The sequence below is a fragment of the Lichenostomus cassidix genome, chromosome Z, assembly GCF_008360975.1.
Source record: "Lichenostomus cassidix isolate B80296 chromosome Z, HeHo_3.0, whole genome shotgun sequence".
Taxonomy (NCBI): Eukaryota; Metazoa; Chordata; class Aves; order Passeriformes; family Meliphagidae; genus Lichenostomus; species Lichenostomus cassidix.
This window is the reverse complement of record NC_139511.1, coordinates 17,201,465-17,489,822: the sequence shown is the minus strand read 5'-3', so window position 1 is coordinate 17,489,822 and position 288,358 is coordinate 17,201,465. Positions and strand designations below refer to the sequence as shown.

General features: G+C 40.8%; 5 protein-coding genes and 3 long non-coding RNA genes across 17 annotated transcripts in view; 4 read left to right on the top strand and 4 right to left on the bottom strand.

Annotated features, from left to right (window-relative positions):
* Window positions 1-16,575: 16,575 nt before the first annotated feature.
* On the bottom strand, window positions 16,576-41,349 carry PTAR1 (protein prenyltransferase alpha subunit repeat containing 1). Of its 2 annotated transcripts, none has more exons than XM_085043741.1 (7): window positions 41,244-41,349; window positions 35,461-35,630; window positions 33,412-33,478; window positions 28,423-28,527; window positions 24,519-24,732; window positions 17,671-17,987; window positions 16,576-17,117 (listed from the first exon to the last, which is right to left on the bottom strand). In XM_085043741.1, exons 1-7 carry the CDS (start codon window positions 41,327-41,329, stop codon window positions 16,769-16,771), a joined length of 1,308 nt encoding a protein of 435 aa, XP_084899867.1. In that variant the 5' UTR covers window positions 41,330-41,349; the 3' UTR covers window positions 16,576-16,768. The 2 variants fall into 2 exon arrangements, with proteins under 2 accessions (XP_084899867.1, XP_084899868.1); XM_085043742.1 differs by having other exon boundaries at window positions 16,576-17,114.
* A 36,936-nt stretch (window positions 41,350-78,285) lies between these two features.
* MAMDC2 (MAM domain containing 2) lies at window positions 78,286-134,759 on the top strand. 2 transcript variants are annotated; one of them, XM_085042299.1, is made up of 14 exons: window positions 78,387-78,525; window positions 78,647-78,760; window positions 107,129-107,394; window positions 108,099-108,183; window positions 109,157-109,294; window positions 111,579-111,835; window positions 114,420-114,513; window positions 117,104-117,250; window positions 118,144-118,409; window positions 128,237-128,330; window positions 130,580-130,732; window positions 132,504-132,763; window positions 133,397-133,481; window positions 133,797-134,759. In XM_085042299.1, the coding sequence occupies exons 1-14, from the start codon at window positions 78,495-78,497 to the stop codon at window positions 133,856-133,858; spliced, it is 2,052 nt and encodes a 683-aa protein (XP_084898425.1). In that variant the 5' UTR covers window positions 78,387-78,494; the 3' UTR covers window positions 133,859-134,759. The 2 variants fall into 2 exon arrangements, with proteins under 2 accessions (XP_084898426.1, XP_084898425.1); XM_085042300.1 differs by lacking the exons at window positions 133,397-133,481; window positions 133,797-134,759 and having other exon boundaries at window positions 78,286-78,525; window positions 130,580-130,728; window positions 132,504-132,661.
* Window positions 134,760-136,496: 1,737 nt separating this feature from the next.
* Window positions 136,497-181,693, top strand: SMC5 (structural maintenance of chromosomes 5). 5 transcript variants are annotated; one of them, XR_014846869.1, is made up of 24 exons: window positions 136,497-136,656; window positions 137,587-137,728; window positions 138,821-138,873; window positions 141,115-141,277; window positions 142,444-142,578; window positions 143,652-143,792; window positions 147,648-147,809; window positions 152,199-152,270; window positions 153,086-153,341; window positions 154,513-154,667; window positions 157,157-157,270; window positions 158,203-158,297; window positions 158,499-158,631; window positions 159,886-160,059; window positions 160,189-160,358; window positions 165,957-166,080; window positions 167,290-167,412; window positions 170,326-170,451; window positions 171,105-171,200; window positions 171,577-171,681; window positions 171,894-172,013; window positions 174,824-174,914; window positions 175,093-175,188; window positions 181,125-181,263. XR_014846869.1 is itself a non-coding variant. In XM_085042790.1 (24 exons), exons 1-24 carry the CDS (start codon window positions 136,544-136,546, stop codon window positions 175,425-175,427), a joined length of 3,186 nt encoding a protein of 1,061 aa, XP_084898916.1. In that variant the 5' UTR covers window positions 136,497-136,543; the 3' UTR covers window positions 175,428-176,068. The 5 variants fall into 5 exon arrangements, 2 of the variants coding, with proteins under 2 accessions (XP_084898916.1, XP_084898915.1); XR_014846870.1 differs by lacking the exon at window positions 181,125-181,263 and adding an exon at window positions 175,290-175,418; XM_085042790.1 differs by lacking the exon at window positions 181,125-181,263 and adding an exon at window positions 175,290-176,068 and having other exon boundaries at window positions 174,824-175,003.
* LOC146424455 (uncharacterized) lies at window positions 172,776-179,398 on the bottom strand. Its single transcript, XR_014846873.1, has 2 exons — window positions 179,179-179,398; window positions 172,776-173,184 (listed from the first exon to the last, which is right to left on the bottom strand). It is a non-coding gene; the product is annotated as an uncharacterized LOC146424455 (long non-coding RNA).
* Window positions 181,694-182,856: 1,163 nt separating the features above from the next.
* Window positions 182,857-189,930, top strand: LOC146424453 (uncharacterized). The gene is made up of 2 exons (XR_014846872.1): window positions 182,857-185,031; window positions 186,085-189,930. It is a non-coding gene; the product is annotated as an uncharacterized LOC146424453 (long non-coding RNA).
* Window positions 188,530-204,012, bottom strand: KLF9 (KLF transcription factor 9). Its single transcript, XM_085042791.1, has 2 exons — window positions 203,142-204,012; window positions 188,530-192,177 (listed from the first exon to the last, which is right to left on the bottom strand). The coding sequence occupies exons 1-2, from the start codon at window positions 203,608-203,610 to the stop codon at window positions 191,942-191,944; spliced, it is 705 nt and encodes a 234-aa protein (XP_084898917.1). The 5' UTR covers window positions 203,611-204,012; the 3' UTR covers window positions 188,530-191,941.
* A 31,926-nt stretch (window positions 204,013-235,938) lies between these two features.
* On the top strand, window positions 235,939-238,012 carry LOC146424451 (uncharacterized). 2 transcript variants are annotated; one of them, XR_014846711.1, is made up of 3 exons: window positions 235,939-236,043; window positions 237,076-237,139; window positions 237,657-238,012. It is a non-coding gene; the product is annotated as an uncharacterized LOC146424451 (long non-coding RNA). The 2 variants fall into 2 exon arrangements; XR_014846710.1 differs by lacking the exon at window positions 235,939-236,043 and adding an exon at window positions 236,051-236,093.
* A 13,932-nt stretch (window positions 238,013-251,944) lies between these two features.
* TRPM3 (transient receptor potential cation channel subfamily M member 3) overlaps window positions 251,945-288,358 on the bottom strand; it is a 263,950-nt gene continuing 227,536 nt past the window's right edge. For all 3 annotated transcript variants that reach the window (XM_085043571.1, XM_085043568.1, XM_085043569.1), the window contains 7 exons: window positions 287,723-287,851; window positions 285,417-285,668; window positions 280,048-280,222; window positions 270,428-270,578; window positions 269,685-269,884; window positions 268,402-268,534; window positions 251,945-259,020 (listed from right to left, as the gene is read on the bottom strand). In XM_085043571.1, the coding sequence (XP_084899697.1) occupies window positions 257,571-259,020; window positions 268,402-268,534; window positions 269,685-269,884; window positions 270,428-270,578; window positions 280,048-280,222; window positions 285,417-285,668; window positions 287,723-287,851 (2,490 nt within the window). In that variant the 3' untranslated portion in view covers window positions 251,945-257,570. The remainder of the gene's footprint in view (window positions 259,021-268,401; window positions 268,535-269,684; window positions 269,885-270,427; window positions 270,579-280,047; window positions 280,223-285,416; window positions 285,669-287,722; window positions 287,852-288,358) is intronic.

The following is a 288,358-nucleotide window of genomic DNA, read 5'->3' as shown; positions in this document are numbered from 1 at the left end:
GACAGTGGGGATGCTTGCTTTACAGAATGTGTAAAAAACTCAAGTAATTCTATAGTCAATGAAATTACTAGATATTTCTCTGGTAAGGATTGTTCATTACTTCAGCAACAAGCCAAATGGTGTCCTCACTGGTGGGCTGGTTCCCAGAATCAGGTACTTCTAGAGCTGAACGCAGTGCCATAGAATTCAGTCATGTCATCAGCCCAACTGCTTGGCAAAACCAAGCCAGAATTAGGGTCAGGTCCAGTTTTTTAATCCATAGTGTCATGGTTTAGGAATGGTATTCCCCAGTTTAGTGTTGGCTTTGGAACATTATAAACTGCACACCACCTGCTTGCTTCCCTGTCCCCTCTGCCCTCCCCTCACCCCTGCAGCAGGCTGGAGAGAATTGGAAGTACAAAAGGCAAGGATCATGGATTGAGATAAGAACAATTTACTGGAAACAGTAATGAAATATTAAATGAACAGTAACAGCAACAATATTAATAAAGAAGTGTACAAGAGAGGCAAAGCAGTCACACCTGCTCATCACGCAGACCACTTGCTCCCCCACCTGATGGGAAAAGACCCATTCCCCCTGCCCCTGCATATGGAAGGGTCCCCTTCCCCCTGCCCCTGTGCACGGGTCAGGTGGTATACAATAACCTGGTCAGAGGTCCTGGTCATGCCCTTCCTGGCTACTGCAAAAATTAACCCTGTCCTGGCTGGAACCAGGACACACAGCTTCCTGCCTGTAATTTCACATTTTAAATGAATGATTTGGTACTACTGGCCTGATTTTGGATTTCAGCAAGTGGGAAGAACCTCAGCTGAGGCACTCCCACTGTTGATCCCAAGTGGTGCAAGGGAGAGCAGAGACACACCCAGCCAAGGATCCTCAGAAGCATAAGCTCCCTTCTGCTAGCAAAGGGAATCCAGCATCATCTGCACATGGGGACTTTCAGAAAGTGCTGCAAGTCTCATTATTTCAAGGTGAAGTCTGTGACAGATACCAGGTGTAATCTTTTACCATTTGTTCTTTGAAGCACCTAAATATCACAGTGGTAGCTATACTATGCAAAAAATATATCCATTATATCACACCTACTGTTTGAACACTTTATAACTTATGCCTTAAGCCTCACCACACCGCCTGGCAGTATGGAAGTGCTTCTTTCAAAACCATTTGAAAGAGAAGTGCCAGTGAAACTGACTTTTTAAAAATTTATTATTTTCAAGTGGACAGTAATTGTATTTGATCACTTTTCATGTGTCAGTCTCATAACCTGTGATACCTTACTGATGAGAATGCTGTAGAAACTCAATACAAGTCTGAGGTAGTCAGTGTCTTGGTCAAAGCTCAGTGAATATAAAAAAATAAAACAAAAAACCCAACCCAGATTAACTTTATAAATGAGAAAATCATCCAGCTAGCAGCCTCTATTCAGACCACAGGAGCAAATGTAAGAATAAAAAAAAGTCAAGAGTTTTTACTCAAACACAAAGCAATTGAAATAAACAAGGTTTAGCAGAGCCAATACGAGAGATGCTGTCATAGAAGTCAAGGATATTTGTGTGGTTTTAATGATGAGTAAAATTGGATAATAAAGCCTTGTGGAAAATTAAAATAACCTTTGTGTTCTCTGAAAAACAACAGGAATAAACTAAACGAAAACAATGGTCTGAGTTGTATTTGCTTTCATTCAAGGAAGAAGAGCTATTAATATATCTGAAGTCTAGTTTTAGGGTGATGGTGAAGCACAGTAACAAATGGACTTCTATATGTTGAGTGCGTTACTCTGAATGCTGAAAATGGAGCCTCCTCCTTGTCAAAATAAATTAGCCAAGGAGGATGGCTTGTTCAGACCAATTTCAGATGTATCTGCTATGTTCACTATAGAACATATACCCTTTTATTTGGAAAAGCTTCACCGAGTGGGGAACTACCATTAGTCACTATATGGTAGATGGCAGCAACAAACGAGATGAAAAGTGAATTTGAAGGAAGGTGTACTTCATGCACTAACATCTTTTGCTCTTGCAAGGTAAGATTGCTAGGTCAGGTTGAAGAATGACTGTCATTTGGAGAGGTGAAAAGAGTGGGCACTGGAATAATGGAAAGGTGTCAGTGGATGGCTAGTTGAGAAATGTTCCAGCGTTAGCACAGGAATCAAGTTAAGGCAGTCTTCTGGCTTTTGCTAGAGAAATGGGATCTTTGATTAACTTGCTGAGGAAATTGCAGCCTTGCTGAAAGTACATATATGGGTGTGTTCATATATATAATAATTTTGTCTTCAAAGAAGGAAAACAGAAAAAATAGCAAATCCTAGGTCTACATATTTGTCAATCTTAGAAGAGTTATGGGAATACAGGAAAATTTAAATTGTTGACAGCACAGTTCCTTAAAATAGTCTGCTAGTTGTGCTGCTGTTAAGACGTAGCAAACTCCTATGATTACATGCAAACTCCTAATTTTTCTTCAGCTTAATTTTAGATGAAGGTAGTCTGATATTTTAAGACATCTCTTGAGATTTTTTTTGTTGCCATGGTTTTACTACATATCACCATTAGAATAAATTGAAGTATGTTAACAGAGTGAAGGAAGTGCCTTTTTAAAAAACTTTTATTAAAATGAAGCCTGGATTTATTTATAGTTTTATTTCTTTATATTGATCTGTACTGAAAATCATGCTTCATAGATACTTAATGTACATCCAGATGTCCCTAACTGTAAACTGTTTGTGGTTTGTTACTTTGTAACTAAATCTTGAAAAGCGAAATTGTGTTTGAAATCAGAAGCTGTAATGATAGCTGGAAACAGTATGTGCAGAGATTCATTTCAGTAGTAGCTTTTTAAATGAATTATGGGAGGCAGGAGTATAAACAGCTAACCTGTGATTTTTTTTTTCTATATGAAATAGGTTCACACACAAGTTATCAATAGTAAGACTGAGTACTGTGGCTCAAACGTGGTATATCACAAAAATGCCAGATTCTTTACTGCAGTTACAACATTGAAGTATTAGTAAATATTTTGCCTGCTACTCATTAAGCAAATACTTTCCAGCTACTAGTTTTGTGGAACTTAGAAACTGCAATCACAAAATACACATATATATCCACACATATACTTGTACTGTTGAAAAACATATGAATACAAAGATCACTCAAAGTGCAATAAAAAAACTTCCACGTAGAATTTCTCTCCCTTGAGTGCATGACCAATGTCCTGTGGGGACCAAGAGCAGGACCAGAGAGCCATGTCCCTGACACCTCCTCGACAGGATTCATGTCTGACAATGCATTAACCAATTTGCAAGTCGCTAAATACATGCACACTGAGTGTTCCTTGTTTTTCGAGTCCCTAGTAGGACCTGTGGCACACTGTGCAGTGCAGAGCATCTGTGCAGGAAATCATCTGCTTTAGTAAAACTAACAAGCCCTTTCACAACATATGATGTGACTTAAACTCTCCAGAACACAAGTCACAGTAGTCAGGCACTAAACACAAAAGCACAGCTAAATCCTGCCCTGCTCCTACAGATTCATCAAAACAACAAAAACAAATCACCCCTGTTTTGTGCCACACCATCCTGCTTAGCATATTTAACAGTATGTTAATGTTAATTAATGTATCATATTCAAATACATTTGTCTTCCTGGCCTGAGTGGGGACATGCTCCTTATTCTTCCTATCAAACCTTCAGCAGTACCAAAAAAAAAAAACCAAAAACCCAAAACAAAATAAAAAAACCCACAAACAAACAAACAAACAAGAAAACCAACAACAAAAAAAAAAGGCCCAAACAAACATATTCACTAATTCAGAAAATAAAAAAATGAGGTGAGGATAACAAGAAGTATGATAATATCTTGCAAACTAGTTATCATGCAGACAGATGTAGGAAGGCTCAACTTCACTGACACACCCACTCCCAGAATCCATAAAGTAGCTTTTATTCTTCACAAAAGGGACGTATCAGCCTTGAGATTTCCAGACAGGCAGGTCTATCTGCCCATTCTGTGCAGTGGTAAAGCAGGTCTCTCATCCTGTGTGGTTACTCTCCTCTGGAGTGGTGAGCCCATATTACTTTCTGTGTACTTTCAGTAGATTTCTCATCCTTCCCTCTGCCCTTCAAGTTTAAAAAAAAGATATGCTTTATATTTCTGCTTCCCTTATGAAAACCCCTAACCAGAGAGGCATGGAGATATGCATCTTCCCTTCTCTCCCCTCAACATCCAGAGTCATGAACAGAAAGTTCTAGTGCTACTTGCTACAGGTCCCACAGGTGATCTGACAGTTTAACCTACAAGCTGGTAAGTTTACAGTGGTTAGTTCTGCTAGCAAGAATAACAAAGAATTGACATTTTCTCAGTTCGCTTTCATGTTCCTAATTATGACTCAGCAGACCCAGCTTTGACCTGCTGTGTATCAGTAAGCATTTAAGTCTGGATCCCTGTTTTTAACCCAGTGGCACCCGCTTCAGTAATGCTCTCTTCAAAATTGAAGACCTACCGCTGACGAGTCAACCTGAAGTCCTTCTAAACTGAAATGGAATTTATCTCTTTATATTTCATATTGTTCCCTTTCCATACTACTTACAGTCTCTTAGAAACTACTTCTCACCTCTGCCACCCTCACCTACAATTACTCAGTTCAAGCAGCAGTTGCAGTTTTCCCTTCATTTTTGTGGTTGTACTATCTTACAGAGAAAACTGCAACTACTGCTGGAATCTCATGAGCAGCTGGAAGCAAATTCTAATTTCTGTATTAATTCAAGCACTACCTCCCTAAATAGCATGTGTTTAATGGGATTGTAGGAACCAATAAATCTATTCATTTGAAGATTTTTTTGAAAGCTTTTACATTTCCAGTCAAAGTGAAAAGGCTTCAGAAAGTAAAGAATAAAGCTGTCATTGGATAAAAAAACCTACACTGAAGAGAGCTTTCCTGAGAACTGGCAGAACTGTTTGTGCAAAGGTATGTAGAGGGAGAGAATCTCTGCTCCCTCATGGGTCTCTCGTCTTTATAATACCAAAGGGTGTAACAAGTAAAGGAGAAGCCACAAACAACAGCACAGAGAGACACAAACTCAACAGATGAACTAATAGATGCAAACACAAGAGAAGATCCTAAATGATGGGTTATTAAAAAAACACAGGCAGATTGGGTAAGTTGCAACTGATGAGGATGCAAACCTGAGGGTCTGAGAGGTCCAAGGGGCTGGTGTAGCTGTGCAGACATGTGAAGGATATGCAGAAGTGGGGATGGGGAGGTAGTGGTGGACAGTTGTAGACAGCAAGGGGTACAAAAGAGGCCAGTTACTCGTGAAACACAGCAAGCCAGCACCTTCTAATGACAGCAGTTAGGCACAGAGCGGAAGATTCCTCTTCCCCTCTTCCTAAGAAAAAGCCATATTGTCCTTCAGTATTGAAGGAAATGAGGAAAGAAATTAAGAGATTATCAGTGGCTACTAAATTTTCATGGCTTCATCAAGTTGTTTTAAGTGCTAATAAATCTCCCTGGCTTAAAGCAGTCACGTCCCTTACAGCTAAAGATGCGTACACGGACATGCTAACCTCAAGTGACACTACAGAACTGGGATACCTTTTAGTTTTACTTTGCTTCATGCCTGTATGTGTTTAAAGGTGTGAGCTTTTAGCTTTAGAGTGGATAATGATAATGCCCAGACTGATCTTTCTCTCCCTATCTTTGTTTGACTCCACTTGGTAATCATTAATTGCCATGGAAACCACTAAGTACACCTTCCATTATGTGACTGTTCCCAATCAGACAGAGGTGTCACGCAGATTAATACTTCTGTTTAAACAAGCAAGCTTATACGGGGAAAGAAAGCAAGACCTTTGAAACTCCACAGGTTCCGCACCTAAAAAACTTTGTTATCCTTGTCTTTGGAGCTGTAAGACACCAGCAATGGGTACTTCAGCATTAGAAGAAAAAAAAAATATACTAGAAGGTATGTCAGGTTTGAGAATATAGTCAAGATTTTTTAAAAAAAAAAGCTATCTCACTTAAGTTAAATAGAAAACTTTCCACTTCCCTTATGAACACTCCACTTCAGAATCTGAAAAACACTTGCCCTCCAAAGGCTGTCATCCTCCCCTAGGAACTGCTTTCCTCGCTTGTCAGCATGTCTGCATGTCAGACGCAGCTCATGCAGGAAATAGCAAGACTCAGCCAAAAATCTAGACTGCTTCCATTGTGCTTTTTTCCATGCTGTGCCCCACAAATTCACCCCCTTTCTGCTGATAATTCTTGACATAACATTTCCACTTCTTTTCTTTTTATACATCTTTACCAGACACTGCAGAAAAGTAGTTCTCTAAGTGCTTCAAATGTTCAGTTACAAAGGAAGTGGTGAATCAATGGTTTGATTTAAAAGGTGTAGAACCCCAAACAGACTAGAGTTGACCATCAGATACTCCACACTTCTGGAAAAACAGACAGAAAACAACAGCCAACACCACCTTCTGGTATCCAGCAAAGGAGTTCTAAAGGTGTTCATAGGCTTATTAGTAGCTGTGGAAGATTTAAATTTACTGGAACTAGAAAACACTGTAAGACTTGATGCCCTATGTCAGAACAAATAATTATTACAAAGTGCAAGCAGAAGAGAATTATAATGCAGACATTTTTCACTTCTTTGCCTGTGTATCTGAACAAGATAACCAGATGACAAAACAATCCTAGCAACACTGAAGTAAATTTGAGAAATACTGGACCTATGATTTGAGTCACACCCTATAATACACACGAAATACAAAACTCTAAAGAGTTTTTACATATGCCATTACCTTTAATTACCCCAATTCCAGTGCTGATATAATAAAAACCCAACCCCAACCACACTTTGATAGTTTAACGTTCTTTTGTATTAATATTTATTAATCACATTATTTAAATGAACCTCAGAATCATTTAGAAACAGCCTATAATGAAAGCTCTTCATGGAGCTGATTGCCCTGATATACAAGGACTGGAAGCAAATTTCCTGCAGCATTCACTGAAGTCTATGAAAGAGATCTAAAAATTTAAGTCAGTTTTGACAAAAAATCAACAACTTTTCATAAATGAAATCACAGAACTATACAGGCAGAATACTTTCTGAAGAGTTTAACTGCATATCTAAAATATCAACACTGTGGATCCAGCTGTTAATGCATACATATTTGCATTAGAAAGTTTAGAAAAATAATGAGCATACCTCAAGTATCTTTTCATCCAGTTGAGATCAGGAGTCAGATTAGGGAAGATTCTTCTTCAGGTAGTCTCATAAAATTTATACAGCAAAACTTCTGTTATAAAGGTAGTCAACTGGAATCAAAGTACCATGCATCTATATTACATCTATCTTTAATATGAATCCAAGAAGATATATTTTTTTAATCACAAGAGGTCAATTACCTGCTTTTTATATCAGTGAAATGTTTTCCCTTCAATTATAACAGCACAGAAATTCTGTGGGGCCTGAAGAGATTGGCAAAAACTGTTCTGGTTGATTCCAGATTATGAAAAAGGCAAGCATGTCACAGAACATCATGCTGAAATTTTAAAAAGTTACCGAAACAGAAGCAGCAATCAGCTGTCCAAGTTCTGCATCACTAAACAGTATAGCCATAGCTGTCTGCAGCCAGAAAGAAATTTCTTATGAAGAAGAAGTAACTGCTAATTATCTCCATCCTTTTAGAAACTAAGGTTGAACAAAGTCCTAGGAAAACATCTGAAAAAGGCCTAAGTGTTAATGTTTAAAAAAGCCAAAAGTAAGTCTGCTGTCATCACCTAATTCACAAGAGAGGATGCAGCTCCTGTCAAAGGAAGGGTATAACTGGAAAGAGATTAGCAATAATTAGGAGTATCTGTGGCACAAACAAAACTAGAGTTCAATGTTTTCAAAAAACAAAGGTGTTTTTAGGAGATGAAAAGTTTATTTATAAACTGCCAATATTTAACAAAAACAATATTACACTATTTTCCATTTTCTACAGAAATACAATAACTTACAGCAGTGCTTAGTCCATTTTGTCACTAATACATATAAAAACAAGTCTGCTGATAAATAAGTGAAAAAAAATCCGTTTACCAACCACCACCACTAAAATTGTACCTGTAAATTTTGGAAGACATCTGCATAGAATAGTTAGAACTGTAAGGGTGCTGTTTTTTATTTTGTAAGTAATTTCATACTACTAGGATATGCAAAAATTTAATTAACATGCAATACAAAATATTTGAGATAAACATGGTAAAACTCAGTGTGCACAAATGGAAAACAGTGCTAAGATGCCCTTCCATGTTTCTAACTAGACATCAGGAAAATGCATGTTTAATATGGTGGAATTTTTACTTCCCTTCACGCCAAAACCAGATTTGTAACCATGAAAATCCATACTTGACCAGGCTCCACTGAAGAGGGACTAAAGGCATGGTGTTGTCTAGTACTAGAGAACAATAAATAATTGTAGAGCATCTCAAATCAACATTATGTAGATGCATTTTACAAAATAGATTAGCTGTTAGCTAGTGGTAAGCATGTGTGTGAGGGAAGGGTGATAAATGTGTCGTTTATTATTGACCATAAATGTAGACAGCATGCCTGGAGAGCAACAGGCCATCCACTGTTTATTAGAGATGTTCCCCACTCAATATTGCATCAGTTATCACACAGCACTTAAAATCTCACCAGTCATCTCTAAATATCTTGCACAAACCTCAAGCACTGTTATCTATTTGCTATTCATATGCAATACTTCCAAAACTGTTAAAGTGTTACCCTGGTTTGCACACAGGTATATTGTATGAAACTTTCTGCCACTAGGAAAGATGAAAAATCATGGGGGTGGGGGAGAGAACGTGGGGTATTGAGCTGGGGGGGGTGCTGGGGGAAAAGGGGAGAGAGAAGGAGAGGGGGCAAAAAAACAGAGGGGAAAGGGAAGCTCTCTTAGCTACTGATACTCAGTAGTATCCTTAGTTTTTCCCTAGCTGCCCTTATAAACCTCTAGCATTCCATAACCTTCATAGCTCTTTTTCCACAGTGCTAATGAGTATACATTACACTAACTGTTTGGGGTTTTTTTTTTTTAATTGAAGCCATAAATATGACCCTTTGTGAAAGACAAACAAGTTCCTTACAATTCATCACACTAAATATGTCATGGCTATCAGGTAGTGTCTGATATACTCTGTCCACAGCATGGCCTGATCTTATGTCAATTAAGCTGGTGGGAATTTTGAAACTCACTTAAACAGATGTAAAAATAAAGCATTCAGACCACAAACAAATAACCACATCCTGCAAGGCTACAAGGACCCTGGTGGGTTTATTACTTGCTCCTTTCTGATTTAATGAACACTCAAATTAAGTAAGCCAAGATTGCTCACATCTAGGAGCTTCCTTACATACTCTTTCTATCTAGCAGCTAGTAAGAAAAAATGAAATAAAAGAAAACAAAAAAGTTTATGAGAGAAGCTTTTTTTAAGCTTTGCATTTAGGATGATGAGCAATACTTTCAGGTGCTCATTTTAGAACACTTGGAATGAATCACAATGTCTAAGAGGAAACAGGAAAGGTGATAGCATTTTCCAATAAAATTGATTCCTTTGAGGAAAGCTCTCAAATCCAGTAATATAAATATCAGAAGACATTCAAAATGAACAGTAATTTTGAAAACATTTTTATGTGATTTACTTTTACAAAAAGAACATGAGAAAAATACTGAAAATAAAGTACCAGAAAGACTACTTGTTGTTTGTATTTAAATACCCATTTAAGTTGCTAGTTTGTGTTTGACATACTTTTCTCAGTCTCCTGTGATGCTAAAGCACTCATCCAAAACATGCCTGTCCATTTCCTTTCCAGAAGACTTGTGAAAAGTATCTCCCAGGTACTGACTGAGCACCTCCAAATTTTCCCAGTTTGCAACACCTTACAAACTCTTTCACACTCTCAGATACTCTCTATAAGCACTTGGAATAAACACCACCACTAGCAGTGGTGTTTGCACACATTTGCCCAAGTATTGTGAAAATCAGGCAGACTAAGACAGAGAGGGGAAGAAACAGATCTCATTGCATTCAGCAAACAACCTGGCACTGATCCTGCTAGACTCAGACTCAGGACAGGTCATCCATGGAAGTGTCTGCTAGCAGATCAGTGCTACATAAAAATAGCCAAATGGGGGTGATTTTTGCAGTGTTCACAGGACATTAATACAGTTCCACCCTCTGTCCATTCACACATACATGCACACTTACTGTGGGAGAATAAATATAGATAATTTATTCACAGATAAACTCTCTACTGATTACAAAAAAAAAAAAAGGTAATAATCCCCATCTGACAGGAATTCATCCTATGACAAAGTGAGACCAGTGAAAAACAAACTTAATGCTTTACATTCACTATCCTGTAGAACACTGGTCATTTAGCAGATTACTTTCCAGTGTCTCACTGTCCTGTCATAATTTTATTCTTTCTGCTACAAAATGTATGATTTATCTAATTTATCTTGGAAATCTACATAAAATTTACAATGGTCACAACTGTGCATCTGAGAATTTTTCATAGAAAAAATATTGCAAAATATTATGTTTAAAACTAGTTGTATATCCCCCTAATAAGAAAGCTATGAGAATTAAATATTTTTGCACATATCTTGATAAAATAAACATTTCCCTACATAGCACAGTACTATGACGAACATGATGGCGTTACAAAATTAGTGTTTAATGGCTCACTTGAACACTGTAGTGCTGTCACTACCTTGGATCTTAATGCTACTTAAAAAATTTAAGACATCTACCATTTTGATTATATGAATGTAAAGAGATTATATGAAGTAAAGTGTGCTCCCAAGCACACTTTTCAAGATGACTACCCAGTTTTAAATGTAGCCATTTCAAAAAAGAAGAACTGGTACAAAAGGGAATGAACACAGTATGTATAAATATATTTTGCCTTCTAAAAGCAAATTCTGGTACCTCATATCATTTATGTGATTTTTTTAAAATACCAGGCTAAGAAAACCACAATCCTTTTATCTACTTGTTACACGCAGCCATTCAGAAAATCTTACTGTCTTAGCAATGTACCAATTTCATAACTTTATTCACAATGAACATAAAGGTGCACCTCATCCAAGGAAAGCTCTTTCTTTCACCATAATTATATTCTGTCCAGGAAATGTCCCATGAAGAAAATATAAACCTCACTGTGGGTTCTCCCTACCTCTGTCTATACAGTAGGATGTACAGCAGGTTCCAGATGGTGCAGATAAAGATGTGTAATAAACCAGATGTCAGTTAAGAGTTCTGTTTTTCAGAGTAACTCCATTGCATGTAAGAGTTTGACAGCTATCAAGAAAGATTAAGTATTCAGACTCCTAACAAAAGGTTTTTAAATATTAAATCTAAGATCTATGGTGCAGCAACACAGATGCTGTAAAAAGCTTCCCCATCATTACAACATACTTTGAGATACTAACTACTCTACTGACTACTACTAGGAAACTCAGAGAAGTAATCCAACAACAATCAGGAGCTTCCTGCAAGACAGCAACAGCAATTCAAGATACAGAATAACAATACGAAGCAGATGAGATGGTAAGGTCTACTGTAAATCACTCAGTACAGTGTTAGCATGTGGGTAAACTACAAAATAGTATGCTAGACAAAAAAAAAAAAAAAAAAGCCAGTTATTATATGTTTAGCTTTCTTCTTCTTTAATCAATAATTATAAAATATGTATAAATGTACCCTAATTCACTACAATAGACTATGCCCTGAGAAGTAACATTACACACTAAGAAAGCTACTAGGAAGTGTCAGGTCTGTAGTTAAATAGCATAATATATGGAATTCCCTGGAAGCGTATTTCCTCCATTTTTCAATAAAGCTGCTTCTTCAGAGAAAAAGACTAATGAAAATTTATGCTAATTCTAGTTTTTCCGACTTTAACTACAAGATTTTTTTTTTCCTTCTCCTTCAAACTCTCCCTGGAAAACTCCATGGATTAATAAATAAAGCTCTTGCTTTTCACATCTGAAAGGGGATACAGGCCTGGCATAAAGTTCTGAAAAAACTGAGCCTGATGAACTCCACTTAAGGACATCAGTCAAAGAACTTTTTGGTAGGTAGTCAGAGTTATTCATACACAAAATTAGGCCACCTCAACGCTTTGCTACATTCTTCTTTGCTGGTTGGAAAAATAGAGAAGAGGTTGAGAAGAAAACATACCTCTGAGTAAATGGGGAATATTATCTTAGACTGGGACACTGAACTTCCTTTGAGACTAACTTGAATGTTAAGTGCATTTGAGAATTGACGAGTTACACTCCTTTGTATCTGACACTGATAACACAGTAAGATCTAATTATAAATATCTCTCATCACCCAGTGAGTACAAAAATGCATTTAGAAGTGATCTACATTTCAGTGTCAGTTCACTGCTTTCTCCAAAATTGCTCTAGAAGATACAATTCAGCAGTTGTGGGTTTTTCTCCCCACACTCTAAGTGCAATGGTTCACCTCCTATTAGATTTAAAAAAACCACAAAGAGCATTCTTCCCTTACAGAAGGCAAAACAAAACTAAGCTAACAACAACTTGTCCAAAAATTCAGTCATCAAATCTCTAAAGACTCACAAATTATTCTCTGGTAGTCACATTTTGCTCAGTGTATTATATATTTTTGAAAAAGTATGTTTTTTGAGTCTGGTTATGCAGACAAACCTTTCCAAAACCTTTTGTTTCTGTTCATCAATATTATACAGTACTGTTTTAAAAATTCATTAACTATCTACTTAGGAAAAAACTCACTGCCATCCATAAGATCTAGCTACACATTCTAATTAAGCAGCACTAGCACAAAACTGAAAATGCCTAGCACAAAACTGAAAATGCCAGAAATTTTGATTTTAAGACAAAAGTCTAAGCTTTCTCACTATATATTCACTTGGCTTATTTGTCTTAAAGCAAATTACATACGAGGCAATTAATCAAATAGTATAAACTGACAAGTTAATTTATCCCCTATTTAAATGACACATGGAATTTGTTGTATAAAGAATATGTAAGCAGTCAATAAAACACAAATGTGCAGACATGAGTACATTAACAAATATAAACAAGAGCAGCTATAACAATGCATTCCAACAACTTCATACAAGTTTGTGATTTTAGCTATCTTTAATGCTGCATGTTTCTACAGTGACTGTAACACACAAGACAAACAAAATGCCAGTGAAATAACAGTTACTGTATTTAGCAGCTGAGAATTTAACCACTTAAAAACATGATTAGTTCTATTCCAATGTCTGTATTTTCAAATTACATTTGTTCCTCGAAACCCTTTGTTTCTAGTACAAACAAATCTCTACAAAGACTAATCCAGTGAACAAAAAGAATCTGCAGCAATTCAAATGACACATATTACAGCAGAAGACAAAATTAGGAAAGATGCTGAACTTTATATGAAGATGTTTACAGATGTACAAAGTGTGATTTTATATTTGTAGAGACTTCAGCTTCTGCTGGACGTTTTCTCTGCAAGAATGTTCACTAACTACATTTTTAGGCTCTGATCTCTGAAACACAAACCAGCTGAAACACCTTAGGTAAAGTAGCTGTGCTCAGTAAGTTAACTACCAACGGCCTAAAGCCACTTCCTTTTTCTTCATGCAGTGCCCAAACGGGACTCTGCAGTAATACCAAGTGGTTAGACAGGTATGCTGCAAAGATCATAGTTCCAGAACTTCACATCAATTCTGAGCTTAATGCAGCATGTTAGAAGTATCTCTTCAAACATTTCATTTATAAGGCTTCAGGACACTGACAGTTTGAAGCAATTTAGATATTTGCTTGTTTCATGTAATTTATATTGTTACCATTAAAAAGTTAAAGCTCAAATTTAACAGCTTACTATTTGCATTTCCTTCAAACAGAAATATAAGACTTGTTTCAATTTCACTGTTATTGTTTAATTTTTCAGGTCTGCAAACATTTCTAAATGCAACTATTGTAATCAGATTTAAAAAAGAAGGGTGGGGGACTTTATTTAAAAAAATAAAGCGTGGGGGACTATTTCCATCAGGTGCAGACTTTAAAACCCCACAGTTAGGAGTCACTGGTGTTTGCAAAAGTAGTAAGAATACCAGCAACATCTCTAATCAGAGTTCTCAGAACATTTTCCAAGTACTAAAATTCAATGCAACTTTCTTCAGTTACGTAGGACTAAACTTGTCTTCCTACAAGAATGCATCACTTGTGCTGACATGAACAGGAACTACATTTAATCTGCTTAAATGTTTCTGATGCTAAATTCAATAGCATGTAACTTTCACAGTGCAGTTCTAAGAATGCTAACTAAGACTCCAGATTATAGTCTGGAAGAACTATATAATGGGTTTCAAGTCAGATTCTAATATTAATATTTTCTTCTGAAAGCCTCAATCATTCCCGTGCAAGAAGAGAGGATCTCTTCCCTTCCACAGTTCAAGAAATGTTTCTTATCCTGCTCCCACTTCCAAGATTGCTCCTATTGCTAATATTTTTCTCATGAGCAGGTAATTTTTGCCAAGGTAAAAAGAACACACAACTACATTACTAAGTAATCTAGGACCACGAACCTGATCTTTAATACACTGCTCCCTTGACCTCATCCTTTCCAGGTTCATGTGAGTCATCAATGGGATCTTGTTAATCAAGCTGACCCAGGCTATCACACATACTTTAATGTATCATCCACATTCAATAAACATCGGTCCTCTGGCATGTGTAAACGTTCTTGCTCAAGTTAAGAACTTAAGTTCAGACTCTTGTCTGTACTTGAACCTACCCATTTGTCAGTGATCCTTGAAGCCACATCTTATGATAAAACTATCCTCTCAAGCCAATCCCACAGATTCAGACAATTATGTTCTTCTGCAACTAAACCTATCAACCAAACCAAGACAGCATCCCATAGCACCTCAAAGCAAATGACCATGTAATGCATCCCAGCCTATGGAGAGGCAGGTGTGCAAGCCCTCTGAGACAAAGCTTTGACACAGAGATGCTCAAGCCTAGATCAGTTTTATCTAGGTCCTGTAAACAGGACAGTGTACATTTAGAAATGTCATTGTTAGCTACTTTGTGCCTGAAATGCATCATGAACATACTCTCAAAGACTGCAGATGGTCTGTTTTAATTTTGAAATGCAACAGTAAACTCCATTCATCAAACTACTTAGAAGTGCTGGAATTTTGCATTTCCAGTGCTTTTTTTGATTCAAAGTGATACCTTTTGAGCAGGCTACTTGTGTTTTTTTCTCCCTCATTGTTTCTCTCTCTGCCCAACAGAAACAGCATCTTGAAACTTATCATGGTCAAGAGGCATTTGGGGCAGGAGATACATACAGCAATTTTGGCAAGGACACCAACTTGAAAATCTAATCCCCCCAGAGAATAGTCTGCTTTTAAAAGAGGCAATGTTTCCATTGTACAGACTTCTACTGTTGTAGAATGTTTCCCCTGGGTCTGTGGACCAGCACAATTCTACTAGTGCAAAAAATCCCTTTCACAGACAAGTTCTAAGGAAATGACAAAATACGCCATTCATATTTGATTTCAAATTCCCTTAAAATTTACAGTTATGTAAACAGAGATGTATGGTTGGAAAAGAGCTCTTAAAAAAAAACCCAAAGACTGAAGCTCTGCAAAAGAACAAAAGGGAGGCGTTAGCTCCCTCCTTGCTGTCACTATTTTTAAAAACTGTATAGTCTCAATGCCTAGTTGGAAGAGTTACTTTTTTTACTCCATCCAATATTGGACTTGTAGGGTCTTGGTTAAGTACAAGTTGCCAATGTGTGATTCAGCAGCGTGAGAATCTGTAGTGTAAAGAATACATTCAGAAATGTATATCAAGTGTGATCAATTCTGATTGTTGAGATAAAATAAATAAATAAACACCAAGTAAGAAATTAAGGTAAGGTAGTCTGTTTTAAGAAAAGTATTTCTAAACGCAGCTAAATACAGCTCTGACTGCAAGTGTGTGAACATATGTTTGAGCTATTTTCTGTCACGTTTTCCTGCATCTGCTTATCAGGATTTCAACCTCACAGACTTTCTATGAAGCTTATCTCACCATTAATAAGCAGACTAGTTAAAAAATTGATAATTAAAACCCAGTTGAAGCAATAAAATTGATAATTAAAACCCAGTTGAAACAATAAAAGTCATGGTGGCTCCAATATTGTTACTCCAGCCTTCAGAACGAAACATTGTGTTCTGGTGCTCTACCAAACACTACTTTACAAAAATAATAGCACTCACTGAATATAGTCTGGATTCAAATAAGGTATTAGCATGATGCCACACAGGAACAACCTAGAAACAGGTTTAGCTGATACTGACTGATTCTTCCATTCTTTTTTCAGACACTGTTTCACAAGCATTTAAAACTTTTTTCTCTTTTACCTCCTTTTTTTTTTTTTTTAAGTCAAATGATTCAGAGTCCACCTTAATGCAGAAGTTAAAAATAAGAAAATGTCATGGTAGGAAGCTGACAAGAGTGATTTCTTAAAAAGGTAAGGAACAAACTGCATTTGCTTAATAAAAAGGTATGCCAGTTTTTTAATAAAGTGACAGACTTCTACTCTGAAATTGAACTTTAGGACTGACCATCAAAAGAGAGAGAAACACAGAGTTAGCTAACACTTGCAACCAAGACATGCATTTGTGTCTGAAAAGAGAATATTGCACTAAGAGAAGAACCTTGAAAGCTTTAAACGCTTCCGTCACTGACCTAAAAAAGTCACTAACCATTTTCTATAAGCAGTAGCAAATCTGGCTTGGTCCACATCCCTACAAGTTGATAATACTTTATCAACAAACCGGTATTCAATTTCTGGACCAAGAGAGTCCTGCACAGGAGCACGCTTCAGGCGTTTTGTTTCTTGGGTATAACCTTGTTTGCTGCTGGATTCATTCAAACCATCGACATCCATAGCTTGTGCCATGTGACTTGTTGCAAGACTGTGGTGGGAATTATTCAGAGTTTCATCACTGCTGTCCACAGATGATACCACTGCACTCAGAAGAGGAAGTTTGTTGCTTAAGTGCTGTTGAAGGTAGAATACACACCTTCTTCAAAGGAAAAGAAGAAAGAAAAAAAGAAAAAAGTCATGCACTGAAAATAACCTGTGTTGCTGTTGAACTGCTTCAATTCATTTGCCATCCCACCAGATTCACTCACAGACACGAAATCTGCTGTCTTTGCTCATGCTCTACTAGAAGGGGCTCAGTGTCACTTTGGCAAATCTACTGTTACTTAGTCAGGAATCTGCACCCAGCTAGTAAAGCAGAGGTTTTCTGAAGCCAATTTTCTGTCTAAATTTTGCTCATTTTTTGTTGCTTAGATATTCAAAGTGTGAAGAGGCTTATTAACAGCACCTTATGTCTCTTGCACAAACTATAGGGACAAGCAGAACTTACAACGACAACATATCTAAGCCAAATCAAATTTCCCATGCAACAGTTCTGATTATGCTCTTGAACATTTTCCAAAGGCTTAATACACAGTAGCTAAACAATCTTTTATTGAGTGGTACTTTCTCAAAACAGAGCTATTTGTTTGGAAATATCACAAGAAGAACCATCCACAAATCAGAAGGAAACTCTTTAGACCAAGTCCTCTTACCTATGACACCATAAGGTTTCATGCCCTGGGTAAGTATCAATCAGTTCAGTGCAGAGCTCCATCTCTTCATCTAAACGGCGTGGGAGATCCACGCTTTGCTCCTCAGCACAGGCAGCTTCTGTCCCTGCACTCTCTTCCTCCTTCTGAAGGCCAGGATTTTGTTCATTTACCTTTTGATTTTGTGCCAGTATGTTATTGTCAGTCACTGTTCTGCATATCAAGGAATTGAGTAAGAACTGGCGGTAATGAAATCCGCTATGGTCCGAGACATGCATGGATACCCAACATTTAGTGGATGAAAGTTCATCGAGGAGAACCTGAAACAAAATGCAGGGACAGTTATCAACCAGTATAAAGAAGGAATTACCACCACTGTTTCTGTATTAACCTCTTCTTTGGGGATTTCAGCCACTGTGGTAATGGTTTAAGAACCCACAGAAAAATGAAATATCACTGAGCCTTTTTCACTGTGTGCTGAAAAGCATCTTTGCATCCTTGCAGAAACCAAATTAATACTTCTTGCAAATTCTGAAAAGGCAGGTTTTTCAAAAACCTGCTCACAGGCTGAGTGGGAAAAAATCCAAACCACTTATGACATTAAATAAGCAGTGGTTTAAGAATCTCAGAATGGTTAGCAATAAATTCCATTTAGAGAAGGTACAAACTACACTGCCATTAGCTTTAAGAATTTTACTTTTTATCCAGTGGATTGTGGGTGTCAGAGGGTGGGTGAGTTGCTTAAAAAGAAAAAAACCAATTTAATTTACAACTTCATTTTCCATGAGAGAATGTCAACCATAACATTATGTTTTAAACTCCTAGAGACTGTGAAATACAAAACTATTTGTCCATAATCAGGCTGCCTGATTATTCTTACTACCAAAGAATCCCTAGAATGGCTTTCACAACAACTCTGGTAAATACTAAATTGTTGACTGTAGCTCTGTTTTTAACACTGCTGGCTCCCATCATTTTTCTTTTAATTCTGAGTGCTTTTAAACCTTCAAAATTAATTTCTAGAGAGAAATGCAAATGTGGCTACCAGGCAAAGCTTCTTTTACTTTGCTTTCTCTGTTAGAGCCAGTGGTTTTATTTTTTTACAGGTCTTAAACTCTTTCTTCATACCGCTTCTCCTCTGGAGCTTAAACTTTCCACAGAGATCAAAACTACCTTTTTCATTTACTTCTAAAGACCTTGAATATAATCTTACTGGTATACTCTTGCTTTTAAGCTCTTCTCCTAAGCTACCTACATCACTTAACAGGACCGGCTCACGCAAAGCAACTTTCACAGCTAGAAGTCTTTTTGATACTGCAACACAAAAGCCACAGCTTCCCGCAAAGAAAACCATGGAAACACACAAGGCTAGCCATACAGCTTTTGCTGGGGCATCTGTTCTAAAAGAAATTGGAGCAAATACAATGCAAACAATGTCTTCTACCCAAGATACTGAAGATGTTTTCCTAAATCTTGACAAAAGATACCAGCATCACTTTCCTTTTATAGATCAGCAAACTGAAGTACAGTATTAAGTAACAGTCCATACATGGAGTTCTTAAGGGGGCTGAAACTCCCCATGTCCAGATCTGCACTTTAAACCATCGGATCAGCTTTTCCCTATCCAGTAGAACTCAGTTAAATATTTTATACTTCTGAACTTTAAAATTTAGAAGTCTATTAAGAACAACGTAAGGCTCAGAAAAATCAGACCAGCCTTTATTCAGCTGTGATTGATACTAGATACATTTATGTTCAACTGAGACTTTGGAAGAATCCTATTCATTTATCTGAAATATTTATAAGCTACAAATTTACAGGGCAACATTTTAATTACACATCCCCTGTACAAAGAGAACAAAATTATTCTCAGGATGACTCCTTACCTGAAGTATAACAACTTCTTTTAAAAAAGCAACACAGAAGACTGCCATTAAAACTTGTTAAGATCTACAAAAAACAGAGCCTCTCTCATCTAGGACCCTCGGAGTACCAGTGGAAGATGCTTCAAACAACTGGAAGTAAAAGAAAAAGCCAGCTAATGTCTGAATTCCAAGAGGTTCTTTCTTACAAAGCCAGCTTTCACCATTTCCACTACTATTGGTACCAGCCGTTGTACAAGTCCTTTGCCACTGTTCTGTGAAGCAAAGACGAAACTACATGAAAATACCTCCCTTCCCACTCTTAACAGTGTCTTTTCTACCTCTGGTGGTGAGCTGACTACCATGGAACTGGCAGACTCCCCTAAAATAGCACACACGTGTTCAGTGACCTTTGTCTCAACCTCTGTGTTTGCACTGCTTCTTTACATCCTCCCTGACCCTGTGCTTGCTTGTTTTAGAGTGCTTTTCCAACTGCAGACCAAAACCTCCCCCCTGGTCTGGGACACGGGGGAAATGAAAAGGAACTGCATCTGGGGAAACAAACTTTTTGGGATAACCAGATAAATATAGCAATGCCTGCTCACAGAAACTAGTATTTTTGGAGATACAGTCATCTAAAACAAAGCTAAGGCCATACTGGGGATGGCTACAAGAAGAGTTACTTTGTGTTTCATTTACATGGTCTTGTGCTCTGGGCATCACATAAGAGAAGTGTTTCCTTATGACAATTACCCCACAACTTATTTGCTTGCTTGTTTTATTCTAGGGTTTGGTGTAGGGACAAGTCTATATCCATCCTGTAATTACGAAATTGAGTATTCCAATCTAAGGAAAACAAAAAGGTTTGTCAGTCCTTGCTGAACTACATCTATTTTTCTACCTGCATGATTTCAGTAAAAAACATGATGTGTATGAATTTTAACAGACTACACCCCTACCACTCTATTACTCCAGTTCTCTAATTATTGTCAGAGACTGAAATAGTTCATGCCTCAATCATTGATATAAAGTTTTGCTCATAGTAACAAAAACTGTAAAAAGAAGCTACAATCAATGAAGCCTCCCTGAAGATACCTGACTGGGACTTTAGACTGAGAGTCAAACTGCTGATATTAGATAAAGGGGAAACCTATTGTTCAGTCATCTCAGGCTGAGGGAAAGGTATGCATCCACAAAGGCCAAACCTCAGCTGCTCTGAGAATCATCCCTGGCTGAGTTTGGGGTGGGGGGAGAGCACAGCTCACAGACACATACTTCCCCCGCCAGCCAAGGGGGGAGTGGGAGGTTTGGGGTGCATGGTGTAACCTCTGCTCAGAGGCAATAAACACCCATTCATCCTCCATTACACAAACTGTCCAGCTGTGGAACCCCCAACCCCACAGGCCACATCCACGGGACTTTCACGTGAGAGGCAGCTGAGAGGGAGTCACAATCCATCAAAGATCCCCCAAAGTGCTCCCCAGAGGCATTGCACCACAGGAGTGCATGTGATGCAAGCAGAGTCTGCTGCTAGAGACTGTCCCCTCCCCTGGGGGGACATGCCTGGACATTGCCCCTGGCCTGAGTGTGTATTAACCCATGGCATTCTGTGCTTTTGGGGGGAACCATCACCACCAAGAAGACCAGCTGGAGAGGATAAATGCAACATCCTTGGGATTCATGGATGGGGATATTTTCTGTCACCCTCTTTCTGTCCCCTTCACCTCTTTTCCTACTTCTCCTTTTCTCGCTTTTCCTCTCCCTCTCTCTCACATTTACTATCAAATAAAATCCACACTACTGACTGGCATGTCGTCTCGTTTGCACCTTAATTTGGGGCGGAGGTATTTCCAAAGAACCTTAATAATTGGATCATAACAATTATGCAGCCACCTTTTAGTAGGTATCTGAAGCCTATGATCTAACCCCACTAACTGTACAGTCATGTGAGGCAGCTGAAATTAGGCTTTCCAAGGCAAGTACTCCAGTACCAGAAGATCAGATTAGTTTAAAACAATCTATTCTTGACAAATCCTTGATTGATATTAATGAACTCTACTCAAAGACTACATAAACTTGCTAATGCCATTCAAATTCCACAGCTAGAATAAACTGAGATTTCTATTTCGAAAGAAGATAATGTTTTTGACTGTCTAGTGTAAGAAAGAAGAAACATCTATATCCTGTGAGAAAATCCTCCTACCAGGCCAAAACTTTCTCCTCTAGAGTTTTAAATCTTTTTCCTAGAGCTTGAGCTGAGACTCAGCATGCAGCAGGATTATCAAACCAAAGGAAAAAACCAACCAAAATCCTATTAAACAGCCTACCCCTTGAAATCCTCCAGAACAGGCCAACAGCTTCATTAATGATAAACCTATTTTGAGAAGTCATATTTAAATTATAATACTACACACAGTTTATGTTTCTGGACCTGTGCTTCCTTGTACACTTCAAACTACAGGCAAAATTTGTATTATAGCAGAAATACAGCCCTAAATAATACAGGTCTCAGGCAACCTTGCTAGAACTAAATGGCCGCAGAATCAGTGACAGTTTTATCTGCCAATTTTTCAGCATGGGTTTCAGTCTTGCATCTCGGTGAAATTTGTCATACTTTTCAGATATTCAAACACAGAAACTGCTGAAGGTACCACATGAGACACCAAGCAAGCAAACAACCTACATAAAATATGTAGGGATGGGGTCAGGAAAGCCAAACCAAAGCTGGAACAGAACTTGGCAAGAGGCACAAACAATAACGAGAATGGATTTTTTAAGTACACAGGTCAGAAAAAAAGACCAAGGAGAGTGTATGCTCCCTGATAAGCAAGAAGGGTGAATTGGTGGCAACTGATACAGAGAAGGATGAAGTGCCTACTGAGTTCTTTGCCTTAGTTTTCACTGGCAGTCAGACCTCCCACCTCTCTCAAGTCCCCCATCCTCCAGATTTGTGCGTGGGAGAGTGAAGTCCCTCTCACTATAAGCAAAGAGCAGGGTCAGAACCACTCGAGGAAGCTAAACAGGCACAAGCCCATGGGATCTGAAGGTCTACATTACAGAGTTCTGAGAGAATTGGTTGATGCTGCCAAGCACTTCCATCATATCTAAAGTCATGGCAGTTATAGGAAGTCCCCAGTGAGTGGAAAAAGAGAAACATTGCTCCCATTTTCAAAAAGGAAAGGAAGGTCCAGGGAAGTAGAGACCAGTAAGTCTCACTCCTGTGCCTGGGAAGATCATGGTGCATATCCTTCCAGAAGACATGCTAAGGCTCATACGAGGCAAGGAGGCATGGTATGAGGCCACCAGCAATCATGCCTGACCAATCTGGTGGCCTTCTGTGATGGAATGACAGCAGAGGTCAACAAGAGAAGATGGATGCCATCTATCTAGATTTCTGTAAGGTCTTCAAAAAGGGTTCCACGTGACATCCTTTCCTCCAAATTTGAGACAAATGGGTTTGATGGAAGGCCTATTCAGTGGGCAAGGAACTGGCTGGACGGATGGATGCAGCTAGAGAGGTATGGTCAATGGCTCTAGGTCCAGGTGAACACCGATCATGAGCCCCCTCAGGGCTCTGTCTTGGGACTGCTGCTCTTGAGAATCTTCATCAACAACACAGTGTGATCAAGTGTACCCCCAACACATCTGCAGATGATGCGAAGCTGAGCTGTGCAGTTGACACAGCAGAAGGATGGGATGCCAGAGAGATCTGGACAAACTCAAGAAATGGGCCCATGAGTTCACGAATCCAAGTGCAAGGTGCTGCACCTGGGCAGGAGTAATCCCAGACATGAGCACAGACTGGAACTCAATGAGAACAGTCCTGTGGAAAAGGACTTGGATGTTCTCACAGAGGGTAAGTTGGACAAGAGCTGGCAATGTGCACTAGAAGCCCAGGAAACCAAGGGCATTCAGGGCTGCAACAAAAGTAGCATAGGCAGGAAGAGGGGATTCTACCCCTCAGCTCCACTCTGGTGAAACCCCACTTGGAGTGTTACATCCAGATTACCAGCATAAGGATGTGGATCTGTTGGAGTCCAGAAAAGGATGACAAAGATGTTCTGATGACTGGAGCACCTCCCCTAGTAGGACAGGATCAGAGAGCTGGGCTTGTTCAGCCTGGAGAAGGCTCTGGGGGGACCTCACTGTGCCCTTTTAGTACCTTAACGGGTCTTATAGAAAGGAGGGAAAGGGACTTTTTATATGAGTAAATGGTGACTGAACAAGGGAAAAAGGTTAATGAAGGAGGGCACATTTTGATTAGATATCAGGAAGAAATTCTTTACTGTGAGGGTGGTAAGGCACTGAAACAGGCTGCCCAAGAGAGGCTGTGCCATCCCCATTCATTGAAGTATTCAAAGCCAGACTGGACAGCATCCTGAGCAACCTGATCTAGTAAGTGGCATCCTTGCACATGGCAGGGTGGCTGGAACGAGACAGATGTCCCTCCCAAGCCAAACCATTCTGTGATTCTATGAACCTGCATATTTTTCTGAAAATCTGCAATGTCTGCTTTTTCCCGGTTCTCCTTATTTGCTTTTTTCCATGGATCACATCTTGCAAATAATCACTGTATAATTCTGCCTTTTAAAGTTATCTAGACATAAATTTCATCTCAAGTTTGTTGCTGTCTTTTATGTTCCACACTTTTTCCTAATTTTCCTGTAAACACCTCCTGCGAGGCCATCTGAAGAGATGCACTGATGGTGTTTTCCCACACATTCATTACCAACAAGTACTAAGACAGGAACAGAACTTTGTACACTGGCAAGAAAAATGTAATATTTCTGCTGAGCAGAACCTGCTTACGCTGAAAAGAAAAATACTAAACATGCTGCAATATTTTGCCCACTTTCTTAAAACATTCTTAGCTACCTGTGATAACTTCACTTGATACTCTTCATTCATGTCATACAATCTGCTTAGCAAATCAGTATTTGGAGTTTTTGGACAAGAAAATTTAGGAATTTATTCACTACTGTATTATACCTTGACAGTGAGCTTTGCCAAATGCTGTAAAACCCAGATGCGATGGGACCAGGCATTGTAGTTGCTTGGATATCTCCCAGCAGCTTCAGAGCAGACATTCATTTCCTCCTGCACTAGTCGGTGAATTCTCTCCACAGGTGCTGCTCCCAGGTTTCCTTTAGTTGCGAGACTGGGCAAGGAGTTTTCCTGAATTAGTTGTTGCAGCACCCACCGTCTGGTTAAATGATGTAAAGTGTTAAAGGTGAGAGAGAAATTTTAAGAGGAAAAAAAAAGTTTTCATTTATATAAATCAAATCTTTCCAATATTTCTATTCTCTGAACTCCACCGTAGCTAGGTAATGAGAGAGCATTAAGGAACCATCTGAATGCTTGCCATACTAAAAGCTATGACACTGATCACACTCCAACACAGCTGTAACCGTTTGTTCACTCTACGTGATCATGGCTACTTACAGCACATTAAAATAAAACAGAAGGAAACAGCAAATTTATGAAAAAGTGCAAATGGTGCCTGCATGAGATTTCTAATGAGCCCTTCTTTCAAAGTCTTGATTAGCACTGAAATGAAGTATCCAAAGTGAGACAGAAAAAGAGTGATTTAATAAAAAATTAACTCTGCTTTGAAAGTATCTTTTACATTTGTCAGTACTGCACACAGCAATTCAAATTAGTTTCTGTACATCACCAGCAGTAGCAAAGTCCAAAAAGCTTATGTTTTCAAGGGCTGTAACTATAAGCAAAACAAATGCTTTTACTGATGCATTACACATATTTCATTTCATGTGACTGAGATAAGCGCAGATTCCTACAGGTTTTGGTTTCTCAGACAGAGTTCTAGTATTTTTGGAGGCAACACCAATGCTGCATCTGCAGCCCCAACACAAAAGGGTCCTACAAAAATGGATTACAGAAGTGTAAATTTCCACAAAGCAACACACGTCAATAGAATTGCAATGTCCGAACATGAAATGCTCTGGAGAGCTGGACATCCTCTAATCTGTGACACAGAGGTTCTCCTGTTTTGTACTGGCTCACATTGGTTCCAAAACCAATGATTTGCTACCTTCAAGAACATGTCAATCCTGGTTAAAAGAAATCAATTAATAAAATAAAAATATTAAGTTCCTTCTTTTTAAAGAGAGAATGCTATTTTGCAAGCCATATATAAAATTATATGGAGAGAGAGAGAGAAAGAGAGAGAAAGAGATAAGTCAACCATTGTATAAAAACCAAATTGTTAATTCATCTGCTTTTCCTCTCATTTGAAAACATTTATAATATACTTGTTCACTGGTGGCTTTTATACACATTGAATCTTTTTCTCTCAGTTATCAAAAAAGGACAAAGTATTGGAAGACAGTATTAAAGATAATTTGTAAGAATGCGATTTTAAACTGACTGTTTCTCAGCAGAAAATTATAAGCAGTGCATGAACACTTTCTTCCTATACACCATTTGTTTTAAGTAAAGATGTACAGCCAAGCAAACCATGCTCTGACTGCTGTGTAACAGTATTTTATGAAACATAATTTTGAAGACTTAATTTTGATTTTTAAAAACATCTGTGATCCACACATCACCTTTTAGTATTTTTTTACTTCAGATTTTTACAGATATGCAAGCAACGGAGAATTCCAAAATAGTCTAGGCAAAAAAACTAAATTAGAATCACTCTCTTAACAAAAGATATATATTATTTCATTAATGTCAACTTCTGAGTAAAACCATACAGACAAATTATTGCAACTCTGTAACTATTTCAGTTTATAAAAATAAGTATGTTTTCTAAAATAAAGAATTCTATATAAATTATACAGGCAAAAGAGAGGGAAAAAATACAGACCTTATGGTCTCTGTGGCTACAGCATAAAAAAAAATTAATTTGAGCTACTTTTTAGGCAAGGCAATTACAACCTCAGAAGATCTAAAATATATTTTTAGAACCTGTTGAATGTCATGGTATTACTTGGTTTTTAAGAAAAATTTCCTCCAATTAATTTGGAGTCACTTTCACTTTTGTTTGTTCCTACTACTCTTACAGTTCCGGGAATTACTACAAAAAACCACAGCATTGTTAAGTGACAACTGCAATAGATACACTGACTGTATATGCAGAATATGTATCTGAACCCCCTGAAATATACAGCAGGTCATCTGACAAGATGAATGACTGATATTTTGACATCTTTAATGACTGTATCTGCCATGCATAAGAAAAAATAATTTGGATATGTTTTACTGAACTTCATTTGTAGCCCCATTATAGGTTTTTGCATCTTCTGTCTGAGACTTAGTACCATGGGGGAACAGAAAACCCAAAATTAATAATTGTGCTGATGCAGGAAAAAACCTCTGTGAATCTTATTTTCTAACATATATCAGTCATGGTCAGCATATCCAAATCCAAGCCAAACACCTGTACAGTCATCCTCAAATATACTTTTCTGATGTAGGCAAATAAGAGAAAGAACAACAAATTATGGAACTATCAAAATACTCCTAATTTAAGTTTGCATGGAAATTACAGACAGGATTTTTTATTTCTAAAATGTAAATAAATATAAAGAACATAACATTCAGACTTATTTGATAAAAACATATTGATCGTCATAATGATATGGATGTCATCACATTCAGAACAATTAACATGAAAAAAATCCTATTTTTCCAGTGTTAGCTACCATGTTGAAAAGGTTGAACTACAAGAAATTGCAAGATTTTTTTTCCCATTGTAACTACACACTCTTGCTTCAAAGCCATCAAGCAGCACAAGTCAGTAGCATGGAGACGATGAAACGAAGTTGAACAACAAAATTAAAAATCAATGCTGCAGAAATTCATTGTTGCTGTTGCGGTACCAGTGTTGTTGCTGTATCGATGAAACACCTTGGAATATTCCATGCATTGCATTCTAGGTTAACTTCAAGAATTTTAAGTTCATGTACTGACAAAGAAGAGTCTACCAACTTCTCCTTCCAAAATTCCCCATGCAGTCAGTAAGTTTTGTTATGTTTTTCACAGACTGTGAACCCCTATAACGTGGTACCAACTTCACAGTTGCCCTAACACTGGACATAAACACAAACGTTGCAAACTGCTTCCTAATGCATTACATGTAAATCTCTTTAAAGCTGTCTATAAAAGGATGACCTATCTTTTTACTTCTGTCATGAAAAAAGATCACACACATACAAAGGGTTTGTTTTTTTGGCTTTTTTTTAAAGTTGAGCAATGGATCTAAACTTCACTTGGCTGTGCTACAGGCATTTTATGAACAGTCAGTCATGACTGAGATGGTTAGCTTTGTGCACTTGAGTAATTCTGGAGTTAAATGTTCCAAACATGTGATCTGTTATTTTAATATCCAGTAGTTGTGACTTAATAATTTGGCTTAAGTTAGAAGTGATAAAAAGTTAAATTCACCAAACCACAAAGACCAGTACTGAAATGGAAAAGAACCCAGCTTTGGTTATAAAGTTTGGCTTTTACAGAGTCTTCACTTTCTGAAATGCCTGTAGACAAGCAATACAGCAGTAAATTGGAGGGGAAGAAGGAGAAACCTACAGTGCTCAAAAACTTACTATTGAAGGAATCAGAATTTTCAGGCTGAGAATTTTAGGTGTTGCAAGACGCAATAAACCTCTAGGGAAATTTATCTCACCTCCAAAGTTTCTTAAAACAGTACTCAGCAGAAAAGGTGAATATGATTTCAGTTCTAAGTGTAAAATATAGACAGGTAACTTCAAAAGCCAAAGTATGATATTCTGCAATGACTGGTTCAAAGAATCTGCTGTATTTCTAGTCCTGCATCTATGACTCTCCTTAACCCAAGAACAGGAAACAAAACAAAAAAAAAACCTAGGAAAAATGTTTAAAGAGTCAAAAGAAGGCAAGGGAAACAAACCTATGAATCCATGTTTCTGGACTCTTTGGAAACTTGGTTAACGCCAGTTTTCCAAGATGCAAATCTTTAAGTGGATTTAAAGTGCCAGACAGTATTAATTCTTTCCTACAAAAGATAAAATAATCTGTGTGAATAAAAGTAGTAACCTGAAAACAAAACACAAATCCCAATAACAAACTGCATTGCCTTTGTATCATAACACAACTTCACTGTCAAACTACAACTTTGGTGGATTAACCCCATCTACTGTACTCTACGTTTGTGCACAAAGAACTTTATCTTAACCTGAACACATACAACCCATTAGTTCTCAAACCTGCCCAGGAATCACTGAGTCAACTGCCAACAGGGTTACATATATCCATAAACATTCCTTCTCCAAATGAAGCCCTTAGATAATTGTGTACATCTGAAAATACTCTTACACATAGCACTGCTCCACACCTTTGTATTTTTAAATATTGCTCAAGATACAGTGTCAAGGTTCCCTAAATTTATAAAGAAAAAAGAAATATTCTCTGTGTGTAGAATGTTTTACAAACTTAACAAAAAGGCTGAAATTGTTAAATTTACTTAAATGTATAACAGTCTTTGGTTTAAAAAAAAAAAAATTGCTCTGACAAAACTTAATGTTCATCCAACACAACCTTCCCACAGTACCTCCAACACAGACAGAGCAAAAAGAAGTCCATACTTGGCCTTCTCACTTTCTTTGTACAGAATTCCCTGCCCCTCACCCTCTTCTTTCTAGTTTTATAACTCTTACTGTCCTGAGAGTTTTATAACTCTTACTGCCTGTCCTGAGCACATTTGTATACATCACCCCACCACTGGTTACTCCAAAGGCACTAGTCTTCAAATCCTATTCTCTAATCTAGTAGGTATCAGCTCTGACGTAAAGATAGAGTAAGTTCCAAAGTTACCATCTGCAGACAGAAAACACACATTTCCCAGAACCTGCAGAAGTCACAACTGAAAACTGAGAGTGCAAGAAGCAGAAGCAATTTTGGCATGGGTTTGGATTTTGGTTTGGTTTTTCTAATAATTTCTGATTCATCATAATGATAGGCACGGCATTAGTAAGTGAGGAGCAGATGATCAGCTTTCTGACCAAAAGACCCCAATGGGATGGGAGGAAATCCATTGTGGAAAGATCTGGTATCAAATAAGAAGGCAAAACTGCTCTGCAGTCTGACACAGAACACACAATGTTGTCCTAAAGGTATGGCCTGAGTCTCACAAAGAAATTGACGTATTTCCTTACTGTGAGTACGTATTGTCATTTTCTGTCTGACTTGGTAGCTTTCAGTAGGAAACTTACTCCCATCTGGTACTTTGGCTTTGTGTTGCTATAATTAAACTATATAACCACAGTCAGAAGCTAATGGTTGCATCATTAACAGTGAGCAATTACTATTAAAATTGAAGAAAAGTGGGAAAATGTGTAAATCCTTACAGAAGTTTTGCTTCTGACAGCTACTGGGATATTTGTTTTTATCTCAACCGAGTTTCAGCATGCTTCAGATTGGATGCTTTTAGCCAACTTTTAACAGGCAGTTCAGATATACCAACCAGAAGTGATAGACTGACCAGATTGTTCTGCGCCAGTGCACTCACTTTTAGAAAGCAGACAAAAGAAAGATTCAGGGCCAGCTCTGGAGCAGGTGAAACTATTGCCTCATTACTGCAATGCAAAAGGTGACATTTGGTAAAAATTACTTACCACACAACGAGAATGAAAATACAGCCTACATCAGTCTGACACTTGAAACAAATATATGTACAAATTTAACAAAGATTTAGATTACCAGGCCACCTAGGTCCCAAAACCTAAACTTGCAGTGAAGAAATTGCTCCTTCTATGTTAAAGCATTAACTGTAATTAAATAGGCTCACATTTATACACTTTTCAAGTAAATTTCCTCTTTGGCAAAGTTGAGGAACAGTACAGACAAGATCCACCTTCACTGCTGTAGTAGAAAAGCTGGGTTTAGCTTTATTTATTTTCAGATGAGAGATTCTCTAATTCATAAAGGACTGCAAGCACAAGCATGACTGAAGTGCCATACACTCCCACGTAAACTTCTTCCAAGCTCTTTCAGCTAACATCCAACTTGGGATATATTAATTTCTACCTCACTTTCTTGCCATGTGGATCATAGATAATTTTTCAGCCTTAAGGATTACAGCTCCCATAAAAGATAATCAGGAATCATTTTGCCTTATGCTAACACCTTTGAAGTCATTCATATCTGATACCAAAATGTTTTACTTTTTAGAGCATCTTGTTCCCTGACGTCTTTTGACCAATTGTACGCGCCAGGACAAAGGCATTTATGACAATTCCTTTACAATCCACTTACATAAGAATTTTGGTATTTTAAGTTGCCAGGCTTTCCAAATTCTAAAAACACAGGATAACTGAACTTATGATTAACAACTGGAGATATCACTTGTCCCATTCAGTGTAACAGGTGCTTCTCTCTCAGCTCTTGGAAGTGACACATCTCCTATTCTTTAGCATGCTTCCTCTCCCCTCTTGCTCAAGACTCAGGGTTTAGGTTCTTCTGTAACTTCCCAGTCACTTCTAATTTTAATAAATTAGTAAACCACAAACCTATGTAGTAGTAGGCACATTACAATTGTTTAGAATAGCTCCAAAGTCAAAGTCGACCATCTATTCCTAACTAGCTTAGATAACATGTTTAAAGTTCTGTGCTCTCCTGTGCTTCATTAACCAGATGCAGCTTTCTAGGATTGTCAGCTGAACTGAAATGCTCGTTTGTCTTCCAAAACACCACCTTAGTCTTCTGAGTTGGCTCTGCCACATCCTGTGTCCTTTCCTAGGAAGCGATCTCCTTTTCTCTCTCTTCCACTATCTTCAAGTTCAGTACTACTGAGTCAACCACTATCTCTGAAGCTCTCAGCAGAATTCAAAATACAAAAAAGGATTATCCCAGACTAAAATGAAAGAGTCAGTAAATTATGAGAAACACACTTGGTGTGCAGGGCTGTTATTCAAGAAGCAACTAGAACACTTCTTACTTTTTAGGCTACTTAGAGTCTATGATGCTTTTTTCCCCTTAAAATAAAGCAGTGAATTTGTGTATGGAGAATGCAAGATGAATCTGGCATGACAAACATGCTCTGCACAAGATTAAACCAATCATCCCACAAGAGATCCCTCATGCTCTGCAAGCAGAGTGCAAATCTCACACAATTAGTGCTCAGCTCGGATTACCTCTGGATAAGGATTTCACCAGCATCTGTACAGAACACAGTCTGTCCTCTACTCTGTGCCTGATTATGCCACACATCTGGCTAGCTTGACCTGTAATTTCACAGAGAAGCTGAAATGTATGTCAACATAACAAAAATGCTTACCCTTCAAAAGAGCAAACTCCCAAACAGCAGGAGCCTAAAACAGTGTAGGGTAAGATTCATCTAAGCAGATCCTTGGCTAGAGAAGGCTCACTATTAACCTCCACAGATACTCAGACTGGCTTGTGTAACAAGAACTTCTTTCTTTCTGGATGCTAAACAGAGCTTCACAGAGACTGACAACCAGATTGCTGGCCAAGAATTTGGGGAGTAAGGCCACCTTCTGTAGTAATTTGTATATTTTGGTAAGTCATAAACATAAAAGAGAAAACAATCCTCATCCATATTTTTTAACATTTTTAATTCCTCTTACAACTTTGAACTACTCTTCTCATCCACATAAAAGCTAACTCCTTCAGCTGTCAGGCAGAAAAAAATCAGACTGATAAGGATGAACACATCTGCAATAAAAATTTTCCACAAAACACAGACTAAAAACCAATTATCAGTACCTTAAGATTAGATTACTGTAACAGCTCTAATACTTATACAAGTTCCTAATTCCATTTTATCACTTGAAAGCTACTCAAGCTATACATTTTCATGTCAGTAAACCCTTTGCTATCACATTTATCCCCTTTTTAGACCTGAGATGCTAGAAAGATAGAGCACAGCAGAATCCTTCAGAACTACATCAGCAGCGAAAGAGGAAAAAGCAGAAGTTACCATAACTAGGGCTGACAACTACACACAGCCATCATCTTTCTAGGTCATTTTGTTAATGCACTAACTACAACAGTGCATTAACATAGTGCACCTTAACTTTTCATGAATGCACTCCTAGAGACTACCGTAATTTTGTCAGCCCTCCAGCCCTTCTGAAACTATAGCTTTAAGACAGTCTCCAGTCGTACCTAGGCAGCAAAAAGAGAATATTCCTCCAATCTGAGATTTACAGAAAAATCGCAAGAATACAAAGTTTAAGGAACTGCACTTGTTTCTGCACCTCCTGAAGAGTAAGGAAGTAAATTCCTGCTCCTCCTCCATCATGACTCCTGGACAAGTTCTGTAGCAAGAGCAACGGTGAAGCTATACTAAACCCAACAGGTACAAGACAGGAGAGGAGTGGGGAGATGTGCTTGAAATAAAGGGTAGACACCTCCTCCCTTGTCTTGCAGGGTATCTACTGAGGTTTATTCAGCTTTGATAGGCTGCACTGTTAGCAGCAGCAAACTGGGCTGGAATCTCAAAAAAACTGAGTGGGGTAAAAATGAAAACAGTGAATACACACAGCAGACATTAGTTGAGCAGTACCCTCATAAACTGCAGGAGGAAAAGAGGAGTGGTAGCTCAACAGGACTTATACACCTGAAAAACCTGGTGCAAACAAGTACCTTCACATGCAGCACTATAATCTTTAGCCTGCACTACAAAAACAAATAAACAAACAAACAGAAACAAAACCAGCAACACACACACAAAAAAATCAAACCAAAAAAGGGCAGTCTCAAACTATCTGCAACATACAGGAAAGACTTTTAACATTCCTTCAGCACTTCTTAACTCATGAATTCTTGCTGTGTCACTAAGTACCACTTGAAACAAAGCTTTCAGTTGACTCTTGTAAGGCCCAGGTCATTCTGATGGCATTTTCTGAGTGCAACATACCTCACATTCCAAGCAGTGGTGAAGTCGGGGTTCAGCAGTAGCAGGGTACACGTGATATCTATGAGCTCTGAAACAAGAACAAGAGACATTAAGATTAGTAGTGATTTACACACAGCACTGATCTCTCTGCAGTCCCTTCCCTCTCACTCCTCAAAGTCTCTGTGCTATGGGCTGCTATACTGGTGGATGACCACCTCTGTAAAAAGTTGCTCTGATTCATTCCAGAAAAAAATGCTAGCTTAATTTAAGAGGCAGTAAAATCTGCTCTACTCAACCTTTTCATTATTTAAAATAATTAACCCAGTATGGCCTCAGCAAAGAAAAATCATTGTATAGAATCCTTGAGTATTCACTGATTTCAATTGCACACACACTATATATGAGAAACAGAGAATTCTTCAAAGAAAACCCAAAGAGTTTTAAATACTATAGTAGAAGTAAAAATATACCCTACTATTTCAGTACAAGCCTGAGCTGCAGATGGCTGCCATATACCACACTGTTACAAAAAATATACACACTATAAAAAAACTGTAGCTAAAAAAATTAAACACCAGAGCCATGAATTAGGATTACAAAATTAGTCTGCTATTGAATTGTACAGAAAACACTTTAAATACATTGTGAAGTGCTTTAGACTGAAGTTTTAAGATTAATTCAATAAAAAGCCCCAAGCAAAAACCAGAACATTTGCTTGTATCCCTGCATTTAAGCACTCTATACTGTAGATTTACATATCATGCTTATTTTTAACTATATCATAAAAACTGAATGCGACTATCCAAGATTTTACTGTCAATTATATTTGGCTACATTTTCCCCTAATCACCCTACAGTTAACATATTAATTAGACTGTACTTCAGATGATTTCCAGCAAATAAGAGGTACTTCATTAGTTGAAGGAAAAAGATAGTTTCTCATGGAAACAGATCTCAGGTTAGTGCGGTTAATATGACTGTAAGATGAAATATTAAGAAGTCATTGGCAAAATTCAACAGTAATGGAACATAAATTAATTCAAAATGCAAACAGACACAGCTTCATGTATCTTTGAAACAAGACTTTATACTTAAGCAGGTGAAAAAGTGAAAACCTTTGTATTTTACTGTATGACTGATTGATCATCTACATCCATGTGATGTAGAGATACTAAAGATCTGCAGGTGAGATACTAAAGGTCTGAACTCTGTGCATTGCCACAGGGTGCTCTGCAACAGAACAGATATCCCTCTTTCTGGGACACTAAAATGCAAAAAGTAACACAGCTGGTAAAATATACTAGAAAAAGTCTCTCAAAGAAAAAACACCAGAAATAAGACACCGATATAAGCCCAGCACAAGAACATTCTTTATTACAACTGCTACTTAGAAGATACTGCAACAATAAACAAAAAGCTTGTTTCCTAAACTAGTTACTCTTTTTCATTTTTACCCTGAACAGGATACCGTACAAGCAGTCAAATACCTCATATGTCACATCTGTTCATAATTCTTTATTTTGAATTTTATTAAAGAACACATACCAAAAAAATTTTCATGCAAGTTAAAACAAACTAAAAACCAAACCAAAACAAAGAGATGGAGAAAGGAATTAAAACTTTACAATTACCAAGCTGTAGAGACTAATGATTTCTTGTACTTCTACATCTGAAACACACTGCACTAGCTTCTTACTTTAGATATATACATCACCACACTTTCTTTCTGATTCAGGAAAACAAGAGAAAATTCATTCGGCGTCAACTAACATCACTTCTAACCTTTCCAGTTCAGGCAAGAGAGAAAGAAATTATATTTTCAACTAAATGATCCTACAACTTGTTTAGGTTGTTAAGATGCACAATCCAAAGCCTGCTCTTCTCAGTAAACATCATCTCTTCCATCATTTAGCCATCATTTCCAGCAGTTTAGTGGTGGACTTGGCAGTGTCAGGTTTACACCTGGACTCAGTGATCTTAAAACTCTTTTCCAAACTAAATGATCCTACAATAAATAAAAAATGTGGAGTAAGAATCACATAATATACTCTTCTCCAACTCAGAACTTACCATCTTTGTTCAGCCACTGTTTTCTTTGTCTGTAGAGGAGAAGTTTATTGTGGACATATGGCAAAAGAAACTTCACACACCAGCTCTCCACACCAAGTTTGTTTTCTACCAGGACAATAGGGCTTCGGTTATATCTGGCTTCAGGGCACGGTATTAATCCAATTTCATCTCTTTAAAAACAGAAAGAAATATAATTAAGCTAATTTTCAGTAGTGATATTTTATTTTTTTTTAATAGAGCATGCTGGCAATGCTTCCAAACCAAACATTCCACCATTTTTTCCCTTGTCTTTGCTGAAATCTGTAATCTGAAAAACTTTAGTCAATTTTCACAAAGATCTTAAGGGGAAGGCCCCTTTTTTCCCCTGTTTTTAGATTATCATCTAAGCAGTTTAACTCAGCTGAATCAACACAAACACCCCTGACTTTATACTAAGCATGTGATGGAGCTGTAACCACTGCTTCTGCAAGGGAAACAAAACATGCTAACTAGTACAGGCACCTGACTGACCAAAAGCCACCCAGGTGTGCCCTGCAGCAGCATGACCAGGTGCTCTGAAACTAAAGATCACACAGAAGAAAATCACATAGACAGCCATATGCTCACTTCCACATGTCCCATTTTTCATTGTCCTATGCAAGGCAGCATGATTAATGGGGGAAGATTTGAGACACAGAAGCCATCTGATTAAATGACAATTCTGTACAAGAAACTTCAATCATGTCTCTACAAAAACAGTGACAAACACAAGCATTTGCACCAGCAATCAAAGCAGAAGAGACTCAGCTGTTTACTTTCATTGGGCCATACCACATTTCACTTTTTCCTCAGGTTATCTAGCATGTTGGAATAGCAGCTTCTTAAAATAAACATAGCACGTCAAGGGTTCACACTTATTTGGACAGAAAGCAATGTTATTTCATACTTTCCATTATGCACCATTTCTCCATCAACTCTCATTCAGTGGAAAAATTTGTTGCTAAAGAGGGAAATCCTCAGATCTCATACACGATAAGATTTCTTGCGATCTCAGAAAGTAAATCCTCCATCTTAAATCTTCTCAATACAAGATCTACACATACACTTCAAGTATCAGCCCCTCAACCTCAACTCAATTACCTGAAATAAATTTTGGTACAAAATAAATACTGTGAGCATGCTGATTTAGTTCTGTGTCCTCACTGGACTATTACAAAGGAATCAAAAGCGGCACAGTCTGCTTGTTTAAGAATATATTTCTTATTCAGAAAACAGATTTAATCTTCCATACATCACAACATACATCACAAAGAACACAGATAAGGTGAACTCAAGGTAAGACACTTGCAAATCACGTGGCTCTGCCTCCAAACACATACTCAGGGTGTGTGTTTAGCTTCCCTAGTCAGCTGAGAACAGAGAGAAGAAAAAAGCATTCTCCTACCCCACCAACAGCAAGCAAAGATCCTCATCTGTGCAGCTCCATTTAACACAAGTTAAGCTCTTCAAGAAGCTAGTAAGATCAAAGCTAAAATGACATTCAAGTCTTCTTCTTTCAACGTAGTATCTTAATAGCCTGAAGTTTGTACTGATTGCTGGGTCTTCTCTCGTATTAACATTAAATCCAGTCCTTGGCCAGACTTTGCCTGGTCTTGCATATACAGACATGAAAGTCTCAAAAGGCAATGAAGATGCAGTCATGCACAGCTCAGGTAATCAACTCTGTTATTTACCACAAGAACTGACAGCTATAACTTACAAACAGTATACCAAAGGTAAACAGCAAGGAGAGAAAAAAAGCCCCACAAAACACACATCCACACCTTCTCACCAAATGCAAAAGTCTGACACAGGTGAGCTAAGTTTCACAATACTACTTTGAACATGCCAAAATGACAGACAGGTACAGTTTGCACAAAGCTGACAAGTCATCCTAGAACACTCCAACTCCAGAATGCACTCTGGTAGCCAAAATCAAAGAGGACTAGACCCACTGCATAGTGAAATGCACTAAGTGCAATACAAAAACTGGTTTATCTGGTAACTGCTCAGTTTTTGCAAGGATGCAAACTGGGATTTGTCATCTGGTAATGCTGGTACATTTTGGGATTGTTTTTGATGTTTTGTGAGGTTCAGAAATCATGTTGCATTCATGCAACAGAATTCACAATGCAAAATACCAGGGGCACAGGTTTATCTAAGGTGGGATGCCTATCTCAACAAAATAATTTATTCAAGGTACCATCTATTTCTCTTCCTGAAGGTCCCTCAGATCTGCAGAAGGAGCAAATAACAGGGCAAGTGTACCAGAAGACACTGCTAAAGAATGCCTGCAGTGCCTGCTCCATCATGTACTCAAAGAAAGCTTCTGCAGCAGGACTCACATGCAGACACTGTTAAATTAGTGATTGTGAAATGAAGTGACTGACCATGCAAAACGTCCCTGCCCATATGAGGGAAGTTATGCCTGTTTACATGACAGAATTGCCCAAACTCATTGAAGATTGGTCAATGCTTGCATTTAAGTCAAGTGACAGGTGCAAAAAGCTCACAATACTGATGGAGATACCAAGTGAGGGCCACTGTTCGTTGGTATTTTACCGCTAGTTTAAAGTAAGATTCAGTTTCTCTCCCCAGATTTCCCAGTTCTGATATTGTGTCTTGAAGTTTAGAACTCATTTGGTGCTTTTATTTTCCTCTAAGCAGGCATCACAGTTACATTCTAAAAATTTCACAAATTATGTCTGTATTTACAAGATACTACATTAGTTCACATTCTTGAAATACACTATGGAAACAGCCAGAAACTAGTGGAAGTTTTTGGTGAGCTGTCATGAAGTCTTCAGCCACTGCAGAGCTTCTTCAATCTGAGCTGAGACCAGAGAAGATGTGCAAAATGACATTTGGGAGACCCTGGAGCTGCAAAATCCAGACCCAGACCTCAGTGCAAACCTTAGCCATGACAGAACAGTACTGACAAACCATTGCAGGACCTGCTTCAGGAGTCCTAGTCTGTGGACTCAGTCACTCAATGGCCCTCCACATAATAAACCCAAGCCGACCTGCTTTAAACTTTTAAAGCCATGATAATACAAAAGAGTTCCCTCTGTCACAAAACCATAATACATAATACATAATACAATGGTAGCACTAGGGACGGAAGCATTTCGTGTGACGCTACCATGATGGGTCTTCAGCTTTAGGCACTCCATGTGGAAGGACCTTCTCTGATTTTTTTTTCTGGAAAATCAACTTTAAAATAACCCAACCTCTCTGGGCAAAATGTAAGTAGTATCCTCAGATTTTGTACATAAAATCTGGGTTACGATCTAAGAGTTCATCTTGCCAGTTATGCCCAAAAAATTAATGTGCTTTTTTGACAAGTTCATCTATTTCTGGTTCACTTTACATGTAAAAGAACACCAAAGTTCAAAGAGAAAATATACACTGATCTGTACACTGTTGGTGATCTGTTCAGGTCCACTTGGACAGCTCAGGTACTCGACTTTTTCAAGACCTATGCTAGGAAGACTGGGTAGAAATACTTCCCAGTAAATTTAAAAGAAGCCTTACAAAAATGAAAACTAGCATGCTGACACAGTTATCCAGCTGAAAATAAATGGAGTTATCAGAGAGGAAAAGAATTTTGCATTGTTTATACAGTTAAAAGCTCATCTTAAAAAAATACACAGTCTTGTTGCGAATTTCATTTAAAGCAAAAAAAAGAGAAACATCAATCCTGTGTTATATTTAGTCTATAACTGTATTTTTACATACTTTTTAGTGCTGATCCCATTTGAAAACTTACAAAACTATGAACCTACCAAAATAAAACACCTATTATGACAGATGCTGAGTGGGAAAGTGTACAAGCAGCCAAAGACAAGGGTCAACAAATGCTGTAAAAGAGGTGAGTAGGGGACAAAAGTATGGTAAGTGAATAGGACCATCATGCATGTGGCAGATTCCTTATTTTCAGTGAAGCTAGGCAGTTCCCACGTAAAAGAATTCAAACCTGGATCTGTAACATGCTGAATTCAGGAGGAATTCACCTGAATTCACCTGTCAGGAACTGCAGCTGGCCAGCAGCAAGTAGGAAGACAAAATGCAGACACACAAAGACACCTGGCCAGCATGGCTGTAGCCTGGTGCTCCCGAGGCACAGGCAGCACAGCAAAAGGCCCACAGCCTTCACTGGCCTGCAGAGTCCATTTCAAGCAGTTTCAACCACTTCAGAGATCTAGCAGACAGAATTACCACTTTTTCTGCTTTGAGGGAAAAACTAGCAGTAGCTTGTGCTTTCTCCATTGAAGCATGTCACAGGGCATCAGTCTCAACACGAACAACTTTTGCAGCCTACTTTCATCTCTGAGATTGCATCTGTGAGAGAAAACTGCAGTAGCAGCATTTTCTTGAAAAACACAATCTCAAAGTTTGCTACTAATAAAGAATTCTGGCAGAGGAGTGGGAACTATGAAAAAATCAGAACATTCATTCATAAATACTGGCCGTTTACAGTGCATTATGCTTCACATCCTAAAAATGGAGCTGCAAGGCAAAACGCAGCCTTTTTTAAAACAGCATCCATATGCTGCATTCTAAAACCTGGCCGCCCACCCAAATTGCTTACTACATTTAGAGAAACATGAGGGTATTTATTCTAATCTTCTCTTTTAAGCAAAGGGATAAATTAAGTTTCATACGATTTTCCTACGCAATTGTTTGGCTTATTGCTTTCTGGAACAGATTAATAGGCCACCACCTCAGAGACTGCAGAGTTTCCAACTGACACAAATACAACCTCACTTAAATTATGAAGTTGTTATTCATTATGTGCTACCTTATTTTCCATAACCAACATGAAGCTTGCATAAACAGGTTGAAAGATACTTCCCTGAACAGTCTGCATCTTAAAACAAAGACTGGGAAAACATGTTCTGGGAAACAGAAATATGGGAGGCACTTAAAACAGGGTCTCAAGGCTGGTCAACAAATGGAACTGAAAATAAAACACACCATTTCCCCCCCAGATTGCTGGATAAATCTGATTGTCACAAGATAGCAATTACTGCAGTTTGCATTATTATAGGCACTCTGTCTCCCTCAAAACAACACTCAGTGAAAAGCACTGGCATCTCTTCCAACAGATACAGATTTGAAGATGGCATTCACCACTCTGTCTGTGCAGGAATGCCGTTCAGGAGGCTTCAATGCCGAGCTTTGTTCCCCGCAGCGCCAGAAGCGCGCTCCAGCGCACAGACCGCGGGGCTCCGCGGGGCTCGGCAGGGCTGGCCCACCCATCCCGACCGCGGCGTGCAGCACTGCCCACCGCCAGCTCGGAGACAGCTCACTTCACAACTTTTCTTTGGAAACGCGTTCATCTCCTGCGGACTGCGGAGCCTCGCTGGCTCCCATGCCTCGGTATGTGTGAGCGGCGAGGCGGTTCTGGCCGCCGGGCCGCGGCCGCACGGCTCTGAGCGGGTCCGGCTCCCCGAGCGAGTCCGCGGCGCCGGCCAGCAGGAGCCGCCCGGGGCGGCAAGAGCACCGAGGACAGGGACACCGCGCCCTGCCCCAGCGAGGCACAGGTGCCACGGCAGCCGCCCGGGGCCGGCCCTGCCGCTCGGCGGACACCCGGCCGGCCCCGCGGCCGCTCACGGCGTGACCTTGGGCCCGGCCCCGGCCCCGGCCGGCCTCGCCGCGTCCCCGCCGCGACCCGCACCCCGCCCGCCGGCGGCCGCGCAGCTCGCACGGGCCGCAGGGCGGGCAGCGCTCCCTCCGCGCCGCCCGGCTCCGGCCGCACTCACATGTGAGGGTTGCGCTGGAAGGCGTTGCGAATGTCCTTCACGACCCGCTGCACCAGCACCGCCACCTCCTCCGGCGACTCGGCCATGTTCCCGCAGGCGGCGGCGGGAGCGCTTCCGGGGCAGCGCGGGCGCGGGGCGGTGCCGGGCGCGGCGGCCGGAGCCGCAGGGATTGTACCGGTGCCGGCGGCAAGCGTGCCGGGAGCCGCGAGTGATGAGCACGGGTGTACAGCTTCTCTTGACTCCCGAGAGACGCGGGAGCGCTTATCGCCTAGGCTGGATGCGAAGAGGCGATTGTAATGCTGAGCCGCAGCTTCTGCGTTTGCTTGTCGTTTAGAAATTAATGTATCGTGCCAAAACAGGTTGTTTTACAAAGCATTAACCGTGCGTGGTTGAATCGTCTCTAATGTGAAAGCTTGCAATGTCATTGTCGTCCGCTCCATCGTTGCCTTCCCCCCACAGGAGGCCTGGTAGACCCTTCCATATATTCTTAAAAACAAAAATAATCTGGAGAAGAGGGCTCCATCTGTCATACATACCATATATATGAAAAAACAAATAAAGTCCATCAGGAAAACACTGAGGGTGTTCTTACGTGCTGAATTTGCCAGCTTTTTGCTAGATTTTTAAGTAAACTCACCTTAAAGCTGAGACATATTTCACGTTGGCTCTTGCCTTTCCGCTAGTTAAATTTTGTCAAATTTCATTGTTTGCTGGGAGAGAACATTTCTCTCTTTGATTGTTTATCATCTGTTCGTGAAATAATATTTTTAAGTGTTTATGAATGCCTCTCTAAGCTATAAATTGGTATATTTTTCTACACACATGCATTATTCTGGTTATCACAGTATGTTTTGGGTTTGTTTTGTTTAGACTCACATTCCTCTGCTTGAAGGTTATGTAGAGCGCATACCCGGGAACTAGAGACCAGGATTTCCTGCGTTCCCAATTCCTGTGACTCTGTCCTTTTCACCATTAGAACACTACATTTTGGACTGTGGACTGGCTGCTTTGTTACGATATCGATTTCAGTAGCTAGCCTGAGGATCTCTTGGTGCTCACAGGTGTCAATCCACCCCAATTGCAGGATGCTGAGCTGAATGCCTTTGCAAGCCTGAAACAGGCAGGACGTGCTGTGTTAGCAGCTCCAGTGCAGCCTACCTGCCAAAACATTTTGAGGAGTTTGAGAAACTAATTTATTGCAATTACTACATAAGCACTGAATTCAAGCAGACTTTTCATTTATTTCCTTTCAGTAGTTCTTTTTACTCCTGTGCATGCCCAGGAAAAAGAGGATGTAATAGTGTGAGGTAGATTGGAATCACCGTCTTCAAAGTACTGAACAATTGGTCTGATCTGTTCCATTTGCTGAGAAAATAAATGATGTTTTAATTTTGGTTTTGGCCTTCAACTCAGTAATTTTTTAATGCAAATAATAAGAAGACAAGAGCCTGGAAAGTCATATGGCACTTTAAATGTGATATTAAGAGATTGTTGTCTTTCACAAATTTGGGCCTCTACAATTTTTTTTGCAGGTTCAGTGTGTTAAATTCCAAATTAGAAAACTTATTACCTATGGGACATTTTGTGGGGCCTTCTTAATAGCCCCTATATTAAGTGGAAAATTTAGACTAAATAAGGCTGGCTTCAGGTAATTGTATTACATGTCTGTATTACAAGGTTTTTGTACACCTTGTAGAATGTATGGACACTGTTTTTATGATGTGTGGTATCTGAAATTATTGAAGCAAACCAATATATTTTAGATGTCAAATCAGCAAAAATAGAAGTATGAGGAAAGGTATTGCAACACTTGGTGGGCACTGGAAGATCTTTTTAGCTGAAAAATGCAAAATGTTTTTTTCAAAATAACTTAGATTGCTGTGTTCAGCAGATTTTTAATTTGTGCCTATTTGCCTTGCTAAAAAGGACCAAGTCAGCTTTATGTAATTGACAGTGTACCTTTTCTGGCTCACTGCCTTCTCACTTTGTCCTGTGCAATTTGTTTCTGTATGGGTTTAATTCCCATGTGTTAAAACCATCAAATTGAAGTTCAGTCAGGGAATACAGTGGCTGAAATAGTTCTAGCTACGTGTGAGGTCGGTTTGGGTTGTTTTTTTTTTTTTGTAATTCTGTAAAGAGGTTTTGGTAAATTAGACCTAAATGAAACACCTTTAAGATGTCATTATTAACATTTTGTCATTATTGACAAAAACATTTTGTCAATAATGGCAAAAATACTCTATGGATTAAAAGTCTAATCTGGGGGTTTGGGATGGGTTGGGTTTTCAGTGTTTTTTTAGTTCTAGTACTGCGTATTTCGTATTACAAGTGAAACTCTGTTAAAACAATGCAAAGTTCTGAAAGTACTGAATATTGATTAAAAACTACTAATGTGCTCGCAAGTTGCAAAAGCAGTTATTTGGAATAGTGAAATCAACTCACAATATACTGTTTATTACTCCATGCACACCTTTTGAAGAGGCTGAATATAAGATTGCTATTATCATTTAAATGCCATAGTACAAGATAATTAAGTTGTACATCTTAGCAATTATTACGTTGTCAAAGCTTGTAAGGTTGGCATTGGTATTGATATTGCACATGATACTTTATGATAGCTTTTGGGAGTGATTATTGAGTTGTCAGCTAAGAATGTTTACTTGCTGTAATCTTGGGGAAATGATAATAATTTATTTCAGAAAATATTCTTTTGTTAAATTTCACATAGGGCATAGCTGTAGATATATTATTATATAGGGTACAGAATAATATATCCTTGAAGCTATCTAATGTGCCATGACAAGCTCCTAGTACATGAAACTTGACTTTATAAACCCCTAAAAGGTTAAAATCTTGCAATTTAAGTCAAATTCACCAGGTGTGAAATGTAATTATTAATTTCTTCATGGCCACCTTTGCAAAACATGATGTGATGATCTTGAATTGTTTCTGTGCCTCTCAACTAATGTAATTTGTTACAGCTTTAAGGACAAGTCCAACCTCTGGTTGATTTCAGTGTCAAGTTTTTTGTGAAAACAGTACAAGTTGTCCCCCACTTTGTGAGGGTGGAAACAAGAGCATGGGGAACTGGGCACATCTATCTTAGTGATTTCCCATGGCCTAGGATTTTTCTAAGCAGATAACATCGCATGGCCAACATGAGAGAAAGTGCATTACCACTGTCCTTGCTTTGTTATGTATTGCAAAGACTTTTTTGAAATTTGACAGCTATGGTACAAATACAGGAAGTCACACCACAACATTGACTCAGAATTGCAGAATCATTAAGGCTAGAAAAGATGTTCAGGGTCATTGAGTCCAACTTCTGACTGAGCACCACCATGTCAAACAAACCTTAGCACCAAGTGCCATGTCCAGTCATTTCTTGAACTCTCTCAGGAATGGTGACTCTACCACCTCCCTGGGCAGCCCATTCCAAAGTCTGCTACTGCTCCAATGGAGAAATTTTTCTGGATATCCAACCTTAACCTTCCTGGGTGCAGTTTTGGGGACATTTCTTCTCATCCTCTTACCCTCCTTTCAGGCAATACATTGTCAGGTACTTCTGGCTATGCTCCAAGGAAGCTGGTTCACACGAAAAATTCATCATGTGTTATTATTGCATCAAAATTTAGTGTTCTAATATAACAATTTTAATGATAAATTATGCAATAAATTATGTTTTATGACAAAGGTTGCTTGCCATTTTAGGGAGTATGGTGTGGCTTGGTTCATCATGTGGTCAATAAGCATCAGTGGGCTCGTGGAAACAGCACCATTGACAGGCAATGCAAACATGGTCCTCCAATGGATGAAAGATAAAAGGAATGGAAGCAAACCTCACTCTAAAATATGCTGATTTTTTTTTAGATAAAAAGTTTCTGAGAAACACTCCATATGCTTTACAGTTCGGATATAACGGATGTCATTTGTGGATATAAGTTTGTCTGTGTTTCTCCAAATTCTTCACTTCTTATTTAGAAAAATTGCAGCTGAGGTGCCAAGAAGAAATAATCTCATATACACTGAATTCCTCATTCTCTTGAATGGAAAATATGTTAATTAAATAAAAACTTCTTTTGTTTTAGAAATAAATTTTTAATATTTTGAACATGTTCCTGACAGTTTATCTGATGTTAACATTTTTCTTGAAAACAAACTGTATATTCATTTTGAATCAGACCTGCATATGAGTAGGAGAAGTTCCAGCAGCACTTTTATATGAATGCTGCCAGGTGGTTTGAGTACACCTACACAGCCTACACAGCAAGATGGGTTTTTAGCAGCAATTGTTGGCCATACACACTTGAATCAGCAAATCATGCATGATCAATTATTGTAGCTCTGCCACCTAATTTTTCCTCTTTTTCTCCCTTTTAAAATGTAATTTAATTTTATTAAGATCCCTCTGAAAAGAAAAGTAACTGATTTTAATGCTAGATGCATACTGCCAGTCCAATGTTAGCTAAGACAAAATTGAGATTTCTCTGCATTTTCCATATCAGCAAACTCATGTTGAAATTCTCTCCCTAGATAAATGTAGTTTCAGTATGATTTTACTTGCAATCATTAGGGTCAGACAATAAGTAAATATGATGATTTCATTTTCCTTCGTACTGTAACAGAGCGTGGGATGATTGTTTTTGTAAATGAGCATGTTTTGTGTTGTGTTTAGAATATCTTGAATTTTGTGCTTACTGCTAAATGCGACCTTAAATTACTTATGAGAATGCTTTCTCATTTTCCAGTGAAGAGCAAAGTTAGTCTCAAGAGTTTTTCCTTATATGTAAGAGAATTGGTTTTATATGTAATGGCATTGATTTTGATTTACAATAAGAATGGTAGAGAATGAGATTTTGGAACCACTTACTTTCCTTTTGGTATATATTTACATGTTCTAACTAATTCTTCTTCCCAGCAGTCTTGCAAAATAAATGAGTAATTGATTTTTTTTTAAGCCCTCACTCATGCCCTCCCTCCCTCCCTCCTCCTAGGCTGAGATTAAAACTTCTAAAAATATAATGATAGAAGGAAACAATTTTGTTTAAGGGCAATGCATGCCAGTCTCCATTAGTTTAGTCAAGCTAGATAATGTAAAAGCACTTATAAGCAGCAGAAGGCTCCTGAGAATAACAGCTGTCACCTCTGAAGCCTTCAGATCCTGCAGCACTCACTCCTGGTACTTGTAGCTTAACATGCTCTATCACATTATGCAGATATTAACAGGGATTGCTAGAGAGAATTAGGGACTTGTTTGTTCCTCCATTCTGTGAGTGATGAAATCACTTTTTAAATTGAGATTTTTTTTTTCACATTTTTAATTAAGACACTGGCAAAATACGTGTGGAGCCATAGGATGAAGTCTCATCTTTATTTTAAAGTCTGGGAAGCAAATAGAGGGAGTCCCAGAATATGTTTGTTGTTTCAGTATCTGCACCTGCTCATTCAGTTTTCATGTTTCAGTGACATTTTGGTGGAGTCGTTAATGACTCCCATTCTGAATTGTCACCTTAAGATATAACATCTTTGAGGTGGTGAATAGGAGAGGCCAGTTGTTGATCTGGAGAAGGTTTAAAGGGCTGCCAAGGGAGGAACTCTACTATGTGCACATTAATGTTGGTAAAGAGTTATGATGGTTCTGGAAACATCCTACAGCTGCATACATCTCAGCTAGTTTTGTTGCTATTTAGTTTAGTATTAGTTTAGTGATCAGGAATCAAATTTGACCTTTTTTATTCTTTAATGCACAGAGTACTGTTTATCAGAAGATTTTTTGCTCTGAAGGGGACGCACAGATCTTACTTGCCATCTCTCAAGTGTAATGAGATACAATTTCTAACATTATATGAGTTAAAGGTGGTAGTGGGGAGAGTAGGAAAATAGTATAAAAAATAATACTGTTTCTTAACCTTCGTCCTGAAGCTGCAGAATGTCTCACTACGGCTTTCCAAAAATGTGACTTTTTTCTTCCCTTTCTCCTTGCCTTGCCCTGGCACTAAGAGGCTGATCTCAAAAGTCTAGGATATAAATGAGATTCCTTTGAATTTATTTGACACAAGGAAGTACAGAAGAAGCAAGTGACTGAACTCATTCTTTGTAGCTCAGAAATTTAAGTGCACACACTGTGAGGTCTGTTTGTAGCTTTAATTAACAAAACATGTGTCTTCATGTCCTTTAGGTTTAGTTTATTCAGCAAACATAACATTTAAATGTGCACTTTCCGTGGAGAAGGTTAAATGCAAATTCACTTCAATTAAACCAGGTAGCTTTTCCTCTTTGTCTAAAAGGCTAAAGATACATTCAATCTGTGAATAATAATTTTTTGTGTGTACAGGAAACAAATAAGGTTTTTCAAATCGAGCAGGCATGGCTCTGTATTTTGTGGGTCAGATGTGGTGGCTCATAGGAATATCATTAAGGCAAAATGAGGACTAGGACTGTACCTCTCCATGCTGGCTAAGGATACTGGTCTACTTATAGGATAAAGTATGGAGAGAAAAATAATGCAGTTATGCCAAACCAAGGTATTCGTATACAAATCTTTCTCCAAGAAACTGTAATTGGCTGGGCTGCAGTTTCCAAGACAACATCCTGAGGCTATCTCTGGGTTTTTCTCTTCTGAGTTACTTTGTGGATCTCCTAAGATGAGTGAATTAAAGTACCAGCTGATAGCTGCTGCAATTCTATTAGACAGCTTTTCAATAACAAAATTAAACCAGTTCAGCAGCCTATGTCTGAAGTAAAACATACTTTGATTCATTATGAACTATGCATTTTACATTTTTTGTAAAGTAGAAAATTTAGGTAAACTAGCTATTCTTTTTATTCAGTTGGCTACAAAGGTGTGTTCTGTGATAACGTTCTTATTCTTAGAAGCATTCATATATCTGAATTACAATAATTCAAAAGTGTCAGACTTCTACAATTTCTGAAGTGTTTTCTGTGAAAAACCAAGATAGAAGAGTGTTTTTTAGAATAGAATCAAGAAGAGATTACAGTTTTACATGAGCTGTGTGTGGGACTTCACCAACCCAATTTGATTAATACTCACATGGATGCAAATTAAATTCAGCTATATCTGAGAATGTGTCCTGACATGTTTTTAATTTTAAAGTCACATAACTTACTGTGTTTTGGTTTGCTGACGTTTATCTAAGTATTAAAGCTGCCACATAGAATAGTAATATAGTAAATATGGAGAATATTAGTAAATCTGCAGTAGGTGCAAGCAATTTCCAAAGTGACAGGTTCCATGTTGCCCTGAACCTGGGTAACAAATATAAAACACAGCCACTGCTACTTAATGTGAAAAGCTTTCACACATTAAAAACAATGCTGTGAATACTTAAAATACTGAACAATACCTAAACCCACTCGTTATCAACACTGTCATTCATTACTGAGGACAAGTGTTTAAATCAAAAAATTATGGAAGGGTGTTATTCTTACTCAGACTTACTGATCTGACATACTTACTGTAACTTTATTCAATTAATACAGTGGTTCTTCATGGCAAAACTTCTAGTGAAACACCTTACTGCTCCTAAGTGGTAGGAAAATGTGATAGGAATATGTCAGTGGTGGTAAGTGTGATGGGGGATCACTTTTATTTTATCATTCATTGAGATTATGTCACAGTTGTTTTGACTTCACTTCTCAGGTAGGGCAATTTCATATTTAATTATCTGACTTATAGAAAGAACACTTAACACTCATTTCAGAAAGGAGAGATCAGAAGTATCTCAAGTCCAGGACAAACCAAGAGAGCACATGCATTTCTGGTGTGTAGTATTTCCTTCATTCCTTTTGTGTTAAATCACAGCAGTATTGTCATTTCTGAATGTGAAGAAGAAGAAAACAGGTAGCTGAGTTCTGCCCGAACAGCAGTTCTTATTGCATTTGTAGAAAACTGATCTGTATTAGAACCTAACCTTATTGTTCAAACCTTTTAGGACTGGTCTAGGTTGTGGCTTTGGAGAAAATCCTCACTGCTTACTTTGAGCAGCAGTCGCTCAAGCCTTCATCTGACAGGGAAGGTACTGAACGACATTTTAAAGTAATCTGAAGAAAAAAGGGGGTTAAAAATGAAAAGGCTTTCATGGTAAAAAGCACTTGCACTTCTCATGTTTTGTTTTAATGTCCTGAGTTCGGCTGTAGCTGCAGGAGAAGGACTGGATGTAGAGGGAGGAGCGAGTGACAGGATCATGGCTGGAGCGGCTGGCGGAGCCTTCCCCGGACACCAGGGGGCGCAGTGACACCTCAGCCTGGTGCGGCGGGAGAGGAGCAGCCCGGGAGCGCCGCGACGGGAGCCGACGGACGGACGGACGGACGGACGGACGGATGGATGGACGGACGGACGGACGGACGGACGGACGGACGGACGGACGGATGGATGGATGGATGGATGGACGGACGGACGGACGGACGGACGGATGGACGGATGGATGGACGGATGGATGGATGGACGGACGGACGGACGGATGGATGGATGGATGGATGGATGGACGGACGGACGGACGGACGGACGGATGGGCGGACGGACGGACGGACGGACGGACGGACGGACGGACGGATGGATGGACGGGCTGACAGGTGGACGGACGGATGGATGGACTGACAGGCGGACAGGCGGATGGATGGACCGATGGATGGATGGACGGACTGACAGGTGGACGGACGGATGGACAGATGGATGGAGAGATGGACAGATGGACTGACAGATGGACAGATAGACGGACTGACAGGTGGACAGATGGATGGACAGACAGACGGACGGATGGATGGATGTATGGATGGACGGGTTGGCGGATGGGTGGACAGATGGACGGACAGACAGATGGACAGATGGACAGATGGATAGATGGATGGACGGATGGATGGATGGATGGATGGATGGATGGATGGATGGATGGACGGAATGACAGGGGGATGGATGGACAGACGGGTGGACAGATGGATGGATAGACGGACGGACAGATGGATGGACGGACTGACAGGTGGACGGACGGATGGATGGATGGATGGGTGGACGGATGGATGGACGGAATGACAGGGGGACGGATGGACAGACGGATGGACAGACAGATGGATGGATGGCTGGATGGACAGATGGACAGAAGAATGGATGGACTGACAGGTGGACAGACAGACGGGTGGACAAATGGATGGATGGATGGATGGATGGATGGATGGATGGATGGATGGATGGATTCCCTCTGCATGGCTGTGCCAAGAAAATGCAGTGCCTGAAATACACTCCTCCTAATGAGTCATGCTGTCCAGAGTACTGCCTGCGGATTTGCAAGACAGAATGATATTTGAATCCTGGTCCTAAAACAAAGCCAAAGAGGCATGAAAACATGCAGTGTTTTGCATAGTGCCCAGAGCCTGTCTTGTATTAAAAAAAATTATTGCACATTTCTCTGCATCACATAGCTTTGATCGTTGGCTTTTTCGCTAATGGATGAAGCAGTGATGAAGATGGTTATTTGAAGTCCCCAAGTGTTTAGAAACTGTATGTTTGTTAGGGAATACTTAGTGATGAATGGCATACTGAGTGGACCTGAGTCTGCCCCTGTTCACTGGTGGTCTTCACTTGAGGTTACAGTTGAATTTGGTGCCTATTATTGTACTGAGTTGTTAGGAGGGATAAGCACAATGTGTAGTAAAAAGCCATACATAGGTGTGGAGGGCTGGTCCAGAAACAGTGAGCTCAGCAGCTATGAGCTCACAGTGTGAGATGGTGATGAAAGTGCAATGAGTGGCAAAGAGGTAGGTAATGACATGCAATTTAGGGTCTCCTGTGGTACTGTTGCATGGTCTAGAACCTTCCGGTGGAAAATTTCATTTACAGCATTGCAGAAAGTAGTGTTACCATTGTCCTACCGTTAAAATTAACTGGCATTCTCTGTAAAGAAGTATAGGTTTTTTTTCAGAAAAGGTAATAAAATTACAAAAACAATTCTAGAGGTAAATGTTATAGCATTTTCCATTAAAATTCCATGAGATATTTTATTACTGTGCCAGAAAATAACCATATGAGTTTCCTTCTGCTTCCTTGCAGACTTGAATCATCACTTACCAGAGCTCATCAAAGTTCATCAAAGCTCATCTTTCTCAGCACTTGAGCATTATGTAATACAAGGAAATTGTGTTTAAGAGTTCTAGAAGTCCACACTAATGGAAGGAGGACTCCATGTGTTATTTCTGGTAGCAAATTGATCATTTATTTCTGTGTGTGATACAGATCTCTGAACTGGACCTCTGAAATAATAATTTGTAGCATGATGAACTAGAACAGCCCCTTCAATCTGATGGTTGAAGGATCTCATATTTAGGATTTTCCCCTAGACAATCCAGACCTTTAATCCCTGACCTAAAGCCATGCTGATGGAGAGGGCCTGATGTGGAAGAGAATGTGTATGGCCTGAAAATACGTATAACACTGTATGATACAAGTTTGGTCAAAATTTATGTGTGTTTCAAATAAAAAGTTTTCTCTATATATAGCAGCTGAGTGGAGGGACAATTGAAAAACAAATATTTAAATAATAAATGAGATAATGCATGCTGGAGATGGTACTGCTCAATTTGTTTTGCAGATTTTTATACCATTTTTGGCTGTGAAAAGCTGGAAGAGCAATATTTTGTGACAGATTTGTATTACTAAGTTTTCAGCAACAGCCTTCTCTGAATGCAGGAAATACTGTGAACCTCTAACAGATTCCTGTAAAACTGTTTGACTCATATCAGTTTTCTATCATTAATTGTTTATTATTTAAACATTTCTTTGTACCAGATGGAATGCAGTAAGTCTGGAATCTCAAACTAATAGTGATTGATTTTCAGAGAAGTGACAGAATGTCTTTTACACTCTGTAGCTCTTTTCTCAGGGTATCATCCAGATTGCTTTAAAGTATTAATGATGTTACCTTTTAGTATTTCAGATAAAGGACATTACAGATCTGCATGGTGTCAGGTATCCATAGCAGAAGAAAAATTTGGGAAGACTGTAACCAACTTCAACACAATGTAGTTCAGAAGTGCTTTTTATTCTGCTCTTGATTGTCAGTGTGTCAAGTTTCCCTTCCAGGACTGGAAATAAAGCAGTAAAAGAATGTTGACCTCCAAACTGATTCCCCTGAATAGAAAAGCATAGGTAGAAAAGCATAGGTGAAATGTAGAGGCTGTTTAAATGCAAACTCAGATGCTAGAGAGCAGTGTAGCTTGCAGAAGGAGGGCCTGTGAATTTATTTTACACCTTTGTTTTGTCCTTGTTTGATCTTTAGATGCAGATACAGCTGAACATAGCCAAACTTCCCAACTGGATGTCAGCCATCAGATGTTCTGCTGCAACACTTGACAGCGATGACTTAGCACCTCATATTGCATTTTAAATTAAAAATAAAAGTGTGATTTGTTTTTCTTCTTTGCCTCGAAACCATTGTCATTTAGGTAGAGAGCTGTCAACATGCTATTTGCAAATCTGCTGGTTGCATAATATAATACTTAAATATGACTGTATACACACACCAGCAAAAACTCCTGCTGATCTAAATGCATCTAAATATTTACTGCAGTGGCAGTATAAAATATAACTGTAAGAAACATAAAATGTATCCATAATTAAAAAAATGTTACTGTCTGTAAGCTAGCAAGCACTGTAATGACTTTGAAATAGATAACATTAATGATGACGACTGTTTAACTCCTGGTAGAAAATCTAGGATTTCTAACCAGTCTGGGGGTATTTTACATGCTGGATTCCTTAAACTTTTGATGGGAGATGTGCATGCATTTAAACTGCTGAGAGGTAATTAGTTACAGTTCAGGATTATTTTTTAACATTTTGTTCTATTCCCCAATTCCATGAATGTAATTTTAAACATTGTGCCATGGTGAGGGATAGCCTGCTCTGGAGAGCAGAGGTGCTCTGTGTGTTAGTGCCATTTGCCCACGAGACCCTTTCTGTGCAGGTCTGTGGCTTTGTGCTATCACTGATGTAAGCAATGTAAGGTTTTACCATTGTAGGGTACCACTGACCTTTAATTTAACATGTATGCATCTCTTACCAAAATAAATCGTTTAGGGGGTTCTCTATCTAAAACAGGTAATTCAAGTTACTCAGTTTTGAAAGGATTTTGTATTACACCCTTTTTTTTTTTTTTTTTTTTTTTTTTAGATCAGAGGCCTGCACTGCACAATTTTTAATCCCCCTTTCTGCCATGTCTGAGGCCATATTGGTATTTTACCTGCCATACTTTAATAAAAAATATAGTCAGTATTATTGCTTAAATTCATCCTGACATTGCATCCAGATATGATTTCCCTTTCAAATAATATTCTTTGGTTTCTAAAAATGCCCACTTCCTTCCAAGAGATTGTCCCACTAATTTGCCTCTGATAAATGAGGTTGTACAGGCAACCTTCAAAAATAGAGTGTTTATCACCATCCCAATATGTTAGAAAGAAGAGAGATTTTGTTGTAATAACAAAAGATTGTATGTCCCCAAATTCTGTAGTTAATGAAATAGACCTACTTTCCCATAAGCATAGAAAGCTTACTTTAATTTTATTGAATCAATTTTGTGTAGTGATTGATGTCCAGGTAATTAGAAGTGGATAATAAATCCAACACTGAGCTGTAGAAATAGGGCATTAAAGGACCTGAAGTCCCTTAGGGCTTAAATTGGGTGTTTGTGGTTAATCTTGTGTGGGCAACCTCTTTCCACACAGTTCATCAACTACACTGTCTCTATGACTGGGAAACAGAAATTAAAATCAGGTTCAGTATGTACAATTTTTCTTAGAGATATTTTGTGTAGTGAAGTGCAGGCTGTAATGAGTGTGATTACATTTTCCTGTGTGCATGAAGACATGAGTGACCAGTGGATCCCTGTGCAGTTGAAACATTGAGTGAATTAAGAATTGTGATTTGCCCTTCTATTTGCCCTCCTATTTTGTGATTTTTCAGTATACAAATGTTGGAGGACAGTTTTCAGTCATCTCTGGAAATGCACTTAAAAGACAAGACTTTAAAAAAGGCTGATACAGTTGAAAACATGCAGTCTGTGCATACTCTTGGATAAAGCAGTTCATTCTGGTAAAACAGGTGGTGGTAAATACATGTTAGTGCCACCAAAAGCAAAGAGTTTGACTCTAATCAAGAATAAGAACTTGTCTTCAGTAATATTGCAGAGTAACATTGTATTTAACTACACCCATTTCTCTGACCCATATAAGCATTACGGCTGTTCACATTTTTTGTTAGATTTTCAGCCTTTCTTGTAAATCTCTTTTCAGAATTTCAAGGGTAGAGGCTGAACTGAGGAGTTGAATAAGTTCATATCACAGTTAAACATCAAATCAGTTTAAGATTCCTTTGACAATCATATTTAGACCTCCGAGTTATATTTGAGGGATGTATATGTGATGTGAGTACTGACAGCTGTGTTGTAAAACCATTATGACATATTGACAGTGTCTCCAAATGCCTTACAACTAATTTCACTGAAGCAAAGAGAGATACAATGGTTATTATTAGCTGAGAATCTGCAGATATAAGAGTTGCTCTTATTTCACTTTTGTCAAAATGTCATGTTCGTGTTAATTGGAAGGTGGTCAAACTGGAATGTTGTAATAATCAGAAAACTTCAGAAAACTGTAGAAAATACAAAACCTGCTGCTGTTACCTAAATGGACAATTACTTAAATGCATACCCCTGAGTCTCCATCCAGCTGTAAAGGCCAGCAAGAAAATGTCTCATAATGTTTCTCCAGCTCCAGGCAGCCACAATTCTTGGCTTAGTAGGAAAACATTTTCAAAACGCATTTTTCTGCAATTATGTAGTCTTGCTTTTGCTTCTTTTATTTTTCCAGTGTTTGGTTTGTTGTTTTTTTTTTTTTTTATTACAGCTGTAGTCAGTATAACATCATAAAACCAGATGTCTTACCAATGCCAGATAATTTTGCCTTTTTTTTTTCCCCCCACGGTCTCATCTCAGAACCAAATGGAGAGTGTTGAATCAAGGTGATAAACAGTAAAATAATTCTCATATGATCCTCAGCAAATGGAGTCTTCTTCTTAGGAATTTCTTAGGGAGGTATTTTCTCAATGTTTTTAGTAGTTTTAATATGCAGATGGCCTAAACTCAATTCTGTGGAATTAAAATAACTATAGCCCCTATCCCTGAAACTGTTCAGTCTGAGTTACAATTTGTAGGTTTTATTTTGGGACACTGGTGCAAACACTGATCCCTCTGAGTTACAAATTGTAGGTTTTTTGCAGGATTTTCATATAAACATTTTATTGTCCTATTCATTATTTGATTTCTTTCCCTGCAATTGAAATCTCAAAGACGATAAATAATTCTGCTGTTAATAATAAGGTGGAACCTAATTTTTTTTTGTATGTCTGAAGATGTGAAAGCACTCTGAATGTTCTTTTCTTTTTGTTTTCATTGCAATACTTTGTATATGAAGCCACCATGTAGCAGTGCACTCATATGAAACCTTGAGAGCTCTAAATGTGATTGTGTCAAGTCATTGGAGCTGTTCCAAACATGGTTTGTTTCCACAAAAGAAGTGTAACATTTTAAGCAGATTTTTAATCATTCCTTCTCCTGGATATTGTCTGTCCAGTTACTATCAAATACTCCATGTATTAAATATTTGCTTCCATTGAGTATGAACCTAGCAAAACCCAGAGTAACATTTAATTTTAAACATCTTATTAGTATTAATTTCTTTGAGATTTCTTATCATTGAATTAGTCACGGTGGCAGTCATGTTTAGTAAAAGAGTGGAAGGAAGCTAACTTGAAGAGGATTATGTAATATATTACAATGTCAAAAGAAAGTTTTCAGGCACAGGAAGTCTGATAAAGAAGTAACACATTTCTGGCTAAAATAACTTAGGACAGTACTTGGGATCTGTTTTCAGTATCTGTTTAGGCCCATTTATGACTGTGCATCTTCTAGGGCAGATATTCCTTCTGTATGTAACTATGGATTTAGACGGTGAAATTAAGTTACTAATTATATTCATCAACAAGACAGATTTCAGTGGAAAACTTTAAACAAGAAGAAACAGAGAAGTCAGCAGAGGTTTTGGGAAAGACTGTAAAATATAAAATTCAGTATTCACTGCACTGGTGTATTTGGTTTCAGCCGAAGTGTGAATTTTGTTTACAGGTTCATCTTTTTTGTATGTCTTTGTTGAAAATCAAGTTGAGACATAAAAATTAAATGCTACTTTTCAGAGAATATTACACAGAATTAGGATGTAATTTTCTTAGTCTTCCTCTAGATTGTCTATGAAGTTTCTAAATGTACTGTCATTGCAGATATCCTGCCATTGTTACATCATAGGTTTAATTGCTCTTTCATGCAGAGCTTAACCACATCTGAATATTCTTGCCAGAATATCAGCTTATTGCTCTTTAAGTTACTGTTTTATTAATGACAATTAAATCACTCATGGTAAAAGGTGGTATGATAAATTAGTATTTAATAGGTATAAAAAATAAACAAAGTTAGAGCTGATAAACTATAGTAACTATTAGTTAAAGAACTTGATTTTCACTGAAATTCCTGAAATGTTTCATATTTTAATCTAGTGCAAACAGTAAATTATTTGGTTTCTTAATCCCGTTCTGGTCAACAAGGCTGCTGTAAGGGTAGTTTACTGTTGCCATGAAAATAAATTTATTTGTTGTTATCATAGAGCACATTTTTCTAGAGTTTAGCCGTGTACTGACCACTCCTGTCCCCTATAATTTGACAAACAAAGCACAAAGTTATGATGACGATAGGTTGATTTTCAAAGTCTTTTCCAGCCTAAGTAATTTTATGATTCTAAAGTGAAAAGGCAACTGGTAGCTGAAGTAGCTTCCTAGAATTGTATGTGTTGGGATTTGCTTCTACTCAGCACCCTACTGGTGGTGAATGGAGAATGCAAATCTGGAAACAGGATACTTATGAGTGTGAGAGAGACTCACATATGCATCGTTCAGATTCATGTCTTCTACTCTACTCTACCTGTCCAGAGCTCAAAGTCTGTCACTGATGTGGAATACCAGCGCAAAATTAGTAGAATTAGGATTACTAGAGTTGTGTAATCTCGAGTGTGGCAGGCAGCAGATGACTTGTGAATTTGAGGGACAAAACGAAGGGCACAGCAGGACATCCTTACATTATGCCCCCTGCTTCACTGGAGGAGCATGAGAACATTGTCTGCTGAAATGTGTATATGCATATTCCTAAGGAGCAGACAGTACATTTTTTGCAGTTGTTTGTGGCAGTACAAGTCAAATTTAGGGTTTTTTTCGCGTGTTGCAATGCATGCTGTTCTGTTCAGTTTACCATTGTCAGCATTTAAAATTTTCAGTATTTATGCTGACCTCTCTCACTCTTTTTGCTTTCCTCCTTCTTCTCCTGCCCCATACTTGCAGAAATTTAAAGGGAAAAACATGAGTGAAAGCTTACATTTGTCTGTAAATGTTCAGTGATTCCACAATTTACTCATAGAATTTTTGTATTTCAGCTTAGAAGAAGTCTAAAGAGCATTGTTATTGAAATCAGAGCTGTTTGAGTGAAGGATTTTTAAATGAGACCAAGTAAATGCAAAAAGGGAGTGGATTGCTAAAACTGTAGGCTTTCTTTAAAATTTAGCTCTGTCTCTTCCTATACACAAGTAATGACAACACTGTTAAGAAACTACTATTTTATCCAAGCTATTCTTGTGTGAACAAGTTCTACATTTGATTTAAAAAGCAGAGAAAAATTCTCATTTTAGGCTTATGTGTTATATATTTTACTATAATTTTTTAGGTTAGAAGAGTGGAAAAATGTTACAAGTAAGAACTCATAGAATCTTAGAAGATCCTGAGTTGGAAAGGACCCAGCAGGATGGTCAAAGTCCTGGCGCTGTACAAGACAGCCCTAAGAACCACACCATGTGTCTGAGAGCATTGTCCACAACATTCTAGCTGTAGCTCTCACTGAAGAAATTCCACAGTAGAAACAAGTACTCATCATCAGACTTGACATTTATTTTCCTCTCTTGTGCTAATTAACATAAGCAGTTGGAACAATTCCTACTGAACTAGGAAGTAGTAATTGCATTTTAGCCAATCTAAACACAGGTAAGATGATGTAAAATATGTTTCAAGCTAGAGCTGTACTTGTTTCTCTGTTCCTTACTTTTTTGTAAGTAGCAGAGAATGACTTTTAACCCTAGCTATCCCTGATTCCTGATTACACTGACAACCCCTGGAAGAACAGCTCTTCCAGAACAGATGTGCACAGATGGAAGGTCTCAAAGCCATCTCAGTGTCCTTTCTCCCCATTCTGTTCTGTTTTACTGGACTCTTCCTGTTTCACATTTCATCAATAAATGCAACTAAAATATTGATGGCAATGGCACATAAAACAAAGCAAAACAAGGAGGTGTAGGAAGTGAGTAGGTAGCAAAACATATTTTATATACATACTGAGTTTTTGCAATCTCGGAATCTTGAGGATAGCAAATGCACAACCTGCTGTTAGTGTTTATTCTAGAAAGTTTAAAAATGAAAGCTTTTCTCTCAAAGGGATATGCTAGAGTTATTAAGCCACATTGCTCTTACACAATACAAAAAGTGCAGAGCAAATCAAATCAACAGTGAAAGATTTATACCTCGCCTCTTTTGTTTCCTCATTTCTTCTCCCCCTAATTCAAGAGGTGTTCAAGAAAAGTGGTTGTTACTTCAATAACCTCTTTTATAACAACTTAAAAATAGGTTTTAATTTTCTGGAAAAACTAGAACAAAGTAGCAAGACTTAAACATATTTTTTCAGTTTAAAGTGTGATATGTCTGTAAAGGTCTGTTCATTGTTCTGATGGTTCACTGGGTCATGCCTGAGCTTTTAAAGGTCTTGTAGATATGGTCTGTTACCTGGAGCTTCAAGTACAACTAGAAACAAATAAACACTTACTAAATGTATGAATTATCTGCAAGTAGGACTCATCTGAAATCCCAGACCACAGGAATGTGAACTGAGACTTTTATATGGGTCGCCATAACCTTGCTGCAGGCATCTCAGATACCATTAGCATGTAGGTTAGTAATTCCTTTGGCATCTGGCAAAAATGACTAATAAAACTTTCAAAATCCTGATATCTGATATTCTGAACAGCTGTGTCAATTGGTATTATGGGGCTGGAAGCTCTCTTCTGGTGGCTACCATGACTGCTGGCTCAGCTGGCTCCTGATGGGTCTCCTGAGATGGTGGCCTAGGAGACACCTTTTTCTGCTGCTCCATGCACAAAGAGCACTGCAGGCTCTTACATGGGCTCAGTCTGGGCTGCAGTGCAGCAGCATGGGCTGCAGGAAGCACTCTGCAGTTACCCTGGCATTGCACCCTGAGCAGCATAAGCCAGAGCAGAGCCAATGAGATCTGCACCTACGTGGGAGAAAAAGGAGTGGTGTAGCCTGGCTGCCTTTGTTTTGCTGGAGCCATTATTTACAAGGGTGAGGTGTTTTTGCAGCCAACGGCTGTTCAACATGGGTCTGGTTTTTTTGTGAATGTTGATAATTCAGGTTTTGTTGAGGAAACCCAGCAGGAGGAACTTCTTGATCTGGTGGGTCATGGGCCCACAGCACATCCTCCTGCCCAGCTGTCATCTCCATGCTCTCAGGCACTTGATGGTCAAGTGAGGCTGTTTAACAGAGAAGGCTGTGTGACTCCTGTGGAGTGGTGTTTGATGAGGCTGCATCTTTTAGTGTTCTTCACTGGCTGGGGCTGCAGGATCCTGTTTCTCCATTCATTGCACTGACAAAGCTTTGTGTATGGAAAAGATGGGTTTGCTCCCTTTTTCTTCTTTGGTTCATCTATGTACTTCTTTTGTCTAATGCTAAATGTCACCTTCAGATGTTTCGTAAGACTTTTGCAGAGGTTGCCCTAATGTTTTCAGAGGGGTTCTCATGATGTAGTAGTAACTTTGTAATTAAAATTTTTGCTCATGTTGGGACCTGGTATATGGAGGAAGAACTATTTCCAATGAATCCTGCCTACTAAATCTTCTCCTATTTATTTTGTAAGAAGTCCTCTTCTGTTTGGGACACAGGAATCAGAATTGTCTCAATCACTGTCTGAAGAGGCAGAGTAAACCACGAGAAGTGACTGTTCTTCGTTAGAAATAAATCCGTAATTGATCCTGATTACAGTATACAACTGTGGAAGCCACCCAAGAAGAAAGACAGATGGCTCCCAAGCCTGGAGATCATAGCCTAGTAGCCACAAATTTTAGGTTTTGAGTGGAAACTTGAGCATCAAGGGGAAATAAGCCACTTGGGGACCTAGTTACAGAGTGGACAAGTATAGGAGAAACAAAAGCACATAGATGAACTTCTTTGACATAATTTCCTTTGCCTCTGGAGAGTACATGGAAGTAGACAGTTTATTGTAATGACTGCTTTGCTGAAGGACCTTTTCCTGCAGTTCATCACTCAGGATGTACTTGTGCTGGTGTGCTCTGAGGTGGGGCAAGGGAAACTGGGGCACATCTGTCTGGGTGTGTCAACATGTGGGTGTTCACAAACAGGCAGCACAAGCACACGTTGCACTGTGTGTGCCTTCTCTCACCATATGCAGCCCCAGGAGGTTGCTGCATTCATGGCCTGCCCTGGGATGGGCAAAATACACCAGCAGCATGATGTTTCAGTAATACTGCATAGCCAGGTGTTCACTATGCCTTTTGGTTTTGTGCACAGTTTGCCACTAAAAAGTGTCCAGAACAGAGTGAGTTGTCCTCTTATCCCTAGTTACCCTGTCTGTATGAAGATGATGGTGCTGATGGTCACCTAAGGAGTACAAAGAGACTAAGTATTTGGACAGTTAATTGCAGAATTATTATGAGCTTTCTTAATGTGTTTGTTGATATTGCTGTTAAGGAAAAAGAAAATCACAAATCTGGATGCCCTTTCAGTTAATATGAACCATCTGTCTGGTTCGGTCTACTTTTCTGGCAAAACTTTTACTTTTGTGGTTCTTTTTCTTTTCTTTCTGATTATGAAACAATCCCCAGTGGCGTGTCAGAAATCACCATTATAAATGCTGACAATTGTTCTGGGGTTACCATTAAAGGCTTTCAAAACCCACGAAGTTAAATCTGTGTCTGAAGCTGTGTATGTGGATGTTGGCTTCAAATGCAAGTTGCCCTCAGTTGTGAACACTCTACAAACTCTTTTAACACAGAAAACACTTGTCAAGTCCAAATCAGAACTTGGTCTTTGGGACACCACTCCTAAGGGGAAGGGAAGGGGAGTTTGCCAAGAAACCAGCTGAATACAGTGGGGTGGCTGGAGGTCCACAATCACAGCTGGTGAAGATGGAGGAAGGCAGAGGTTCTTTGCACCACAAAGCTTTGCCCTGAAGATAAGCAGGGACAGAAATGGTAAATAACTGTCACAGCTCTGCACAAACTGGTTGAAAAGGAATAAGTGTGCAAGGTTGTTTTGCAGACAGATCAGTCCTCCTGCCTAAAGTACCTGGTTTTTTTGCACGTTATTCTGCCTGCCTTGATTTCTCAGGTGTTTGCTGACTTTTATGCCTGATTGGATGAGACTAGGATTTGACCCATTGCCTCTTAGGTGCACATTTCAGCCATGAAGAAAACTAAAGTGGTGCATAAAGGAACAAGGAGTGGGTTTAAGTTTGCATCTGGTGAACTAGCAGCTGCTTTGCTTACAGCTGAACTGGTATTTGAACATGAATCTGCATACTGTGGCAAGAGGAAGGAGGAGAATGTTTAAACTAGTGTTCAGGGGAATTTTAGAGTGTATCATAAAAATTGTGTCTAAAAGGTATATAGGAAAAATGCACACAGAAGCAAAGCAAATAAGCTATTCATACATTAATTAATTTTTTAAGTACTGTTTTTTTATTGTTCTGAAAGTAGAAATCTTGACTCTCTACTACGATGTGCTGGATGAGCTGAGGTAAGATGCCTTTCATAACCACTATGGATTTATTCCCCATTTGTCCTTTGGATTTTTCTTTCAGTAAATTCCCAACCATGCTGCTCGGATGATGCTTGAAATGACATGTGAGGACTGCTGTTGCTTTTTAGAATAATATGATTGATTATAAAATTGTTTTGGTTGGAAAGCACCTTAAAAGATCATTGAGTCCAGTTGTAAATTCAATACTGCCAACTCTACCACTAAACCACATCGCCAACTGCTCTGTCTATGCATCTTTTAAGTATCTCCAAGGATGGTGATTCTACCAACATCCCTGGGCAGCTTGTTCCTGTGCTTGATGAACCTGTTGCTGAAGAATTTTTTCATAATGTCCAGTCCAAACCTCCCTGGTGCAATTTGAGGCCATTTCCTCTCTTCCTATTGCTTATTACCTGGGAGAAGAGATGACACCCACCTTGCTTCCACCACTTTTGGGGCAGTTGTAGGGAGCGATGAGGTCTCCCAGAGCTTCCCTTTCTCCAGGATAAACAGCCCAGCTCCCCCAGCTGGTCCTCACAGGACTTGTGCTCCACACCCTTCCCCAGCTCCTTCTCTGGACTCACTCCAGCCCCTCAACATCCTTCTTGTAGTGAGGCCCCAAACTGACCACAGCACTCGAGGTGTGGCCTCACCAGTGCCCAGTACAAGGGGACAATCCTGCCCTGGTCCTGCTGGCCACACTGTTCCTGCTACTGGCCAGGAGGGTGTTGGCCATCGGGCGCACACACTGCCTCATGTTCTGCTGACTGCTGACCAGCACCCCCAGGTCCTTTTCCACTATGCAGCTTTCCAACCACTCTGTCCCCACCCTGTAGCACTGCAGGAGACTGTTGTGGCCCAGCTTCTCTGTGTCATCTCCTCTGGATGCCAGAGAAAAGAATTAATAAATATCTTTAATACTGTGTTTGGATGTTCTTGTTTTTTGCTGCTGTTGAGAATATCTTTCTATTTCTAGGGCCAAATAACATTCAACAAAGTAAAATAAAATGTAATGTTCTCTTTTTCTCCAACATAGTGTTCAAGGATACACATCTTTTCAGTTTGCTGCATCTCTAGGTAACTGAGGACCTTTGCCCATTTCCATTACTATCAAGTGAAAGTCTTTTTCTTCCTTCAGTGCTAGCACAGTTGGGTCATTACATACAGTTTTTGAAAGCAATGTTTGATCCTGTTTTCTTTCCCTTTTTACTTTTTCCTCCTCATGTCTATTACAGAAATTAACATATATTAATATTTTATTATTCTGTAGCCTTTTACTGCACTCCTTTTCTTTTTTCAAAATTCAATCTGGTGTTCTGGCACATAAGAACCATCAGTGGAAAGACTTAGTTAATAATATTCAGAGAATATTACAAACAAATCCAGGGAAATACATCACTATGAAACAGGTTGAAGTAAGTTGAGTATCCAATTCTGCCTGTGCCAGCATTTCAAAACTATGGTTTTGTTTCAACACTAGTGTTTTTCTCTTCTGTTTTCATCAAGAGATTTTGAGTCTTCATTCAAATAGAGAAACATGATGGGTTAATTCTATTTTTAAAAGGAGGAGATAGATTGTGTAAAATGTTGGTATTGAACAGAGAGTGTGACCATAGCAAAGTCAAACATGATTGGGCTCTCTAGTGCTTGACATAGTGTAACAGGGTTTCTGTTTTTTATGCATGTCAAAATTTAGCTTCCAACACTAACAAACTGATGTCATTCTAGTTCTGGTTTGAATTAGCAAAAATCAGGGCTTTTCTTTCTGCTCTCATTTTGTAATAACACTGCCAATTAAGAAATAAGACACCAGCCACAAACAGAGAAGCAGTTCCTGCTCTAATGCGTTTGTGGTCTGAATTCAAGAGGCCTGATGGTCACCAGCTGTTTTACAGCATCAAACTTGTATTTCCATCTTAAACTGGATGTCCTCATGAAATGCAGCTCCAGTGGCTCGAGGAGTCTTTCTCCTCATTTTCATGAATATACTGGAGATTAGAATTATGGTCTATATAATTATACAAATCTCTGAAGAATCATTTACTGTATGTCTGTCTTTAAAACCAGATGTTTTCAGTTCTTTTGCTCACAGAAGTCTCCACTTCTGGTGGTGTTTGGGAATTCCTTTATTTGGAGAAAACCAGCACGGGTTATTTCAATGGAGAATTTTGTAATTTTTTTTCTGAATAATGTCTTTCATACAGAAATGTTATTATTTTCTGATATGTACCATAATTCCTCACAGGTCTACAGAAAGGCATAGCTGCTGCTTTCACACTCATGTTTTGTGTGAAGCTGTCTGCACCAATTATGAAAAGTTCCTGGCAGGACTGAATCAGGAGATTCCAAGTAGGAAGACTTTGTTGATCGTGGCATACCTTTTTGGCATAGATTTTCACATGTCTTTTCCATCAGATTTCTGGCCTCTTCAAAATGAGACAGTCTCAGTAGAAATATACTAGCTTTGCATATGCACTGTAGATTTTATTTACCATTTTACCTTATTGCTACCACATCCATGCCAAGCACTAAGTTGGCCATAACCTTTTCAGCTGAGCTCAGACTTGTCAGCATCTTTGCATGGCATTATACTTTAAACATGGTTCCTTTTTATTTTAGCACACTCCATGATTTGGGATACTGATATTTTATCTCTCTTTCTACAGAGTCTACACTTATTATGACCAAAACCTGGAAGTGTTTACAGTGCCTGCTACTTGGTGAGTAAGTACCATTGTCTTTCCTTTAATATACTTACCCATAGCACAATAGGCACAATCACAATGCACAATCAGGCTGTGAATAGAACATCTCATTGTAGGGATGGAAAATGCAGTGTCTTCAGAACTTGATATAAAACCAGACCATGTGTCAGGTTTTTAATCCCTGTGTGCAGTATGATTCCTGCTGGGTTCAACAGGTAACCTTTAGCTGGGAGGCAACAGCACATGAAAGTACTGCAACTGCATTGGGAGCTCTGTGGAACAGGAATTAACAAAACAGGTTTTATTTTATGGTGTGTTTTGTGGTAGTTAGCCTCATGAAGTCCAACAAGGAGACGTACAGCATCTTGCAGGAGGGTACAACAGCCCCAGGCACCAGTACATGCTGGAAGCTGCCCAGCTGGGAAGCAGCTTCCCAGAGAGCACTTGGGGGTCCTAGCAGACACCAAGCTGACCATGAGCCAGCTGTCTGCCCTTGGGGCAAAAACCCTTCCAAAGCATCCTGGGCTGCAGGAGGAGCAATGTTCCCAGCAGGGCAGGGAAGCCATCCTGCCCCTCTGCTCAGCACTGGTGACACCACACTGGTGTGCTGGGTCCAGTCCTGGGCTCCCCAGTACGCAAGGGACATGGACATATGGGAGAAAATCTAGCAAAGGCTGCAGAGATTATGAAGGGACTAGAGCATCTCTCCTTTGGGGAGAGTCTGAGAGAGCTGGGGCTGTTCTGCCTGGAGCTCTGAGAAGGCTTGGGGGGATGTTATGAAGGTGTACAAATACCTGAAGGGAGTGCACACAGAGTATGGAGCCAGACTCTTTCCAGACATGCCCAGTGGCAGGGCCAGAGGCAATGGTCACACACTGAAACAGAGACTATTCCTTTCAAACGGCAGGAAACACTTTTTCATTGTGGGCATGACTGAGCATTGGCACAGGTTGCCCAGGGGGGCTCTGGAGTCAATATTCAGAAGTCATCTGGACATGGTCCTGGGCACCTGGCTCTGGGTGGCCCTGACTGAGCAGGGGGTTGGATCAGATGCCTACAGAAGTCCCTTTCAGCCTCAGTCATTCTATGGCTCTGTAATTCTGTGTATACCTTTCCTAGAGTCTTCAATTAAACAGAGCTCAAATCCCCCATGTTTTGTTTTACAGACTGCTTTTTATATCATAGAGGTATCCATAACTGCTGTTTAAAATTTTGATGCAGTATCATAATGCATTATGAAACATATAAGACAAGTTTTCAAGTGAATAGCATAGAGATATCAAATTCAAAATTAACAGCGGCAGAAAAGAAAACAATAGCAAATAAACTGAATTGTCATGTGAGGTGATTGTAAATCTTGTATGGATTAAGGAACTGCAAACAAGAAGTTACTGAATTACAAAAATAACCAGGGTCTATTGATCTTTAAAACTGGGCATTATTAAATGGCCCCTATGGCCATGTAAGACAGTTTAATTTCTAGCGTGGTTGTATGAAGGAAACTTGCCATTCAGCATTATTCTCCAACTGCTTTTGCTCACGGTTGCTGCTACTGTTGTGGCACAAATTTCTCTTGCAAGCTGCAAATTTTCCATCACAACAGAAATATCTTAATTTTCACATTTGTTCAAAAGACAATCCAGGTTTTTTTTGGTTTTTTTGGTTTTTTTGTAAACATTTCAATGTGCTAGTTCATATAACAAGGGAAAATGAGGCTGCTACCCATGATTATAACTCATGAAAAATAACTGCAGTACATCCTTGGATTTCTTTGTTTTTGCAGCCAGTCTTATCTTCTTCTTCTGGCTCCTCTGCTGTCCTGTAGAGGTCAGACCTCCCTGCCCATCCTACTACTTTGTATTCCCCCCTTCTAATAGTTTTCCTTCACTCTGGCTGTTCTTGCAATCCTATGAAATCATTGACCAATATATGGTAACACCACAGAGGTGTTCAAAATGCCTGGCCAACACAGATGTGTGCTGTTTCTTCCACCTCCCAAAAGCAACACACCTCCTCCCTTTGCCCTAAGCAATGAACTCACTAGCCCACAAGGAAAAGGATTTGTGACATGATCCAGTGTCAGTGTGCCTGTGTCACCTCCCCTTTGGGACACCTCAGCTTGCAGTACTGGGATAGGTTCTCAAGGTCCTGAAATTCCTCCTGGGCTTACAACCCTTTCACAAGCAAGCATGGAATTTCCTTTCTCCCTACCTTTTTCTGACAGGCACCAAAACAGAAGTCAGGCATAATGTATTCTTTTTAAGTTACTTAAAACTGGGACAAAGTGATTTCCACAGGACTGTAAACCAGAGGATGAAATAGAGGTTAAAATGAGATTCTTTCCCCCCCTCGTCTCTTTTGGAATTCATAATTTAAGTTGCAAGCACCAACTACCATTTAATTATCTTTTGCAGCCACCAACTACCATTTAATTATCTATTGCAGCTTGGAGAGCCAACAGGAGGAATTAGAGGTCTGTGTGCATCTGCAGGGTTACAGTCTCACCGCAATCATCTTGGTATACTGGGATAGCTCACATGGCTGGAGCTCTGTGATGGATGGAAACAGATTTACAAGGAAAGACTGGCTGGGAGAGTGAGGAGATGGAGCTGCCCTTCTTACAAGAGAACAGCAGGAGTGCATGGAGCACTACCTTGGGATGGCAGATGCATGTGAGTGGGGTTGGGAAAGGTGTCTTCTACAGAAGAACTCAGAATGCTTAGGAAAAAAAGGTCTACTTCAGATAAGATCTTCAGACAGCTTCAGACTTTCACCTGCCCTGGCTCTCATGGGGATCTTCAGCCACCCTGGCATCTGCTGTGGAGTAAATGCAGTAGAGGACAGGTAATTCAGAAATTTTTTGGACCCCCCTGAAGACGATTTCCTGACATGGGTGACTGAAGAGCCAAAGAAGCTCTGTTGTTTCCGTTTATTTCACACAAAAATTGGGAATGGGAGTGTTGGGAGCAGCCATGGCTGCAGTTATAATGAGACAGTGTAGTTCAATGTGTACAAATACCTGCCAGGGGAATAAAGAAGATTAAGCCAGACTTTTCTAGTGGTTTCCAGTGATAGGACAAGAGGCAGCAAGCACAAACAGAGAAGAAAAATTTTTTATTGTTTGGACAATTAAACAGTACGTCACATTTATTCAGCAGATGGTGGAGTCTCCATTCTTAGAGATATTAGAAATGCAATGGAACAACCACCCTGGTAAACTTGCTGTAGCTTACCCTGCATGAGCAGGGATTTGGACTAAATGACTTCCAGAGATGCCTGCCAACCTCTGAGATTCTGTGATGTCAATCTGTGATAAAAATACATTCCAAACCACATTTCATGGTAAATTTTAGAAAAGCTTATTCATGAAGAAATTACAGGGAGGAATCCCAGCGGACAAACCAGTTCTAAAGGGTACTTTATTTAAAATTACAGGAGCATCAGCTTTCTTTAGAGTGTTATGCACAGTGGCATACAAATAGCAGCAGTACAGGCTCCTGTTTACTCACCCATGCACTTCCATGGCCCTTTCAGCCCATGGCTTCACTGCTGTGCACAAGGTGAGCTCAGTGTCACAGTGAGCTGTCATGTAACTGGGACTAATCTGCACCATGAATTAATACTATTATCCACCAGCCATCAGTTGGGGTGATGATTTCCAGACCATCAGCCAAGTATAAAGGGACACCAATAGGAAGTCAATTAGAAGATGATGTGTGGACAATGCCCAGCTCTCCCTTTTCATACTGCTAGGTCTGGACAAAGAAGTGAGTACCCCAGTGCTTAGGGAAGGTGGAAGAGTGATGAGCCTTGGCTCAGTCAGTCTGAAGAAGCTGGTGAAGTTGTTGCTATGTTGTGGTGACAGCTGTAAGATCTGTGTGGGAGCCCTGCTCTGGGGTTCTGCAGCAGACCAGTTCTTGTTGGCCCACCTGTAACTGAGTACCTCAACACTTATTCTGGTTTGTCCCTAGAACCAATATCCCTAGATATTGGCTCAATATAATCATAAAGCTCTCTGTGAGATTTCGCCTTGGGAAAAAACATTTAAGGTACACCTGCACATCTCAGAACAAGAAACAATAGATGCCTAGAAACTGATGGGAATAGGAGATCTGGCAGCTTGCTGGTTATTGAACCCATCTTGTCATGATGCTAGAACTAAAAATGGAGTATTCCCAACCAGATGAGAGAACAACTCAAAGACATATACATGTATTGTGTAAGTTAGTCACAGGACTCAGTCCATGACAGCACATTGTTTTGGAAACCTCATAGCCAGTGTCATTAATTATTAGTCATTTCCCCCCTCGGACCTTGCCATATACTGTAATCCTCACTCACTTCTTTTGTCTCTACACGGTTGCAAGAAAGCCACAGAACTGTAACTTCGTTGACAACTGAAATTTGCTTGCTTACCACAATGTGCAAAGCTTTTGGTGCAAAGACCACTACTTGGTCATCTGACAATTTTGCCCTGGTGTGAGATGGCCAGGCTATGCACACGGATTGTTGGAGACATTGATCAGATCAGCTGACAGGGCAAAACCACAGCCACAAGAAGGGGTGTAATTTTGGCTTTTCTTTTTTTGTCTAAGTAAAAACCTTTAGAAGAAATAGCCTCATCTCTTTGTCAGCTTTCAAAACAGGAAGAAAAACTTCTAAAGTTTCTAGATTTACTTTTTTTGTTTAGAGATGATCACTGTGAGTCAGTCATTCCTTCTGCCAAGCTGGAAGCATTCATAATCTCCAACAGTCCCTAATAATTCCGAGGAAACAAATATTTTAACCTGTGGAAGACATTTTTGTCCTTGCAGATTTTCCAATTGGCAAGGCTTTTTGGTTGGAAAGCAAATCAGGAATGACGAAGTGATGCTGTCTTTTAAATGAAAATTAGCTTCTAAAGAATAGAATATACAGGGACTTTTTCTGTACCTCCCAGGTTTGAGATCTTTATGTCCATTATTTGGGTCCTATACTCCATTAACTTGGGCTACATGACATTGCAGTTTGAGAAGCCTCACTCTTTTCACACCAGCTGCAGAGTAAACCAGGAAGAAGCAGACTGAAGCATAGAACTGGGATATGGCTAGTCCGGCCATAACTGTTTAAACAACACTAAATATATAAACATCTGAGCTTGTTAGCATGCTGCCTTCTTGCAGAGGAATGGAATGGATAATCCCAAACAATAAAAAATCACTGTGTTCATCTCTCTCCTTTCTTCTTCCAGTGATTTCCTTTTTCATACCATTGTAATAAATGCTGCACTAAAGACTTTCAACAACAACTTGAGTGTCACAAAATTTGCAGATAAGAACAAATTGGTGTAGCAGGGGAAAAAAAGGCCAGTTTTCCCCATGAAACAGGGTGAAAGTCAGATCAATTGGCTATGCAGAAACACTGTGGTGCTGCCATTCAGGTTTTTCATCAGGTAGCTAACAAGTCATGACCTGTTATCACAGTAAGCAACACATTACAGAGATTTTTCTTTGTTGCATGTAATCTGTTGAAATGCCAGCATTTAACATGAACAGGCTGGGGGGAACCCTGTGGCAATACCTGCCTGTGCAGCTTTAAATATATATTTATCTCGTGTATTTATGCCATATATCAAATTGAAAAACAAAGAGCAGCTGGAGCTGCCTCTTTGGAGGGTCATAAAAGTGAAGCTATACTTTTTGTGGTACTCAGCAATCTCTAATGTTGAGTGAGTGTCCTGATTTCCTTTACAGTTGTTGTGAAATAAAGAGTATTCTTCTCTTTGTCATGAATTTCTAAAACTGCAACCATAGTTCCTTCAGGCAAAAGTGCCATATGTATGTCAGCTCTCTTGTTTTTGTGGTGGTGGGGTGGTTGTTTTTTGGTTGTTTTTTTTTAATCTCATACACTTCCTATTTGATGTTGCAACTGGAACATCTCTTGCTGTAAAGATGTCTTTCCTTTATGGATATATGTACATATCCTTGCTCTATTCAGCATGTTTCAACAGAAGAGATGGTTCCAGTGCTGGCAAAGAGAAAGGTCTGACAAAGGCTGGAGGAGATGTCCAGCTAAGAGCTGGATTACTGCATGACTTCAAGCCACACAAAATCCCAGCACAGCAGCCAGGTGAGTGCAGTAACTTCCAACTGCAGGACTCCAAACCCCAAGGATACAATGCAGACAGAGTGTCTGCCAGGTCTTTACTGACTCAGGAGACAGGAAAAGTCCTGACACAGCTGAAATAGGCCTGTGACAGGAGGTCTCTTTTAAAGAGGGCAACCCTGCGCTGCAGGATTTCATTACATTTTTGGGCAGAAATTTTGCCCCTGCCAGGGGGGTTCATTAGCCTATTTCAGTCTGAAGAAGCCCCTGGAAAGCTTCTTTCAGCAAGGCACAAGAAGGTCCACTTCACTCAGTTCTTAAAAATAGGCACTAATGATTTTCAACAGAACTGAACAAATCTTCTTTTACTTGTCTCACTTCCTTTTTCCCCCCCAGTTTTCCATCTCTGCACATATCGTCATGTTTGGCTTTGTCCTCTGTTTTCTACAAAGTTCTGCAAAAGTAATGTCATCTGAGGGAGACAGTGTCTGCAGGGCATTTATTTGTACACAAATAATATTTTACCATGGCAACTCTATTTTTTTTCATTATGCAGCCCTCTGGATCATGAAATAGCTTTTGAACAGCTGGGCATTCCCCTGCTTCTTCTGCAGCTGATATCTCAAAGAAATCTTAAAAATAGATTGTTAGAGGCACAGAACCAATAAAGAAAAGGGACACCATCCATTGAAAAGGTTTTCTGCAATTGTCAATGGCTTTTGCCCATGACAATAAGTAAGAGCTACTTATTTTAAAATTATCAGTGATGTTATTTTGCTCTTAATAGGCCCAATTATATTTACTTTTAGATCTGTACTGGAGCATCTGATACAAATTTCTGTCCACAGTGTTTTGTTATTTCTGGGTTATTACATATTTTTTCTACAATTTTTCTCTTACCTGATTCATTCTGTAATGTCCAAAGAGGATAATGGCACTTGAATGCTTTTTGAACAAAAATACACTCTTCTATTTTCAGAGCTAAAATTTGTAGCAGAATACAGGTAGCCTATACTGGAAAGAACTTTGGTCAGTTTGGTCAGTTGGACATTGCTCCAATGTGGTCCTCTGATAAGTAACCCAGACCCTAACTTTGCAACTAGCTATGATTGCAGGAGATAAGGCCTGCTCATGATTCCAGATGTGCACTGACTTACAGCTTTGTCCTGAGCCCAGCTGTCATCCCAGATGTTTGGGCTAAGCAAGGTGTTGCTAGCATTTCAACTCTGAGGTCTTTGATTTCCCTAGCCCTAAACTAAATCCTAACTCCAGCCTTCTGCAGAGCAGATGATAAACCTCTCCAGCTCAAAATATGTGATGTCCTTCTACTCCATCCTGTGCCCACTCGGATTTTCCTGGAATTTTGCCTTCATGAGAAAACTTTGCAATTTACAACCTAGAGTTACACTGGCAATCACTGTATAACTGCCTGCTCTAGTACATCTTGTTTCAGTGTACTTTGAATCCCATTTTACATTAAAAATGTACGTGTGTAGAAATTAATATTTAGACTACATTTTTGCAAGTAGTCCCTATTCTATATTTCACAGAATCACAGAATCACAGAATATGCTGAGTTGGAAGGGACCCACTAGGATCATGGAGTCCAGTTCCTGACCTTGAACAGGACATCCCAGGAGTCACACCAGGTGCCTGTACTTGTTAAAATTCATATTTTCATGTAGAACAGCAAAGGCTGTTTTTTAAATCTTGATATAACTAACTTTCAGTAACTGGACACTCACAGTACAGCTTTAATTGAAGCATTCACTTTTGTTCTCACCTGAATAGCTGAAATATTCAGTAATATGTCTGAGCCTTCTAGTAATTCTGTGGGTTTTTGCAGGAACCAAAACCTCCTTGAATACTGATCCCCGAAAACCAAAATATGGAATATTAGTATTTCTTTCTTCTTCTCCCTGAGTTCATTTCCTAACTACTCATCTCCAGCAGAGCATCTGAGGAGTTCCAGCACTGAAGGACTCATCTTTGCCTTGGGAAGGTTTTCTCTTGCAGTGGTTTCTGTCTCCTGCTAGTGAAGCGAGGTGCCCTAGCTTGGATTTATGCAAAGAAACTCCCTTACATGCAAGCATGTGGAAAGACTGCTTCTTACTGCTACTTTTAAATCTGCAGTTTCATTACTGGGAGATTGCCCATGTCACTTTAGCTCTCCTGCTTTGCCAAGAATGGTGCTACTCCAGCTCCTACCTACTGGGTTCCTTCCCTCTGCAAGGCTGACCAGCCTGTGGCATGAGGATGTGGAAGAGACTCCTACAGAGCTGCATTCCCAAGGATGGATCAAGAATGGGTATCCTCTTGACACCCCTGATCACTTACACCAACTGCAAAATCACAGTGACTTACACACTCTCTGTTGACTGAAAAGGACAGATTTTGCTGTTAAAAGCAATACCCAGTGGCCTTCAGAGGATTACCTGGCCAGCAGGCCCATACTCAGCCTTGTAGCCAATGTTTAGATACCTTACAGTCCAATCACAGAATCACAGAATAATGGAATAGTTTCTGTTGGAAAAGGCCTTTATGACCATCCAACAATTAACCTAACACTGCCAGGTCCTTGACAAAAACATGTCCCTAAGAGCCACATCTACTTGTCTTTTAAATTCCTCCAGGGATGGTGAATTGGCCATTTTGAATAATCTACTAGCTGTCTGTTTAAAAAAAAACAAACCAAAAAACCATAAACCTCCGATCTAATAACTGTTGCAAAACATTCCTCAGCTGTTAAACTGAGCATTTTATGCTAGCTATTTCCCCAGCACCTGAATGGTGTTTTGCTTTTTGAAAGAGGAAGTTGCAGTTGGCTGGTGCCAGCAGGGTTTTTACAAAAACAGCAACAGATCACTGGGATTTGTTTGTGATTTTACGTGCAGGTATCATTCTTGACTGTTCTTTTTAGTCTTCTTCACGAAACCACAATGTACAGCAAGATGTACAGCAAGAGCCTACTTTGTTCAAGCAGGTGGGTCTCCTTTACAGCGATTTAAACAAGGTCTGAAAATATAATAAAATAATATAATAATGATAAAAAGTAGCCTGATACTTTTAACGTAAGAGGATACTTTTAAAGTAAGAGAGCGGAGTCTTTTTGTTGCTCATCACAAAGAGTCAGGTTTACTGAGCAGTGACTTCTTGCCCAGCTTTAATTTTTCTGAAATTGGCCTCCTGGTCTTTTCCCTACTATGAGTAGCCTGCATATTGCAGAATGATTACTTTTTTTTTTTTTAAAGGATTTCTCAGTTGAGCCACTAAACTAAATTCTTATCTGGAAGTACAGCTGTACTTACAGATATACATGTAGCTCATATATATAAATATATACAGCAAACAGTGACTTGATATATAAAACAGATCAACTCCCTCCTGTCTGTTGTCATGGCTCTGTATCACAAGCCTCAGCAAGAGCTAATCTTGCCAAGCTTAGCCACAGCTGGGTTCCCTTCACTGAGCCTCAATAGATGAATCAGCACCAGACTGATTGCAATTTCCATCAATAAATTCAGGTGCCCCTTGAGATCAGTCACCAACCCTCACAAACTAGAAGTAGTGGAGACCTCCATGGGTCTCCACGTGTGGTTTTCAAAGCATCAATTAGCAGATGCAACTGCAGTGCACAGAAGAGCAAATGCACTGAATCAAGACACCATGTTTGGGGACAACATGAAAAACACATGCACTTTGTTAGGACTAAACCATGTTGGGCTGTTCAGAACAGGGCATTCCAAAGCATTATGCAGAATCAGCTCAACAGAATGTGAAAAAATTTCCTCTTTGAGCTACCCCTGAAAGCAAACAGATGTACCTGCCATGCTGGTGTACACATGTGGCTCATACTGTGGACAGAACTAGAAGAGTTTTCCCCAGTGCTTCAGCTGGAAGTTGCAGTTTGCTGCTCTGCTAACAGTACAGCAACCAGAAAAATCAAATAATACTGACTGGACTTTTTCCTGCTCATCCCATGGGCACATTCCCTCTCTTACCCCACCCTCAAACCGTAAACCATAGGGGAGCAGAAATGTCCAGCACAGCCATTGGCTGCTAGTACCTTCTACCTTACCAATGCAAATATTCCTGCAGCATGGCATACTTCCAGAGAATGGAGAAAACAGCAGCTGCAGGAGCTGGCTCATAAGCAAGATCAGAATCATCTGCAATTGTGAAGCACAGGACACAATGAGCAAAGGACATAAGAACTATGGATATACCAAAGCCAAGTTAGATTAGATGACCTCAGCTCAAATTATTTGTATTTTTCTTGTTGAAGATAAATATAAAATGAAACAGATGCCAGGACGTCTGCCTAAGTAGACTTGTAAAGTGTCATGCATGATTATAGCACCACTAAAGCATACAAGGCATAGAATAATAACATTAACATATGTATATGAGAAGAATGAAGTTTGAACACTGCAAGACCTCATTTCCTCTTCCAGCCCTTATGTCCTTTTCCAACTGAGAACAGAACTGGTGCCCAAAGTCTGAGAACAAGTGGAAAGTTTGGATGTGCCTGGGCATGCAAACAGGTCTTTTTATGAAGTGTGTTTTTCAGGATTTCAAAGCAAACACTGGAGAGGACAGTATCTGTAGCCGTACAGAGAATTTGGAAAAGCTCAGACTTTAATTATTGCTCGTCTGCTTCTCTGGTGTTGCAGTTAATCCGCAAAAATGAAAAAAGTCACATTAATACAAATCAAATGGCAGCCTGTGGATTAATTTTGTACTTAAAGCAAGCTCATTTTGTAATAGGAATCAACAGGAGGTGTAATTGGCCTTCTTCCTTATCCTAGATCTCTGCATTCCCTGTCTTAAAAGGCAGTAAGGACAAACGTGGCTTACCCATTTCTTGTCTGGTCAGGAACAAACTGGGCAAATACTTATGGAATTAAACCCTGCCATCTGTAGAAGGCTCTTGTACCTCTCAAATACTTGCATATAACGATTAGTGATGTTTCTGACATTTGTTTTCCCTTGTGAGATAGCCTGGTTAGTATGTGCTTGATTATGTTACTCCCTGATATGCAGAAGTCAACCTAATTAAATCAGCAGCAGGAAAGGACAGGGTGAGATTTCAGGAAACATGAGTCAATAAGCTGCAAAATGCTTTGCTTTTATTGATTGTTAAATAAAAAAGTCTTCCACACAGCTCTTGGAAAATAGTGTAGCGGGCTACAATAAGGTTTTACACTAGTTTCAGGAATTTTAATATCATCTCATTCACATGCATATCTGTAACTTCCTTGGCTCCTGAAAGGTTGCAGCAAGCTGGGGGTGCCTGTTTGGAAACCAGTTTAACACATGGTGCTGTAAACTTTCGTGGTGGGCATGGGCAGCTAAGCCATCTCTCCTAAGAGATGGAATGTCTTGAGTATCAGCAAGAAAAAAACTGAGGCCATTAGTCACTTCTAATGTGACTTCGAACACACAGCTGTTCTTAGGGAATGCTTATATTGCTGAGTCATCAGCATCAGTTGGCTATTTGGGCCATCAGCTCTTCAAAAGTGGTGTATACTGTACAATACACTATATTCTGCATGTATATACTGTGTAAAAATGGGTATTTGTCAAAGCTGCTGGAGAAATTTAGCTGATAACTGCCTTGTTGCTGAAATTAATTAATAGTGATTAATAGTGAATATTAATTAATAGTGACTGAAATTGGCTGGAATAAACTTTCTAACACAATTTGAAGCATTAGAAAGTAGGCCTTATTTATCTGTGCAGTGTGGCTAGTGCAGGTCTTTCCCATGAGAATTCTTTTTGTGTTTTATAAATAAAGATAAAGTTTGGATGTTATTAAAAACAGTGTCCCAAGATCTGGACGGTGCAGGCCTGGCCAATCAGGCCTAGGGGAAGGCTTCTGACTGACCAATCTGGGTGACTTCTGAAAACTCTCTATATATGATGAAATCAAAACAATAAAGGTCTTTTCCTTCTTGCCACTGAGAACTGAGTTCTTTGCTAGCTGCTCAACAGCGACAGTGCAGGACACACAGAGGATGTCTCCTCATTCTGTGTATGAGGTGAGATTTTACAACAGAATTTTTATCCCTCATAATCATACATATTTATTAAAATGTGTTTTTTACATCGTACACAAACATCACTTCCTTAGAAGGAATTTGCATGCATCCACTTCCTGCCGGAAGTCCTTTTATAGTTTGAAGAGTAATAAAAGGGGTCTCTGGCAGTCATGTTCACTGAATGTTTTGATATTAAAGGATTACCATCCATTAAAATTAATATCTGTGTTTTAGATATTACTATGTGCCATCAGCCAGATCTGGCAAGTGTGCTCTGTCTGCAGCCCTGATGGACAAATAATTCAGAATTTCAGTATTTGCAATGTAACAAATTAAGTGATCTTAATCTCTTTGTTAGAGGAGAGATGAGGGAAGACCACTGACACAGTGGGCCTGGAGACCCTGTCCTGTGAGAAGATGCTCCAGGACCTGGTCTGGTTCAGCTGGGAAGAGAGATGACTTTGGCAACACCCAGCAGCAGTCCTGGTGTGGACAGGAGAGGGACAGAGAAAATGCAGTGTCAGAATGGTGCATGGTTGGAGAGCGGGAGGGAGTAGCACAGCTGCAACAGTGGAAATTCAAAGCATTCACAAGGAAGAAACATTTTCCCCACAAGAGCAGCCCAGCACTGGAGCCAGGGCCTAGGCAGGCTGTGCAGTCACCAGCCTTGCAAGTTATCAAACTCCAGCTGAGCAACCTGGTCTAAGCTCAAAGCTGGCTCTGCCTTGGGCAGGGTTTGCACTGGACTCTTGTGGTCCATTCCTAACTGAGTTATTCTGTAACCCTATGAACTACAGAACTACAGCTCTTGGAGCATCTCAGCAGCTGCTGGACCATTCTTAGCTAAAAGTGTAAGGGTACCCTGCCATGGTCCTCTGGCAGGGCAGGTTTAGCGGCTGGGAAGAATGGAGGAGCAAGTTGGGGTAACACAGGAGCTCTGGTGGGGTGGGAGCCCCTTTGTCCTCAGCAGATGAGTTTGAGCGGACAGCTTACTATTGTGTGCAAGCACCAGACAGGGAGTACATCCGACAGAGCCAAGCTCTTCGAGTGGTACCTAGTGAGGGTACCTAGTGGCAGGAGCAAAGCATTGCGTACGAGCTGAAATCCACTTAAACACAAGAAGGCACATTTTCGCCGTGCGGGGGGTGATACTCTCGGGCAGGTTGCCGGGAGAAGACGCAGCACCACCCGCTCCGGAGGGCACTGAAGCCTCAGCCCCTCCGGCCGAGAGCGACCGCCCGGGGCCGACCCCGCTGCGCGGCGGAGTGGGCCGGGCCGCCCACCCGCGGTGTCCGCCGGCCCTCCCCGTCCCTCCCCTGCCCGCCCGGCCGCGCTGCCCTCCCTGCGCCCCGGCGGGGTGCGAGCGGCCGCGCTCAGCCGCGGTCGGCCGCGCCCGGCCCGCTCAGCCCCGCCGCCCCCGCGGCTCCCGGCGCCGAAGATGCTTCGGCTCTGCCTGCTCGCCGCGCACGGTAAGCGGCGGCGGGCACTCCTGCCGCCCGCCCGGGACGCTGCTCCGGGGGTGGTGGCGGTCCCCAGCCCGCGGCCCCCGGGCCGGGCGCGCCGTGACCGGGGCTCGCTTTGTCCTTGCAGCTCTGCGGCTCGCCGGGGCCGCCTTGCTCTCGCCCGGGTCGTGCACCTTCGAGGACAGCGCCTGCGGCTACCAGTGGGACTTCGCGCACCTGCCCTGGACGCTGCACGGCGAAGGTGAGAGCTCTGCGCCGCTCCCCCGCTCACCTCTCTCCCCGGGCGCTCCGCTCCGCTCCGCTCCGGGCGCTGCCGGACCCCGCGGCGGGCACACGGCATCTCGGGGTGCCTTTCCCGGGGGAGCAGCCCCCCGAGTCCCTCCCGTGTGGGTGTCCGTCCCCTGACACCTGGTGATGGGCAGGCCCTGCGGGGAGGCATCCGCACACCCCGGCACAGGTATCTCTGCAGCTTTCTGCAGGATGCCTCAGAAATCTCCTTTCCTTCTCTGTCTTTCACTTTCTGTTGGGAAAAGGTGTCTTTTGTCAAACTCTCTCTCTAGAAAACCTCTCATGTCTGTTACATTCCTATTAAGATGCATTATTTATTTTCTAAATATATTTTGGGCTCTACTGCAAAAGTGGATGCACTTCCAGGGCAAGAGACAATCTTTGGCAAGAGTATCTCTGCAACACGTTCAATTAAGACTTCTCCATTTTTTGGTACCTCCAGTTCAACAGGGAAAAGTCAAGTCTTTCATTAAATTGTATTAGGCTTTACAAGACTTAATGCTATTGAAAAGAGAACAAAATCCAGTCACAGCACAGAGTTTCCATGCAACTGTAACTACTTGGTAAGTTTTCAATATAGGCTCCAATTTTTGTCAGAATCTACACGAACATGCCAAAAGGCTAAACAAAAATATATACAGCACAGTTATAACTGGGTGATAAAATAATTTAATTCTGATTGTGTTTTCACCAAATTTTCATTCATTAAGTGAAAGTTGTGCTCACGCAGAAAAAGGGACTATGTGTTTTTAAAGTTTTTAAGCTGTAAAACAGGTGCCAAGAACAATGAAGAGGTGAGTACAGATACAAGAGGTAGACAACCCCTCGCTACCCCTTAATCAGGGCTCACTCAAAAGTGGCTGGTCCAGTTTTGTATTCCACTTGTCACTCAGTTAAGAGCTGACAAAAAAGGTGGTGTTTCTTTTTCCCCTATTTGTATCAGGTTCTCACCTATGCGAGATAAGTCAACCTTCACTGTTACTTTTTAGATTGGTCAGTAGGCTTTGAGAATGTGCAAGGAAAGCTAATTTAGAAAAGCCTGCAAGGATGTCATAATTGAAATACTTGCTTTTTCTTGTATTTATTTAATATTTATTTCTTTGCTTATTTATTTATTTAAATATACATAGATTTTCCCGTGTTTTTGAAAATACTAGTGAAAATCTAGTAACCATCTTTGCTATCCCAGCTATGCCTCCTGACATCATGCCCTCTTAGTCTACCAAGTGAAGCAGCACTTACTTGCTCCTTATGGTTTACAGGGAGCCACATGGTAGTGGTATTGATTCAGCTCCAAGGGACTGTGAGATGCTGGGAGCAATACCTGTAGAAATACCTGGGTGTGCACCATGTTGTGCACATCCACACTACAGTGCTTTAAGAAGTCAGGACATTTGACCAGAGGTTTGGATCAGCAGAAGCCTGCTTTTTTTTTGTTCACAGATCACAGTTTTTGTTGCTGTAGTTTGATTTTTCTGTATGAGCATAAACATACCAGTGGCTGCACAGCTTCTGTTACTGCATATCTTATTTTCAGAGATACGTAACAGAACTGTTATACTCTGGGAGGATATGTGGTATACCAGTTCTCGTAATAGGCATAGTTCTGTCAGCATTTCCATTATAAACAGTTTTTCTGCAGTCTGTAATTTGATCATAGCAAGAGATTCTGTGCAAAGATTTGGCACACAAAGTATTATATTAGTCTCTTCAGAAACACATTCATAGAATGACAACTAAGCCTAGCTGAAAATAATTCATTCAAATCTTCAGAGTAAGTGTGCAAAATGAGTCTTCCTTAGATGCTCTTTCATTGTTTTATCTCATAAAACCATGGTCCTTTTGGCAGCACTGTGTCCTGCTATTTGCTGGTCATGGTATGAACATGTGGTAATTTACTAGGGCAGCAGAGGAAGTTAAAAATGGGAGAGGCACCTTAGCTTTGAATTGTTCCACTTCTCCTTGCATTGCTTCAAAATTGCTTTATTATTGTAAAATACTATTTGTAGTATAGAATTACATTCAGCAGGTCTCTTATAGGGATTATCTGACTTGCAGTGCAAGTTCTTTCATCTTATAAATCTCTCAATAGTGTGGTCTTGTGCCAAACTGTCAAGGTGATGTAAATATAACTAAAACCGTGCCCAGAAATTTCCACTCCATACTTGAAAGTATTTTGCCCAGTTGCCAAGGAAGCCAGTATCTTCTGATGAGCCAGGCACACAGAAAGGAAGTGTGAGAATAAGTTTGGCTTTTGTTTACAGCTGTGCAGTCCCACTTAAAGGAATATGTTTCTAAGCTTCAGCTGCTTTTAAAATGATTTTGCCTTCTCTTTAGTGTTCTGGTAGTTCCAGCACACAAGAAATTCTCTCTCTCTCTTTCTCTCTCTCAAATTTTTTTTTTTTTAGCTAAAGTTTTTATACCTGTAACTGATATTTTAGGGCCCATTTTAGTCAAGTGCAAATCAAAATAAAGTACTCAATGCTACGATAGACAGCTGTTTCACTCCTAAGTGCCTTACTCACAAATCAGGCCCTAGTGAAGGTTGTAGGAGCAGGCTGGTTGTAGGAGCAGCTACACAATAAACAATTCAGGCTTCTGTCCAGTAGACCTGTGCTCCCATAAAACCTCTGATTCAGTGAGACCCTCTGTAAGCCTCAAGGTCTCTCACATGAATTTGAATTCAGGAATAGGACCTTCAGGTATATCAAGGTGGTTTTTTTAACTGTCAACTTTTTCAGTCACTGGCTAGCTTGGTGTTTGCGTTTTTGAACTATAATGACTTTAGCAGGCAAACACCATGCAAGAAAAAACATAAAATACAGAAAAAGCTGAGGACATAAAAGTCTGGTGAGCCTAGTTATGGCTGAGAAGCACACCCAGCTGAGGTCATGGCCCAGGCTGGGTAAGTACAGCATCAGACTTGAGGCAGCATGTTCCTTAATGAGCCAGTTCTGTTCTCACTGTAAGCTGGGAAATTCCATGCAACGTGTTGTGGTTCATGTGTTCGTAGGATACCGACTACACAAGAAATACAGTAGTATTGTTGCTCAGGAAAAGATAGTCATAATGTAATCCTGGTTCTAAAAATGAGCAACAGATGAATTTTTATGGTACCAGTGATAAGATCAGAAAGCTTTAAGTGAGTTGCTCCTATTCATAAACAAAAGGGGCAGTGATCCATTTCAATTTCAGAGGTGTAGGCATGCCCTCAAAAATGTTCTTGCGTTCATGATCCCTCTGAACAGGTAATTTATTTTTAAATTCAGAATGTAAGGCAGAGATCAAACTCTTGGACTCAACCAATGGATAGTAAATTTAGAAATCACATCTACATTCATCACTGTTATGGTTACTAGAGATAGTTGAGAAGTTTGAATACCATATTGCTTCTACTAACACCTGCAGGTATACAGAGCATGAGTTCATGTCCAGTTATTTTGGGGCATAAAGCTTTGCAGATGCATAGTGGCTGATTTCCACAGGAATTCACATTGTCAGCAGCATATGTGTAGTAAGAGAGATACCTATTTAATTTTAATACATACTGTCAAACTGTGTAGGGTAAGATTTATCAAATAATGTTGAGAGTTTCTTTAACCAAAATGCACAATTATTTTAGGGGGCAGACATATTTTGTAAGTGCAAAATGGTCTTTCAAACAAGGGAAGATGCTGTATGTAATAGGCAGTTGAGTAATAAATAAAACTACGGAGACCTACTTAAAACAGCAGTAGGAAACACAGCCTTAGGTCAACTGCAGCCATTCTGAAGTGTTAGATTTGAGCATTTTTTGCACTCTTAGCCCTGTCCAGTAGAGAGCTGACCATAACCTGCTTGTAAGAACATCCTGCTCACAGTGTTATTACAGATAAATTTCATTAGACACAATAACTATGGCATGTCTTTTCTGTGACTCTGGGCAATGTTTACATTTTTGCTTAGAATATCTGTACAGCACTTTGTGTGAGCTGCTATGAGTATGGTTTATTTTCCATTGCCCTTCACTCTAACAGAGACCAGTTTAGTAGTGTTAAAAATAACGTGCATTTCAGCTGTCAGCTTAAATCTGCACTAATAGAGTTTGCTATGCTGCATCTGCTTGCCTGGATTTAAGCCACTAGATAAGAAACTTCTCTACTACCACAGCAACCCATAGGGAAGAGAAATTGTTGGTACTAGCAATGTGCTCCAAAAAGTAAGTGACCATTGTTAAATGTGTCTCTGCACTGCCTAATGAGGTTTGTGCCTCTGAAACACTAAAGCTATATCTAGCAGTTGTTACAGGTGCTAAATGCACCTGGCCGTCACAGGATAATTAACATCTTCATATGCATATTTTTGTGTGTGTTGCTTTCCTTCTAAAATTCTGGAAGTGTGCACTACTTCTCATATCACCAAGGATGTATTTTAATAGCACAAGTTTCAGGGGTTTTAATAATGTTTTCTCTTACTGCAGTATTTTGAAGGAAAGGAGATTCAGAAGAGCGATGTAACATATTACATTACATACAAATATGACCTTTTTTCCTTATCCTTAAACCATATGTCTATCTTTGCCACATTATTCCAACACACTGTTCCTGTGATACACTCCAAACGGGCATCCATCAGGTAAAAATCCATTTATGGAGAGCAGGTGATCAAGCAGCATCACTAACAACAGTTTCAGGAAACTGCAGTTTGTCTTTTGGAACATACGTATCACATAGCTACACTTCAAAATAGATGGAAAATAATTTCAAGAGACAGGACAGCTATTGCAGGCCAACAGATAAGTCAGGCGTGAGAGCAGCAGCATAAGGAATCTCAAATCTAAACATTGCCTGCATACCATTTAAATAGCTTGTATTTACAGCTGTGCCATATGACTTAAAACTGACCTCTTCTGATCTAAGCTCTCTGATCTTGAATGTCACATCATGTGGTTGTAATATGCAGAGTAATGAAGCAGGTGATAGATAATTGGTGATCCTAGATGTTGTGGCACAGCAAGCACAGTTCATATGTGGTGTGTGCTCTGTCATGCTCCATTACAAACCCACTGGCAAATAAATTTGCACATTTGAAGTCTTAGTTTTATTTCCATCTATCTATACTACTTTCCTGTACATCAGGAATCACGTAGTTTGAAAATGTAAAAAAGGTTGTGACATTGCTGGCTTTGTACAGCTCTTGAGATGAGACAGGTGGCCTCACGTGTTTGTGATAACCACATACTTGAGAGTCAAGGAGACTTGCACCAGCTTGTACCTGGCTGCAGCAGAACCAGGCTAGCATGCCACAGTTCTTGTTTGCTGGCAAGTTCTCAGGTGATAAATTCACCCTGCCACAGGATCTTACTGGTTTGGGTCTTCCAAACCTGTAGCCAGAGCATCTCTGCACCGAGTGCTGTCTGATGGAGGTAGAAGCCCTTACATTACCACATGCTCTGTTTTGTCTTGACCTCATAATTAGAATGTTGGTGTTCCTGGCCAAAGTATTTGAATTTGGAGTGACAGCTGTCCTTCCTAATCACTCCTGAAGAGCGGGGAAAGAAAGGCTGGCTCACACAGTTCTTTTACATTTAGAATCTCATGTTCTTATTTTCTTTCACTTCTGGTGCCATCCCTCCTGTACACTCGACTTTGGCTGCTCAGCTAACACTTTTGTGTTAGCTACTTGTTTCTTCCTGCTATTTTCCTGTCTAGTCTGTCACTGGCAGCTTAATAGTAGTACCATGTGTGAGTAGCATTCCATCTTGCTCCAGCCTATTCCTTGTCTTGCTGATCCCAGTATGAAATCTCATATTTTGCTTGCCCAGGTGTAACTTCCATCCTAGGCTTCTGGGTAAGAGCGTTTTTGTTGAACTGTGCCCACTTTGCAGTTATTAGCAATTTTTTCCCCATCTTCAGAGGCAGGTGTTGCGCAAAAAAAAAAAAAAAAAAAAAAACCAATAGCACTTTATGTCCATCCAGGGCTTCAGGAGCAGTTGCTTGTGCATGATGACACTTGTGATAAGTCTGGCCTTTCCATTTGCAGCAGGGGAACAAACAAAGCCTAAACTATTATCAGTGAGTCACTGCATGAGAGATGAGTTTCAAAGCATTCCTCTTCTCCACAGAATAGTAACATTCTCATAAGTGTATTTTCACATACAGCTGTTACTGATCCAGTGCTTACAGAGTCAACAACTGCTGTAGTGCATTTTACACTGAGCCATGGAATTTGGCCACAAGAGAGGGAGGACAACTCTTAGAAAATCCATGTTTACTGAATATACCTTTCAGGTCTGACAGTAGGGTGGTCTTAATTTTGCATGCGAAAAATCTGAAAATAGATCATTTACCACTTGAATTAAAAAAAAAAAAGAAAGGAAAAAAAAAAGAAAAAACTGTAGGAGGTCAAAAGAGTATCTGGGAGTGGTAATGGAGGTGAAATCACCTCAGTCAAAAAAACGACTTGCATGTAACCCCTGGCCTTGCAGATGTTGAAGTTTGCTAAAATTCAAGTACAGACACGTAAATCACTTGCTGAAAACTGCTAGAAATATTTTCAGCTTTCTGAAAAAGAATGAAAGATGCAAATTAACTGAAGTTAAATTTCTTTCAGGAATTTCAGGATGCAGGCATGGTGTGAGTTTCTTTATCAGTAAAAATGCTGTCAGTCAGTATTTTGTGGTTGTTGCACCTATTATACTACATGGATAATAATCTTGGAAAATGACAAGGAAAGCAAATCATTTGCCATTTCATTTTTTGGAGGGAAGGGCAGGTATTTTCAGTATAAATTTTGGTCAGGATCCAATGTTAGTCAAGATCTGTAGTGAGTAAAAGTAAGCTTGCACTTGTGCTGAGAGGATGATCACAGGCAATCCAGAAGCATTTCTACTAGTAAAGAAGACTTGTTCACCTTGCACATGGTATAGACTGTTCAAAATTTTAATAGAAACAGCCTGAAAATGCCCTAAGATTATACAGGAAGCTATCAAATAGAAATATTTGGAAGATTACTGAAAAAGTAAGTCCAAACCAATACAACTAGCTGGTTTTGTTGCATTTTTTTTTGAGTTTTCCCATTGCATTACATTCTGAAATGTTTCATCCCCAGCCACTGTGTGCAAGAGCAGTGCAATCAAAGCTGTATTTACTTGACTGATTAAACTTATGAAATTGGGTCAAATTTTCAAATCTTACATCTCAAGAAAATATACAAAAAATAGAGATATTTTCTTTTAATATTTGAGTTTGTACTGTGTTAATAATACTTTTTTAGCAGTAATGCTACAGAAGGCCAGATAAAAGGCCATAGTGATCCACATAACTTTATATAATGCTTTGATTGCTTAGAATCCTTTATATAATTTATATAAATAGTTTTATTGTTCCCATTGAAAAGAGTAAGCATCTTTTGCCCCATCCTTCCCTGTGTTTCTAGACAGCCAGAGATTCAAGTGTGATTATTGTAGTCCTTCTTCACATGATAATCAAGCCAAAGATTCCTACAATTTTACTTAACAATGTAGTGCTCTTTGATTAACAGAATGTGTCTTCCACACCACATGGCTGATTCTCCAACACATTTTCTTCTGCCAAAAGTGGCTCAAGATCAGTATTTAAGACTGTTCCATGTGTATGATTAATTGTGTTGGTGTACTTTGAATGCTGTTTTAAATAGATATATTCTCTGATAAAGTATGAGCTACATATTACTAGCACTTTGCTCTGTTCTGAAAACCTTGTGAGTCTAGTATGAAAATAACCATGAATCATGGTAATTAGATCTCCATTTGAAACATTTGTCAAACTCTTTTAGGAAACAGAGTCTTCACAGTTTTCAATTAGCAAACCGTTAAAATGTTTAAAGAGGGACTGTTGTGACTTCAGACGTTTCTTCAAATTTGTTGGCCCACAAACTGTATTTGATATAAAAAATGCATAAAGAGCTACAGAAATGGAAGGGCAGATTACAGCTGTTGTATACAAAACCATGGTGAGATACAAAGTTACTGAAGAAAGTAATTCTCCATCTTTCAGATTTTCTTGTTTTTTGGATGTTACATCACTAACAGTTAATCGATACTGTTAGACTGTTGCTTTGTCTATCCCTCATTGTTCAAAAAAGGTTTGAGCAGGCTTCTGCATGACAGTGGTATCTAGGGAAATGCTAATGCATTTGTGGCAAAATGTTATGCCTGGACGGCAAGGAACCCAGACAATCATACCTGATCTGTGAATAAGCAGATTTCCCTGTTTTCTAATAATAACATTAAAGATCATGTTCTAATGCACTAAACAAAATTTAGATTTTCTCTGCAAACACTTCTTTTCAATAAAATCCCATGTGTTCCACAGAGCACTTTCCACTTGCAGTAGAAATCCTCAGCTGATGTATAGATGGGAACCTTAATTGTCCAATGTACTTCCTAATTCATTTGTAGATCTGGCAATGAGAATGTGTCTCCTTTCACAGGCCTCTTTTACATTTGCCAAACAGTGTTAATTTCAGCCTGGAGCATAGTTTCTTGCTCTTCACCATGAACCCATGAATTACCATGAGCATGATTTGAGAAGGCCCTTGAAGAAGGCTGGTGTCAGCAGGTGGGATGAGTGCTCTCTCTGGGTTAGAGAACTGTGGGATGCAGCCAACAGCACTTTAACCTCTGTTTCTTCATTCCAGGGCTAAATGATGAGCTTGGTGCCTGGCAGTGAGAATACAACCAGCCTCGCAGAGTTATAGGTACCTGTAAGGCAAAGTCACTTCTGAGTTAAAATATTTATGGGTGCTGCAAGGCTTGTGAGCACTGGAAGGTCTTTTGGGAGAACATTCCATGTTTTTTATGTTGTGGCAAACTGCAGTGCCTAGCTAGAAACAGCTTGGCAGAAAAGGCCCTGAGAGCCTTGGTGGATACCAAGTTGGACATGAGCCAGCAATGTGCCCTTGCAGCAAAGGCAGCTAAAGGTGTCCTGGGCTGCATTAGCAGTGTTGCCACAAGTTCAGAAGTGACCTTTCTCCTCTGCTCCACACTGTTGAAGCCCTGTCTGGAGTTCTATCCAGTGCTGGTCTTGTCCAGTTCTGGCCTTCCCAGTACAAGAGAGACATGGCCATACTGGAGAGAGCCCAAGGAAGGATCGCGAAGATGATGAAGAGAGTGGAACATCTCTCAAATGAGAAAAGTCTGCAAGAGCTGGGACTGTTTGGCCTGGACAAAAGAAGGCTTATATTATAAATAAATAGAAGTACCTGAAGGGAGGGTGCAAAGGGGACAGAGCCAGGCTCTTTCCAGTGGTACCCAGTGATAGGATCAGGACCAGAGGCAATGGGCACACACTGAAACAAAGAAGGTTCCCTCTGAACATCAGGATGTGCTTTTTCACTGTGAGGCTGGCTGGGAGGCTGTGGAGTCTCTCTCCTTGCAGATACTAGAAAGCTGTCTGGATGTGGTCCTTGGCAACTGGCTGTAGGTGGCCCTCCCTGAGCAGGAGAGCCAGATCAGATGGCTTCTGGAGGTGTCTTCCAGCCTCAGCTACTCTGTGATTGTGTAGTATCTTCATATTTTTGACTGAAAGTTAAAAAAGTCCTACTGCAGTGCTCTTTCAGAGATATCTCCACCTGCAGTAAAAGAACATAAGAATTTCTGGTTCCTTTTAAAGTAAGAATTAAACACAATAGTCACGTGTTATGTGTATATGCCTATTCCATCCTATGCATATCTGAAATTTTCTCACCCTCAGAATTCAAGAGAAGAAATGACAGTTTGTTTTAGATCCCTTGCTAGATGAATGATCTCTTAGTTGTTAGAAGGATATGGAGAGCTTGCTTCTTACTGGTATCTTCAGGGCTTGATTGTCATGTAGCTGATGTTTCTAATGCTCATGGCTGCAGAATTTCATGGGAAGCAGAGATGTTAAAGTGTAGAGCACTCTGATGCATTTTGTGACAGGATCTGTTCTTCATAATTTCCTACTTTTTAAATAATCTCCATTTGAAAGCTTGTTTTGGTGTGTTCTGTTTTCCTAGGCAAACTTCAGCAAAATAGTTGTGCTCCATCTAATCGCTCTTGGCAGATCATTCTGCACATGAGCCTCCTTGACTGAGACCACAGTTTTGCAGCTGTTTGGCCAAAGCAAGTTGAGTTCATTTTAGGCCGTATGAGAGAGTTGACAGTAATTGGCATCATTCTTTATTGGAGCCAGCAGGGAGGCAGATGAATGAATGGGTATTGACTCTGAGTTGCTCTCAGCTCATCAGACTAGGTTCAGGCAAGTGATGAAACAGATATAGATGTCTGTGCTGTCTCCCTTGCATCTGTTTGGGAAATAGAGTCCTTAATTCTCCCAAGCCACGTATCCTCAGGCTGACCTGCAGTTCATTATCAGTATTTATTGCTGTCTGCTCCTAGCAAATCCCTTCTTCTCTCCTTCCCCTGACTGCCAGATCCCTGGTGTACAGCCAAGTGTATTCCCTGCCTAGACATGTAAACACTTGTGGCAAACAATCACAATCATTTACAAGCTGTAGGTAGGAGCTGGAAGCAGCAGACCAGATACCTGGTGACACATTTCTTCATATTTCATGATCTTCCTGAGATATTTATCCCAGGAGAATCATACTAGTGTGCCCAAGTGTCAGGTGATAGTCAATTTTTTTCCTGTATGATTACAGTAGAACAACAGTGAGAATCTGTGGCAGAAAGGAGTAAGGCCATTGTTTTTATATTTTGCCTCTACAATAAATAATTTTCCATTGTAGACCCCAACAGTTTGGTATAATCCTTAACAGTTCAATCCAGAACATTTACTCAATACAGACTGCAAGAAAATTAGGAACTTTCAATACTGCTCTGGGTTTAAGCTATAGCTTGGTTTACTCCCATAGTTGTGGACAAATTTGGATATTGTTTTCCATAGTGTAAACCACTTTTTGATTGTGTAAATTTTTAAGTTCTTAAGGGAAATAAGCTCTGCCTTGAGTGCTAGAGTACACAGGCATACACAAATGCAAACTGCAAATCTATCCCAGTACCTTGATTTTAAAAGTGTAACAAATATAGCAACAATGACTTTTTAAAAGAAAACTGGATTTATTAAATCTTTTCTTCCCTTAGAGGACGGCTTTAAAAACATGATAATAGTCTGGGCACAAACAATGGTAAAATCCATCAGTACACAGAAAAAAGTCTTTTCTAGTCTGTGTCAATACTGGTCTGCTAGTCTGCATTTCCAGCTTTATATTGAGCTTCACAGTACTTACTGTCAGTTATTAACATCTTCATAGATAGCCTCAAAAACTTACATGTAGGTTACATGAATGCTTCATTTTAAGATGTGGTTTATAGCATTTCAAGTAGGGGGACCTTTAACATTTTAAATATGCACCCATATAGCTAGGCAGTGTTAATCTAAGCTATGCTTTGTAGAAGCTTAGTTGAAGTTCACTCATAAGCAGGAGGACTTCAAATGAATGAATCTTTTCTAGTTCCTATACAGTCATTGCTTTGCATTTTAATTCTTACAAGACCTTTTGCAGAGGGATTCCTTTCCTGGCCAAGGATAATCTTGTGTGCTTGAGTGGAAACATGAGAGGCTTTATACCAATACCAGATTGTTCTCTAAATATAGCCACTTCTAGCGGTTATTTTAAACTAAGTGTCAAACTGGAGAGTTATTAGGGCACTAACTGTAGTTTGTTTGAAAAAGAAGAGAGAGCTTTGCATGGTGAAGTTGTCTTATATGGAAATAAGATGAGTGGTATGTGTAGTTTGGACTACCACATGTAGGTAAAAACCAAAGAGCTGTAGTCAGTGTTTGTTTTTATATAAATTTGGAGTAGACTTCACAGCTGATGGGTGTGGAAGCCAAAAATAAGGTTACATGATCAATCATCCCTTACTCACATAGAAATGAGAATCTTTTCCTGTGCTGGGTCAGCTACATATTTTTCTGTTAAAAAGTTCTCTTTACATGGTTGCTTAGATTTTGTGCTGGGGTTTTTTTTTAGATAAGTTTTTAGAGAGACTATTTTGTGTTTTCTGTCAGTTATGCATCTAGAAGGGAGTTTCATTGCTGTGCCTATAGTTGACCTGCAGGTTAGTTCACTATGAGAGGGAAAGCTGAAGCCCAGAGCAGTAAGAAGTCTCAACAGAAGTCCACAGTCTGAAAGTATTTAAACAATTCTGTGAAAAGATAAAAAAACCTAATTTATCTTTGAAACTTGCTGGAAAATGGAATTGCTGCCTGCTGGACATCTGCTCTAGCTGAATCATCCTCATGAGGCCTTTCCTAATTCAGTGGTTGTACCATCTGATTGTGCATGGAGTGTGTGTGACCTGTTCTGTACTGCAGTGTACCCCTGGCAGGGAAGGGTGGCAGACAGAACGTGTTGCTCCAGCCTGGCAGAAGAAGGCAGCTTGTAAGGTCTTTGGGGGAGAGATGCTTGCAGGCTGTACCTGACCAGGGGGTCTGTGCATTTTACTCACATGCTGCTGAGGAGGTTGCATGATGTGCACAGGGAATCTGCTGTAGGGTTCCCATTAGTGTTCCTGTTGTCAGTGTTGTCCCCTGAGCTACCTGAAGGTGACAAGGAACAGCCCTGCAAAGGCATGGAGGAGAGTTTAGAGTGGTAGATTGTCCAAAGACATGAAGGTGTTAGATAGTTAGACCACAGTAAATCTGCTGAAAGAGTCCAGGTCAAAGAGGAATTGATACGCAGCATGGAATTTTTAAATTTAACCAGGAGTCATGGCTCTGCTTTTCAATCACGTTAGCGCTTCCAACTTTTTGTCGCAATAAATTACCAAACAATAAATTGATTTTTTTCCAGAAAGCTGGAAAATTATAAAAAATTATAAAATTATATAATTTATATAAATATAAAAATATTTATATTTATGTTTTATATAAATATATATTTTTATATATTATATAAATATATATATATTTATATATAAATGTATAAATATAAAATTATAAAAAATGACGAAATATTGAGCCCTCTATCAGGCCTCTATCAACCACTTCTGCTGCCCATCACCTCTAGCTGGTAACAATAGTCTTATGTCAGCAAGCATGTCTCCAAGCATCCACAAACAAAGAGCCATAAGTTGGGAGGGAGGAACGACCAGTACTGTGACAATTTCAGTGAGCATCAGAAATGAGCATGGGTTGTCCAGCTCCACACTTTTTTCTTCATTAAATTATTCCCTGGTCAGATTAAAATCAAACTGATTACATAGGTAGTACTCAAAATAATTGATTTTGCTGTTTTCTCCAGTTATGACATATTTTTAATTTTCAGCTAATATTAATTAAATTAATTGCTTTTAAAACACCAACTATAATGAACTACTCTGTACTTATTGCTTTATTCTCCTATCTCACCACCTTTCTGCACCACTGAATTAATATTTAATAATAATAATGTGGAGATAAGCACAACACAGAGACCACCAAAAACTCCTGAAGCCCTCTGAACCATTTCCATAAAGGTCTGTAAGAACGGACTGTGTATGGTAATTGATTTGCATAGAAGGTGAGAAACTAATTTTCAGGGTAGAGAAAACTTACCTAGAAAAAGGCAACTCCACAAAGCCTGGGTGCATGGGCACCTTCAGGACACTGGACACCCCAGTTGGATCAATGTTAGAGCCAGAACTGGTGACATCTTTTTCTTTCTTCCTTTCCTCACTCTCTCTACCTCTTTAATTAACATCTCTCTCCCTCTCCCCTTTCACCCTACCCCTTTATCTTAAACCCATGGCTGTGTGTTTACATCACACTGTTGTGTGTTTATATCACACAGGTCAGAGACAAACACTCCAGTTTCCTTGCCAAGGGTGTAATTTACTAACAAAACTCAGTAAACTTTTGCAGATGACCAGGAGCATCTACAAGTCTTTCATGCTCACTTCTCCTGAAGGATGGGATGCCACACTTACCAAGGCAGTTGCAAAGACATAACTACAGGTTTATTCTCTCATCAGAGATTGAGCTCTCCAGTTAGACCTGTTTTCTGTAAAGCTCTGTGGGTTTAATTTCCTCCTCACTGGGCTTCATGTGGCATGGAGATGTGGCAGAGGAAAGCAGGTTTAAAATTTGTTGTATGCCTCCCCTGCTGAAGTTGGTCTGTACTCTCCTGAAGCAGCTTGGTTCACAGGTCTGAGAACAGCTGGGAAGCAGAGACATTTTCCTCTGCAGAGGATTGCAGGGACAACCGTGGGCATTTCTTGAGGCCAGTTTCCTGACTGCTAGTATTCCTGTACTTTGCCTCAAGAGCTGGAAGTATAACAAAGAACCAATTCCCTTATTTACTAAAGATAAGAGATGTAGAAGACTCTGATTTCTTCTTTAAAGCTGATTTTAAAAAAGCCAACATGGAAAAAAGGAACCCCAATTGAAAAAAAACCCACCTTTTGCAAAAAATAAAATAGAGCAGTTTTAAAGATAAGGAGATAACCATGTATATGAGTATTTGTCCTTTGTTGCTTTCTTTGTAATGCATGTTGTATCCCTTGCTTACTAAAGCATTGTGTGCTTTTTTGTTTCTTAAAAATGTGCATAAAAATTAGTTACCTATTTGCATGATGTATTTTATTGATCCTCTCCATTATAATTTTAACTTTTTTAAATGAAAAGTAAAATATATATAGCAAAGCTCTTTGTAGAATTCTTGTGTCATTACACTTTCCTAAATTCCTAAATTCCTAAATGTGAAGATTTTTTTGGCTTAGATGATCATTGTATACTAGGTCAGCTCGTATCAGCTTTTTGGTAGCATTAGAGACCAGGCTTTTGGAAAGTGGTATGTGAGCCCTTGTGCTTTCTTCCCTTTCTCAGAGCACTGCAGTTATAGGAATACTGGTTCAATACTTCAGGTTATTTCAGTATCATGCATTGAAAAGTTGTCTTTTTGGTTTTTTCCAAGTTCCCAATGGTTATAAATATTCCCCTTGTTTTCTAAGATAAAACTTGGCAAGCATCTTCTCTTGTGGCCTAGTTTGCTCTCAGCGTCTGAGGTGTGGAGAAACAACAGCTCTCGGAGTTTCCCACTCTGTGTGCTCTGGAAGTGAATCTTTTTCCTGCTTCCCATTAGAGGGAGAGGCTGGGGACCATGTCAGAAAGTTGCACTGATCCCACGTTTCATGTCTCTTGTGTCTGTGTGTTGTGAAGCAGCTGTTGATGCTATTTGAGTCTGTAGCTTGGAGCAGAGGCTAGAAAACACATTCCTACACCATCACTTTTGAGAGTCGAGCAGCCTATGTATGACATTTGAACCCAAAATAATGGTTGTGCAGCTTGTCTAATTGCTCATCAACATTTGATAAGGAATTAATTGTCTCTGTATTCCCAGAGATGTCCATTGATGCTTCTTGGACGAGCACAGCTGCAGATTTCTTCAGTAAACAATGAGCTTTCTCTGCAAGCAGCAGAAGTTTCTGACTCCGCAGGGTAACAGGCGAAACTGGTGGGATCAGCTGCAGGGACAGACTTGAAAATGTGTTTCTTGAATTATTTCACTAGAAACAAAGCAGTGAGTCACTGCCGGTGACCAGCCAGGCATGCCAGCACTCCTGTCAGCGCTGTGAGCAGTGCAGGGCGCGAGCTCCTGCCTTTCATTTCCCCTCAAGGGACACACATTTGCAGAAAATACTTTTCCAGCAGAGAATTCACTCTTCCTGGGGAAGCTGTAAACACAGAGAAAATGTGTTGGGATCGGCACTGAATGTGTTTGTTGATGCTGTGTGAACTTTGCTAACACCTTCAAGCATTCCAGAATTTGCCTTGTCTCAACTTCTGAGCAATACTTTAAGGCAAATATGACACTAAAAGGCATTCTCAGAAAAAATGGACTAAGGACTTTTTTTAGAAAGACCACACAAAGCTTGGCAGATAGAGCTAAGTTATTTCTGCAGGGTTTATGTTCTGCTTAGTTTGTTTTTATTCAGGATAAAAGCGAGGCATATACAGCTTAGTTGGGCTCGTGTGTTGATACAGTTGATACCCCAACCAGCACAAGCAGTCCTCTGCACTGAAAAAGGGCAGCAGGAACTGGGAGGGAACAAGAGGGCAATGTTGCAGTGTGTTTATTCTACATTTTATTCATACCTGAGCATCTATCTGTGATCTCTCTTGGATACTAACAGCCAGTGGGGAGGAGGCGAGGTCAGATCTGCTGGTGCCTTTTGGGGTTCTTTGAATGCATTATGAGCAATACATTACAGTCCACATTTGCATGGGAACCACTCGTTTGGGGTAGTGTTAAGTGCTTGGTGAGATTTGGCACTCTGAGTGTAAGTTAATTTAAATGGTGTTTTATGGATTTACCTAAACTGTGCTGATGTCTGTGTGATCACCCTAGGATCATAGAATCACAGAATATGCCAAGTTGCAGGCAACCTGTCAGGATCCTGGAGTCCAACATCTGGCCCTGCACAGGACAGCCCGAGAGTCACACCATGTGCCTGAGAGCATTGTCCAAACTCTTCTGGAACTCAGGCTTGGTGCTGTGAGCACTTCCCTGGGGAGCCTGTTCAGTGCCCAGCCACCCTCAGGGTGAAGAGCTTTTGCTGATAGCCACCTTAAACCTCCCCTGGCTCAGCATCAAGCCCTGTCATTGGTCACAAGAGTGGAGAGATCAGTGTTTTTCCTGGAGCCCTGTCACTGGTCACAAGAGTGCAGAGATCAGTGTTTGCCCCTCTGCTTCTCCTCATGATGTTCAAGGCCACAATAAGGCCTCCCCTCAGTCTCCTTCTCTCTAGGCTGTTTAGGACATAAAGCAAGCAGAATAAGGCCTAACAGCCTTAGTGATCCCTCAGGGGGAATAACAATAACAATAATCATCTAATGAGAGGCTATAAACTCTATTACTTTGGAAAGTTTTGACAAGCTTTTACTTACTTTGACCATGAAGCAGGCAGGGGTCAGTGGGGACATCCTGAAGAAAACAGTGTCATGAACTGGTAGGGTCATATTGATAGATTTTTTCAATGACTCATTTATATCTCAGGTTTTACTTCAGTCTTGATAAACAAGTCTTACAGCTCACATGGGGTATGCTGAATTTCTTTGTGAGCAATTGCCCAAGGATAATATTGGCTATTTACTGGAATGATGTTGCAGAAAAGTGCTAAATTTCACCAACATTCTCATGAGCTTTTCACTTCAAAAGTTATCTAAAACAGAAATGGAAATATTTGAGGCTTGTGTTACAAATAAAATCTTAGCATCTGTGATGACAAGTGTCTGGGGCAGCTGGGGAGCATTTGAAGGGGATGCCTGAAGGAATTAATTTGTTGACTGTTGCCTAGTGAGGAGAAGCAGAAAGGCCATCATGACATGACAGACATGTGAAGACTGGACTGGGACAGACAGATGGCAGAGCCCTGTGCCTATTCCGGGTGACATCTGATGGCCTGAGGTGAATTCAGATGTGTTAGGTGGTTCACTGACTTGGAAAAAGAAGAATTTGACAAGGTATTTTAATTAAAACAAAACTCAGGGTAGCTAAAATGTATCAAAACTCAGCTGCTTACAATCAGCAGATAGATGCCCTGCAGAAAGCCAAATACTGCTTCCTAAATCTCCTAAATTATTAAATATCATAGAATTGATTGGCATCTATGTCTTTCTGTTCTACATATTGGAGCATGTGCAAGGAGTTTTCTTTTGCATTCAATACTAAGTGATCCTCACTAATTTTGGATAGTTCAATTATCTTGCTTGGAGCAGAAGCTCCATAACTTCCACAACTTTCCAATGGTACTAGGGACTGCATCTGCTGAGGGACTGGGGAGGGAATCCTAGGGCATCAGCCCCTCCCCACAGAGACCCAGAGCATCCTGAAATATACTTTGTGAATTTTGTGGATATCGAGACAATTCACTACTGTGTGTGTGAGATGTTCTAGAGTTTGCAGTTATGTATCTTGGGGCTATTTTGATAAACCCTTCTCCAGTTTTGTGGATTTTGGCTCAGACTGTCTGTACACCTCACACACACCCTCAGTTGCTACCAGCCCCTGCCAGGCAGGAACGATGTACAGGACTGCAAGCCTAAAAACATCCCTAATAAACTGAAACCAGTCTTTGAAATGGTTAATTGATGGATGTAATTGTGCAAAGCTCCAGGAAATATTAGCCATGGGCCTGGTGTTTGGGATGTTCAACATCAATAGACATGCTCCTTGACTGAAGGTTTGGTGGTTGTGCACGTTGAATCTTCACCACTGCATGTTCCTGGTGGATCCTGCAGGATGAAACTTGCTGGGGCAGAGGATGAATCACTGCAGCTGCTTTCTTGCCTAGGGTCAGTTAGTCAAGAGTAGCCATTGAGTGAGCAAAGCAGGAGCTGAGGGGCTGCTCAACAGCAGCCAGTGATAAACTCATTACAAGACAGTGATCTGCAGCAGTTTTTGGAAAGTGATGGTGTGTCTAGGCCAGTTCCCTCAGGTGGACTTTGAACAGGCTACTGCCAGCACTCATCACAATCTGAATAGCTCAACTGTAAGCTCTTTCTGGAGCCTGCTGTTTCAGCTCATATGTATAAATATGTACCTCACCTGTTTGCAGTTCTGTTTGCATTTTATAATGTCACATCATTGATCAGCCCACCATGAAACTGCAGTTATCCCAATGATTCTGGAACAAAAAAAAGGATATGAAACCAAACCACTGAGCTTCTATAAAGCAGGAAACTGAACTCATGGGAGTTCAACTTCTAATGCCAGTGAAACCAAATAAATATTTCAAGTATTTTTTTCCATCTGTGTAGGACCTGGGGCCCAGCAGAGTATCAGAATAAATGTAATTTCTACAACCCAATCACACTTATTGTTTCCCAAGGTGAGATAAGGCTTGTGGACAAAAGTTACATTTCAGTAGATCTGATGTAGCTAGGAGAGGCAAGTGTTCAGGCAGATGAGCTGGTTTCTGGGGTAATGCAGTAGGCCAAGTGATGTGGCAGATGCTGAGAGAGAAGATCCAGGCAGTAGAAGAGTTTAGCTTTTATATCTTTCTTTTGGTGCGCTCCCATGGTTTGCAGATGCAACCAGTTGAGGTTTTTTATTTCCCCAAGGGAAAACCTGGTCCAGAACTCCCCATGCATGCTGTGACCCTACTCTCTCATGCACCAAAGCCAAGTCATGATGGGCAGATTTTAGTTCCCTGCTTGCGCCAACTCCAAAGCTTGCTTGCCCTCTCCCTCCCAGGGCCACTTGTGCCTGTGACAAGAGTCTTCCTGCTTCCCTGACTAAATCCAGGTTTTCTTTTGAGCTTGGCCTAGATGGTGAGTACCATAAGCTTTTAGTTTGACCCCTCTGGAGTACACCAAGGATGTACAAGAAGTACAAAAGCCTGACCTTCCAGATAATGGAAATCCAGACATGCAGCAACCAAAACAGGGTTGATTGGGTTGGAGTGTCTCTTTCTTATCTCAAACTCTTACTCCCCATGGCTGTTCTTGTGACTGATCCAAGGAGAAGTGTGACCCCATAAATGCCCCCTTTTTAAACACAACAAGAAGTCCCTTGTTTCATTGTCTTGCTCATCCACAGCACCTGTGGGGTGCTGTCCAACAGTTTGATGTGGATTGCAGATCTGATAGGTTTTTCTTCAAAGATACGTCACCAAAGCTGAGTGGACTACAGTGGGCATGTTTGCCTTGGCCAGGCTGAGATGTGCTCAGCACATAATACAGAGCAGAGCTTGTAACATGTGGCAGGCATACTCCACCACGTCACACCACGTGCACCTGTGGAAGCAAATACAAGGAGTGATGGGCAAACTAAATAGCATAATGCAAAGGAATACTGTAGGAGTGAAATTTTGCTTTTGCTGCTGAAGGAAGACAGCCTTGTGATGCACTCCACCAGGGCAAGCAGCTGTGCTGGAACAGCTGTCACAGTGCATTTCCCTGTGTGCTTTATCCTGGTGGAAACACAATTCAGCAAAGGGATGGAGCTACTAATGAGAGAGATGAGAGCTATGAACAAACAGATGCATGATGATTTCCACTGTATTTGCTTTTTATCTTTAATATTCCCTGTGCACTGTGGTCAATAGAAACTGATTTAGGATGCCAAAGAATAAAGAAAAAGCTTGTCTAAATTATTTCCCATTCAGAAATTCACAGCCAAAAATCTTGTGTCTCCAAATATGACCTAGGTTCTGTTGAAGTATACGAGCTAACAGAAATCATGGAGATGTCTTTTGGAAAGAGTTGTTTCAAGGAAAATCAGAGATATCAAACAAAAACTTGGCAGCCTTTGTGTCAGCAGATGAAAAGTTTTCAAAATTATGTAATGAACAGCATGAAAATGAGAAATGAGTGGTGTGAACAGCAGATTACTGGTACTGATAGGTTGGCTGGAACAACAGAAACAAAATTTGAAAGTGTATAAAAATTGATGAGGTCGTTGTGAAAGTAAAAAATCCCACAGGCTTGTACTTGGAACAAACAAGAGATTTGGTATAATTGGTGCATGATGTAAGGACCTTGGGACTTGAAGGAGAGCAAGGATAGGAAGCATCCCCAGTACAGAGGAGCAACTCCTCTAAATCAGAAGCAGAAAACAGCAGCTCAGGCTGGACCCTTGCCAGACCGTCACAGGCAAGCTGACGGATGGAGCCTGGAAGACTTTACCAGAGTGACAGAAGCTGCAAGCAGATGCTGCAGCCACAGAGTGTTTCAGGGCTAATTGTACTAGTTTTGACAGGCTTGCTAATAGCTGTATTTCCGAGCTTCCTGAGGGAGCAAAGGACAGGGCAGGAGGTGGACCTGGTAGTTAACTCATAAACCATCCATCCTTTGGGAAAGGAGCCTTGGAAGAAGGGGAGCCTCTGCCTTGAGCCAGAGCTTGGAAGCAAGAGAGCTCTGCTTGGGTGACCCTGGCACCTGCTGGCCCTGGGATGCCATTTCCCTCCTCACTGCCGGGTCTTAGAAAGACAGTAATGATTTTGGACACAGATAGATGTGGGATGAAAAAATGTTTTGGGTTACCCATGACATTGTAACTGCACTTTCCTACCTGCTGGATCCGGCTGGGGAGGAGGGCATGGGGCAGAGCCCCCAGGGACTTAGGTGGTGACCAGACCTCCTCCTGGGGTCAGGCAGTGATGATGAGAGGTGATGACTGCTCCAGCTGGCTGGGGTACACTGCTGCTAGCGAGAGACCTCGCTCACACAAGAGGTCTTGGTGGCTCTTGATGTGTGCCAGGTTAGGTGACACTGTGGCCAAGGCTGCCCAGAGGGAACCTGCTCTAAGGCAGGCAGAGGAGGGCAGCTGGGAGCTGGCAGCAGCACCCTGCCACAGATGCACATCAGCAGGCAAGGGGACCTGGGGGAAGGCTCAGCGCCCTGTGGCCTGATGCTGCCTTGCATTTAAGGAGGTTGCATGGACTGATACTCGCTGCAAAGACCTCAAGCTCCAACAACAACCCTCTGCTTGTGGGTTGAAAGACGTTAAAATGTTTCAAACTTCCTACTGAAAAGAAAATTAACGAGAAGCAGAGTCATGAGTCTGAAGCTTTCCTATCCAGTGGCACAAGCCTTTTCCTAGATTCACCCAAAATCCCACACGAAGTAGCTGGTCTTTGCTCTCAACTCAAACTCTGAACCTTCACCTAAACCTCATCTCTACCTGGGTACAGCCTCCATGTGCAAACTTCATTTGCAAAATTTTGTTCCTCTGACTCTATTGTTTTTTTAACTATTTAAATTAACTGTTCTTTAATATTTTTAACTATTTTTTTCTAGAGATGTAAGAGGACTTAATAGGTCTTAGAAAGGTATTGCTTTGGTACCTTTTTCCTTTTTTTTTTTTTTTTTTGCTATAGAATATAAAAAGAAATTCCAAAACTAAAGTCAAGACCCAAAATCAGGACTCTGAAATTCCGCAGATGGCATCAGTAGATCAACTTTGTTCCTAAGGAACTCTGGTAACAGTCTTTCCTGTTTCTATATGGGAAATACAGAGAAAATCAAAACAGGACTTGCACATGTAAGACATTTCTTGCAGTTTTTCGGTATAAATGAGTTCTTAATCAAATATAAGTTCCCAGACTTTTCCTGCTTCATAATTTCTTATTATTGTTTCTCTTGGAGCTTGCTACTTATATTCAGTTTTTCTTGTAAAGCTGTACTGTGGCTGAACTAAGTGAACAGCTGTGTCAGACATAAACCCCACAAAGAGCCAGAACATGTCTGTGGTTACTCTTCCAAATTTTTACAGAGGAAATATATCATTGAAAAGCTAACTGGTAATTTTATTTATCTCAGTGGTTGTTTGGGTTTTTTTCCCATTTTTCTCAATGCAATTTGTTTGAGTTTATTAGCCAACATCTGCCTTTTTGTCTTGTGTTATTTACAGAGAAAGCAATCAGTGCAATTTCTGTGCTCTTTGTTGGAAAAAGCACTGTTTCTGATCTCAGCAGCCACTGCTGACTGATCTATTGATGCCCATTTAGTAAGTACATTAAAATATTTTTAAAATGTATTTTTGGAAAACTTCGGTGAATGAGTCATGGAGTTAATGTATCACCAACTGTAATTGAGAGAGGCTCTGTACAGAACTGCTTATTAGAGCAGCAAGATGACAGCCATTGATACAGGAGGATTTTAAAGATCTCATTTGTTCAGTCTTACTGCTGCAGTGCATAGTTACATTGAGGAGGGATAGGTTTGAAACACAGTGTCCTAATTCCCCCTGGGCTCAACATTCTGCTTAGACATGGAGGAATGTACAATGAGCACATGCTTGGTCCTGTAAAGTTTGATTCAAATGTCAAGCAGAAGACAGCCAAATTACATGGTAGGTAAAACGTCATCATAGAAACATGAGTAAAAAGTGGATTACTCACTAGCCTGAGTAGTGAGAGAGTGGTGAGGGAAATATATCTGAGCACCACTTTTTCTATCTCTTGTCCTGGCTGTAGGTGTTTGCCTTCACCAGGCATCTGCTTGCTGTTAGCCATCAAAGGTAGTTAGCAATCCTTTGCTTTTGCCATCTGTGCAGAAGCTTGTCTTTGCTCAGGAACTAGCAGGGCTCATTGATAGAGCTTTAAACTACATGCGCCAGGGAAGGGGACAATGTCAGGCTTGCCTTTTACAGGCTGTGGATGAGATACCAAGGTTAGAAGGTCAGGGTGCAGGTGAGGGCCCTCAGCCAGTGGACCTGAGATGTGCTGGCCACACTGGAGCACAACTGACATCTCATGGAGACAAGCCTGAGGTAACAGAAGCCAAGAACACCAGTGAAATATCTCAATGAAATTAAGGGGTGTTCCTCCAAGAAGGTAACATGAGCTGACAGCTCAGCTGAGGTGCCTTTATACCACTGTGCACAGTGTGGGCAACAAACAGGAGGAGCTGGAAGCCACTGTGCTGCTGTGACATTATGAACTTGTTGCCATTACTGAAACTTGGTGGGACAAATCTCATTACTGGAGTGCAACTATGGATGGCTACAGGCTGTTCAAGGAAAGTAAGGGTCGAGGGGTTGTCCTTTATATCTGGAGGTGGTTTGAGAGTGAAGTGCTGTCTCTCAAGAATAGGTGTGAGCAGGTTGAAAGCCTGTGGGTAAGGATCAGACACTGAGACAACAAAGAGAACGCCATGGCTGGCACATACTACATGCTGCTCAACCAAGGGGAGCCTTAGACAAAGCCTTCTTGCTCCAGCTGCAGGAGGCATTGTGCTCACAGGCTCTTGCCCTGTTGAGGACCTTAAACCACCCTGACACCGGCTGGGCAAGTAACATGGCAAGCGGTGGGCAGTTCAGGAGACTCCTGTAGTGCATGAAGGGAATTTCTTAAGCCCGGTAATAGCTCTAGCAGAGGGGATGTGATACTGGACCTGTTGGTCACCAGCACAAGTTAATTGGGGCCATCAAGATTGTAGGCAGCTAGGCAGCAGGGATCATGCACTGGTGGGGTTCACAGTCCTGAGGGATATGGGTCAGGCAGAGAGTAAAATCAGAGTCATGAATTTTAGGAAAGCAAACTTCCAAGTAGTAGTCAACAGAACCTCCTGGGAATCTGCTCTGAGGAAGAAGGGATCAAAAGAAGTCTGGCAGATCTCTAAGGACACTTTCTATGGAGCACAAGAACTAGCAATCCCCAGGAGGAAAAGGTTAGGCAAGGAGAGCAAGAGACTAGCATGGGTTAGTCAGGACCTGCTGGTCAAACTAAAGGGCAAGAAAAAAATCCACAGCCAGTGGAAGCAAGGACAGGTATCCATGGAAGATTGTAGGGTTGATTGTCCAGTTGTGTAGGAATGGGGTGAGGAAAGCAAAGGCAAAGCTGGAGCTGAACTTCACAAGGTCACAAAGAACTACATGAAGAGCTTCTACAGGTGTGTCAGCCAGAAAAGGAAGGTCAAAGAAAGCATTTACCCCCTTGATAAGCAAGGCTGGCAAACTGGTAACTAGGATGAAGAGAAGGCTGAGGTGCTCAAAATTTTTTGCCTTAGCCCTGACTGGCAGTCTCTCTTCCCACACCTCTCAAGTGGATGGACTGTAAAATGCAGCTGGGGGAGCCAGGTGCCTCAGAGAGAATCAGGTTTGTGACCACCTGAGGAACCCAGTCACCTTATAGGACCTGATGAGATGCATCCCAGAGTCCTGAGGGAATTGACCGATGTAGTTGCCAGCCAATCTCCATGATATTCAAAAAGTCTTGTCAGTAAGAAAATGAAAAAGTAAGTCCAGCTTTCCTGTATTTGCACAGCCCCTTACACTGCTTAGGGCTGCATCTACCCTTGAGCAAGTAATTGCTGGAAATTCCATGCTTGTGTGTCGCTGTTGAGCAGCTAGCAGAGTAATGAAAGCACCGGTTCTCAGTGGCAAGAAGGAATGACCTTTATTGTTTTGATTTCATCACATATATAGAGTTCTCAAAAGTCACCCAGATTGGTCAGTCAGAAGCCTTCCCCCAGGCCTGATTGGCCAGGCCTGCACTGTCCAAGCTCTGGGACACTGTTCCAACAACACCCAAACTTTATCTTTATTTACAAAACACAAGAGGAGTTCCCGTGGGAAAAACCTGTGCTAGCCACACTTGTGTTTCTGTGCCATCAGGCTTTTCCTAGAGTTTTGTGACTACTCTCTTCTGCCTTCGTGTGATTTTGAAGAGTAGCCCTCTTTTCATAACTCCTGAATGACTGCTATAAATTAACTATTTGGCTATTTGCAGGAGGATTGTGGCATGCTGCACAATGAAGCTGCATGTTACATTTTTGAGAGGCTACACCACTGTACATTCATCAAATTCTCCACAGACTGGAAAATAATCTTCTATTACTCCCACAAACAAGAGTGGAAAGTTGTCAGCTTCTTTACTTCAAGAAACCCCTACTTTGCCTTGCTTTGCTCTCACAATTGCTCTGTGTGAGTCCTTGAGGTCTGCATTGTGAGACCTTCCTTTCTGCATCAATGGCACTTCATTGCTATCACTGAAGTACAATTTAGGGTAAAGGCCATTTAGTCAATGCAGCTATTCATTTGGAAGAAGTTTAACGCTGGCATTTTCTGTGCTTGGTACTGCCAAGTGCCATGCTCCCTGATCCTGATTAGCAAAGCATTTAAACTTACACATAAATCTCTCTATCAGTGCTCACATTGATTTCAGTGGAGCCAATTACACATTTAAACTTTCAAAAGAGGCTGAAATTATTAGGCTGGGAGTGAGAGCACTCTGTCTCTGGAGAGTTAATGAATATGTAAAATTAATCTTCTTAGAAAAAGCAACCAACCTCACCCCCAATTAAAAAGGGAGTTAATGATCTTTGCTTTCATACCTGTGGTAAATCAGACAAATTGGGAACAAGTGTACAATACATGGAGAGCAGAAACTTATGTCAAACTTACAGTGACATAATCATCCCATCTGGAAATTATAAGAGGTTTTCTTTTAAACCACTATTTTTTTAGAAGAACCTTATTCTACTTACAATTAAGATTTAAAACTAAGCAACCATTTAAACATCATAGCTGGTAATTTGAGGTCATCATGTGAATGCATTTTCCTATGTCAATGCTAATTTATTTCTGAAACAAAAAAAAAAGAAAAAGATTACTATTATAAGAAGGATCTGTTTTCTTCGGGGTTTCTCTTGAAGTACAGACAAAAATAGGGCTGAAATCTAAACTGAAATTGCCAGGCATGGATTCTGAATTGTAGGTTTCTTTGTAAATGAAATGATCCAAATTCAGACTAGCCTGAAAACATAGATTCTTCATCTGAATTGGATATTGGCACTTGCATTAATTAAAATCAAATGTGCAAGAAGCATTTGACTTCTGATGGAGCCTTGGTGATTTCCCTCTACCTTCCTGTGAACAAGAAATGCATAACTTGGGCAGGCATATGCCAGCAAATAAATGCTGTGTGTGCTAACTTGTGTGAACTAACTAGATATCTGTATGCAAGTGGATGTTACGGACTCCCATTTTATGTAGTGGCAGATTAAGTATTTGGCAAGCACATTAGGTGCCTATTTTTAAATATTTATCCCTGTGTTTATTTTTCTTTCAAATACCGCTGCAGTAACAAGTTACTTGTACTTAACCAGTGCTTTTGTATCTTTCTCCAGTAGACTAAAACCAGACAGTAGATATAAAGAGAAATCATGATAAGAGGCAAAAAAAAATTCCATTCCCTAAAAAGGCAACAAAAATGAAGCTTTTCTGTATTTGCACAGCCCCTTACACTGCTTAGGGCTGCAGCTATCTCCTAGTAATCATTTATCCTACACCAGTTAGACAAAATGTACTGTACAAATGGGTTGCAGTGCACTGTGTCTGCAGGTGAGAGAGGGAACAGATGCAGGGGGATGCTGTGACATGCACTTCCCAAAGAATCAGGTGTTGTCAGTGACTGTCTGCTCCTGGCATCTTCCTGGGGGTCTATGGGAGAGGTCTTCAGGAACCTCATAAAGCAGATCTATACCTACTCTTTGCCTTGAGGCCGTGGTGAATGTCCATGCAGATGATTTTTTTCCATTGGAGAGAATACTTCTGAAAAGGCAACAAGGGAGGTTCTGGGAAGCAACCCCAGGGTGTCTTGGTAGAGTGGGATGGTTCAGGCAGGATTTGGGAGGGAAGGGTATGCCTCAAATGCCAGCAATGCATTTAACATCAGGGTGACTGCTGAAGTTAATGAGTTATCCAAGTATTTACATGTGCATGGAAACTTACAAGCTCTGTGGTCAAGTGAGATGAGATAAAAGAAAAAGTATAGGCTCTGGAGATTCTAAAAAGGATAAGTGTGATGTGCTGCTGGGTAAAGGGCTAGCTTGACACAGACCCTGACAGCACTTATGACATACTGGGTGATGAGAATTGGTATCAGAAATGACGTTTGTCTAATATACATTGACACTAGGTTAGAAGGATCATTTTTTTAATTGTCTTTGGGACAGTGTTTCAGACATGGGTGTCCTAGTTTGTCTACTTATTTTGTTTTGTGGTGTTTAGTGTTTTTAAAATTTATTTTTATTTTTAAATTTTCATTTTTTGTATTACTTGTTTCTGGCATTGCATTTCAGGTTTCTGTGACTCTTGTATTCCATTCTACTCTTCTGATCTTGGTTTTATGTCTTAGTAGAGCCTCCAGAACCACTCTTATGTTTCACTGTAATTTATTTACTGTTGCCTCATCTTTCTACATGTTGTTTCTTTTGCACTTTTTTTTCCCTTCTTGTGTACTTTTAGCTTGTCATCGTACCCTTTCATTTTTATTTAGAAGGCTGTTTTAGGCCATACTCCAGAGAGTAATTTTAAACTAATCTGGGACTGCTGGTATGTTTTAATGTTGCTTTATATTTAGCAATTTTTTGAATCAGCAGTCTTGTACATGTTAGTTTTACTACTTAAGAGTGTTCTTCTAGTTTTATTCTTTTAAATAAGAAATGCTTTGAAGTTTTTAGCTGCAATGTCTTCTTTTATGTATTTTTTTAAAATCTAAATGAAAAGTTTTGATCTACAAAAGAACTAAATATTCCTGCAAAATATTTCTGTGTGCAAATTCTCTTCTCAATCAAATTGTCTATCTACAGCTATCAGTTCCAGAGGGTACTACTTAATATACTGCTTTACACTGATAAAATAACACCTTGCCTTAAAAATTCCAATAATTTAAAATTTGAGATTAAATACAATGAGAGGCACATGATGTTACATTTGTGTGAGTATAGTGGAATATCAAAAGGTTAAATGATTTACCAGATGAGTGGCAGCCTAAGCCTCCTGACCTGGTCCCATAACTACCATTCCTTGCTAAATAAGTATTTTTTCCAGGGATGCAAAAGCAAAGCCTCTGACATTTATTATTCTGATGTATGTCTGTTCCCAGGACATTACATTTCTGTGGATACATCTTACGAGGGTGAGAAAGCAGTGCTGTCTAGCCCTGACCTGTACTCCGAGGAATGGAGCTGTGTCAGACTGATTTATCAGATAGCAACAACTTCAGACACCTCACCTGATCCCGCCAGGCTCAACCTGTACGTGAGGCAGGAAGGAGAAAGTTTTGATCGTTTGCTGTGGTCAGCCAAGGAGCCATCCGACAGCTGGCTCATAGCTAGCTTAGATCTAATGAACAGCACAAAGAAGTATAAGGTAAGCCCCAGTTTAGAAGATGCCACAGGCTTTCTGGTGCATATGTTGGGGTGTACAGGCTGCTTTTTAATATATGCAAACTTATTTTGAGGCCTATTCTTGGCTTTCATTTCTAAGGCTGGCAGCAAGAGCCAGCTGAGCCCCCTAGCATCCTTGAGCAGAGCTGGCATGGGGCGGTGTCTGACCAGCAGCTATGTGGAGCAGCTCATGGGACACATGGCCAGCTGAGCCCTGCAGTGAGGATGCCTCACCTCCTGGTATCCCTGTGGAGCTGCTGGTGCCACGTGGCAGATATGGGAACTCCTGGGTCGGCAGCTGCACTCACTTATTCTTGCCCTCTGTGTCTTTCTGGAAGGAGTCAAATGCTGACAGAAGAGTATTTCTATCCAGAAACCATTATCTTGCATCACTCACAATAACATCTTGCACAACCACAGCTGAGGAATATGGAATTCCATACTCTTAAGTGAAGTGTGGGAATTTGTTGCCTTGTCTCATTGTCCTTCAGCATATCTTCTGTGCTCGAGGAAGAGCACTGGCTCCATCTTAAATGCATTCTGCCAAGCTCTTTCAGCAAAAGCACATCTGACTGTAAGGATGATGGTTCCCCAAGATACATTTAATTTGTTCTCCTGTCTATCCTGTTTAAATATTCAATGTACTAATGAAACTCTAAAATTGACAGTTTGGTTTATATTGTCCAGCTTGTACTGGAAGGTGAAATGGGACAAGATAAATCCACCAGTATAGCAGTTTTTGAAATCAAAATAACTTCTGGATATTGCATTGGTAAGTACTCTTCTGCTCAACCCTCATATTCTCTGCACAGAAGAAATACCTTGTTGGCAGTTTTAAAACTGGGTGGAAGGTTTTGGTTTAGAAAAAAAGGCAATGGCTTTTTCCTGATTGAAAAGCACCCTGCCATATTCAATACAGATAATTTTTAAGCTAAGATTGCACACACTAGTTTTTCATTTTACTTTTAAATGTGGTTTTTTTCCACCTATCTCTGTGATATATATAGACATATTCTATACAATAATTAATTCCAAAGATATTTATTGTTCAAGCAGGAACAAGTGTTATAGTTAAAAAAAACCTTTGCACTGCTTCAAATACTAGACATAACAGCTGCAACATTATTTCTGCTCTCTGCCTGCTCATGGCTTCATTACAGTGGCATCTTGATGCTGCAGAGTCAAAACTCTGCTGATATATATTTACACTTACTGCTATTTCCTCATGACATTTGCTAAAAACTGCTAGTGAAGTTTAAAAATTCCAGTGTCTAGGAGGCTGGGAGGTCTTCCCATTTCTGGAGAGCTTTCGTGGAGTCCAACCAAGCTGTCACAGTTCTTTGGCTCTGTGAAGGAAACAAAGTGGGTGCATTTCTGTTACGAAATACTAATCATGCTTTGCTTCTGGCCATCCCTGATTTACAAGTGAAAGTTCTGCTTTGACTATTTAATTTAAAGTCTGCTTTATTTGGCTCTAAATTGCAGCAGTCCTGTACTGGCAAATGATGAAAAGACAGATTGGTCCAAAGAGGATGGAACTGAAAATTTCATCAAAAATTTATCAAAAATGATGTATAGGTTTGCTTCTATTTATTATGAGCTCTTAAGTGCTGTGTCCAGTTTTATAAATATTCCAGTGTTATCTGCACTGCCATATGTAAAGCGAGGCTAGTGCTCAGCAATTTGCTCTTCCTATTTCTGTAATGGAAATGTGTGCACTCAGCTGGTGGTGTCTGCAATTGCAGAATGTGACTTCGAAGAAAATCATCTTTGTGGATATGTGAACCGCTGGAATCCTAACGTCAACTGGTTTGTTGGTGGTGGGAACATTCGGAATTCTCAGTCTATCCTGCCCAAAGACCACACACTTAACAGTGCACTGGGTAAGCAACAAATGTAGAGCAGAAATACAGTGGAAAAATCTGAGTATGTGATTCATGTATGACTCTCATACTGCAAGTTGTTATTATTATGTGAGTTCTTTCCATTGTGGGGTTGGGGTGGGGATCGTAAGAGTGATTTATGGGAAAAAAACGGGATTAGAAAGAGGTTGGGGGATTTTGCAGAAGTTCTCACAAAATTGCCTGTAATCTTTATAATAAGGTTGTTATGCTCTTTGCTGGGATTCAAAAGTACTCAGAGATAAGGGTAAAATTTTGAATGGGAGAGGTGAAAAATTCAACATTGTGTGTATTCTAAAATTGTGGGCCACAATAAATTTTAGATTCTTGTACTCCTGCTCTGTACATCTGTCAGGGGTTTTCTTTCCAGTGGCTATTGAGAAAATTGAGTAGGAAAACCAAGGCATTAAAATTTGCTTGGAGAAGCCTGGGTTAAATTGTAGTTTAGAAGTTTTGTTTCGTTCGGTCAAATGTGGTGCTGTTAATACAGCCCCTCAGAGGCATAATGCTGGAAAGAATTACTGGAATTTCAGCACTTGCCTTGTATGAAATGCTTGTCCTGGACACCTTGCTGAGGGAAGAGTTTATTACACAGCCGTGAAGAAGGGTTGGGGGATAACTTCACCTTTGCACAAAGTACCACAGCAGGTGATGGTCAGGACATCTGCTGCTGCACTCTGTGTGTCCTGGACAGCATGATGCTTGTGGCAGTGCAAGGAATCACATAATGAGCTGCAGGGTTGATCCTCTTTCCTTAACTCATGCCGCTGTGCCTTTTTATTTATTTCACAATTGTGTGAGTTGAGTACTGAGTGTCACTCCATCACTGCGTCACTCACCAGCACCAAAATGCTAGTAAAATTTTGATGGGAGTTTAACCCACCACAACCTTAACAGGAGACAGTGAATCAACCTATTAAATAAGTACTGTGACAGGAAATGCTCCCAGCTGGGAGAGATCTATTTTCTTTTAGTCACAGTATTTCTGTCACACCAAGCCCTCATTGCTGACCATTTACTGAGACCTCAAGAAGCCTAAAGTCACGGAAGAGCCTTCTTTTTGCAAAAATTGATCTGTGAAGGTGCATCATCCAGGCAGATTGTAGCTAAGCTATGAAATGTGCTAAAACTGCAGAACAAAAGTGAAGCTGAGAACTTCGCAGGCAAGTGTTGCTGAAGTCACCAGTCCCCTGGCAGTGGGCAAGCTGGAGGAGACCCACAGCCAAGCAAGTCCTGTCCCCTTCTTCCTCTGAATGAAGTGAGAAGTGACATCTAAAGGTCTGAGACCGCTGTGTCCTAATTAATGTGGTGGTGCCTGTCCAAACCTAACGGCACAATTTGCAGTGTTCAACCTGAAGTACCCCACCAGTCTGACATTTTAGTCTCCTCCAAGTTTTCTACTTGTGAAAAAACATTTTTTGTTCATCATATGCTGTTTGATGCTGTGTTTCTGGGGGTGCAGAAGAAGAAAAACTACAGATGCACAGCATGTTTGTGAACATGGATATGTTTAAATTGAGATAGCATTCCCAAAATCGAGGTATTAGAAGCCATACCATTTGAAAATCCTGGAGTTCATATTGGCTCGTATTCATGACAGGAAGGTACTCTCCTCATGTGTAACGTATTTTTCTGTTTATTAACATCTCCCAAAAGTCTTCTTTAAGGATTTTACAAAAAACCCTCCTGTCTATGCAGTAAAAATAAAACATTTATAATCCAAATTCTAGATAGACTGAGCAGAAATGTATTGATTAAAAGCTATTTGACAATAATATGATATATTAAATTAACTGTTGTGTGAAACATGAGAAAACACATAGCTTATAACCTTGTTCATTTACCTGGGTTGCTTCAGTAAAAGTTTCATTTGGAAAAGACTAAATACTATACTGAGCTGTTGGGAGGCAGGGAATTTACACAGTTCTTGCACATTTTTCCATTTATGAATGGCTTCCAAAATTTAGAGTTTATTATTTTTCAAATATAAATATATATATTGTTTATAGGAATAATAAAGTCTTAAGAAAAGAAAGAGATGAGACTATTTTGCCAGTGGTATCTTAGCCCAATATTTTTGGGTTGCATATAGGAGGAAAGGAGAGGAAAAAACAAACCTTTTAGAATTACTAAAATTTCCTAGGAAGCAACCATTGTTGGCCAGGTCATAGAGATCTATGTCTGGTCCGTGTTCATCTCCTGATACTTCTTGTAGGTGGTGTTCTTGAAAGAGTGTCCTTATACCAATTTTTTTTTCTGCTCATAGGTCACTACATGTATGTGGACTCTGTTTATGTCAAACATTTCCAGGAAGTGGCCCAGCTAATCTCACCAAGGACCACGGCCCCAATATCTGGCTGCTTATCTTTTTATTATCAACTTAAGCAGGAAAGCAGCATTGTTTTTACTGTTTACTTAAGAGACATGAGTGGTTTTTATGAAGAGATCTGGAAAACTGACAGTGCACTGAATGCAGACTGGGCACTAGCAGAAGTTGACTTCAATGCACCGTATCCCATGGAGGTAAAGCAATCCTTCCTGTACTTCCAGCTGTGACTTCCAAGTTTCCTCAGACAGTGCCAACTCAGGCTAATCCGGGAACATGACAGGAACCATCCAATATCTGAAATGTGCTGTAAAGATGGTGGCAATTTGTGGTTTCCTTCGTCCTCTGCATAAGGATCAAGGAAGGATCACTTTCCATACTTGTGCTTGATTTTGAAGCCAGGGTACTTTGGGAGGCTGTGGTAGAGTCTGATTAATGTGAGATTTTTGAGTTGTGACTAATATCAGTGTTCTCTCAGTTCCTTGCGTGCTTCTCACTGCAGAAGAAAAGTTTAAAACAATATGTGAGGTCTACTCTCCACCGTACTAAGATCCTGCAGTTCATGAGAGAAAGTCCAAACTTGGGTCCTAACAATACAGTAGTCCTTAGATATGAAAGACAGCTCTTGATGGTTATTATAATGACTTTTGAGAGTATCAGAAAAAAAAAAAGAACTTCTTTTCCCTAGTGTTTACTAAAAAAATACCCAAAACTTAGAAAATTGAAATAAACAGTGTATGTGTATTGTATATATACATATATACTTACATGTATATTTTACACACATATATGTAATTTTTATATATATGCACATATGTACTCTCTCTCCAGACATATATACTTCTAATACTAGGATTATGAATAAATTTTACTTGCTTTAATTCTATCTAAGTTATTTGCTAATTCATCATAAGCCTGCAGATTTCCAGAAATTATTAGGGGTAAAGCTAATCTTCATGAGATATTATATAGCCCTTTTATACTCTATAAAATCAGTTATCATCAATTTAAATCATCAGACTTCAAGGGAAAGGAAGGCAGCCCTGAAAAGGCTTCATAATACTGAATAATAAGTGAATTACTGATTCAGTATATACAAATTAAAAGGGGAAAATCAGTCCTAGCACTATCGATGAAAATTTATTAATGATCACTTAGAGCTTGGCAACATTGTGCTTAGTTTTTTGGAAATATCCTCTCATTTCTTGGTGGCATTCAAAAATCCATACAGGGTGTTGGAAACTATACTGGAATAAACAGCAAAACACAGTATGTTGCACCACTGGGTGAATGCAAAAGGTACCCTTGTGTTCAGCAGGGTATGCAACTTCAGCACACTCAGTTAAAAAAAGATTTTAAAAAATTAAAATACGTTTTAAAATGTCATCCAAGAGGGAGATGCAGATAATTAAAAGTATGGAGAAGTTACATTTATGAAATTGCAGTTTTCAGCCCTTATTTAAAAAAGATTGAAGTAGAATATGGTAGAGGTTCTTAAGAATCATGAAGGACACAGTAAAGATTCCCTTTTTCTCAAAATTTACATTGCTATTCCAAATTCTTAGTTACCATCTAACAGCTTTAAAATAAAATAAACAGAGGGTTTTTAAATTTATGACACAACTGTAGAACTCACTTCCACAATGTACAGTAGATACCATTATTAACATCAATTTAAAAACTGATTAGGAAAATTATTGGGAAAGAAAAAATCCATCAGGAATATAATGCAAGGGAAGAAGAAGCCTATCATTGTATTCAGTTCTTTCAGTAGGTTCTCTCTGCTGGAAAAAAGACACTGGGCTAGACTGACCTTTAATCTGCTCAAGGAATTTTTATGTAATACAAGACAGTAATTATTTTAGAGACCATTTTATAAAAATAATATCAAAACTTGCATATAAATTCTTCAGTTGCTTCAAGAGGTCTTCCTGTGTTTCATATGGCTAAAGGACATTGGTCAGGATTCTTTCACTGCTTCTCCTAGTTTGCCTCCCATCCTTACACAAAACATCACAGGCATTGCTTTCACTGAAAAGAATCTCACTCTGAAAACATTTGTTCTTATTTCCTTGTTTTGTCCCTGGGGGTTGGCTTGTGACTGAGGCCTCTTCTCAAAGTTTTCCTGTATCTCAGAGCTTTGATACTTAAGAGAAATTTTAAGACACTTCCTCAAGAGTTATAGATTGTCCTTCACTTACTTGAGGAAATTATGTCCCCTGGGAATGACCAAGTACAAATATTGTTTGATCTTTGTGGTAAACAAAACGCAGCAATAGCTTTTCTGGTTCTTAAATAAATTCTGTACAGGAAATCTTCCCTGACAGATAATGCCAAGTCACAGGTTTCAGTGTCTGAGGATGTTTACAGAAAACTGTAAAATTTAATGTTTTGATAGCAGAGTAATGAACACAGGGGGTTTTTACCTCTTGATCCAGACAGATCCTATATAAAATTGAAATTCTAGTCAGTACAGTCTGATGATTTTAAATAGTGGCTTTGTATAATACAATGGCAGAGGCCTTACTTGCATCTTAAAAACTGGTGCTTCATGAAGCAGAAGAGCTATGTTCCCTTTGGTTTTTCCTTGACCTTGAGTAAGCAAAGATCTAGTGCCAAGGTCAGGCTCTGATTTATATCCCTAGTAAGTGATATAATTTAATTTGTCCCAACACTTGCAGCACTATATGGGATGTGCTGGATGTTCTGTGTTTCAATGGTATGCATCAAAATTATTGCTGAGTATATGGCAGATGAATAACAACTTATTATAATTTCTAGGTAATATTTGAAGTTGCTTTCAATAGCGCTAAGGGAGGTTATGTTACCCTTGATGACATTTCGTTCTCTCCGGTTTACTGCAGCAATCAGACAGGTATGATGAACTCTTACTGCTATTTACCTCCTTTGTTTCCCCCTTTGCCTTATCCCTCAGAACTGTCTGTCAGTATTTGCAATATTTGGTGCTACCTTCTCAAGTGATCAGCGCCATTGGGCTCCTCTTCCTTCAGAAGATGTAACAGCAGATAACACCAAAGCCATTAATTTTTTTCAGAAACAAGTCATTAATGCTTCCTTTCCAAACACCTTGCCTCAGGGTTCTGCATCTGGAGAGCTGGACTGAATGCATCAGTATTTGCAACACTGTGGTTTTGAGAAATTACCACTTGCAGGCCTGTCACAAAAAGAGAGGGTGGATTTTACCAGGTGTGATGGTAGGAGGAAGAAAATGTCCTGGGCTTTTCATTAATGCCATTGTAGGCATTCTTCATGCCACATGCCCCGAGGCACTCTTCAGAGCCAAAACATGAGCCTTGCCTTCCTGTCTTCATACTTTCAGGAGGTATTACTCATCTCAGACACTGGTGTGTCTGTTGGGTATTTGTTAGGTTTTCACAACAACAGACACCACCTGAATCCATGTGACCTCTGCTGTAGAGGCACTTGGGACAAAGGACTTTGTCATTTGTGAATGCAGCCTCTTAAGTAGCTGTGTTGACCCCACTGGTTGGTGGGGTCTTACTGTGACACTAAACACTAGTCAGAAGTGCATTAGTGGTTTCCCCCTGATGCCATCTATTCCTTTGGTCATAAGTTTGGATTTTTTGGCTAATTATTTCAACTGATAAGGAGAAAGAGGCTGTTTTCCACCCCTTTTTATCTCACAGTATCTGCTAGTTCTGTCTCCACTGATGAAGTATCACTGCTGCAGGGAGGTAGATTCCAGATACATTAGTAATCCACATCTCCTGGCTGAGTAAATCCATTGTTTCATTATCTCAACACCTTTTTGGTATTTGCTTTATTTTGCAACAAAAATCCCAAGGTATGTTTGCAGTTTTCAAGGGGTTGGAGCTGTGTGCTTATCTGTGTTTTCCATTTCAATTTTCAGGCGACTTGCATGTATTGAGGAATGGGATAAATGTTATAGTACTTTTTGCCCTAATGGTTGAAGTTCAGACCTAATCTGAATGGTTCAGAATCTATTCTGAATATGATAGATTCATCTAGAACTCTGCCTACTAACTTTGATTTTGAAGGTTGGTTTTGTGGTTGTTTTGGTTTTTTTTTTGGGAAATGAAAGTAAATACTTTTCTTTGTACTTTACTGAAACACAACATATACTGCTTGATCCTTCAGACTTATTTTCTTCAGTTCTTCTGAATAAAGATGTTAAAAAGCAAGAGATCTTCATTGTCCTTATATTCAGCCATAGCAATGTATATAACAGCACTACGTTTTTTCCTTATTTTTTTCTGGAAGTTTTGTTCAACAAAAGTTTTGATGTTAGCCAAATGGAGGAAAAGGTACCAGGTAAACATGCTCAGCAAAGGATGAATCAGAATATGGGTTTAATGCTACATGGTAGTGCTCCACCTGACTTTTCCTTAACTAGGAAAGCAGAGGTGGGAGGTCATGACTGCAGGAAGAGTAAGACACACAGGCAGGGCTTAGATTTGGCCTATCTGAGGCTGGAATGACCTCAGGCATCACTCTAAAGCCAAAATGTTTCTTCTCCTAAAGCTGATTGCCTATGTTCCTGCACCTGCTGGAAAATCTCTCTTAGTCTCCATGAAGGAGGGTCATGCATGCTGCTGTAAAATGATGTACACAATGCCCTGGGTCTGGGCTCCTGACAAAGCCAAAATTTGCAACATGACTTTGTGTTGTGCCTCTCCTTCTCCCAGCACCTTGCATAAGAAACTGGTGAGGCCTTTAAAGAAGTAGAAATGTTTTACTTACAAGCACCCATACAGCAGGGGGACTTTTTTTTAGACTAAAGCAAGTCCTGACCCATGAATTCCATACTGCAGGTCAAGAGAGAGATATCAGCAGGGGTTGGGTTTCTTAGCTTTGCTTTTAATCAACTTTACTATAAACAGTTCAGCTTTCTTTACTGCAGTGTTAGGACTATGTGAGGCAAGCTCCAGAGGAAAGTAGTCATGAGGTACTACATGAACTAAAACTATTTTACTTACATAATTACAGCATGCATATGCACACGTTACACATAACTACAAAAGGATTTTTAAGAAGTACTCTTTAAAAAAATATTAAATATTGATGTTCAGTGCACACACAGGCACACATGCACACTCATTTTGTTCTAATATCTTTTGAATGAAGGAGAAGATGAAAACAAGTGGTCTGAATGTCTTTGTGAATTATGTCTTGAAGGAAGAATCTTGTCTTAATATTTGTAGCTTATTTGTGTTTTAGAGGGGCTATGAAGAAGGCTTTCTCCTGACTTTAGCAAAAATATAAGACTATAAGACCAACTTACAAAAGAAATTTGATAGTTTGATTTCATTGTGACTATGCGTTATGTAACATCTTTGCACATACTTATCTTCTGTAAAGAAAAGAAAGATGAACCAAAGTATGTTTTGACATCCTTCTGCTCCAAATACTTATGGTTATCACACTATACTCAACCTAACAGAACTTACTTGTCTTTCCTTTAGGAGTGCCTTTCAATCCTGCCAGTGCAGGCTGCAATTTTGAGGAAGATCTGTGTAATTTTTACCAAGATCAAAAAGATGGCCCAGGATGGAGCAGAGTGAAAGTGAAGCGTAATGTGTATAGAGCAGGAGATCACACTACTGGGTTTGGTAAATCAAAATTTCTTTTTCCTAGAAGAATCAAACTATATATAAATGCTATAGAAACGGTTATATAAAGGTCAGCCTGTTGTGTAATTGATCACTCTGTTAAGTAATATCACTGGCACAATGGTTAGCTTGCCTCACTGCAACTCTCTGCCATTAAAAATTGGTGTTCACAGCTTGGTCCTCTCTGGAACTCTGGCTGTGCTTCCCCATGTGTAAAGGGGAAAGGTCACCTACTGAATAGTCAGGCAGGGCCATAAATCAGAGTATCTTCATTGTAGTGCTCTGTAGTTGCTGAACGGATGAATCCACAAAAATATGCAAGTAAGTGTGATAATAGCTTAATGCATTGTTTTTACTATAGAGAAAAAAAATGGCCTCTTAGCTCTTCTAGGCTAAAGATAGTTGGCCTTTTTAAGGGAAAACAGAAATATTGTGTAGTGAAACCACATGCTGAAAGGACTGTTAATAAGTTCTGAAATTCAGACTTTTTTTGTGTAGCATATTCATGATTATTAATCATATGTGCTAAAGTCTCCCTCCTTACACTTGGTGCAGGTAATAACAGACCTTGTGCCCTACCCTCCATTGTTTTGTCTCACAGTGGTAAACTTGAAACGGCCAGTTTTCCAGTGAGGCCAGCAGGCCAGAGAATTTTGCAGGGTAAATTTGATAAGTGCTTATTTCTGGTAACATAGCCATGTGCCAGTTCAGCGAGAAGCAGACAGGATGCTTTCGGAAAAAAATTGTTATTTCCTGTCAGAGTGTGATAATCTGTTTCTTGCCAGTTGGAACTGTTTTTATAACCGAACTCTGATGCAATAACAGAAGCTGCTTCAATAGCAAATAAGCTGTGCTAATATCATATTAAATACAATAATTATGCTGTCTTGCAGGTTATTACTTGTTGGCAAACACAAAGTTTACATCACAGCCTGGGTACATTGGACGTCTGTATGGCCCGACCCTGCCAGGAAACTTGCAGTTTTGTCTGCGTTTTTATTATGCCTTATATGGGTTTTTCAAGATGAGTGGCACTCTTGCAGTTTATCTCTTTGAGGAGAATCATGTTGTTCAAGAGAAAATCTGGTCTGTCTTGGACTCTCCAAAGGGAGTTTGGACTCAGGCTGAAATCTCCTTCAAAAAGCCTATGCCTTGCAAGGTAAGGGCCAAGTATTTAAATTTGCCCAATTCCCCTCTCCAAAGAGGAGATTTCCTTGCCTTCTCTTCTCAGGGTTGTTATACAAGGATTAATGCTAAGTGAGCTATACCTGCAAAGGGAATTAGTATTCGCCTTATAGTACAGTGGCGTGTAGAATGTTTCTTCTCAGCCTGGCTCCCATGGGAGCCCTGATACAGTGGCTTTGTACCAGGACATGGTAGTGTTGCCCTGGTGTCCTCAGCTGTAGTCACAGTGTTGCTGAAGATTTCACCAGAGACGCTCTAACAAAAGGCAGTTGTATCTTGGTTTCTCACCATGCTCCACATACACTCATTTTTGTTTGCTTGTTTACTATGTGACTCACATCATTGTCATACTCAATTACAGATTTTAATTAATCTAAAAAGTACTGGTAAGTTCTGGTCAAAATGGGGAGCTGGTCCTGCTTCCCTAAACTCAACTGCTGAATATGAAACCAGAATTCAGTGTAATTGACAGCAATGGACTGGAAGAATTTGCAATGTCCCATTGGAGAGGTCATTATGTTGTCTCAGCAAGTTAATAACACATTGGTATTTGACATTACCTCCTCAGTAAGTCCTTAAGTCATTGCAATTCCTCATCTCCAGTCTTTTTACAAAGTCTGACTTTTACACAGATTTCTCTAAGTGCTACTTCTGTAGTTACCGTGATTTCTGTAACAGCTTTTCACGATCTTTGAGTCATCTGAGGAGGACCAGATGGGTCACTACTTGTTGAGCAGATGTGATAATATGATGAACATATGAATGGAAACTTTTCTTGCAACTCTAAAGTATTTCTAAATTACAGAAAAACATCTTAAGCATTTTGTCCTCTACATATTTGTTTTTAACAGTAGTTAGTGAGCATAAAATTTCACCAAAACCCAGCTGTGTAACTGTGTTGACAGGCAAATTTATGTGTAAAATTTCAGTCCTAGTTGTTGGCTAGTGATTTTTGTCAGTTTGATACCTTAAAGTTTCAGTGGTATTTTTATGTACTTTATGCATAAAACATAACAGAATTTATAATTCCCTTTCAACTGTTAGAGAGTAAAAAAAGAATTATACCACTGCCCAACAAGTGCATGCTAGAAAAGTTTCTCATAGTATCATCCGAAGATATCTGCAGAAAAGTTAAAATGGCAAGTTTATAATTTACCTTTGTAATCTCCTGCTTAGGTATTTCTTTATTGCTTCTGGAAAGGTTTAGTAGCTTGTGTAGCATAATCAACTGTATGAGTGGTGATGACATCTGAGCATGATTGTTAAAACTGGTTGACAGCCTTGGAAGTGGCAGATTTTTTAGCATCAGACACTTACATGGAAAATCTTTTCCAACATGAATTTGTGAAGAACAATTTTTGTTTTCCTAGAAGTCAGTATATCTAAAACAGTTGTGAAGAAGCTTGCCTCACTGCTTCTGAGCCTGAAGATGTGTTTGATGGGGAGGTTTACTGGCCTGTGGCAATTCTCAAAAATCTTCACTGAGTGCTTCAGTGAAGGTCTTGTGAAAGAAAGTCTTCTTTCCCATGGAAACAAGTTGCAAAATGCTTCTGTTGAGGAGACATTCCTCTAATATCACAAAATGTGAGATTTATTGGGCTTTACAGAAGTCAGCATGTGTTCAGCATACTATAATTCAGGCACCCCTTAGCCAAATAATTATTTATTTGGCAGGGGGTTCTGTTTATAAACCCTAGAAGAAATAGAAGAAAATGGGTGAAATTCTGAAACAGGTAAATATGGAAAAATATATCAAGATATGTTTACAGATGAGAAGGTAGCATAAAGCAGAAAAAAACTGCCAAGGTTCACACGTCTGCTTAAGGCAGAGGGTGAAAACTTGGTGTACTCACAGGCTGTCTGATTGTAATATTCAGAAGCAGGCTCGAATGAAGTTGCACAGTGAGCTTAATTCTGGCTTCTCCTTGCAATCCCATGCCCAGCTCTTCAGCCTTAATAATTTTAAAAGTTTTTTCATGCTTTATTTTGTTTGTTTCTTCTTTTCTAAGCTAACAAAAGGAAACAAAGTATTACTGGGTGGCACTGTATAAACACTCAGGTTTAGTTATCTGTGAAGATGTGTCTGCCTAGTACCTAGTGAAATAGGTGGCAAGAAACACTCATTTCAATGTGGGGCAGCAATGGAGGTGCCTCGGAGCTTGTTTTGCCTAACAGAAAGGAGTGGTGGGAACCAGCAAGTCAGGGATTACACTTCAGGCTCTGGAGGGAGACACTACCCAGAAACATTGACCTCTCTCATCCTGTCGCCTGCAACCTGTCCTTGTGTCTCTTGCATCCTCACTGAGGCATCTTTATTTTATCTAACCCATCCCATAGGCAACAAACCACCCCTCTACCCACCACCCCAGTCCTCATCTTACTCCCAGCTCTGGATAGTCCAAATTTTTCCCTGTAATACTACTCATGTTCCACTCTGTTTGCCCTGCTTGTCCCAGTTAGTACAAATTTTAGTTTTTGAAAAACTAATGACTTGACAGAAAGTATAGTTCTGGCATAAAGACCAGACTCTGACACTTTTCTGCTCCTACTCCAATGCCTAGGAGTACTTAAGGTTTTCACAGATTTTTTAAGGTTTTTTTTGGTTTTTTTTAATAGGGGCAAAATAAACCCTTTTTCCTAGCCTTGTTCTCGGAAATGATGGAACTGTTTTGGATTAAGTCTTCCAAAACAAGGCTGTAGCAAGGACTTAGCATGGAAAATCTGAGCTGAAATCATTGTGTCTTGGCAATGTTATAAGCAAGTGAAAAGCAGTCTTTTAGTGGAGAGAGATGGTCTCAAAATAAGATAGGGCTGCCACCTTTCCTCTAAAACAGATATGGTGACCGATATGCCTATTGTATTGTTTTCTGAGATGCATCATATGTAGACTTGGATAGTAAGTGGTAGGCATGCACAGTAGTTTGGCTGAGCAGCTTCTTGGTTACTAGGTGTGACTTTTGGATTGGGTCAGCACCTGTGGAAACAGTAATCAGTCTCCTGGCAGCTCCTTAACAGCCTGTCAAGTCAGACAACCATGTGTCCCTTAGGGTCATAGTGATTTTTCAGCCAGAAAACAATTGTTCTAAAATAACTGATTACCCACATCCTTCATCTTTCTTCTACTACCTATACTACTCCCAAAGCTTTGAAAACAATATAAAATCCATCTGTTTTAATTTTGATAGCATATTTGTTTGCATCAGGACAATAAAAATATTCAGATTTTCATCTCCTGGTTTCTGTAATGGTTTTTGCAAGTTCTTTTTGAATCAGCTAACTGCAATCTGGCACAAGTTGATGGTTTGAGTTCTGTGAGCAGGAAAGGTGAAGCTGGCCAGCTGGCTTTAATCTGGCATTTTGAAAATGAAATATTTTAAAGGCTAGGCAGGTGTGATCCAGCTAAGCAAATCATAAATGTCTATACATGCATACATACATATATATATATGTGTGTGTGTGTCTGTGTGCACATACTGCCAAGTACATATGCTGATAATGCTAGTGAGAAGGCAGGAAATTTAAAATCTTGATTTCTCAGTTTGTACTTGCATCACAGTCTCTCTTCTAGTTGGTGTGTACCTATGGATCCTATACAGATGCAGTGTATATTGATTTGTACTGTGCCCAGGGAATAAGTGTGAGAATGAAGAAATGAAAAAAAATCCTAATTTTTTAAAAATCATTTAAAACCTTCATGGTTTATTGTATAAGCCTCTGGAAGGGCAGCATGAAAACCTACATCTGAAATAAGTAGATTATTTTCATTTGCTTGAATGTACTGAAACTGATCTTCCATGGCAATACATGTCAGCAAAATGTAAGAGCTAACTGAAAGAAAATTTCACTTCTCATTTGCATCCTTGAGAAGCTCATATAAAGTGTGAAGCAAGAATCTACATTTTTATACCTTTTTATAGTGTGTGTGTGTGTGTGTGTGTGTGTGTGTGTGTGTTCGTGTGTGTGTGTGTGTGTGTGTGTGTGTATACACCACCATGGAAAAATATTTCTTTCATGCAACTTCACAATGAAGTCCAAATGCCTAGATTAAAATGAAGGTTTGAGTTCAGTTGGGTCTGCTTACATAAATTCTTCTCATTTCTGCTAGATTAGGGTCACCATCCTGAAGCTCAGGTTTTTGAAAACAAACATCTGGTGTTTATCCATCATGGGAGTTTTTGCAGCGTTACTGATAATGTAGTGCATGAATACCTCCCATAGAGTTCAAAAATCAAATCCTCAGAAAGGTAAATGGCATAACAGTCTATCCTCCTTTCATCAGAGTAGCTGTGGCTGCATTTTTGGGTTTTCATTCCTTAAGTATACTTTTCTTCCTCTCTGATGTTTTTTCCCTCACTTTCTTTACTTGAGTTCCTCTGTTTGCTTTGACTCATCCTCCATAACTAATTTTAGTTGCAATTGTGAGAAAGGAAAATCAAGTGACTGAGTATTGCACTTGAATATTTACATGTTTTAAAACAAAGAGAAGAGAGGACTTTCTCAGAACAGCTAAACACTAAGAAACTTTCCTGCAGGATGCTGTGGAAGCCAGTGGTATATGGACATTTTAAAAAGGATTAAACAAATTCATGGAAAATAGACCTCACAGTGACTGTAAACACAGTGGTTCAGTTGTGACCTCCAGTTCAGCAAGTTCTTCAGCCTTTTTTTTGGGTTGGACATAAAACAAGAGCTTTAGGCCTGGTTTGTTTCTTGTACTGTTTTCCCTAAACATCTGTTATTACCCGCTGCCTTCCTAGTACTTGAGCTGAGTGCCTTTGGACTTTTCTTCTCACATCATCACTGTGGTAATGCTCAATATTAAATAATTCTAGTATTTTTCTTTGCTGCTGAGAAATCTGTGTCTCCTGCTTGTCCACCAAAGTCATAGGTAAATCATTAAATTAATTTTGGATAAATGATGAAGTCCTAGATCCCTGTGATCAAGTCACTGGTATGAAAACCACAGTTCTCCAGTCAGGTGCCAGCTGGAGGAGGGCAGACATCCTTGTCCTCACCTCCTCTTCCTCCTCCTTCTTTGAAAAAGTCAAACTTGAGTCAAATATAAGAGCTTTTTGGTACTGTTCCCACAAAACTCTTACCAGTCTTCCCCCAATAAGATATGCAGTCTAAAGAGGCTGGAATGACCTGCCGTTTTATGGAAAAGTCCTGTCCTTCCTTCTCTTACCTCTAAAATAAGAAGGTTCTTGAAGAACACTCACCAGAAATGCCTGTCTAAAGTGAGAATGGTAGGGTCTGGAAACAGTAGGCTAGTGCTTGTGAAGTGTTAACCTCAGTTCCCGTGGCGGTTGGTACATGGTTATGGAAACAGCATACTGCAAGGCTTGCATCTTCACAGTAGCTAAGCAAGGTAATATGTTGTATGAAATATTACATATCTCCTTTTGGTATCTGTGATAGTTTGCAGATACTTTCCTTTTTTTGCTCAGTTTTTGTTCTGGAGACTTGGTATTACAATACTACACTGCTGCCTCATCTGACAAGACTCTTTAGTCTAAAGGCAAGAACCTTTCCCTCTCGTGAGCAGAGCCAAGGGAACTGCTTGGCTGGAATGAGGATAGAGCCTTTACAGTAGATTTATAGAAACCTAGGAGGGTGATGGGGGATGGATGAGAATATCAGCATCCTGCATATATTTGTGTGCAAGGCAGTGCTTTCTACTGGGCTGTGCAATCCAGCAAGAAGACATGTAGAATAAACAGCCTGTAGCACTAGGTTATTCTGTTAGCTTTATGTTTCTCTTTCATTGTTTGTTTCTGCCCTTGGACAGGAAAGATTTTCAAAAATATTTGTTCAACTGTCACAAGTTTATTCTTAGTGTTATCCAATTATTTATGCAGAAGATTTCATATTACATTATTTTTCCCACAGAAACACATTGTATTTACATGGCAAGAAACTGAACTTGCCTGGCAAGTGCCATTTAAAATAAATTTATTTTAAATGATAGAAGCTTGCAGATATTCTAATTTTGGCTTATAGCTTACTTGTGTTTTTGATAAATGTGTTTCTGACTGTTTAAGCCAAAGAAATACAAACCATTTAAAATCTAGTTTGAGCTAGTTATGAGTGATTTCATCTACACTTATAACATCTTATAACACTTACAACAACAGGGTTGTATTGAACAACCCTGAGACAGTCAGAATGGTTTTCCCATCCCCTGTGCTGGTGGTCAGTCCCTAGCTTACATGCTTATACAGCTGTTTATTTGCATAACTGATTGAAAAGTTAGGCTCCCTGCCTTGTGAAAACATCTTGACTGCTTCTTCATGTCATGTCCCACTTTTGTGTCTGGTGTTCAAATAATTTTTGATTTTGTAATACTGAGTTTTGTGTCACTGTGAGGAAGTTACCACCATAGCTTCTCAGAAAAAATCACCTCAGACTCCACTATAACTGCTCTTCTTAAGAAATTAGCTTTGAATGTGTCTAAGGGACAGACTGTTTTGTGTCTACATGAATTTACAGTGTCATTTGAACCTAGAAATATTCATTAGAATGGAGTAAGATAAATTACCTTGCTGTAGAGACATAGCTTGCTTTAAAGTCACCAAACTGTGCCATTTTCATGTTTTTCCTCTGTTTGGTTGATCTGGCTCTCTAATTGAGCAAGATGTATCATTTCTGGGATAAAAACGAGCAAAGAAAATACACAGAACATATAGGGATCCAGGGGAACTTTCTCTCCTTTTCTCCTGTTCTCAGTCCAGCTCCTTCCAAACCTTTTCCAACAAGCTTACACATTAATCCTTCCTTACGCTGGAGGTACCTTACTGCATATCCTGCTATTCCTTCTCCTCTAAAAGCAGATGAACTTCATATGAATGTGAGTTTTATCTCACATTCTGCTTGCAGAGATGCAGTGTACTAAGGATGAGAAGTCTATTCTACTTCACCCAGTAATCTGCAGCTCAACTCAACATGGTGTCTTGGCAGAAGCTTGCTCGACCAGCCATTCTCATCTGGCATTGATCATACCTGATACCATCCAGGATAAGTGCTGAGAAAAGATTATTGATACTTTGAGACTGAAGGCCAGGACCATTGATTTAGCACTGCAAAATAAACAAACCTGTTTCCATAAACTGGGGCAATGATTTGGAAGGAAACTGATGCCCTGGCTGTGTCCAGTTTTTGGAACAAAAAGAGATATGAGAAAAATGTCTTATTTTTCAGTAACACAGGCAACAACTGCCTGCAGTGGATAGTGTTTTTAGTTTAGCCTCCAAAATAACATGCACGTCCAGGAATATCTGTTACTTAGCTTGAAACAAATAGTATGTTGTTCATCTGCCATGCTTTATGAAGAAAATAGCTGAGCACAAAGAATCCCCTATTCTCTTCTCCAAGGCATGAGATAAAGTCATACAATTTTATTTTGGAAAAACTGACCTAGGAAATATTTTAATTCAAAACAAGAACAAATGCAAAGCATCATGAGATTAATTCTATCGAGACTGTAGGAAGGATTTAGACATCTGCCACAGGGTGAAAATAAGTAGTTGAGTAAATCCAAGTTGATACCATTTCAGCAGGTAAAGTTCAAATACTCAAATATTTCCCTTGATGACTGAAAAGGATATTCAAAGCAGAAGAAGAGTAAATAAATTTGACCTGTGAATAAAATTCTTCTAGTCCATTGCCTAAAACCAAATCAAGAATTTAACAACAAAATAAATTGAGGGGACTATAACAATTTCAATACATTTGCTATAGCCAATACCAAAAACTTCACATTCCCAAGCAGAAGCTCCCCCACTCCATCAGTGTGAAATTACAAAGTCTGCTCATGGCAGCATGTCACTCAACACCTCAAAAATCTAATGGAAAATGAGTGAAGCTTAAGCTACAGATGAGGTGAACAAGTTTACAAGTGTCACAGAATCAGATCAGTCCTTTGGCTGTGCAAAGATTACTGGTTCAATGGCCTTTGAGAGACCACAGTTATTGCTGTGATGCTTTTGAAAGGAGGGCTTTCTGCAGGATCCAATGGGTAATTACATACCTTGTATGGAAAAAATTACTGCAATCTAAGAATAAAGAACTTAATCCTGCTCCCAATGATGTCAATAGGAAAGCACCGCTTAAAACATGATTCCATGGTGTGGAAATGTTGTTTCACAAACAAGGACTGACTTCACCCTTACATGTATGGTTTTTGAAGATTCATGGATTTAGGACTATAATATGCCTTCATTTTATTACCAATGTTCACCAGAATGCATTTATTAAAATTCTGGTGAATGATGTTCACCCAATGTCAGTATCTTATTTTATGCTTTATTGCAAGAGATGGTACCATTTTTAAAAGACTAGCCCTGTGTCCTGACAATGAGCTTACAAAGTATGAAACTATTATTGTCCTGTTAAACCTTGAGGCTAAGATACAGTTCTACAGTGGGAAGAAAAAAAAAAAAAAGCAAAAAAAGGGGTGGTGTTTAGGCCACTATGCATGGAACAGTTTTGCATTCTGTGCAGGGGCACTCCTCAAGTCCATACCAGTAGCAGTTTGCAAAACACATAAGCAGTAATAATCAGGATTGCTAGCACTGAACGGAAGAGTTTCAAAAATTGCTCTATCCTGGGCAGCATAATGCATACATGCTTCAAAGTTTTTGGTGTAGTTATGCCCCAGGCTGTTTTATAAGCATATGGGTTAAAAAATACTACATAGCAAAGCAAACTTGCAAAATCCTGTGTAATTACCATATTGAAAGTGTTACCAAGCCTACTAGAAAAGAACATTCTAAATAATGCTCTAACAACTTTTAAAAGCCTTTTTGTATCCACATGAAACCTGTCAGTCAGCATTTAACCTCAAATATGTAACTGAGGTGTTCACAGCTGTTCCAGAATATTAAATGGTTAGAAGTGACACTAATCCGTCTCAAATCACTAGCATAGACCTCAACACAAAGGAATCCTTTTGAAAAGCTCCTACCTAATGATGGTCATAACCCCAGTGGTCAGACAGATGGTTTGCAGTAGTTAGACCAAGAAAAACTGCCAGCAGTATTTTCACAAAATAATCCTTAATGTGTCTTCTTTAATTCAAAATGATGTGTGTCAACCTCGGCAGAAGACAACTGAGAGTCTTACAGTTTCTTTATATTTTATTTTGTTATCTCATGAGTGTATTTTCCATGACAGAATTAATGTTTACTCAAAGGAAAGATCTTGGATGTTATTATTAATCTTCACAACCTCAGATGAACGCTGTGAATTATGCATAGCATTTCCAGTCTCCTGTTCTATGATATCATGGCATTGAGTCATTTATAAATAATCCCATTTTGTGCAGTAGTTTCAGTTCATCTCTATTCTTATTTGCTTTTTGCCACGGCCATTTCTCTTGCCCATACTTGCATTACTCTTTCAAATTTATTTTTCCATGGATAAAACCTCCTGGTTTTCAGGATAAGATAGCTGAGGATATTTGAGCTGTTCATGCTGAGTATTGGGCAAGAAAAAACCACAGCAACCTCAGTGAGTCATGTTTTCTCATAGACAAAAAAATACTCTAGCAAAATGGGAATTACATACAGAGATACATAATTTGCCTATAAAAGTGAGAAAATGTTTTCTGTTGATTGAAAACATATATCTACTCCCCACTGGAATCAACATTTCAGTCACTGGCAGTATGTGCCATGACAAAGTGGATTCATTATTCCTGTTCTGCACATTTCAAAATTATTTGTGCATTTGGAAAAAACACTAACATTCCAGACTCTTAACAATGCCAGGTTTTGTATCTGCAACTTCCCTCCTGTATCGCAGGTTGTCTTTGTCAGCTGGTGTAAAAGCTTCTGGGACTGTGGACTTGTGGCACTGGATGATGTATCATTGAGCCTGGGAAGCTGCGAGGCTGCTGGTAAGACCATGAGTTTTTGTCATCCAAAAGCTGCTATCCTTTTGAGTAAGAATTCATCATATACTTGCATTTTCCAAGCTTATCCTACAGCTGCTTTCATCCCATTTTGGTTTCTTGTCTTCTTCTCCAATAAACATTGCATAAATCCTCTTTTTGCAGAGTAGCAAACATCCAGTGAGGACCAGGAGTACCAACTAACTCCTAATAAATTTCACTTATTCCAGAGCAGTTGTACACAGGTGAATGGTCCTTTGAGGGGATTAAAATTTAAAATAAATCAACAGTCCAAATGAGTGAAAAGTAGTTTTCAAACAGCCTTTAAGACACCAGCAAAGGACCCAAAAGCAATATTTTCAATACACAGCCATTTTCTTTTTTAAGTCCGGAAGTACAGCTGTGCAAGGTCAAGTCCCTTACCTGAGCTGCAGTTCTCTAATGAAGACAGAGAAGAGCAGTCCAAGACTCCCTCTGTAGTGTGAGGAACTGAATGGTTTTCAGCAAGACTTTACCCTCTGACATGCTGTATTGGGTCTGACTGAGGTAAAGCTCACAGACCGCCCATGTGCTTTGCTAATGTGCTTTGCATTAGTATCTGGAAGGGTGTTGACCACAGAGCAGTGTTTTGGCTACTGCTGAGCAGCCCTGTCCCTCTGCCATTCCTTCCCTCATCAAAGGGACGGGAGTGGGCAAGATCCTGGGAAGGGACACAACCAGGCCAGCTGACCCAAATCAACCAAAGGGATATTCCATACCATATGGCATCAGCTCAGATATATAAAGGTAAGGGAGAGAGGAGGAAGGGGAAGAACCATTACGTGTGCTGAAGCCCTGCTTCCCGGGCGGTGTCCAACCATTGCGTGCTGATGGGAAGTAGAGACTGATGTATTTTTCTTAGCTTATGCACATGCATACTTTCACTTACTTCCTTCTCACTGCAATAAAACTGCCTTATCTCACCTGCTGGTTGTTTTCCATCTTATTCTCTCCACGTCCCATTGGGAAGGGGAATGATAGAGCAGTTTAGTGGGTTCTTGGCAACCAATCAAGGTTTAACTCACTACGCATGTGCAGACTAACCTCTCTGAACTCACCAAATTCTCTCTTCTGTGGCTTTTTGAGGTTTGACAAAACAATGATTGTATCCTAATTTAGAAAACATTTTCATGAGGCAGGCACGATCTACAATCCTGCTCTTCTTTCAAATAAAGTCATGCCTTTGCAATGACTTTATTCCAATGACCTCTTTTGATTGGATTTTATGCATTCAGGCTTACAAAACAGAGAGAAATCACATGTATAAAACAATATGCCATTTTTCTAAAGTGTTTCCAACAGCTGTCTCTTTTGCCTTGCTGTAATTGCTATATAATTTGAAAAGGAACCAGAGGTGCAGAACTGGTATCTGGGTGCCAGATATGCCATGGCTTGTCTCTGATGGCAGCAAAACAAATGCCTGAAAAAATGCCCCAAAGGTATCAAGGCTTCCTCCTCTTTGAAAGGCAGAGGTAGCTCAGAGTGTCTACTTCTGAATGACAAATTCAGATTACAGCAGAAGGCCTGACAGAAGCTTCCTGGCATGCACCTGAATTATATCACCTTTTGTATGATTTAATAGAATTGAAATAATGAAAATACTCTAGTAATTGTAGTTCTGTGGTCTGTAGCAGGCTGCAGTAGAATCTGGTGCTAAGGGAACATTGGAGAGCTAAATATGATATTTGCTTTCAGATCACAGAAACTCCAGTCTTTGACAAGGCTCATTTTTTATGCATATTATACATGCTCGAACTCATTAATCTGCTTGGGGTGCCACAATAGTGAAGAAAATTACACTGGTAATCCTATAACAGAGTCTGTTATAGAATCATAGAATTGCTAAGGTTAGAAAAGACCTCTAAGATCATTGAGTCCAACCATTAAAACCAAAAGACTTCATAAGATGATCTAGTCCAAACCATTATTGTGAAGTAAGAGTAATAAACTGTTGTATGAGATGTTTTAAAGAATCCTAGTACATGTTACTGAGCTAGACTAGGGCACAGATTTTCCCAGAGGTGCAAAGAAAATGAAATTAAATTTTGTACGACAGTTTGAAGGTAGCTTGTGTAAGTTTATGACTATTGTAAGCATTGTTATGTAGCTATAATTGATGTCTGCAGGTGAGGAAATGCAATACATGACTTGTGTAATCCCTCCATATATGTCTAATGTATTTGAAGTTTTAAACTATGTCCTTCCTCTCCTTACAGATTTATTGCTGCCCAGTCCTGGAGAATGCACTTTTGAAAAAGATGAGTGTGTGTTTACCCAGAAGAAGAGAGGTCGTGGGAGTTGGCACCGGAAGCGGGGTCCAACTCCCACTTCTTACACTGGACCGAAAGGAGACCACACTACCGGGGTAGGTGAGTTAAGTTCCACATCAAACTTTCAGAACAGAGATTGACAGTTAATAAAAAATAATCATTAAATATTTTAAATGATAACCTAGAAGACAGACTAAGTTTTTACTCTTCTATTCAGAAAAGTTACTAATCAAATGAAGTAAACACATTATGTGGGGACTCATGAGTGGTTTTGAGAATGTGACATTTAATCTGAATTATATGCAAGCCATGCAGATAATTTGGTTGTCACGTTCCTAAAGTAGCCCTTTCCTATGGAGATAAAAGAAGAGGGTACTTCTCCAGAAAAAGCTCCTTCCAGACTCCCACCTGATGTGAATATTCCCTGAAACTGACTTTAGACCTATTTTCAATCTATGTGGATCTTTAAGTAGACTGAGATGTGAAGCTGATAGCTTGACTTTAGAACTGAGAGTCTTTTAAGCCTGGTTTGGGACAATGATTATTCCTTACTTCATCTTTAACAGCAAGCTGTGCAAGTGGTTGGGACCTCTTCTCCATGAACCCCTTCGGGTTCAAACTTTAAAAATCCATGAAGAATAAAAGAGATCCCACAAACCCTCTGTCTTGAAAATCTGCTCCATGAGCTCACTAATGTAATTTCAAGTATTTAGGCAGGTGGGGCCCCCATTAGCATGACTGCACAGAAAACTGAATCACCACCAACCCTTGCCTGAAGTGCACCTTCAGAAGTACTTGTAGCTGTCTTGGAATGCCAATGAATCACTGTCTATCAGAGTGCAATCCTGGTTTAAGAGCAGCTATGATATATTCTTCCTTTGCATTCTTTTCTGTGACTACATATTTCAACAGACACCAAGTCTTTAAGGGTTTCAAGCCATTAATTGGTGGAAGTCAAATTCATATGCCCCTCAATCCATCATTCAGTTATCACCAGCTAGAGCAAACTGAGGTGTGTCAGAGCACTGAGGAGCAGCCCCACATCCCATCTGCTGCACAAGGCAGCTGTTCTGTGTTTTGAGATGTATGCTCTGCCAGCAGACATAAAAGTCAGATAATGCAGCAGCTCTTCATGCAGTCCCATTGCTCCCTTTTTGTGGTGTTATCTGCCTGTCTGTCACCACAAATCCAGGGAGTGAGATTGCCTTCAGAGGGAGAGGAAATTCCCAAGGATCAGTGAGACAAGAGGAATGCTGAGACCAGCAATAGCAGCCAGTGGATGCTTCAGAGTCTCTTGTGATACTCAAGAGCCCTACTTTCTGCACAAACCCCTAGTGAAAACATCCCCTCTAAGCCAGGTTTTAGTTTGGTGATGAGCAGCACTCAAGAGAAAGGGTGAAAGGAAAGATTATCTACAACTGTAGGTCCATAAAGAAAAAATAATTTCATGCACTGTATTGGAAAATTCCCAAGATGATTTGTACCAAACCTAGCATAATCCATTGCAAAGACTTTGTAGTTCACTATGCTTAAAAGTTCCTTAAAAGTAAAAAATAAAAATCTACAGCTCATATTACAACATAATAAAATTACTTGCCTTTAGTTGTAAAGACTGAATCGTAACTAAACTTGTTAGAAAGACTAAATCATCTCTTGGATTTATGAATTGAAACCCATCATTATTACAGTACACAATTATTACAATAGCACAAATACTACAGTTTACAAATGTAGCAGTCTATGACTTAAAAATCTTTCTCAAAATAGTTTCAATCATGAGGGCTTTTTATCTAATGAGCATATTGAACATAATGAACATAACAACATTATTTAACTTACTTTGCTAATATTTACTTGTATATCTTTTAAGGATACTACATGTATATAGAGGCATCTAACATGGTCTATGGACAGAGAGCATACCTGGTTTCAAGATCACTAAGAGGAACATCTGGAAAACAGTGCCTGACATTTTTCTATCATATGTATGGAGCTGGGACTGGATTATTAAGTGTTTATCTAAAAAAGGAAGGGGATGATGAAGAGATTCCTTTGTGGAGGAGGACAGGGGAACAAAGCATCTCATGGCTAAGGGGACTGATAGAATATGAAAGTGATACAAACTACCAGGTAAGAAAAACAAGCAAGAAGCCATCAAATTGGAATACTGAAGGGAACTGTGTGCTAGAATTCAAGGTTTGCATTGTTTAAAAAAAGAATAAAGTAAAATGTTAAAACATAGATGTCATTGAATAGACACCAGAAGAATATGAAGTAACGTAATTTTTTCAAATTAAATTAGGGAGGAATTTATTAAAGATGTGAATAGGTTGCAAGTAGGAAAATAGTTATTAATTCAAAATATTTTAGAAGTATTTAAATGCTATGTAAAAATATTTAAATTTAAATGCCATCATTTTTTGTCAGTAGTGGTAGGGGTTTTTCAAGATAATTTGTGCAATTTCTTTTCCTTCAGCTGTCTGTAGCCCTGTCTAGATTTGACACAGCCACTGGGCTGTGATAAAATGGCAGCTTCTTGTATGATGGTCTTTCTAAGGGGCTACCAAGGAGAAGGGATCATGCAAAGCCAGAGGTCTGTCTAAGGAAAGGGAAAAGCAAAGGCAGAGGAGAGGACAGAAGAGGACAGGAGAGAACAGGAGAGAGGGCAAAAAGGTGTCCCTTGAATGAGTTGCATAGGTTGTATTATTTTTTTCAGTCCTTCCACCAGTGGGATTCATGAAAAGCTGTGTCTTACCTTTACAGATCATTTTCGAGGCGATCCGAGGTGTGTCAATAAGAAGTGACACTGCCATTGATGATATTCTGTTCCAGGCAGGGCCCTGTTTGGGTAAGTACTTTGTAGGAGACACCAGGCAACTCGCAATGCTTGTTGTACTTAGGTGGGTGATTCTTCCTCTCTTGACTCCCCATTTAGTTGTTCTGAATTTCATATCAGGCTGCCAGGTTAGTGCAGAACTTTACTTTCCAATGTGATGTGAGATCATCCTCAGACTCTCAACCAGGAAAGTGGCTGTAACACTTTTTAAAAACCATATGACAGTCCCATTTAAATCCAGCATGTTAACTACATTCTGCTGTAAGTATTCTTATATATGACAAAAATACAAATAATTAAAATATTTCTTCCTTCTTTGTATTCCAGAAGTGGAAGAAATTCAGTTCTCATCAGGCTATCCTGACAGCTTAAACGAAGTTGAGTATTAAAAAAAGTCTGCTGAAAGGAATGAAGCGCATAGAAGAATTGTATGTGAGAAACTGCACAAACTGCCTATTTTAAAATACATTTTAAGTAAATACTGGACTGGTTTGAATACACACCAATACATAAGAAGAACTCAGAGCACTCATGTTCCTCACCTTTTCAATGAAATTATTGACTCAGGGCTTCTTAGACCGTAATTTTTTTATATTATTTCCTCTTTTGCATGAGGTATCAGTTATTATATAAAGGCTTCCCATTTTGCACAGATCATTAATTTCTAATTTTTTTAACCTTTCTGGTGTATAAGTAAAAAGAGGAAATTCAAGTTGCACAATTGAAGTCCAATATTGTGTTATCTTAAATCTGCATTCAGTGAATGTTTTGTGTTGGGGATAGAATGGATTTTTGTTAAGAAAATGATAAATGTTTTGAAATAACAAAGAAAATAATGTTAGCTACTAGTAATATCCTACAGGTTAAGTGCAATTATTCACAGTGACAAATCTCTCTGGGAAACTTAATAGTCTGCTGGTAATGTTTTGTGCTAGTGTATTATTTTACTATAGAAAATATATTTGTCCTCTTTGCCAATAACAAAATCACTGCTAGTGTTCAGTACAATTCAGCATAAGCTGCTGGCCTGTGGAACTATATGAAATTAAACACTTTAAAGCCATATATTTTCTGGGATGAAAGTCTAGTTGGTTTTTTTTTTAATTAAATAAATTTGTACACTCACAGAGAATGCACTTATACTTTACCCAACATAGATGTCTTGCATTTATATTATTAGGAAACTGAATTCACATGTTTTGTTATTTTTTAAGATTTTATGTATTTGTGTGTAAGGGTTTTTTTTAAAAATTACTATAACTTCCTAATAAAATGTAACTTTGAGTATCATCTTATTGCTCTGCTCTATAGGTTTGATACTAATCAGTGCAAGGGCAAAGAACTGAACTTAATAAAGTAGCCTGAATTCATTATTTTGAACATGAAAATAATGAAATGTGCGGGTCACATCACTTAAGAAAGCTGACAGAAAGACATCTGAACTGCTGCAAGAAGCCATGTACTGAGTGGTAGAAATTATTTTTACAGCAACCATATTCTGCTCCTTTCAGAATTAAGCATATCCTTTTCCTTACAGCTTATAAGGATCAACAGCACCTAGGATGATCTGGGCTCTTGCATCTTTAGTAAATTTTCATTTTGGTGACAGAAACAATTGAAGAGATTGTTCAATGCAATACATCCAATACTCGTGCATTTATTTAACCACACAGATTGAAGCCATTTATGGTTTCCTAGAGACTCAGGAGGAGCCAAAAGGAATTGATACCTTATCTGCCTGTTCTAGCTACCTACAGTCTCCCTTGTCAGCTGCTTATGAACACATCACTCTTGCTATTATTCAAAAATGAAAGTAAACAGAAATGATGGGCTGTTTCCTTTGAATCAGTACCATTTTACAGTTGCTCTGTAAATTGCAGGTCTCAGTTACATCAACAGAAATCCAGAATAACGCCATAAAAGATCACTGTTATTCTGTCTTATAAAACAAATGAAATGGTATTCTGTCTGATGGTGGTGTCACACCAAAATAAACCTAATATAAATTTAACTTTACGATCATGAAGCTTCAATAAGACAGCCCAAGCCAAGCACTAAAAGACCTGGCGTTTTATCCACCTGGATGCGAGCACAGCTTTCCAGTGTGACTGCCCTCACTTGGGACACCCGCTGCTCTGAAGGGACAGCCGTGTAAAGGCCAAGGCTGGAAGGAGCACACTTCTGCAACGTGACAGACACACTGACTCCGAACGTTCTACCCCTCACACTCTGAGAAAGAGAAAACCTGACTCTCATCCCCCCTCACACAAAACACGAGCTCTCCGTTGTGGTGCATTGTCCTGCCGCTCAGGATTTCTGCTCAGCCCTCAGCCTTGATCATGGCTACTTGGAGTAAAGCTCACCCTTGAGCTTACCAGGAACACCGTCTGTTCTCGGGAATTCTGCCATCCAACCAATTCCTGTCTGACAGGCACTCTTGGAATGGGGTTTACCGGAACCATGGCGCTGGACCACAGAATCACAGAGCTCTGGCGATTATCTACTCCAACCAGCCCTGCCGAGGCAGGGTCACCCGGAGCAGGTGACACAGGAATGTGTCCAGAGAGGGAGACCCCACGACCTCCAGGGGAAGCTTGTTCCAGTGCTCTGCCACCCTCAGTGTAAAGAAATTCTTCCTCATGCTGAGGTGGAACCCCCTTCAGTTTTAGTTTATGGCCATTGCTCCTTGTCTTGTCACTGCGCACCACTGGAAACCGACTAGCACCATGCTCTTGGCACCCGCCTTTGGGATAGCTGTAGGCATTAATGACATTTCCTCCCACTCTTCTCCAGTCCATGACCCAGCCCTCATAACGCCGCTCCCGCCCTCAGGAAAGGCAGCAGCCAACGGAACGGGCGGGCAGCGGAACGCGGGGTTCGGTACCAGCCCGACCCGGCCCCGTCCGGGCGGCGCCGCCGCGGCCGCCTCGACCAACGACGATCGCAACGCCCCGCTCCGCGCCGCGCACAGCCAGCCAATGGGCGCGGGCGCCGCGCGCCTCGCACCAGTCAAAAGCGCCGGGGCGGCCGAGCCCCGCCCCCTCAGGAAACGGGCGCGCGGGCTGGGGCGGAACATGGCGGCGGTGCGGGGACCGGGGAAAGCGCTCGGGAAGAGTGCGAGGGGCGGCGAGTCCCGCTGCCCCTTCGTCCTGGGCTCCATCGTGAGAGTCTTCATGGAGAACTTCCTGTGAGTGAGCGGGACGTGTTTTCTTCTCCCTTGAGCGGCCGCGGCCTGCCCCTCCCGCCCCGCCATGGAGGGGCCGAAGCAGCGGAGCGGGGTCGCCGCGGGTAGCGGGGATTGCGGGTCCGGAGGAGGGAGTGCGGGAAGCGGGGCTCCCGGTAAGGCGGTGCCTTGCTCGGAGTGGGGAGCTCGGAGATATTGCTGGGTAGGTTACGAGCCACAAGGGTTGTCAGCATGTGTCGCTGCCAGGAGGGTGCGTTCCCCGCTGCCGGCCCGCCTTCCCTGAGGGGAAGGTTCCTGTTGCCCGGACAGCCTCTTCGTGCTCTTTGTCTCTCAGGTAGCTGGTTCCGAGCAGGGGAGAGAGAGCAAACGATGCTCGTAGGGCAGCGGGGACAAGCCTTGAGAACCATTAAGATGAAGCGTCTGTGGTCTTTTGCACGCGTTTTTTCCAGCTGCTGTGTAATGCGAATACTGTTCTGTTTGGACGTATTGGGGTTACCACTAGAAGTGGTCAGGCCATTTTCTTACGGCTCCATGCCAGCCTTGAAAACCTTCAGTAATGTAGTGCATGGGTCGCATGTTAGGTGTTGATTGAATCTTCAAAGAGAGTAGTTTAAATTCTCTTTAAGGCTTCAGATACCTTCTCTTCCACATGTACATGGTTTATAATACCGTGTTGCCGTTAACTGCTTTAGTCACTGATTTTAAAGAAAGTTCTGATGAGTACGCTGGCTCGTAAGAATGTATTTCACGGTGTTTCACTGAAATGTCAGTTTTCACTCTTGAAATTTTGTTGCAAAACGACATTTCAGGATTGAGCCTCGATGAGGTACTTTTATCTGTTTAATAAAATCATGAAGTATTTCTAAGCAAGTTTTTTTTTTTTTTGAAGGTTATATATTGTTTTAAAATTCAAAAATTTGCTGTGTTTTCCAGAACATACAATGTTTGTGAAGTGTATCCAGGGCCAAACCTCAACGTGGTTCTAGGTGCTAATGGCACAGGCAAGTCAAGCATTGTTTGTGCCATCTGCCTGGGACTGGCTGGAAAACCTTCTTTCCTCGGGCGAGCTGATAAGGTGATGATGAGCTTTTGTGATTTTTAATGTTTAATCTAAATTTCATTCAGAGCGCTGTCCAGCAGAGGGGGGAAAGTCTGTCTTCCGTGGTTTGCTTTACTTTTTTAGAAAGTAATGTGTCTGAATTGAAGAGTAGCCTGGTCCAGAGACAGAGGGGGGTTGTCTCAATTAACTATTTGCTGTCTTGAATAAAATATTAAATGGAAACACCTGAATTGTACTGCAGCCTGAGTGGACTAGAGGTTTTACTGCAGGATGGCTGAGCATCCACACTGGGGTAGAAAAATGCCACTCAATGGCCTGAACATCTGATAAGAAGTACCAACTAAAGGATAAGTAGGCAAGGTCTAAAATTCCCAAATACATAGTACCTGTAGAAATAATATGCTCCTAATGTGTCTCAGCTAAAAGCGTGGAGACACTGATCTTTGACTTGAATGGAATTTGGATTGCTCTATTCTGTTTTCACTTCTTACTCTCAAGATATCATTCATTGACACTATAGTAGGAGGTTTGTATTTTGAAATTTTCAAAGTTTTGCACTTGATTTCTTGGATATTCTTGCTCAATGCAATTTATTTGAATAGGTCTTTGGAGCAGTGAATCTGTGTGCCTAAAGGATTGTACGTATTCTCTTGTAGCTGCTTGCTCATGAGCAAATGTGAATATGGGAATTGACTGCATGGCAGTACTGTGTGTTGGTATTTCTTTTTACTTTTCATGATTTATTTTCATACTAATAGAATTGGTAGTTCTAGTACAGATACTCAGCAAGGTCTTTTCACTTGTCTTGCCTTTGTTCCCCAAATTCATGAAAACTTCCTGTTTGTGGATCTGCAGATTATAATTTGTGTGGTTTTGGAGGCTGAAGTTGATCAGAAATTGTTAACTTGTGGAGGAATTTCTAATGCTGCTGATTGAGGATAATGGTGTCTTCCTTTATTTTTAGTCAGTGCTTTATTTTGCTTTTAATTGTAAGTTTTCAATAAATACCCTATTGCAGCAGCTCTGTTGTACAAATGTGTATTCTTGTAAGATACTACATTTTAATACACTTATTTTGCAATAACACCTTCTAAATTAATTTTGTAGATTGGTCTCTTTGTGAAGCAGGGTTGCATGAAAGGCAAAGTGGAGATTGAACTGTAAGTAGTAAAATTATATTTCGTCGTGCACTTGTAATTGGATCATTTCCCCACACAGTCATTCACAAAGTTGTGAGAAAAAGTTTTGGTGTGCAGAGGTCTGTCGTTAAGCTGGTGCTTTAAATTCTCCTTTTTTTATTTCCCTGGACTTCAGAATATTAAGTTTAAATAATTACCACACAAGAAATAAGCAGTGATGGCTGCTCTTGATCTCTCTTTCTGAAGCATTTCAGCTTGTCTTTATGTACAAAAAATGTATGGATAAAGATTGCTGTATATGGTGTGTTTAGCTTTTGATGACATTTAAGGTTCAGATGATTCAATTTTAGTCAGTACTGCCATCATTATGTGGTGGTTGGAATTCTTTTTACTGGGAGAAGAAAGGACTGAAGTCTAACTTTTAAAGCAGGTAGTTCTGCCTTATACTGATAGTGCTGGTATGAGGGGCTTCCCTACATTCTCACTGAAAACATCACATACTGACACAAAAGAAAGATCTGACTAATTCCATGTAATGCAGTCTTAGAAGTAAGCTGCTGCAAAACAGAGCAGCTGGAAATCATTTGGACTGTAAAATTCCATTAGTAGCTTCTGTCACAGGGCAGTATTCATTCTTCATTTTTTGTGGATGCTATGTCATAGGTGATTTTAATAAGCCTTAACCGGGTCCATTTGCCTGAATGAAACAGAAAATAGAGATAGTCAACTGATTCATAATCTGTGTTAATTTGTATAACAATTGGCCACCCTGATCAGATTCTCTGAAAAGAAAATTTTATTGAGGAAAAGAAGTACCACAGCATGTCTTGGAAAAAATCCTGTCCATTTTTGCTATTGTGGGAGTGATCAAATAAGACCTTCTTTATTGATTGGCCAAGCAATGGGCTCAGGAGACAGGTTGTCTTTCTGGTGGGTGGTGTGAATGTTTTAACATAGATCCTTCCCAATGTTATTTGAAAGTCTGGAAAGAATCTGGCAGTGTGTGAAGACTTAGCATTTCATGGCTCCTTAGACGTAGCATGTCATGGTTGCAATGTAGTTGAGTCCTTTGTCTGATTGGTAAAAAATATTGAAATGTAATATCAAGGCTGGGAGGCCAATGATACAGAAGATAGCTTTTTTTGACAGGAATTAAAAACTGAAGCTCTCTGGGCATGTATTACGTTTGGTGAATTTGGCACGTGAAATGTAGCTAAACCGAAGTTATGGTAGTAAAAAGATATTCATTTAATGAAAGAAAGAAGCATAGCTTTGTAGGTCTTTTGAAGGAAGTCTGACAAACTAAAATGAGGTGGAGCAGCAAATTATCAAGAAACAGGATTGTATCCCTATGGCATTTAGTCTGAACACTGGCAGCAGATGTGTACTCTTTTACATTTGTCTTGGTTTAGAGCATTTTCTTTTGGAAGAAAATGCTCTGGAATGAGCGTTTCCTTTAAAGAAAAGGGGTTTAGCAATCCCTTCCTGCTGGTATGAAATAAATATTGGTGGGTGAAAGTGAAAAAAACCTGTTCAGTGGACAAACAAAGTGCCTGCATGGCATGGGAGAAAATTAATAATTGTTAGATATTGAACTGTCAGAACTTTACCCCCCCACACACACCCACAGCAGTACAAACAAACCCAAAATGTCCAGGGAAGGGAAAAAAGCCAAAGAAAAGTCCACCGGCCATGTTCTAGGGAAAAACAAAGTGATGGACAGAGACAGAATGTCTTGGGGGAGGGAAGAAGAGTCCACACAGCAGCTCGGGAAAGATAAAAACAGAACACAAAAATAAATGTGCGTTTTTTGTGTTGTATGCTGTTTTTATTCTTGAATATATACACAGCTTACTGATGTATTTCTGTACACTAATACTTAATTTAAAGACATACTGTACCTCCTTCATACCAATTTTAAAATTTAGTGAATCTCACACAAATTACACTTTTATAGGAACTGTTCACAGTTGTAACAACTTCTAAGTGTTTCATACGTTCAGCATGAGCATCTCATTTATGTAACTTTAAGAGTTAATATTTACAGATATTGGTGTTTCCCATGCGAGTTTAATTCATCACGGAAGTACTGGATGTTTTCTGAAGCATGAAAATGACAATCTGGTGCTACTGTCCAGTTAATTTAGATTAAATATTTAGCTATCTATAAAGTCTACTAATACTTTGACACTTTGTAACCTTTAAAAGTGTAACACTTTTCACATATTCTTGAAAGTGTAAATACCTTTTTCTATTAATCAGGTTTAAGTCACCCGAAAATGTTATTATCACACGTGAGATTTATGTGGTGAGCAATGCATCAGAGTGGTTTATCAATGGAAAGCCAACAATCCTGAAAACAGTAGAAGAACAGATTGCAGCCTTAAACATACAGGTGGACAATTTGTGCCAGTTTCTTCCTCAGGTATGAACTAATTTTGAAAGACAGTAGGTGCAAATGGAGTACTGTGCTTTGAGAGGATTTTGTTGCTGGTTGGCTTTAGTAGCATTTCAGCTGGTTTAATGGGACACCATGAAGAACAAGAGGGATGAGGTAATCATGCCGGTGTGGTGAAAGAAAAGAGGAGCCGTGTGACTTTTTAAGCTCACTAATTGGACAGTTTTGTATATGGTGACTCTGAAAGGAAAGATGCTGATGTTCTCTGTGTTGATGTTCAAGTAACAGCGCTTGCTAGTAGAGCCTTTTTGGTCATGTCAGCAGTTTCTTGAGCATAGATCAAATTGTGTAAGAGTCAAACCATCCTAATGGAAAATAAGTCTTAAAGGAGAGAGAAGATTAAAGAATACTACTTTTAATTTCTGTATTTGAATTCATGCTCAAGCAAGTCAGGATTCCTGTGCAGGTAGCTAAGTTGCCTCACATTGCACCTTAAAGTTGTGACAGGCTCCTTCCCAGTTTGTGTGGATTGTCAGGAATGTTAGAAAAAGAGAACCTTATCAGAGCCTAGCTGTAGGCTTATTGTTAAATTCAAGATGACATGCAGAAGAACATTAAAGTTTAGAAAGCTAATACTGCAGAAACAAAAATACACCAGGTGTTTGGTGATTCATTTTCTCTTACGTGCAGTATTATTCAGAGCTTTCAACATACTCTGGTACACTAACATAACTTAGTGTTTAAAACAACTTTTTCTCTTTAGTACGTAAATGTCAGTTCAGCCAGTATTTCTGTGTTGGAAGTTTTGGTTTATTTGTTCTCTCCCTGTAGATCAACAACAAGAGCACTTTTTGCGTCAATGTTGGTTTTGAGCTGTTCTTCTGCCTTTGACAGCAGTACTTCCTAGTTGCCTTGGCTGCCTGCTTTAATAATAACTTCTACCTGGCTTGAGTTTCAAGTTAGTCATGGTATTTATACTGCAAGGGTGTAGCTTCAGCAGCCTGAGAACAAATGCTCTGGAGATTTTGGTTGCTACTCTGTGAGATTCTCATTAACAATGCCAGGGCTATTTAGCATAGAACTGCAAGTTAGGTGATGTCTGCGAGAGGTATGTTGCCATGTGTAAATCCAGTATTGCTGTATGCACTGTTCCAGCTAATCCTGTATTTTTGTAACTTTTTAAAATTTTGTAGGACAAAGTTGGAGAATTTACAAAACTCAGTAAGACTGAGTTGCTTGAAGCCACTGAAAAATCTGTTGGTTCTCCGGAAATGTACCAGTTTCATTGTGAACTGAAAAACTTCAGGGAAAAGGAAAGAGAACTGGAGGTAAATACGTGCTTTAGAGAGCAATGACTGTAGAAAAAGTAAAATCAGTTTTACCTGGAGATGTTACAGAATTAAAGGTGGTAATTATTCACAAGTTTGTGGTAAGTTGATTTTACCAAATAATGCCCATCTTCTCTCAGAGTGTCATTCACTCTGACACTCACATGCTTTTAAGTGCAAAGACACATGCAAATGATCTGGACACAAAAGAAAAGGGATGCCTGTTGTCAAGTACTCCTCACTTCTCTAGGATTCTTGACTGGCACCAACTCTCCTAGACAGATCTTTTACATCTTCTGTAAAGTCGTCGACTATTATAACGTGGTCCTTTGCTTTAGTGGTGCTCGCATCCTTGAAAACAAAGAGATAGACTGTGTTGGTTTGAAAACAAACTAGTGGGAGATCACAAGTCCAGATTGAAGTTAAAAATAAGTGAAATAATACAAGAAAAAGCACTGACAAAGTCAGATATAAACTGACACCCGGTTAGGGTGGTGGTAGCAGTCCAACTGAAGTAGTTCAGTTGAAGCGGTGATCCTGTGAAGGTCTAGTCTCCAGCTGAAGATCCAGTGGTAGCTCTTGTCCTCTGGGAACCCAGTAGACAGGGCTAGCTCAGGTAGTTCCAAGGCCAGGTTATATCCAGCTGGGAACACCTGGCTCCTCCCTCCTGGGCAGAGCATCCCACAATGGGATAAGTCCATGAGTCACACGGTGGGTCCCTGATGGCCCATTGCCTGTCATGCGGGGTGGGTCATTAGCAGGTGATAGCAGCTAACGGGCCCACAGCTGGTGGTAATAGAATACTTAAATACATCTATATTGCAACCTAGGACACAAAGAGGAAAAGGAGCAGAGTTCTGGGAGCAGTGTCTGTCCTTAGCCATACAGGCCCTTCTTTTAATCTTTTGTTCTCCTGTTTTTATCTTTTTGGATGGTTCTTCTCTAGTTACTGCTGTACTAAAATGTCTCCTCTAGTGTTAAATTAGTGCTTTAATGCACAGATGAGATGTAGACTATTTTCTGAGAAGTGCTTTCACTAAGTAGATACTGTAAAACATGAAAATATGTTACAGAGCTTGTGCAGAGAAAAAACCACCTCATTGGAGAAAATGAAACAGAGGGTTGAACGGTACAAGCAAGATGTTGACAGATACCATGAATACAAGCGTCATGTGGACTTGATAGAGATGCTTGAGAGGAAAAGGCCATGGGTGGTAAGTTTCATTTCCAGTGATTTTCTTGCCTAAGACATTTTCCATAAGACCGTGAAATTAGAAATAGGCCAAAATTTGCTTTAAAAGAAATGTGACCCGAGTAATTTGAATATCATTACAATTGCGCAGTGCAAACAGTCCAGGTCTTGAAATACTGTTTCTTGGCCTAATTGTGATGTTTGCTTACATACCTAGCTGTACTGCATAAGTTGCTTCAGACGTAATTCAAGTAGTTACTGCACACTTGGGAAAGCCAGCAGTACTCCTTCTATTCTGTGCAGAGACAACTGCTTTAAATGCTAGCCAGCTGTACTTGCTTCTTGAGCTGTAAGTTTTTTTACTTTTTTTTGTTAATTTTTTTCTACAGGTTGTGTTCTTAATTAATTAGCTGGTTTGGTGTGCATGACAAACATGTCAGTGAATTTAAATTGCCAATCTCAAAAATACTAGCATTTGGACAGAGAAATTCTAAAACAAATTTGAAAGAACCTAGAGTACAGGACAGGTCATTTACACAAAGCAAAGTAAGTTTTTCTGAGGAGCACTTTAATACTAATTTAGTTTAGTGTTAAATGATCAGTAAGATTAAATTATTCTAAACAGTTCAGACTGATGGGGATTTCTGATGTTGTTTGCAAGCTTTATAGAGCTCATGAAATACAGGTACAGAACTTTCAGAAGACTTGATTTACTGTTCGTGAAGAATGTGGAAAACTTTTTTTTTTTTCAATTTTACATGTAACAAAGCTTCACATGGCTTTTATGAACTTTTATGGCCTTTGCATCTTGAGCAGCTGGGTTCAAGGGATCCCATCACTGCTTTCAAATCTTCTTGCTAACAGGATGGATGAAATAGATGGACAGTGGTAGGTGCTGAGGAAGTGGGGTATATATTCTGTGATGTCAGTACTTAGCTGAATGATGGGAGCTTTTCTTACTACATATGTGTAAACTTGGTGTTGCGTAGTTAAGGTAGGCTGATACTGATTGTTCTCTACTGGAAGAAATTTGCATATACAGAACTCTAAAGGCTGGTTGGAAACTGGCAGAGGAAAACTAAGCTAAGAGTAATTTTATCTGCTGTCAGTTAAATTGCCATCCATAAGTTAGAGAACATTGCTATTAGTTACATGTTACTTAAGCAAATTTAGTCAGACGTCACACCTTACTGCTGTCTTCTGGGCAGTTTGCGTTGCTCAGTATGTTAAAGGATTTTAGTGGGTGCACTCAATTAAATGTAACTTTTTGGCCACTGAATCCATAGCAACAACAGTGTGCTTTGGCACCTCGGTGGAGTTCTGATTGACAGCAGAGAATCAGTAGTGTATATTAGATTCAAGGAAAAGAGAACTGGAGGTAAATATGTGCTTTAGAAATGCAGAGAGCAGCATCTGCAGGGAAATTATAAGAAATTTTATCGTGAGATCTTCCATGTGCATAGTTTACAGTTGAAATCAAAGATCATCAATGTAATCGTTTTACTAGGTAGAGGGTATTTGAACTGTGGGCTGCAACAAAATTTCACATTTTGTTGCTATTTTGTGGTTTGTCAAACTGCAACAGAACTTTTGGTATTCTCTTATGTTGCAAAATACCAAACTCTCTTTAAAAGAAGAAATGCATTGTTCTACAAGGGCATGGGATTTTTTTGTTGTTTTGACCTAGCACTGTTTAGTCCTAAGAATAAATAATTCTTTTGCCTTAAAATGGGGTTTACCAAAGTTGAGAATAGTACAGGAGTTTGTTCTTCCTTCTGTGGGTGTTTTGTCTGCTCTGTCCTCCCCAAAACATAGGTTTCAACTTGAAGACCAAATGCACCCAGTTGTTCAATTTACCGCCGTAACAAAGCCGAGTGGCTGCAGGTGAACTTCCAAGTCAGCTGGAAGGTAGATGTATAAACACTGCATTGTGTTATGAAATAGAGAAAACAGGCAGCCTGAAAATATGTTAACTCAAATATGGTATTAGACTGTTTCTTAATCCTAGTGGAAGAGACAAAGTCTAGTGATGAGCTTGTTCATGTTCTGACCTCTGTTGAAGTGCATCTTGATTGTGAAGACTAGCGCTTTTCACCTGAGGAACATTTTTCTGGTCAAGCGCTTTTTTCTGGACAGTGACAATTTCTTCTCTACATGGAGAATTATACACCATTTTCTCATATGTCTATGTCTAACAAGGTTTTGAACATATGCCTTAAATTCCATTGAATTCCATAGTTCCTGGAATCATGTAATTTTGGAAACATGTTTTGGTCAAGCAGTGTCCATTCTTCTTTTCCTCTTCTGACATTTACAATTAAGAAAAACATTGCTTTAAGATGCAAATGTGTCTTGGGAGTGCTGAAATGCTTTGGAAGTTCTGCAGGTCTTTAGTGGAGTGCATAATTACAAACATAAAAATATTTGCATACAGATTACCAAAATACAGAGTTCTTGCGGAAGTCAGATTTTCTTAAAGAGTTAAAGGGATCTGCTGTGTTAAAATCATGACAATTCTATGGAACTTGCCTGTCCTTTGTATCTGAAGAATCTCAAGTGTATGTGTGTGCATTTACTTTAATCTTGAAACAAAATGGCTTAGTTAGACCAGAGCTAAATTTTGAGCTTTATCTTTCAGCTGGGTGGAAATATAATCCCTTTGCCTCTGTAACTTTGTAACAGTGAGTACTGGTTGTACTTCACAGAATTACAGCAGCTTTCTTCAAATATGTTTTGACTTTATGAAAAACCTACTATGAAAAAAGATGCTGGATTTTACAGCTTAGGTTGATTTATCTGCGATTAATCAGGTTAGTTGAGTAACTATGAAAAAGTGGTAACAGATAAAGCCAAGTCACCTGTTAAAGATAGAGCTTCCAGGGTGTCTTTATTTATCATTATTATTATTATCATTTTAATGGTCCAAGTATTGGAATAAGCTAGGCATATGCTGTTAGGGGCTTTCTTTAGTACATACCAAATCAAACAGCTTTCCCTTCCTCTGTCTCCCTGCATACATGAATCTACTACTCCTCTCTCTAGTCCTTTGAGCATCTTACTTTTTTTTCTCATGAACCTTTCACAGTCGTGGAGCATAATATACTTTTATGTTTCTCTGGCAGGGCTGGGGAAGGTTCCCCTTCTTTTTTTTCTCCTTCCTTTTTATTTTTTTTTTGTCTCCAGATCAAAAAATCACTAATAATGACTCCTTCAGCTTAAACTACTTTCTCCACAAAATTCTGAGCTTTTTGAAGTTGAGGTTCTTGGTCACCATACTATTTACCACCTCTTTCATCTCAGGAATGTATCTGCAGTTAAACTTCCTAGATAGTCATGGCTTTGGTATTTGTGGTGTATGGTGTAATTTTTGTTTGTTTGCCAAAAGTCTGTTCCACTCTGTCCCCTTGGTTTGCTTCATTGGTGATTCTGTCTGTTACTTGCTCTGCTGATCTGTCCAGTTCCTTTCCTTGTCTTTCTCCCAAAATTGTCTGTGGTTATTTGCTCCTCAGCTTTTAGACTTCCGCCTAACTACTCTCAAACTATGAACAGAAAGGGGCTAGGGAGTTTTTCCACAGCAATCACAGATGGTCTTAGAGGCAATGTAATTGCAGACAAAAGGGTTGTTTCTTCTACTGCTTAAATTGCATATGATTTAAGATGCATTATGTGTACTTGCTCACCAGGGACTGAATGATCCCTACAACTCCTGATCATTGGAACTATTAACAGTAGTACTTAAGTAGTTGCTCTAATATGAGTTTCTGAAGGTGATTTTTCTTCTAAAACTTGTAAGCAATTAAATGAAATGTTTGGACAGTATAAAATACTGGGATAGAAGACTGCAGTTTTTTATTGTTTTACTTTTAACTCTTCCGAGGAATATGAAAATGTTCGTGAGCAGCATGAAGAAGTGAAACAAAGCCGAATCCAAGTTAAGAAAGAGCTGAAGTGTCTGAAAGAAACGCAGGCCCCACAAACCAAAAAAATCCAAGAAGCTGAAGAAAACTTAAAGAGTCTGGACATGAAAATCAGAGATAATGTAGGTATTGAAGTTCATGTTTAACATAGGTAATATTTCGGGTGTTCTGAAGGTGTACTAAGGTGTAGAGCTTTGTAAAATGTGAAGTAAAACCTTTTTCTCTAGTGTGTCATAATGATGTTTCCACGGAAGTTTTTCTGAAATACCTGTACCCTTGGTTCTCAGTGCCTTCTCCATGTCTATTCATGGAATACGTTGCTTAGTAAGTCTTAAGTAACAATTCTTCAGTCTGCTCTTGGTTTCATAAAAGCAAATTTTATAATTCTCTTCATAGTACCTTAAAAATCTTCAGAGATAAAATGTTAATAGTTTCCCCAAGGTAGGTACTTATGTTGCATTAGATGCCTGTTTACATCTGTTCTGTAGTTTGGGTTTGCAGATGCTCTTTTTATCTTCTTAAAATTTATTTTAAGAGGGGCTTATTAAAGCTAAATAACATTTTTCCTGGCCTAAAAACATTCCTCTAATATTGAACATAATTCCACAAGTAGGACCTGATTTTTTTACTTTGACAGTAATCTTCCATCAGTTGTGAATATTTTTATGCATAAGGAAATGTAATGGTAAACCTACCTATGTGTTACGGTTCATGTTAGTTTACTGAACAGCTGCTCTCCCTCAGTTTATGGAAAAATAAGAAAATAAGAGTACTGTAATCCTCTGGAGGATTTTGGCTGTTACTTACTATTCAGACTGCAGAAGTCATTGTATGTATAAGCTGCACAAATTTGCAGTGGATAGCCAAAATTAAATTATCACATGAGAATGTTTGTTTGCTGCAGTGAATTTTGTTTGAAGATAAGTGACTTACTCAGAGGACTTGATGTGGAGACATGTGACACTTGTAGAGGACTGCTGCCTTGAAGTGTCTTGTAGAATGAGGGTCTGAAACTTCAATGGTGTTTAATGCACTGTGAGCTAATGAGCTAGTCATGTGCTTCCTCTAAAAAGAAACAAAAACACTCCCCCTTTCCCCAAACAAAACCAAATCCAAAACCAAACCAGAAAGACCGGACAAAAAATCCCTATAGATTGTTGTTCACAATATTGTTGTTTTTCATGTGGTAAACACCAACAATATGAAGTACTAAAATACCTCGTAATTATAAAAAAGTTCTATGGTAGAGGTTTTTAGGTTTTATGTACCACATTACTGCAAGAGTTAACTATTCTGTAAACGTTCAAAAATGTTGCAGTTGTATTGCAGTGGCCATTTTTTGGTGTGGTTGGGCTTTTTGTTTTGAAGGTTTTTGTTGCTTAAGGGTAAGTACACTTTCTTAGAGGAAAGGTAACAGCTGGAAGCTTGAAATTAATTCTCATTATGTAATAATGCCTTCATGCTTGTGAACTGCTAAGCTTGGTTTTCACTGCTTGGTCTTATTCTGATAGGTTTTACTTGTATGTTTCAAACCACTGTGCTTTTTTCAAACAGGAAAGAGTTCTACTTATAACCATAGGTACCACTGTTCTTGGAAGCATGGCCCTATAATCATATAGCAGTAATCTTTTTTGTTAAGGGTTGTACTTAGTTTCTGTGAAAAACCTAGGACAGACAGTGATCACTTTAGTTTTAACTTGCAGGGTGCTTGGTGAGCATAGGCCACTTCCCACAAAACAGTGGAAGAAAACTGGGGAGAATATACAAGGTGGTTGATTTATACCCTTGCATCGGCATATTTTTCTGCTCAATCTAAACTTGTTGTAAAGTTTTCATATACTATATATTCACAAGATTAACCATATGCTGAAGCGTTGATCACTTTGAGTCTGGAAAATGGATCAGGTCCATTTGTTCTACAATATTCCAGAAGCCAAAAAATACAGAAAGAAGGAAAGAGGATACATTTGAAATAAATAATTTATAGAAGACTTACTGAGATACTCTCATATGGCTTTCCAGAGATAAGTTAAAATTTTGTATTTTATTTATAACTGATGCTATTCTGTATAGGTTATTACCTATTATATATATGTATATAGTATATATTATAATAAGACATTTCCAAACCTGTTTTGTTTTGATGTTAAACAATAAGTCCAAGCCTAATTTGAATGATTATTTTATCGAGAATAAGACATAAGGGAATATATTATGTACATGGTTATGGCATGAACAATTTGTAAGATACCAGGCAAGTTAAGATGATCTGAGAGGTGTATTGCTGCATTTTGTACTTGTGTGACAGTTGCTTTTTTTCGGGTGCTGAAGTCAATTTCCCTCACACATACTTTAGTAGTTGGGCTGTTGAAATGTCCTTGAAAGGAGGATCAGTGCTGGCTGCTCTGTCAGGAGATAGTTTTGACCTAATGTGAAGGTGCAAGACTTTTCAATGACTTCACGTGGCTTAAGTTACTTCTTCTTCATTAGTTCCTCACCTTTTCATAGACAGCTTGAATTTCTTGTAATTTTCTATTCTGTCTTGATATAAATGAAGACATTTGGCAAGAATTTCACAGTATTACAGAAATATTCTGTAAGCCAGAAGGAGTTGATTGAGTTTCAATTTGGCATTAAGGGAAGGCAGTTTAGTATTTTAAGTCTGCTCTGTTCTGGACACACAGGCCTGTAGGGAATATAATTCTCTTCAGACCCTTTGGTCCAGGCTTACATCCATTATCCAAGGACTTTAATTCTGTCTGCTTCTTGAGATCTTTCTCTTGGCATAAGGATACATATGTGAGAGCAGAGATAAACCACCTCTCCATTTTGTCTTTGTTGCACTTTGTTGGCAAAAAGCCCAGTTTGGAGCTGTAGTTTTCCCTGGAAGGAGCTTAAAGGCAAGGAAAGGTGGAGTTAAATCTGGGAAGAAATTAATCTGTCCAGACACTGCATGACTTTTTCTGCTGCCTCTTTGTGTTTAAAACCCTTTCAATTTCTAGGTTATATTAAAAATTCCTCGTAACCCTTGGTGGTTTGGGTGGTAGGATGTGTAGAATGTGGAAAAAAAGAAATCAACCAATTTTGTAGGAAGAGTTTGATAAAACAGTGTATTTTTAGAACAGTTTCCTCAGGCTCTTTAAAGGCATTTGAGCAGAGTTAACTATGAAATGCAGTTTTTTGCAATATTTAACAGTATAAAGCAGTCTGTTGTGGTTGTACCATGAAAATCATGAGGGCAATTTGAGTTGTTAATCTGTTCTGTAGGTAGGTCTACATATAAGCTTTTAATAACTGAAAATGCAATGATAACTGAAAAATGGAATTCCAGTTCCTTACTAGTGTCTTGATTTTGAGCACCTTCAGAATTGTTTTGTGAACATTGTGCATCAGTTTCCTGGGAGAGAGCTTCCTCTTCAGACTGCCTCCTTAAGCTGTTTGGAAAGAGCATCACAGGATCAGTACCTTACAGCAATCAACTGCAAGACCCAGATGTATTTGTTTTGTGTTGTCTTTATGCAAACACCTGCATGAGTCTTAAAAATTCTGTGCGTTTCTGAGGTTGCAGTAGGGAAAAGATTCTGCGTAGTTTTATTTTCTCCATTTTTTATGCATCTTAGTGTTTTCAGTGTGACTCTGTAGGAAGATGTTTCTTGCAGTGAGAGTCCTATGTTTGTTTCAGTGTCTGCACTGGAATTTACTTACAGTCCTTGTCCTTCCATTCTTCTGCAGTATTCCAGTATTTTCTTTGCACTGCTTCATCCTTGAGGGTTCAGGGAAGGAGGAATTCAGTTTGCAGAGAAAGTGTAGTGTATTTCCCTGGTGTTCAGAACTCGGCTCTGTAAGTGCCTGGGCAACTTGACCTGATAAAACATACTCTGAAAGAGGAGTGGGACTGGGTTATGCCAAGAAGTTCCTTCCAACCTATATTATTCTTCCATTTTATAGAAGCTGATGATAGAGAAGGAGCAGAGACATGGGTGCCTACACATGAGCCAATGAGCTGTCAAGCTCAGCTATGTAGGATCTAGCTCTAGCCCAGTGCACTTCAGAGGAAGGATGACTTGGACAAAACCTGGTTTGATCATCCTGTGCCTAGGAACTTAAGTCTTGCTTGCTCTTTAGTATCAGCTTTCTTTCAGAGTTGGTTTGGAGAAAGAGGCAAGAGCATTTTATAATATTAGGCATCTGAATGTGACATTTATATTGAAATCAAGGATTGAGTTACTTTAATTTCAGATTAGGAGGCTTCCTCTAAATGTCATGCCTGAATTTGCAGACATAGAGCTGAATGGCTGTGAACAGTATGCCATTATACAAGTCTTTGCAAATTGCTGAAATTATATGTGCTACAGATATTGTTAAGAATAAGTGGGTGAGTATGACTTTGTCAGTAGTAAAATGTGGAGTAAATACTTAGTTATGCATATACAAGAGGTTGTTCAAAATTGGACTACTTTTTAGAAATATAACTGAATTTGACTGTAATTTAAATATCTTGCTGTATGCAGGCTGCTGAAATCAGAAATATTTGTCAGAAATGTAACGAGAAGCAAGATGCTTTGGAGATGAAAGATAAGCAGGTAAGAGTCTTGCTATCTGTCACTTTTCTTGGTGTTTGTTTGGTGTTTTTGTCTTCTGTTAGCAGAGAGGCAAATTTCTGTGAAGATGCTGCAAGTGCTGGCACTCTTTACTACCTCCAGTACGCAGTGAATCTTTAGAACTCTTATTAGTTAAACAGGAATTACTAATGGGAAGTTGTATACTGCATAAAAGAAGTTGTCTTATGGAAAGACAGTGTGTTGGTATATATAGACAGAAATATACACACACGCTGTTTGTGATAGCTTTCCTTGAAAAGCTACAACTTCTACTGTGGTTCACTCAGCACTAAGCATGCTCTCTATGTGAGCTCTCTATGTGCTTCTGTTATGTGTATACATCCAGCATCTTGTAAAAGGAAACATCCTTACAAGGATGTTTCATCTAAGCACTTGGTCAAGAAATGTATAAATTAAATGTATAAGGGTGCAGAGTCAAAACTTCAAAGTTGTGTTTGGGCAATAGTTTTACTTGATTGTGGACTAAACAATGTGTTAACTTCAGATGTGTTAAGCAACTCTTAAACAATTTATTAGTCTTTAAGCTTCTGCTTCTGCAAAAATGATGGAACTTCAAAAACTGATTTATAGGCTTGATTGTATTTTTGCTTATGTTCTTCAACTGCCATAGTGCTGTTAGAACTGTTTCATAGAGCTGTTGGAACTGTAACAGATTCTGGGGGGTTTGGTGCATGGTTATATCATCATTTAATAGCAGTTGCACAAGTGTTCTAGGTATTTGTCATAGGTTCTGTATACTAAACTCTTTTTTTGTTGGAAATTCTCAAAATTTTCAGGTTGAAGAAATAAATCAAGCATTCAGAATGAAAAAAGATGAAGAAGCAAACAGGCAGAAGAAAATACACCAAACTCAAAAAATAATAGAAGAGTGGAAGAATGAGCTGGATGCTATGGCAGTCTGTGAGAATCTTCAGCCACAAATTGTTGCTGTCAATATTGAGCTGAGAAAATTACAAGAAGAAAGGGCAAATATTGATAATGAAATCAGTGATCTAAGAGCAGAAAAAGCCAACCAAGAGCGGGAAGAGAAAAGTAAGTTACTTGAGGTTTTTTTGTCAATTTATTTTACTGTATTAATGACTCTACAGAATATGCTTGTCCAGCTGTAGTGACATAATTCAAGGTGTTTACCTGAAGCCTTGTAGTTGGCTTACATGTATAGCAGTCCTCTTTTCTGTCACCAGTTTTATTAGAAGTGACAGCTGCTTTCAAAATCGAACAAGAAGAGTCAAAAGTAACAATTGACCTTGAAACTGTCCTTCAAAGAATCAGTATTCCTGATCTCTGAGTAAGGAGTCTCCTTTGCCAGTTTGGACATTTGATGGGATTTTCTTGTTTTAAAGGAAGGTGTGTAGTTAGCAGGTTGTGAAAAACAATCCCAAACTGCATGGAGAAAGCAATTTGCTTTGAAGATGGTGTATTTTAGCTACTTCATATATTATGTGCAGTATATTAGCTGCTGATGCTGCATTTGTCCTTTCTAGACCTTAATTTCAGAGTTTCTTTACACTAATCTGGGATTTGTAATTAGTCCTTTCTAAGAAATGAAATGAAATTAAAAAATTGAAGCTTGGCAGGTGGAGAGGGTGTTGTTTATACATTCCTCAGTGAATGTTGCTCATTTGCACATACCTGTCTGTCTGGCACTTAACTTGGCATAGAATCCAAGCAGAAACTGAGGTAGAAGAGTCCAAGTGACCTGGGGAAGGAGACATTATGTATTTTATCTTGAACAGCACAAAAATCTCTGGTTTTGATCTTGGTCTCTTCTGAATAGCAAATGCTTTCATGCACAGTCTATTTTCACACATTTTTGTTTTTGCCAGCATGAAATAACACAGATATTTTACATTACTAGTCCTACTGTCTCTTTCTTCTGGGCATGTTTTTGTTTTTAAGTACAAAGGTAGAGTATGTCTTGAAGAAACATATTTTTAGAGCAAAATTCCTGTGTTTTTACTGTGTCTACCACATTTTGTTATTCTTTGGGTAAGTTTTTGATTCTGTTTTAGGTATTAAGTTTTAATAGTTCTTAAGATTTCTTCGGAAGTTGCAGCATCTCAATTCTGGGAAGAGAAACTTAGCTCTTATAATTTACTAACAACCTTAATTTTGGAGGAGTGTAGTCAATAGCTACCAGAAAATGCTGGTTGTAATGTGTACTCTTTGTGGACTCTGTTTAAGAAACTACCTTAAATTACAGGAATAATTGATCGCCTTGGACAACTTAATAATATAATGCATATGAAGGAAGAGAACCTTAAAGTGAGATTCCGAGACACACACACTGCTCTTATGTGGCTAAGAAAGAACAAAGACAAGTTTAAAAAAAAAACTTGTGAACCCATGATGCTTGAAGTAAGAAGATTTACTTGCATACCACTCTGTTAATGGTTAGATTGTTTATGTCTTGCAAGACTTCGAGAATGACTTGAAGACTTTTAAGACACATCTTGGAATGTCCTGCCAAGTCCATGCAGGATACTCAGAATTCCATAGGCAGTGTAGTAATTGAGTAAGGTGGGATGGCTCCTTTGCTCCTCAAGAAGATGCCTATTGCAAATTTCCTTTAAGGTTCAACCGGTTATTGTCTGGTCTTACTATTTAAGGCTTAAGTAGTTCTTAGTTACTGCTTAAAAAAGCAATGGTAGTTGCCAGTTGAATATCTCCCCTTACAGCACAACCTGCTCAGCTGTGGTTACTTCCCTCTGTGATCTCTGGGTGGTTTTTTGGTCTGCTCTACCCAGCCGTCTAGAGACACAGAAATCCCTCCCTAGTTTTGTTTTGTATTTTGGTTTGGTTTGATAGCCACTGTACTAGCTAGGAATAGCAGGGCTAAATTTTTTAAGAGGATACTATTTTTTTAGTGCATTCCTCCTCTTGCAATATAAGTTCTGTGTAATGAGAAGAGGAATCTCCAGCTGCACTTCTTTTCAGAATTGGAAACTCATTTAATAATGTGTTGCTACAATTTATATGAGAATATCTATATACAAATTCTTACACTTTGTACATGTGCTAGGACTTCTCGAAATCACTTGTGTTATGAGTAGAATCCCCAGTATTTCTTATTACCAGAACTTTGAACTCTTCCTGAAATACCTCATCAAGATAATATTACAAATGCCTGGGTAAGGACGCCTTTACTTAAGGCCTCATTAGCCTCTGTAACATCAATTGATGTCTGAATTTGTTTTCTCTGTGTCGAGGTGTAACCCCGACCAGGAGTCAAGCCCCAGGCAACTGCTTACTCATTGCCCCACCTGCAGAATTGGGTAGAGAATCAGAAGAGAAAAAGTTTAGACAACTCATGGGGTGAGATAAAGACAATTTCAGAGGGAAAGCAAAAGCCATGCACATGAGGAAAGCAAAACAAGGAATTAAGTCACTGTTTCCCATGGGCAGATAGGTGTTCAGTTGTCTTCAGGAGAGCAGGGCCCTATGATGTGTGACAGTGACTTCCTGTCCTGGTTTTAGCCAAGGACAGGGTTAAATTTTTTGCATTACTCTACAGGATGTGTGGCTGAGGGGGCATAGCCAGAGCCTAATTTGTTCTATATCACCTCACCTCATTGCTAGGGGTGGGGGAAAGGGACTCTTGCTATTGAGAGTGGCATCCCTTTCAGGTTGGAAGAAGTCATGGTGGGAAAGAGGCTTTCAGTATTTGTTGGGGGCTGTTGGTGTAAGCTGTTAAGTCTTACACCTTTTGTTATTAAAATTGTTGCAGTTACTGGTTGCTTTCTTATCATAATTGCTGTTTCCAGTAAATGGTTTTTATCTCAGCCCATGATTTTCACCTTTTTTTCCTCCAGTTCTCAACTCCATCCTGCTGGAGCTGGAAGCTGGGAGGAGACATGGGGAGTGAGCAGTGGCATGGTTTTAGTTGGCCCTCTAAAGTGAATACCATGGCTAAACTATGAATTTGGGAAGGCATCACTCCAGTGTCCCCCTCTTCCTTCTTGCCCTCGCATTATATACTGAGCATGGTGGTCTGGAATGTCCCTTTGGTCTGTTTGGGTCACCTGTTCTGGCTGTGTATCCTCCCAGTCTCCCATGCACACCTACCTTAGCACTGTGACAGCACAAACAGCAGAAAAGGCCTTGGCTCTGTGTAAGCTCTGCTCAGAAATAACAGTCATATCTGTATTATGAATCCTCTGTTAAGCACAAATCCAAAACACCGCCCCATACTAGCCGCTGTGGAGAAAATTACCTCAGCCAAAACCCATACACTTTGGTTTTCATGTAAATTAGTCTCATGTACTTGAAAATTCCAACTTTCAAATTAAATTGCTGTTAACTGTACCCAGCCTTTGGTCAATTTGAGATTATTAAATGGTGTAGTTCTGTGTAATTTTCCTTTTGTGTATCATGTATAGTGACATAATGTCTAATTACTATTTGAAAAAAAAAGCTTCATGTATTTTAAGTAAGTGGGGTTCTTTTTCTTAGGAATTCAAAGATCCCTCAGTTTGAGGAGTGTGGTGTTTTCTATTGCTAATTGAAAAACCTTTACTAATGCTGGAGGAGAGCCATGAGATGGGGGTGGTTGCAATAGCAAGGTCAGGATGGAGCAGAAGAGGGAGAGGTGGTATGGTGAGAGACAGTGATAACTTTGGGAGTGCTGCAAAAAAGGCTATGGATAGCTGAAAACTAAGCACAGTGACCTGTGACTTAAACTAGATTTCCTCCCAAGAAAATTGGTTGTGAAAAAGGCAGGGAATATGTTTTTAAAGACATAATTCTTGTTTTCATTAAATGTAGGGTTGGTTAGCATCTTGACTATATAAAATGTTTTTGGGGGTGGTTTGAGTCCAATTAAATCACTTGTTACCTTTCTTTATTAGATCAATGTGAAAGACAGTAGACATGCTAAATACATTGAGAATCACATTTCGTCCAATGACATGAGGGCTTTCGTTTTTGAGTGTCAAGAAGATATGGAAACATTTCTGGCGGAGGCAAGTTGGCACCAATTTAAAAAGTTTATTAAATACTGAAGTAGGAGCCCTGAACTTGAAAGTCTACAAACTAAATCTGTATCACAACAGTAGATAATGCAAAGAATTGAAAGATTTTCTTCAGAATTAAGTTTTTCTTAAAGCAGGAATATTAAGAAAATGTGGTTTTTTAGATTGTCTTCCTTGACAAGGCAATAATCACTTAAGTAGAAAATACGTGTACAAGAAAAAGGCTAGAGCGGAAATCCACAAATTTAGTACTAAATTTTCAAGTACGCTTTGTCTTAAGAGGCGAGAGAGCATTTTTTGTGACATGCAGTGATCTAAACAGCAAATCAAGCTTGTATTTTCTTAATACTGCTATTTCCTGAATCACTGAGGAGATCATTCATTTTGAAAGTCAGGCAGATGATGCAGGAAGAAAAAGCCACAAGTTGCAGTATTAAACTGTCACAATGCTTCCCAACTACAGCCCACACAACAATGTATTTAGTGACAAACTGTCCTACAATTTTTTAGGACTTATCTACCCTTCACAGAAGCTAATTATTTTTGTATACCTGAACAATAGTGGTGATATCTCAGGTTCTGGGGGCTTATCTTGCTTGTGTGGTTGTGGAACTCAGTTCAAGGCTGCTTTAATCAGATAAATTGATCTTCCATTTATATAATTAACTCTTCAGACTGAGCACATGGCTCTGGATTTCTTTGATTGCTTTTATTTTCTCTAGTGCGTAGTGTTTTCAGAGCCATTAGCAGAGTTTGGTTTTAGAGAACTTGGTTATTCCTAAGCCAGAGTCAATTTGTTGAGTTCTTCCAGAGGTCATCAGTTTAAAAGAACTCTGATTCTTTGAATCAGTAATAAATATTTTATTTGCATATAGTGAATTTTTCTGGCATTTACCGAATAATCTAATAAAATCTAAATATAGATGCGTGATCATCAGAAACTAAGAGTGAACGCTGTATGTGCACCTGCTGAATCATGTGCCGAAAATTTGCCTTCAAGACCTATTGAAGAATTACGGTATGTATTTGTATCGGGGAAATGATTTTAAATGCAGTGGGTTTGTTTTGTTGTTATATATTAAAATTTTCTATGCGAATCAAATTTTTGCCAGTTCAGTTCTGGGTTAGTGGGACCTCTTTCATGACCCTTCAGTATCTTCAGCTTGCTTACGTCCTGAATTTGATTTGTGATGCTTGGGTTTTTTTGTCTCTTCTTCAGACGATATGGATTTTATTCATATTTACGAGAGTTATTTGATGCTCCTCATCCTGTGATGAGCTACCTTTGTAACCAGTACCATGTTCATGATGTTCCTGTGGGAACAGAGAAGACCAGAGATATGATTGAAAGGGTAAGGTATTTGAAGAAGCACAAAGTCACCTGTGGTATGGATTTTTATTTTGGAAATTATTTGGCAAGTAAATATGGAGAATGCAAAAAAAATTGCTTTATCAATTTTATTTATTGTTTTTATTTGCCCTGTAGAAGTGGGAACAGTATTAACAAATTCAATCACCCTAGTACAGTACTTCACAGAAAGTTAACTGTATCTTTCACCTGCACTAGTTCGGAGTCAGTGTCCTGGTGTTGGCCAAGGACAGGGTTGATTTTTTTGCAGTAGCCCAGAAGGGGGAGTGGCTGAATAATCAATGTGCAGGTCTCCACATATTTATATATTGACCATCGCCCCCCATACCTCAGGGGCTTTACCTGCTTGATTGCAGTGCACTTTTCACAATTAAGGGTAATCTGGGAAATAGTGTCCCTGGTTAGGTCTGCCTCTCGATCTCGAGCCCATCTGTATGTTGCATATCCTCCCTGATGACCTGAGGCTGTCATGGGCCATGTCCTCTCTCAGCTCCTGCAAAAGATTAACACTGTCCTTGGCCCAAACTGGGACAGTTGTGAACCACAGTCTGAGCAGTAAAGTAAACATTGTTTACTAAACCTAATTGACAGAATATAGCTGATGCTGCATATGTAAACCAAACAACATTTTTAGCCAAGTGTACCTTAGCCTTTGGAGGCTCTTTAATGTTTCTGGTTTATTGGACATTTTTTCTCTTTGTGTATCTTGAGTTATGGTAAATCTTTGGTTATTTATAATATCCTTTTTGACATGGATCATTTAAAACTAGCAATTCTGGTATTTTTATACCTTTTTTTCTTACACATGCATTTGCTTGACTAATATGTTACAGCTCACTTTATGGTTTCATCTATTAATTCTTGAGTATTTTGTTACACAGGCTACATGTGTAACAACATATTAAATATCTGAAGCAAATCTGATCCTTGTTCATGATGAAGTACAAATACTAATAATTTTTTATTGGTGCCTGTAATATCACAACAATCAGAACCTGTTTAATTAGCTGTGGTAACATTCTCTGACAGTATCTCAACAGTTCTTTGCTGACCCGTCTGAGTTACAAGTATAATGCTACATTAAACTTAGCATCTTTTTGCAAAGGTTGGTAATAAGTCAGAGTCTTGCATAAGCTGAAATTTTTTTACTGTGCATTTTAGCAAGCTTATTCCTTGTTCTGAAAAGTATTGCTTAAGTAACACTTTTGTCAGATTAATATTTTTCTGTATTTCTTAGGTCATTCGGGAAACCAATGTGAGGAACATGTACACAGCAGAAGAGAGATACAATATTAAAACATCTCATTACTCGAAACAAAAACTCTCTAGTAACATGTGCTTGAAGGATGCACAGTTTCTCACTAGTTCAGTGGATACAGACGAAAGAGGACAGTTGGAAAACCATCAACAGGTAGAAATGTATTTCTCTGTTGTATATATTGTGAACTATTACCTGTGTTATGCATTAAGCAGAGCCTACTTGCATGTGTTAGTATGGTATAAAGTAAGAATGCTAGTGGTGTGTATTCCTTTATTTCAGGACATCAATAACATGTTAAAGTCATTGGATGCACGTTTGACTGCACTGTTCGAGAGACAAAAACATCTGGAACACAAAGACAATAGGCTCAGGCAAGAGAAGAAGGAGCTTTTAGAGAGAGGAAACCGAAGGAGACAGTTGGAATCAAAAATTGCTGTAAAGTATGATAGGTAGGAAACAAGCTATGTTATTTATGAAAAATGAACCATTTTAAAAGCAAAGATATTTTTGATTTGTCTTACTGGAGTGTGCTTTTACCCTTAAAAAGTAACAGTAAGCATCAGATACAGGTGCATCAGATACAGGTGATAATCAAGACAAGGAAGGTGATTAGAAATGGAGACAGTATGTAACAATGTTACAGATGATTTTCTGTAATAAAATTCAAGTTAGATTAATAATGTAATATTTTATTATTAATAAATATATTATTAATAAATTATAATATAATAATATAATAATATAAAAAATAAATTTAAAAAATTATTAATAAATATATAATAAATAATAATAAATAATGTAGAGTAATAATGTAATAAGATTCAAGTTAGAGATCACTTCGTGTATTTACTCGAATATTACGATATTGTTCTGATTTTGTAGCACATATCTAGATAATTCTATCATGTGCATAAATGGTACTAATGTTAGGGATTGAGTTAGACCCTAACTGTCCATAGTGTTTTTCATTACCTATTTTTTTGGGTTTTGGGCTTCTGCAATTAGGTTTTCTGTTTCTTTTTGTCATAAGGCAGAATCTGGGCATGCTTCAACAGGTATTTCATTTAAACTCACACTTGCCGAAGGTAGTGTAGACAATATTAACATCCAATCTAATCTTTCTTCTTTCGACTTCGGAACACTGTCTGTCAATTCTTCTATGCACCTTGTAACAGAATATTGTTCTGTACTGTCAGTGGTTTCCATGGTGGAATGATACTGAGTTGTTGTTATTGGGTGTTACTAGGAGCCCCTAAGCTGTCTCGGTCTACGGTGAACACGTGGAGCACCCTCATCCTGGCCTTGCAGAGCCTGTGCTGTAGCCCCTCACCATCTTGATTGCTCTCTAAGTTTGTTCCAAGTTGTTGAGGTTTGGCACAGTGGTCCAAACTGTGTGCAGTGCTGAACAGAGAGGAAAAATCACTCATCCTCCCTGGGCTTCCACTCATACAGCCAAGGACTGTGTTTGCTGCCAGGGCAGACTGCTTGCTTATGCAATATGCAACTGTCCACCAATACCTCAAGTCCTTCCCTGCAGAGCTATGCTGTAGCCAGTCTGTCCTGAGCTTGTATCACTGCCAGACCCACAATCTTCCAGGACAAGACTCTGCATTTGTCCTTGCTGAATCTCATGAACCTTCTGTCAACCTCTTTTCCAGGTTCAGCAGACCCCTCTGAACCTCAGACCTATTGCTCCCCACAGCTCAGTGCCTGAAAACCTGACAACAGGGCCCTCTCTCTGCTCTTCATGTCGCTGGCAGGAGTGTTAAACAGGACAGATCCTTGAACATAATCCTGTGGTTTCTTGGTACTGACTTCCAGGCAAGATACAACAAACCAAGAGTGACCATAGAGCCACATTTTTTTACCTATCCAGTCTTTAGTTAATCCAGACCATGGTCTTCAAATTTGAATACATAAATAGTGTGGGACACAGCACTGAAAAAATTAGAGAAATTATTCTGGATTCAGCAGACTGAGAGGAAGATGGAGCTGATGCATGTTAATACTCCTGTGTGAATCCAGTAGTGAGCTTATTACGGTCTGGTCCTTAAAATTATTAAAAATGCCTCTGCCTGAATTAAGGTGCAAATGAAACTATATGCCAAAGTCAATAGTATGAATTTTATTTAATAGTGAATATGAGAGAGAGGAAGAGAAGGAAATAGAAAAGAGGTGGGGGACAGAAAGATAGATAAAGGAAAATATCACCACTCTGTGGATCCCACCAGCATCCCAATGATCCTGTCCAGCTGGTCTTCTTGGTGGTGAAGGTCCCCTGGAAAACACAGAATTCAATGGATTAATACACGCTCAGGCCAGGTGAGCATGCCCAGGTACCTCCCCCAGGGGGACGGCAAGTCTGACACAGTGTCTTGCAGCAGACTCTGGGTCTGTTACATCACCTTGTATCACATGCAGTCCCCTGGTGCAATGCCTCTGGGGAGCACACTGCGGGTCTTTGATGGGTTATGACACCCCCTCTACTGCCTCTCATGTGAATGTCCTGTGGTTGTGGTGTGTGGGGTTTGGGGTTTCCCAACTGGGCCCGTTTGTGTATGGGAGATTGAGTCTTCACTGACTCTGACTAGAGGCTATGCCGTGCCAAAGCTCTCCTCCTCCCTGCTTCATTGTGGGGGGTGGAGAATTTGTGTGAACCTGGCCTGTGTGGACTAGGGCCTCCCTCACCCCAAACTCAACCACGTATGATTTTCTGCTGGGTTTGGATTTCTTGTGGATGCATTCTTTTCCCTCAGCCTTGTTTACTTATCTGTAGACCTGACATGATTGAACAATAATGCCCCCTTTTATCTTAACTAGGCTGCTTAACTGACAGTCCAAAGTTCCAGTCAGGTATCTTCGGGGAAGGGTGGGCTTTGGTGGTTGCAGCTTCTTTATACAGTTTTGCCATTACAGGCAAAAGGTTCGTTACAATGTTTAAGCCATGAACCGTAGGAGTTCAGTGTCTGACAGACGCTAAGCCTGACTTCCTACTAGACACACAGAGAGCACATCTAAACAGCATAATGCGTATGTAATTGAACAAAGCACAGTGGATACACACAGCAATTGTGCAAATGCTCAGTGGTTGCCTCATATTTCTACTCCGTCTGAGCAGGATAGGGTTACTCTGGTGCAGTCTCTGCATGCCTATGGGCAATGTGGATCCCATCGACAGCAGGTTCCAGACACTCTGAATCTGCACAGTAGCTACCCCTGGACCTCAGTCTCCTGAATTGCTGGTACCTAGAAATGCAAACTCCTGAGGCTTTAGCCCTGCTTGTGTTGGCCTGTACAGACTGCCTCCCTCACCCATGTGTGCCTGCATGCTGAACTGGCTGTGACTCCCTAGTTTCCCAGTAGCTCATTCTGTGGTCCTTGTCTCAGAGGTACAGAAGTAATACATATGTACAGAGGTAGCCACAACTCCCCCAGTACCCACCCCAAAGGCAGTACCCCTGTCATCTTACCCATAAAAACATAGGTGGCAGCAGTTGTGTCAGTGAGGCTCATCCCTCCAGTAGCCATTTTGTCTGTGGTGTCACCCTTAGTGACCTGAATATCCTCTTGGCTCCCAGGCCACTCAATGTCTAGTGTTCTTGGTCTTTGTTAGTACCTTTGTTTTGTACCTTGGTCATTGTCCCATTCGAGTGGCTGTCACTTAAGTACACTCTGCTCTCTCCAGCCAAGTGCAGCCATCACAGACAAGTAGGTTCCCCCTCTGACTTGTGATTTGACTACAATTGCTTGCGCTTAGATTTCCGTATAAACAAATGATGAGTAGAGTCCCTTGTCCAAGAAAAGAGAGAGGAATGGAGTAAAAAGAGAATTTGGCCATCTAACTATCCCTCTTATCCTTATATTCCTGTTCTCCTATATATGTTACTCTCCAAGTTACCTGGTTCCTCCCTTTCCTCACATTCATTTGCTCCCTTGAATACATGTCCTAAAATGCTTTTCTGCTATGTCACATAATGTCTGTAATAAAATGGATTACAGCACTACACTTCCACAGGGGGTGCAAAGGACTGAGCTGGGAGCTGAACATCTTGGGAGGAGTCTCAATAATGGCAGCCAATAGTGGCCTTTTGACTGCAGAAGTTAAAGGACTCTTCAATCAGAACACCAAAATAGTCTAAGGTTTCTTTTGACACTCAATTGATGACTAGTGAAGCTGGAGGACTTGGCCTTTAGGAGCAGAGATTCAGGGCAGTCTCCACTGAGATAACAGCAAATTTGTCAGATACAAGACTACTCATGATGTTGCATAATTATCTTTCACTTAGGTACCTTCTGTATTGTAAGTAGGAACAATGTTTAGCCTTCATGTAATTTTTACACTCTGCTGCTTCAAAAAGATATGCTTGTATTCATGGGCTACAGTGAGCAATTGGTAACCATGGAACCTTCACAGGATTTGCCCAGCAGTGAGGCCACTCAGCCACACTGAGAAATTTGGGTCACTCAAAGTGCTCCACAAATACACTGTGTGGCATGCTTGGTGCATTTAGAGTACTGCTAGTGCAGACAGAAATGCCCACTAAAATGTCAAAGAGCCATGAAACCACAGGGTTCCCAAGTAACCTGCAGTCAGTGGAGAATAACTGGTGTGTTACAGAGGGAGGAAGGTGAAAAGGTGGAGTGACTCTCCCTTTGCAGGAGAACTGTTGCCATGGGTTGGGCACTGCTGTTCAGTCATGCAGATGGAGTCACAGACAGACATGTGCTCACTCATCTGCTTGAAGCTGTATGTGGTATCCCTGTAGCCTTACTTGACAATAGTATTTTCACATAATACTTCTGCTTTTCAGAGCCTGAAATTATGTGAGAGCTGTATCACTGTCTGGCAAAGTGACTTTTTGTTTTACTTCAGTTGCTTTTTTGGCCTGTAACATGACATCTAGATGTGGCTCGTAGGGATGTAATTTAGTCAAGGACCTGGCAGTGTTAGGTTAGTGACTGGACTCAATGACCTTAAGGTCTTTTCCAACCTAAACAATTCTATAATTCAGTCATACTGCAAAAAAGGAACATCCCCAGTCCAAGGGGTGCCTTGGTGTTGACTACCTTGTTGGGTTTCACACATGGGCACTGGTGCTGAGGCTGTCCTGGGACAGGGTGTCCTTTTCTCTGAGTCCTAAATCTGGGTCTCCGTGTGCTCCTCTGGGCTTATGGAGATGGGCATTTCATAGACTGATGGCTCTTGTGGCAGGCTTGGGTGTAGCCAAGGTGTAGGGTGTTAGGCTTCTGCCAGCTGCCATTTATACTCTCTCCTTTATATGTATGCAAGTGAGCTTTTATTGGGTACCCTAACAGAAAGCTGAAATTGATGTAAATGGCAACCACTTGATCTCTTGTCACCTCGTTGTTTTACAATTGGGTTCATGGGGTATGGCATGCCCTTTGTAAATGCTTGCTGAGTTTCCATGATCACCTTCTCTGTTATGCCCCTAGAATTGCTTTTGGAGGGGACTTGCTCCACAATTTTCTCAGGGATCAAAGCAATAATGATCGGTTTCATGTATCCACTTTCCCTGTTTAGCAGATTCGGAAGATCTCCAAATGCTTTGCAGGTTACTGAATGTCATGGTTCCTTTTATGTGTTCTGGAGGTCTAAAACAAGCGAGAATTCTGTTTTTCAGCACTAAGATGAGGATACAATTTTTTTTCTTGCTAGAATATGTAACAAGAATTAAGTAAACTTCCTGAACTCTCCTGTGCTGTATTGTTGCAAAGACCTATCACAAGAAGAAAAATGTAACTTGTTACACTAATTTCTCTAACTTGAAATTTACGGAACAAAAGGACTATGTTTGTTGAATGATGCTGTTGGTAGCCAAAAGCGGAGTGTCTTTTAATTATTTTTTGTCTTTTGTATTTCTGTGGTTTAAAGTGCATCATTTGGGAATGCCTCTAATGTTTGGAATGTTTGGGATTACAAATTCCTGTTCTTGCTAACTTTTGGCTTGTCAAAGTTTAAGAATTTTTGTATTTTCAGTACAATTTACTTTTAATCACAGTTAATCAAATGTTGATTCCTCCCATAGTTTAAGACAGCTTGAACAAGATGCTATTGACCTAGAGAAGGAGTTTAAACTGGCAAATGTAAAGATCAAAGAAATAAATAAACAGAAAGGAGAACTTGTTACTGAATTGATGCATCTCATGAAGGTATGTATTTTTAACTTGTTCTGTGTTGCACTTCTATGAAAAGTCCAATTCTTGTAATATATGCAGGAGGCATGCTACATTTGGATGTGTTACTGTAAATGTTTTCAAGCTAGCTTTCTTGAATTATTGAATAATCTTAACTTTTTCCATTTTTCATCTCCTTTTAAATTTTCAGTTTACATTTCTGATAATTAAACTGCTTAAGAGAATTGGAAAAAACCAAACTTTTTCCTGTGTCCAAGTTCACACTGTAGAAACTCTGTGTTGAAATGACAAATAGTAAAGATCTCAGACCTTGGCTTACCATTGTGGTCAGATACTAGCACTCTCAAAATTTTATTTTGTAGGTCCCCATAGTCTACAGTTGAAACCTTATCCTCCCTTTCATTAAGGGAGAGGACTTGTTTGTATTTATATGTTGATCATAAAAAACATGGTAAACAGTTGCTTTCAATGGCCCATAATTGTAGCTACCCTTTAAACAGTAAAGAATCTGTTGCTGGTTTTGAAACGTCTAGACAGTTCCTGAGGCTGACTTCAGAAAAAAATAACCAAACCATTTTAATGTCAGTGTTGTCAAACCAGGTTCTAGTGATCACTAAAGCCTGTTATGTAACTTCCCAAACAGAGCCTCCTTTTGTTGTCATATGCTGTTCCAGTTAAGGCATGAGATATTAGAGTTGCTTTGATTTGGTGAATCATTGTCATTACAAGATGCATAGGTCTTTTTGTGTTTATTTTTTTATCTTTTTCCATCTCTGTGTGTGACCTATGACATCCAAAATCTACCTGTTGATTTCTCTGAGAAACAATTGAGAACGGCCTTGGCTTTTCTGATATTTCACGTGTTGGTGTATAGCAAAGGGAAAGAGAACTGGGGGAGGGAGGGTTGATGTAAAATTGTGGGTAGGAAGTGTGTGTATACATATATATATGTACATATATGTGTTTATATGTATTTGGTTGAAATGATATATGTGTGTATAGGTATAGATACACACTTAAAAGAGAAAAGCACATGAGGACTATGCGTCTTGGAGAACTTGGGTCACCACTTTTTCATTGAATTTGACTGCAGTACTGATGACCTGAACACAGTGTGAGATTGTATGTTATGACTGAAAGGATGGGTAGTTTCTAAAGCCTGGTAGTGCTTATATCTGTTTTGAGTCTGGTGAAAAAAACCCTGCTCTGTTTTCCTGTGTGTAGAGGAACATACCACTGAACATCGTTAAAGTAGCTTTGACTCTTCAGATGACCAGACTGATTGCTGAGAAGAACAGACTACAATCAGTGTACAAAGAAGGAAGTGTACAACTAAGAGCTGCACAGGTGACTGTATATGAATACTGGGATATCTGTTATGAAAACATAACTGGGGTTGAAAAGGATGCTTTTGTGTCTTTGTTTTGAAGTAGGTGTTGGTATGGCTAAATATTTAACTTTGAATTCAGTAGTAGTTGAAGTAGTTTTGAAGTTCAGCAGATTTGAAGTAATTTGACTTCAGCCTCTTCATTTAAATCTGAATAGTAGCTTTACCACCCTCAAATAAGACAGCTAAACTGCTGTGAAAATGTGCCAAACTGTTATCTTATCCTGGATCTTTTTATTATAATGCATAGTGTGTGTAAAAAGGCCAGCTGTTAGTCCAAGGATTCCTTTTCTTCTGAGTCTGTCCATAGACAAGTAGCTCCAACCCATATGGGAAATACAAGCTCAAGATGAACTAGAAAATGCAGTGGTGTAACAGAGCTATTTTACCTTTCTTTCATAACTAATATCTTCATACTGTAATGCCTTTATTGGAGGACAGAAAAGAGGCTGAATGGTCCTTCTCTTGGTGAATCATTTTAGGAAGCTATGCTGTGTTCAGCTAAAAAGTTGTAGCAGTTAGTTCCACAGCAAGTACACGTTTCGAAGAGCAGAGGATGCTGTGATTGCGTATGGATTGCTGCAAAGGTCAATTTTTGCATTTGTGTAGTAGTCCAGTCGTTAAATGCACTGGGGAATAAACTGTCAAAGTGAAGGGCAATAAGTTGGGGTTTTTTTCCTTGTCTTGCAAGAGTTCAGTCAATTATAACTTACAAATTCAATTTGATCATAAAGATAAAATTTGGAAAGTGGCTTGAAAGGTTGGAGATTTTTTTTTTGCATGGACAGGTAGTTCCAGAAAGAATGGTCTTGGCATGTAGTTAGAAAACCATTTGAGGTTATAGTTACCATCAGTTACAGGAAAATGAGACAGAGGAGAACTTTCTAAGAGGAGCAGGAAGTAACTTGAAGACAGAGACAAGTCCGGCATGTTACTTAGAAAACCGCTGATGCACCAGTTTCCACACATGATGCATCTGTTACTCAATTGATCAAAGTTCACTGAAAATCACTTAATTGCTGAAGCTCAGTAAGGAGTAAGAATGTATTACAAAGCCATAAACCTCATGTCAGTAACGTGTATTGTCACTGGGAAATTTATTTAATACTTTTAGTTGTCTCTGCACACATGTTCATCATTTAGGGAGTAGCTTGGTGCATAGTTACGTGACTGGTCAGATCAGTAGACAGGATTTGTGATTCTGACAGGATAAATCTTGAAAATTGCCTCCTTCCTAGTAAAAGGTGTGTAAAAGTCAAGTGGAATCCTGCTGAGGCCCCTTCAGGAAATCAACAGGAACATTAACATTACCATGTACTTTGATTCCTTGTTCATTCTATATATTAAAAACTTGTGTATTTTTATTACTATTTATCTAAATTTTATTTTGCACATGGCCATTGACAGTAGGCTGGCAAAGCTGAGTTAAAATTAAAACTTAGCTTGTTGAACTGTCAGTGAATTTTTTCAAGAACCTACTTCATGGTCACATCAAATACCTATTGCTTTCTAGTCTTTCAACAGAAATATACTGAAATTTCTCTTCCCAAACATGCATTTTCCTCTTCACAGAAGAATTTTACTTACCTTAGCTTGGATCAGGCATATTCAGGTATTGAATTTGTTTCAGATTTTAAGTGCCTACAGATCAACTTGAAATCCTGTTTCATGGTGCTCTGCAGAGCTCCCTTTAAGTGGGAGCTTTATGTACATTTGAGAATTGAGATTTCCCACTTCAGATGATTCAGAATTGATTTGGGCTCTGGAAATGATCAAACACCTAAAATTTATGCTTCTTGTATAAAAAAAGTATAGGTGCCTCTCACTGGATCTTTTGCCTTTATTATCATGTCAAAACATTTCATATGAAGCCAGTTGACTTTTAACTTTGTGGGATCCAAAATACTATTACAGGGCATATGCAGATACTGAATGGAATGTAACCATTGTGCTGTACAGATGTATTTTTGCTAGTTCAGTATAACCTGAGATCTTTGCTGTAAAGAAAAGGAGGGATATCCTCTCTTTACTGTTTTATCTATACAGCTCTAATGCCAGTCCTTGCAACCCATGTGACATTTCCCTCCTGTGCAATAGACTTCATGAAATGGAGGGGGTAATCTAAAAAAAGGCTTCTTCTAAAAAATTTTCCAACCTTTCTGAAAACACCAATGCAGTAAAAAAAAATACTTTTATAGTATGTTTGTGGAGATCGTGAAATGCTCATCTGTAGTGCAAAGATCTATCTTGTAGTGCTTGGTGGAGAGAGAAGGAAGAACAGGTTTTTGAGTTGATACATGCTGAGAACAGCAGCCCTAACTTGTGTGCAAGATGATCATTAATGATCATATCTGTTGCTACTGCTTCAGTTGTATTTAGTAAATAAAGATCAATTAAATTTCCAGAAAGTAATGAGAGTGACTATCAGTGTCTGTGTACTGTATTTTACAACTGTGGAACAAGTGTTTCTCTAAATGTATGACTTCCAAATGAAAACTGAATTTTTCTCACCACTGGAGGGCTCCTATATTTAGCTGAAGTACACAACAATAAAACTTGGAAGGTAAAACTCTTTAATCTACATGCGCATTTGTTAAGTTGAGAGAAATAAATTCAGCTGTTTTAGAAGAACTTTTTTTGAGCAAATTACCTTGGCATCTGTTAACTTGATGAGCAGAGAGGTATAATAACTTACATTAGTTGACACAAATTTTGTGGATATTTTAACAGTCTGGTTTCACCTACCTTTTCTGCTTTAGATGAGGTTTGTTGCTAGTATCCTAGTGTTACCTCTAGAAACTAACAATAATGTTTAAAAAAACCCCCGAAAAGTGGTGGTGGGTTTTTAAAATATTTTTTCATATTTCTAACAGCAACGTTTTCATGAACTGGATAGTAGGAAGCAGCTTCTTTATGAGAAGTGTGTGGAATTGTTGAAACAAGCTCGACAGGTCTGCGGATTGGGTCCAGATCAGGATTTTCCAGAAGAATTCCGAGTTGTATGTATAAAAAGAAATTTCTACATGTCTCTTGAATTTCTAACTTTTCCTGCAAAGAATATCCTATATTTTTTATTAGAAGGCTCCCAGTAAAGGATCTCATGTACTGCTGTTACTGTTATTAGCCTTTTAAAGCAGCTTTGAAGTAGTGCTGAGATATCCTTTGACTACCGCTTTGTTTTGTGCATGGGGGAAAGAAAATTTGATCAGTGATTTCAATTGAAATCCACAGTCTTCACAGAAATGAGTTGAGGCCATATTTATCTAGCTTCCTACTCTAAAAAGAATTGAAGTCTGGGCTGACCTACATCCCTGGATGTCTTCCCAGACTCTTAGAAGTATTTGTTTGCATGGCTTAGGTAGCTAACACAGTCCATGTCTTATACCAAATCTCTGTGTATCTGTGCCTGCACAAGGTAGGGCAACTAAGGAGCGACTAATTGTGGTTCTTAGTTATGTAATAGCACTTCCAGCCTTCTTTCTCTATCTGCAATAGTTTGTGAGGGAATCTTGCTGTGTTAATTTTTGAGTATGTGACACCCTGATTTAAAGTAACAGAATATTTTATGGGGGTTTTTTTGTGGGTTTTTTTTTCCTAAACTTGAGTTGTTCATTAGTATTGCTTTGTAATACGTGCATCCTTTGTCTTGCAGGCTTTTCAGACTCTTCCAAACACATTGGAGGAAATTGATGCTTATCTGAATGAAGAGAAAACCAGGGCTTCCTGTTTCACAGGCCTCAGTGCTTCGGTCTGTTTACTTCTTTCCCGCCATCCTCTCTCCCTCCTCCTCTACCCACGTTGTACTTGCTTCCCACTCTGTGCTAGATCTCTTGGTATAATAAGCTAGATGGCAGGAACAATGTGCTGTAAATGCCAGCTTCTGCATCTATTCAGATTTGAAGTAGGTTCTTTAAAAATGTGCCTTTAAAAAAAAGTTGGAATAATCTGAGAGAAACAAAGCTTTGCAGTTTCTTTGCTTTAAAGCTAGAAATCTGTCTTGTTTAGTGTGCAGTGCAGAAGTCTCTGTATTTGTGTTTGAACAATATCAGTGCAGTGTGATATTTTTGCAGTCAAGGTGAGAATTGGCAAATATTTTGCTGACTGCTTGTTTTTTATTCTGGCAGGTTGTTGAAGAATACAATAGGCAAACACGAGAAATACAGCAGTTGGCAGAATATCTGGAGGGAAAGAAAACTGAGTTGAATAACTATAAGCAAAACATTTCACAGGTAATAGCTCAAGTTATCACTTCTGTATCATTATAATCCCGTATCAGTGTAGGAATGTATGCACAGAAAGAAAGGGTAACGTTTCAAATTATCTTGAGTGTAAATGGAGATATTAGCTTCCTTGATTACAATGGTTTTTTCAATTTAAATACTATGTCCAAGGGAAAATTCAGTTCTTAAATTGATTTTACATGGATATGTCTACTTTGTAGGTCAAAGAAAAGTGGCTAAACCTCTTGAAAGTGATGATTGAAAAAATTAATGGAAAGTTCAGTAAGTTCTTTAGTTCTATGCAGTGTGTTGGTGAAGTTGATCTTCATGTGGAAAATGAGGTATGATTGATTTTTTCATCATAGAAGAATAACTTCCATATTTTTTGCATAATGTTTCACTCATATATTGCTATAGACAAATAACAAGTTGTCATGTGGAGATATTCTTTTTAAAAAAAACACTGAACTTTTACTCAACACTTTGGGTGTACTAGAACTGGCTTACCAGTCTGATTGAAGGCAAGTGAGTCTATCCAAACACATAGGACTTCACATCCAGACTTGTGGAATAGGCCTGCAACTTACAGAGCTTGGTTAAAAACGTATTTACTTAGCTGTTACTCAAATTTATGAAGTTCATTATTTTATTCTGCATTTTTAGCTAATTTGTGTCCTCTATTATCATCTGAATCTTCTGTTATTAGGTGTTGAATTGTTTTGGTTCTACATGTACCTTCTCCTGGAGTCTGGGGGCATTTTGTCTGTTCTGAAAACAGCTGTCGTTTGGCTCATGCTGTTACTTTCCCAGTAACCTTTATAGGTAGGGTTTACCTTTGGTGAAGAGTTTAAAGCTTCAGTAGAACTTGGGGAGAAATACTCAGTGCAATGAACAGAAGAGAGAAATTTGGCATTTTGTTTTAAACTGATTGACTGAAATGATGATTTCAAGGCTTTCATATATTAACACATACACTATGCAATAGTCAAAGTTAACACATACTCTCTTTTCTTGGGGATTTTGCTGTTGTAAATTACTCAAACAGCTTTTCTTAAAATAGCAGTGGCAGTTATTACTCAGGTCAGAAGAGTGACTTAAAGCTCTTTATATGAACTGCATAAAAATGTTTATTTGGAGACTAGTAATATGAAACAGCAGAACATTAAAGCACAGACTTTCCAGGTCTTTTGATAATTACCTAGACAGATCTATATTACACAAAAAACTATCTTTTAAATAAAAGTACGTTGGGAGAGAGAACACAGAAGGAACGGTAAAGCAGTTTAAAAGCTAAAGGAATCTGGAGCGCCTTTCTGAATCTCTTCTTTGGAAGGTCTTGCTTTTCTATAGCAAAGATGTCACAAATAGTTCTAAGAGATTAGCTAGCAGTACTGTGCCAGTCAGTAAAACTTGTTTTCTCAAGGGATCAATGAGTGCAATCCAGAAAGATGGATAATCTGTTCTCGAGTTTGTATTCCTTACCCTTCTGTGCAGGAGAGCCTTTTGCCTCACCTGTAGATATGAAGAGGGAGACTCTTGAGGTAGAACTACTTTTTATTAGAAATAGTTCTGTAACACTGAAGTTCAAGCCTCTGTAACTCTGCCTTGTAGGAATCTTGAGATCTGTGGATGTCCTTGGTGACACTAAGCTACCTACTGTCACCATTGCATAACAGGAGGAATTTCTTCACAGGAAGGGTGATTAAACATGGAATGGACTGAGGAGGGAGGTGATCGAGTCACCATCCCTGGAGGTGTTCTAGGAATGACTGGACAGGGCATTCAGTGCCATGGTCTATTTGACAGGTTGGTGTTCAGTCGTAGGTTGGACTCTGATCTAAGAGGCCTTTCCTAACCTAATTAATTTTGTGATACTGCGTGAAACACTTCACTGGGTTCTCCTTTAACATCCTAGCAGAGGCCTCTGTGAACATTGTGACTTAACTTGGGAATACTTAGCCAGAATTTAGAGTGCTAGCCATGATAACCCCCACATTCCTGGATTCACCACAAGGAATTTTGAGCATCACTCTTGTCAAGTTTTGGAACGTCTGTCAGTTATACGAACTGGCATTCCAAGTAGTCTGCCAATACTCAAAGTCTGACTTTGATGCCAACACAGCTGTGCTGGATGTGAATCCTTTTTATTGGGTTTTGTTAGCCTTTATCTTGTTCACTTTTTCAAACCTAGTTTCAGTCTGTGCTGATGCTCCTAAAATTACCGCGGACCTAGAGATGTTAGATTCTGGGTTTTATTTCTCCTTACATGAAGTCGTAATCAGAACAACTTGCAGAATCACAGATATTCTAAGTTGGAAGGACCCACAAGGGTCATCAAGTCCAGCTCTTAAATAAATGGCCCACGGAGGGATTGAATCCACAGCCTTGGTGGTGTTAGTATCCTGCTCTGACCAACTGAGCTAACTCAGTGGCTGCCAAATACAAATTCACAAATAATAGAGAGTACTCTGAAGATTTCTTTTTAGTCTTAAGCATGAATGCATTTCCTTGCATGGTCTTTGTTTTGAACCCCATCTGTTACCCTGATACCTTGCATCATTGGCTGAGCTGCTGACAAGTGTCACTTTCATGTTAAAGAAAAGCCAGGGTTGGAATCCTTGTGTGTGGTTTTCCTTGTTGAAGCATGGAAAGGAAATGGCTGTCCTGGTGGATTTTGGGCTGCTTGCACTTAAAGAGGTTCAGGTTGACACTCAACCTACACACACACACCATTACTCCACTGTTCAAATTGATAGTATCGTGTATCCTGATGCATTTTTTTTCTGATGAATGGGATTTATAGGGACATTGCTTTCTCCTTTTTTTCTAGCCAAGATTTTAATTTTCCTGTTGATGTTCTCACTGCATCTAAAGCCTTTCTTAAGATGGATTCAGTAATTAACAAATAGTCATGGAGAAGGAATGGTATTGAAAATTCTCTAACAAAAGTAGATAAGAGCTAAGGAAAATAGATGAAACAGAATTAATAGACACGTAGATGAAACAGACTTAATATATTGCTTTTAAGTTGAACCTGAGTAGTTAGTATACCCCTGTAGTACATTTGTTTAAATGTCCTTTAGTTTGCATGTCATCATAAAATAGTCTGTAGTACAAAGAAAATGAGTTTAACAGGTATTGGCTTTCACAGGAGGAGTATGAGAAGTATGGGATTCGCATTAGAGTCAAATTCCACAGTAGCGCTGAACTTCATGAATTGACTCCATATCATCATAGTGGAGGTGAGAAAACTGTTTCCACTATGTTGTACCTGATGGCTATGCAAGAACTCAACAGATGTCCTTTCAGGGTTGTTGATGAAATAAATCAGGTGAGAATCAATAGTGCAGTAATGCTCTTTCTACGTGGTGGTTATGGTATAGTGGAAAGAACAGACTTTTTTTTTTTTTTTCTTTTCAGGGAATGGATCCAATGAATGAGAGAAGAGTTTTTGAAATGGTTGTGGAAACTGCTTGTAAAAATGGGACATCTCAGTACTTCTTCATTACACCAAAGGTATGTGAAAATGAAATAGAAAGTTTAAAGTATAGGAGAAGTGGATTTTGCGTGGTAATACACTGATTAACACTGTATAACTTACCTCTGTTTTACCTAAGAATTTTAGATTAAAGGGTAAACTGGGAGGATTTATCCATTTTAAGGACAGCAAGGCAAGCATTCAGACAACTTACACCAAGGTCATCTCCTCAAAAAACCATTCTGGAGTTGTGGCCTCACTGGAAGTTAACACATGATACTTCCTACCTATCTACCAGTGGACAGGGTTACCGTGGAAAAGGCTGGTAGTAAAAAGTAATGCCTCTAGCTAACACAGAATTCAGAGTATAGCAGAGATGAAATTCCAGACAAGTCATGATGGTACTGAAGGAGGAGCAGGCCTAGTGCTGGTGACGTCAGAAGAACTATAAGAGTCCCAAATTATTACCTGAATAGTTTTCCTGTATTGCAGGCTCAGAAAAGGTGAAACAGGATGAACTAGTTTGGAAAAGACCTTTGAAATCATCAAGTCCAACTTATGACTTACCACTTCCTGATCAACTAAACCATGGCACTGAGTGCCACATCCAGTCTTTTTCTAAAATGTGTTGAGGGACGTTGACTCCACCACCTCCCTTGACAGATGATTCCAGTGCCCAGTCACTCTTTGGTGAAGAATTTTTTCCTGATGTCTAACCTAAACTCCCCCTGGCACAGCTTAAGACTGTGTCCTCTTGTTGTCAGTGGTTGCCTTGGAGAAGAGACCAACCCCCACCTGGCTATGACCTTCTTCCAGGTAGTTGTAGAAAGTGATAAGGTCTCCCCTGAGACTTCTTTTTTCCAGGCAAAACAACTGAGGCTCCCTCAGCCATTCTTCACTGGGCTTGTGTTCCAGGCCCTTCACTACCAGTCTTGCTGCCCTCCTCTGGGTTTGAGCATCTCAACGTCTTTCCTAAATTGAGGGGCCCAGAACTGGACACAGTGCTCAAGGTGCAGCCTCACTAGTGCCAAATACAGGGGAAGAGTGACTTCTCTGCTCCTGCTGGCCACACTATTGCTGATACAGGCCAGGATGCCATTGGCCTTCTTGGCCACCTGGGCATGCTGTTGGCTCATGTTCAGTTGACTCTTGACCAGTACCCCCAGGTCCCTTTCTGCCTGGCCACTGTCCAGCCACTCTGTCCCCAGCTGGTAGCACTGCAGGGGATTGTTGTGGCCAAAGTGCAGACTCGGCACTTGGGACTTGTTAGACTTCACGTTGTTGGACTCAGCCCATCTATCCAGCCTGGCCAGGTCCTCCCAGAGCCCTTCTACCCTGCAGCAGATTGACACATCTCCCAGCTTGGTGTCATCTGCAAATTTACTGATGGAGGACTCAGCCCCCTCATCCAGATCATCAGTGAAGATAGCACTGATCCCTGGGGGACACCACTTGTGACTGGCTGCCAGCTGGATTCAGCAGTGTTCACCACCACACTCTGGGCCCAGCCATCCAGGCAGTTCTTGACCCAGCAAAGAGTGCTCCTGTCCAAGCCGTGGGCTGCCAGCTTTTCCAGGAGGATGCTGTGGGACACAGCGTCAAAGGCTTTGATAAAGTCCAGGTAGACAACACCCACAGCCTTTCCCACATCCACCAGGCAGGTCACCTGCTCATAAAAGGAGATCAGGTTGGTCAAATGTGACCTGCCTCTCCTTAACCCATGCTGGCTGCGTCTGATCCCCCAGTAGATGCTGTGTGATGGCACCAAGGCTCCATAACTTTGCCAGGCACTGAGGTCAGGCTGACAGCTCTGTAGTTTCCTGGATCCTCCTTCCAGCCCTTCTTGTGGATGGGTGTCCCATTGTCCACCTTCCAGTCACCTGTGACCTCCCTGCTGAGCCAGGACTGATGGGAAATGATGGAGAAAGGCTTTGCAAGCTCATCTGCCAGCTCCCTCATCACCCTAGGATGGATCCCATCTGGTCCCATAGATTCATGAGCATCTGAGTGGCTCAGCAGGTCTCTGACTGCTTCCTCCTGGATAGCAAGGCAGCTGTTCTGTTCCTTGACACCATCTACCAGCCCAGGAGGACAGTTGTCCTGAGCACAACCTGTCTTTCTGTTGAAAGCTGAGGCAAAGAAGGTGTTAAGTACCTCTGCCTTTTCCTCGTCTTTCGTTACTAAATTTCTTCCCACATCTAATAGAAAATGGAGGTTGTCCTTGCCCTTCCTTTGGCCATTAATGTATTTATAAAAATATTTTTATTGTCCTTCACAGAAGTGTCTAGATTCAATTCTAACTAGTTTTTTGCCTGTCTCATTTTTTTCCTACATGCCCTAGAAACTCCCTTAAGCATTTCCTGAGATACCTGGCCCTCCTTCCAAAGGTGATACACCCTCTTTTGCTTCTTTAGTTCCTTCAAAAGCTCCTTGCCCATCCAGGCCTGTTGTTTTTCTCATCGGATCATCTTTCAGCACACAAGGAGAGTCTCTTCCTGTGCCTTCAAGATTTCTGTTTTGAAGTACACCCATCCTTTCTGGACTCTTTAAGGACAGTATTTAAGGGCTGCTTCCCAAGGTACTCTCCAAATAAGTCTCTTGAATAGGCCGAAGTCTGCCTTCCAGAAATCCAGTGTGGAAGTTTTATTGATGTCCCTCGTTTCACCAGATAATGAAAACTATAATTTTATGATCACTGTGCCCCAGGCAGCCTCCCACCACCACATCTCCTACCAGCCCTTCTCTGTTTGCAAACAGCAGCTGTAGCATAGCCCCTCCCCTGGTAGGCTCACTCACCAGCTGTGACAGGAAGTTGTCCTCCACACCCTCTTAAGAACCTCCTGGACTGTCTCTTCTCTGCTGTGTTGAGTTCCCAGCAGATATCTGGCAGATTGAAGTCACCTACAAGAACACTGTTTGGTGATCCTGAAATAACTTCAGGTCAACACAGAGGGCCCTCTGTTCCCCTCAGAAGGGAGTCACCCACTATGACTACCCTTGTTTTCTTTTTTGTGCTAGAGGTAGAGATCTGTCTCACAGATGGAGTGGAGTTGGGAGGCTGTCTGGGCAGATTTTTTTCTTGGGGATCAGGAGGAATTTTCATTTCCTCCCTGAGTAGGGACCCATTTCCACTTGCCTTCCTCTTTTAGGTCTCCACTTTCTGCTTAATGGTTGGGAGGCATGGGAGTCCTGTGACTCCTGGTGGGCTTCTCTCAGGGATGGAATGGTGAAACTCCACCCATCTATTTCCCTTTCCCTAATACTCCTTAGTCTTTCTACTTCTTCCCTAAGTTCCTCCCCAGACAGAGATCATTCACCTGTTCACACCCCAGACAGGCATCTTTTGCACCATCCCCATGTACTACTGACAGGCTCAAGCACTCCTTAGAGGAATGTGTCTGGACAGATGTGTCCTTCTTGGGGCTTTCTGTTTGGGTTGGCACACTTTTACTAGCTATAGCTTTTGATGATGCCATTGCTGAAAAAGACCAATCCCAAAACAAACAAAACCCCAACACAAAATAAAAACCCTACTAGCAGGAGGATGACTGCAACCCTGCCTGGTTGCCATGCCTGCATGAACTGCCACACAAACTGCCATGCCATGCCCTCAGTGATGTGTCACACCCATTTGCCTGCTCCTGTTTGCCGCACTTTGGGTCCAAGAGTGACCAGTTTAACTGTATTCTTTGGTCAAAATTTTAAAAAAGGTCTTTGACTTACTAGTGATGCAGTGATGCAATGCCAAGGCTTGAAAGGGATAAATAGGGTGGCTGTTCATGAGCACTATTAATGGAGACTAATGTTGCATTCATCTTGATCCAAGACTCAGTGTGATCTAAGACAAATTGAACCAATGAAGCTTACTTTTACACTAGGGAGGCAAGCAGTCAATAGTGTGCTGGTTTTATGAAGATATCAGTTCTGCACCGTTATACACTGTATTTTAGAAAATCTGGCTGGTATGTCCTGTTTTTTCAGTAAATAGCAAGTGAAGGATCTGAGTAAAGCCAGCTCATAGCATTGACCTTACTGGAGGGAGATGAAAGGTGATGGTTTTTGTTGCTTCTGATCTGGCAGGTTGCTTGCATCCATGCAGTTTGGATGTTTCCTGACCACATTACTTCTTTGCTGTTCTGTGTTACTTAATCCCTTTCGTCTTCTTGTGATTCCTCTCCTTTTCTGTGATCAGCTTTTCTGTGAGCTCTCCTACTTAGAGGAAGAACAGAGTGATTTGGATGTTGAAAGATAGATGAACTAACTCTATGCTTCTGAAATGTAAGGAGTCGTAGAAAATTACTGTGTGGGGTCCACAGTCTGTTTTAAAAGTTGAGTCTATTGTCAAATTACTCAGAATAGAGACAGGGAGAAATGGAGTGTGTAGAGCTTACCAGAAAGATGAAAATAAAAATGAAAAAGCAGAAGTAAAACTCAGAAGCTTAAAAAAGCAAAAAAAAAGTCAACATTGTGGTAAGAGGAAACTCGAGGACTATGTTGCACCATTATTTAGCAACAAGATACAGGGTTATGAAGAGGTGGCTGAAGATACTCTTTGTGCCTCCTTTTCCCCTTCATGCCTCCCCACAAGCAGGTGATCACCACGGTTAACATGGCAAGTTATAATGGCCTGTAACAAGAAAAATTAGTGACTGAGCACATAATGTAAAGATTTAGCTGATGTTTGTGGGGCTTCATTAGAGAATTATTTAAAGGCTGGACAGGGCAAGCTGAGGACAGGGCCAGACTCTGCTGTTCCAGTGGCAGTTCCTGAGCCCACGCTGTGTGTCACCACTTACTAGAAAACAAGTATGTAGTCACCTACTAGCAAGTGTGACAGTTTGTCATATTAAGCTGAGTTCCATGTGTGTACCTGATGCCTAAATACAGGAAAAAATTGCAACCCTTTTTTTTTCAGTGTTGACACCTCCCCCAGCTATATTTTTAAGCAAGTTGCAGAGGGAAAGGGTGTAAATTAATATGCAGTAAAGTTGATTAGGAATATTGTATTCTGTATACTTGTGATTCACTGTCATAATGAGTAGATGAACTGAATATGTTCTTAGAAGTGGGTTTGAAAATTAGTATTTTTAATACGAATCTGTGGTGAAACAGATTACATTTATTAAACATACAGATAATCACCATGTTGGGAGTTAATCCTTTTTTTACTGTAAAGCAAGATTAGAATTACTAACAGTTTTAGGTTAGATAACTTTATTTGACAACAAGATTCATTTCAGCACAGAGAAACATAAAATCTAGTATTTAAGTGGGAAAAACCAACAGCATCTGGTGCAAGGCATAAATGCCTAAGTGACTGGGGAAAGTAGCAAGTTGAGCATCAGTTGCAGGTAAATTGCTAAATGTCATCCTGAGTACTACTGGTAATCTAGAGTTTGCATGGTGTCTTTGTCTGCTAGGATTGTGCTTGGCAGGATTTGGATTATCATAAGTGTGCGACTTTGCTGTTACACTTCAGAAAAGTAGTACAGGGGCTGGAATTACTCCAGAATATAGCAGGGCAACTTCTAGGTAATTTTGATTGTTCTGAGTTTCCACTAATGGAAATTGCATGGCTCAGAGAAGCACAAGGCTAAAGCGAGACACATACTTACTTGGGTAGAATTACTATCTCCTGCCCTGCCCTGGGGAAAAAGGAAAAAATACTATTCTGTGCCCACAGTGGAGTGGAGTTATTCTCTGAATATAGAAAAAAACCAGATAGTTTGCAGCAAGAAAGCAGAGATTAGATACAAAAAATTACTTATGATAAGAATAGTGATGCATGGAAATTGGCTGAAGAATGACTCTCTTTGAGGGAGTTCCTAGGAACATGTACAAGTCATCTGTCAGGCTATAATCCTGCTATATTGAAATTTTTGAAGCGTAGGTTTTTACATAGATCTCATTCAGCTTTTTTAGATTATGAGGAACATCTAGCTCTCTTGACTTCAGTTTCTGTGTTTTTCATCAGCTCCTGCAGAATCTTACATACAGTGACAAGATGACTGTGCTGTTTGTCTACAATGGACCTTTTATGCTGAAAACACACAAATGGAATACGAAGAACTTCAAGAGGCGGCAACGGCGGCTTTCAAGGATGAATGAACATAGTGGTGTATAACTGTAGACACGCAGTTCTACAGAAATATTTTATATATCTTTCTTGAAACATCTGGCTTTCAAGAATTCAGAAATTGTGGAAGAGGCAAACCTGTAAAGAGTTGACAATTGAGAACTTCAGTCTTTAAAACATGCACAAATGTTTGACAACATTTGAAATGCATGAATTTCAAGTCTTTCATAGTGGTCACTTTCTCCAAAGAACCTGCTTTTCTCCATGGCAGGTTTAAATAAAATCAAAGTTTCTTTTTTTTTTTTTTTTTTTCCTGTTGTAGCAGAATTCAACGATTTAATGTCTGCTTTATTTTGAGTGGGTATTTTTCTTAACAGCATCCTGGTAATGAACTTTGCTAGTGAAACTGATATGTCAGGCTTTGATATTCACATATTCAAAATAAAATGATGTGCTACAAACTATGAGCTAGAATCTGGAAGGTTTTAAGTATTAAAAGGTAAGTATTTGTCTAGGTTTGAAAGACAGGTGTCTGCCGAGGAAGGCAGCAGCCTCCTTTGGAATGGATAATATTACCCCGTTTCCCTCTGAATTATTATAACTGAAATTAAGGGACTTTCAGGCAAAGATACGGGAAAAGGAATAAGAGCACTGTACTAGTATTTGATAGCAAGGCAAACAAAACCAGAACCCCAGTCCCAGCCTGCCCTGGGCCGTGAGCACCTTCCCCTTGCTGCAGTTACAGTCACAGCCGGCAGGGGCGCTGTTGGTGATGCCTCCGCGCCGGCAGGGGGCGCTGTGACGCGAGCGCCGCTGAGTCCCTCACGCGGTAATGGCGGACGGCTGGAGCAGGGAGCTGGGAGCCCAAGCTGGCACGGCGGGGCTGGCTCACCCGCGCAGCGGGCAAGGGACAGCAGGAACTCTGCAGGCGTCCCAGCAGGCCGGGGCGTGTTGGGTTGTGATGTAGCAAAAAAGCCCTAAAGCAGCAGCGGAGAAGAGCTGGGGCTGGACGGGGTCGCTCTGTAGGTGGCTCACCAGAGATGGCTGTTCTCTGGGCCCGGACTGTGCAGAGGCCAATGGAGTGTTCCCGGGTCCCGGCGCAGCACGCAGTGTCTCTGGGCTCCCAAGCAGCAGAGAAGCAAGCCAGTAAGCTCCAAGCACGCTGCTGAAGGGAAAAGGAGGACAAATCGGGCAAAAACCAAGCGGCAGCTGTGTCCTCAGACAGACCCGTGCTACCTCACTGCCTGAACTCACCTGTGCAGATGGAAGAGCAGAGCTCCCCTTGTCTCTCCCCCAGCTCTCGCAGGAAATCCCAAACTGGCTTGCAATTATTTCAATATCCCTGGAGCCGGGCGGGGGAGGCTTGGGCAGGGCATGGCCATCCCGGACACAAAACAACAAAAAACCAAAGATGGGATGGGATAAATAGGTATCCCCAAGACAATACTGTAATTGTTCTTTTGAATAGGTACGTGAGCCTTCAATTCAGTAGAGAGCCACACTTTTTTTTTACTGCAGGCCAGTGTTGGTCAGTGAAATTATCTGACTATGAAACGAGTTCCTGGAGGAAGTTCTATTAGTGTCCCAACACAAGCATTTAACAGAAGATCTAAAAGTCTGGAACTTTGGGCTGTGTCTGTGAAGAGACAGCAGAGTGTCTTCAACATAATTGAGGCTAGAAGCTTATCTGTCAGTTCACTGTATTGAAAGATCTTGGTTTTAAAAGTATTCTCTAAAATTGTCTATAACTGGGGAGTTTCTCCATGTGAATGGTTGCTTTTCCTGTACTCTCTGTCATTAGTATTGTTGCTGTTACTGCTTGTTTTCTCGTCTCTTTGCAGTAAATAATTCTTACCTCTCTCAACCTGTCATGTTTGCGTTTTGTGCCTCCAGTTCTCCTCTCGGGTACACTGCAGCAGGAGGGGAAAACTGAGCGAGAGAGCAGTGTCTGGTTTGGAGAGTCTTGGTGGGGGCACTGAATTGGGGAGTGCCATTCCTAAACCATGGCAGATTGGCACAGTGTCTGATGGGAGGTGTATGAGAGAGCTACCTCATAGAAAGCAGGGGAGGGGGAACCTTGGCACTCTAGCTTCTCTGTAAATAACTGAGCCAGAATAACTCTTCACTTCTGACTCACTAAAACACAGTGTCCAAAATTACTTTTCCTAGAACTTTTTGTTCTGGAAGCATTTCTTCCCCCATACCTTGCTAATTAAGAATAAAACCATGATCCTGTACGCTATAATTTGGGAGAGAAAGGAGATGCGGAAGGAAGTTAAATCCTCCTCTGCTCCAAGAAAAATTCTTCACCTGTTCCTGCCTGAACATCTGAAAATCACATGAATGTTTCTATTCTATTGCAGCCAGACTAGGCTTGCCAAAAGCTGTGCTTCTATGAGGCTCTTTGATCCAGAGTCCTTTGCTTATTCCAGTAGCCTGTGTGAAGGGCAATTTTTTGTAAAAGGGCTCACCTAGAAGTTGCTATACCTCATTTTACTTTGGTGCTAACTTCAGCCATTGACAAGGCTGAACTGGTAAGGAGAGGGGAGATGAGTGCAGAAAGCAGATACTTTTAGCCAATGAAAGTTTTTCAGGCTTGACTGTAGCAGTGTTGAAAGGCAGCAGGGAAAGCATGGAAAAGTAAAGGCCAGTAGCAACAGCAGTGGCAGAAGTAATGGGATAAGCAGCACTACAGCAGCCAACCTACCCACCTCTCCCATGGCTCAGCTCTTTCCCAGTGGTGCAATCCTCTGACACCAATTCCCATCTTTATGTTTTCCAGCAGATTTCCACCAGCTTTTCTCCACTAATCTGCTCCCCAGTTGCTCTTGAAGTAATTCCCCAGTCATTCAGTCTTCTATTGATCTGTTAAGCCCACTAGGCCAATGGGGGGGGTTTTGACAGTGATACTGGTTTTGGCTGGGATAATTTTCTTCGTAGAGGCTTGTATGGGGTCATGTTTTGGGTTTGTGGCCAGAACACTGTTGGTTACATATGGATGTTTTAGCTACTGCTGGGTGGTGCTTGCACTGCATTGAGGCCTCTCTTGTTTCTCACACTGCCCCACTAGCACAAGAAGTTTACAAGAATTTGGGAGGGGACAAAAGCAGGACAGGTGACCCCAACTGACCAAAGGGCTGTGTCATGGTGTATGACATTGTCCTCAGCAGTAAAAGCTAGGGGAAGAAGGAGGGGTGTTTGGAGTTGTCTTCTGAAGTAACAGCTGTGTGTGATGGAGCCCTGCTTTTCTGCAGGAATAGCTGAACATCTGCCTATTGATGGGAAATAATGGATTCATTCCTTGTTTGCCTTGCTTTTGCACACAGCTTTTGCTTTCCCAATTAAACTTTTTATCTCAACCCACAAGTTTTGTCTGTTTTACTGTTCTGATTCTCTGACCCATCCCACTGTGGGAGGGTGAGCAAGTGGCTGTGTGGCCCTGAGCTAATGCCTAGGATTAGCCCACCACTCTGTATGTTGGTCTCAAAACATGATACACCTGTCATTATTGCACTTGGAGCTACATGAGATCTTGGCAAATATCTTGGCTTGTTGTATATTCACAGAAGAGCAAGTCACTGGCTCACAGCCTGAGCTCTTTGGGAAGCAGGGAGGTGAGAACATGGCAAGTTAGCTGGAAAGGATTGACAGACTTTACTTTGTTAGGGATGAGAAACCATGCACAGTAGTGGACAAAGCTGATTTTGCAGGAAGCAAGAAGAAGGGGAAAGATGACAATTCAGAAGATAGTGGGAGAAGATATCAAGGAGCCTTGGAAAAGAACAGAGAGCAGAAGTTTGCACAGGTAACATTAACATGGATGGTTCAAAGTGAATCTAGATCATGTGATTTAAAGGGGAAAAATCTCCTATTCCCCCTTCCCAGTTTGTAACCATAGTTGTAGACAGTGAACCGTACTCAGCTTGACCTTAATTGCAGTCCATTAACAGTGGTTTACCTCAGTTTGGGTAATGTAATAGTGTTTTCATGGACAGTAAAGGCATTTTTTTGATGGTTGGGTTTTGGGGTTTTTCTGTTGGTTTTTTGTTTGGTGTGGTAGTTGGTTTTGGTTTGGTTTGGTTTCTTGTTGGGTTTTTTGTTTGGTCTGGTTTGGTTGGTTTTGGTTTAGGGGTTTTTTTTTGTTTGTTTGTTTGTTTGTTTGTTTTTGCAGGAGTAGTTGTTTGGTTGGTTTTGTTGCTGGTTTTCCTGAGCAATTACAAACACAGCATAGATTCAAAGCAGATGATTGGTACAAGGAGTGCAAGTGGACTTCTCAGATACCACCAACAGTATCAGCCCCACTTTGTGCTCCTGCAAGTGATGGTTAAAGGATTGTTTAGGTGAAAAGCTGCTGATGTTACAGTTTCCTGTGGGCCCCAGTGGCTGAGGAATCTGATTCTGCTTTGTGTCTGTTTCTGAGCTGAACTGTACTGTCTATTAAGGACTTTTCTGGTCAGAATTTTTGTAGTATTTAAAATACACTTTACTGTAGAAAATATACTGTCCTTGTGCCAATATAGCTGAAGTGGTACAGTCACCAATGTGCATGCAATTCCCTGAGCATCAGTATGACAGAAATCAGTATGTTCATGAAGAATCATTGCAGTAGCTTATATTGGGAGAATCCTTTATTTCAGTTTGGATACATTTATAGTAAGGCTGTCCCCCTTGAAATGTTTGTTTAAAAATGATACCACTAAGAAATACAGTTATTTAGATATGAGAGTTGAATGTAGTTTAGCTTCCAGATAAGGCCTGGATTATTTTATGCAATCCAGGAAAGCAGATGCAGTGATTTGTTGCCAGCATTGCACAGGCTAATAATTCAGTTGTGGTTTTCCCTTGTGTTTTTTGACAGAGCAGTTATGCATGGCTCTTCATAGGCCCTCAAAAGGTGCTTTCTGCTTGGAAACACTTTTCAAGGCCACCAAAGCAGTCATTAAGAGCAGAGGAGCCCAAACCATGGTATGTGGTTCTTCTAGGAAGCTGTAATACACCTTGCATGTGCATCTTCTGAAACTTCTGCTGCTGTCTTTCTGGCCCCTGCCCATTAGCCAGAAGAGGAAGAAAAAGCCACTGAGGAAGTCCAAGACTTCTCTATGCATCTTCATAACACAGTGTTAGGAGGTATCTGATATTGCCTGTGCTCTGTTTTCTTTCTCCATGCGTTCTGAATTCCAAAAGGGCATTTTTGGATCTCGTGATGGTGAACTGACCTTATGTACTCAGTGATTCTCCTCGTGCTGAGGTTTACACACTCCTTTTCCTTAGTACCTTGTGTTTTGCTGTGCAGAAACACAGGCATTATATGGCCTAAGAGGCCATAGACAGTGTGAAACAGAGACTGATGGGGTTTGATATGGAGATTGATAGGATATTTTTCAATTATCAGCTGAAGGTCACAAGCCAGTAAAAATACAGCAACAGTTGTAGCAATTTCAAAAATATAGTCTGAAAGCAAGAGGGATCTAGGTGACCCCAAAAGCCATAGATGAGCCAGAAGAACATTGTGTAATCATACAGAAACAAATGTCTGTTCAGGATTAGAACTGATGGCAGTCGAGACCTTCTCTTTTTGAAATGGGAAGATTTCCACAATACCTGTGGAAGTGTTTGATGAGGTGTTTTAGGGGTCAGAGAGTTTCTCAGCTGAGGAGATCATGGCAGTGAAAGCATGGTAGCTGAAAAAATCCTGCCATTGGGAAAGCTTCCCCTGCATTTAGGGAGTCTCTTAAAGAGTACTTGAGCAAGTAGTGTCCTGACAATTGTGCATTTGCATTAGGTTTCTGCTAATGAAATTCTTCTGATGTGGTTGAGCAGTGTGAGGAGTTCAGCCTGAAAGAGATTTTGTTTCCAAAGCAAAAGCCATTGAGAAAATAGTGGTTGTTACAGGGCCCTCATGCATAAGTGAAACTTCACAGACTAACCCTGGAAGAGTGAGTGCTGAACACAGTTACAGACACCTATAGAGATCAAAGTTACCTAGCTCACCCAGCAGGCAGATTCAGAAAGCCAACCTTCCTTGTATGCGGCTTTCTGAGCCACTCTGCAGGCATTTAACGGGACTTTTAAGATATTTTGTGGCACGTTTCCTTTTTTTGTACTTGGCAGAGAGGAAAAATGAAAATACAAGAGACCTCACAACCGTATAGAAATTGTGCTCTCAGAATCAGCTGGTCTGTGTTCAGGGTCACACTTCCCTATGGCAATTTTGCCAGGACACTGTAGTGCATCAAAGTCTTTGCATGATGTAGCCATTAGTCAAAATTTACACCACTCCTGGCGAGGTCCCTCTGTACAGTGCACTAGATCTCAGTGGCTGGAAACATTCTCCTAAGGCCTGCTCTACACTAGGAAGATTTTCATAGCTGTTCAAATTGCAGCACTAAAACCAAATATTAAAGGTTTAAGATGAAAAATGGTAAATTTGTGGAAAGTCTTTTATGACTGGATTGCAAGGGAATAAGGCCAATGCCACAGCCCTGTGTCCCTTATTCCTAAAATCAATGACAAGCTAAAAAAAGAAAACATTATGCTGAGTTTGTTTTATCCGTCCTTCAGCCATCCAACCCAAGAAGAGAAAACTCCAACTCAGCATCAAGTCAAATCTGGAAGCTACTTACAAGTAATTTTGTTCCAGCTGCAAATGGCATGCTTCCACCCATTTGTCCCTGCCTGCATTGCTGGAAGGTTACATGTCCCCTCGGGCCCAGGGCTCATCTTGCAGTCACACCCGTTGCAGTCACACCGTGCCTCTGTACCACAAGGTAGTCCCTGTAACTGGCTGCTTTCAGTAACTGTGATGTCCATGACCATACATGTCAGGGAGCTTTTTGGCACAGGGTATCTTTCCTTTCCCTCCTTCAGAGGCCATGCAGATGTTAATTTTATCTCCATACACCAGCGACCCCTCCAAAGCCGTGGAAAGTTCAAGGCAGCAGTGTGGCTGCACAGGCTGAAGTGTCATTAGCTCACTGAGCAGCTGCACAGTGTGAGGGAGAGCACCACTCTGAGCTCAAAAGCCACAGAGCAATGGGAGACAGCCTTCTTGGGAGCTGGAACATGCAGGTGACTGGACACTAGAGTACAAGTTGTGTCTCTATCTCCCTGCAGTACTGGTAGAAGGAATACCTGGGGAAACACCTTGGAAAAGTAGAGAAACATGACCCAAGCTAAATAATGGCTAGCACACTAAGACCTTTGAAGCTGGTTCGCCCACTGCTCAAACTACGGATTTCATAATGTGCAGTACTTTTTTAGTAGTCAATCGCTGGTTTACATGACCACTGCTTGACTCCAGTCATTCAAGACAATGTTTGGATTTTTTATTCATTTTTTCTTTATTTGGACAATATATATATACATATGTACAAAAACATCTATACCTACTTTTTTTTTATTTTCCTTTTTTTACAATTTCATGTGATTTACAAAACAGGACAGCAAAATAACTTATAAAGAATACGAATACTGTACAAAAATAAAACTGATTAAACTGTTGGGAATTGGTTTCTTACAGTGTTACAGATCACTGATTTGTAAAACAGCATTTTGAAGTATGTGTCCAGTCTGCTGTATGCTGGGCTAAGTCCATCTGCAAGCTGAAAACAGATCTGTAATGTCGGTCATGAAAAATGTTCAAAAAGAACTATGTTATATAGCTATACCTTTAAATCCATGACTTCTCTATACTAATGGACTTTCTTAATCAAAGAGAGGAGCTGTCCTAACATCAGCGCTATTAAGTACTTTCAAAATAGTACAACAAGTACGTACAGTATTAGAGAACCTGATTTACCTTTTCTTTTCCAATACTTGCAACACTATTCAAAACTTAACTTCAAGACGCAAGGAACTAACCTGCAGGTTGTTTTAGGTGCTAAAGCCATTGTTTGCTTTTACTGAAAGAAAAAAGAAAAAAAACCCAAAACAAATGAACGAAACAGTAAAATGAAATCCCCAAACCTGATTATTCCCACTGTATTCTGTTAGTGGTTAATGAATCACATTAATCCTGTCTTTCCAATGCTGAAATACAGCACACATTTGCATTTAGGAAGGGTTCTTTTCAGAACAGGATCTTGTCACTGGCACTGGTAACACGTGCCTTGCATATCCCATTGTCCCATGGACTAAGGTACCTCCCACCTATTTCAGACTTTGCAGGAACAACGGTGTTTCTTTAAATGTGCATTCTGCCCCAAATACTCAACATGGAAACCATAAATCTGACCATTTACTTCCATATATCAGTTAATCCTGGTAGCTAAGTGACCAAAACATTTATGTACTGATTTAGGAGCTGCTTATTAGCTGTGGCTTCCAGTTGTGGTCGACTGGATGTGAGGATCTCTTGTGTTTCACAGGATCAGGCTTTAATTTTCCAAGTGCTGCACGTGTCCCACAAAATGGCAACAATCCAGACTACAGGACGGAGACTTGAAATCTAGCTTGACCTTCAGAAAGAAGAACAAAGATGAACATACATGCACCTTTGAACCTCACTGGGCTGCTCGTGACCCGGACCCTACTCCACAAGGCAGCATTAACAGTACTGGTAAGCAGAACACTTCCTGTATTTCTAGATCAATAGAAACACCAACACTACCAGTTTTTATTACAAAGAACTTATGTCCCTATGACTCAATCTGAATACGAGAAATTAAAGTTTGGTTTGTAAAATAAATGTTTCAAAAAGCTGAAACGGAGGTAGAAAGTGTGCTTGGTTTCCTGATGTCTTCACTGAAGAAAACACATCCCTTTTATTCCACAGACTGTTCAATATCCCCAATGCTTTAAAAGCAGTTCTCTTCACATAGACGAAATCTATTATGAACTACACAGGTAAAAACACAGTATGCAAACTGATTTCTAATGCTGAAAGCCATATACAACTGCAGAGGAAAACACTTTACTCTTCAAGTTAATTTTTTATGTTTGTTTCTAAGAAGCAAGCTTTTTATCAGATATAACAATAAGATACTGTAATTGCAGGTGTGCTAACAAGATCTTTTATGTACAGAATTTTACAAGATGACCTAAATTCATCTGCAGTGGAGACACTTTGGGTTTCAGTGTAAATACTCACAAAATTAATTTGGCCCTAAGTCTCTGTAGTAGGGCTGCACCTCCCCTTCCTCTTCTGGAGGAAGGGGTAAAAACCAAACAGAAGAATGTTTCTGGAAAAAAAAAAGTGTAAACAGAATTCTCCCCCCATTATGCAGCTGGAAGGGGAAAAATGTATCACTGACAACCTCTTACTTTTCATGCTTTTAACATAAAAAAATTTGAAATATTTGCTAATGACCACAGCTGAAAGTTTTCATTCGGTGATCTTTCTGTTCCTCTTAAAGATCAAAAAATAGCTTTAAAAAAAAAAAGTAACATTACCTTTATCAGCATTTGACATGCCATGCATGACACAGGTACAAAGTACCAAGAGAAGCTTATGTCATAAAGGAGTATTGCAAGACGGCTTCTTTATTTCAAATCAGTTTGTGGTATTCCCCCTTACTCCAGAGAAAGAGCAATCAAGAGATGCAGGAGCCCTTCCAAAGTGCTCCTTACAATAATTTTAGGTGTTTCCATTAGCAGAGTGCTCTTAAGGAAAGGTCTACTCTCTTCACAAACACATGCAACTCCCATAGGACTCCAAGGGAGTTAGGCCATGGTATGCAGAGAATAAATCTTTAAGGCCAAGTGTAGGAAGAGAAAAAGCCTTTAAAAAAGCAGCAGTTTGTAAAGATGGTAGCTGCTTTGTGCACCCATTCAAACAAACCACAGCAGAATAAAGCACTGTTAGTGGCATTTCTATAGTACAGTACTGTATTATTCACAAGTAAAGTATAGGATCATATGAGAGACATATGCTTCAGCTCCCACATGCCTGCCACATTATCTAGGCTAACTTGTATTTTTCCACGTAAGTGAATAACAGAGCTAAATACACACACAGTCAGAAAATTACTGAGCTGTTTGTGGGGATTTTTTTGCTTTAAGTATCTTCTTGAATCATACACGTTTTTACCGGAAAAGTCCAGCTTATATTCAAAAGTATAGTTAATACAAAGAAAAATTAGAAAGGCCTATTTACTTGAATGGGCCTTATTGAGTATAAATTCAGCTTATCTCAGTATATCATTCAGATACTATTCGTAACATATGTAATGTTTTTCTTGATAGTCTCTTTAAGTGCAGGATCGCAGAAGATACACAGAAGTAAACCCACTTCTACAATGTGCTATGGAGCTTTTATCTGAGAGTTATTTATGTGACTCAGAAAGTGTTTTTACTCGACAAGCTCTAAATACAAGCAGCATTACACTGTTCAACAAAACATGTTCATGACACAGCAATCACAAAGACTTTGGGGTCATGCTACTGTGGTGGCACAGGCCAGACCGCTCAGTCATATTATGTACACCAGTATCAGTGCTTTACATTGGAGGAGGTGGTCGCCTCCTCACTGGCTGTCCCCTCCCTCAGCTCACCCCACAGCCCACTTGTTCCAGACTGTTCCCAGTGCAGGGCCAGGAGGTGGAAGATGGGGAGGGGGGGGATACTGAGTACTTTAATTTTTATAATGCCGGCTACATGTGCTTTTGGACAGCGAGGGTGACCGGCACCGCAGCGGACGCTCGTGCTCTGGCACCACTGCCTGCATCCTCGCTACAGCCTGCCTCTTCCCCACTCCCCTCCCAGGGCCAGCCCTGCCTTCACAAGGAGCTGCTGGAGCTGCTGGACTTTTTGGATCGCTTGATCATGCTGGGGTGGAACTCAGTGTGGCGGCGGGCGTGCTTGGTCAGGTGGTCGCTCCGCATGAACCGCTTCTCGCAGAGGGGGCATCGGAACTGCTTCTCGCCAGTGTGGGTGCGGTAGTGCCGCGTGAGCTCGTCAGAGCGGGAGAACTTTTTAAGGCAGTCAGGCCACGTGCAGGGGAATGGTCGCTCACCTGTGGGGAGGAAAGAATAACAAGAGATTTAGGGGGGCAGGGATAATGCAAATCGGCATATCGCAGCTTTGCTAAGGAGCCAGAAAATGTTGCTGAGGGGAAAAAGCTGCTTTTGTTTCCTGCCATGGTGCCAACGTCTGTGGAGTTGTTGATAACTCACTTCATCAGGTTTCAGTCTCACCTCCAGTAGAAGCCAAAAACCCCTCCAAACACATGAAACTCACATTCTAGTGAGAACCTTACATGACCTGAAGACTGTCAAAACAACAGATGAGCTCTGCCTGTGCCTGTATGTTTTCCATGTTGGTCTCACTACAGTAGTTTGGGAAAGCAGTGCCAGAATTATTCCTCTGACACTTCCATTCTACTTCCATTCTAATGAATTCTTACATTATTTGCAACAGTTAAAACATAATGCAAAAAAAAAGAAAAAGGATCACCTAGGATAAGTCATTCCAGGCCATGAAGAACTGAGTGGGGAGGCACTGGGGAACAGTGAAGCCTCAGGGCTGCAAACATGTAGGGCAAAACAGCTGCACCTGCACAGAGAAGTCTCATGCTCCTGTCTCAGACCCTCCCTTGAAAATCCAAGGTGTTCCACATAGTACCAATCTCTCAGAGGATTTGAAGACGGGAAAAACACTTCATTATTCACACTCTACTGGAATAAGTATTTGCTATAATGATGAAAAGCAAATCCAAACACCTTAACCTAAGCCACACCACAACTTTGTTTTTACAAAATAAGGGTGCAAGAATTGAAGAGCACTCCATGTCATCTTCCCAGCACTCCACATCCCTACAGTTCATCTCTGAGGGTTGCACAGGCTTTGCCTTCAGGTACACACACAATGCCTCCTGAGCAGCAAGGCTGACCCTAGTACACAGCACAGATGGAAACTGAAGGTGTTTTAAGTTCACACAAAAGCTTTCGACCACAGCCACCATTCACTACTGCAGTTTTGATGCCTTGCTTTCTTCAAAGTCTCCTGCAGGGAATATAAATGGCAACTATGTGACAGCTATTTATAGTCAACCATGAAATATAAAAGCTATCCCAGGAGTTTTCTAGCTCAGAAGAATTCCAGTATTTCTTGGTACTGTGAGGTTTGGCACAACAGGTAAGCTCATCTTACATTCAAAGGTAACAAAAAAGGAGTCATTTACAAGTGAGTCCTGGAGTTCTCCACAGACACAACAGCAGAGACAAAAAGCTACAGGCTTAAATGAACAACCCTGAAGCCAGGAGGACAACTGGCAGTAGAGAGTATGGCAGAGTTACAGGGAGGAGAAAGGAGGTGGGGAGGGACTCACTGTTGGCATCCAAAAGGCCAAGGAAGGATAAGGACAGACCAGGTAAGCTGAGGTGGAGCTACACCATGGGCCCTGAAAGCCCTAGTGAGCCCTGAATAATGCGGCTGCTTTCGCCATTTGGCCTCCTGATGATCTGTGTTCCTTAACAGGCAGCTGCCCTATTCCACACCAAGCAGTGTGCCATGGAGCTGAGTAGGATGAGTGGGACTTTGTAGGTCACAGCAGCCCTGCAGCTGCTCCCCCTGCACTTGCCTCCTTCGCCTCATGGCCATGCTGGTCCTCCGTCAGGGAGAAGGATGGGGCAGAGGAAGTCAAGCCAGCTGGGTGCCCGAGCCTGGGGGAGGCAGAGCTGCCAGCCATCCTGAGCCGGGGCTATTTTGTTTGTTATAAATTCATTTCTTGGCTCCCTGATGTATGCTTTTTAGACATGGTTGGAAGATCTTCTTAACAACCACCGACTGTATAAAACAAATTAAAATAGTACGTAGGGTCACGCATGCATGAAGGCCATGACTGCAGCTACACAGCGGGGCAGCACTGGAAGCTGTAGAGGCCCCACAACACTGCCCAGCCCAGCACCTTCCTTAGCCTCTGAGGCAAATGTTACACTTGTGCTGCGCTTTTGCAATCTATCTCATGGTTTCTGTCACAGCTCCTGGAAGCAGGTGGCAGTGGGAGGTGCAGAACAGCTTTCTAGCTCCCCCTGGGAGCGTGGGAGGAGTGCTATACATCCTGCACGTGTGGAGCCATCTCATATATGCCTCTGTGTCAGGCACTCACGCCCCAGAGCAGCGGGAGCAACTGAGGCATCCTGCCTCATCCCCAGAAACCACCAACCACCTACCTCAGCACAGCTCTTCAGCATGCAGAAGTGCCTGGCTGCACAACAGGGGGATTAGGTGCCTAGGCTGGATAACTAACATCACAATCTTTGGCGTGCAGCACCTACATTTTAGGCATGGTACTATCCAACCTAAGTGCTTAAATCCAACCTGAGTGCCTAAAAGTAGTGTTTAAAATCTGGCCTCAAGCAGCCCTCAAGGACCTGAGCACCTCCCCATGCCCTCCTTGAACTGCACATGGGAAGGAAAAATGAAACCCTGCTTCTGGAATTCCCTCTAACACATGACAGGAGCAGCATGACCTCCATTATTGCTACCTCACACACCCATTTCACACACCGTGGGGAAAGCACTCCAAGGTTATGTAGGGTAACCACAAAGCTTTAGGGAAAGGCAGGGCTTGCTCAGGATCCCTTGAGGATCGCCTGGCCTGCTGTGCCTTTGGCACTGTACTCTGCAGGGAGTGATCCCTGGGCTTGGCTGGGGAGGACACAGAGGCTGCGGGAGCCTGGCACGGTGCAGACGTGCCTTGCTACCAACAGGAGAGCTGCTGTGCACCAGGACGGGGACACAGCAGGGACTGCAGGCAGAGATGGGTGGCCACGCTCCCTCAGACACACCTGGATGCCACCAGCACTAACCCCACCCACTGCCGGGCTCACATGTACAGCAGCTGAGAATGGCTTCACCACCTCGGCAGTACAAACCTGAGCAAGCTGTCACAGCCACTTTGGAAGTGCCCTTATGAAAGTAGGCACAATCCCTGACACCTGGATGCATTTAACTCCAGGCTTCTCTGAGCAGAGAGACAAGGGGGAGAGAGGCTTTTCCAGACCCTCAGGGGTTGTCTCCGAGCCTGAGGATTCACTGCTTGCCTTGGTTGCAAAGCTGTAAGGGATGACACTAGCCCAAAGGGACGGTGCCTCAGTGACTCAATAGGTGCAATGCAGGCATGGAATGTGTCCCCAGGAAGCTCTTAATGCAAGGCAGAGATGGCTGATGGCATGTGGTAACTGTCCACTCAACAAAGCTCTCCCTGCTGTATTTGACACGCTTTCTTTTTAAAGAGGTACAGATATCAGTGGAAGAGCCCACTGAGAAAATAGGTCTTGCAGCTCCTATGCTTGCTGGGCAGGCAGTGGCCAAGCGAGCTGCAGAGCTAGCTAGTGCTGCCTCCATCTGGAGACATGGATTTCTGCGTCAGCTCTGGCAAGGCGTATCTTTTCCTCATGATTTTTCTCCCTTAGTTTTAGGGTTGATGGGGAAACAAAAAAGCTTGAAACAGCAGAACGAATTATCAAAACACAGTGCTATTATGCACTGATTCCTTTAGTATGCTACCGATATTTTAAGATATGCCTCCAATGGGATTTTCCATCAAGGGATGAAGGAAAGGTCAATGGTATATCATGATAATATAAACCTATGTGTGATAGGATCCAAACACAACAGACACAAGATGTAAATAATTTTCTTTAGAAAATAATATGTGTATGTATATACACATATATCCAGGGCAGCTTATGGAAGTAAGAAGTGAATGAGAAACTGATTTATAGGTTGTAGGAACAGGTGCATCTGCAGACTCCCATTCTTCGTGCTGTGTGGCACCAGGAATACAGTGAGACATATTACTAAGCTAACAGTGGTGCTTCACAGGTCTTCTCTGCAGTCTAAAGAACTCTTGCTCCTGCAGTCCTGGGTTACTTTAAATCCCATACGGATGCAAAGGCCTTTGCAGATCCTTTTAATCTTAGCTCTCTTGCTTCACCTGCCATTTTCTACTTGTTCCTTCTCCCTCCCTCTACCAAAAATGTTTCGTTTGTTCTCTCTGTGCAAGTTTAAACTCTATACCCAAGCTACTTTATATGACCTGAAGCAGGTCCACTTTATTTTATCCCATTTCCATTTTATTCTGAATAGACAAAAACTAATTTACCTTTTTTTTTCTACCCGGGGACATTTCAGATTTTCCTACACTTCAGTGTTACGCAGAAAGGGTTTCCGAAAAAAGAATACAGAGTGGGCATTAGCAGACTCATTAACATAAGTACAGGTAGTAGTGGTATCCTGATTACTCATCTGCCTTCTCACCACAAAATGCTGCTTTATGTGTGGATGACTGAGGTTAGGAGCTGCAGTTCATGATGGCTTTAACACACAGAATAGCTGCTGTCTCAGGTATCTCTCACTTTTCTTCCCAGTTGTTTGCTGCACACACCCTCAACGAGCAATTTCCTATGGGACACTGGACTTTGACTGAGTGTCCACATGCAAGATATTCTGGTGATGATAGATATTCAGGGCAGACAGACTGGAGGCCTTTCAAGCAGGCTTTTTCCTTTTCTGAGATATTCCAAAATCAGATCATTAAAACACACGGCAACATTGTTCAGATACTGGTGCAGAGAGAGATCAGCAGTGAGGATGTTAGGGACCATATACCTGAACCAAGGAACCCCTTTCTGGAACCCCTAAACCGTGGTCATCCAACCAGACAACAGATCAAACAGATGGGATAGGCGACAGATGGATGGGTTCCAGCAAGAGGTTTGTTCTACCAGGATTTAGGATTAAACACAGCAAGTTGATTCACATGTTAAAATGCTGCTTTCAGCAGGTATTTAGAATGTTCTGACATTCTTAAATCTACCACTCAGCAGCAGCTTGGACATACAGGTGTTCTGAGTCCCTTTCAAAAGTCCAGATGCAAAACCACCTGCTACAACCTGCTGCTGCAGAGACTAAATTCCAGGAAAACTGTCTTGCTCCTATCCCACTGTGACACAGTATCAGAAGCAAGGGATGCCATTTCAGCTTCTTTACCAGAGCACAAGCCTCCTTGACTGCCTTGCAAAAGGCTTTCTCTAGGAGACTGTGCCTCCGTACACACATACAGAGAGACAGAGATCAGCCAGGGAAGCTACTCAGGAGAGGAAAGACCTTTCCAAACCTCACTGGACTTAAATCTACACTTTCATGGGTGAGGTGAGAGGCCTCAGCAGTACGTTCTTGGATATGTGGGACAAGTTCCTACCTCTTCTCCTTTCCTGACTTACCTTTAGGTGAACTTCCTCCATTTTTCAGCAATACTTGAATAATAACTAAACAATGGAGAGACACCAAGTCCTAGCCCGGTGCTTAGGGCACTTACGTGTGATCAAACAACACTGGGTTTAAGCTCCTGTCCTGCATGAATAATCAAATGCTTGCTAAGAGGAAACAGCTTTGACATGGAAAGGAGGAATCCAATTTTACATGCATTCAGAAGAATGCAACTTTTGTTATTTTACTCTGAATTTATTAGCTAGTGTTTCAACAGACTTTTCCCTCAAGTTTAAGGTATTTATAGAATACTCTCAGGCTATGCACATTCATCATAACCTGAATACAGATGGTGAACTGCACTACAAATGAACAGTATCTGAAGTATGCTTTGCTGTCACTCCCTCAGACACTGTTTGTTTAATCCTAAATTGGCCCTTCCCTGCTCTTCCAGCTGCAGGCTTGGAAGCTGTGCAAAGCCGGAAGCACAGGAACAGCAGCCTGGTGCACAACAACACGGCAGCCAACAAAGAGGAACAAAGGAGTTCCTGCAGGGATCCTAACAGCTGGGGCTGCAAGAAACACGGGCTAACAAGAGCAATGACACTCACCACATGGTCTTCGGTGCCACACCATAAACAGTGTGCAGCAACTCTGTAAAGCTGCAGTTTCAATACATCCATCTGGAAGCAGGAGCTGTGCTCTTATGGATAATGCCTGCTCACTGCTCCTGTCCTGCATGTGAACTCTGTCACCCTGACTCAATTGATAAATGAATATTTTTGGAGCACTTTGCCACAAGTGACACACGCATCTGGTTAAAATTTTAATTTTTTCATCAGAAAACAAGACAACTGGGAATCAGGCAACTTTGAATTAATCTTGAGGATTTTTGCCTACCTTACTCAGCTGGCATGGCTCCCAGTCAGCATGATCACTTCTCCAAGACCTGGAAACATGCTCATTAGAATTCCAGCAATTCGCACATTTTCATTAACCATGGTGTTTCACATGGCAATCTGAATTTGGCAAAAAATATCTTGCCAGCTCCATTTTTTGCTCTTTGGTCCTGTTCTAAAGAATCTGGCTAAGTGACATTGCATGAGCTGGATAGGAGGGGCTTAAAATGCTGAATTTCAGATTATGGTCAAATGCAATCACCAAAAAAGCTCTTGGTGAGCAGAGGACTGCCAACATGCCAGCAGCTGTACAGTCCATTGAGTGAGATAATCTAGAACACAAATAACAAAGCAGCGCAGTCAAACCACACTGATACAGGGGGTTGGTCTGACACCTTGATATATGGATAAGCAGCAACAGGCAGCTGCAGAGCTTGTTCTTACTCTCTGCTGGAAATGCTCCTCAGCTCCCTTGTCCAGACTGTCAACCTATGAGTTCACACCTCAGCCTATGGGTTCCTATGCCTATAAGCACTGGTGAGAGCCAAATGCTCGGAGCACTCAAGGGTGCATCAGCTGCCTGGTGTAACAAAACTCTTGGCATTGTCTCAATCACCAGTTTCCATGATGATGCAGTTGGATGAAAAGCCTACTTGATGAGGCAGAACCTTTCCCACGTTTGGGTTTTGTGCATCTAAACTCTTCATTAAAGGCACCTGATGTGTATGTGAAATTCCCATCAATCCTCAGCCTCCTAAGGCAAATAAACTCCTACAAATCCTGTAGGAGGAAGCATCTCACAAACTACTTTTATGGTACCTTCCTGGTCAGGGGGGAGGGACAGAGAAGACCTGGTCTCAGTGCCATTCACACCATCATAGCAAACACAAATTTTGTACAGCTTGTTTCTCCTGCCAGTTTCTCTCTCTGCCCTTTGCTCTGCACTCCTCAGCCAGGCCTCCTGACTGAGATGGCTTGTTTACTCTTGTATGCTTTCATTTTCCCTGGAAATCCTCTGGCCTGCACACCCCTCTATATTAAGTTGGTCCCCCGCTCCATCTTTGAGGCTAATAATAACCCTACACAACACCTGTCATAACTAAACCCATAAATCCACCCATTTAGAGAATTCTGTGCATTTTGAAGGTAAATCTCTGCTTGCCTGCTGTTGCTTTTGTTTTCTTGGGCAGATGGGTTCTTCACCATTCCCTGACCTCTGTACAGCTGCCAGGGCTTGGGTCTCACCTAGGCCACTTTCTGTGCTCCAAAGGTCAAGTCTGTAATCTCAGTGCTCAAGACTCCTAAGCAGACAGGCCATTCATAATCCCTCCTGCCACCACCAAACTTCAGCTGAGTTTACATGTCATACACTCTCACAATGTCATCCCATAAGTGACAGGGAGATTTTGGGTATGGTCATGTTGTACACTTATCCCTCCACCTGCCTTCCTGACAAACAGCTTTTGGTTTGGGAGCCATCAGGCATAATGCCACCTTTCCTCTCCTACATCAAGCACCTAGCACTTCAGAGATGCTCCTGGGCACTGCTCATGCTGAAGAACAGCCTTACCTGTCGTGCTTGTCCTGCTCAAGACACCAAAACTTAAATCACAAATTCCAAGCCATGTTTGGATAGTAGTTAAGGGAGAGGTGAGGCAATAGCTCAGTTTCAATCATGCCTGTCTTTGTATCCCTGCACCTTTGCAAACAAATGTATTTTGAATGTAGGCCTAGTGAGGAATGGCAAGACTACTCTCCCAAGAAGGGGCAGGATTCAGACTTCCTTGGCTTCCTCCTACAAATCCTGCTCTACAAAGCCAAGCTGAGTTGAGTGGGACTGGCAGCACAAGGGGGCTGTTTGCACAAATAGGACATGCAGTGCCATCTGCTGATCTTTTTCTGTAAAGATCAACTCAAAAGACAATTTCTGATGGATGGCTAATTTGGGCCTTCTGGAACTTGAACTTGCATTACCATGAAAGGCCCAAACTTCAGGCAAACGGTTATACAGATAGTTTTAGTACCTGAAATATGGAACCTTTAAACCAATACATTTAAAGAATCATAAATAAGATACAGGCCTCTAACCTCTGAGCATCAAGTTTTGCCTTCTACTCTTCTACCTTGATTTGGTATTTTGTTTCTTGCTTTGCATGAGGTTACCAAAGATGGTCTGTTGAGTTTTCATATTCCCAATCACTACACAGAAGGAGAAGAATCCAGAGCTTCCCAACTTGCTTGGTTAGGATTCACGGAAAAAGAGAACAATGAGTACAAGCAAGTGTGAACACAAATCCTTAAGCCATTTTCCAAGATAGAATGACTGGGATTAACTGTTAAAAATTTAAGACCAGGAAGCTTCTACTGGTGACTGTGCACCTAATCCCACTAATGGCTACACTGCAGCAAGAAATCTAGGTGATGGCCCGATGAAAAATGTCAGATCGGTGAAAGAGAGATTATGTGAAAAGAAGGAAATAAAATGGTACTAAGGAGGGCACATTAATACTCTGCAATATACAGTTATGAATAACTCCAGAGGTCCCATTGAATCCCACTGTTGCTAAGGAATTGTTGTCATCTATAAAAATAATTAACGTTATCAGTATCATTTAGCATTTCAGTTAGCTACAATTAACTTCACATTAGGAAGCTCTAAAAGTTCATTACTCCTGAATGTCTGCAGTGGTTTTAATCACACAGAACTACCATGACAGTACATCAGTGTGTCTGAGTCAAACGCCTCATACTTGGAGCTAAGGCCACCCACTTGTGAGCAGCACATGCTAAACCTCATACCACTTCAGCAGTACTTATTATAACACTACTGCTGGCAGCAAGCTGTGTGGGCTGTACAGTACATTAATTTACATGTCATCACACAGAATGCTATCTAAGTCAACATTTATTCTGGTTCCCTTATTGGGGTGGATATTTGAGCATGGGATAGTAAATTGAAATCATGCTAACACATTTTCTTTGTCACTTATGAGACAACATTTTGGAGAGCACCAGTTACATGCAGCCTCCAAAAGAGCATCTAAGCTGCAGTCTCTGAGCTGGTAACACAGCAATCCTTGGCACTGGTCATGAGGTCAGTATAGGGTCATCACTGACCATCCTCTTTCTCAGCTCATAGAGACAGTCTAACCACACAGCTCATCGCTGAGCCACATCCAGTAATCCTACCCCACTTCCCTCCAGCCTTGAGCTAAGCACCCAGCAGATGTGCCAGCAGGGCACTGGTAGGCAACCAGCACCGAGCCTCTTGCTCCGCAGTGCACCCACGCCTACGAACACAGGTGAACTGGGGCAACGGACGCTGAGCTGGAGTTCAGAGGTGGTCATAGCCTACCCAGCTGTGTTAAATTCTACAGCAGTGCCTCACAGTACATTCCTGGGGTGATAAACTCGTTTTGTACTACACCACTAACCATCACCACCAACAGACAAAACCCAAAAGGCACCATCATTGACAGAACCAATGCGAAGCACGTGAAATGTGTTCACATTTGTCTCTTTTGAATCACTCCTTTCTGTTCTTGCACACAACCCTTTAATTTAGAGCATTTTTAACGCAGCCTTTTGTACTCCATTATGATCCCAAGAGCAATTCAGACCCATAAAGGTTTTTATTAAATCACTTGCACTGAATGTCTTAAAACAAACAAAGAAACAAAAACCCCTCCAAAACGAAAACCGACAAACGAACAGAGAAGTCTGCAGCTGCTGTCCCCTTGGGGCCAGGCTGCCGCAGATATGTTTTATCTCCAGGTTTCCATGTTGCCACACCCTCCGAGGCGCCCGGGCGAGGGCCGAGAATGGGAGCACACATGATGAATGAAGCCCTTGTGGAAGGCGCCGAAGCTGGGTCGCGATAACCGACAGCGCGAGGCGCTGCCGCCGGGAAGGCAGGGTCGGTGCTCCCCGCGCGGCGCCTCAATCCCCTCCGCCGGAGGCGCGGGGCAGCGCCGGGGCGCTTCGGGGAGCAGCGCCGGGGCGCTTCGGGGAGCAGCGCCGGGGCGATCTGCTCCACCGGCGCTCCGCCGCTAGCCCGAGCGCCTGACAGCGGCTCTCGGTGATGCGCTTAGCGAGTTCCCCAGCCAGCCCGCCGGAGGGGGTGTGTCCGCAAGCCCCAGAGGTGCAGCTCAGCGGCGGTCCGGGAGACGCCGCCGCCTCCTCCCGAGTCGAGGCGAGCCGCCAGCCCCGCCAGCCCCTGCTCCGGCGCCACGGCCCCGGGCGTCCAGTCCTCTCAGCCGAGCAGAGCGCACCGGCAACTCCGCGGGCGCGGGCCGCGGGTTCCGACGGCGGGAGCAGCGAGAGGGGCGCGGGCGGGGACGGCGCTGCCCTCGCCTCCCGTGGGGAATAGGTGCCAAGTTCTGACCCGGTGCAGGCGCCCGTCCGCCTACAGCGGCAGGAAACCCAAATCCCGCCGCCCAGGCTTCCCTCGCCGACGCCCCGAGCGGACTCGGCGGGCTCCGCCGCCATCCAGCCGCGCCGGACACACGGAGTTCGCTCCGCTCCCCGGCGCCTGCCGCCCGCTCGCTCGCCCTGCCCGCGGGGGCCGCGCCGCTTCCCGGCCGGCGCAGGTGGGCGGCGGGCAGGGCGCGGCGGGAGGCGCTGCCGCAGCCCCGCCCGGGACGGCCGCCAGCTCCGCCGGACGAGGGGCGCCGGTCCGACAGGGCGGCGGGGAGAGCGGGTGAAAGAAAGGGGGGCGTGAAGGAGGGAGAGACACGAACCGGCCCCGAAGCCGGAGCAGCGCGGCAGGACGGAGGGGGCGCGCGGGGATGCCGGGCGCGCCGCTGGCCGGGTTCATCCGAGGACAAGCGCTCGCTCCCGCCCCCCTCCCTCCGCCGCCGCTGACCTGTGTGCACCCGGTAGTGCGCCTTGAGGTGGGAAGACTTGCCGTAGACCTTGCCGCAGCCGCTGTAGGGGCACTTGTGCCGCTTCTCGGCCGCCAGCTTCCCCTTAGGGGCGGCCCCGGCGGCGCGCAGGCGGGGGGGCGGCCCCGGCGGGGGGCTGCGGGGCGGGCTGGAACCCTGCTCGGTGGCCGCGTCGCTGTCGGAGCCCGCGTCCTCGTCGGGGCTCTCCACGCTGTCACTGCAAACGGAGGGGGCGGGCAGCGGCCGGTACTTGTTCAGCTCCAGCAGGCTCTTGGCGATGGCCAGCAGGGCGCAGTAGTCCTTCCAGGCGTCGCGGGGGTCGCGCAGCTCCCGGGCCGCCTCCCCCTCGCCCGGCACCTTCAGCCGCGCCGCCTCGGGCACGGCGGAGCGGTTGGAGATGGAGACCAGGCACTGCGCCGCTACGAAGTCCACGTACGCGACGGCCGACATGGTGCGGCCGCGCCCCGACGACAAGGGGGGCTCCGTGCGCCCTCAGTGCTCGTCCGCCGGGCCGACTGTGCCGCCGCCAGCCATGGCCCGCCCGCGGCGCGGGAAAGAGCGGGGCGGAGGAGGAAGGGGGCGTGGGGGGCGAATAAATAGCGGGGCGCCGGGCAGGTCCTTCACCGCCGCCCCCCGGGGGCGGCGCGCAGCCGGCGAGGGGGGAGCACCGCCCGCGCGGCCGGCCCGGGTCCGGCGCGGGGGCCGGGGGAGAGGATACCGCCCGCCCCGCGCCCCGCGTGCTCCTGCCCGGGGGCGGCCGCGCCGGGGCCCATCACGTCAGGCGCGGAGCCCCTCCCGCCCCGGCCGGTCCGCGGGCAGGGCCGGCCGGCTGTGTTTACTTTCTCCCCCCGCCACTCACGGCGCCCCTTTTCTAGGAGGGGCGTGTCCGCCGGGCCGCCTCCCCGCCAATCCCCGCGCTCCCTCCCCAGGCCGCGTGCTACTCCGGGCGCCCCGCCGCGACCGCTTAAAGCAGCGATGCCGGAGCCCCGCCGGGCGCGGCACGGCACGGGGGCCGCGGCTCCGCTCCCCGCCGTGGGGGTCGAGCCGCCGGTCCGGCCGCACCCCGCAGGAGCCGGCGGCGGCCTCGGTCGCCGGCCCGCGGTGGGGGCGGCGCGGGGCTGCGGCGCCGAGAGGGTTAAGTGGCTCCCTGGAAGTCCTACGGTCCCAGCAACGGGCCGGCCAATGGGAAGTGAGCCGGCTGATGTCACTGGCAGCGCTCGGCCAATCAGCGCTTGGTCCCCAAAGGTGCGCAACGCTCGGAGGCGCGGGGAGCGGCGGCTGCCGGGGACGGGCGGGCGGGGCGGCGGGGATGCCCCGCCCGGGCGAGGTGTCCGTGACCCCACCGCGACCCCGAGCGGGCTCCCCATCCCTGCCCGCCAGGTGGGGCTCCCCGCACGGCTCCCCACGGTCCCCGCGGGCGGAAGGACGGGCGCTGAGCGGGAAGCGGGACCCCGCAATGTCCCCCGGAGAAACCCTGTGGTGGCGTTACGCGCTTCATCGCCTCGGCGTCATCACTGAGACGGGCGGCTCCGTCAGGCGGGGCAGGGAGGGGCTCTCCGCGCCCCCACGGTGAGCGGGGCAGGTACCTCGGCGGGGGTCACCGGGCTGCACCGCCGGGGAAGAGTTTCAGAGCCACCGGATGGAAAGTTACGCTGCCGTGTTGCCAATGCTGGCAAATAAAGGTCAGGTTGACACTTAGCCTGTTATCGAATTAGTGTGGTCCAGCCTAAACGAATCCTAAAAATGTGCCACCTCTACCCAAATAACACCACCCCCATCTCTGCTCCAGCGAACGCGCAGAGCTCATGGAGTGTTGTGAAAGTTACCTGACCTGTTCTCAGCCAGGGAAGAGTGAAAAATTGTTTCCTGGATCAGGCACGGTTTAAAAGAAGGGAAAGCAGTTATCAGCATCAGCAGTACTGAGGTGTGAAGTATGTCAGTGTGTTTTGCTGTTTTGCCAGTGTCAGGAGAGAGCCTAGCAGAAAGGCTCTGCCTTTGAAATAGTCCACATGAGCCTTTATACAGTATCAGCCAAAGTAACACAGGTGCCTCTGACATCACCATCTAGATGGAGAAGCACTCCTGTCAGACAGAGGAGCTTTTCCTCGCTTTGTGAACTGCATCCCAAGGAGACTGAGCCGCGGCAGTGTCCCTAACAGTGTCACTGCCCTCGGCTGCAGCCCAGCCTTCCTTGCAGAAACAGACAGGGCCTGAATGGGGAAGAGCTTTATGGATTGCTGTTAATCTCATTAACTGAACGTGGAAATGATGAGGAAATGGTTACCGAAATGAGGCAGTGTTGTTCTCTTCTTGCAGGAGATAAAAATTAGTAATGTCAGCCATTTTGTATGCTTGCACACTAGGTCGCTACATGCAACCTCAGGCAGTAATAATCCTTTGCCATGGATAATTGACATCAGGCTGGAATAATTTTACATGTCATAACTTGGAAAAAATCCCCCAAAAGCAAAGCCCTCAAACAAAACAAAAGAATTAGAGGCTAGGTCTGTAAGTCGATCATCTGTAGGTTGATGAAGACCAAAGAGAAAACATCAATAGGGCAATGTACCTAACAAGGCAGTCATCAAGTCTCAGTCATCAGTCAGTAAGTCGCTCTTATCCTATTCTCACAGCATTTTTCCCAGCTGATCCAGCATCTGTTGGCCTCTGGTGCTTAAGAGACACCAGGCAGAATAAGAGGTGTGATTTCCAGGTCTGATAGGAAGGAGGAACAGAAGGAGGAACAGTCGTGTCTGTGCCAGTAGAGCTGTTGATGTATCTCTGTTTTTTGTGTAGTACCGGTGCCTACAGCCTTCTGTTTCCTTCAAGAGGGGCAACAGCACATTACACAGAAAGCTGCATCCCTGGCTCATTAATCTGGATATCCAGAATGTAGCTTCACAAGTTGTGTATGTGCCATCTTTTTTCACAGCACTTTCAGAGCTTCTTTGGCTGACAGTGTCCAAAAGATCCTGCAAGGACATGTCCTCATCCACATTTCAATCACATCAAGTTGCTCACCCAAGAAGGTGACTTGCTTATTTCATGTCAGATTCTCACGTTAGCAAATCCTCAGTTATGTACCTCTTACACTAATTTGTACAGTTCAGTGAGGAAAGTGTTAATAATGAATTAAAATAAAAGAGACCAACCTTTTTTGTTTGAGAGCTTGTTTTGTTTTAAACCAACTTTTGGCTAATTTAAGGATTAGAACATAATCTCTGCCCAGTTCCATAATGAGGAAGCATACCAAGCTTTTAAAATAATTCCAATATGCCTCCAAGAATATATTGCCTATTGAAGACAAAACCATGCCTTTCTTTTTGATGTATGTAGCAGTCCAAAAGTCCAAGCCAATTAGGTCCATACAACACTTAAGAAGCAATGCTAGCAGAATTTTATACTTGGACAGGATCGAAATGACCATGACTACTTCCTGAAAAGCAACATATATGTGCCTGGAGATGTGACTGTGATCACAGACCTCTTTATCTCCAGATGATAGGGGCCATCACTTGGATTTGACTGTGGTGATGGTAATACTTGGACATGGTTTCAGAAAACACATTTAATGCATAGATCAGTTTATTATTCACAGCTAGTTTTTTGCAATAACTAGGCTAAGCAAGGATGATTCTTGTAGACTGTGCAGATGAGAGGTTAAACTTGGAGAGGGGTAGGAACTAGGTGATCTTTAAGGTCTCTCTCAACCCACACCATTCTATGATTCCAAACCTGTGACAACACTTTGATGTAACCCTAACACCATTTGTCACCCAAGAGCACTCACTTGTGAAAGCCTGAAGTCCAAATTCAATCCACACTTTATGGCTCCAAAGCAGCTCCTGGTGGGCAGACACTTGCCCTCTGTTCAGTCCCTGGGTATAGAAACAAAGCACATCTGTGTGGAGTCAGTGTGGAAGTTCTCAGTGGCTGTTTTAAGGCAGCTGCTTATTCCCTGGTCCCCAGGGACAGTGCACAGACAGGAGCTGTTATGGGGAGCTGTGAGTAATGAAGACTATGACCTCCAGGTGAGTGAGAAAGGCACAGGTGGGGGCCCAGGTCACAGCCAGGGGCTCACACTTGAGGGGAGCACAGGGAGATATTGCAGGGGTATAAGCAAAGAGAAGGAGAAGTGAGGTTCAAGGGCTGCAAGCACGGTGAGGGAGAACAAGTGCATGTGTTTGTGATGAAGGACTCTTCTCTTCACCCAAGGGATGTGCACAGGTTTTGTGAGAGATGTAAGGGTGCAGTGAAAGAAGAGCTATTTATTCTTTCTGAGGCTTTTAAAAATGTCTTCTGTTTTCAGAGCCAAAACTTTTCGGAATACAAGCCATGCCAACTATCTTTTATTCCATGCTCCCCAAGTCTTGTGTACCCTGATCCCATGCCTAAAACATTGTACCCTTTTTCTGGAGGATGAGGGTGTCATACACCTAGCAGGCACTCTCAAAGAGACCCAAACTGTGGGAACCCTCAAGTGGTTTTGGCCCAAAAACCAATTTGTGTAATGACCTTTAGTGCCACTGTGGCCAAGAAGACTTTCTTTTGAGGAGCAACTGGTCTCGTGAAGACTGTCTGAATCAGGTGTTCTGCTTCAAACCTTGTTCTGTTGATTTTTGTGGGCTGTTCTTCAGAGCACAGAGGTTTCTTCTCTGATGGTATCCTGTCAAGAAAAAGTGAAGAAATCCATCCTTCTTCTGTATTAATACTTCCTAGTATTTTGAAGGTTACAGGCTCCAAACATTATTCCAGATTCTGCTTTGACTTTTTGCATTCTCCAAGGCTCATGGCATATTCTCCAAATGATTTGACAAGATCCTGGGGGATTGATAAACAGTTAGAAATGCCTGAAATTGTATATCAAGATAAATGGCCTGTTTGCTGATGTGTGTTCTTAAAGCCTGTGACCATGCTGAAAATTCGTGACTGGTATTCTGGCAACATGACAGAATAGTAATTCAGCAGTCATATAAATATGAACACACTGTAAAGTATTTTACACTACATGGTATCTTTCATACCAATGTGTTGCCCAGAGTGTCTGCATGTATTATTAGGGAAACACAGCAACCTCTTCCACCAGACAACTGCCACAACTGCCATTGTGAAGCCTGGTGTGGTAGGAAGGAAGTACTTTAACCTTCTGAAGAAATGCTTCTCAGTCACTGAACACATAGAGCATACAAAAAGTTGCTTTATAAAGTCATTTGATGCAACAGAAAATTTCAAATCCATCTTTTGTAGATCAGAAAGATTCAGCAGAGTTGCTTGCTATATGAAGGCTTGCAAAACACAGTAAGTATCCATTAGCTTACTGCCCTTCCATTTTGAAAGCAGCTACACGGTACAAGGCTGCTGACAGAAGGCACTTCTGTCCTGAAAATCCAGGAGTATAAGGATTATCAGTCTCCAATTCAACTTCCCTTAGAAACAAGCACTGTGGATACAGAGCTGTGCTCCTTTCCTGTTTACTACTCTGTGTTATATTCTGTTTACTACTTGGAGACTATGTTTCTCTGTTCTTACCTTTTAATTCTTCTGGTCTTATCCTGCCCATATTCTGCATGACAGGATTGATTGTGGTCTTGGTCTTGAGGTCCCTCTAATATCTCTTGAATTGCAGTTTAACTGTGAGCAATTCAGCTGATCTTGAACCTCTGTAGCAAGGGTGGCTCCTCCCCTCTGGATCTTACCTCTGCAGGTGGTAAGTACACGGGGCATGTTGAGCCTCGATGAAATTACAGCCCACTGGGCACCAGGGATCTGCATTTCAGCTTGGTTTGGGTGCTGATAGTGGTGTAGCCATGGCAGCATTGAACTCAGCGTGGGCTAGCTGCTTGAGTATGCACCCAGGATCCCAGATGGGTTTTACAGCCTGCATCAGACACCATCCTTCAGTGTGCATATGGGTGTGTGAGTCTCAAGTTCAAAAGCAGAAAGCTAGACTAGAGTTAATTTGGGAACATCTACCTTTGACTGTAGCGAAGACACCCAGTGAAAAATGAGCTGGCAGCAGAACGGCCATAGCATGTGTGGGGAATGTGGACCAGAGATCAGCCTCAGCTGGCAGCACTTGGTCCAAGCTCATCAGGTCAGTTTGTTGAGTGCTGTTGAATGCAGGGCCTTCAAAACTTCCCAATTATCACTGGCACAAGAGCTGGTGGCAGCTCTGCCGTTTCACCCTGGAAGGCTGTCACAGGGAAGGGATGATGCGATACAGGTGAGAAGCACCGTCGGGCGGCACACTCCCTGGATGAGGCGTTGCAAGAAAAGGGCGAAAAGGCAAAAAAAGAGAGGGATGGAAAAGCAATGAGCTGAAGTGCAGTCCACGTGGTTCTAGGATAGTGCGAGGTCCTCGAGGGCGGCGAGAGGGCCGGCGCAGGCCAGGGCTCGCCACAGGCGCCGTGGCATCCCCTCGGGCTCGGGGCAGCGCTGCCCGCAGCCCCGCTCCGCACTGCGGGCTGCAGGCGTACGTGCGGCGGCGCGGCGGTGGGGCCCGCGCGCGGCATCGCCGCTTTAAGGCGCCGTGTCTGCGCGAGGGCCGCGGCGGCGGGTTCAGCTGAGGACACAGCCCCAGTTCTCAGAAATCCCCGCGCTGCGGGAACATCGCGCTCCGGTACGGAACGAGCTGCCCTAGATCGGGGGTGCCGGGCCCGCCCCCCGCCCGCCGCCCGCCCACGTGAGAGCCCCCCCAGCGCACCCCCCGCCACGCCGGGCGCTGCGGCTGTTCGCCTCGCCGCGATCCATCGCCGCTATTCCATGTTATTGTTTTGTTTGTTCCTTGCGTTCTGGTGCGTGGCTTTTTGTTGTTTTTATTTTTTTTCCTAATCAGCATTATTTATTATTTTTTAACTCGCCGCGGGGAGGCCCCTGCAAGAAAACGGCGTCATCTTTTTCAACCTTCTGCCTCCAAAAAAAAAAAAAAAAAAAAAACCCAACAAAAAAACCCCAAACTCAACCCCCAAAACCACTCACATTATTTTATACATACGTATATTTTAGATTATGTATAGAAAATAAAAATATATAGCGTACAAAATATAACATATATTATATACATTATAAAAATATTTATTTTTTATATTTCATATCTAATATATGTATACCTATTGTGTATTATATACATTATTACACGTATGCATGCATGCCTACATCACATTCCTATACAATCGGTACAATGTGCTTGTAATAAATAATAAGCATGCAAAATGTTTATTATTTAAACATATGTGCACAATGTATGTTAAATGTAATGTTTTACGGTTTTCGTTTGTTTGTTTGCTTGCTTGCCCTGGAGGGAGGCAGAGTGAGGGCGAATCCTCGGCCGGCGGGCGGGCTGGCGGTCGCGGAGCGGGGAGCCGGCAGCCCGCGGGAGCGCACCTCTCCTGGAGCTGGGGCTGGAATCACAGCACCTGCGGTTATTAATAGCGCCGCGCCCGCGCCGGTACGTGTGCGGCAGAGATACCCCTGTCCCGGCACCTGCCCCCCCTCCCGCCACAGCCCATCCTCCTCCTCCTCCTCCTCCCCGGCAAGGGGACGGGCGTCCCCGCCACTGGCTCCGCCTCGCCTCACCTCGGATGCCCTCCGCCGCCTCCATCTTCCTCCCTCCCTCGCTCCGTGCCGCTCCCGCCCCCTCCTGCCCGCCTCCCGCACCCTGCCCGACGGGCGGCACCGGCGCTGACCCTGCTCCCGCTGCCCGCCCGCCCGTGTCCCCCCGTCATCACTCAGCATCCCACTCTATCCTCTTCCAAAGGCCCCCGGACTTCTGTGGGCTTGTGGCTTCCTTTGCTGCGTGCAGTGGATTTATTTTTGAGGAAGGTGGCGTTTCTCTGCAGAGACCCCAGAATGGGTTAAATGGAGCCGAGTTAACTCATCACTGAAAGACCTTCAAACTGAGATGTCACATTAACTCCTCACCAGCCCATTGTCAAAACTGAGATGTCACATTAACCCAGAAAAAAATAGAGACCGTGCCACATTAACCCACAGCCGAAACTTGAGATGCTGCCAAGAGATGAGGCGTCACCTTCCTGCTGCAGTAAAGCTGCAGCGCCCTTCTACCACAGCACCAACACCCCTCACATTACCATGTCTCCTGGTTCTGAGTATGCGTAGTTCCTGAAACTGCTAATTCTCTGCAAAGCCAGGATAGCAGTTTATTCTCTTTTAACTTAATCATCCAAGATTTTCCGCACAACAGTTCTTTGACAATAAGGTTTAAGAAAGGGTGAGAGGCAGTGAAACAATTCAGGGAATGCTTGTGTTGTACACCCTGAGAATTAAATTTATTTTTGAAGAATGTTTTTCTATACAGTATTTAATTTATTTATCCCGTTTCCATCTCCTTTATTGCTGTTTTTCATCAGAAACAAAAGAAAAAGAGGGCGGGGGAGGGGGAAGGGCAGGGAGTGGTGGTGGGTAGTATTGTCTGACTTTACATTAGACTTTCCTGAAGTGCTAGTTGAAATTGAAGATGCCTGTATTTTTCTCCCTGGACGATTCTCCTCAGGAAGTGAGGATCTTTGGCAATCAATCCTCCACCATTGCATTGCTACTACTGCAAATCCTCCAATAGTGGGACTCCTGAAGCACGAGCACAGACTGGCTTTGGAGCTTTCTCAGCTATATCACTGGGAAGACAAGCTGGGTGCTGTAATTCTAACAGCACTGGCAACTAAATTTACAGTAATGTGGCAACTGCCACTGCTGGTGGTGTTACGCCGCTCACTTGTGAGAGTCTTCCTTAGGAAGTTTGATTCTTCATGGGTGGAAATTCTTTCCAAAGTGTCTGGGAAGCAGCTTTGCAGTAAGAGGCTGGGGTCCTAGTAGACAGCAAGGGGAACAGACAGCGGCAGTTTGCCTTGGTAGGAAAGCAGGTAAGCGATGTGCTGAGCTGCATTAGGAGCAGCGCTGCCCGCAGGTGCAGGGCGGGGATTCTGCCCCTCCCCTCAGCACTGGGGATGTCACGCCGGGAGTGCCGGGTCCTGTTGGGGCTCCCAAGCACGAAAGAGACGTGGCCATACTGCAGCAAAGGGCTGCAGAGATGCTCAGGGCACTCGAGCACCTTCCCTGTGAGAAAAGTCTGAGAGAGCTGCGACTGTTCAGCCTGTAGAAGAGAAAGCTCAGGGGTATCTCAATGTGTACAAGTGTCTGAAGGGAGGTCACACAGACAGAAAAATTGGTGGTGGGGCACAAACTAAAGCATAGGTTATTCCAGCTGAACATCAGAAGACACTTTTGCACAGTAAGGGTGACTGAGCAATAGCAGTGGTTGCTCAGGGAGGCTCTGAAGACTGCATTCATCAAAACCAGCTTGAACACTGCCCTGTGCAACAGGCCCTGTTGGTGGCCCTGCCTGAACAGGGGCTTGGACTACATGACCTCCACTCCAGATGTCCCTTCCAGCTTCAAGCAGTCTGTGGTTCTGTGATCTGATAGCTGGATAGGTCCAGTCAATGCATGTTTAGAGTCAATATTTGGGATTATGTGACAGAAAAAGCCAAGTGCTCAAACATATGCCCTGGATAACCCAAAATGTTACTGTATTCAGTCTCTATGTGTGCCCACAATTGTTACTGTCCCTTTCAGACCCTGCGGCCACAAAACAGAAGGGCGGGGCAGGGGCTGGGGGTACCGTGTGTTCTTTAGAAGTCAGGCAATGAGGCAGAGGCTCTCTCCCACCACTCCCCTTGCCTCTTGGCCTTTTCTTGCCCCTACTTGCAACAGTACCAACTCTAGAAGCTGAATTTCACATTCAAAAGCTGTTTCAAGAGGGAATTTTGCAACACCTGTCTGCAGCCACAGTGCCACTGGGAGAAGCAGAGCAGCCCCACTCTACATGGTCACCACAGCTGCCCCCTTTTGCTTGTTAGTAAACAGTTGTTTTTTCACTTACATTAATTTCTCCTCATTGATGGAAAGCGATTGGTTAAAACTAAGGGGAGGTAACTATTTTTTTCTAAAGGAAGGTAACTCAAAGTGTTCCCCTCAGCTGTCTTAAACCAAGACAATGTATTAATTTCCCTTCATAATTTTGGATGCTGTTGAGTAATATCCTCATGTTAATTATTTTATGCTTACTGGTGCTGGTGAAGGGGTCTTGTGGATTGTACAGCTCATGACCTTAGTGCTATTTCAGCTTTTAGGATTTACTTACTACACAGCCTTTGCACGTGTAGTACAACATGAATTGTATGATGCTTGAGTATGCCTGTGCTTTCAAATTTGCACTACATTATCATAAATCATCTCTAGGGACAATAGAGAGACTAGAAATATATCTCTGGCCTTAAACCCATCCTCCTAGTCCCAGTAGGTTTTCTAAAGAAGGTATCCCTGTAAAGAAAGTTTTATCTTTGACAGCTATACTTAAATAATATGATAGTAGGTCCTGTTTTGAGGTTTGTCTATATCAGCACAAGTTTTGTTTAAAAATCATTAAGAATGTTAACTTGCTTTTTAGCATTTTCTTAACTGTTACTTTCACCTCAGAATATGAAAAATGCTACTATAACCCTAGGCTGAATTGTTTGCCCATACTTACAAAATGCTCTTCTGTTGATAAAAATCAACCACTGATTTTCACTGCCTTTTCTGTGCTCCTGTTTTAACATTTTTATCCTGTATTGGGTTTAGGTAAAATCTCTTCTAGTCAGCCTTGCGCTGAAATCAGCTTAAGCTAAAGTCTGTGGCAAAGGAGCTTTACTTAACTTGATTTTGACTGTTTTGTGAGATAGACAGAGGAGGTTTTAGATAGCCAAAACACCATATGGGCACATAACCACTATACAAATTCAAAATCGAAAAGACCTGCTTCATAGCTGTCTCTTAATGCTATAAGAGCAGAAACTCCTAACCTGTCTTAAATTTCTCTGAGCTGCTGTGTGCTCCCTTGGACATTGACATGAATATTATTATTCATATCAATAAGCATTTGGTTTGCAAGTTTGCCCATATTTCAGCCCCTGCTAAGAACATCAAGGCAGCTGTAGCAAACCTGTCAGGCCCATTGTACTCTCTGTAGCAGTAGCCTAGGCAAGAGTTTAAGAAACTGCTTTAAACAGGCTTCAAAGCAGCTCAGAGGCTTTGTGATATCTTTATGCTTGACTGCAGAACACTTAGGAGCCCTTAGAGTGGAGCCTGAGGTTCAGAACTGACCCTGTTCCACCCGAGCATCCTAAGAAAGAGGTTCAGTCTCTCATTCAAAGTTAATGGTTTTAAAGAGAAGGGTGGATAACATCTTCTTCAGAATAGCCCACCAGGCTGAGTCTGTGGTTTCAAGGTAAGAGCTGTGGGTGTCAATCTCCTCAAGAAAGGAAATTGCAGTTTTCTCTAAAGACTTCTCTTCTAGGAAGGGCCACATCTTCACTAGGAAGAGCCACATCTTCAGAGCACAGCAGGGCTGGATTCCAGGCTGCAGACTGGGAGCTGGGGAAGCCTTTCACTGGCTTGACTGAGTAAGGCTCCTAATTTTCAGAGAGGAGTGTGGCTAAAGGTAATTGTGTAATCCCTAGTATTTTCTTGGCTGCTCAAAATGTCCTGCTACTTGGTATGCTTGCTCTGAAAGCCTTTCCAAGGCTGCTGTTGTAAGGCAGACAAAACCAGGCTCTGGTCTGGCTTCCAAGATCGCTGATTAGAAGTGAACTCCAGTGTGGGTAGTTAACACAGGGCTAAATTAAAGCCAATGAGTACTGCTGGTGTGAAGCGGATATTAGGTTGTGCTCACTGTGCTGACTTGCTTGCATAACCTCTAGTTTGGAGCACAGGCAGTGCTGGGGCATGGTTGTGCAGCACAGCCTTAGTTACCAAGCCCTTCTTTTCCACTGAGTATGGAACCTCAAGTGCACCTCAGAGCTCTGCCCCGCCACAGGTCGATAAGAAGCGCATAAATATTGTTGCACACGTAGTGTGAGATGCCTTGCTGTTGCCTCAGTATTTGGCAGAGCAGGTTCCTGTCAATGAGAAGGCATTGAGACACTTGTCACTGCAGTTGCATTGCTCTTTGCAGCAGAGTTCCCATTCCCTTTCCTTTTCCCCTTTCCCCTTTTCCTTCCCCCTCCCCTTTTCCTTCCCCCTCCCCTTTTCCTCTCCCTTTCCCTTCTTAAAGCCATCAGTTTCTGCCTGCTCTTCCCAAATACTACAGCCTGTAACAGTGGAAGATATCGGCCATCCTAATACATGTAATGCAGGCTTCAGGTTCAAATGTGTTTTGTGTGCATATGAATTTCCCATGGTGGGTCACCATGCAGTCTTGCCTGGTTCTGTATACAGGGGAAAAAAATGCACAGAGGATGAAACAAACGTTAACCAAGATGTCAGTTAGCTGAACTGAGTTATGTGTTCAAGGACTTAGGCAACCAGATGACATTCCCACAGCATGAACTGTGAAAGGACATGATTCCCTTATGAATATGTGTTCCTTCTTTTTAATGCATCTATTTACATATCTGTGCAAATATTTATATAAATTTTACTTGCATGAAACCTAGGAAGAACAGTAATTGGTACTCATAGCATTTAGTTGAGTGCCAACTTTGTGTTACAAGTTCAATACTGAATCAGACATCTAGCTCCGAATTCAGAGCTCTATGAAAAGGTCAGAATGTTGGACTTTGAGATTAGCAACATGCTATTCAGCATTTAGGTAAACTTTATTGCTCAGGTTAGTAGCCAGGCCTTGGCTGGCTTGGTCTAGATGACTGTAAGCCAATTTATTTACTTCAAGATACACAGGGAATGAATCTTTTAAAGATGGAATTGGTGAAAACACTGAGTTCATGGTGGCCTTATACTGTAGTAATAATGGTGCTGACATTCAAATCCAAATAATTTAACTCTGTGGAACAGCTGCAGAGCTTTCATTTTTGAGTGCAGCAACTTAACAAGACAGCTACCAGGGAGTTCTGCTGGATACATCAGGCAGTCCTACTACTACCATGTCTAGCTTTGTCTTCCACACCAACTTTCTCTTTGGAAAAGTTAATTTTGTCTCACTAATACTGTTCAAGGAGCAACTAATGCTGCTAGAAATACAGAACTAGTATGAAATATCCATTCTTATTCTGTGAAGGAACTGAGAACTCCTTCACACACGAGGAGCGAAGTCTGTTATTTAGTCTTCCTTAATTTTGTCTATTGCCATGTAGCTTCCACTTAATGTGGCAGAACGTGGAAAATTCTCCTTTTGTGTTCCAGGTTTACACTGGCTGAGAGTCTCCCCTCACAAATGCATGGGAATCAGAAGTTCAGTTATATGTAGTGTGTTTCTGGACAAGTCACACCAGCCAGAAGCAGAACTGAAAATTTAAAATGTTTTCTAACGTCCTGTAATGTAAACAAATATTTTTGCTTATTTAGTTTGGATTTAGCATCCTAAAGTCCAAAGACATTTAAGTATTCTTCCACTGGTTGCAGTAAAACTAGCCTTTGCTTGCTGCCAGTGTTACACGTGAAGCCTTATGTAAACATTCAGTAAATTGCCTAGTTTGTTAGTTAAATAATTACCTGCATACAGCAAGTAGTACTTTACAGTGTGCAGTGGTTGTTTAGCCCTACCTAGTATTTACACCTGCAGGGGGCTTATTGCCCATGATGCTGAATCTGCCAAGAACTGTTCAGTTATGTAATTTTTCCTGCTTAGAATTCAATATAAGATCAAATAATAAAAGTAAATTTCAGCAAACAGCTGCCCATAGAGAAAACATTAAATGACTGTGCTGTCCCCCTTAATATCCATAATGCTGTATTTTTTGTGAGATTGTGAATGGAAATTCAATTTACCTGTTGATATTTACAGCAGCAGATGTTTTGAGAATATGAGCATTTATTTCACCAAGTAAATATTTGCTGTTCTATTTTTCCTAAAACAGCATTGACTGATACTGAATGATATCAAAAGAAGTTTTAGTATTTTTGCAGAAATTAATACATACTCCCTCCCAGGAGGCTTCCCCTGAGTATGAAAGGCAGGAAAAGTGTTTAAATGTGCACCTAGGTTTATTTACATGTACTTACATGTACCTACATCTTTGAGAAGCCTATTTCAACATCAACACAAATAGTTTTCTTCCTATCTTACACATAAGCATTTGCTGACTTTCAGTCTGCTGTACCAGAGAAGGTCCACAGAGAACAATATTACTCAGCAGATGCCAATAAAGACACAATCTGTGAGTTGATTTTATCTGCTTCTCGGGTTGCTGAAGGTATGAGTAGGAATTTCCCTAATTATCTTCCTCCCCTCTTAGCTTATAAAATAAATGCACTTTGAGGAATAGATATTGATAATGGAGTGAATACAGAAAGAGTTTGTTCTTTCCAACAGATGCAAATTGCATTATATTTTGATCAGTTGTCAGAGACCCTGCAAATGCTCACAGGTGCCATTGAGAAGTTCATGTACAGAAGATCATATAGTTCTTCACCTTGTAGTTCTTACTCTTTTGAGATTCAGACCTTGGGCTTTTTGGGCTTGCAATCCACTGTTCTCATAAAGTTGTTCTAAACCCCCCCAACTTTTAGTTGTCATTGTAACCTTTGTTCTCAGTCAAATGGCTTCAAAGTGATTGCCACATTTCATAGATAATATTATTTTAATGTGGAATAGTCTGTCCTCCAAGAATGTAAAAGATGTGGAAGCACTCTGATAAAGCATTGTACCAGTTCAAGACAATACTTCTCTTCAAATGAGTGATGAACATTCATAAACACTACCTGCCTTATCTGGATTATGGTAGTAGAGCTCTAAATTACACAAGCAGTGCTCTCCAGCTTCTTCCAGCACGCAGGAATGCATGGCCTTAGCAGTGGTTAATGTCTCCCCTTTCAGAGCAGCTCACTCAAGAGTTCTTTTGAAAGCTGGCATATACATCCCTGAGCAGCTTTTCTGTAGTCACAATGTCTGTTGATTACTTGGTATCTTTCCATGAATTTTAGTTGTTATTCCTATTAAGTACTGTGTATTGCTGATGTTGTCACTGATGTTCAGAATGATTTGTACTTTTGCACAAACACAGTACTAAGAATAAACAACATTTATTTCAGTGTTGCACAACAACTATGGAATACAATTTATTTTTAGGTGATACAAACAATAAACATTGCTCTTGGTTTTGGTGTTGTTCTTCACAAACAGCATATAGTGAAAAATTCTTCCAAGACATATAAAAGAGGTTCTGATTCTCTAAATTAATCCCTTGAGGTGTTCAGTTACTCACTAGGGCATAATTATTGCTATAAATAAGAAAGATGAAACTTCACAATTTTGAAAGAGTTTGGATAGATACATAATGACCATAAATCAATGTATTTTTAAACATTCTGTTTCAGTGAATATTGCTAAGTGACCTATCAAGAGAAACAATGGAACCTTAACATTTAATATGACAGTTTATTTATATATTTTTTCCTTCTTGAAAAGATACAGAATCTCGGAATGCCAGCAGTCAGTGCAGATCTTCAGTTTCTAAAGCTTTACTTGCTCTAGAAATGGTCTTTGAAAGTGAAGTAAACCTCCAGATGGACTCTGTTACTTCCACAGTATTGTTCCTGGTAAGTGGATTATTTATGGAATTATTTGACAGAATTTGTCTTCTGCTGTTTCATGCAGTCATTTTTTATTTTTAACAAAATGCAATAAAGCAGAGAACTATGAGAAACCATGAGAAATAGGGCATGAGTATGCACTACCAATTTATATTCTACAGATAGTATTAAAAAATCCTGCAAATGTGTGTTGTATCCCTGACCCAAGCAGACTTGCAATTTGCATTAGGAAAATAAGGGTCCTTACAGACCAGCATCCCTTGGGTATCTGAGAGGCAGCCCAGGTAAATAGAGAGGTAGCAGAGATCATGGTATTCATTCTGTTTCATGCCTTCCTGAGGAATCTCCAAAGACTTGAAGAGAAAGCATGGGAATTCTCATTTTATCCTGTGCTGAAAGGAGCTACTTGCTCACAGGAATGAAGTAAATTCTCAAACAGCATAAAAATGTAGAGGAAGAACTGAGGAATGCTTTTAATTTAGCTCAGAAATATATCCAGAGTGTAACTATTTATGTTGGAATATGACCAGGAGATTTTAGCTTCCAATCTTTCCAATGGCAGCTTTCTAGCTACCTCATAAGGATGTGAGTTTCTGTGCACTGACAGCTGAACAGTATTTCCTAACTCTCTGATTTCTAATTCCCCATAATTTCTAATTCTAATTTCATTCTGACCAACGTGGAACAATGCTACCTTTTCAATTATTGAAATTATTTTTTTGAACTATCTCCTTTTTCTGTGGGATTCTTTTCTCGTGGAGAACCAGGAGATAGGTTCAGCCTATCTCCAGCCACTAGCCAGAGCCATCATGACTTAGCTGATGAGATGTCATCAAACAGGCATTGCTAGACACTGCTTTTTATTAAAAACACCTGTGCGCTTTTGAGGCTCAACTGTTTTTAACACTTCTTTTTCCTGATTTGTGCACAGAGATGGTTCTGCAGCACTGCAGGGCTGCCCTTGGTAGTTTTAACTCCCAAATTTCTTATGCTCCCCTCCACCACTATATTTTCTGTGTCTGTTGTATGTACATCCATCCTTCTTCATTCCACTATCCATTCCTTTCTATGCCAGCAATCTACTAATAAAGCTCTTGATGAGACCCTGAAACTACTACCAACAATACATCTTCCTTCCTGCTGGAGGAGACTGGGGTGTTGGATAAGCATGAAGCTCTATGCAGGCAGCTATAACTATAAACTGCCATTGGTTGCTGTGAAACAAGTAAGTGTTGCAATTGTTTAAATATGTTGCTCTTCTATAGCAAAGGATTTATATTTCAAAAAGAAAGTAAAACCCAATTAGTACTTTGCTTCATCCACAGGTGCGGATGCTGGCTGATGAACAGATAGGCTTGATGATAATATAAATAAGTGAGATAAAATGGTTGTGACCTGAGACCTAACCCACCAACTATTTGGGCTGTTCTATATGAATACTGTATCTGTAAAATATAGAAACTTCTCACATAAACATATGTTTGTAGAGTTTGCTTTTAATATGTAACAGAGTCCTTAAAAATCTCACATATTCTTAAGCAGTTTTACTTTCAGGTATGCCAGAAATGCTGCATCTGACTTACATGCTGTAGAAATGTAAGAGAGAAAAACCAACTGAACAGAAAAACCCCAAACCAAACCAACCAATCAACCAAACAACAACACAAACAAACCAATGAACCAAACCACTCCCCCCCAAAAAAACCCCAACACCTAAAAACAAACCCAAAACTTAATTGCAAGGTACTCCATAACAAAGATAGTTTGTAGTTGTTGCGACAGCATTCACATGCTCATTTTTGTTCCTGCGGCTAAGAATGAAAATTCATGTTAAGAATGGATCTCCCTGAAACAGAAGAGAACTAATGTAAGCTTTTAGCATTTGGCTGAACATAGTCCTACAGCTTTTAAGGATCGAGGCAATTGATGAGCAAGAGTGTTTACTAGGCCAGGGTACCTCACTGTGCACAAAAGTAAATAAACTTAGAGGAGAAGGGAAGCTGAAATGTGTCTCCAAGCATGCATAGTAATCTATATCATGTTCCCAAGGGGTAATTGGTCTGTTTGCAATTACTAGGGAATAAGAAATACAAGTTGCAGTGAATATAATTTTGTGTGGGTGGCTAAACTATGGTCTAAATATGAACTGACACTAAGATGGACATTTTATTTCCCCATGCTCTCATATTTAGATGTTTTACTTTATGGTTCTGTGAGAGTGAAGTTTGCTAACTCTATTCTGATTTAGTACAAAAATATGGATCACTTGAGACTGCTCAACCATTCACAGAGAAATCCAGACCATCCTTCCTTTGCCACTCAGTACCATCAAGAGCTGCAGGTTTGCTGAGAGGCAGTAGTCTCACCCTTGTAATAGGTTGTTGTCCTTGACAGTGTCAGAACGGATTAGTATTTGGATATGCTTACAGATGCCAGTGTGGGTGTCTGTGAGATATTTGTTTCCTATCTGCAGCATGAACATTTAAGTAAAGAACATTACAATCCTAATAACTTACATAAACTTCCTCAGCATTCTTATTCCAAGAGGAAGGTGAGTGTCCTTAGAGTGTGAAAACCAGAGACAGAGAAGTAGCTGTCCTGAGAGAGCATTAGTTCATAACAAGGAAAAAAACCTGAATACTGGATGAGAGGGCAGATTTACTGATAGAGCTACAGGATCACAGCCAACTGCTTGTTAAGACCTTATAGCTCAGCACAGATGTCATGAGATAAATAATCAGCCAAGCTATTGTTTTAAGGCGACTGTAAACCTAACTCTACCTCCTTATCAGCACTGAGTAGTATAGTGCATGTTCTTGTGCTACCAGACCTGTGTGTCTCTACAGTCCTTCCCACCTTTTAGATTGACTGATATCCATCTTTAAAGGCTGTACCATTGCACAGCCTCCCACTTCACCACTGTGGCTGCATCTAGTCCCATTGGAAAATGTGGGTTGATAAAATATGTTCTTGCTTTGGAGTACCTGCTGCAACCACGTTTGTGTATCTCTGTTGGAGAGAGCAACAGCTCTATCTTTCCTTTGTTCTGTTGTTGCCACCAAGTGTTCTTGAGCACTGTGACATGATAAATGTATATGTTTCTTACTTTGTATCTATAGTAACAGACTGCCAAAAGAAGTCTGGGAGCTCAGCCACGAGCACAGGAAAAATGGAGGACTATATCTCACCATGAGGTGAGCAAACTCTTTAAATGAAGTGTTATGAATGGAAGACTGGAAGTTGGACATGTAAGTTTAGATGACTTTAAAATATATTCTTCACATTCTATTTTGTTGCATGAAAAGCAATTGAAATGTTTGGCCTAGCCTCCTAGAAGAAAGGAATGTTTGTAGAGTCTCAACATTTGCTTTTATGGTTAATGCTTTGACACAACTCGTAATGTTGCTTTGTGGGTGACCACCACACATTTTTCCTTTTCTTCACTTTTCATCTCCATCCCCAGTTTACTCAACACATGATAGCGCAATCATACTTCTGAAAAATTCAGTTAATTCCTCAAATTTTTGACCAATTTGCTGATTTAAGCCACACAAGTTCAAACACCCTTGCTTTACTTTCAGCATTCTCTGTGATCCAGCGTCTTATGTTCCCTTTCATTTACTGTGTGGTGCTACTGTCACCTCCCCACAGACCATCAGATCCAACTTAACCCAGCACCACCCTGCTCACCACCAAACCCTACCCCCAACTGCTGCATCCACACATCTTCTAAATACCTCCAAGGATGATCACTCAACCACTTCCCTGGGCAACCTGTTCCAATGCCTGACCACCCTCTCAGTGACAAAATTTTTCCTAATATCCAATCTAAACCTCACCTGGCACAACTTGAGGCCATTTCCTTCTGTCCTGTCACTTTTTAAGTGGGCGAAAAGACTGACCTCCACCTTGCTACAGCCTTCTCTCAGGCATTTGTAGAGACCAATAAGGTCCCTGCTGAGTCTCCTATCTGCAGGCTGAACACCTCCATCACCCTCAGCTGCTCCTCACAGGACTTGTGCTCCAGACCCTTCCCCAGCTCCATTACCCTTCTCTGGACACACTGCAGCCCCTCAATGTCTTTCTGGTTGTGAGGGGCCGAGAATTGAAGACAGGATTTGAGGTGTGGCTTTACCAGTGCCCAGTATGGGGGAACAGTGCTTTGCACTAGCATTGTTTAGATACAAACGTGTTTTCACCTTATCATTTCTGGGCTTGCAAAGAGTTTGAGCTGCATTTCAGAATGAGAACCAAATATGCAACATCTTTGTCTTACCTTCAAAATTCAGCATTAGGGTTCAAGAAAATGACAGTAGAGTATGTAGCATATCAAGTGTTTTGGAAACCATTGAAACTAAAAGCAAGAATTAGAAAATTGAAGTGATGAAGTGCAAAGGCTCATGGAAGTCTCCCTGAGAGGTAAAAGCTGCTTCCAGTTGGGTTTTAGATAGTTATATTTCTAGCTGAAAAATGGGTGTGAATAAAGAGACCTCGTTGATCTTCTGTGGGCTGTCAATGTGCTTCCTGTTAGCAGCACTGCAGAAGCTATTCCAGGTATTGTGCAGGTTAATGGAAAATGTGTGTGTGTTGTGTGTGCACGCATACATGATGATGTAGGCTTTCTACTGTATGGTAACTATTGATCTCTGAAGTTATCTTATGTGAAAGCAACAATTGTCTTTTGTGTTCACTGCAATTTTTTTGCCAATATATAAAAAATTAGAAAAACCTCCTTGCATTTCACCACTCTCTGTAGAATTGGGGCAGCATATTAGCTACGAAAAATAAAAGACACAGAAAAAAATCTTGTGAAATCATTCCTTTGAAGCTGAAATAAAAACATTGTTATGCCCAGAGATTAATTATGAATAATCGGATTCTGGCTTTAATCTGTTCAGTTAAGGGGGGAAGCATGGATGAGTTGAAGAGGAATATTTTTCCATCTTAAAATGATCAAAGTTTTGTGTATATTTGCAGAAATTGGTGGAGACATGACAGTCAGCGATGCGGGAAAAGGGTACCAGTTCAGAATAAATAATGGCATCAGATGAAACATGGGACAAATAGGGAAAAAACTGAAGTAACTTGTACTGGAAGTTATGTGAAATCCTGCATGGTTTTGTAGAAAATAGTAATGCCCCAGCTAACTGTGTAGGAAGCCAGTTGTTTGCAGTTTTCAGCTCTGCAGATATAAAAATACTAAAACGTAAAAATAATACATGTACAAAAAAATTTGTAACAATGGCCAAGGGCTGTTTACTCAGTGGCAAAGCAAATGTGATGCAGTTGGACTTGGTATATTTTCTTTTGGTTGTAAATTTCATAATTAATTTCAAAGCTTTTCTCCATCCATTTGAAACTCATGGAACAATGAGCCAGAAGTTCAGTCCTGGAGAAGAGGATTGAAGAAATAATATGTTCAGGCTAGGGATGTATTTTTGCTAGAGAACGCAATCCTAGGAATGAGTACAGTTTGTTAGTTTTTAACCTGCTGATGAATCTGATAAGTTTAAGGTAAAGCTGGAGATAACTTTGTCTCCAGCATGCTCCATTTACTAGCCAACAAGGAAACTTCTGACATGCAGGCATTGTGAGATTGAAAAGACAGTAAGCACCACAAACTTTTCAACACACACTGTGAAAAGTGTCCCTGTGTCTAGAGCTGTCAGCCTGTAGCCCAGTGCCAGAGCCTGTTTGTTATAATAACTCCCATGGCACAGTGGCCTGAGCTGCATCTCTCCACAGCCTCGTGATTCCTGCCCGCCTTTCCTATCAGGTACCTTTAGTCTGCAATAATTACCTTCATTGTTAAGGACATGTAGCATTCCTTCTTCACGGCCTTTCCTCCCTCTCAGCCTTCACTCTGGTGACCTGTGGTTTCATTTTTTTTTGGCATAACCTTACTCTAGGAACAAGCTGTCAGAAAAGTACAAATCATCTTAGAGTCAGTTTGGTCTTTTGTGTTTGTAAGAACTCATACTTTTTTCAAGCCCAGGTTTCATTACAGGTTATCATGCAAGAACAAGCCCTCAGTGCTCTTGTGTTTATGGAATACTTGTGGCTTTTTCAGTTCTCTGCATTTCTTCAGATATAGGAAAAAAAGTCAGATTAAATATTGAGAATGCAGTACAAGTCTCACTTTCCTACACTTAAAGCATAACAAGACCCAGTGACTGCTGAAGCAATGAATCACTGCAATTTACATGTGCAGGTCATCAGGGAACATTCTCTCACAGCTGAAGAGCATCCCTGCAGTCAACCCTTTGCTACTCCTGTTGCAGCCACCTTACATGCATTCCTATTCTTGGTCCTTTAGCCAGCACACAGGTGCTGTGATGAGGAGGCCATGCTTTTTGTTGCTGGAAGGAGATCTGTCCTAGTGCAGAGATGCTTGTCTCATGAGAGATGTACCAGGGCTTGGCTGGCTGCAGCCCTGTGGGGGAATGAGGTGCTCTGCATTTATGCTGTCATTCCTCTTTGAGGCCAATCAGAAGAAGTCAGTGGTGGACTGAAGTCAGTGGTGGAGCCAGGTTGCAGACCCGGAGTTCAGGTGCTGGAGACAAGCAAGAACACTTTATCTAGTCCTTGTACGAGTGGTGTTTGCAGGAAGGGGAAGGTGTTCCCACCTTTCCAGGGTCACAATCCTTTTCTTAGAAGTGCTTTCTCTCTGACTTAACTCGGTAGAGGCTGAGTTGGGAAGGAGGACCTTCTCCACCCGTCTTAAGTGAGGGAGAAGAGTCTCCGCGTTCGCAGCGCATGTGTGGGAAAAGGGCGGTGGAGCCGCGGGGCTGAGCTGGCTGCGGGCGGGCGGAGGAGCTCGGGATCGTGCTGCCGAGGGTGTATCGCAGCCGCCCGAGTGCCGTGCCGAGTACACGATGTTCCTTCCCTGCCCGCCCCTGAACTGCGATTGAACTTCCCCGACTCCGGGGACCGCGCAGATACGCGCCGGGGGGCGGGGAGAGAGGCAGAGAAGAAAAGCAAAGAGGGGTGGAGAGAAATAAGTTCCAAAAGGGTTTATTTCATCCTGAGTACTTAAGGTGGGGTGTTGTTTTGGTTTGCTCTTTTTTTTTTAGTTTGTTTTGGGGGGTGGGTGTATTTTTTGGTGGGCTGATTTTTTTTTTTTTTTTTAATGGGGTTGGTTTTGGGTTCTTTTTATTTGTTTGGTTTGATTTTGTTTTGGTTTGGGTTTTTTTGTTTGTTTTGTTGGAATTTTTGTTTGTTTGTTCTTCTGTGTGTGTGTTTTCTTTTTAAATAAAAACAAGCAAACAAAAATAAATGCAAGGCAATCAGCATCCATAAGCAAACATACTATCAGAAAAAAATGTAGAAAAGGAAAAAGACATTGCTTTTACAGAAACAGATTTATGGTACTTTTGTTTCTTTGACTTCCTGCCATTGTCAAACAAGTATTTTTCCTTTACTCTTCTGCTGCCCTGAACATTTTAATTATGTTTCCTTCCCAAAGGAAACCGAAACTGCTGTGACCCCACCTAAGAAAGAAAAGACTAAAGGTTTTACAACGACCTCATCCCCACAAGTTGTTTTGTTTTTCTAAGAGTGTGTCTTTAAAGCAGGTTTTAAAACCCTCAGAGGTTTTGTGGCTTTGTGTTGCAGGTCTCTGGCAAAGATGTGTGCCTGTGCGAGGTGCAGGGGAGCAAATCAAGGAGTTTCAGCCTGCAGCAGGTCACCATGTCAGCAGGCTCAGAAGCACGGATAGGCTCCTTGGGATTGCATTGCTGTGGGTTGACTCTGTGAAAGATTTGTTAAGAGGGGTGACTGGATTAACAGCACAGTTGGGCATTTCCTTTAGTGGCACAGGTCTGTGCCAATCTTGGATCAAAATGAATAATAAGTCTAGAGACATTTTGGTAGCTATTTTGTATAAGTGCCTATATTTCATGCAAGCATCACAGCTTTTGGAAGACTTTTTTGCCGTTCTCTGATTTGGTTTCGTTATGGAGATCATAGAGGTAACTCACTCACTCATTGTGTGGTATTCTGTACAGTAGCTAAAGTCACCACCTAGTCCAGTTTAACTGACTCAGTTTATTACTCCCAGCTATTTGGACACCGTCTGCATGTTCTGGGTTTGTTGTTTTGGATTTTTTTTGGTGGTAAATTGGGATTTATATCACTGATGAGTTACATCCTTAGTGTGTTCCAGTCCATCAAGTAGCTCATAAAATCCTTTAAAAATGTTGGTTTTAGCCTGTTCAGTAGCTAAGTGATGCAGCCTCTTGCAGTCTGCAGTTCAACCTGAGGGAGCAAGAGATGTTTTTTCTCTTGTTTTATTATTGTACCGCCCTGAATATAAGATAAGCCTCTTGCCTGTCAGATGTGAAAACATGCAGAAAATCCCCACCACTCTCACTTTGGGGTTCTTTCCCTGTGTACAGTTGTCAGAGACTGAAATAGTTCATGCCTCAGTCATTCATATAAAGTTTTGCTCATTATAACAAAAAGTGTATAAAGAATCTACAACCAAAGAAGCCTCCCTGAAGATACCTGACTGGGACTTTGGACTGAGAGTCAAACTGCTGAGATTAGATAAAGGGGAAACCTATTGTTCAGTCATCTCAGCCTGAGGGAAATGTATGCATCCACAAAGGCCAAACCTCAGCTGCTCTGAGAATCATCCCTGGCTGAGTTTGGGGTGGGGGGAGAGCACAGCTCACAGGCACATACTTCCCCTGCCAGCCAAGGGGGGAGTGGGAGGTTTGGGGTGCATGGTGTAACCTCTGCTCAGAGGCAATAAACATTCATCCTCCATTACACAAACTGGCCCAGCTGTGGAACCCCCAACCCCACAGGCCACATCCACGGGACTTTCACGTGAGAGGCAGCTGAGAGGGAGTCACAATCCATCAAAGATCCCCCAAAGTGCTCCCCAGAGGCACTGCACCACAGGAGTGCATGTGATGCAAGCAGAGTCTGCTGCTAGAGACTGTCCCCTCCCCTGGGGGACATGCCTGGACATTGCCCCTGGCCTGAGTGTGTATTAACCCATGGCATTCTGTGCTTTTGGGGGGGACCTTCACCATCAAGAAGACCAGCTAGAGAGGAGATCAATGCAACATCCTTGGGATCCACGGATGGTGGTATTTTCTTTATTCTGTCTCTGTCACCGTCTTTTTGTCCCCCACACCGCTTTTCCTACTTCTCCTTTTGTCTCTTTCCCTCTCTCTCTCTCATATTTACTATCAAATAAAATTCATACTATTGACTGGCATATGGTCTCATTTGCACCTTAATTCGGGGAGAGGTATTTCCAAAGAACTTTAGTAACTGGATCGTAACAACAGTGAGTCAGGTTATACCATGTCCCTTTTAAAATTTTGTGCAGGTTGCATCCTGGCAGATGCCATCAGCAAGACAAAGAGCAACCACACGGGTAGCTCCAGGCCTTGGTCCAAAAGGGGGTGGACACACAACAGCAATTTTGGGTCTGATTTTGACCCTGTGACAGCTGTTCCCCAACGGTGCACTGGAGCGGAAGCAACCAGTGCAGCCTTGATACAGGCTGTAAGGCCATGCGTGGGTGGAGGCTGCGTGTTGGCCTTGCCTGGTGCATTCCTTGCCTGCTGAAAGAGGATACTCCTGCTCTGGTCTCTTATGCAACACATCTGTCTTCCTCTTTCTTTTTCCATCACAAGAACCCCTTGTCCTTGTCCTTGTCCTTGTCCTTGTTCTTGTCCCACAGATGTTCTTCTCCCTCTGCTTGTCATCCTTTATCTACAGTTGCAGTGCCTTTTGGCTTTTGTCAGATGTTAATGCCTGGAATTACATGGACACCTGCATCTTATCAATTAATGTGTCTGTTTCATCCGTGTTGTGATCATATCTTATCCACAGCCTTGAAAGCTACTTAAGACCTCTTTCCTCATGTTTGCAAGGCTGCTGTACCATAACTATATGAGATCCATCCAAAAGCACTACAAGGCTGCTTCCTTTCTACTAAACAGCCATGTTTTAGGGGCTGTGGCCCAGGACTTAGGAACAGAAATGATGGTTGCTCAGGGCAGGAAGACAGATGGGTCCAACACAACTGGACTGCTGCAGTGCCTAGCTATAAATCCTTCAGAAGAAATAGACAGGGAAGAAGAGGTGCAGGGGCTGCACACCTAGCTCAGTGCTCTGCCACAGCTCAAGCTGCTCCCACCCTGCCCCACTCACACCGGGCTACCCACTCTCCCTTGCACATCCTCACAACACGCTGGTGACACGAGTTTGCCATTTTTGGCAAAGTGAGTGGCCGCTGGATGTCACTGTTTGATCTCCGAGAGACAGACACACGGACACTTCTCTCTGTCTGGAGACGGGGGAATTGGTGTCCTTAAGGACTAAACAAAATAAGCAAACCAAATCAATGCAAGCAAAAAGACAGAGCTGAGCAGCGCGCCCTGGGACAACTGCCTGTGGCGTTCCTTCCTGCCAGAACAGGTGATACAGGACACTGGGGGACAAGCAGGACCCCTGCTAGAAGAGAGCTGACACTGCAAGGCAGGGATTGCTGGCTGAATCACAGAGAACCTTGGCTGTGGTACTCCATCAGTTTCAGGTCTATAAGCAGCAGCAGCCTGAAGGGGGAAGCCCTCTGAAGGACATTCTCGGGACTCTGCATCAACTCGGGACTCTTGAGTGGGTAGAGCTGCCACTGTGAAAAGCAGGAGGCTTTGGAGGAGCAAGCAGAGTGTCTGATCTCCCTTGGCATTACCCATACTCATTGCAGCTCTTCCAAGCCTAGCATGATGAGTATTGCATCAAGAGCATGACTGTTAAGGGGCAAATCATCTTCCGTTGGGAAGTGAACTACATATGGGAATGGTAACTCTATTTCTCTACATATAGAAAAGGTGAGGAAATCTTTGGTGGGTTTTACTTGCTCAGAATTTTGCTAACCATTGAGGTCTTGAGGGATGAAATTTTGTGGGTTGGTTCCTGGTTGGAAGTAAACATAAGCAGGGAAGAGGAAAATCTTCTCCATGCTAAAAGAGTAACAATACTAGTGATATTTGAATTTTTCATGCATGCACTACAATCAAGGAGGAGCAAGGTTGGGGGTTGCTTTTTTTATTTTTTAGCATGGGGATTTCATAGAATTCCAGACTCTCTTGAATTGGAAGGGACCCAAAAGGAGCATCAAGTCCAGCTCCCCAGACACAGTACACTTGGGGAAGCAATGGGAGCTTCTTTACACAGGCAGCACTGGGCTATGGTAGGTCATTTTGGCACCAGCCATCCAAGGGAGAAGCAGAACATTTCTCCCACCAGTCCCTTCTCAGATTATCTCCTCTATCAGAAATCAGTGTGGCAGATACTCAGCTTTCCACTTGGCTGGTCCATCTCCGTGCTTGCAAGCTGCAGTTGCAGAGCACTCCAAAGATGGAGGCACTGGATTGGAGCAGGTCCTGCAACCTTGCTTTGTTCCTCTGGCTCGTGAGGGGTAAAAGTTTCACACAATCCTACACTACTCAAGTCATACCACCTTCCCCTGCAAAGGCCTATCCTGGCTTCAAATGGAGCCTGGGCTCAGAAAGGCTGGAAAGGGAAAGGTTTTCTGTAGGAAACACTTTTTCCCTGAAGGGAATTTCAAACACCTGTTGAGACAGGGAGCCACAGAAAGGGCTGTACTGACCATGTGCTGAGCACCTGGCATCACTCTTCCTCTGGGGCGTGCTGAGGAACCTTGTCCTTGGGGGTTGCTCATCGGAGGACAGCATCCTTGAAGGACAAGGAGACCTGATAACAGTGTCCTTCTCCCTTTCTGAATTTCTGGCACCTTTTCCTTGTGCGCCAAAGGCCAAGCACTCAGCATGGATGGAAGTCTGTGGGAGTTACCTTCTGAGCAACTCAGGAGGACTACAGAGATGTCATGAGGTTATGCAAGGAGAACATTAAAAGGGACAAATCCCAACTAGAATGGGATATGGGGAGAAAGATGGGGACAAAGGATGAGAAAAAGGCTGAGGTACTTAATGGCTCTTTGCCTCAGTCTTAAGCATGACCAAGCTGTTCTCATGGCACCCAGCCCCTGAGCTGCAAGACAGGGACAGGTAGCAGAACTAAGGCCCCAAAATCCATGGAGAAATGGTTAGTCACACCACTTAAACACACACAAGTCTGTGGAGCTGGAGGGAATTCACACAAACGTATTGAGGGAAGTGGCAGAACTGCTCACCAAGCCACTTGCCATCATTTCCTAGCAGTCCTGGCTGACTGGAGAGGTCTCAGATGACTGGAAGTTAGCAAATGTGGTGCTCATCCATGAGCTGGACTTGGGCACTGGGGAGGTCACGGAGCAGGTCCTCTTCAGACCCATCACATGGCAGGTGCAGAACAAGCAGGGGATCAGGGCCAGCCTGCATGGCTTCCTGAAAAGCAGGTGCTGCTTGACCAGCCTGATCTTTTCGGACCAGGAGTCCCACCCAGCATGTGAGGGACAGGCTGTGGATGGGATCTACCTGGATTTTAGCAAAACCTTTGACACTGTGTGCTACAGAGTTCTCTGTGAGCAATTGGCTGTGTGTGGCTTGGAGGAGGGCCCTGCTCGCTGAGCTCCAAAGAGGCTGGTTGGGCAGGCCCAGAGTGGTGGGGAATGGAGCTGCATCCCTCTGGCAGCCACTCCAGTGGTGTCCCCAGGGCTCAGGCCTGGCGCCAGTCCTGCTCAACACCTGTATGGACGGATGGGGGCACGGAGTGCATCCTCCTTGAGTTTGCAGTGACACCAAGCTGGGTGTGAGTGCTGATCTGCTGCAGGGCAGGAAGGCTCTGCAGAGGGCTCTGGACAGCCTGCATTGATGGCAGGAGGCAATGGGAAGAGGCTCAACGAGCCAAAGTGCTGGGTCCTGCCCTTGGGTCACAACAGCCCCTGCAGCATTACAGGGGCTGGAAAAGGCCCAGAGGAAAAAGGCCTGGGGCCATTGGCCCAAAAGCTGCTGCATATGAGGAAGTGTGTGCCCAGGTGGGCAAAAGGGCCACTGGCATGCTGGCTTGGGTCAGCAGTCGTGTGGCCAGCAGGACCAGGACAGTGATTGTCCCCCTGTACCTGGCCGTGCTGAGCCTGTGCCAGGAGTCTGGCATTCAGTTCCAGGCTCCTCAGCACAAGACATTGAGGGGCTGGAGTGAGTCCAGAGAGGAGACACAAAGCTGGTGGAGGGTGTGGAGCACAAGGCTCAGGAGGAGTGGCTGAGGGAGCTGGAAGTGTTTAGCCTGGAGCAGAGGAGCCCCAGAGGAACTTCACCACTCTCTAGAACTACCTGAGAGGAGGCTGTAGTGAGGTGGGGGCTGATCTCTTCCTCCAGGCAAGAGGTGACAGGACAAGAGCAAATGGCCTCAGGTTGTGCTGGGGAAGCTTGATATTGGGTAGGAGGAAAAAGTTTTTCACTGAAAGGCTTGTCAAGCATTGGAATGGGCTGCACAGGGAAACCCTGGAATCGCCATGTGTGTAGGTATAGGAAAGCTGTTTGGATGTGGCCTTTAGGGACACGGCTTACTGGTGTGCTTGGAGAGTGAGGTTCATGGTTGAGCTTGTGGTCATTTCCAAGCAAAACGATTCCATCATTTTATGATTCAGAAGCACAGTGCTGCAGGAAGTTCCTTGGGCTTTTTGTGCCTGTGGTCTCTTGAACCTGGGCAGCATCCTGGACATTCTGAGAAAACAAGAGCTTTGTTCTCCACCCTCTGAACCTGCAGCCAGTTCTGTGTGTAACTGGTTTGGATGAGGGAGTTGACAATGCAGAGAAGTGGTGTTTTCTGGGTTGTTGCTCTACTGGATGGGGCAGTGATGTGGCTGAGGTCAGAGACCAATGGGGTGTGGGATGGAGAGGAACTGGATGATAAGTGAACAGAGGCAGAACAGAGGTCCTGCCTGTTCAGAGGTCCTGAATTAATTAATTCAGAGGTCCTGAATTAATCAGTGTGCTGGGTAAGGGTCTTTGATTGGCACAGTGGCCTCCAGATCATGGATTTGTATTTCTACTGCCAGGCAGTGTTGAACTTAAGCCCTGGACAAAAAGTCTGGATTTAAGGCACAGTTGCTTCCGGTATATAATATATACTTTACTGTATTTGCTATTTGTTTATGGATTTATACATTTTGTATTCTTCTTGACAGTTTGTAAAAACAGGGTTATGCATTCACAGTGCTATTGTTTTGTTGTTATGTGGTATTCCTGCTAATTGCAACAAGTGCTTTTTCTGATGGTTGTTTATTTTTTGATCAGATAGGTTGTTTTTAGATCTTCAGTAGGAGTTGGCACATTTCATTGTGACTCTGCCTTCATGTCCTTGTCTGCACATATAATTGCCTAGGCTCTGTTTTTCAACACTTACTACTGTCTTTTCCTTAGAGTCCCAATTTCCACAAATCCTGAGAAGATCTTATATTCTTCAGAGGGATGAGACTATTGGTCATAATAATTTTTCTTAGTCCTGGCTATTGGCTATTGCACAAACTAATTTAATTCCTAATTAATCCACTTGATAGCTCTTCAAATTCAGAGGGCTTTGTCTTATTCATTAGGGTGTTGTGGCACCTGAATCTTATAAGGAAAATGTTTCTTTTCCAAGTGAATACTTTTGAAAGGGCAGCAAGTCTTAAATTTTGCAGCCATGGAAGTAGCCTGTAGGTCTCCAACAGCTCTGGGCTGGCTGTATGCAGCAGTGTGGAAGATCTCATTAAGAATTATCTTCCTTCAGTATCACTTCGTTAGGAATAATGGGGAAGAATTGCAATCATTTCGGACAATCTGTCAAGTTTTCTCCCAGTCACAAAGCTGCAGACAAATTTATTTTCTCCATTTTCAGTTGTCTTTGGGACTGTGCATTATTAATTTGGCAGAAAACCAGAATCCTCCCACTCTCTAAGACGCAGTAAGACTGTTCAAGGTAGAGGGAATTATTAGCTCTGTTGATTGCACACATCAAGCTGTTATTTTTCCGAACGTCAAGGCCTCCAGCTGGGTGGGCCAACCACCTCCTCTGTGTTGGTCTCTGCCTTGTTGGAGGTCGAGCTGGTAGGGTAGACAGCCACTTGGAGTTAGTCATCTGTATTGTGATGGCTGTGGATGCTCTCCACATTGATGAGAGAGAGAGAGGGCAGCTCTGCCTTCCACCTAATACAGCATCAATAAAAAATAACCAGATGGAAATGAGAATTGCAGAAAAAGGTAGATGATCAATGCCTGCTCTTGCCTCTTGTTTCCATCTACAGGTTGACGGATGTAAATGAATGAAAAGGTCATAATTTTCTTTTTCAGAAGTGAGGCTGTCATCTGTGTCTGGGAAGGAAGCAGCTGGATGCAATCAGCATGAGGCATCGTGGTCAGGGTGAAATCAGATGCATGGAATCCTGGGGGAGTACACAGTGCAATCTGCTTTGATGCCACTTGAAGAAAAGAGTACTGTGTCCTTCCTCTCCCAGAATAGCTCTGCTCTGTTATCTGGCTCCCTTCTGGTAAGGGTCCAGCACTTGCATCAGTTATAGTGTTCTCCACCCTTTTCCCTGGCTTTTTCATCTGTTGAACCCTCATCTGCTCTATGGGCAAGTGAGACACTGATGGCTATCTACAGCTCTTTTCCCTCCACCCCATGTTTTGTTTGGAGGAACAAAATGAACAATTTCCCTAAGACTTGACAGTGAGAAATTTAATTTCTCTAATAGGGAGAGTTTGTATTGGAAGAGCAAAAATGAAATTAAGATGTTAAGCATGTCGGCATATACATGTTAAATGTATATGTGCACATACAAATATGTGTGCATACAGATTTTATATATGGCTATAGTAGAGCTTTATCTTTTTCTCTATGTGTTTTTTTGAGACAATAGTTGATGACTTTCTGAAAGTTTCTAGGCCTTTAGCTTAAGCATGAATTTTTTAGCCTTAATAACAGCATGTAGGTCTGGCTGAGGTCTTCTTCCTCTTTTCCAGAAGACAGACAAATTTCTTGTGTGATCAGTCATTGGAAACTTAGACAAACTTGCATCAGAAGACTGAGCAGTATTACAGCATGTCACTTTCTTTTTTTTTTTTTTTTTTTTTTAACTCCTGAATATAGGTATAGGGATGCTTTTAATCTCTGCCAGGTTTTTTTAATAAGTAATGTATATTCTGTGGAATGTATATACATGTGAAACCAGACTTAATGGGTCTGGCAAGGCAGAATTTTCTTGTGAAGAGTTCTTCATCCTGAGAAGAAGTGGCAAAAGAACCAGCAGGAATTGCTTGTGATGGTGCAGCAGGTGTTGAAAATCAGAGAATTTACTCAAATGTCTGAATGTGAATATAGATGCCTAGTTTTGAAATTTCTGGCCATGATAAAGTAAACTTAGGAATTTTTACAAGTAGTGCTCTCTATCTGTATCATAATATGAACTTCGAATTAAGATGTTTGACTATGGTGATTATAATCTTTGACTTGCTTAGCAAAACCATATGTGTAAAAAATCATGTTCCAATTACCTGGAACTATTTTTTTCCCTGAAACAAATAATCTTTCGGCTATAGATAAAACAGAAGAAATTTTAATTTTTTTTTTAAAATTAGTTTGACTAAGCAAAAATTAAAGTAGAAAGAGTTTACAAGTCTGGCTACTAGATTTGTATCACACCTTTCCAGTCACACTAGGTGGAAGGTCTTTTCCACTTAGAGTCATTATAAAGCATATTTTTTGAGAATGTTTTTATGGCAGCTGCATGGAAGTTGAGGATAAAAGGCAGAAGAATAACTCTGGCCATTTGCCTTCTTTCTCCTGCTATATAATACAGTCCAATAACTTTTAAATAATTTGCAGTTGCAGATAAAAGGCTGATTTCCCCTGAAAATTAAACTAATTTTGCATTTTTTTCAAGAACAAAAAAGGGTCATTAAGACCTTTGTAACCATCATGCTCTAAAATAGACAAAACTCTTTTATGAATCAGATGCAGCCTGTATATAGAGCAGGTGACAAAATGAGCTTGCAGGAGAACAGGATGCTTAATGGATTTATGCCTAGTTTTGTTACATTGGGATATTTTTATTTTGTGTTGCCACCAAAGATGCTATTTTAGGCTCCTAGGTTTCTCCAGTACCACTTGAACTGAGTACTTTGTCACCTTTGAGAGGTGACAAACAGGAGAATAGAGCTCCCTGTCTATTTCAAAGACCACATGCAGACAAAAACAAGATACCAGGCAATTTACCCAAACTGTGGATTATACCCACTGCCTGGCCTTGTGCTTCTCGCAGAGTCCTTTCAGGGAGAGACTCAGCTGCATCCCAGGCTGCTGCTGCTCGCTGTCACCTCTCTGGGTGAAGCAGAGCTGCTGTTCTTGCTCTGTGCTGGTGTTAGCAGAGAGGTGAGGAGGCCAGGGTGGGGAGAGGACCTCTCTGTGCTGTGCCTGTGCAGGTATCAGCTAAAAAATCAGACATGGAGTTTACAAGCCAATGTGGTAGGGGAGTGTAGGAAACAGACAAGCAGAAGGAAGTAATTTGACAGCTCCACACCACTCCATCAACAACCTGACTCGATGAGTTTTCTGTAGGAATTGAGCCCTGCAGATAACCTTAAAGAGCTTCTGGAAGATCAATGAGATGCCTTAAAAGTCCTCCCCAGGCATGAAAAGCAGCCTATGAGGGAGGCTGGCATCATGACTGGCTGGAGAAATAGAGAACAGGCAGGGGCATGAAACTGAAAATTAATACAGAATCCAGAGGTGAGAATGGCAGTCATGTTCCTCTTCTCTGACTGGTGGTCAATACTGGGAGTCTGTGATGGCAGTGAGGCAAATGTGGCTCAAACCAGCAGGTAATTGTCCATTAAGGCAGTTTGGATTTTAGAATTTATGAGGTTATGGTTTCCTTAGCAAGTTTGGAGTTAAACTCTCTCCGTAGACACTCTGGGGTTTCCTATTGTAGTTTTTAATTTTGTATAGCAGTAAACAGAGGAGAATGCAGGCCCCAGTTCTGCTGATGGGCACAATCAGATGCTTTCAGTATGGGCTATGATTTTAAAATCAGGTCATAAATTAAAGAGGTCACAATCAACTCAAAAGTCTTATTTTCTTCCTGACACAGTTTTCCATATTGCTGCTGATAACAGAAAGACAATATTCTTTCAATTGCAGCACCAGCTGTGCTGTTTCATTAGCATTTCTGTGTTAGGTGTTACTTCTAGATTAGTTTACATTTTGCTTTTTCCTCAGGAGATTGTGTTGGCTTTAACATGGGTCTTTCATCACAGTGCAGGAGTTAAGGACACTCAAAATCTAGTGGAAGCCTTTAAAACTAATTTCAGTTTTTTAAAAAGTAAATTTTGAGTTGTCTATCTCCTTTTATGGTCTGTGTATCACACAAATTCAAACACTGACCTAATTTTTTTCTCTTTTTAGCTGAAGGTAAGCCAGGATTAGCACTGCTGAAGAGAAATGAAATAGAATTGATGTGAACTTAAAGGTAAGATGGAGTCCTTTCAGGTATTTTCCCACTCAGATTTTTGGCAACAGGGAGTCTTCACTTTCTAGTAATCCAATTTCTTGCAATTGAGGTAAACGTCTTGAGGCTCAGAAACAGAATGATTGCTCATTTTTCATCTTCCCAGCCTTCTTTGATATCTGAGAGGCAGGATGTAGGAACAAGGATGAACAGATGGAGTAGGGAGGTGGGGTTGGGAGCTGGGCAGGGGCAGCCTTGGGGGTACTGGTGGTGGGGACCTGTTAGGCTGCCGATTGTTAGTTGTGAAAGGAGAAGACTTGGCACCCCATCCTGACTGCAGACCCTGTGGGTGACATCAGTTTCCACCAATCATTGCATTAGCTCAAGCATAAAGCAACACTGCAAGCTCCATCTATGCTATAGTTCTGTATATATGAACGGGCTATGCTTCGAGGTGCCCATACCGCCTCAGTTAGAACCCTGAGGTTTGTGTCTTTAGCAGATTTAATTATATGATTAAATACCATTTTATCCCCAGGATTTTGCCTCAGACTGTGCACAAGAAGGAATTGATTTGGGGATGAATAAGAGGTGTGCAGCAAAGGAGCCATTTGTCTGCAGGAGTCAGGTTTCATTTATTTCTGGAGTCTGAACAAAGCTGATTGGTATCTAACAACCCTTCATGTGGGGAAAAATGCATTAGGGTTTTGATGTGGCTTTTAGAAATTTTCTTCTTGAATGGATATTGGATTTTTTTTCTTTTTTTTTTTTTCTTTTTTCTCTTCCTTGATGCCCGATGCATAAACTGATGATGGCAAGACCCTTCCAATCCTAGTGCCATCAGTGAAGCCTCCCTTCCCCTGTCTGGCTCACAAATATTTGGAGAAGGCAGATGGCAGCATGCACAGACAGAGAGGAAAATGGTCTGGTTTTGGGTGACCTACTGAAGAAGGACTAGTTATGCTTTGGCAATTTTTCTACACCCTAAATAATATTTAATTTTCCTAAAGGGACATTTTCTGTCACAAAATACCTACCCTGGAAAGCTTCCAGTCAGGGGTCCTGATTAACACAGGAGATTCCAGGAAAAGGAAAGAAAATCTGATGGATAAGTTTCTGAAGGACTGGGGTCTGTCTATGTTTCTGCGACAAAACTCTGACGGCTTTGGTTAAGTTGTTGTATTTGATTGTTTGGTTAAGTTGTGACTTTTCACAGTCCCCAAATCTCCCCCGCTTTCTAGACAGTTGACTTGATGCCATTTGTAAAGGTAACATATATTTACAGATGTAAGAAACCTGCCAAGAATACCTAAATTCTGTATAAAACACTCTAGAGGTCTAGAAGTCTGGATGAAAAGTTTTTCACATTAGGTTTCCACAATTACAGGCCCTTTGGTAAACTGAGATTATAAACATTTAGTCATGTTAAAATTGTGGAAATAATAAAGTTGTGGAAATTAATACATAAACTTGATAATTTAAAATTACTGTCACAGAAGAAGTCATAATGACATAATGACAAATTTGACTTTCAGATCAGACTGAGAAAGATGTGCAGGGATTGAAGAGAAAACAGTGTAGCTGCTCATACTTTAAACCAATGCTGTAGGTGAATTGGGGGAGGAGGGAAAAGTATTTGAATAAATCTCTTGTGGAAAAATGGAATGCATAGAGGACTTTTTCAGGGCTTTGAAACTTTAATAATGCTTTTTAATGTAGGATAAAAAGTATAGTGGGTAACTAGAGCTCCTCCAATGTAATCAAAGAAACTCTAGTGTTTATTTTACTCTTTAAGGTTTTGAAGGACCGGAAAGCTTGTAGGGACTACCGAACTGCTTGTTTTTAAACAGACATATTGTGCTGATCCCACAGTGAGCTTGAGACATAGGTGAAGAATCTCAATAGGTATCTCTTACAGTCTCAGCAATGTACTGTGGCTGAGTCTGTGACCCTTTTGAATAACCTCAATAACTCAATTGCAAAAAGACTATTTGGCTGAAGGAGGAAAACTCAGCTTCTTGGGTATTTTAAAATAACCAAGTAAGAATTAGGTGCTAAACTCCTTCAAGTATCCAATCCCAACTCATAATTTAATTAAATTATAATAGAAATATTAACTTCTGATCTCCTAGACCTGGCTAGGGAGAAGACTTGTCCTGTCACCTAAAAGCCTGTGCATTTTGTAAGGCATGGGTTTTTCTTGAAGTCTTAATTGAAGCAGCAGTTTCAATTTCTAGTTGTATAATCTTTTTAAAAAAGATGCCTCAAATTCATATGTACAAAAATTAATTTCCCAGAGAGGGATTTGGATATACTCCCAATTTGTCAAAGAATTTAAAATGTCTTGTTCTTTTATTATCTGGTCAGAGAGAATGAGCTGCTTGCAACTAGTCAAAAGCTAAGAAAGCACTTTGCAGATATTTGACAGATCACTCAAGCAGAGAGTGATTCTGAAAAGACCAAAATCTGCCCAGAAAGCCCATGTAATGTATGCTGAGAGGTGAACTTCATTAAAATAAACTACTGTATTCATAATAAAATTGGCTAAAAATCACCTTAAAAATTGTAACAATTCGAAGCTTAGTCTAGAATTTTATTTACTTGTAGGACATTTTTCTTTCAGGTTCTTAGCTATTTGTATATTTTCCAGTGCTTTTTTACAAAAATAAACTGAATATTTTCCAGCTGTAGGATAAATTTAATAATTTTATCCTTCTATTAAGTTTTTTTTGGGTTTTTTTGGTGGCAGGTGCATGTTGAAAAATGGAGGTAAGAAGCGCATAAAAATGCATGAGCATGTCTATGGTTTTAGAGGCAGGGAAGAAGGTCTGAGTTGAATCCTCTGGAGAATGCTTTTGTAACATGAAAATGGGAAGATCTGACAGTGGTATGACCCTTTCAGCTGGTGTTTATTATCCACCACCAAAACAGGTACAAAGCTCAAGAAACACATATGACCACACCCATACCAGATACCAGTGCAGATGATAACAATTATAACCTTGTTAGCGGTCTGGGAAGCACTCAACACAATGGTGCTCCTTCTGTGCATCAAAATACAAGTGAATCTGTGCCAAGGAAGGCCATCAACAGTCTGCTTACTGAGGCCCTGTTGTGGGCCACATGTGGTGGTTCATGGTAGTGGCATTGCAGCAAATTAATGTACCTGAGGCAAAAACATGGTAAGAAATTAACTGAAAACCTCACCTGTGACCCAAAGACAGGCAATGGAAGCAATGGGACTCTAATCACAGCTTAACCCTCTAATCTCAGTCTGTACCTACAAGCTACAAGCTTATTAAAACATCCTCCTTAACTAGTGCTTAACACTTCTGTTACAGCTCTCCATTTCTACCTCTGGGCCTTTGGTTTGGCAGCTGCCATTTTTGCCTTGGAGGCATTTCCTCACTGAAAGGGAATCCTGGTTTATCTTATATGGCCATTTAGGACAGAAGTGACCATGCAACTTACACCAAACAGCCTGTGAACCCCTCAGACCCTCAGCTGTTGAAGACCCTCAGTTTGCTCAATTGCACCTGAACAAAAGGCAGTGCAGATTCCTGAGGCAGAGCACTCAGCAAGTGAAACCTTTGGCTTTATGGATAGCCTAGCATTTCCACAGTGGGAGCACTGGGACACTGGTGCCCATCCAAGGGAAGTGGCACTGTGGTGCTCTGCTTGGAGTGAGGCTGAAGGGAAAGCAGCACAGGGTTGGTGATGAGACTTGTGCTGATGAATGAACCATGCAGCCAGCGTTCTGCTCCGCTCATCAGTGAGCCTGCAGATGGAACCAGCTGCTGTGGTCTGAACTGTGAGCTCTGCAGCTGCCACTGCACTGGCAGCCATGCAGGTGAACATGCAGATGGAGTGGAAAATGGGAAGTGAGCTACCCCAGGTTACTGTAGAAAGGAGACAAGGTGTGCTTGGCACTCTGCGTACTCAGATGGGGAGGCCAACTCTCCCAGGAGCCAAATCTTCTGGTCTCTGTAGCACCTTAGAGTCAATTGTTCTATGCACTGCTCCCATTACTCTGGGATGAGCTAATTTTTCTTGCTGGGAGTTGATGGCTTAGACATGTGCAGTGCTTTGCTACAGGTGCAATTTCACCTACATGCTGCCTAATCAGACACTCTCGGGCCCCCATCTCCCATGTCAACTAATTTTGCCCGGAGGAAAGTTGACAGCTGTCTAGCAGAGCTCACCCTGCACATGCATGTTGGCCTCATGAGTTGCTGTTTGGCACAGTGTACCCTCTGTGTCAACACATAAATGCTCTACTTCTTTTATTTCCATGGTTAGGCTCAGGAAGTTGCTTGAAAATACTGACTGAAAGGAGAAGCAAAAGAGATTTTTACCCTTACCTTTTCATTGATTACAGCTCTGGCTAATTATCAGCTACGAATTAAAATAGTTTGTTGGCATAAGTGGGTTTTAGGACTCTGATGTTAGATTTAGAAATGTTGCCATCAATAATGGCAGTAATAGAAGTGTATGCCTGCAGTTTGTTGTTGTGACAGAGTAGAAGATAATTATCACTCCTTTTCTTTCCGCCCTGGTTACTGCAGCTATATTGCTGGCAGCTGGAGCAATGTTTTGCCTTGATGCTCTTAACAATAGCTTTCACATAGCAGTTCAAAGATGTTAAGCTGGTTTGCCTTAGTGAAAGGAGATGAAACCTTGCATGCAGCTACTATGTAAATTCTGGTAACTCATTGGAGTCCACATGGTTTATGTACCAGCGGTTTATATGAGAAGTGGGCTGTAACTTTTTTTTTTCTATAGAAAGCCCTAAGAAAAGCAAGGTTGATGCATCCCTTTAAGAGAAATCTGAGGCAGCTCTTATTCATCTGCGTTTAGATGGTTGTCTCTTTGGAACAAAGAGCCAGCGTCACTGATCCCACTGCATTGCTGGTCAGCTTGATTTCATTTTTTGTGCCATGTTTTGCTGTTAGTTTTTTAAATACCCAATTTAAGTAACTTTGTTGTTTTAGTGGAGTAACAGTTGAACAATTTGGGCTTAAACAAGGTGAAACTTAGGTCTTCAAAGTATCTGTTTCTCCTTCTATTTACATTTTGGATGGACTCTTCAGAAAGCCGAGGTACAGATTTTTTTTTTTTCCAGGGGAAGACAGTTGTTTGTGTAGAGTTTATTTCTGAAAGTTTTGTTTTATTTAGATAGTAAAATATTGATTTTTATCTCCATGTCCTTGTCAGATGTTCACTTTCATCATTATTTACTTGTTATTTGTATATCCATACTGTGAAGAGACTCCTAGCCTGGACGTGCACCTTCTGACACTATTTCAATTAATCTGTGGCTGTTCTACTGGTCACAGTGGGAACATGAACTGGTACACAGGAGCATTACAGGTGCTGCTTAATTGATGTTTCTGAATGTTCATTTAGTACTATTTTTGATATTTTGATATTCCAAAAGGAGGAAGACATGAGGTGTGAAGAGTATTGAGTGAGAGTTTTGTCCTTTTGTTTCCTGCTTTAACTAATTTATGTTTGAGGAGAGCACGAGGTGCAAAGCTGAGGAACTGATATCTTTTAGATATTTAACTTTCTGCTGTAAAACAAAGAGAACTTGGCTTAGACTTGACTATTAGGGTCTCAGAAGACTCGAATAACAACCACGGTTTCTCAGTGTTCCTTTGCAATCCTGGATAGTCTCCCCTAGCTTTTTTTTTTTTTTCCCTTGCTTTTTTTTTTTTTTTAAATTTGTATACAGAAGTGTGTGTTTTATAGGTGGTCCTATGTGGCTCAGAGCCCTGACAGAAATAAATCTGTAAGTCTTGTCATTGCTCAGCTGCCTGGGTGGATGAAGTAGTCAAGCTTTTCTGTAGTTAAACTTTTGCTATGCATTAAATGGATACCAGTACCACCTCTCCCAAATTCCAGATTATTAGACTGGTTGAAGATGTGTTGTTTAGGGGATTAAAATCTTCATACAAGCTTTAACCATCTTCAGTCCTTTGTCTTGTACAATGGTTCCATTGGCAGGCATGAAATTGAAATAGAATGTGATTTAGAACTGGACCTTCAAAATAATTTATCATAATGGCTGTTTAAAAAAACTACATACAAAATAGTTCTGTTTTGTATAATCTGCCTAGTAGTTGCCTAATGCACTAAATTCATAGCTGTCTGCCTGTTCTCAAAATCTAATGGGAATGCCCATTAACTTTTAGACATGATTTTCTCAGGTAGACAGCTAACACATGAAGTCCATAAAGGAATCATTAAACAGTTTTTTCTCTCCATATATTTTCTTTTGATTTTCAGGATGAGTAGGCTAAACATAGGCCAACTCAAATATATTATAAAATATATTACAAAACAAGGAATAGGAAAAGCATCTGATTATGTCATGGATATCCCTTTTTCATAGACTGTATGAGAAGCACTCTGAACTTTGAAAGATTTCAAACATTTTGCAGTATCTTCTTTTCCTGAGACTCTTCTATTGTACCATAGGAATGTCTTAATGTAGCATTGGACCCCTCTGGCCCAAGGAATAGCTTCTAAGAGTTACCTGATTGAGAGTGCTTTGCCCAAGAATACAGATGGGAAAGTGAAGAGATGCTTTCTGGGGAGACGAGAGACAGGGATGTGCCTTAGACAAAGCTGATGTAGGGGGGATTGCACTCAGTTTTTCTCTGTCCTGGATGAATATTGTGAAAAGAAAGATTCTTAGTCCTTAAGTTTCTACTACTTGTATATTGGAGCAGAAGGACAGGTGGAGAAATTCTTTGTTGGGAGATTTATGTCCTGATCAGAGAGATGCTTTCTTAGGAGTTGTAGCATTGTATAGCAGTGCACAAAGGATTGTTTAAGTTGGCATTAAGTTGGCATAAAAAGCATTGTTTAAGTTGCGATAGACAGTTAATAACATTAAGTCAAATGATAAACCTGATAGTTCCACCATTAAATCATGTTCCTAAGCACCACAGCATCATGTCTTGTAAATACCTCCAGGGCTACTTACCTTAAGCCTGCCCACTTCTGTGGGCAGCCTCTTTCAAGTGGGAATGAATGCAAAAGATAGTAAAAAAGTTTTACTATCCCATGTTGGTTCACCTATCATCCAGTTCCTCTCCATCCCACACCCCATTGGTCTCTGAGCTCAGTCTCATCACTGCCCCATCCAGTAGAGCAACAACCCAGAAAACACCACTTCTCTGCATTGTCAACTCCCTCATCCACATCAGATGCACACAGAACTGGCTGCAGGTTCAGAGGGTGGAGAACAAAGCTCTTGTTTTCTCAGAATGTCCAGGATGCTGCCCAGGTTCAAGAGACCACAGGCACAAAAAGCCCAAGAAACTTCCTGCAGCACTGTGCTTCTGAATCATAAAATGATGGAATCGTTTTGCTTGGAAATGACCACAAGCTCAACCATGAACCTCACTCTCCAAGCACACCAGTAAGCCGTGTCCCTAAAGGCCACATCCAAACAGCTTTCCTATACCTACACACATGGCGATTCCAGGGTTTCCCTGTGCAGCCCATTCCAATGCTTGACAAGCCTTTCAGTGAAAAACTTTTTCCTCCTACCCAATATCAAGCTTCCCCAGCACAACCTGAGGCCATTTGCTCTTGTCCTGTCACCTCTTGCCTGGAGGAAGAGATCAGCCCCCACCTCACTACAGCCTCCTCTCAGGTAGTTCTAGAGAGTGGTGAAGTTCCTCTGGGGCTCCTCTGCTCCAGGCTAAACACTGCCAGCTCCCTCAGCCACTCCTCCTGAGCCTTGTGCTCCACACCCTCCACCAGCTTTGTGTCTCCTCTCTGGACTCACTCCAGCCCCTCAATGTCTTGTGCTGAGGAGCCTGGAACTGAATGCCAGAATCCTGGCACAGGCTCAGCACGGCCAGGTACAGGGGGACAATCAATGTCCTGGTCCTGCTGACCACACGACTGCTCACCCAAGCCAGCATGCCAGTGGCCCTTTTGCCCACCTGGGCACACACTTCCTCATATGCAGCAGCTTTTGGGCCAATGCCCCCAGGCCTTTTTCCTCTGGGTCTTTTCCAGCCCCTGTAATGCTGCAGGGGCTGTTGTGACCCAAGGGCAGGACCCAGCACTTTGGCTTGTTGAGCCTCTTCCCATTGCCTCCTGCCATCAATGCAGGCTGTCCAGAGCCCTCTGCAGAGCCTTCCTGCCCTGCAGCAGATCACCACTCACACCCAGCTTGGTGTCACTGCAAACTCAAGGAGGATGCACTCTGTGCCCATCCATCCATACAGGTGTTGAGCAGGACTGGCGCCAGGCCTGAGCCCTGGGGACACCACTGGAGTGGCTGCCAGAGGGATGCAGCTCCATTCCCCACCACTCTGGGCCTGCCCAACCAGCCTCTTTGGAGCTCAGCGAGCAGGGCCCTCCTCCAAGCCACACACAGCCAATTGCTCACAGAGAACTCTGTAGCACACAGTGTCAAAGGTTTTGCTAAAATCCAGGTAGATCCCATCCACAGCCTGTCCCTCACATGCGGGGTGGGACTCCTGGTCCGAAAAGATCAGGCTGGTCAAGCAGCACCTGCTTTTCAGGAAGCCATGCAGGCTGGCCCTGATCCCCTGCTTGTTCTGCACCTGCCGTGTGATGGGTCTGAAGAGGACCTGCTCCGTGACCTCCCCAGTGCCCAAGTCCAGCTCATGGATGAGCACCCCATTTGCTAACTTCCAGTCATCTGAGACCTCTCCAGTCAGCCAGGACTGCTAGGAAATGATGGTAAGTGGCTTGGTGAGCAGTTCTGCCACTTCCCTCAATATGTTTGTGTGAATTCCCTCCAGCTTCACAGACTTGTGTGTGTTTAAGTGGTGTGGCTCTAACTGTTTCTCCCTGGATTTTGGGGCCTTAGTTCCGCTCCCTGTCCCTGTCTTGCAGCTCAGGGGCTGGGTGCCCTGAGGACAGCTTGGTCATGCTTAAGACTGAGGCAAAGAGCCATTAAGTACCTCAGCCTTTTTCTCATCCTTTGTCCCCATCTTTCTCTCCACATCCCATTCTAATTGGAATTTGTCCCTTCTAATGTTCTCCTTGCATAACCTCATGACATCTCTGTAGTCCTCCTGAGTTGCTCAGAAGGTAACTCCCACAGACTTCCATCCATGCTGAGTGCTCGGACTTTGGCACACAAGGAAAAGGTGCCAGAAATTCAGAAAGGGAGAAGGACACTGTTATCAGGTCTCCTTGTCCTTCAAGGATGCTGTCCTCCGATCAGCAACCCCCAAGGACAAGGTTCCTCAGCATGCCCCAGAGGAAGAGTGATGCCAGGTGCTCAGCACATGGTCAGTACAGCCCTTTCTGTGGCTCCCTGTCTCAACAGGTGTTTGAAATTCCCTTCAGGGAAAAAGTGTTTCCTACAGAAAACCTTTCCCTTTCCAGCCTTTCTGAGCCCAGGCTGCATTTGAAGCCAGGATAGGCCTTTGCAGGGGAAGGTGGTATGACTTGAGTAGTGTAGGATTGTGTGAAACTTTTACCCCTCACGAGCCAGAGGAACAAAGCAAGGTTGCAGGACCTGCTCCAATCCAGTGCCTCCATCTTTGGAGTGCTCTGCAACTGCAGCTTGCAAGCACGGAGATGGACCAGCCAAGTGGAAAGCTGAGTATCTGCCACACTGATTTCTGATAGAGGAGATAATCTGAGAAGGGACTGGTGGGAGAAATGTTCTGCTTCTCCCTTGGATGGCTGGTGCCAAAATGGCCTACCATAGCCCAGTGCTGCCTGTGTAAAGAAGTCCTCACTGCTTCCCTAAGTTTACTGTGTTTGGGGAGCTGGACTTGATGCTCCTTTTGGGTCCCTTCCAATTCAAGAGAGTCTGGAATTCTATGAAATCCCCATGCTAAAAAATAAAAAAAGCAACCCCCAACCTTGCTGCTCCTTGATTGTAGTGCATGCATGAAAAATTCAAATATCACTAGTATTGTTACTCTTTTAGCATGGAGAAGATTTTCCTGTTCCCTGCTTACGTTTACTTCCAACCAGGAACCAGCCCACAAAATTTCATCCCTCAAGACCTCAATGGTTAGCAAAATTCTGAGCAAGTAAAACCCACCAAAGATTTCCTCACCTTTTCTATATGTAGAGAAATAGAGTTACCATTCCCATATGTAGTTCACTTCCCAACGGAAGATGATTTGCCCCTTAACAGTCATGCTCTTGATGCAATACTCATCATGCTGGGCTTGGAAGAGCTGCAATGAGTATGGGTAATGCCAAGGGAGATCAGACACTCTGCTTGCTCCTCCAAAGCCTCCTGCTTTTCATAGTGGCAGCTCTACCCACTCAAGAGTCCCGAGTTGATGCAGAGTCCCGAGAATGTCCTTCAGAGGGCTTCCCCCTTCAGGCTGCTGCTGCTTATAGACCTGAAACTGATGGAGTACCACAGCCAAGGTTCTCTGTGCTTCAGCCAGCAATCCCTGCCTTGCAGTGTCAGCTCTCTTCTAGCAGGGGTCCTGCTTGTCCCCCAGTGTCCTGTATCACCTGTTCTGGCAGGAAGGAACGCCACAGGCAGTTGTCCCAGGGCGCGCTGCTCAGCTCTGTCTTTTTGCTTGCATTGATTTGGTTTGCTTATTCTGTTTAGTCCTTAAGGACACCAATTCCCCCGTCTCCAGACAGAGAGAAGTGTCCGTGTGTCTGTCTCTCGGAGATCAAACAGTGACATCCAGCGGCCACTCACTTTGCCAAAAATGGCAAACTCGTGTCACCAGAGTGTTGTGAGGATGTGCAAGGGAGAGTGGGTAGCCCGGTGTGAGTGGGGCAGGGCGGGAGCAGCTTGGGCTGTGGCAGAGCACTGAGCTAGGTGTGCAGCCCCTGCACTGCTGCCTCAGGGTCTGAGCCTCACCCTTGCCTCTGAGGGAGGGCAGATGACAAAGGAAATAGGTTTGAAATTATGTTTCCTTACCATGTGTAACACTGCTTTTCCAGTATCCCTCCATTCAGGTTTTAACACACTCTGCTTTTCCATATAATACCTTTAGGTTTAGGTACAGCTTCCTGACACACCCCTGTCAAATCTGTAAGTTATCTAAATTCTCACATAGCAGTACTTCATGTGCCACACTACCAAAATTGAACTGGGACCCTATGATATACTCAGTTTGATAGATTGGTTCTCGTTCCTGTGTACTATCCTGTCAGGTCATCCTGTCCTTGGTGTAATGTTTTCAGGCACAGCAATCTGCTCTGAATGCATCTTTACTGAAGGGCAGTCCCATGGATACAGAGGTGTGGAAACGTGAGCATGTATGGTACCACAGTTGGCCAATCTTCCCTGGATCAAGTGCACTGCTACTTCCAGTACTCTGTGAGCATCCAGAACAAACAATGAGTGGTTTCTCCCAATTACCTTATATCCTAACTTCTATTCAAACATGTCAGCATTTTAAAATTGTTTCTTCTATTAAAGCATATTTAAATATTTTGATTCCACTGGAACAGAAAGGAGATGTTAAGTGCTTCTTTCTTAGTAGAGGCAAGATAAAGTTCTTGGTCCTTTCTTTTACATTACCAGAGCAGTTTTAACAAACAATGCATACTGTATATTATTTTGTATTGCATTGTAGTACACAGTTTGGAAAATACTTGATTAAATCCCAGTTTCTTCTACAGAACAGGACTCATTTTATTGTTCATCCTTTCTCAATGAATATATTTTAATATATGTTTATTTTGTGCAACTTCTGGACCTAAAAATTATTGATCTGCTGTGATATTTTCTTCTGCCAACACAATGCTGAAGTTCATAGACCCAGTGGATGGATCGATCCATCCATCCATCCATCCATCCATCCATCCATCCATCCATCCATCTATCCTTCCATCCCCCAAGGGGATGGCTTGCACCCACCCCTGATGCTGCTGCAGGCAAACTGAAGCCTGTGTTACACACTTGGTGTAAGACAGCTTTACTTATTCTGTGGCTAGGGCCACACTCTGAGACTTTGGAGTTGCTGTGAGGTGAGTTGGATCAGCTACTGTTAAGGGAATTTGTTTCCCTGCAAATGTCCATAGTGCTGTACTGCCTGAATGTTCCCAGACATTTTAGAAGAGATGGACTAAGGTCCACCTAAGAACATCCTAACATAGGCCTGGTTTATTTTCTAGACTTATTAGGAATCTAAATAAGTACACAATAAATATTAAAAATACTGCAGTGGTAATGTAGTCCCCAGCTGTGACTGCACAGCAAGGAAAGGGAATGTCCCTGCATTGCTGTGTACTTCCCACTGTGGCTGCTGTTCCTCTCTGACTTAGCTGAACTGGGGTGGAGATGCAAGCAATCTGCTCTGGTTAGAAAGCCAGAATGGTTCAGGGAGAAAATGGTCAATGAGAACTGAGGACCAGGCTATGTTTTCTGAAACTTTGGCCCTTTCTTGAAACAGGGCAGCTATTCACCATCTCTCAGATAAGACTGGAGCAAAGAGACAGAATGTAATTTTAAATACTCATGAAAAACCTTTCATAAGATCCTCTCAGATATGCACTATTTATTCTGCAAGAAGCACAGATTAGCCACTGTTGCTGTAAGTTTTTTTTGTCTAAGTTATGATTCTCTGAGGGACATGCTACAGTCTTAGCAAAATGGTCAAAATATATTAATCATAAACTTACACTATTGACAATTGCCAAGATTTTTCCCCAAATGTCCACTCTGGGGAAAAAAAAGTGGGATCTGGCCACATAGTGTGAGAGTGATGTGAATTTTAGAGTTCATTGCTGATACCTTCCTTTGAGATGAACTTACCCTGTTCGCCATGTGCACACACCCCTCATCTGTTCCTGCTTCTCCACAAATCACAGTGCAGTTACTGTGGTTCAGCAGTTTTGGGTTATAATTCAGATTTGTGACTAATATTTCTAAGGAGTTTTTGCAGAATGTAATTCTTCAATCAGATTTAGTGTTTTTTCTGCTATTTTCAGAAGATTTATTTTTTGCTAAAGATGTTTTTTAGCTTTAAGATTTTAATTAGTGAGTAGCGAAATGCTACTTTGGGAGTTGATTTTTTTGGTCATCTTTCAAATTAAGAAAAAGATTATGTGTTAAGGTTTTCATTAATGTCCTTAGAGTTTTGATATGTAATTTTCCCAAGCTTCTTAAGAAACTTCTCATCTTGCACACTATGAACAAAAAAGCCACTGGGATATTTTAGGAGGATAACTCTATCACCTCCAGAGGCTGATTCTGTGGTGTACAGAACGTGCTCAGCCTTTGGCTACATGTTTAACTGGGGAAAGAGGTAGCTAAAAAGCTTTAAGTTTTAGAAGGTGGTATGAGCATTACAGTCTTGCCACAGCTGTCAAACTTCTTAGTTTGGAATTCAGATTAGCACAGGCAGTCTCACCCACAGCTCTCTACAACAGTAGCCTGTAACATCTGCAGCATGATGTCTGTTACTGTTCATGGACGACTATTGTTATTTCACATAAACAACTCTCTCTCAGATAATGCTTGTCATTATTGCCTCATAAAAGTATAATCCAAATATACAGTATTTATGCCTGCAGTTCTTTGAAAAAATCAAAATGGAATCATGTGAGTTTATGGTTTTTTGTTGTTCCAGAAGGGTAGCAGGGTGAAATTCGAGCTCTATATGCAAAAACAGTGAGGGCTGGTGTAACTGTAAGCTCGTGCTGCATTCAGTCATGAGGATAATGAATCAGGAGACTGACATTGTGTAAGTTAAATGGAGTTCTTTTCTATTAGGCATTAATGAGATTAAGAGACTAGATCACTGACCTAAAGTCTACACGATCACAGCTCATGGGAATGAAAATCAAGGCTACTGATGTTGCTTTTTTTGTTGCTTACTAATTGGCTGAATTTAGGTGAAGTTTATTACTGTGAAAAATCCCACTGAGACTGGACATACAGTGTTACCTGGAGAGAAGCTAATGACAACTCTCTGGCATAGATTTATTTTTTAATTTTGTTTTTGAAAGCTTCAAAGCTCCGAGTCTTCACTGAATGGCAATCCCTGAGAAAGGATGAAACAAAATCGGATTAAGAAGTTTAGCATTTCCTTCTCAGATACCCGAAATAAGGAACCCTCCTCTGAACTATTCCTCTCTGGAAGTATGATTGATGTGCACAGAACTGTTTTGAGTATCTGATATCTTTTGGATTCAACTGGATGTTTATTTCGCTGTGCTTCTTTGTCATTTAGCTAAAACATGTTTTTATCTCAGTGTAGGCTTATTTGTGGAGACAGAATATTCTGACCTTGCCAGATATTGTGTCAGTAGTGTTTTTTCAGCATTTTTGTGAGGAAGTATCAGAGCTGGCTGTAGTTGCCTGAGGAGGGAGACAATGCTTTCTTTTGAGAGCAAGGTGAGATACCATTTCAGAGGAGGCCATAGGTACCATGGATTACTTGGTGCCCTTTGCTTTTAATGAACCTTCTTCAGCTGCAAGAGACAGCAGTACCACCCAGTTGCCATACTAAGGAGCACGCTTCTTCCAGGCTATGTGGATGCAATTTAGAGAAGCTCTGCAATCAATGCTTATGTGCCCCCTTTGCTGGAATGATAGCTACGCAGCCAAGAAATTATTCCCTCCTTTTAAGTAAACCCACTGAGAAGTACTTCTGCCTTGGTTCCGATACTGGCCAGAATAAGGGGCACCTGAATGAAACCTGATGTCAGAGGTGGAAATAAATTGCAACATTCCAAATGCCTGTGCACAACAGAATAAATGTTTTGTTTTCCTTTAAAGCTGTAAAATTAGAACAGTGAGAGATCTTGGAGAAATGCAGCCGCCATTGCATCATTGCTTTATTGTCTTGAAATGAAAGCGAATGTTCATAAAGAAATGCTCCAGCAAGGACATGTGTTTTGATCTACATCTTCTTTTTTATTGCAAAACAATGCTTACAGAAATTTCAGAAAGTTCTACTGTAGAATTTGCCAACTTCTGCTTTATATTATGCATCTAAACACAGTCTAAAAGTGCATTGTGAATCCAGTAGACCTTTGGAAAGGACATTTTTCCCTAGTTATGTACATTTAGACAAATCATACTTGAAAAGCTTTGTATTAGTAGGAATTTGTTTAAAATGACATTTTAGTAATTTTTATCCCTTTATAAATGATTGTTATTATACACTTACAAATGATAGCCCAAATAATAAATGGTTAAATAGCTATTAGTATAGAACATTGCAAACACTGTTCCAGACAGCAGTAGCAGCAAATAGACTCTCATCATGTACAACAACTGCAGTGGTGGAAAAAAGATACAACTTTAATACTATTTACTCTTGTGCAGGCATAAAACTGTATTTCACATCCAATTCCCCCTTCTGTCCCTTCCCTCTCCCTCCCAGATACTAAAATAAACAAGAGTTATCACTTCCCTGCAGCAGAAACAGCAGCAATTTAATAATCAAACATTTTTACCTAACAGCCTTTCGAAATAAGTATTGTGTGGCTCTATGAATGATCTGAAAGCATACAGAAAAAATTAAAAGGTCAAAGACTGTTTCACAACCAGTCTGGCTCAATGGCTCCATCATTAGACATCCAACTTGATGATGATTTAGTGTAATCCATGCCATGACTCAAAGTAATATTGAGTTAGAAATGCAGAATGAATCCATCTCCTGGCAGAAGTTAGAGTACGCCATTGAAATCAGTGGAATTTCTACAGATTTTCATGAGCATTGGTAAGACTATAATTGTAGTCAATCATGGAGAAGAGAAGCCTGTGTGACCTGTAGGGTTCATTGTATGACTGGGTATAAAGCAGGGTGCAGAAACAAAGCCCCTCTGCATCCAATACTACTGCTCCCATGCCACTGTGTGCCCAGGACAGTGAATTCCATCTAGAATAGTGAAAGGCTTCACTAGGTAAGCAGACACCCCCAGTGCTTCACTTCATCCCAGTTTGGACTGTATTTTTATATGAGATGGTTGAAGGGAAAATTCATGCTAGGAGTCTTAGCCATTTATTTTGAAGATGATGATCTATACCTAGTATCTTTCAACAGAACTGAAAATGTGGCCTTTGTTGAACCAATTATGCATATTTGTGCAAAAATGCAAAAATACTACAATTTTTAAGCAGGGGAGAGCCATCACAACTACTTAAGCATTCCGAGGGAAATCCAGGAATGACCAGCTCACATTTTCCCTTCGGGTGATCATCAGATCCTCTTCAGTGTTTAACCTGAACAACATAACAAGACATTTATGCTTGTTTTGAAAATCTGCACCACGAGTTTACAGAAAATTTTATTTCACTGGCTCACTCTTAAACCTTTGATAACTTCTGCTCTCAGGACAGATACTGGCTTGCACCCACTGCAGTCATTGGACTAAGGCTGTGTGCTGCTACCAGCACTCTTTTTGTTTTTTTAGCAGTTATTCATGTAGTTGCATTTTCCATGCGCTGACAGTTTCTAAGAAACAAATCATTTTCTTCTCATACAAAAAATATACCTAACTAAGATATTTATCCCCTGACAAAAGGCTATCCTTTCTGCAAAAGGTACAAATCAGTATAGTTGGTTTTTTTTTTTACCAAAAAATCTATAAATGGAAATTAAAAAAAAAAAAAAGTAACCTATGTCTGGAACCCAGAGGGATTTCCTTATATAGATGAATGGATGTTTTGGTTTTTCATTATATTTTCAAATTATCCCCTCACTGCCATTTGTTAACTGGCACTTGTGCTAAGAAAATAATGTAGCACCTGATCTCTTCCAAAAAAAAGAGAGAGCCAAATGTCTGAGCACTGCTGTAGGTTCGCATTTTGTGTTGAGTATTCAAATTTCATAAAATACAACTGTCATTTAAAAATAATAAAAAAATCACTTACTTTGCTAAAGATCAAACATAATGGAAATAATGTAAACATCCAAAAGTTTGAATTCATTCCTAACTGGATTCATCTTTACAGGCAGGCAATAGCAAAATGTTAAGTCTCTTAGTAGTCCAAAGAAACTCATGGAACAATGCATGCATTTTCTTTGACACAAAAAAAGACTGGACTGTAAGAAAGAGAAACTACTTCAGTCATATCACACTGTTATTGTGAAAGAATAATGTGCTATAATACAATACCTAGGACAAGTGTATACCCCAACTGTAGAATAGAATCACTTAAACTGGAAACAACAAAATGGACTACTATAGGAAAATATTTGTAAAATACTGCACACTGCTTCCTCAGTCAACCAGCATATGTAAACAAACAGCTAAGCTCAGTTGAGTTTCAAAATATTATTAAAGTTCATTTATCTTATAATCTTTTGCATAACATGCCAGTTCATCTTTCACACCATCACAACTCATCTGTCACAGCCCACAGTGGCTCATTAGAGGTTTATACATCAGCTCATACAGACATTTAAGTGAAGCTATACAAAGAAATGTGCGAAACACACCAAACTTACACACTGTGACCAGAAATGCATATTCCATATGTAAGCTAATAATTGGATAGTGGAACTTAATGTTTGATGCAACATGTGCTATTTTATTGAATGTTACAGATCTACAAACAAGACCATGTAATGAGATATTAAAACTGTCCTGTAACGTTCACTAATATTACCACATGTCACAAATACCTATGTGTCTATTTCATAAGCTATCCTTTGATACAGAATACGTCATATGGCACACGCTATAGCTACATGATGATGGATGATGAGACTTCTATCTCACTAAATGGTCATAATATCGAAATGGGAAGTCTGGTCCCATTGCAAGGATGTTTTATCATCAAATTGAAGAAGGAACAGTTTGATGCAATGTGTGAAAACCAGGTGAAAATAAAATAATCTAACATTCATCATAATATATTCTATAGACATCACATTATAGAATAAATGGGAAACATTCAGGAAAAGTAGTGTTCTGACATCTTGCAATCACACTTTTAACATCTGAATTTACATTTTATATATAATGGCAAATTTTAAGAGGTAAATAAAGTGTTCTGTTTCATTTTACCTGGAATGTGTGCTCCAGATCAATAAGGTGCTGTATCCTAAACATTTATACAGCTTCTGGGTTTGGCAAATTTCTTTACCCTGACAAACTAACCAATGAAATCTACCCCAGAGGAGAGCCCTATGCCTTACAATAATTCACTAAGCGCTGTTGAGGAATTTCTAATGAATCTGAAATGCCTCTTGAGTAGACCAATAATACGGTGAAGATGAAGGAGTCCACAACAGTTTTAGCAGACATTCATAAAAGTAACAAAGAAAACAAATTAAGAATATCCCCCTCCACTCTCCATGGAAAGACCAATTTGGAGAAGCCTTAGGAAAAGGCTGCGAACAGAAGGTTGGCACATTTTGAAGCATATTGTTAAATACAAGTTCCTTTGCCGTTGGGCATTTTGCTATTGTTCAACAATCAGCCTGCCACAAGCATGCTTCATAATGCACAGAAAGGTTTCTGACCTTTCTTGGTATCGCCACGTGACTGTAATGCTCACATGGGCTGCAAGGCAATTGCATAAACATGGTGTCTTGGTGGAGTTTAGTTCATTGAAAGCCTGATCAAATAGAAGAAAGCAAGGAACACGTTGGTGCAGTAAGTATGAAACACATTGTTCTTTACATCCCCTTGCTGCATTTCCTTGTTTCCTGAACTTTCCAACGCAGTGACTTGTTAACTAAATATTTTCACCTTCTTGCCTCTTTTCTTGAGGCTGATGATTATTTTTCTGTCTGGATTAGTTGCCTTTTGGACTTTACTCTCGGTGCTCAGAGTCTCCCAGGTTGAGGACTCAGTGAGAAAACATCAGCTTGCACTCTGAAAGCTGCCTTGAAAGATAATTCCCAATTAAACAATGTGAAATACGTACCCCACTCAAAAATGTTCATTTTTAATGACAAAACAGAGCTGGTTCTACACAGATATTGGTAATTGCAGAGATATTTTAATATTTAATAACACTAGTGTCAACTCTTAAAAAGCTTAAATGTTGTGCCTTCATAAAGGAATGTGAATTTTTTTCCAGTTGCAGTTTATGCTTCTCCACCTTTTCCAGTCTTCTGCATACCCTTCCACCTGTGACCACTGGACCTTCTCATGACAAGTTTGAACCTCTGGTTGACAATGTGAACTCTTGGAATGTGGGTGGGGCCAGTGGAGTTACACTCTTCAACCAAAACCCATAACTTCACTACTGTTCAGACACACTTTCTCCTACAAAAATTGCTCATTGTGGGATATGCTGATGAACGGTGGATGCCTACTCACAACTGATGGCTTTTGCTGTTTACAGACACTTGCAGTTTCACTTTGGTTCTTTAACTTACCTTGAGAAGCATATAGAAATTTTAGTGTTTTCCAGTCCTCTGCCAAAAGTATTTTCCTTTAAGCAGCTTCAGTTTAATTACATGAATCAGATGCAGACTTCTTGATAAATATTGTATACTTTGAAAAGTCCAAATACAGTTATGTTCAAATGAAAAAAAAGGTATATATTTTTAGGTGGGGGAATGATGTGAAAAATTGGCAGCTCAAATGAAACAGCAAGAAGAACCTGGTAGCAGCATGGTAGATAAATCTCCCCAATTTATATACATAATTAAACTGAGCAGTGAGAACTGGACACTATTACTACACTCTGCTCTGATCATCCTATTATTGTTTCATCACATCCTTTGATTTAGTGAGACAACATATTGATGACAAATGTGGTAAAAAAATAAATATATACTATTCCACTTAATTACATTCATCCTGAGCTTCCTCAGCTGTGCTAGAATCTAGAACGCCTGTTTTATACAGGAAATCACCTGATATTTTAACATAAATTCTTCTTCCATTTAAGTTGCAGTACAAAAGGCATTTCATTTCCCTTTCCACTCTTGAAAATATAAACTTTCTGTGGCACTAGAAGTTGATACAAAAGGAGACAAGTGAGCATTATAGTTGTGTTCATCTTTCTTCATTTCCACAAGTGTGGGATGCAAGGGATTTGGGAGACTTTAGGTTTGTTTGCTGCCAGTTCCTACAGAAATAATAAATGCTTTTCACCAGTCATCACAATGGTGACATAGATGAAAAAGAAGTTGTGATTGAAGTTTAGAACATCTAATTTGTACATCTCTTTTTTTGCCAGTTAATTCCTGCATCTTAAAAACTTGAATAATGAGAAAAAATCTTAGGATGTCCTCTAATAAAAGACAGGTAGCTGGACCTATTAATTTATTTCTTCTGACTTATAAAGGGGGCTTGTTATTCCTCTTGTTTACTGAAGTCTTTGTAAAGCTTTCATCCCTCCCTTTTTCCTTAAGTGCAAATGTCAACTGGGTCAAGATGCAGTGCCTCAGTGGTAATGCTGAGATTGAAAATGTGCTCCCTTGACCATGGCTAAATGCCAATTGGACTCAACACAGGGTGATGTAAGGGCGTTTTTTAAATTCTGGTGAGAAAAACAGACTGAAGAGCAGATGACCCTTCGACTGCTGGTGAGATTTGTCTAAGCCTAGCTGTGTTTGCTTTCAAAGCTGCAGAAGGCTCCTGTTCTTGACAGTCTCCTCATGGACAGGTTGTCCCCTCTGCTCTCTGGCCTTGAGGACTTACTCCTCTCCAAGGGGTTCCGCAGGCCTGTTGTGTTTCGCTGTCTGTCAAGTTTGTCACTGATGGAGCAGCTCTTCCGTGTGTGCTGTGCATACAGCGTGTTGGACTCCTCTGCAGAGTAGGTGTTGGCTCGCTCTATTTTTGGAAGTGGGATGCTGTTGGGCAGAGTTGTTGTAGCACTGCTGTCTTGAGGAGATAAAGGGGTCCCCCTCTTGTCTTTGACCTCAATATCCTCATGATCGGAGCTTGGGTGGGTTAGTTCAGCTTCTCTCTCTGGGTGGCAGCATCCCAAGTCTTCCACTTTTCCCCTGAGACTTCCAGGGAAACTGGCCCTCTCTGCAATGGCCTGGGGAGCGCTCACACACCTCGTGTCTATGCAATCTGTAATACTTGTGTACTCTGCTGTTTTGACTGGGACGCCAAGGCTGCTGAAGTAGCTTCGAGAAGGAGAGAACATAAAGCTGTGAGATTTCACAATTGGTGTTTCCTCCAGAATAAAGGGAGTTGTAGCCAGGTAACGACTGCTTTTAGATCGCTCTAAAGTATGATACAAGGGAGGGTCTGAATCCCATGGGATTTGGCAGTCTGTAATTTGTGAATAGTCTGAAGAAAATGCTCTTGTTTCTATTCCAGAGGTTTCCTCATAATCCAGACTCCTGCCAGAGATCTTTTCACCAGGTGTACTGCTAATGTATGCACTATTAGCTAAAAGTGAAGAGGCTATGTGAGCCTGCAGAGCTGTATCTTCAGGACCAAGAATATTTATAGTGCTCTCAAGAGGTTCTGTGTCAGAATGCATCTCATCCATGGCAGAAACATAGATGTCTATACAAGATGAAGGTCTTCTGGAGTCTGGGGCAATTGACAAAGTGCTGGTAGGGGGTAACGGAGCCTTTCCTTCTTTTGCTATTGAGTGGGAACTGATTGCCCGATGCAGGCTTGGAGATCTTTCCTTAAAAATGCTTTCCAACTTTTCCAGCCCATATTTGTCCTTCATATTTGTTGCGTAGAAGGACTGGCTTCGCATGCGGGGTATGATCGTAGGTGATGTTGGGGACATGGACTCCTCTCCTGTGGGATCAATGCTCTCTTGAAGCTTGTAAGAATTTCCTTCCTGACTGTTGAAGCTACTCTGTCTCACAATGTAGGCTGCATCAGTACAGTCGGATGAGGTCCTGGACCGAATCTTAGTTGTCTCGCCTCTCTCAATGCCAGTCATTTTTTCTAAGGCAGTCACCATTCGTCCCATCATGTCTTCCAGCTGGGCAAGCCTAATGTCAACAGTCTGCAGAGAGGCCTTCATGCAGTGCTCTCTCTCATTTACTTCTTCCAGTCGCATGGCCATGTTCTCCACCCTTTAAAAAGAGAAGAATTAAACAGGTTAATTTGTACAAAGCAGTGATGCTCAGCTAATAGGTCACAAGAACAGTCAGAAACAAATACATCTGAAACTCCAAAGCCAATGGTCACCACCTCATCTGCTTTAAAATCCTGCTAAAAGAAGTTTGGAAAAAACCCCACCAAACACTCAGGAAACTGCTCCAGTGTGTTAAACCAGGGGCATCAGCTGTGTAATGTAGAGGGGAGTTTGGGTGTGCCTGATTCCAGGGATGACTTAAATGTTGACATAAATTTATGACATAAATTTATTTATGACATAAATGTTACTATGAATTACTGCTTCTCTTTTTTTGCCTTCCAAAGCTTCTAGTTAGGTTATTATGACTGAATATTTCTTAGAGCAGATGCCACATGATGTTGTTCCCAGTTGTGCCACAGACAGGAACATCACAGTAAAATGCAGAGCTAAATGAAGTAAAGAAAGTGGGCAATGTGCCGTAAAAGATAGGCAACATTATATTTTTTTCCTGGTGTTTGCCCCAGATGCGCACTACCCAGGCCTGTGTGGAACTAAGGAGAAATGTTCCTTTGTTCTCTGAATAATTTTTAGCTCAGATTTATAGGAAAAAATATATCAACTGTTTTATTGAATATATATAATATCACGTTAAATATGCATGAAAACTGCAAGGGGGAGAAACACTGATCAAGCCAAATACAGCCTACAATAGTGTACATGCACTAAGATTGCTCCATTACTGTGACTGTACTTTGGGTAGTCTGTGTTAATAGCTTAGGGATTGAAATGATGGATTTTAAAGTTAGTTTTCAGCTTCTATCATAATATATAAATAAAAACTTAGATTAAAATATTAATAGGTAATAATTCAATGTAAGATTCAGTATTTTTAATTTAATGTAATTTAAACTTCAGTATGTCTTTTCTAGACCATTGATCTGTCATATTTTAAAATGTTTTCAACTTTAAGGTGAATTGCATCCAAATTTATGTCAGTGGTTTTCAACCAGTTTAATTTTCTGAATTCTAAAACGTGTCTTCTGAAGGATTTATAGGGAGTCTGATAGTTTTACATGATAATTGCCTGTAGCACATAAGAAACTTCTCATAATTATTTTATCTGTAGTCTCTGTAACAGGCTGGAACTTCCACTTTCTGTCAAAAAAAGTAATAAAAGCAACAAGTTTATGTAGTTATCTTTGTCTGATATGTTATAATTCTGTTTTTACCCATTGCTGCAGACATTGAAAAATGATCAGAGAGGAAAAAAATAACAAATGACATGATTTCCACACTTGTTTCCTCACAGGTCTCTTCCTCTCTGCCAGTTAGAGCAATTCATGGTCAAATATTACTAGGCACACTGTCATAGTTAATAGGCACACAAATCATTGCCAGGATTTCTGATGAGGTGAATATCATCTTCTACTGCTGCTGGTTATTTTTTTTAACAGGACAAGCGATTTGGATCTGACAACACCATAAACACTCTTACTGGCACAGAAGGAAGGATTTTAGCAAAGAATGAATATTGGACAGCATTAATTCCTTGTTACCTAATGCTCAGGACTTTTGCTGGTAAAACACTGAAGTCTGAATACCTTGTGGTGATAAGAAACAGAACCTGCCCAAACAGGAGAGGAGAGGAGAGGAGAGGAGAGGAGAGGAGAGGAGAGGAGAGGACAGGACAGGACAGGACAGGACAGGACAGGAAGGAGTGTGACTCAGCTCCCTACAGCAAGTCTCATATTTCTGAGAAATACAGGCTTTTTCTGTTGAAGTCTGTGAGTTTTGAAAGCACAAGCACAACAAATTAAATGTGCAGTAGTAACTGTATTGTTATTATCAGACTTCAGTAGATGAATGATAAAGTAATCACTGCTAAGAAATGAAATGGAAGCTTCAAGGAATCTCATTCTACTCATTATCATTTAGGCACCAGTCTGTTTCTAGTTCTACCAACTTGTCCAACAAAGCAGATTAATGTTATTGCAAGCACAGGATGTAATTCCATAGTGAGAGCCATTTATATGGGAAGCAGTTGAATTTTTGCTCATGTTATTACTTATATGAACTGCTATTTTATAAAAGCAATTATACTTTTGAAATATTTATCAGCCAATAATTGAGTCCTTCACCCTGCATTCAGATTCTATAACAACTGCTCCAAGATGATGAACAGATAAAACATCACGATTTTAGGGCTGTCAGACATGAGGAAAAATTTGAGAAACCTTCTGGACTTTATTGGAGAATTACAGCTCAGATTACATCCAACAAAAAACCTTTCACCCCAGCAACAGTTACCAAGAGCTGAAATGAATTTATAACATTCTTTGAAGCTAACTGGATAATCTGGTTATGGTCTTGGTGTGTTGTTGTCATTGCTTTGGTTTAATTTGTTTTTCTTTCCTGCTTTGACAGCTGTACACAAGTGAAATAATTTTTAATACAAACATAGCCAGTTGGTGTATGAGTAGAGCTGTCCGTAGTGAGATACGTTTTGCATCCTGCCTTCATGCGAAGGCTATGCAAGGCTACTGAACACAACCAATGCATCCCAAGGAGAATCTAATACCTTGCTGGTACGTGTTCATGTATTTGTTCTGCCTTCCCTGAATAAGATATAGCAGCTAGTGTCAGTGGCACAGAGCGTCAGACAAGGCAAAGAGAGACTTTGGAGTTACGTGGTCTGTTGGTTGCTATGGAACTGATGACAAATGTGATTGCATTGATAGTAGTGGAAAATTTATAGAGAAACGTAACAAGATAAGGACAGAGCAGTCTGGGTTTGGAAACCAGGGGTAACCAGAGACGTGCACAGATAACAAAAAAATACATACATGTGTTCACACTTCAGAAGGCTTGACTATATAATTTTATTCACAAAAGAAAAGCTTGGAAGATGATGATCCTCTCCAACCCCAAGGATATTATCTTAATTTTATATATATTGCATATGGCTGCTCCCAGAATGTTTAACAAAAATATATTCTTTTAGTGATATTCTCTTGTATTAATTTGATATTTAGTTCTGCAACCATTCATGATACAGAACAGCATCATGTTCTGTGAGTGAACCCATCAGAAATATGATAAAATCACATCACCCAAACACTATGAACATAGGAGGATATGATCTGGAGAAATACAGCCATAATATGGTTCTTAAAATGTTTTAATAAGGTAATATTTCTATTTTCCCATATTCTAGGGAAAATATTCTTTCACTTAGTGAATAGACAGCCAGACCTGTATTTCCTTTAGGAATAGTTTTGAATTAAAACACTATTTCAAAATAAGAATGCCCAAGTTTTACTTTGGATTTTTTTTCTCCATATGTATTCAGGAGTGAGTATAAACCTTTTATCGAATCTCACAATATCCATCTATGATGCCTCCTTTGCACCTGTGCATTACCTTACAGCAAGATTTATTCAATGTACTAGAAGGTGCCAAGCCATCCTAACAGAATGAGAAAAGAAAAAGAGGAAGCTACATGTAAAACATGCATCAAGGTGTGCTGCTCAAGCTCAAAAATTTCTAATAGTGAAACAAACATGGACTTTATGAAGACAATATTCAATAATGAGGTCAGAACTCAGAACCTGGCAAAGATTTTGCATTACTTGTATTGAACCTTTTTAATTATGGTTTGAGAGAGGACGGCTATTGTTGGCATTCATTTTGGCTTATTTATTTTCAGTCTTTGCACATCAGTTCATCAATAATTTAATTAAAATTATTTTTTAATGGGAGAAAGCCACTCTTTTCAGAAGTAGACCTCTTAACTGAACGCTAGAATTAGGTTTACAAGTCTCTTTGTGGACTATGTCAATTTCTAAGGCATCATTTATACTTCAAAATTCTTTTCAACAGCCACAAAGACCGTTGACATGAAAGTCACTTACAGAAATAGCACTGAGCTTGTGACAGGTGATTGTGGAAGGGTTTTATTTAAATAAAATGCAGACAACAGTTCCCAGGCCTGTAACAGGGTACTTTGGCTGACATCTTTTGGTAAAGCAGTGCTGATGCAAGCAGCCAGCCAGTTTTCCCAGGTGCAGTGGTTTTTGCAGGCTGAGGAAGTAGGGTTGTCATGGCTGCATTCCCACTGGAGCCTAAAACCACTTAACTCTTTATGACCAGAGAGAGATACCGCCAGAGTCACAGACCTTTCCTGATGTAATTTTTCATGTGTGGGTGGATCTGGTAGGGTCAGTCCCTTTTACCAACACAAAGCTATTTCTGTGCACTTCAGCCTGCCATCTCTGAAATCAAGATAATAGCTCTGTCATCATCCACACGGATGCTGTAAGTGTAATTGCATTGCAGATTATAAAGTGCTGTACTAATGGATACCACAGAGCACCAAAGATGACATAATAATATCCGCTCTAACCAGCTTATCTGCTTTTCAAATTCTGTTATGATGTGACCCTGCTCCTTTTGAAATCAACAAGAGGTTTTGCACAGGTATGAAAGAGTTGAGACCTGTCCTTAGGGAACAAATGCCTACTAAAGTGATTGTTTAAGTGGCTTCATGCCAGATCAAGAAAAATAGTGTAGTCTTTTTTGATCATATTACACATCTCTGTGCTGGTCAAGACAATACAGTGATTAGAAAGGAAGATTCTCCAGGAAAGATTGTGATTCTTCTGCTGCAATTAAGTGAATTTTCCCAACTTTGCTTTCCTCACAGGTCTCCAGGAGATTCACCATGCATGCTTTGATAAATGCATCAAGGGAAACAGCCTTGTACTGCTTTTTCTTTTTCCACTTAGTCCATAACTTCCTCTGATACATATCAACAACCTGATGCTACTTTCATAACCTTGTGTGAGATCCTAGTTAGTGAACTACTGTAGCAGAGCATCTCAACTCCGACAAGAGCTTATCTGTTATTTGTTAACCAGTCAGATAACTCAAACAGGACAAGCTGTCTTGTAGTGAGTTATTTTGGTGCCATGGGGTCAACGCTGGTCTGGCATCCCCAACTGCCACTAAAAATCTTACTGTTGAAGGGAGATCTGGCAAGATAAGCTGAATTTCTGACTGACAGCCACTCACTTCATGATTATAAAAGCCACACAAAACATTCACAAAGCAGAAATATTGTCTACATTTTCCTGGAAACGTGTTGAGTTTCTCCTGTGAGTAGAAGTCTACTTCGTGGTTACCCCCAAGGGATTAAGTGAAGGAATCTGTGTACGTTATCGTCATTTTGGTGGTAAGTTACACTTGACTCCTAATCAATACTATTTCTTTTGCTCACTTTAATATAGGTACCTTGATACAGTTCACTGTTTTATGCTGTGATCTACTAGTAGTATTTTTTAGTTATACACTGTGGAGTAACTAATTCTGATTAAGATTTTTCATCTGTTATCTTTTGTCTGTTTAATAAATAATTCATTTTAATATAAATATATCTGATTTGCCATCATTAGAACTTGCAGGAAAAAATGATTCCTTAAATTTAAACTTTTGCCAGAATCTGAGGCTAAGGAAGGAATGATTTTAATTTAAATCTCTTTCTGTGAAGGAGTTCAAATACACAGTGGAGTTCTTTCTTCCCATCAGAGTCAGCAGCAGGGCTTTAAAAACTTTGTAGTTCCCACTCTCCCAGTGACAACTAGTCTTCCAAGTTACTTAGCACTTGAGGTCAAGGAGGGACAACAAGTGTTGTTTTATACTTTTAATTTCTGAATTTGAAATGATCTGGTAAAGGTGTGATTCTGTCTGGTGACATCAAATCTGGACACATCAATGGTGTCCCTTGTTACAAGAGAAGTAAGGAGATTCCTGAACTGAAACAGACCCACAGGATGCCAGGGTGGGCTATTCCAAGGTCAGAGTATAAACTGCAACTTGTTGCAGGTGAGTCAGACAAGACACCGTGGTCCTGCCCTAGCGCAGCCACTGACTGCACAGCTGCAATCATTGATTGATGCCGAGGTCAATGCATCAAGAAACAGGATTTCTTCTTGGTTTGACTTCCTGAGCTCCTAATCTGTATCTGGGACCCATATAGACTTGAAGCAAGACTCTACTCCTGTCTTACATCTCCCTTCCAGTGCTAGCCCCATATTCCTTCTTCCAGGTACACTGAACTTTGTATGTAGGGTGTGCAGCTGTTCTTCCTCCTAGCAGTACCTGGGGCACTTTGATGAGCTGTGAGTCCAGCTGTGAGTAGGAGCTGCTCAAGCAAGAGGGAAGCATATCACACAAGCAGAGAGGTGAGGGAAGGCAGTGAGTGGTCCAGGCCCAGGTCCAGGCCCAGGTCACACAGGGTTTGTCTCATCCCCTCTTTCTTGAGCCTCATGCTCAGCTTCTTGTAAATGGAAGGTCTTTAAGAAGAACTTGACTCACGTTTGCAGAGTTTTCTGGTTCCATAAAGCCCATAAATGGACAGATGATGAAACTGGTATCTCATGGCTATAACACAGGTATTATACTTGGTCTACTGCTACACACTAATGACTGGATATTGGAAGAGAAACTGTAATCTTGCATCTTCTCTGCTTTCTTTGCTCTGCATCTTGTTACTTGTGCAGTGGTAACTCTGTAGATAAACTCTTGAGTGCAAGTCTGGATTTTATATATTTCAATGTCCCACATGTTACAAAAAATAATTTCAGTGTTGCCATGGTTTAGGAATTATATTCTCCAATTTAGAAACCATGCTGCCACTTCCCTTCCCCTGCTCCAACTGGAGGCACAAAAGGCAAAGATCACAGTTTGAGATAGGAGTAACTTATTGGAAACAGCAAAGAAATAACAAAACAAACAGTAACAGCAACAAAATTAACAATAAAAAGTGTTAGAGGAAGAAAAAATCATTTACAGTGAAAAGGCCCTGACAATAAACAATACCGGACTGTTCCTTCCACCATATTTTCTCTACCAGAAGGAATTCCTCCTCCTCTAAAGAGTCCCTTGCCTCTGCAGCTATGACATGAGGTGGTATCAAATAACCTCAGGCTCCTGTGCACATCCCCTTCAGCTACTGCGAAAATTAACTCTGTCCTTGCCAGAACCAAGACAAGCATTTTAGATTTAAGAGCACTGGGCCATGACTGCAGGCAAAATAACAGACACAGATATCCACTTTTTAAAATGTCTTATATACAATATTCAGATCGCCCTGATTCCTCAAGCATCTTTTAAGTATTCCTCAGACCTATTATGAAATGAGAATTGCATTCAGCTTGGATTTCACTGCTGAAAGCCCTATTAGAGTGTTTGGGCCTGGGAGTGACCTCTGCATCCCCTGGCATCACTGCCTGGGTCTCTCTTACAGACTGGGGCACACTAAACTCTTGGCTAAGGTAAATGGATTTTTGAAGAGCTATTTCTCTGTGAGGCTCAGGTGCTTGTCTTCATTTAGGATTCATATTCATGAACTTTATGCTGGAACAAGATGCTTTACCTTTTCATTTAAAAAAGAGATAAGGGCTCCTTTCTTATAAAACAGGGCCAGCACAGACTGAAAAGGCGGACTGTTAGATGTTCATTTTCAAGGACTTACAGCACTTGCATGATGCAGGGGAGGACCCAGTCAGATTATTTCTTATTTACAGATCTTCAAACATCTTCCTTCCTTGGCCACCAAAAGAAAAACTATACTCAGAGATTTGAACCTCCATCTATGATTTTCAGGTCAGTTCTGTGGCCACTGGACTATCAGAATGCAAGAAGAAAAAGGTACTTGAACCACAGACTAATTCAGCCACTGCCTTAATTTGAAGTACATGTAATCCTTTCTCCCATATATTCTTCAGTCTCTAAATATCTTCTACTCAGGAACTTTATGTGCTCAATATGATCTCCATGTATTTAGCAGTCCTTACTGGATTTCTCTTCTGTAAGCTTGTCTAGTCTTGTTTGAATTCATGTAGCCTTTTAGCTGACATCATCAGCTTCTTTTAGACCGACCTCAGCAGCTTTCAAAATTTTGTTCTATTACACTACTTATTGAACGAAAAAAAAATTATTTTCTGTTTATTTTGAACCTGGGATCCTGCTAAATTATTTTGTTTCTCCTGTATATCTTGTTCTGGGTGTGACAGCAAACAATTGATTTCTGCTCACCCTTTCGTTGCACTCATAGTTACACAGACCTCTATAATTTCATCCCTCATTTGTCTCTTCCAGACCCAGTAATGCTGGATTACTTGGCCATCCTTTATGAGGTAGTCATTCCATGCCTTACCAACTTCCCCTCTAATATCCTTTTCTAAGATGTATGTTTTAGTAGTGCTTTTGTTTTCAGTAATGCAGATGATTAAATGATATTATATCTTCTAACCCTGCTCTGGGATAGTTTTATTTCAAAATCAAATTAATAGCATGTTTTCCTGCCTACATAAAACATAGTTTAGCCACAGCTGAATCAGGGGCAGTGTTAGAAGATAATGTATAAGGAGAAGAGTGTTACACCTGTGTAACTGATGAAAATGACAACTCACCTGACGTCTGTTATTCAAATAAAAGTGGAGTTTTCAAGGAGTGGAGTACTCACTGTTTCATAAGTTTTGTGTATATCTGACAGTATATTGCCCTAAAATATTTATTGGCAAAAGTGCTATGAGTTAAACACAAACTCTGTCCTCGAAAGCTCAGCTCAGCAGTGTTCCATGAAAGCATATACACACCACAGCAGATCAATAGACCCAAAAATTTTTAGGACTGGTGAATTTGAAGGCTGGCAACTTCCACTAAATTACTATATTGCTTTTGTCCTCTGTGAAGGTCTGTCTGTAGATGAAGTGTCTTGTTTCATTTAAAATCCATGTCAATATTGATGTTGGTCTCAATGAAACTAGCTTGCCTAGCCAGGCCATCCTGAAACAAAGCTTGCTCCTTTTCTGAATGGCTCACAGATAATCCTAAAGTCATGGTTTTCACTGAGGAACTCAGATTTACTATCCCATTTTGTTCTGACAACTTGTGCCCTAAAGTTCTGCTTTAAGAGCTGAAATGAAAGCATAATTGGTGCCTCTAACTGCATCAGTTATATTTTATTACAACTGGATAGAAGATCTCTTTTACAAAACTTATCATACAATGATTTGGGTCAGAAGGGATCTTAAAGATCATCTAGTTCCAGATGGGACTTCTGCCATGGGCAGGGACACCTTCCCCTAGATCATGTTCTTTAACGTCCCATAAAGCCTGGCCATGAACAAATTTGCTTTAGCAAAAAAAACAGAAAAAGAGAAAATGAACACATCATACGTTATCTCTTTACTTTTTAATTAAGACTTACCAAAATTACTTCATCTCTCTTTTCAAGAAGAAAAAAAGGAAGAGTGAGACTGGCAAGAGAAACACATTTCCAGATCAACTTATGAGAACAAACAAAAAAGTGCACCTTTCTGAAGTGACACGGATTCTTTCATCATTGGAGGAGTTGAATCTGTCGTCCTTTTCTCTGAAATATTCTTCTATGCACTGCTCTTCAAAGTCATGGACCTTTTTCAATTCATCCTCAGTTATGAAAAGTTCTGTGGAAAAAAAAGAGAAATATGAATTTGGCAAATACATGTGAAACGAACTACATTCTTATTTGTGAAATTCATGGACTAAATGTTCAAAAGGAAACTTCAAATTTATGTGGCATTTTGATTTGAAAGCAGATAGATGCTGCTAATTACCAAATTAGTGGCTTTAGTTAGGTATGGTTCTGGAGATAGAAGCACTTAAGCAGGCAAATGCTGAGCAAACATAAATGTATTTTGATCGCATGAGATCTAAACACAGCTGCTGGTCAGGTCCTGGACAGATGGCAGAAGCCAAAGCTCACCTGTAACCTAACAGATATATAATGAGATTAGCAGACTGCTAGGAAAGAGACTGAGAATACAGGGATCTGTCTGATGAGGCAAGAACTAATATCTGCAGGAGCAGTGTGATGGGAGTGGAAGGAGAGTGGTCGGGTTGTGTCTCCAGTGCCACATGTGACTCCTGCTCCCTCCTCACAGAGAAGTGGGCTGTGGCATGGGCTAATGCTGGGAAGAGATGCATACCCCTTAGCTCCCTGCCTCTGGCACACACACTGGGCAAGGTGGAGATATTCTGCCTTGAAAAATTAGATAGCGAAGAGGAAAGTGTTATCAAAATAATCTGACAGGTTTTCCACCATGGTTATGGAACTTCATTTAAAGCATGTTGAGAAACTGCCCCTCCAATGTAAGTCAGAGTCAAGGAGCAAATGTATATACAAAATTGCTTTTCACCATTTCTCAGCTTATCTAGGCAAAAAGTGTGTTCAGCATGTATGTGCTGTTTGCTCAAAAAGTAGGAATGCCCTCTCTGTATATATAAAAAAAAAAGCTGGAAGTGTGACAGAGTGAGAATTCCAGCAATAACTGACCTCCAGTAACAGCAAAACAAACCCCTTTGCTCTGAAGGAACAAACTGGGCAGCAACCTCAAAAAAGTTCCAGAAAAACACAGCGTCCTTAACATTCTGAGGAGAATGAAGGGTTGGGAAAATCAGATAAAACTAACTTATTCAGGTAAGATTCTTGCAGGCAAAAGCTGTTATTTTTGTGGGAAAGTTATCAGTGTGCTGGACTTTGACTTCATGCATGTCAAACACTAGACATTATGAAAGGCATTGGAAAGTCCCCTCTGTGAATTATCTAAGCCTTACTCAATCCGTAGTCTCTCTCATCTGGGTCACTTTCATGCTTCTTCCATCTGCAGCAGAGGTGCTGAAATATCATCGTCATGTGGCTGAAAATGATCAGAGGTGGTGGGAGAACAGGTCTTTCATGGAATGTCATGATGAGCTGGTACCTTTGAAACTTCCACACTTGGTTTGATATAGATTTGACTTCAAAAAAGGTGTTGCTAGAAGGTAAGAAGAGGAAAATAGTATCAGACAGAAAATGGTTTTGGAAACTTTGCCAAAGATACTATGACAGCGTCATAATTAGATACACTTCACTAATATTGGCAAATATTTCCTTGTCACAAAAACAGGAAGCCAACAAAAGAGTAAGTTTGGGCCTGGGCAAAGCACAGTGGTAATCAGCCTTTTTAAAGTACCTTATGACTGTGTATGTCTGTGCTGTACAACCCCTGAGTCTCACAACAACCCATTGAGATGGGGAAATATTTTTACTCTTGTTTTCCACATTGGGAGTGAATGATGCCATAACTGAACTTTTTTTGGCTTCTTTGCCCTGGTTCGCATTAGGTGTCTGTCCTTGGAAATGAGCACAATGTGAAAAACTTGGCATTTCTCTTGTTTTCTGGAGACAAGCCTCTTTCCCTCTCCCCCTGACATCATCAGAAAATGTCTCTCAGCAAAAGCCTTCAGCTCAGCAGTCATTGTAGGCTGTGAACAATGTGCATAATCCCCAAGTCTGTACTTTGCAATGTGTCACTCACTTGAAAACCGCAATGAGGAGATTCACCAAGAGGATGTTTGCTACCAAGAGGTAACAGGCCATGATGGCAGGAACGATCCATGCTCCTGTCTTGCAGGGAGGTAGCTGGATTATTTTGCCATCTTCTCTGGTTTCATTTTGACCACAAGGTGCTGGGAACAAAATTTAAAAACAAAAAAATGCAAAATGGGAATGAATCTTATTTTTTCAGTAGTTTTTGCAGAAATATTGAAATATTTATAAAGGCCTGCCTGTCAAGGCAGTATCTTCCAAATAACAATGGCATTGACATTCTCCCCAAGAAGTTTATGCTTGCTATCACGGATTTTACATGCTGCAGTTCTTGTTATTGTGTGTTATGTGCCGTGGATATCAAGGTATTTCTTTCAGAAATTGCAGGAGACATGCCTGGTGTGAGTAAGCTGCCTGTTTGCATACATAATACAAAATACTATGGTACTCTGGTGGTAATTAGTGGCTGTGCAAATGAAATAATTGAAATGTTTAATATCACAAAAAAGCTTGCATATTATGTCTTTAATGGTGAAAACCTGGTCTATTTTATTGATTGAGTGGGATGTGATAAACAAGGAAAAGGAAGTCCATGAAATAAAGAGTAGACATTTATTGCTGTGCACTGCATTGTCTCAAGCCGCTCTAGGACATACTCATAACAACTTTCTGCAATGAAGGAGTCTTGACTGCCTGCCTAGAAACAGTGGGGGAGGTTATCAAGTCTTTACTGTACCAGGTAAAGGGACATGTATGCAGCAGAGACACCACCTGTTTCTTCCGCAGATGCATTGGAATCAAAATGTTCTCAGTACTAATGTTGTACAACCGAAGCAAGGGGAGAGAAAACATGGTGAAACAGTTTTCCCTGCTTGTGTTTTAATATGCCTTCATGGGCAGTGATGGGTAATCTGCATTTGCAAGCATGGGTTCAGTTTACGTCTTTCTAGCCTCAGTCCTAGTGATTGTATTTATCTCCATATTCAGCTCTTCAGAAAAATAACTGCAGCAGCTTACATACACAAGCCACCTTACTAAGTCTTGCTCAGCAGTACAGCTAGCTTCCCCTCATCCTCATCAAAAAGAAGTGAGGAATTTCCAAAGTGCTCAGCACTGTCCCAGTTCCTCCTGATATCAATGGGGGTTTTCTACTGACTTCATGGAAAATGACGTTTGCTGATAACATATGTAAAATCTCATTGTATGGCAACAAACCCATATTTCCAGTACCAACCATTGCATTTTCTCAAAAAAGTCTTTCTGAACTTGGTTCACTGACCTCGAAATTCAATTGTGGATGTCTGTACTGGCACTCATTATGTGTGATTTTGGTACTTTGTTTTGGGCACTACATATAGATGCTAGTCTATTACATAGATAAATATTGTAGCCATATGGGATACAGGACCACATGACCTCTCCAAAAATATTCAACCCACTGAAAAAAGATTTACAAAGTCAAATAGAAACAACACTGCTTTTTAGCACCAGCTCCATTGTATCTGGACACAGGGTATCACCAATCCTTCCTATTTACAAAAACACATTGTATTACTGGAACACGCTAAGAGTACGTAATTCTTCATTTCTCAGTAGCATCACTTTGCAGATAATTTTAAGGCAGTGCTAATTTACACACTGCTCCAAGCAGTGGTTTCATTTAGACATTCAAATGCCGTCAATGAGCTGCTGTGAGTGTGGGGCTCTGTGCCCTCAGCCTTCACCCAGCAGAGATTGGATTGTTCAATACCTCTTGCTATCAGCACTCAATGTGAGACTTACATCTCTGTGTGGAAACATTAACTTGCTCATATATTGAGTCAGACCTATAAAGGTCAACACAACAGGATTTTACCAGTGATGGAACAATCACGGTTATCAGTTGATGAAACCTGTTGCCCTTTTTTGTGCTGAAAAGAGAAGAAATAATATCTCTTCAAGTAATGAGAAAAATTTTGAAAAGCATTTTTCAAACCTTAAATCAATGAGATCAAAAACTCAGCTCCAAGTCTGGTTACAATTCTATTATTCCATTTTTCCCCCTAAAAACCATAGAATTTAATCTGGAAAAAAATCAGCTAAGAAGACAAAAGATATTTCTCCAGCTCCACTTGCTTACAACAATCTTTGTTGGTTTATGCCCCCCAGTGATGGCCAAATTAGATTTCCTATGCAGATATGTTCCTACAGTCTATTCTATACACCCATTGTGGTTCAGCTTGTCCTGAAGCTTTGCAGAAGTTTTTTTTGAGTTGTGTTGTGGGTGCAGTTTTTAAATAACATGGGATTATCCATTTCTTGCCTTACTTTATGGAGAACGAAGCCACCACTTAATTGTCACATCTTCAGCTGCATGAGAAAATGTATGGCCTGTGTCCAAATGCAGAAGTCTTTGTTCCATGGCACATCACTGAACATCTTCTTCCATCTTTAAACTGTAACACTTATTTTAAAATATTCCCCACCCCCACTATCAATTAAAAGTTTCATTAAAACAATTACTCAGAGGAAACCAGACAGAGAAATTTCTCTCTATAAAAAAGGGCTGAGGACTCTGTCAGGAGGACTCTTTTTAGATAATGAAGATACTTGTTTACATTTAGCAATTTGGATTCTGTTTGTACCTTTGAGAAGATTTGGCTCCTGGGAGAGTTGGCCTCCCCATCTGCGTATGCAGAGTGCCAAGCACACCTTGTCTCCTTTCTACAGTAACCTGGGGTAGCTCACTTCCCATTTTCCACTCCATCTGCATGTTCACCTGCATGGCTGCCAGTGCAGTGGCAGCTGCAGAGCTCACAGTTCAGACAACAGCAGCTGGTTCCATCTGCAGGCTCACTGACGAGCGGAGCAGAACGCTGGCTGCATGGTTCATTCATCAGCACGAGTCTCATCACCAACCCTGTGCTGCTTTCCCTTCAGCCTCACTCCAAGCAGAGCACCACAGTGCCACTTCCCTTGGATGGGCACCAGTGTCCCAGTGCTCCCACTGAGGGAATGCTAGGCTATCCATAAAGCCAAAGGTTTCACTTGCTGAGTGCTCTGCCTCATGCCTGAGGAATCTGCACTGCCTTTCATGTGAACATCATTTGAACATTTTAATTATTTCTGGAGAAATGAAGTAATTTTTGTAAACTATGCAGTAATATACTGTAATATATTTCAAGGCACAATATTAATATATGCAAACTTAACTCATCTGTTTTACATTATAGCCTTGCTTTAACAAAAACCACAGAATACTTAATTCTACTGAAAAACTGAACCACTTTGATACACACAAGCCTTTGGATAAAGTTCTGACATTATATCCTGGACTTAGGCTTTAGAAAACAGTAAATAGTTGGAGTTTTAATTTCAATTATATGCATTAATTTCTCTCAACATTCAGACATTGCATCCTAGAAGTATATATACTTTTTTCATCCCTTGTTTCCTTTTTCACAACGTCCTTCTATGCTTATTTTTCCTTCCTGACTCCCACTTACAGTTTCCTGCTAGGCCTTTCCTGCTACATACCTAACCCTTCCTCTTTCCTGGCCAGGAAAAGTTGCAAAGCAAACAACTGTAACTCAAGTCTCTGTGGGCTTCGGGCCTAAAGTGGAGGCAGAGCTCAGGAAGAATCAGTTTTCCTGCTCTAATTGCTGTCATGACACAGGCACTGTTCACTTTTGCTGTGCATTGGGTGGAGAGCTTGGCAAAGGATGCTTGGGAGTTTCTGCGTCATGACTCTTCCTCAGCTGCACCCTTCCAAAGCAGGTGTGGGAAATAGTGCAGACACAAAAGTGCATAACTGAACAGCTCTGTCACTGAATAGCCTTTTGCCTTTGATGAAAATTTCTCATATAAAAATGGATACCACTTTTACAATATAAGCTGATTTGTTTGAAATCACAAGAAACTGAGGAATGTTTTCCTGTGTCCACAATTCTAAATAATGTGGAAACAAATAAGTGCAACCAAATAACAAACAAATTTTTTTTTCCAATTCAAGTCTGGATATTTTTAATGCACTTTCATTACCCTGTTTATGAGTATATAGGCACCTTCCAATTTTGACCCACAATGAACCCAAAGGACATAAAAGTGTTCTATAATTTTTGAATCAAATGTCTAAGCAACCATTCCAGCTTACCAGGCTGGTAAATATTGAAAAAAAACCCCAAAAATATTGAGTGACCTTCCTAGGGTTGTTCACTTCTTCACTGATGGAGCAAATACTGAAATCTGTGAACTCCGTATTTCACAGAATTGCTCTGTTTATCAATAGAAACATCGAGGGAGTTGAACAGTGTCTTATTACTTCAAAAACATTTCTTTAACTACAGCATCCTGACCTTACATGTTGCTTCTTGCATCTAGATCACATTAAAAGTGACCTTGAAGGGGCTCTTCAATCTGCTGGCATTTTAATAATAATTTATAGTAAATTCCTGTATTTTTCTTGTTCACTCTAGCACTTTCTTCTTCCTCCTATTCTCTTCCTCCCCCCATTAAAAACAGCCAACCCATAGAATCCAAATTACAACATCAGGAATACTAGAAAGGGTAATACTGCTGCAATCCAGCCCAGAGAGACTATCAAAATGGTTTGTAGTCTGTGCAAAAATCTTTATCTACTACCTTCATCAACAATGTTAAAAATATTGCCACAGGTATGATTTATTCTATTTTGTGCAAAGATGCTCTGTTTGTTCTAGTTTCAGAATGGTCCATGCAAATGACAGGTCTCACAGGAAGCTCCCATCGAGTCATGAAAAGCATACAACCTGTAAGATCATAAGGAGTTTTGTATATAATTTTCATTCATACTAAGGAATTGTCAAGAATTATAAATAAATAAATAAATATCAGATTAAGAAATTTAAATAATTTTTAAAAGTTTTTTGTAGTAATTATACTTTCCTCTGAAGTTCATTGAATCATTAATATTGGTGTATAATTGTCTCTTATCTTCTGAAACAATTGCATTCTTGATACTTGTTTACTTGGTATTCCTCCAATACACAAGAAAGAGGAAGAGGCCTGATCTTTTTCTCTTAAACTAGGTAGGTCTCTTCAAAAAAGAAGTAGACACAAGAAACAAACACAACAGACTGATCTCCAGATTCCAGATGGTAGGTGAAGTACTGTCAGCTGGTAAAACAATCCAGATGGAAATCCGGCATGTCAGACACCAGGAAAATCTGAAAACCTTCCCAAACCAAAAAACCCAAAGCCATGTTGCTTACAGCAGGTTCAATTGCTTTGCCTTCTGAGTACAGGAAAATGTGAGGTCTGATATCAATTTTCTACAGATGACCACCATTTCCCAAGATGCCATTTATTTCCTCTATCGGTATGTTTTTTTACCAAGCAAACTCACCTTTCCTCTTCAGTATTTCTTACATCCTTATGTATCCATAGAATTCTGGACGGGCAGATAGTTTTGTCAGGTGAAAACAAAGTTGTTCTTTGCACATGAGAATTGTGTTATGATTTTTTCTGGCTAAAACTGCCAACAGTAGTGCCAATGTGAGGTGAACTGAGGGAAAGATTTTATAGTGTTTGTGGGAAATCCACTTCTGGACAGGCACTCACTAAAGCAGTCTCATGGATCCCTTCAAGCAGCACAAGGCTCAGATGGGTTTGGAAAGACAGCCTAAAAGTGAGACAGTTACACGTGCCATCACTGGCTCCCTGATCAGATCCTCCTTCCTCCCCCAGCTATCAGTGGATAATAATATATCTTTACTTAACTACATAATTGATATCAGTATAATTTTTTTCAATTTATCAAGTTCTTCTTATTATTCTTTTCCTGAAATGTATTAATTTTTCATTTCCCAACCTTTAAATAATTAATAAATTTGATTAGCTTACTGCCTGCTTTCAATTCTCTGGTCTAAGCCTTTGTCTGAATCCCAGGAGTTGCTAAGTGGGGTTTTCTGGGCTCAAGTCAAGGTGGTTTCAGTCACTGTTGTTGTTTCACTTGGACTGGTATTTTGATTGGTTGCACTTTTCCATGAGGTAGCTTGACTATTCCTTGATATTTACATACTTCCAAAGACTGTTTCGTGTAATTGCTAAAACTTCCTGGGTAGACAATATGGCATGTGTAACCTTCTGTCAGTGCCAGATCAGCTAAAAAGAGTTGGCTGAATAGCTGGATACAGCTGTGGAAACAATATGGTCTAATAAATCACGATTGCACCTGCTTTGTTTATAGATCATACTCTATTAATTTCCTGCTCAAAGACCTGGAGGAAGACCATTATGATTGCACTGTGATTATAAAGTCTGTCTTTTCTAGTCCCCCATTCCCCAAGCCCATATGGAGCTGGGCTATGGGCTTCATGGACAGCTGGGAGTGAAAGGGTACCAGGAACTCAGGATGTCTCCATTGTCAGCAGTGGTCACTCTTCCATGTGTAACTGTTTTGGGTTGCTCCTCAGCACCATTTTAGGCATGTTCAGAGGTTCTTACTTCTCACAAGCTTCATCCAAGAACGCCTTAAGCTGGCCATTCTCATTCTAGATCTTTTTATATGAAGCACCTGCTTAATATGACAAGATTTTTAGAAAGTGGTGGTCATGTTGTGAACTGTCTGTCCGAGAGGAACTACTTAGAGACTGGTTTTGCTGGTTTTGTTGAATTTACCTGAAAATTTGAACACAGAGCTAAAACATTTAGCTAAAAGATTTTTACTCCCCCTCCCTCCTCCTTTACAACTGATTCTTAGTCAGGAATTTGCAGGTATGTATTATTTATGTTCATCACCGATAATAAATACCACCACTGAATAATGTGTTCATATTCCCAGAAGTGAGGATATAATCTGTCCTCACTTCTGAGTTGAAGATGAGATCACATGCCAACAGGACACTAACACATACTCCAGCTAACACACTTTTCATTAAAAACTTATATGAATGCAGAGATTATGGGTAAAAAATGTAAATATATATGACATGCACTGTTTCAGAGCAAGGCATTTAGCAGTGTGTTGAAAAAGAAATCATAGTAGACCCCTTGGATGAGCAGGCTGCCAGCTGAGAAGATGGGTCCAGACACTGTATCTGGTCAGCCTTAATGGCATGCTTCACAAACAAACAAATGAACAACAACAAAAAATAGATAAAAGTATTTTAAAAAAAGAGTAAATCAGAGATGTTAGAGTAGCATACATTTTTGTACATTTCTCAGATACCAGGATAATTTCCAGGAGAGTGGCTCAAATCAATATACCACGATCAGCACTTTTGCTGAAATCCAAACTTGCTAATAATGTAGCAATATTAAACACCAAAATATAAACAAAATCACAAACCAACCCTTTTGTTTTGTTAAAATAATACTGATCAAAAAAGAATGTGGTCTAAGCCATAAAGTTAAATTGCTGTTTAGATGTAGCATAACAATTTTAGAACACGTGTATCTTATTTGAGAAAGTACAAACACTGTAGAACTCTAACATGAGTACCGTGGCTGATTTAGCTTAGAACAACACGGAAAATATATATAACAGAAAATGTTCAAATAGTGAAAAAATATGAGACTACTAGTAAAGCCTTCCGGGTGTCCATTGGATCATAACATCATCACCAACCATTGCTCATGCTCCCAGTCTATTCCACAGATAACATTTTTGAGATGACTGAGCTCAGACAAACATGACATACTGTACATATTTGGTGCTAGGAGAGTGGCAGATACTAATTCATTTCATCATCTGCCTCTCAGAAAGGAGGAAGTAGGTGCTGCTTTTCATTTTGACATCATCACTTTTGCTGCAACTCCGAGTTTCCTTGACACAAGCAGAAAAACGTCTATATTTAAAGCTGGAGTTGAAGCCACCAGGATTTTGACTTTACCTAAGCTTCAGAAGTAATTACTCTGCATCTTTTTGCATGGTTTAAATGACACACAAGACTATTCTCAAATCCTCAGGCAAGGGTGTCCAGCCTGCCAACCTGTTTTCATACTTAAATACCATGCTTCATTCTTAGGTTTCCAGGTTCTAAACTGTAATCAGCCCTCCATTAAATAAAATAACAAGAACACTTTATTCAGCCAATTGCCACATTTGTTACACTATGGTAGTTACTTACTACAATATCAATAAATGGCCACTTGTAGAGGGACAGACAGAATTCTGCTTGTAGAAGGAGGTCACAGTTTAATGGTACAAACCTTTATTCCTCTAATATGCTTTCAGAGTAAGATGAAGTTTTATATCCCCAACCATTATACCTTTGGAATTAATGAATTTTTAAAAATAAAAGAAAAGGGAAAGGGATAAAAATGAAGGAACTGGGTAAAAAGCGAAATGTAGTGAGAAATTTTGTAATTATAGGTATTTGCTTATGTTCTTGCATTCTATGCTGCCTCCAAAATCCAAGGGTCAAAGTAAAGATAAAAAAAGGAGGTTTCATCTGAATCCACAATAATGATTTTGTGCTAGCCAGGAAGAAGAAACAAACATGAAATTGTTGAAATATCTGTCTTGAGATACGTATACATCTATCTATCTGAAACTACATTAAACTGGGGGCATTACTGGTGATATAGATACATTTACTACGTATAACCAGCTCAGGAAAAATCAACATCTTTTTTTCATTCTAACTTTGTCAATACTGAACAAGCAGCAAGTAAATTTTGGAAATACTGGCCTTTCCTAAGATGGTACATAGAATAAAACAAAATATCCTGAACAGATCTTTAATAGAAGCCATCTGCCACTGAAAAAGGTACTGACTTCCAAATTCTGCCAAGACTTACACATAGTTATGTAGGAATGATGAACATCAGTTTCATGACAGTACTTTCAAAAGACAACATTGTTTGTGATTCTTAGTTTGTTAATCTACATTTTTCATGACCAGCTCTCATTTAGTGGTAATGCAATGAGTGGCACCAGAAGATTTAATCTAAATAGAAAACCAGCATTTTTCTGATCACCTGCCCAATGAATCCTGAGGATATAATATATTTAATACTGGCTCTTTTCCTGTTTGCATTGGTGTGAGCAGTCTTGCCATCTAATTATAAATGTAACAGTATTTTAATAATGGACCTAATGTCCCCCAGGAATTGCATCAGAGGGTTTAGCTTAAAGGCGGCATTGAGTAGGTAACAGAGAAAAGAAAACTCATCAGATTATGTCCTCATGAAGTACAGGAGCTGAATAGTCTAACCCTCCATTATTAGACATTATGCTCAGTATGACGTTAGGTAAAAACTATTTAGGTCTAAAATTAAACCGAGGGGTGAGGAAAAAAGAAGGGACTTTTTGTGTCACAGGTATACCACTGAAGTCGTGTTGGATACCTGGAAGGGGATTCCTGTCACCAAGCTGTTAAAAAGGACCCATTTATAACCTTCTTTATATGCAAGATAATCTAGAATTACAGGTTTCCAGTTAAACAATTACAAAGTGATGCCAGAAGCATATTCTGAAACTGACACCCCAATAATAGCTGAAAATATATTTTTGCAACCATTCTCTGTGTTGAAGAAGTTCCTCTATCCGGAGCCATTTATTGAGCAAACACACATGATCTAATAGGATATCATCTGATTAAAGTTGGATACCTGACTTTGGAGTATGAGAATCATAAACTTGCTTACGGTCTATCTGGTCTGCAAACACTTCCCCATAGATCATCCAATAAGGCATGTAAAAAATGTTTTTCGCCAGCTTCCACGAAGGCTCCTCATTGGGGAAGAGAATTGCCTGTCTTGCCACACCAAAGCTCATCAGAACCACCAACATGATGATGACAAAGTACATCATGTCTATCATCTGAATGTAATGACAGGAAAAGGGAGAGAAAGAGAGAGAGAAAGGACAAGAATTAGAGGAACTTATTTGTCAATATTCCTATTAGTATGTGCTGCAAAAAAAAAAAAGTCTGTGAATCTTAGAAATGGAATTCTCAAAAACAAGTTCTGAAAAGCCATTCTCTTTTACACATAAAAATATATTTTCAAAGAAGAGAAGTGTTTTTATTGTGTCCTTGGTTTTACCCAGTGTTGCTTTTAAGAACAATTCAAATGTTACGAATAGGCTTGAAAATACAAAGTACCATCTGGTCACACCAGTTGCCTCAACAAGAATATAGGTTCACTGGAATCAACAGTCTGGTCTGGGCAAGGGTCGTGAGATGATGTATTGTTTATAGGCACCAAGTGGCAACTGTACCTAAGCAAAAGGACTGACATGGATAATTTTATTCACTGGTAGGCACTGTCTTGGAGCAAAGGGAGCTGCAACTAACATAAGGAGGAACGGGTGGCAGAACAGCCTGTTACAGCAACATAAGGGACACCATGGTGGTAACCAGTGAGAAAGGAAAGCTGTGATTCTGGCTGGGCTAAAAATCTGCTTGGTGGGGGAGTCTGACAAATGGCATATTAAAAAAAACCCAATCAGATAACAGACAGTGAACTCTGTTCCTCTCCACTGTTGAGGGCCTCATTAGCATATGCCCAAGATTAACTAGTGCTTGCAAACAGTACCCACCCATTCAAAATGTTTCTGAAAAAAGTGGGACAGCAATCCTACAAGTTGCTGAATTGAGTCTGAAGATTAGAAAAAGCACTGTCCTAGAAAAGACCCTCCAGGGAGCAGAACAATGGGCATGAGGGAGGTACAGCAGAGATGTTTTAAAATCCAAAGTGAATATGAAAAAAATCCCGAGTCCTGTGAAGTCCCTGGTAAGATCTCTTTAAAACTTTTACTTACAGACTTGCCAGGTCTTTAGACTTGTTATGACCGACCTGTTTTTCACAGTTCCGGACATAACTTTTGTCTCTAGCCAAAACTCAACTTAAAAAATCTCTAAACCTTACAGGTTGTATTCCCTCCACTCTGCACATTTTCTGGCTCAGCTGAATTCAGCCTTCCTTACAAGAGGGGCATGAAACCAACCTGCACCTCAGCTGGTGGCCTTATGGCTCCATGGGGGACCTGCTGCAGCCCAAGGGCTGGGCTGCTCATGGCAAGAGCTGCTGCAAGAAGGACCTACTTGCAGCAGAGGGACCTGGCACCGCTGCAGGACTTCTTAAATTTTAAAGCAACCTGAGGTCAAAGTAACACTGGGAAAGTATCTAACAGAGAAAAGAGTGTTACAGGGCAGCAAAGAGAAAGAGGTGTGCTCATGTTTAGAGAGAGAGGCTGTAGGAGAAAGGCAGAGCAGGGGTCAGGTAAGAGAGAATCAGGAAGATAGAAACAAGAAACTGAGGACAAGGGAAAAACAGCAGGAGAAAACAAAAGTCTTGAGGTCCATAAAAAATGCAGGAGAGAGAGAAAAAAACCTTGGGGACATGAGAGAGGAAAGGAAATGCTTTAAATCATTAAAACCCAGTGAAGTCAATCATCAACATTCCTATTTAATTCAGGACATTAATCTCTCAATAAAATATTCCTTCAAGAAGAGGAATTCCAGATCATTGTACTTCAGAAAGCATCCTGAAACAGGAAAGCTGAATAATCATATTTCGTTCTTACTGCTTTTAGGGAACAAACCTGGAGGTGAAACCTGATTCCTCCCTCTTGTCTGATCAAACTTTGTTTCAGATCGCAATGACATGAAACATGATACATCATGATACACATGATATGATGTAATGTAATACCTATTTTAAAATGTCATTTAAAATGCAAACAAGTAAACATAATGAGTATTTTGAAGCAGTTTAAGACAATTCCTTAAATATTTCAAGCATTTTTGATCAGAAATCCTACAGGCTTGACCTCATGTTGAAAGAATTTAAATTTTCAGTGCTGTTCTCTATTCAAGATGCATATTAGCTTTTCCCTCCTTCAGTTGGGTATCTTCTAAACTCTCAGTATCTTGTCTGAAATACAATGAAATACATGGGCAAGTTTCAACTGACTTTAATGAGAAGTGTATCAGGTCTTCTGGCCTGTGGTGTCAAATTACAATTGCTATTTTTAACAAGGCAATGGCCATTTCCATCATTCTGAAGAGCGCATAAGTCAGCTGTCTAAAAAAAGTTATAAAATACAATTTTCTTGGACTACAATTTTATAAAGAAGTTGGTTCTATTTCCACTTCTGTATTTGCAGAAAGGCTAAAAAAATGTAGGTATTTCCACACATTAAAGGAACTGATATATCTCTGACTCTCTTGACATTCCAAAGTGATTTAATTTCATTCCTGAATAAAAGGGAATTAAATCTATCACTGTGCAGAGATCAGAAAAGCACAAGCATATTCTGTTACTGATCAGTAGATAATAATAACCTTGGCCATTCAGTTTCCTCCTTGTATCTTCATCTTTGCTTTAGCCTATTGCTTTCAAACCACTCAAGCCCATTCCTACTGCTCGCTTCATTTCACTTGCATATTTGTTCAGAGTGGCTAGCAGTAAAACTTATTACAGCTATTTTGCTGACTGCAGTGTAAAGGCAGGTAAAGAGAAAATTCCTCAACATTGGACAGATAGAAAAAGTCATCCTTTTCCTCCTGAGTCTAAAATTTGAAACAGAAGCTCAAGAAAAGTCTCAGGCATTAAAAATGGTCTGTTGAGGATCTCAGTAGCTATGATGTGCTTACTATGTAGAAGTATGTATAACCAGCTTGATGTTCTTCATAGTGCTGAATTGTACTTTCAACACCATTTGGAAGACAGAATGCAAGGAGGTAGACAGTCACGTGATTTAAACAAAAATACACAAGAGAGCCCATGGAGCAGCCTGGAGTCAGCAGGTGCAGCTCCCAGGGAATGCCTGAGTTGGACATTGCACAAGAGAGTAAGATGGTCAGAAAATAGATGTGAGAGGCTGATCTGTGCTGTGTAACTCAAACTGGTTGTGCACTGCATATGTGGGCAAAGGGGATGTCTCAGAGTTGCTGAAAGTGCATGGAAAGTTGGACAAACTATGAAAGCCAAGTAACAAGAAGGCACAAAATAGAAGAATTTGTTTCCTTTATCAGTTGCCCAGAGCTTCAGAACAACTTGGTAGCTAAATTCAACACCCTTTACTGCAGGCGCTGAGCCTACAGAGGACAGTGATTTTCCTGCATTTGTGTTCCACAAAAAGTGAAGTTTGATTTGTTGTACACGTGTGAAAGTGACAAAGGAATGAAAATTCTATTAATTTCAACCACTTTGTTTCACTGTGTTGACCCTAGAAGAAAAATAAACCACTCTTTACACTATTGGTGGAGTTGGGCTGCTATCAGCCACCTATAGCACTGACTACCAGAAGTTTGTTATTCATGGCCACTATATTATTTTACTGGAACTCACACTGCCCACATTAGCATGGCAGTTCTGAAACTTTTAGTGCGTGTAGCTGTGAAAAATAAAGCAGAGTAGAAGAGTAGTTGTTTTTCCAGAATTTTTATATACTGTGTATTGTGTAAGCCCCAGTGACCACCAGATCCACTGATGGAAAGACATAGTCCAAATGCATCAGGAAAGAACCCTGCTAAGACAGTGTTTTCCCTTTGATCTGTGTTCCTTTCTATGGTCCTGTTGTCCTCTGACAATAACCTCCAAAAAGAACTGTTGAGTATTTTCACCTCTGCACTCTGGAGCTCTGCAAAACCTCATGTCAATATCCTACAGGCTTTCTTGAAGGAAGGACACTTCAGAATTCTTTTTGCAGGATGTGACAATTCACATATCACTTTTTTTCATGTTTTCCCTCAATCTCTTTCTCCCTCTTTCTTTTTTTTTTCACTAAGCTGTTCTTTCTTTGTCAGACTCACCGTGGGCTTGGAGTTGTAAACTTGTAAATGGAGGGGATAAGACAATGATTCTCTGCTCACCTATTGGGCAGGGAGTGTAACAGGATGTATCTTTTGCATTTCAGTTTTATACCTGCTTGCTCACTGAGCTTGCTATGACTAATGTAGTATCAAGGAGATATTGTAATCCAAGCACTCATAAATGTCCCCTTCTCAAAAGATGGTGAGGATGGCTGAATCTTTTCTTTAAGGACTGTTGTAAGACAAATACAACAGACAGCCTGTTTGGACTTGCTGACTATTGCCCACATAGCAATCAGACAGCAGTAGTACTTGATTTAGAAGAGTTAATATTCAGTTTACTTTCTTTTACTGAAAGCCAGCCTCAAGGGGTTTTATTTTATTTAGAAACCCCCAAATCTTAAATTCCAAAGTGCATGAAACAGACATGATTTACACAACAAAAGCTGGATAGCTGCATGTGAAACATGAACACAGGTATCAGCTACTTGTGCAGGTATCCAAATACCAGGGATGTGCACATGTGCATCTGTAAATTCAGCCATTTTCTTTCAAACGAGCAAAATGTGGCTTAATTGCAACATTTCTATTGAAATATAAGAATTAAAATTCGAAGTGTCAAAAGTGTGGAAGTAAATGTCTCTTGATTCCTCCTGCATACATTTACTATTACACAAGCTATTCATATTCCTGCTATGGTGTGTACAATTGATGTGGCCAGGGCACAGAAGTTGCACTTAAATGGATTTCTCATCTCACAAGGACATACCCAAACTTAAAAGATAGAACAGCATGTGGATATGGATCAAACTAAAGAAGGGTTAGTTTTAATAATAACCATTATAGTTTTGAACTCACCATGATTATTACAACACATTGAGAGTCTCGGAGTACTAAACACCTGAACAGTTTTTTCTTTAACCTTAACAAACCACCTTCCTTTATAATTATCAAACCACCTTGGCACTTTCTGCAAATGAGGCACAGAGGTGTGTGGGGTGGCTTTGCTGTTGAAGAGCCACCTCAGAGACAGACAAACAATACATCATCTAACAGAACAGGAAGAATCTCATCCTCGATTCTGGGGGCCTCCCTTCTGGAGGTTTTGATTCAACGAGGCACTGATTTTTAGCTTACATGAAAACTCTAATGCATAAACAAAATACAGGTAAATCTGCAGCAATGCCGTTGGCTAAGGACACTGAGCCAAGAAGGCGCTGTCAAACAGAGAAGGAGCACACCAGCTTCTCTTACCATTTTCCCGATCATCATGACGTAGGGCCCCAGGTACTTGTTCACGCCGAAGATGTCCAGCAGCCGGATGTACCAGTAGATGATGTTGACACAGTAGATCACACGCCCGTCGCTCCGCAGCGGCAGGTCCTGCAGGCGGAGAACCATCCCAACCGAGAACAGCAGGATAGCTATCAGGTCCGTAACATTCCAGTACTCCTGGAGCCAAACTTTGACTTTTTGCAGCAGTTTCCCAGGCTCTGACATGAGGATCTGAAGGACAGAGGAAATGGAGAAGAAAGGCCAAAAGCAAAGCTGATAAACTCCTTTCATACAAATATTTCAGGCACTCTGTGGGTTTTTTTCAGAAATCTTGTACTTCAACAATTCTTAGCTTGTATCTATATGCAAGATACTTTAAAGGACAAAGTTATCACTTAGTCTAAAATCCTCATGAAATCTGAAGAAATATAGGTATGTATTTCTGTTTCTCGTATGTATTAACTGTACTTAGCATCTTGGAACAGAGGGAAAAATATAGGAAGACTTTTTTCATCAGAAAATTCACATTTAAAGAAGATGTAGATTAAAAGAAAATGGTTTAAAAACATGTATCCAATGACCTAGAAATAATTAATAACCATAAATATCTGCATCAGAAATTTAATCCAAAGAGATACTAGATACTACTTCAGCCTGGTTTTGGAAATTAAGCTCCACAGCCAGTAATACAGTTCACAAAAAGAAAATAACCTTACCTTATGAATTTATTGTCATTCTCTTTGCAAGATAATTCGTGAATCTTGGTTGTTTTCCCAAATTACTCTTAAAACTGTTCTTCAAGTGATCTCCATGAAAAAGTCTTACCTTTTCATGAGTTAACAAGCTGTTGGTTTGAATTTTCTAAATTTAGCCCAAGAACATTTGAGCAAACTCATACAGTTCCTTTAAAAAGATGAATGTCATTCTCATCATTCATTTTCAGAATAAATTTTAGGCTCATCTGTGAACTATTCTGACATTTGCTTAAAAATCAATTGTGACAAATGTTCTTGATAAACTTTCATGGAAAGGACTTTCTTTGTCTAATCATTTGGGGTAAATGATTAGACAAAACCAGGCACACACCACTCCTGTGTGCAGCCTCCCACCTGCTGAGCCAGCAGCACATTGTCTCCATCGGTGTTGCATAGTCCACTGTTTTCCTTTTTCTTTTGGTTAATGATGTATACTCATACAACACAAAAGTAGTGCCTTTTCCTCTGGTTTTTTTAAAATTTATAATGTAGCATTTACCATACAGTGTCAGAAATCTGTTTTTGAAGCCTAAGTGTTGCAAGTCCATTTTGAGTATAGTCCTCCAGAGCACTGGCTTCAGGAAGTACCAACATAACTGGTAACAGATTCAGCCCAAGGGTACAAATGTGCTATTTCAGCTGGGGTCAGTGGGACTCACATTCACGCACATTAGGGCTGAACTGGGGCTCTGGTGTCACTGTGACATAAATGCACATTTGGCTAAGTGAAAGGGCACAGCATTAGCTGCAAGTGGGAGAGACCATGAGGGACAGGACTACCAGAGACACTTCGCTCACTTTATAGACTGAGTGCTACCTTAAATGCTCTGTCTCTGCTCTGTATGTCTGCTTTTGCATCTTTAGGGAGATGCATATGGCTGCTTGACAAATTAACAAGCATTTTTGGGAGCCACATTTCAAGAAATTTAGCTGACCTTTAAGACTTGTTGGAAGATCACCCCATACTTGTGAATGCTATTAAATGACCATCATACTGAAATTTGAACATAAAAATTTTGTAGAAGGAAGGAAGGAAGGAAGGAAGGAAGGAAGGAAGGAGGGGAGGGAGGGAGGGAGGGAGGGAGGGAGGAGGGAGGAAGGAAGGAAGGAAGGAAGGAAGGAAGGAAGGAAGGAAGGAAGGAAGGAAGGAAGGAAGGAAGGAAGGAAGGAAGGAAGGAAGGAAGGAAGGAAGGAAGGAAGGAAGGAAGGAAGGAAGGAAAAAAAGAAAGAGAAAAAAGAAAAGAAAGAAAGAAAGAAAGAAAGAAAGAAAGAAAGAAAGAAAGAAAGAAAGAAAGAAAGAAAAAAAGAAACTGTTCATTTTAAAATTAAAGAAGATAAATCTTTTTACTGCTTTTTTTTTAACAATCCATCTGCCTTTCTGAAAAAAAAGGAGGCAATTTTATGATAAGCTCATTCATAAAAAATGCAGCCTGAGTAAAACAATAAAAACAGACACCAAAATGAAAAAAACAACCAAACCCCATGCTTATCTCTTTTTCATTCTGTCTTTCTTGTTAGGGGTGACTTTACCTCTCTCATCTTCTCTATGCCCAGAGTGAAAATGTATGAGATGACAATCCACTCCTGAATGGATGGCCAGCGATCCATCTTCACCAATACAATGTAGTTGAACAGCATCAAGTAGCCTATGTAGGCCAGCTGTAAAGCAAAAAAAAAGAATACCAATAGTCACTATCTACACAACTGAGGTAGTTTCTTGGATATGATTTTATATTCCTGATTCTACTGTAACCAGAGTTTCACAGACAAAAGACAAAAGCAAGATTGTCCTGGGTTGCCTGAAAAAGCTCACATTAAATCCCATCCTGTATGGAATCTGCAAAATACATGCACAGACATTCAGCTGTATCTGTCTCCTCAACAAAACCTTATTAATGCAGTTCCCTTGGATCACCCCACAGCGACAGGAATTCTAATACCCCTCGGTCAACTACTCAATTTAGTGACCTGGGTGAAGATTTCCCCCTCATCTGCTTCTAAAAGCCTTTAGTCCTCTTAACACCTCTCCTTCATGTGTTTTCCCCATTCACCTAACCTGGGCTGAGTCTGGCATTCCAAGATCCAAAGATTTTAGGCATTATAAGAGGTCTTCTTACCCAGTATAGTATTGACCGAACTTATAGCACGTTTCCTCCCCAAAACACT

Coding starts and splice junctions, on each gene's coding strand:
- KLF9 (XM_085042791.1), bottom strand. CDS start 203,610: ATGTCGGCCGTCGCGTACGTGGACTTCGTAGCGGCGCAGTGCCTGGTC. Junction 192,178..203,141: donor GCACTACCGGGTGCACACAG/GTCAGCGGCGGC, acceptor TCCTCCCCACAG/GTGAGCGACCATTCCCCTGC.
- PTAR1 (XM_085043741.1), bottom strand. CDS start 41,329: ATGGCCGAGTCGCCGGAGGAGGTGGCGGTGCTGGTGCAGCGGGTCGTG. Junction 35,631..41,243: donor TTCCAGCGCAACCCTCACAT/GTGAGTGCGGCC, acceptor CTGTTTTTAAAG/AGATGAAATTGGATTAATAC. Junction 17,988..24,518: donor TGGCAAAGCTCACTGTCAAG/GTATAATACAGT, acceptor ATTTTGTTTCAG/GTTCTCCTCGATGAACTTTC.
- MAMDC2 (XM_085042299.1), top strand. CDS start 78,495: ATGCTTCGGCTCTGCCTGCTCGCCGCGCACG. Junction 128,331..130,579: donor GGGAAGCTGCGAGGCTGCTG/GTAAGACCATGA, acceptor CTCTCCTTACAG/ATTTATTGCTGCCCAGTCCT. Junction 133,482..133,796: donor CCAGGCAGGGCCCTGTTTGG/GTAAGTACTTTG, acceptor TTTGTATTCCAG/AAGTGGAAGAAATTCAGTTC.
- SMC5 (XM_085042789.1), top strand. CDS start 136,544: ATGGCGGCGGTGCGGGGACCGGGGAAAGCGCTCGGGAAGAGTGCGAGG. Junction 158,298..158,498: donor AGACCTATTGAAGAATTACG/GTATGTATTTGT, acceptor TCTCTTCTTCAG/ACGATATGGATTTTATTCAT. Junction 175,189..181,124: donor ACTTCTTCATTACACCAAAG/GTATGTGAAAAT, acceptor GTTTTTCATCAG/CTCCTGCAGAATCTTACATA.